Source organism: Chlorocebus sabaeus, chromosome 13, assembly GCF_047675955.1.
Source record: "Chlorocebus sabaeus isolate Y175 chromosome 13, mChlSab1.0.hap1, whole genome shotgun sequence".
NCBI lineage: Eukaryota > Metazoa > Chordata > Mammalia > Primates > Cercopithecidae > Chlorocebus > Chlorocebus sabaeus.
The window spans coordinates 17,534,668-17,823,025 of NC_132916.1; the positions used below are offsets into that span (position 1 = coordinate 17,534,668).

A 288,358-nucleotide genomic window follows, 5' to 3' on the forward strand; every position below is an offset into this window, starting at 1 on the left:
GCATAACGTTTTATTTGCTAATAAATCCTGACCATGTGCAAAATTCAGCTGCAATTTACTTTGTGTTTCATTTTTAAATAAATCACTGTTTTTAAAATTCTGACCAAGTTAATTTTTTTTTATACTCTTAATAGCAAACATGTCCAAGGATCTAACTTTCTGGAACTTTTTTTTCACATTTTTAAGGAACAAATAGTACACTATGTTATCAGAATTCAAAGACCGTGCTAAATTAAATTAATTTATTTTATATTTCTCTCTGGACACAGCTGAACATGCAACAGCCAACCTGCCCAGCACCAGGCGACACATGGAAAACCACCCAGATTTCTCTAAAATCATTGGTTAAGAGAAACTGTCATGGCTCAGTAGTATTTTGTGTTTCTGATACTGAAGCAATCTCAATGCTAGATGAACTTATTCTTAGTGAGAATTTGGCTGCTTACCTCTGGAAAGATTGTCTGAAAATAACCTAACGTGTTCAAGGTTCCTCTTAGCGTGATTAAATAATTTCCAAATGGCTGCTCCAGGGTGAAGGAGTTTTTTTTTTTCTTTCTGGAAATAACTTCACCCTTTTTTTCAACCGCAAAATGTCATCCTCAATCTACAAAATAGATCATAAACTAAAACATTAAAGTGAAAATCAAACCTTATATGTACATCAAAGATTCAGCCTGTGTCAAGCAGTGGCAAGCTTTACAAAGAAAGGAAAGAAGAAAGCCAGCACTCTTTGGAATAGAAGTGCTCTAATCCCTTACTAAAAACTCTTTGATTTAAACATGTGGTCTAAATACCGTAAGCACAGGAGTATCGTACAATTAGAAACACACTTAAGGCAAGAATTTTAAAAAGACATATTTATGCAGTTCTGTACTTTACTCAATCTAAAGCAAGGTTAATCATTAGGATTAGTTTAAATGAAAGTGGCAAACTGCCTCTGTGTTTTTTTCTTGAATTTCCATGGTGAGCAATAACCAAAAAAATTAGTATTCCATGTTATTCATGATTCTCCTATTTCACAACTTTATCAGTATCATTTGTAAAAAGAAATTATGTTTCTGTGGTTGCTACTGTGTAAAGTCATTAGACAATGCAAGCAAAAAGCTTATGATAAAAGCAGCATGCTTTCATTCTATTGCCAATATTCCACCAGTGAAGGCTGAACATCTATCCAAATCATATGGGGAGGGCTGAGATGCATGAGTAGGGTGGAGAAATAGTTGAGACCACTGCCCACTGTTTGAGAATATAATGTTCACAACTCATTTTCAGGAAGCCATGCTCTCTGTGTTTCAATAACAGTGATGAGTTTGTCTTGAGTCATCCACACTCTTGCCCAGATGTTTCTGTGAGTCAGTGCTTAATTTTTAACAAGTACATTCCAGGAAAACAAACATATAGCACAAGATATTTATATTAATTTTTTAATGTTTATGAAAATCAACATGATATCAAATGACTATAATTTCTAAATAATCTCCTATAATTATGTATAGATTTACTCCACAAAATGATTTAGGTCATCAGTATTTTTTAGCACTGGTGGCTAAGGACTCTTGCTGACTTCTAGCAGCTTAGCAGGGACTCTAGGTAACAAGTAGCTTAACAGGACAATTTTGTATTACTCATCATTTTATTCATTCAGTAAAATGATCCCATTCATCCACTGGGGTCATTTTACTGTGATTCCCAAATCCTTCAGGGCCACACAGATTTTTGACCCTTTGTTTCACAAGATAGGAAGCAGAAAAGATTTTCCAAGTTGGCTGCATGCTTAGCAAGATTATAGACTGTTCTGAAAAATCATTCTATTCACATTAGGCTGCATGGTCGTCTTTTCAAGGCAGTTTGTTTGAGGATCAAGTCATGATCATGGGGACTCTTTCATAAGTTAGTATGTTCTAATCAATGAAGTTGAGAGATGACAGATTAATTTGGAAATGAAACCAATGATTATCATTCATATCAACTTAAGTCATAATTACTCTTATAAATGCAAACTATATAATTAAAACATTGCTTGAGAACAAAAACCAACCTTGTTTATTAGGGTGGTGTGCAAAGGAATATAAACTGAGGCAATAGAGTCCTTTTTGGGGATTAATGCTTAAGATTACAGACTATAGCCAGTGCAGTCTGTGAATGAGAATCTGAAATATTAAGCAAGGCCATGTCACATAATTGAAGGACTGTCACAACCAAAAATGGCTGCCACTTTTCTGAAAAGTCACACTGGGGAAGTGCTAGAGCCAGCCAATCCCTCTGCAGATCTCACACTTAGTGACAAGACCTGCTGAAACTCTGACAGGAGAAAATTAACAACAATAGACATAGAAAAAACAATTGGAATATTTCAGAAAGTACTATGTTGCAGGAGTACTACTATGAACTTCAGTGGCCCTATTAAAAACCCTCTTCTAGAGAAGTCACGCTAGAATGTGCAAATTTACTTGATCTTTGTTAAAACCAAGTCTTGGTGAGTTAAAATAGGGAGTCCTCCTAAACTGTAGGACCTTCCTCTTTCTTGTCCTGCTCTATTTACATTGATTGCCCAATAAATAGAGGTTGTACAAGACAGAAATCATGAGATGCTCAGCATAGTTAATACTGGCAGTGGGTTTATAATAATCTGTATATCTATTTGATTATTCAATATAAATACTTAGAACCAGGAAGCTTAACTTGAAAAGTGGTTTTATTTAGAAAAGCAGATGTGTCATAGATAGATAATTCCTATCCTTCCATTATTATATGAAATAGAATTTGTAAAGAAAATATGTTGTTACAGGAATTCATAAAATATTTTTAAGCAGAGGACATTATCACATCTGCATTTTGAAAAATATTTTTGAAAGGCAATCTATATTGCCTTGAAGCAATTTGAAGAGTTTGAAGAGCATAAAATCAATTAAAAGTCTATTTCAATGGACTTGGGAAAGCAACAGCCTAAGACTGGACATCTTATCTGTTTGATCTGTGCCCCAGCCCACCACCACCCCTTACTCATCCACCACTGTTGGTAAAAGTTGAAGTGAAAGCCAAGTAAATATTCATTGCAGCTAAGGTAGCTGATATGGTTTGACTGTGTCCCCACCTAAATCTCATCTTGAATTGTAGCTCCCATAATTCCCACATGTCATGAGAGGGAGCTAGTGGGAGGTAATTGAATCATAAGGGTGGGTCTTTCCCATGCTGTTCTCATGATAAGGAATAAGTCTCACGAGATCTGATGGTTTGAAAATGGGGATGTCCCCTGCGCATGCTCTCTTGCCTGCTGCTATGTAAGATATAACTTTGCTGCTCATTCATCTTCAACCATGATTGTGAGGCCTCCCCAGCCATGTGGAACTGTGAGTAAATTAAACTTCTTTCCTTTATAAATAACCCAGACTTGGGTATGTCTTTATTAGCATCATGAGAACATACTAATACAGTAGTCATCCAAAGTGTCTAATTAGAGTCAAAACTCATGAACAAGGGAAGGTGATGGGCAGAGAAAAGACCAGCCCCAAATCACATTTTGGAAAGAAAGGCAGGAGTTAGAGGACTGAAGTGCCAGAACTTAGTAATGAGTAGTTATTTTTATGTATATATACTCTAAGTTCTGGGATACATGTACAGAACGTGCAGGTTTGTTACATAGGTATACATGTGCCATGGTGGTTTGCTGCACCCATCAACCTGTCATGTAGGTTTTAAGCCCCACATGCATTAGGTATTTGTCCTAATGCTATCTCTCCCCTTGCCCTCACACTCCCCAGCAGGCACTGGTGTGTGATGTTCCCCTCCCTGTGTCCATGTGTTCTCGCAATGAACACTTTTTAACGGAGGCAGTAGGGAGATCCTGCCATCAGCTGCTGGTAGAAAAGAAGCTCTCAGGGAGAGATGAGGCCAACTTGAAAAGCAATAGTACAAGCCAGCATTCTTGTGGGCTGAAAGACCCATTACAAATGTGGTGGAGAAGCAACCACAAATGTGAGTGCTTGATGTACTGGAGAACAAAGCACAGTGCCACAATGATTCTGCATGCAGGTGTGGAATGGGGGAAGTTGGACACCTTTCCCATGCTTCTGTTTGGTTCCAAAGGTTGAATGATCCCAGACCACCAGACCATATTCACAGGAAAGTTTAAAAATGCAACTAATATCAAAATAATAGGTTTCTGTATTATTGTCTAGTTAGGATTGTTTCATTGCCTACTCCAATTGCGCAGACAATTTGGAATAGACTAAACCTTTCTCTCATCTCTTTTCTATTTTCATATTTTATTGACTTTCATGTACTCGCAATGTATCAAATATTTAGGATTTCATTATCAAATAAATATCATAATGTTTATTTTTAAAGTTACTAAAACTAGACTTAGTTGATACAAGTTCTCACTATGATTGCTTTTTTATGTTTTAAAAGTAATTTGGAAATGGCAAGGATTTTGAACGTCTTGAGCACAGCTTCAGAGGTACATACTTTAGTTTCATGTGTAGACTAAAATTTAGATAGAATCCAGTTAAACATTTCAAAGGAGCTTGTGTGATACATAGAATAGTCAAGGAAAGCACTTATCACATAGAAAGGGGGTTAGGAGCTTTACAGAAATTAAACTTCAACGGGTATCAACACTTATTTTTTATGTCTACCGTCTCATATGTTGTTTCCTTCCCTAAAAATTACAAAAACAGATAAATATAAAATACAGATTTTTATATAAAGGTTTTAATATTGTAATTTAATCTTAAAAGTAGCCAATTTATTTTTAATATTTTTATTGTGACAAAACATATATCATAGTATTTGCCATTTTAGCCATTTTAAAGTGTACCATTCAGTTGCATTGATTACATTTACAATGTTGCACAATCATCACCACCATCTTTTTCAAAACTTGGCACTCGTAACAGTACTAATTAAATAATAACTCCCCATTCCCTCCTCTCCCCATCCCTTGGTAACCTCTAATCCAATTTCTGTGTCTAGTTGTCTAATCTAGATATTTAATAAAAGGGAAGTTATACAATATTTATCATTTTTTATCTGGCTTGTTTTACTTAGAGTAATGTTTCCAAGGTTCATCCATGTCATAGCATGCATCAAAATTTGATTACTTTTTATGGCTGAATAATAGTTCATTATATGTGTGCACCACATTTTATTTACCCATTCTCTTGTTGATGGACACTTCACCTGTAATAACCTTTTGGTTATTGTGAAAATTGATGCAGTGAACATTGTCATACAACTATCTGTTTGAGTCTTTTTTTCCAATTATTTTGAGTATAAGCCTATGATGGGAATTGCTGGATCGTATTCTGTGTTTAACTTTTACAGAAACTACCAAACATTTTCGTAATGGTTGCACCATTTTATATTCCTGTTCACAATGTAAAGGAGGTTTCAGTCTCTCTACATCCTTACCAACACTTCTTATTTTGCTTTTTTTAAATTATACCCATCCTAGTAGCTGTGAAGTGATAGTTCATTGTGATTTTGATTTGCATTTCCATAATTACTAAAGCCAATTTATTTGCAAAAACTACCTTTAATACAATAATTAATATTTTGTGTTTCTAAATGTTCATTATTAACATTTTATTTTCTTAGATTGCCTTTAAAACTTTATATCCTTAGATCAATATTTTAAAATGTATTTTATAAGAGAGAATACACTCATTGGCATTTTTAATTTGCAATATATTCTAGAGCCAACATTCAGCAATATCGTGATGAAAATATAGTTTTATTAGGTTGGTGCAAAAGCAATCTTTTTAAAGTACAAATATGCATGAGGCATTTCAAACAAAACTGACAGCAGCAGAGAACACCTTCAAATCCAGATACTGTCACACTTTTTAATAACAGCTTCTCATCCACCTGATTTAAATAATATATAACACTGTTACAGTTCTATGAGAGACTCTTTCAAAGGTTATATAAAGGACTTTTTCCTTCTATTGTTCCCTCCTTGACTAAAAGTACACGCCTGATTATTTAAAAATGTAAATTTATTTTAAAATACCTTAAGAATGTCATCTAGTCCCTAAAACTTTCTAATACACACACAGAAAAATTGCCTGTCTTTAAACTTAATCCCCTTTCCAATTCATGCCTGTGTTCATATTATTTTATTTCTCTCGAAGTGTAAAAATTGGAATTTATTTTTTAGGCACTGTTGTGCATGACAACCCAGAATTAATTATCATACTTTAAAATAAGCAAAGTGAGTCAACGATTATGATATGTAGATAGCTTCATAATTAACCTATAATTTAGATATCCAGTAATTTAAATGCATTAAACTATGTATTCTGTGTAGAGACATGCAGATTACCTGTTCCTGATATTAACATATAGCTCCCTCCAAAGAACTTTTTGTTTTCATAATTTATTCTCCATTAAAGTACATATTAATTTAATATTTCCTAATTTCCTAATTTGTACTAGTGTGGAGAAAGAAATGAGTAATGATTGAACATACTATGATTAAATTATATTCAGTAGTCCAGTGACTATGAAATACACACATCTCATTTCTTAATGGCATTCCATTAAAAGTTTTAAAGCAAGGAGTAATGGAAGCTTTTCTGTCTTCTCTTTTTAAAAATGAAACTCACTTAGGAAAAGGATTGCCAATTTATCTTTAAGGTTTTCCTCTTTATCTGTTTCCAACAGCCACACTCACCAACAAATCTCTCCCACTCAAAAGCATTGAAATAGACATGCTGCAAATGCGAAGGATGTAGGTCTATGATGTGAACACAGGAGTGGGTTGCTTCACTTCCAGCTCCTTCTGGAGGATTAAACAGACACTAATCCTGAAAAATACACAGAGAAAAGCTTCTTTCCCAAAACATATGCTCACACACAAATCATCGTAGTAGTGAGCAGGGGAGGATCCTTTATCAGCCCTAACTTTAAAAAGGGGAGGGTGGCTTTTACTTACTATCATCCTAGTTTAAAACATAAACGATTATTGGTAGGTTGAAAATACCTATGGTCCAGAAGCCCCTAATGAATGCCCTTCACTAGCAATTCTTTAAGTAATAATGTGTACCAATGGACTGAATATTCACCAAAAAGACAGAAAATAGAAATATCTGGCCTAAAAATGAAAAGCTGGCAAGTGTTTTACACTGGTCTGAACTAGTCTTACATCTAGTAAAGAGGATAAAATACATCTTGACAGTATGTAAGCATCTTCACCACTTGGCTAGGATGTGTCATCTTAACAATAAAATAAATAAATATATATTATATATAAAATAAAAAAACAATGGCAAAAATATAAACTTAGAATGTTTGCCTTTGCTCCTAAAGGAAATTGCTAAATCATGTCTGATTCTGAGGGACTTAACTTACAAAGTGGGATAAGAAAACATAATATCATCTTGCAGCAATGCCCCAAAGTTTCTGTAAGGTCATAGTGAGCGAAGTACTGACCAGGTGCACTTCAGCTTGCCCAAGAGAACTGTAACACCCGATTCCCCCTAATGCTTAAAAAAGGATGTGTCACAGAGGGAGCTCCATCTTTGTTTTTCTTTCAGACATGACTGCAAATTCCAGGACAAGCCCTAAGGAGCGAAGTCAGGAAACTCTCAGGCAAGAGCTTTTCACTAATTTACTCTCTCTTAATTGTAAAGAAGAGGTCATTTAAGTGATCAAAGGGGTTCTGCTGTTAGCTAAGTACCTGAGAAATCCTAAGGAATATATGAGTTCTCTCTCTCTATCTCTCTATATTCAAAGGCATATCTGAGAGTGAGATAAGGAACTAGTTCTCTGCTAAATATCTTGACCAAAAGAAATGCTTGGATATTTTCATCAGTCATAGTACATCACCTGGAGTTCTCATTTGCCGTAAATTAAGAAAATGAAAATAATAGTGCTTCTAAACATCAAACATACACAAATACTTCCATCTTCTCTTGATAAACTGGCATAGATATCTCAAACAGGAATGTATTTTCAGTTGTTTTAGGTACAACATGTATAATAATGAGCATGCTATGCTATATCTTTTACTATACCACACTTAGTTTTGTAATTTTATATTTCATAGGTATTAGTCTGTTCTCATGCCGCCAATAAAGACATACCTGAGACTGGGCAATTATAAAGGAAAGAGGTTTAATAGACTCACAGTTCCACATGGCTGGGGAGGCCTCACAATCATGAAGGAAGGTGAAGGAGGAGCAAAAGGACGTCTTACCTGGTGCCAAGCAAGAGAGCGTGTGCCGGGGAACTTCCATTTATAAAACCATCAGACCTTGTGAGACTTATTCACTACCACAAGAACAGTATGGGGGAAACTTCCCCCATGATTCAATTATCTCCACCTGGCCCCAACCTTGACATCTGAGGATTATTACAATTCAACGTGAGATTTGGGTGCAGACAGACCTAAACCATATTGTCATATAAATACCCCTAGACCTAATATTCAAGGATTTATTTAAATCCATCTTCTCCAGCTTTCAGGAGCAAAGAACTTCCCTTTTAATATATAAATTAAAAATGCAAAGACCATTTTTTTCCACATTAGGAATCTACAGTCTTGCTGGTACTCAAAAGAGATATCTCACATTTGTCTTTGCAGCCAGTTTTCACCTACAATGACTACTTAATCACTGCTCCACCTTTCTCAAATCTTCATCCAATGTCTAACAATAACTGTTTCCAGACTCTTACTTCTCAAGTGAGCATAAACAATGCTATTAATTCTTCAGTGCATGGTTAAAATAAGGCTGCGGCGTTCAACAAAAAAAAATTTATTACTCTTATTTTCTAGCAAAATCAGTGATCTCCAAACCCAAAGAATGGCCCAGGGAACACAAAACAAATGCCTAACGACCATCCAAAACCAAAATAAACATTGTCTTCCCCCTGGGTCTAGGTCAGAAAAGGGAATTATCCTAGACCTCGGTCTTTGTTGAAGGCTGACTAAACACTGAACAACAGCGTGGTGTCTACGAAAATCACCACGGTTCACCATATTTATGACATCTCACTGATGGGACCTAGTGAGCAGAAAGTAGCATGTATGTATCTTCAATACCTTGTTAAGAAATGTGCATTCCAGAGTACAGATAATAAAGTACCAGTAAATCCAGGGAGCTATAACCACAACAAAATTTTAGGCATCTAATGTTTGAACTGTTCCTCTCAAGTCCACAGTGAAATGCATGTTGCTTTATTTTGTACATCCCATTGCTAAGAGAAAGTCACAACACTCGGTTGCCTCTTTGAACTTTGGAGGCACTCCATACTGCATTTGGATATTCTGCTCTATTTACCAGGTAGCCCATTAGGCTGACAGCTTTGAGTGGAATCTGTACAAGTAAAGACACTAAAACTGGATTCAGTTGGGTCAGGTCCCATTGTAAGAAGCCATGTTAACTAGTCTCTATGAACTATTGTCCAGTAATCTATTATGCCATAACAAATAACCCAAATCATAATTATTTAAAACCACAACAATCATGTCTTTAACTTACAAATCTGAAATTTGGGCAGGGCTTTGTGGAGAAGACTCATTCCTCTTCTACTATGTCTGGGCCTCAGATGAGCTAACTCAAATGGCTGAGGGACTGGAATCTTTCCATGTGGTCTCTACCTATGATCTTTCCATGTTGCTCACATTTCCCTACAGCATGATACCTTTAGGATATTTGAATTTCCCATATGGATGCTCAGGGCTCTAAGCGGGAAAAGTAGAATCTGCCGGTCCTTTAAGAGGCTATCCTCAGAACTGGCTATGCATCACTTCTGCCATACTTTATTGGTTAAGCAAGTTAATAAGCTAGACCAGATTCAAGCAGAGAGGGATTAGGAAACTTTTCAGTGAGTGTTGTAAAGACTATGCAGCCATCTTTAATCTATGATAGTCAATGGATCCAGTAGCACTCAAATTATCTGTGGCTGAACAAGTTTCTGTAACAACCCTATGGTAGGCCTTAAATTCAAAATCATAGCTGTGGACAAAGGCATGCCCTCCTTTTTTTTTTTTTTTTTTTAAGACAGGGTCTTGCTCTGTTGCCTAGCCAGGAGTGCAGTGGCACAATGTCGGCTCACTGTAGCCTCCAACTCCCAGGCTCACACAATCCTCCCACCTCAGCTTCTGGAGTAGCTGGGACTACAGGTACTGGGCCACCAGGCCCAGCTAATTTTTGTATTTTTGTGTAAGGATTGGGTCCCACCATGTTGCCTAGGCTGGTCTTGAACTCCTGGGCTCAAATGATCAGCTGGCCTTGGCCTCCCAGAGTGCTGGGATTACAGGCTCTCCTTAATAAGTAGCTGCTCTCTTTTTGAGAAATGGTTCCTGTCTATGGCCATACCACCCTGAACACACCTGAACTCATGTGATCTTGGAAGCCGAGCAGGGTGGGGCCTGGCTAGTATTTGGATGGGAGAAACAGCTCCTGGCTTGTTGTTAAAATCCCGATACAGTTGAAACACATGAATACAGACACCAAGTGATCAAGTGACCTGAGCATGACATCAGGTGGGTGTTATCGGATATAGTATAGATTTACTGAAGACAGGCAGGACTAAATAAGCCTCTGCTTCCAAGTGGGAAAGATATGTACTTTATCAGGCTTTGGCAGCTCCTGAATGTGTTCACAGTAACATGGGTGGGATCTTCACATTCCCAGAATGTCTGTATTAGTCCGTTTTCATGCTGCTAATAAAGACATACCCAAGACTGAGTGATTTATAAAGAAAAAGAGGTTTAATAGACTCACAGTTCCAAATGGCTGGGAAGGCATCACAATCATGGTGGAAGGTGAAAGGCACGTCTTACATGGCAGCAGGCGAGAGAGAGAATGAGAGAACCAAGCGAAAGGGGTTTCCCCTTATAAAACCATCAGCTCTCATGAGACTTATTCACTACCACAAGAACAGTATGGGGGTAATCGCCCTCCCTCCTCCTGTGATTCAGTTATCTCCCACCGGGACCCTCCCACAACATGTGGGAATTATGGAAGCTACAATTCAAGATGAGATTTGGGTGGAGACACAACCAAACCATGTCAATGCCTACTCCTGCTGCATGTTAATAGTTAGCCCTTAGGACATACCTGGGCCTCATTCAGAATTCCCTCTGACTAGTTGAGGAAAAAAAATGAAAAACAAACCTCAAGTCTGGCTTACAGATGGTTCTTCATGACATCCTGGCACCACACAAAACTGGATCATTAGGGCTCTGCTTTTACCATTTTGAGTGGTCTGGAAGGTCAATGGGAATGGAAACACCTTCAAGTGGGAAGAACTTCAATTACCATATTCCTTATCTATTGTGTTATCTAGGGTAAATGATTCTTACTATCAAGGAGAGAGGTAGGATTGCTGATGTATGACTGGAGATAAGGAGGAGAATGTCTATCATTCAGGAAATCCTGCTAGTTCCTTCCTAGTCTGCCCACATGCAGTTGAAGGAGTGAAGGAAATAAGTCAGCATCTTATAAAGGCAGGATCCACAGTGCAAACTTCTCAGGGATAAATTTCAAATGAACTGTCAGCTCAAGAAACTTTCCAATAAAGGTGTTGGCTGAAAACAAAGGAAATATGAAATGAGTAGTTAAAACATAAATTATTGTATATCAAACATGACCTCATGAAAAGCTGTAAAAATGAAAACTATCATGAGGACCCCTATTTTTTTTGTTGGTCTGTTATGTTCTCATTTTAATATAATTCCTTTTATTTTCCACTCTCCCTTCTACCTGTGATTTTATACAGGATGTGTAGGTAATATCTCAGCGCAGAGATTACAGGATACCAAAATACTGCTGAGTTATAAACTAAAAAGAGGATAAACATAAAGCAGAAATTAATGCAAGAACTGATGAGACTGTGTCATCACTTTCAAAGAGATGGTTTGTTTTTGTTTGTACAAGGAATAGATGCATTATGTTAGGCAGTAGCACTTTGAAGTTATGATGAGTTTATTTGGAACTTCAAATATCAGAAGATGGAGAGGGATGAAATGTTGCAAAGTCCAAAGGATGTAGTGGGGCACAGATGATACATTGACTCACCCAACACCAATTCTATCCCTCTCTTGGGCTTTCCTTCCTATATTGCAGTGACTGGAAATGGGATTTGCACACTAACATACCAAAGGAGCATAAACCTTATTTTAATAAATGCAAACAGTATCATCGTGTGAAAACCAACTTGTATTCATGATTGTTCAAAAGCTCTTAGCCAACAAGAAATAGAATTTAACTTCCTTAACCCAATAGAAGAATTAACCAACCACAGTAGCAAAAAATCACACCTCACGTTGAAATATAAAGGCATTCCTATTATCATATATGCTATTCCAAACTAACACAATAAATCAAGAAAAAGAAATGAGATATAAATATTTAAATAAAAAAAGTGTCATCATTTTCAAGTGACACATTTGCATACCAAGAAAATAATAGTAATGAAAACAATTATAATACCATTTAACATTTATTAGGCCCTTATGTCATACACTTTACTAAGCTGTTTATCTATATTAAATAACTTAATGAAAATAAATTAACATAAACTACATTTTTATCAAAAAGATAGATTCTTTAGATAAAATATTGTAAATTTTGTAAAGTCTGGCAAGTAGTTGGATGTGTGCATAACATACACAATAAAATAATGTTCCTTTAAATAATAAAATATTTTTTAAAAGAAAAAGTCTAGTTCCCAAAATAAATAAATGGATAAAAAAGCTAGGAATAACCAAATAGATGATGGATAACGCCTATATGAAGAAAATTGGAAAATATCATTGAAAGACATAAATGGACAAATGGCAAGATATGCCAATGTCCTAGAAGAAAGAATTTAATATGATACATATTTCACTTCTCCCCAACTTTATATATATAATTCAATGCAATCTAAATCAACATAGCAAGAACATTTTTGCTAAACATTGACAAGCTGATTCTAAAATGCATGTGAAAAAGTACATGTATAAAAATAACCAATAAATTAAATGACAAAATACTAAATAAAGAAGCAGGACTTATTTTATAATAATGGCAACTAAAACATTTTGTTATTCCACAGGGAGAAACAAATATATCAATGGAGACAACTTTGGAAACAATGGAAAAAAAGAACCAAAAATAAACTTGCACATAAACAAAAACTCCACATATGACAAGCACAGCGTCATGAATTAAGTCAGATGGAAAAATAAAACAAAATACAATCCTACATGCATTAAATAAACGAGTACATAAAACAAGCCAAGTAGTTCAAAACTCAGAAAAAAATATAGAAGAATATTTTATGACATTAAGACAGGGAGAAATTTCTTAAAGAAGATGTAGGAAACTCAAATCATAAGGAAAACACTACAAAATTAACATATTCCCCATGACGACATAGTTATAAACAAGGCTAAGAAACAAGCAATAAAGATGTTTGAGACATATATAACATGCAATAAGTAATTTTTTCAGAGTATATAAAAAATTCCCATACATGAAAAATTGAAAAATTAGTAGGGCATTTGAACAGCAATTCACTGAAAATGAAACTCAAATGGGCAGCAAATAAATTTTCCATCTCATTGGCCATTAGATTGGGTGCATATAAATGAGTTTTGGAAAATGGGATACGGGCAGAAGTGATGAATGCCACTTACGGTTCTGGGAAAAGAAGGAAATAAAATGGAGGAGGAGAAAGAAAAAATGTAAGAGGAAGAAGAGAGGGTAGACAAAGAGAAGGAGGAAAACAGGAAAAGAAGGAAGAGAAGTAGAAGCAACTGTCAACTCCGCACTCTGATCTTCCCGCTAGCTTTCCCTCTGCTAAAGCAAAAGCGAAGAAAATGTATTCATCATGGCAGAGCTAAATGATAAAGGATGGCCACCCCTTCCCCACCCCCTTCTTACTTGTTATGCAAGAAATTAATTGTTTAGTGTTTGTTACTGCAGTATAGCCTAACCCTAACCTAATACGACACTCAACCTGGTTTAGCCACATTTGCCACATCCCAGCTAATGACAACTCCATCGCTTGAAATATTAAAATAAAACACTTGATGCTATTTCCACCTCCTCTTTTTCTTTAACATCCAACATCCAATCCGTCAGAGAATCTTATGGTTCTGCCTTCAGAAGATATTCAGAATCTAACTTTGACAGACGTCTTCCAAGGGGTCATCATCTGTCACTTGGATTATTGCAATGGTCTAAAAATTATTCTCCCTGTTTCCTTACTCATTCTCCTATAGTCTAATCTCAACCCAGGAATCAGTGATTTTCTTGTAATGTATGGCGGAACTTCTGGAACGTGATTATGTCAGCAGTGTAGTTGTTTTAAGTGTCCCAAACTTGTCTTGAAAACCAAATAGAGAAGCTAGTATAGCTGAGATGATGGGAACAACAGCCCCAAGAATGTGGGTATATCCTGGGGACAAGGTAGCTACAGCCGCAGGACATGCACGATCAACAGTTGTGGTGAGAAAGCATGAAGTGAAAGACAGCTAAATAGCTTAAAAGTCATAAAAATCAAAAAGTCGGTAAGAAATAAACGTGACCCCCTCCCCCGTCCCCCCGCCCCCCGCCACACACACACACAAAAAGAATTTGCCCTGAGAGGAAATCTGGGAAGAAAAAGATATCTAAAAACAATTCATGATATTGGAAAAAGTCCTCACAGCCTCAGAGTTGCAGATCAGTGCCAAAATGACACAGATGTTGGGGAAACTAACATGGGTATGGTGGTTCTGGCCTTCAATAAAATCTCACACACTTCCCTCCAGTAGGACAAGGCCTCATTCCACTGGAAATAGCAAAACTGAAAAAGGAAGGAATCATGAGAATGAAAGGAGAGAGACAGAACGAGAGAATGTTTGAGAAGCTCAGAGAAAGGAAGTATCAGGAAGTACTTTAAGAGAAATGCTTTTGAGTTGCTCTTGCCAACAACAACAAAAAAAAGTTGCTATGTGAGATGATGGATATGTTAATTTGCTTCACTATAGTAACCATTTTACTATCTACATAACATCATGCTGTAATCTTCAAATATACACAATCCAATTTTTTTAAAAAAGAATTCAGAACATATAGGAAAATATTTATCATTGTTAATGGATAAATAAAAATAGGGCAAAAATAATAAATGCAAGACCTGATGCTGAGAGCACAGCCATGGATGACAAGACAGTAGACCTCACAGATGAGTGGCAGGGAAGCCTTTCTTTCCTTTTTTTCTTTTTTCTTTTCTTTTTTTTTTTTTTTTGAGACAGAGCCTCACTCTGTTGCCTGGGCTAGAGTGCAGCAATGGCGCGATCTCGGTTCACTGCAACCTCCGCCTCCCAGATTCAAGCAATTCTCCTGCCTCAGCCTCCTGAGTAGCTGGGATTACAGTCTCCGGCCACAACGCCCAGTTAATTTTTTGTATTTTCAGTAGAGACAGGGTTTCACCATGTTGGCCAGGCTGGTCTCGAACCCCTGACCTCATGATTTGCCCACCTCGGCCTCCCAATGTGCTGGGATTACAGGCATGAGCCACCTCGCCCCACCAGGGAAACCTTTCTTAACCAGATACGGCTTAGAGAAACAAAGCGACTCGTAGAGAGAGGACATATTTTTAACCTTCCCTGATAAAAACAGAGAAAAAAATTCTTAAACTGTGCTACAAAGAAAGCTACCTTGTCTTATCTTTCTCTTATTAACCCAGAAAGTTCCATCTTATTTTGTTCCTCGTTCAAACATTGTGGACAAAAAAAAAAAAAAACTTTCTAGCACCATACCAAATTATTACAATAAAAAGTTAAATGAGGCCTTAATAAAATTAAGAAAGAATTCATCGGTAAAATGAAGTCATGAAACAGATGAAAACTGTAATATAACATTTAAGTATTAGAGAAGAATGAGAGCTTTAACAGAAACAGCACAAACAAGCAATAGAAAAAGCTCAGAACAAGTGAATAATCAGTAAAAAAAAAAATTAAGAAAAAAATAAAATAATTTCACAAAAGAGGACTAAATTAGAAAAACACAAAAGCAAACTGACACCATAAAAGGTACAGTAAAGGAAATAAGAACAAAGAAGGAAGAAAATTGAGGGGAAATGAAACGCATTTTTTTAATGATTCAAACAAAGGTTTTGAGGATTATTTGCCTGATAGGCAGAATAATGACCCCACAAAGATGTCTACATCCTAAATCCTGAGGCCTATGAGAGTTGCTTGGAAGGCAAAATGACTTTAGCGATGTGGTTAAACTGAAGATGTCCCGATGAAGTGATTATTCTTGATTATCCGGGTAGGTGCAATATCGTTACCAGGGTACTTAGAGGCAGCAGGTTTAGAGTCAGAGGAGAGGTGACAATGGAAGGAAAGGTTCTAGGAATATAGGCCCTTGAGTCAGGTCATAGAGACAGCTTCTAGAGGCTGGAAAAGGCATGAAACTGATTTCTCCCTGGAGCCTGCAGAAGGAACACAGCGCTGCCAACCCATTTTAGATTTCTGACTTCCAGAACTGTAAGAAAATAAATTTGCGTTGTTTTAAGCCACTAAGCTTGTGATAATTTATTACGAACATCAGCAATAGGAAATGAATACAATGTGAGAGACATACGACATAGGAAACCTAAGGGCCAACATACATAAAATTAATGTCTTCAAAGAAGAAAATAAAAATAATGAAAAAGAAATATTTTAAATTATAATTGAAAAATATTTCCTGAAATAAAATATTAAAACGCATAGCACACTGTGTGTCAGATTTTGGGGTCTGGGTCCAGCCTATGCTGAAGTCCGAGGGGAGCGGGTGGATGAGCAGCAAGAACACTCAGGGGGCCGTAGGCAGGTAAAAGATGATTTTATTCAGCAGCAGCTCTCATCAGCAGCTTTCTCACACTAGCTCTCTACACTGCCTTTATCTTGGCTGTTTGCTCGGGCTCTGTGGCTCCTGCCACCCCCACACCTGCAGCTGCATGGCCAGCTCTCCTCTCCCTTGCCTTCAGAGTCAGCAGCTTCACTCTTTCTCTCTCTGGGCACCAGCGCGAGCCATGCTGTGGCTCACCTCTCTCCATCTGCAAGGACAACTCTGGTTCTCTTTCTCTCTTTCTCCGGGTGCCAGTGAGCCGGCCATGTTAAGCCATGTTGAGCCAAGCCGAGCCTCAAGAGCCCCTGTACGGTGTTAGCAAGGCAATTATACCTTTTACAGACAGTGGTGGCTCAGAGCCAAGTATGAACTTACACAAACAGGTTATATAACAAATGGAGGTGTGCACCTGTGCCCCAAACTCACTGAGTCAGGCAGGCCTGGATATCCACCTCGGCCTATTCCTTGACCAAAGCACATCCATGTACCTTACACTCCACCCTCTAGGCCGAGGGAGACATAGGCCTTGGACACATAGGTTTGATACACAGGTTTGGCACAAAGGCCTGACATATAAACTTTGGGCCTGATACACACACATAGGCTTGACACATAAGCCTCACACATAAGCTCTGGGCATGCAAGCCTGATACACAGGTTTGGGCACACAGGCCCAATACATATACATAGGCTTTGATAAACTGTCCGGCTATTGATGCAGATTACCATCGGTGTCACCTCCTTGGTGATTACCATTCATACGGCCCTGAGTTTAGCTTATTAGCTACTTTGTTGACACCTGGTTTTAAACCATATGGTGTCAGTACTAGGCTGTTGTCAATCTGCAGCAGCAGCAGTACTCTGGCTAGTTCTATCTGTATACCATGCCCCACCAGGAGTGAGGGTATGCCCTTCCTTACGGTAAAGGCTCAGGGTCTAGGGGTGCCTCAGGCCCCATGGCCTTATCTTGCATTAAGGATATAGACCCTAAAATCTCTTGTAACTCTGCTGCTAAGGGACTTGTACTCGGTGTACATTACCGCTCTAAGTAGGCACCCCACTTCACTAAAGTAGATGTCTGTACTGTCCCAGTTTGAGGGGTTGTAACCCATGAACACACCACCCTGCTGTCAGGTAAGTCATCTGCACGACGACAGCAGCCCATCCCGCCACACTCTTATGACCCTAACGGGCACCATATACAGTTACTAACCACGTTCCCAGTCCCAGGGGGTGGTTATCCATGAACACACCCATCCTGCTATTAAACTGCTTCTTTCTTAAGGAATACCAGAGCTCAGCTCCCTTCCATAGTGGGGACTAACAACCCACCGGAGCGTCCAAGCGTTCCATCCATTGCTATAGGCCCTAGCCCAAGCTATCTGTGGTTACATGTACTTCGAGTGTAAATGGGCACCGTTGGTTAGAAAGGTTGTCTCAGCCTTATCATCCCAATCTCGGGCAAGAGGGGTGTTGCCGCTTCTAAACCTGCAAGAGAACTAGAAGTTAACATAACGTCATTAACAAAATCATGACACACGATGGGGCTACACATCGCTGCAGCAACACTGTAAAAGTTCATAGACGCCCTCACATGAAGGCAAACTGTTCCAGGCACTCGGTGGATTGTCTCAGTTCGATTGTCAAATGGTCCATTAAGTCCCTGACAGACAGCACAGCTGCCAAGCCATGCAAAACATCCGCCCCCAGAGTGTCCTCAGCTATGAGAGAGACATACACAGTGCGTAAGCGGGGAGCCAAGCGGCCTATGGCAAGATGCAGAGATGTAGGTTTCACTTTCACTCACCAGCCTGTATAGCCATTAATAAACGCAGCTCTGCCTGAAAACTTATCCAGATTCAGGGACCAGTAGATTGCCAAGTCCACATGCGGCTCTGGTTGTCTGGTGCCCCACACAAGCCAGGCATCTCGGCCAGTTCTCTTATCAATCAGAAAAGGCTTTACAGTTCCGCCAACTGCAGCAGGTACTTTTTGAACTGGAACTCTTGGGCAGGACCCAGTTGCTCAGCAATGTCCTCCCCAATGACTTGCATTAAGTTTGTGCATGACTACAGACGTTACTTACTTCACTCCTACAACTCAGTGGGGGTACAGGGATCATAGGAAGTGTGCTCCACCACAGCAGACGGGCTCTGGGCCCACCCTTGGGGCCCAACAGCTGCTCATGCTCTACTTTCTGACGGGTCACTGGGCGAGCCTGCAACGGAGGTTCTTCCTCCTTCTGTGCTGTGTCCCGCGGGGACTGGGCATGCACTTCCCACAGCACAGTCACAAACGCCCATCTGACTCTGCGGCAAAAGCATACTTCTTGGTGCTGGGCACTTCCAGGTGCTTCAGCTCCTTCTCCACACTCATGAGAGACTGCTCCACCACCTCCCACGTTTCCACTGCGGCCCATCCAAGCAGCTCCACTGCCACCTGTAGCTCTTGCTGCAGCCACATAGCCGACCCGGGAGCTCTCAGGGGCTGAAGACCCACTCACCTCATCCCATCCTCATGGCCAATTGTCAGATCCTGGGGTCGAGGTCCAGCCCATGCTGAAGTCCGAGGGGAGCGGGTGGATGAGCAGAAAGAACACTCTGAGGGCCGCAGGCAGGTAAAAGATGATTTTATTCAGCAGCAGCTCTCATCAGCAGCTTTCTCACACTAGCTCTCAACACTATTCGTCTTTATCTCGGCTGTTTGCTCGGGCTCTGTGGCATCTGCTGCCCCCACGCCTGCAGCTGCATGACCAGCTCTCCCTCGCCTTCAGGGTCAGCAGTTTCACTCTTTCTCTCTCTTGGCACCAGCGCAAGCCATGCTGTGGCTCACCTCTGTCCCTAAGACAGACAGCTCTGGTTCTCTCTCTCCCTTTCTCTGGATGCCAGCGCACCCACCATGTTAAGCCATGTTGAGCTGAGCCGAGCCCGAAGAGCCCCTGTACAGCATTAGCAGGGCAATTATACCTTTTACAGACAACAGTGGCTCAGAGCCAAGTATGAACTTACACAAACAGGTTATATAACAAGTGGAGGTGTGCGCCTGTGCGCCAAACTCGCTGAGTCATGTAGGCCTGGATATCCGCCTCCGCCTATTCCTTGACCAAAGCACATCCATGTACCTTACACTGTGTATCTGAGAAAATTGACCAAAATTATGAACATCATGTCGTATTCTAAGCAATGATTATTATAGTCTTAAAATGAGTTGGAAAATCCCTATGGTATCCAGACAAGAAGTTAAAATCACTTACGAGGAAACAACTATCAGATTGACATAAGAATTCTCAATAGCGACATTTGTTAGAAAAAGAATGTAGCCCTTTAAAAAATAATTTAATGGGAAGAAAATAGGAGATGAGAATTTTATGTCCAGCCAAAGTCTTCTTCAAAATAAAAGCCACAGACAAACAGCTATAAATATGCAAGACGTCAAGGGATGTCATCCTCATAATTACTTCCTGACAAATCTACCAAAAAACCAAAATCTACCAAACACACGTTTGTTAAAGGTTTAGGAAATATTTAACTTAGTGGAACTAAGGTTATAAGATGGAAAACTGGTGAAAAAATAATCTGTACTTTTTATATGTTCAAATATTAACACTAACAAAAATACAAGGTAGGAATAATGGATAGTGAAATAAACTTTTCTCATGTGCATTAACAGGAGGTAAATATTACTTGAAGCTAACAAATGAAGTAGTACATGCTTAAGCATATTTAAGACTTAAAATACATCTAACAGTTAACAATATATAGTAAATTAATAAATGAGATAGAAGCATGAGTAATTTGTGATGTAATGATGAACACTAAAATAACGCTAGTGATTAAACTTGGAAGGTAGGGGCAAAAGTGAGGGACTAACTTTAGTCTTATTTGTAATAAGAAAGTCAACACAGAGTACGTTAAAAAGAGGTGATTAAGTAACGTTTTTAACGGTATAAACTACAAGATCTAAAAGTCAAAACTTCCTAAACACCAAAAGAAATACTGATAGCAAGATGAAACAAAGGCAAACACATAATTGAAAGAATTTATGTAGAAATAATGAGCCATATAGAAAATATATCGTAAAACAGAATAACAAACTGAGACCAAAAATATAAATCACTAAGTAAATGTAAACTAGATTAAAAATTGGCTGGGCTTGGTAGCTCACACCTGCAAATCCCAGCAGTTTGGGAAGTCTGAGGCAAGTGGATTGCTTGAGCTCAAGGCTTTGAGACCAGCCAGAGCAACATGGGGAAACTCCATCTCTACAAAAAATACATATATATAACATATAATACATATACTTCATATATTTTATATATTATACATATATAATATATAATATATAAATTTATAATATAATATATAATAATTTTATATATAATATATATTATATATAACATATTATATATATACAATTATTAGCTAAGTGTGGTGGCGTGCACCTGTGATCCTAGCTACTTGGGAGGCTGAGGTGGGAAGATCACTTGAGCCTAGGAGATGGAGGCTGCAGTGAGCCTTGATCTTGCCACTGCCCTTCAGGCTGGGCAACAGAGTGAGACCATGTCTCAAAAAAACACAAAAACCTCGCTTAAATTACCTACTAAAAAATTCAGATTACGAATACAGCCAAACACAATTCTTTCTTCATACTAAAACAAAAGTGCTACAAGCTATATTTCAAAAAAGCATGTGACATAATAATGTCTACCAAAAAACACAACAGTTCAAATCCCCTAATTCACTCCACAAGCAACCTCTCTTCCAGTTTTTATTATCATATATTTGATTTGCTTATTCTTAAATCCATATAAATAGAATCATTTGGGTCTGATTTCTCTCTATATAATGTTTCTAGATTTATCAACATTGTTGTGTGTTTCAAAATCATGTACATATTTTATTACGAATAATTATTTACTTTAAATATTTTTTTTTAAATATGAACTAAAATGGAAGTCGAGTTTTTTCCACCAACATAAATGTCTGGTGCCATATGTTTAAAAGATATTCCTTTCCTCCATTGATTCCTATTGGTCACTCTGTTGAAATTTATTTAACTGGTAAGGTGTGGATCTACTTCTGGGTTGTCTAGTCTGTGTCACTGACTATTTATTATTCTTAAGCAAATATAATAATGTCTTGATTATTATATCTTTTACAGGAATTTTTAAATCAGGAAGTTTTAAATCAGATTTTATATATGTCTTCAAACTTTTTCCTCTTTTCCAAGATGAGTGTGTCTACTACAGGTATTTATGTTTACTGAATTTTATAAAAATTGCAATAGAAATAAAATACAGATTCTTTTCCAAAATTGACTTTGTATCCTTAGGCCTTACCAAAGAAACTTACTGATTCTAGTAGTTTGGGGTTTTTTTCTTAAAATGCACTATGTTCATAATCATATCATCTGCAAATAACACATTGTTTCTTTCCAATTCTTATGCCTTGTAATTTTTCATCATTTACTGCACTAAGTAGGATCTCTAGTACAATAGTGAATAGAACTGGTAAGAGTACATTTCCTTGCCTCCTTCCTGATCTTAGAGGGAAAGCATTTACTACTTCACCATTAAATATAGTATTTACTGTAAGTTTGATACAAAGTTTCCTAATCAAATTGAGGAAGTTCTTTATTTGTTCTTATTTGCTAAGAGTTTTTAACATGAACAGGAGCTGAATTTCATCAAACACATTTCCCCAATTTATTTAGGTAATCATTTGTTTTATTATTCTTCATTCTGATAATATGGAGAATGACATTGATTGATTTCCTTATGTTAACTCAACCTTGAATTCCTGAGACAAACCCAACTTTTATGATTTTTATGATCCCTTTAATTTATTGACAAATTATATATATTAATAACTTGGTTAAGAATTTTTTGTCGGAATAGCAACAGCTCCAGTCTCCAACTCCCAGCGCGAGCGACACAGAAGACCAGTGATTTCTGCATTTTCAATTGAGGTACTGGGTTCATCTCACTGGGGAGTGCCAGACGATCGGTGCTGGTCAGCTGCTGCAGCCCGACCAGCGAGAGCTGAAGCAGGGCGAGGCATTGCCTCACCTGGAAAGCGCAAGGGGGAAGGGAATCCCTTTTCCTAGCCAGGGGAACTGAGACACACAACACCTGGAAAATCGGGTAACTCCCACCCCAAAACTGCGCTTTAAGCAAACAGGCACACCAGGAGATCATATCCCACACCTGGCCGGGAGGGTCCCACACCCACGGAGCCTCCCTCATTGCTAGCACAGCAGTCTGTGATCTACCAGCAAGGCAGCAGCGAGGCTGGGGGAGGGGCGCCCGCCATTGCTGAGGCTTAAGTAGGTAAACAAAGCTGCTGGGAAGCTCGAACTGGGTGGAGCTCACAGCAGCTCAAGGAAACCTGCCTGTCTCTGTAGACTCCACCTCTGGGGACAGGGCACAGTAAATAATAACAAACGCAGCAGCTCTGCAGACGCAAACGACTCTGTCTGACAGCTTTGAAGAGAGCAGTGGATCTCCCAACACGGAGGTTGAGATCTGAGAAGGGACAGACTCCCTGCTCAAGTGGGTCCCTGACCCCTGAGTAGCCTAACTGGGAGACATCCCCCACTAGGGGCAGTCTGACACCCCACACCTCACAGGGTGGAGTACACCCCTGAGAGGAAGCTTCCAAAGCAAGAATCAGACAGGTACACTCGCTGTTCAGAAATATACTATCTTCTGCAGCCTCTGCTGCTGATACCCAGGCAAACAGGGTCTGGAGTGGACCTCAAGCAATCTCCTACAGCTATAACCTACAGCTGAGGATCCTGACTGTTAGAAGGAAAGCTATCAAACAGGAAGGACACCTACACCAAAACCCCATCAGTACATCACCATCATCAAAGACCAGAGGCAGATAAAACCACAAAGATGGGGAAAAAGCAGGGCAGAAAAGCTGGGAATTCAAAAAATAAGAGCGCATCTCCCCCGGCAAAGGAGCGCAGCTCATCGCCAGCAACGGATCAAAGCTGGATGGAGAATGACTTTGACGAGATGAGAGAAGAAGGCTTCAGTCCATCAAATTTCTCAGAGCTAAAGGAGGAATTACGTACCCAGCGCAAAGAAACTAAAAATCTTGAAAAAAAAGTGGAAGAATTGATGGCTAGAGTAATTAATGCAGAGAAGCTCACAAACGAAATGAAAGAGACGAAAACCATGGCACGAGAAATACGTGACAAATGCACAAGCTTCAGTAACCGACTCGATCAACTGGAAGAAAGAATGTCAGCGATGGAGGATCAAATGAATGAAATGAAGCGAGAAGAGAAACCAAAAGAAAAAAGAAGAAAAAGAAATGAACAAAGCCTGCAAGAAGTATGGGATTATGTAAAAAGACCAAATCTACGTCTGATTGGGGTGCCTGAAAGTGAGGGGGAAAATGGAACCAAGTTGGAAAACACTCTTCAGGATATCATCCAGGAGAACTTCCCCAACCTAGTAGGGCAGGCCAACATTCAAATCCAGGAAATACAGAGAACGCCACAAAGATACTCCTCGAGAAGAGCAACTCCAAGACACATAATTGCCAGATTCACCAAAGTTGAAATGAAGGAAAAAATCTTAAGGGCAGCCAGAGAGAAAGGTCGGGTTACCCACAAAGGGAAGCCCATCAGACTAACAGCAGATCTCTCGGCAGAAACTCTTCAAGCCAGAAGAGAGTGGGGGCCAATATTCAACATTCTTAAAGAAAAGAATTTTAAACCCAGGATTTTATATCCAGCCAAACTAAGTTTCATAAGTGAAGGAGAAATAAAATCCTTTACAGATAAGCAAATGCTTAGGGATTTTGTCACCACTAGGCCTGCCTTACAAGAGACCCTGAAGGAAGCACTAAACATGGAAAGGAACAACAGGTACCAGCCATTGCAAAAACATGCCAAAATGTAAAGACCATCAAGGCTAGGAAGAAACTGCATCAACTAACGAGCAAAATAACCAGTTAATATCATAATGGCAGGATCAAGTTCACACATAACAATCTTAACCTTAAATGTAAATGGACTAAATGCTCCAATTAAAAGACACAGACTGGCAAACTGGATAAAGAGTCAAGACCCATCAGTCTGCTGTATTCAGGAGACCCATCTCACACGCAGAGACATACATAGGCTCAAAATAAAGGGATGGAGGAAGATTTACCAAGCAAATGGAGAACACAAAAAAGCGGGGGTTGCAATACTAGTCTCTGATAAAACAGACTTTAAACCATCAAAGATCAAAAGAGACAAAGAAGGCCATTACATAATGGTAAAGGGATCAATTCAACAGGAAGAGCTAACTATCCTAAATATATATGCACCCAATACAGGAGCACCCAGATTCATAAAGCAAGTCCTTAGAGACTTACAAAGAGACTTAGACTCCCATACAATAATAATGGGAGACTTCAACACTCCACTGTCAACATTAGACAGATCAACGAGACAGAAAGTTAACAAGGATATCCAGGAATTGAACTCATCTCTGCAGCAAGCAGACCTAATAGACATCTATAGAACTCTCCACCCCAAATCAACAGAATATACATTCTTCTCAGCACCACATCGTACTTACTCCAAAATTGACCACGTAATTGGAAGTAAAGCACTCCTCAGCAAATGTACAAGAACAGAAATTATAACAAACTGTCTCTCAGACCACAGTGCAATCAAATTAGAACTCAGGACTAAGAAACTCAATCAAAACCGCTCAACTACATGGAAACTGAACAACCTGCTCCTGAATGACTACTGGGTACATAACGAAATGAAGGCAGAAATAAAGATGTTCTTTGAAACCAATGAGAACAAAGATACAACATACCAGAATCTCTGGGACACATTTAAAGCAGTGTGTAGAGGGAAATTTATAGCACTAAATGCCCACAAGAGAAAGCAGGAAAGATCTAAAATTGACACTCTAACATCGCAATTAAAAGAACTAGAGAAGCAAGAGCAAACACATTCGAAAGCTAGCAGAAGGCAAGAAATAACTAAGATCAGAGCAGAACTGAAGGAGATAGAGACACAAAAAACCCTCCAAAAAATCAATGAATCCAGGAGTTGGTTTTTTGAAAAGATCAACAAAATTGACAGACCACTAGCAAGACTAATAAAGAAGAAAAGAGAGAAGAATCAAATCGACGCAATTAAAAATGATAAAGGGGATATCACCACCGACCCCACAGAAATACAAACTACCATCAGAGAATACTATAAACACCTCTATGCAAATAAACTGGAAAATCTAGAAGAAATGGATAATTTCCTGGACACTTACACTCTTCCAAGACTAAACCAGGAAGAAGTTGAATCCCTGAATAGACCAATAGTAGGCTCTGAAATTGAGGCAATAATTAATAGCCTACCAACCAAAAAAAGTCCAGGACCAGATGGATTCACAACTGAATTCTACCAGAGGTACAAGGAGGAGCTGGTACCATTCCTTCTGAAACTATTCCAATCAATAGAAAAAGAGGGAATCCTCCCTAACTCATTTTATGAGGCCAACATCATCCTGATACCAAAGCCTGGCAGAGACACAACAAAAAAAGAGAATTTTAGACCAATATCCCTGATGAACATAGATGCAAAAATCCTCAATAAAATACTGGCAAACCGGATTCAGCAGCACATCAAAAAGCTTATCCACCATGATCAAGTGGGCTTCATCCCTGGGATGCAAGGCTGGTTCAACATTCGCAAATCAATAAACATAATCCAGCATATAAACAGAACCAAAGACAAGAACCACATCATTATCTCAATAGATGCAGAAAAGGCTTTTGACAAAATTCAACAGCCCTTCATGCTAAAAACGCTCAATAAATTCGGTATTGATGGAACGTACCTCAAAATCATAAGAGCTATTTATGACAAACCCACAGCCAATATCATACTGAATGGGCAAAAACTGGAAAAATTCCCTTTGAAAACTGGCACAAGACAGGGATGCCCTCTCTCACCACTCCTATTCAACATAGTGTTGGAAGTTCTGGCTAGGGCAATCAGGCAAGAGAAAGAAATCAAGGGGATTCAGTTAGGAAAAGAAGAAGTCAAATTGTCCCTGTTTGCAGACGACATGATTGTATATTTAGAAAACCCCATTGTCTCAGCCCAAAATCTCCTTAAGCTGATAAGCAACTTCAGCAAAGTCTCAGGATACAAAATTAATGTGCAAAAATCACAAGCATTCTTATACACCAGTGACAGTCAAACAGAGAGCCAAATCAGGAATGAACTTCCATTCACAACTGCTTCAAAGAGAATAAAATACCTAGGAATCCAACTTACAAGGGATGTAAAGGACCTCTTCAAGGAGAACTACAAACCACTGCTCAGTGAAATCAAAGAGGACACAAACAAATGGAAGAACATACCATGCTCATGGATAGGAAGAATCAATATCGTGAAAATGGCCATACTGCCCAAGGTAATTTATAGATTCAATGCCATCCCCATCAAGCTACCAATGAGCTTCTTCACAGAATTGGAAAAAACTGCTTTAAAGTTCATATGGAACCAAAAAAGAGCCCGCATCTCCAAGACAATCCTAAGTCAAAAGAACAAAGCTGGAGGCATCACGCTACCTGACTTCAAACTATACTACAAGGCTACAGTAACCAAAACAGCATGGTACTGGTACCAAAACAGAGATATAGACCAATGGAACAGAACAGAGTCCTCAGAAATAATACCACACATCTACAGCCATCTGATCTTTGACAAACCTGAGAGAAACAAGAAATGGGGAAAGGATTCCCTATTTAATAAATGGTGCTGGGAAAATTGGCTAGCCATAAGTAGAAAGCTGAAACTGGATCCTTTCCTTACTCCTTATACGAAAATTAATTCAAGATGGATTAGAGACTTAAATGTTAGACCTAATACCATAAAAATCCTAGAGGAAAACCTAGGTAGTACCATTCAGGACATAGGCATGGGCAAAGACTTCATGTCTAAAACACCAAAAGCAATGGCAGCAAAAGCCAAAATTGACAAATGGGATCTCATTAAACTAAAGAGCTTCTGCACAGCAAAAGAAACTACCATCAGAGTGAACAGGCAACCTACAGAATGGGAGAAAATTTTTGCAATCTACTCATCTGACAAAGGGCTAATATCCAGAACCTACAAAGAACTCAAACAAATTTACAAGAAAAACACAAACAACCCCATCAAAAAGTGGGCAAAGGATATGAACAGACATTTCTCAAAAGAAGACATTCATACAGCCAACAGACACATGAAAAAATGCTCATCATCACTGGCCATCAGAGAAATGCAAATCAAAACCACAATGAGATACCATCTCACACCAGTTAGAATGGCGATCATTCAAAAGTCAGGAAACAACAGGTGCTGGAGAGGATGTGGAGAAATAGGAACACTTTTACACTGTTGGTGGGATTGTAAACTAGTTCAACCATTATGGAAAACAGTATGGCGATTCCTCAAGGATCTAGAACTAGATGTACCATATGACCCAGCCATCCCATTACTAGGTATATACCCAAAGGATTATAAATTATGCTGCTATAAAGACACATGCACACGTATGTTTATTGCAGCACTATTCACAATAGCAAAGACTTGGAATCAACCCAAATGTCCATCAGTGACAGATTGGATTAAGAAAATGTGGCACATATACACCATGGAATACTATGCAGCCATAAAAAAGGATGAGTTTGTGTCCTTTGTAGGGACATGGATGCAGCTGGAAACCATCATTCTCAGCAAACTATCACAAGAACAGAAAACCAAACACCGCATGTTCTCACTCATAGGTGGGAACTGAACAATGAGATCACTTGGACTCGGGAAGGGGAACATTACACACCGGGGCCTATCATGGGGAGGGGGGAGGGGGGAGGGATTGCATTGGGAGTTATACCTTATGTAAATGACGGGTTGATGGGTGCAGCACACCAACATGGCACAAGTATACATATGTAGCAAACCTGCACATTGTGCACATGTACCCTACAACTGGAAGTTTAATAATAATAAATAAATTTAAAAAAAAAAAAAAAAGAATGGAATTTACCTTGAGCTTTAAATAAAAAGCTATTAATTAACAATGCAAAAAAAAAAAAAAAAAAGAATTTTTTGTCTACATTTAAATGAGTACTATTGACCTATAATTGTCTTTTCTTAAAATGTAATTGTCCTCTTTGGGTCAAAAGCAGTGTATTATGGTGGGTCATGCCTGGTAATCACAACACTTTGGGAGGCCGAGGCGGGTGGATCACTTGAGGTCACGAGTTCGAGACTAGCTTGGTCAACATGGTGAAACTCTCTCTACTAAAAATACAAAAATTAGCCAGGTGTGGTGGCATGCACCTGTAATCTCAGCTACTTGAGAGGCTGAAGCAGGAGAATTGCTTGAACCTGGGAGAGGGAGGTTGCAGTGAGCCTAGATCGTGCCATTGCACTGCAGCCTGGGCAACAGAGCAAGGCTCCATCTCAAAAAAAAAAGGCAAGGTATTCTAGATTCATAAAATGAGCTGGGAGGTGTTCTGCCTTTTATTTTCTGATACCACTCATACAAGTTTGGAATTATGTCTTTCTTAAGTGTCTATAAAATTCATCGTAATGCTATCTGAGCAGAGTTTTCATGGTGAAAAATTTTTAATTACAAATAAAATTTTTTATAAAATATCAGGAGATTCAGGTGTTTATTACTTTTCCTAATATACTAGTTAAGTTTGTGTCTTTCATTTTGTCAATTTTATAAGCTGTCAAATTTATTGAAAAAAGACATTTATTATACTCCTTAATTATTCTTTTAATTGCTATAGATCTGAGATGCTATCCCTAATTTTCCTCTTAATTTCAGCAATTGTGTTTCCTCTCATTTTTTAATTAAGTCTTGATAGAGGTTTATCAATATTATTCATGAGTTTTAAAAACTTGTTTTTGGTTTTGTTGGTCTTCTCTATTGTTTTTTTCTCTTTCCTAGGTTCCCTTTCTAAATTTTATTATTTCTTTCCTTCTTACTTCTGGTTTGTTTTGCTCTTCTTTTTCTAGCATTTTGAGGTATAAGCTTATTTCATTTATTTTGTATTATTTTTAATTTCTAATCATTTTTTTGGCCTGATAATTTTTCCTGCTTTTGTTGGAAAAAGGGAAGAGAAGATAGGACTGAAAAGCAGAAATACCTTGCAACTTTGGACATTTTCACAATGTTTAAAATGTCGGGCACTGCAGCAAAGGCGAAAGTGCAGCCCAACTGACTCTGGACTCTTACAAAATCACTAAAAAATATAATATCTAAAATAAAAACATACATTAAGTTTAACACACTAAAGAACACTGTAGGAAAAAATAGCAGTAAACTTAAAGACAGGTTGAATGACATAAATTATTCCAAATAGAGTTAAAAATTTTTTTTGCTTGGGTGTTGTAATATTAGAAAAGTAGACTTTAATACAAAAAAATGTCACTAGAGATAAAGGAAATTGCATAATGCTATAATCAATAAATCCAATTGTGTGGATAAATGTGTAATTCAGTATCTTGGATAATAAAAGTTAGATAGATGATTTTTTTTTTTTTTTTTTGAGAGGGAGTCTCGATCTGTTGCCAGGCCGGAGTGCAGTGGCACGTTCTGTGCTCACTGCAACCTCTGCCTCCCGGGTTAATGCAATTCTCCTGCCTCAGCCTCCCGAGTAGCTGGGACTACAGGCTCTTGCCACCACCCGCAGCTAATTTTTGTATTTTTAGTAGAGATGGGGTTTCACCATGTTGGCCAGGATGGTCTCGATCTCCTAACCTCATGATCCGCCTGCGTTGGCCTCCCAAAGTACTGGGATTACAGTCATAAGTCACCGCGCCCGGCCGTCAGATGGTATTTTTAGGTGTTGGTAATGGAATTGAAAAAATATATTCAAAAAAATCATATAGAAAACATTATTTTACCAAAAAGCAGTGAGACTTATAATTAATAACAAATTAAAAAACAAAGAAGTCTCTTCCAGCTAGAAATTCTTTTTTCCAAGGGAAAGATATATTAAAATTGTAATTGCTAGAAAAATACTACGTACTTTAATCCTTGAGAAAGTATTTGAACAATCCTCAGTATAAAATTTATAAACTCAAATATTTATAACATTCAACATGAAAAATTGTATTGTTCACGTCCTCGCTATTATCTTTTACTTTTTGATTGATGTATCCTGGGCTAAGAGAGATTTATTAAAATTTTCCATTGTTAATGTATTTCTATTTCTCCTGCATTTTTTTGGTAATTTCTGCTATATTAAAATTTACACTGTGTTATTTAAACTTATAATTTTGCATTTTGTTCATTATAAAGTAACCTTCTTTATAGGTTTTTATAAATGCATTTTTTGTTTTAATAAATGCATTTTAGTTTGAAGTAATGCCAAGTTTGAGGGCTCTCCTTTCTTTTTAATGAATTTCCTGTTATACATTTCCCAACTTCTTCTTTTTAACTTTTCTGTATCATTTGTTTCAAGCACGTCTCTGGTATATTATATGGACTGGTTTTACTGTAATCTAACAGAAAAATCTCTTTTTGTGATAAGAGTAATAAGCCTATTTATTTTATGATAAGAGTGATAGCCCTACATATTAGTATATGAGCCCTGTTTAAGTCTCAATTCTGTCATATAATTTATATTGTTTACTAATTAAATTTGTGAGCTTTAATAAAATTAGAAATAATAAAAATTTGTTTCTAGTTTTTTCCCTTCCTCTTGTCCTTCAACACCTAAATCCCTTCAATATTACTAGCCTTCTTAGTGTTTACCTTCGTACTAAAATATTGTTAAGTATTTACTAGTTAACAATGTCTCAATTTCTCACTTTAAATAATATCTTTTGACTTTCTGCTATTGTTTAGGAAGACATTTGTGAGCTTATTCCATTTTTCTACCCTCTCTCATTTTCCCCTAGATTTCTGTTAGCTCAATTATTTCTACATCATCAAAGCACATAATATATACAGACTTAAGATGGTTCAAATTAACAACTTTTTTATTTTATGGTGGTGTGAAATCACCACAATTTTGACATGTCAAAATTTGAATTCTGATATTTTCCAAGACCTGCAGTATGTGGCATGATACTCTCTTGCAATAGTGAGCAGCAGCAGCAAGCCATGGTCCCCAGTCAGCCACTCCATCACCAGGGTAAACACCTGATACTCTACAATGCACTGTGTTGCCAGCATATTTTTGATATTGTGTTTTGCATTTTTGCAACCCATTGTGTCTACAAAATGCCCATCTGTCTTACTGTGTTTAGTGTTGCTGTAAAGGAACACCTGAGGCTGGGTAACTTATAAAGAAGAGAGATTTGTTTGGCTCACAGTTCTGCAGACTGTACAAAAAGCATGGCACCAGTATCTGCCTCTGGTGAGGGCCTCAGGCTGCTTCCACTCGTGGCAGAAGGAGAAGGGGAGCCAGCATGGGCAGAAATCATATGGCAAGAGAGGAAGCAGGTGGTGGGGAGGTGCCCAGCTCTTTTTAACAACCAGCTCTCATGGAAAGTAATAGCATGAAAATTCACTCACTCCCAACAAGGGAAGGTATAAATCTATTCATGAAGGGTTTGCCCCGCGACCCAAACCCCTCTCATTAAGCATGAGTATTATTCTATGTTATGTGCAAATGTTTATAGCAAATCCTGGGTAGTTCCAACACTTTCAAAGGCATCATGGCTTTTATAACGTGAAGGTCAGTGGTGAAGCAACAAGTGCCAATACTCAAGGTACTGAAGCTTTTAGGGAAAAGCTGCACAGGATAATGTGGCTGAGAAATATTTGCCAGAGTAAATATTTAATGTTGATGAAACAGATTGTTCTGGAATTGTATGCAGAGCATACTATACTACTCTGTTTTGCATTGCTATAAAGGAATACCTGAGACTGGGTAATTTATAAAGAAGAGAGGTTTATTTGGCTTATTTGGTTCTGCAGGAGACACAAGCATGGCACCAGCATCTGCTTGTCTTCTGGTGAGGCCTCAGGAAGCTTTTACTCATGGCAGAAGGCAAAGGAGAGGCAGATGTGTTATATGGCAAGACAGAGAGGAGGAGGTGTCAAGCTTTTTTAAACAACCAGCTCTCGGGTGAACTAACAGAGTGAGAATTCACTCATTATTGCAGGAAGGGCACCAAGTCATTTATGAAGGATCCACCCCCATAACCCAAACACCTCCCATGTTGGCTAGTCTGGTCTCGAACTCCTGACCTCACGTGATCTGCCCACCTCGGCCTCCCAAAGTGCTGGGATTACAGGTGTGAGCCACTGCATCTGGCTGATGGTGGTATTTTGATGGGAATTACATTGAATTGGTAGATTGTTTTTGGCGGTATGGTCATTTTTACAATATTGAATCTACCCATCCATGAGCATGGGATGTGTTTCCATTTGTTTGTGTCATCTATGATTTCTTTCAGTAGTGTTTTGTAGTCTTCCTTCCAGAGGTCTTTCATGTCCTTGGTTAGATATATTCCTACGTTTTTTTTTTTTCAGCTATTTGAAAGGGGTTTAGTTTGTGATTTGATTCTCAGTTTGGACTAATTTTTGTATATTAATTTTGTATCCTGAAACTTTGCTGAATTCATTTACCAGTTATAGGAGCTTTTTGGGTGAGTCTTTAGGATTTTCTAGGTGTACAATCATATCATCAGCAAATAGCAACAGTTTGACTTCCTCTTCACCAATTTGGATGCTGTTTATTTCCTTCTCTTGTCTGATTGCTATGGCTAGGACTTCCAGTACTATGTTGAATAGAAGTGGTGAAAGTGGGCATCCTTGTCTTGTTCCAGTTCTCAGGGGGAGTGCTTTCAATGCTCCCCCATTCAGTATAAAGTTGACCGTGGGTTTGTCATAGATGGCTTTTATTACCTTAATGTATGTCCCTTCTATGCTGATTTTGCTGAGGGTTTTAATCATAAAGGGATGCTGTATTTTGTCAAATGCTTTTCTTGCATCTATTGAGATGATCCTGTTATTTTTGTTTTTAATTCTGTTTATGTGGTGTATCACTTATGTTAAACCTTCCCTGCATCCCTGGTATGAAACCCACTTGATCATGGTGTATTATCTTTTTGATATGCTAGTTGGATTCAGTTTTGTTGAGGACTTTTGCATCTATGTTTATCAGGGATATTGGTCCCTAGTTTTCTTTTTTTTTTTTTTTTTCTGTTATGCCCTTCACTGGTTACAGTATTAGGGTGATACTGGCTTCAGAGAATACTTTAGGGAGCATTCCCTCTTTCTCTATCTTTTGGAATAGTATTAATAGGATTAGTACCAATTCTTCTTTGATGTCTGATAGAATTCTGCTGTGAATCCATCTGGTCCTGGACTTTTTTTTGTTGGCAATTTTTTTTATTACCATTTCAATCTTGCTGCTTGTTATTGGTCTGTTCAGAGATTCTATATCTTACTGGTTTAATCTAGGAGAGTTGTATATTTCCAGGAATTTATCCATCTCCTCTAGGTTTTCTAATTTTTGCACATAAAGGTATTCATAGCAGCCTTGAATAATCTTTTGTATTTCTGTGGCATCAGTTGTAATATCTCCCATTTCATTTCTAATCGACCTTATTTGGGTCTTCTCTCTTCTTTTTTTGGTTAATTTCACTAATAGTCTATCATCTTTTCAAAGAACCAGATTTTTCCTTCATTTATCTTTTGTATTGTTTTCAATGTTGTTATTTTAATTTCATTTAGTTCTGCTCTGATATTTGTTATTTCTTTTCTTTCTGCTGGGTTTGGGTTTAGATTGTTCTTGTTTCTCCAGTTCCATGAGGTGTGACCTTAGATTGCCTATTTGTGCTCTTTCGAACTTTTTGATGTAGGCATTTAATGCTATGAATTTTCATCTTAGCACTGGTTTTGCTCTATCCCAGAGGTTTTGATACGTTGTGTAGTTATTATCATTCAGTTCAAAGAATTTTTAAATTTCCATCTTGATTTAATTGTTGACCAAATGATCATTCAGGAGCAGGTTATTTAATTTCCATGTATTTCCACGGTTTTGAGAGTTGCTTTTGGAGTTGATTTCCAATTTTATTACACTGTGATCTGAGAGAGTACTTGATATAATGTCAATTTTCTTAAATTTACTGAGGCTTGTTTTGTGGCCTATCACATGGTCTATCTTGGAGAATGTTCCATGTGTTGATCAATAGAATGTGTATTCTAAGTTATTGGGTAGAATATTCTGTAAATATCTGTTAAATCCATTTTTTTCAAAGCTATAGTTTAAGTCCATTGTTTCTTTGTTGACTTTCTGTCTTGATGAAATGTCTAGTGTTGTCAGTGGTCTATTAAAGTCTCCCACTATAATTGTGTTACCATCTGTCTCATTTCTTAGGTCAAGTAGTTGTTGTTTTATAAATCTGGGAGCTCCAGTGTTAGGTGCATATATATGTAGAATTGTGATATTTTCCTGTTGAACTAGTCCTTTTATCATTATATAATGTCCCTCTTTGTGTTTTTTAACAGCTGTTGCTTTAAAGTTTGTTTCATATAATAATAGCTACTCTTGCTTGCTTTTGGTGTCCATTTGCATTGAATATCTTTTTCTACCCTTAAAGTTTATGAGTCCTTACGTTTTAGGTGAGTCTCCTGAAAACAGCAGAAACTTGGTTTGTGAATTCTTATCCATCCTGCTATTATGTATCTTTTAAGTGGAGCATTTAGGCCATTTATAGTCAATGTTAGCATTGGAATGTAGTCCCATGTAGTATTGGGACTACAGGTGCATATATATTTCATAATAAAGAGTATATAAGCAGTTTAAAACATATTAATACAAAATAACATGCATTTACACTTTGGAGAATTAAAACATTTGCCAATACCTCAGAAGTCCCTGAGCACACTGTCTAATTCTGGATTCTGTGTTGATTCACTCTTGTATCTTAAAAAATAACTTTGCTACATGTATATTATATTTGTTTTCTACTGCTTTTGTAATAAATTACCACAAACTTGGTGGCCTAAAGCAATACAAATATATGATCTTATAGTTCTATAGGTTTGGAGTCTAATGTGGGTCTTGCTGGGCTAAAATCAAGGTGTTCATAGGGCTGCATTCCCTTCTAGAGGCTCTCAGGGAGAATCTATTTCCTTGCCTTTTCCAGTTTCCAGAGGCCACCCACATTCCTTGGTTCATGGTCATTTTCCACCTTTGAAACCAGCAACATTGTCTGTCTCTGACTCCTCTTTCTTAGTCATGGTTCCCTCTAACCACAGATGGAAAAGATTTTATGCCTTTAAGGTTCCATGTCATTAGATTGGGTTCACCTGGACAATCTCCTCATCTCAAGGTCTTTGATGTCATCATAACTACAAGGAATTTTTTTCCATGTAAGGTACTTTTTGCTGTGTAAGGTAAAACCATATTCACAGATTCCGGGGAATAGGTGTAGATATCTGGTGGGGGGATGCATTGTTCTACCTACCACATGTATATATTTTTGAAAAATATTTTGGAGGAATTGTGGATTAAGATGACAGACAGGAAGCAGGACTAGCTTGCAGCTCCTGTTTGGATGCACAGAGCAGTGTGTGGAGACTCACATTGTGAACTTTTGCTCTAAGAACTACCACAGGAAATTACCAGGAAAGCCAAGAGACTCCACAGATACTTTGAAGGAACTGGATTACTGTTGCAGGCTCCCCGAGTTGCTGAAAAAACTGTTAATGGGCTTGCTTTCTCAAAGGGGAGGTTCATTATCTGGGGAAAGTTCTCAGCCCTGGTCACCAGCTGCCTGGAAATAGACTTTGTGCCATTAGGGGGGCACAGTGGGAGTTAGACTGGCCTTTAGGACTGTCGGCTGCGTGGCAGCAGGGTGAGGCCAGTGACTGCTGGCTTTCCCCCGACTTCCCTGGCAACCTATATGACTCAGCAGAGGCAGCCATAATCCCTCTGGGAATATAACTCCACTGGACTAGGAACCATATCCCCATCCCTTCCAGCAGCTGCAGCAAGCCCCCTCCAACGAGAATCTGAGCTCAGACGCATCTATCCCTGACCCACTTCGTGGTCTTTCTCTATCCACCCTGGTGATCAAAGACAAAGGTCATAATTTCTTGGAAGCTCTATGGCCCCACCCCCTGCCTGAGAAACTTGAATACTTAGCCAGGTGTCCCTAAGGCAAGTTTGCATGCTCCCTACAGGACCACAGCTGATGCGCCCTTGAAAGCATCACCTCCTGGCTAGAGGCCAACTAACACAAAACCAGTGCACTAAACAAAAACACAACAAAGGACTCTCAGAGAGTTCACTTGACACCCCCGCTACCTCTGCCAGAGCAGGTGCTGGTATCCATGACTGCAAGACCTGATGATGGATCACATCACAGGACTCTTTGCAGACACTCCTCAGTACCAGCCCAGAGCCCAGTAGCTCTGCTGGGTGGCTAGACCCAGAAAAGCAAAACCAATTACTAAAGTTTGGCTCTCAGGAAGCCCCATTCCTAGTGGAAGGGAAGAATGCCACTTCAAGGGAGCACACCGTGGGATGAAAAATATCTGAACAGCAGCCCTTGAATCTCAGATTTTCCCTTTCACACAGTCTACCCAAATAAGAAGGAACCAGAAAAACAATCACGGTAATATGACAAAATAGGGTTCTTTCACACCCCTAAAAGATCATACTAGCTCACTAGCAGTGGATCCAAACCAAGATGAAATCTCTGAATTGTCAGAAAAGGAATTCAGAAGGTCGATTATTAAGCTAATCAAGAAGGCACCAGAGAAAGGTAAAGTCCAACTTAAAGAAATAAAAGACATGATACAGGATATGAAAGGAAAATTGCTCAGTGAAATATACAGCATAAATAAAAAACAATCACAATTTCTGGAAATCAAGGACACACTTAGAGAAATGCAAAATGCACTGGAAATTCTCAGCAGCAGAACCGAACAAACAGAAGAAAGAACTTCAGAACTGGAAGACAAGGCTTTCAAATTAACACAATCCATCAAAGACAAAGAAAAAGGAATTTTAAAAAATGAACAAAGCCTCCAAGAAGTTTGGGACTATGTTAAACATCCAAACCTAAGAATAATTAGTGTTCCTAAGGAAGAAGAGAAATCTAAAGGTTTGGAAAACATATTTGAGGGAATAATCGAGGAAAGCTTCCCTGGCCTGCTAGAGATCCAGATGTCCAAACACAAGAAGCTAAAAGAACACCTGGGAAATTCATTGCAAAAAGATCATCAACTAGGCACATAGTCATCAGGTTATCTAAAGTAAAGACAAATGAAAGAATCTTAAAAGCTGTGAGTCAAATGTGTCAGGTAACCTATAAAGAAAACCTATCAGATTAACAGCAGATTTCTCAGCAGAAACCTTAAAAGCTAGATGAGATTGGGGTCCTATTTTTAGTCTCCTTCAACCAAACAATTATCAGCCAATAATTTTGTATCCAGTGAAACTAAGCTTCATAAATGAAGGAAATATAGTCTTTTCCAGACAAACAAATGCTGAGAGAATTTGTCACTAGCAAGCCAGAACCACAAGAATTGCTAAAAGGATCTCTAAATCTTGAAACAAATCTTTGAAATACACCAAAATTGAACCTCTTTAAAGCATAACTCTCACAGGACCTAAATAACAATAACACAATGAAAAAAAAAACAAAGTGTTCAGGCAGCAACACAATAAATAGAATAGTACCTCAATAATGAAATATATACTTATGAAATATCTATAGATATGTGTTATAAAATTTATATATTATGAGATACATTTTATAATAAAGTGTATATAAGCCTCCCAACTAGCTGGGACTACAGGTACACACAACCATGCCCAGTTAATTTTTTTTTTTAGAGATGTGATCTTGCTATGTTGCCCAGGTTGGCCTGAAACCCCTGATCTCAAGTGCTTCTCCTACCCTGGTGTCCCAAAGCTCTGGGATTACAGGCATGAGCCATCATGCCCAATCTAAATGATACATTTCATATTTTAAAAAACTATGTTTAAAGACAAAAGCTATAGGCTAGAGTGTCTGCTACAGAGGCATCACCTTGAGTACACTGAATGGACATCTCCTAAGTGGGAATTTTCTCAATACCCCATGACTAGATGGATAACAGGGCAGAGAGTGGAGATGGCAAGAGAGCTTCCTGTATTCTCTACCCTTTGGGATAGCAAGGCTATGTGAAGTTCTCATGATTGTGAAAACATCAGGAAACTTACCTGTGAGTCAACTTACTGGAGCCCCAGTCACGAAGGCCATCTACTCAATGAGGAGGCCTCAGCAATAAAAGTCTGTTGGGAGACCCCCCATGGCATAAACTGGTGTGAAAGGGGCTTGTAGAAGTACTGGAGCAGCAGCTGAATCTGAAATATCAGCAAACCGTACAGGAGGAGTCTGTGCACCGCCCTCCAAAGAACCCAGTGGTGCACCTGTAGTCCCTGATATTCCCAGCGTCTGGTCCTCACCACACCCATGAACATGCCAGCCTATTAGTGTCTGTCTCCAAAGCACAAACAGCCAACAAGGAGAGAATTGTGGCCAAGACCAGTTAAGTAAAGACATGCTTGCCCTTTTCTCTACATCTTTCCTTCCTGATCCCTCCCACCCTGTGGAACTGGACCCTAGCACTAGGAGGTGGGGAAGGGAATGATGGAGCAGACTGCACCCGGTCTGCATTCCAAGTCCCTTCAGCCAAAAGCCTGTCCTGTAATAAGAAAAAAAACGTTGTAGAACAGATAAATTAAAATTTTAAACTGTACTGGAGTTAGTTTAATAATGGAAAGTGACTAGATAATTATGGAATCTGCCCAAGATATCATAAAGGAATGGGAAAAGGAATTTCACACAGAAAAGTTTAAAACTGTATTTGGAAAAAAGAAGACTGTCAACTTAATATTCTACCCAACCAAGACTGCTAAAAACAATGTTACATAGATGTTTATGGGGTCACAGGGCAGGGTCACATGATCTCATCTAAGCAGCAGAATGTAATGCTAAAACTCAAAGGGGATTGTAGCTCCTGTACCAAGGACTATAGTTTAGCCAATTTTTCACCATAGATAACTTATCTAAACTTCAGTTCACTCATGTATAAAATGTAGAATAATTTCTTAAAGTATGTTTTTAAGTTTGCAACTTGAAAAATGATAATAATAGTACCTTTTTATAGGATTGTTGCGAGGATTACATCAATTATGGATACAAAGTACTCACCAGGAGGCTTGACACATGTGAGCTCTTACTGAATGTGAAGTTTAATGACTGGCTGGGAGTAATGGAACTTGGAAAGACTCGTGGAGCTGGTGAGTCTTGGGCTAAAGTGTGAGTAACAGCAGAGAGAAAGGGCTGCTAGTGATGGGGGAATTGTGGTATTGGTGATGGAGTGGAAGGGAACATTTCAGGCAGTGAGAACAACATAAGCAAAGAAACAAAGCAAGAGAAAGAAGCATTGCGATGTCAGCAGGATGGGGGAGGGGTGGTATACAAACATTTTGGTGTTGCCAGAGAGTAAATTTTTAGTCAAGAAGAAAAGTCTGAAAAAGAGAAGGAAGGACGACATGGTGAAAAGCTTCAAGTACCTAGTTCCTACTCTTTTTTTTTTTGAGACAAGTTTTCACTCTATCACCCAGACAGGAGTGCAGTGGCGCGATCTCGCTCCCCCTCCCAGGCTCAAGCGATTCTTCTGCCTCAGCCTCCCGTGTAGCTGGGATTACAGGTATGCACCACCATACCTGGCTAATTTTGTATTTTTAGTAGAGACAGGGTTTCTCCATGTTGGTCAGGCTGGTCCCGACCTCAGGTGATCCGATGGCCTTGGCCTCCCACAGTGCTGGGATTACAGGTGTGAGCTGCCGCGCCCGACCTAGTTCCTATTCTTATGTGCTCTGCATATCAGAAAAAGGTCCAAACTCTTTAGCTAGCATACATCCAAGGTCTTTTTTGTTTTTGTTTTGTTTTGTTTTGTTTTGTTTTGAGACGCAGTCTCACTCTTGCCCAGGCCTGAGTGAAGTGGCGCCATCTCGGCTCACTGCAACCTCTGCCGTCCGGGTTCAAACGATTCTCCTGCCTCAGCCTCCCAAGTATCTGGGACTACAGGCGCCCGCCACCACGCCCGACTAATTTTTATATTTTTAGTAGAGACGGAGTTTCACCATGTTGGCCAGGCTGGTCTTGAACCAACGTGGTAGGAGTACAGGCGTGAGCCACTGTGCCTAGCACCAAGGTCCTTTTTGATTTGATTACTGCCAACCTTTCAAAATTCATAATTTCATGCACCACATAGATAGACATATATCCTAGACTCCAGCACTACTTCCGATTCTTTAAACACATGGAAAGGTCTCATAGCTTGTTTTCTGCTCACACTATCCTTATTGCTTGAAACAGTCTGACTCTTCCGTCATCTGATGAATTCTTTTTTAAAAAAAATTTATGCAACTGACATCACCATCAGGAATTCTTCCATTATTTTTTATTGTTATTATTATTTAACATATTTATTGGGTAGTTCTTCATACATGCCACTGTGCAAGAGGCTGGAACTGCCAATGTTAGCAAGCAAAGTCCCTGCCCACAGTGACAAAAGTCTCATGAGGGAGAGGGTCAAATAAACAGGCAATTACTAAACCATGTTATGACTGAGATCAGAGCAGGTCACTATGAGAAGCCTGGATTCCTATCCAGGCCACTGTGCTCAGAGAACATTTTCCTCCTACCAAGAATTCCCTTTCTCTGTTCCTTTTGCCCCGATTTAGACTGTTAGATAAAGGAGGAGGAGGAAGAGAAGAAGAAAATGAAGACACGTTAAAATTTATTGTGGTCTTAAGTATGTGTCAGAAGCTATGATAAAACACTTTACCTGAACACATTATTTAATTTTCCCCAAAATAGTAAGACATCTAGTTGTTATTCCCATTGTAAAGATGAAGGAATCAGAGGTAAATTAACTTGCCAATGACACTCAACTAGGAAGTGGGAGAGCCAAAACTCCAGCCTCAATCAAATTAACTCCAATCCCAGGCAGTAAAACACTATACCACACTATTTGCAAGGGAAAAAAAGTCTCGATTTTTTTTTAAAAAGATGATTATAGATAGAGGGAAATTATCACAGTTCCCTTTCAAACATCTGTTTTCACCATTAGCCTATATCCTTCTCAGCTCTAAGAAATTCTCTATGACCTAGACAATAAAGCTTACAGAAGGCTCTATCCCTTTTAAAATTATTCACCTTTCTTCTGCAGATGAACCTAAGAGACAGACGAACCACAGTTAGCCTTCAGTAAATGTTAGTCTGAATGCACAAATACAAACATGAATGAGTCAATCCTTAAATGAATGAATTAACTCAAGAACTGGTAAGACTGAACACATGGAAAGAGCCACAGAGCTTTAGGGGATGGTGACAGTGGGCAACTGGCAAAGGTCCAGGATGGCAAGGTGCCAACATCATAGAACTCCAACCATAGGCAGCAGGCAGATGTCCCGGCAGTCAGGCAGGCCCTGTGTCAACAGATTTAGCAACAGGAAATAGATGGAAAACCAGGCAGGCAGGTGGTTGGCATCAAGGATTTTGGAAGCAGGTAGCCAGTAATATAGCACTATATCAGGACCTCATCCCACTGAAGGACTTGGGTGATAGAATGTCACTCCTATCCCAGACAACAAAAGCGGGCATTCAGAGGCATGAGGATCGACATAAAAGAGCAAGGTCTGAAGCCGGGGTACAAGGCCCGAGCTGCACCAGCATGAGAGGCTGACAGATGCTGAGCCACCAGACTCTGCTTCAGGACCCTCTGAATTTCCTCTGTCTGGAATCCCTATTGCTCTTTATACCTGGCGGCCTGGCAAGGACAGTGAGTTAAGCCTATTCACAGGAATTTATTGGTCTCAGTTGTGGGGACTGGAGGGCTCTAGGAGCAGGAATTCAAGCACATCATTATTAAAGGAAAGTTTCTGTGATTAAACCAATACCAGTGACGTCTTCCTTGATGCCTCAAATTATTTTATGCCACATATCCAAACAGCAAATCCTACAAACTCAACCTTGAAAATATCTCCAGTCCTTGAAAATATCTCCAGTATCTGACTACTCTTGAACACTTTCACTGCTAGTACTCCAGTCCTTGCCATCATCAGCCCTTGAACAGTCAACTCCAATAGCCGGGCACCTTCTGCGTTCTGTCTTTCCCCATACAGCCTATCCCCAATGTAGGAGCCAGCATCATTCTATTCTTATTCTGCCTCATTTTCTATTTGGTTGTTGTCTCTTTCTTACTTATATTTAGCATTTTTTTGTACAGCAGTCCTTCATTGAAAATCCTTCAATACATCTCCAAGTCACCCAAAGTACAAGCCAACCTCCTAAGCCGAAGGTGGTACATAATTACCTTCCTTTTCTCTAGCTTCATCTCTTGCCAGTCCCTTCATTTGTTCCTTGCTATTCTTTGTCTATGACTGGCATACCCGGACCTGAGGGCCTTTGCCCCAGTTGTTTCCTCTGCTGGAATGCTCTCTCTCCAGAGGTCCAGAACTCAACTCCTTGCTTTCTTCAGACCTTGACTCAAAATTTCACCTTCTCAGTGAGGTCTTCTTTGCACCCCTACATAGAATTCATAACCCCTTCCAACTCACATGCACACATACTTCCTATCCCCTTTTCCTGATTTGCTTTTTTCCCTTAGCATTTATAATTGTCATGCTATATTTTGTTCTTATTTACATTGATCTTTGTCTGTCTACCTCATTAGAATATAAGCCCTGTATGGGCAGAGATTTTTGTTTGTTTTAGTTCCTTGCTGTATTCTCAGTATCTGGGACAGTGTCTGCCAAATAGCCACATAATAAACACTCGGTGTATATTGGTTGAATGAATTAAGAAAAATAGAGGTGAAGTACACTTCTGTGTAGAGCAGGTTCTGACTATGACTGAAGTTAATTTTAATTTTAGGTTACAGTGTCAATAAAATTGAGATCCTTGATACCACATACACATGCGTATGTGTATATATCTATGTATGTGTGCATGTGAGCTAGAAGGGGTTAAGAATTACATGTAGGGTTACAAAGAAGACATTGCTGACAAGGTGATATTTTGAATCAAGGTCTGTAGAAAGCAAGGGGTTGAGTTCTGGTTCTAGTATGTGTTGTGTGTATGTGGGGTGTGTGTGTGTGTGTGTGTTTGTGTGTGTGTGACAGAGACAGAAACAGAGAGAATTTGCAGTATTTAGAAGGCATCGTGCCTTTTTTTTGAGCAAGGGGCTTTTCAGAGCTGTTAATATGCCAATGTATTTATCAAATCCTAAGAAATGAATTTAGAAGGCAACTTTTATTACCCAAGCTTATTCACCAAGTGAATTCATTGTTTTCAAATTAATTTTGGAGGGAAAACAACAGTTTGGGGGTTCTTCAAGAACTATGACCCTGATACTTGTGAATCCCCTTTTTCCAAATTATTTGACCCCCTCGACTAAAACAGATAATTGAAATACTAGGCAAATGTACTAACAGCACATTAGACATTGCTAATAATCAACATACTTTTTCTTGCCCAATCCCAGATACAGCCTTATAAACCTATTCAGTGCAGTACTACTGGCAATTTATTAGAATTGGTATGGAGCTGAAACAACTTTGCCATACCTAAGATTTTAATCCCATTCCAACACAACGTAGCCTCAATCTGCATTTAAACTTTTATAACTTCATATAACTTAAAGCCATTAATTGAGTCAAAATACAATCATGGTGCCATATTGTAACTCCTAACCCAAATGCCTTCCACAAATCTCAGCAGACACAAGTGATCCCATTCTTTGCAGATCATTAGAAGGGCCACAGTCATCCACAGTCACTAAGCTGAGCATGATCTTTCTAGACTAGATGTCATTTATCACTTTGTTTCTTACGTTCTGACTCATTTTACAAACATCACAGAGCCCTGCACAACGCCTGGCATATTAAGGGTGCTTGTGATGGTTAATACTGATTATCAACTTGATTGGATTGAAGGATACAAAGTATTAAACTTGGGCATGTCTGTGAGAGTATTGCCAAAGGAGATTAACATTTGAGTCGGGGCGGGGGGAAGCTGACCCACCCTTAATCTGGATGGGCACGATCTAATCAGCTGCCAGCACAGCTAAAATATAAGCAGGCAAAAAAAAAAAAAAAAAAAAAAAAAAAAAAAAAAACAGTGAAAAGAGAGACTGGCCTAGCCTCCCAGCCTAAATATTTCTCCTGTACTGGATGCTTCCTGCCCTCAAACATTGGACTCCAAGTTCTTCAGTTTTGGAACTCGGACTGGCTCTCCTTGCTTCTCAGCCTGCAGACGGCCTATTGTGGGACCTTGTGATCATTTATTAAGTTAATACTTAATAAACTCCCCTCTGTATATAAATATATATTCCATTAGTTCTGTCCCTTTAGAGAACCCTGATACAGTGCTTAATAAACATTTTCTAAATGGCTGTCAACCAAAATTATAACAAATACATTCCTATTTTAAAATCTTATATTCTAAATTTCTCCTTCCTTAAATTCCTATTGCAAATCTGCAAAGCCATTAAAATTATTTCCATGCAAGGCAAAGAAAGTTTTCAGTGTGTGACTTCACTAGGCCACTTTGATCATTTATAATTTCTATGCTGTGCAGTTCAGAGTTCTGATTATAAAACACACAATTTCTTTTTCATCATTCTCTGGTGTAACTCCTGGAAAGAAAAGATAATACCACATTATCTCAAGTGTTCTCACTGAATTATTTTGGTTATGTTATGTATGTAAAGCCTATTTCTCTTGGATTATATATCCTGAAGGAAAGGGACAATATTTTCCATCGTATTTTTTTTCCCTACAATGGTAGTGCAGATGCTTTCTGAGCCTTCTAAGTGGACAATGAAGGAATGAATGAATGAAACTTGAATATACAATATTATTGTATTGGGTAAATTCTACTAATTTTCAAGTGTGAAGACTCAGACAAGACATTGTGAGGGATTCTCATATACTTCTTTAACATGTTCCACACCGCAAAACCAGTTCACAGAAAATCATAAAACCAAGGAATCTTTAACAAACCTTTTGCCATGTGAGTATAGAACTTCTGGTTTGTAACTTTAGTATATTTCAATATGAAACTCAAAAATTAGTCACCTGGTCCCTTCTAGATATTAAACATCTTTAGCAAACTACCTCTCTCCACACACATATACACAAAGATCACTGTTTACTTTACACATCTCTGAATTTGCTCTGCCATGAACCCAAACATAGTAAAGACACTGGACACTACAGAAAAATAAACCATTGTCTCTCTCTTTTCTTATTTCCATCAGGCCCTGGAAGTAGGTCTGACAAGTCAGAGGTCTGTTCCACAACCCAGAAACTATCACCTAGGAACTTGCACAAATCTCAAGATGATATAATATTAACCATTAAGTTTTAGAATTTTGCTTCACCCACTAAGAATCTGACTACAATAACTAAACATTGCCTTGTTCTCTAGATAAGAGAATTTTACTTTTTTTTCAAGGAAGACTGTTATCCAACAATATGATAGATATGATAGGTTTGTTGAATGTGAATATACAGGGTCCATCTAAAGAATACTTTTATAAAGTATTTAGGGTGACCCCAAACCAACTCTACATTGTCAAGCCATTGTGGGAATATTGTGGGACCATATGATATACAAAATAGGGCATAAATGATTTTAAAAATCCCATAAAGATATTTATATCTACTTCTAGGGACTCACTGAATTACTTTGAGATATAAATTCACTAGCGTTATTCTGAAAGAGTAATAGTGAGCCTTTTAAGTTCAAAGCTGGTAAGTTAAACAATTAAAGGAACATTAATAGCTAACGATTTATTCAAAATTAAGTACAGGCTGGGTGTGGTGACTCACGCCTGTAATCCTAGCACTTTGGGAGGCGGAGGTGGGCGGACCACCTGAGGTCAGGAGTTTGAGACCAGCCTGGCCAACATGGAGAAACCCTGTCGCTACTACAAATACAATATTAGCCAGGTGAGGTGGTGCATGCCTGTAATCCCAGCTATTCGGGAGGCTGGGGTAGGAGAATCACTTGAACTCAGGAGGAGGAGGTTGCAGTGAGCCAAGATCGCGCCACTGCATTCCAGCCTGGGCAACAAGAGCGAAGCTATGTCTCAAAAACCAAAAAAAAAGTAAAAGAAAAAATAGAAAATCATAATTAAGTATAGTACATAGAAAATATGAAATTCTATATTTCATTTTACAGTTTTTGGGGAGCAGGCTATCTTTCCGTTTTTCTCTTTTCTCTTCTCTCCCTTGAATACTGATGAAGAAACGCAAGTATTTTCCATCTAAATAAGTTCCCTGGGATGAACCTGTCTCAATGGTTTGATTAAAATCAGTTGGAGAAATATGTTTAGCCCTATTTACTAAAAGTACAGAAAAAGTCTGCTGAAGCAGTCATGTTCTAATTATCCTTCCACATTCCACTCCGGATAAGTCTGCCTGGCTGGAGCAGTCAGAGTTTTCTAGATTCAGCCAAACAATTAATTTCCTTTCCCTCTGCTTTTCAAAGGAAAACAGCTTCTTTTAAATAAGCATGTGGGAAAAGAAAATAAAATTTTAAAATGCTACATAATTCCTTCCTGTAAATACTTTTGTAGGGTACCAAACTCACTGAGGTAATTTCCAGCTCTCCTAATGATGACAAATATTCCTAATTATGGATAAATGTACACTAAATATTTTGATGTTGATAGTCTGTGCTTTTGCAATATTTTCTGTCTGCAAATATCTTGTCTGCAAATCTCCTTTGCGCCTTACTATAAAGCCATTATACCTGTTTAAACTGCTGCTGTGTCCAGCATTTCTCTACTTGAAAAAAAAAATATTCATTATGGTAGGGAAATGCTCATGATCAAATGATCCTTTTCATAATTACCACATAGCTGTTTAACGACAACTGGCTCAGTGAGCCCTGAAATTCTGCATAAAGAGAAGGCATCCCCATTGCCAAAATGAACTGAAATCTATTTCTGAGTCCTACAGGATAATTGTATAAACATTTACTTTTGCAAAAAATTTGAAGACATCATGCCAGGCATATAGTAGATATTAGTGAAGTTTACTGAATTGAATTATTGATCTGGTCATTACTTGATGTCAGTGGGGTTGCAGACAACTCCCTAGACCAAGTGTCCAGGTCTGTTTCGTGTTGCTATAATGGAATACTTGAGACAGTGATCGGGTTTATTTAGCTCACAGTTCCACAGACTGCGAAATTCAAGGGCATGGCCCTGCCTTCCACTGAGGGCTTTTATGCTGCATCACAACAGGGCAAAGAAGGTCAAAGGGGAAGTGGACACATGCAAAGAGACAAGGCCCGAGGAGCATCCTGGTTTTGTAAGACTCTCCCCTCTAGGGAATTTGTTTTTCCCATGAGAACTTTTCCAGTCTCCTCCGAGTGAGAACTGACTCACTACCTGGAGAACTGCACCAAGGCATTCAAGAGGGATCCACCCTCATGACCCAAACACCTCCTGCTAGGCCCCACCTCCCAGCACCACCAAGTTGGGGATCAAATTTCAATACGAATTTTGGAGCGGACAAACTCAACCATACCACCAAGATATACACAGGGACTGCAAGCGATCAGACTCCACAAGGTGACTTTCATTAAAGTCGCAGCTACTCAACAACAAGCTGTGGTTGTTTCCAGCCATCTACTCAACTCTCAGATGGTAGGCAACACTTTCAGTCCTAGAATACTATTATTACAGATTCTGGCTCATGCATAAGGGATTACACAAAAAACTGCAACTGTGAAAGTCACCAAGGGGTTACATTTGGCTTAAGCAATTAAATGAATGGCAGAATAGCCAAGTAGTCATACAAAAATTGCCCAGTCATTATAAGAATTTATGGAAGTAAGGGTCCACTTTTTATTGAGCATGCTTGTTTTAAAAGTGGGTTGTAGGAACCTTACCCTGGCATCTAGTTTAAATGGGCACTCCTGCATGGAGCAATGTGTGATGAGCTAGGCAGAGGAAACATCACAGCACCATCTGGGATAGGTTGGGCAGAGGAAACAATGTGGCCTATCTGTTTACTTCTGAAAAGCAACAGATCCTCAAAGGCAATTAGGATCCAAGAAGAAGCATCAGCAAAAAACAAAGAACACTTTTTCTAAGTTTGTTATTTATTCAATCTGTCCTTCATTGGCTAACTATTTACTGAGAATATACTATGTGTCAAATCTTGTTCTGGGCACTAAAGATAAAACACTGAAAAGTGAAAGCAAAGCTCTTGAGATCCTTTATTTTAGCAGGGGCTGAGGAGAATGAATAAGCAAACAAATGAATCCAAGCTGATTCAGATAGTGAAGTGTTTTAAAGACAATGAAATAAGGGGATCCAACAGAAAAGAACTCACTGGGGCAGATTAGATTGGGTGGTCAGATGAAGCCTTCTGAAAAGTGTTATTTCCGCAGACATCTATGTGGTATTAAGGAGTCTGCTATGCAAAGATCTGGTGCAGAGGATTCCCAGCAGAAAGAACAGCAAATACTACAAGTTAGATTTCTTCAACAAACCTAAATAAGCAGGTCTACATGGCTAAAACACAGTAGCTATGATCTACAGAAGCATGGTATAAGATAACTAGTTAGGGACAATAGTATATAGAACCTTCTAGGCTGTGGTAAGAATTACAAATTGTATTTGAAGTGCAACGAAAAAAAAAAAACAACCTCATTGGGCATGTTAAGAAAGGGCATGACACAACCTGATTGTTTTTAAAAGATCATTCAGCTCTTAGGAGGGTGTTGTTTGGGGTTGTGGAGGATAGCAATGAGCAGACAGAATGGGAGACTTTTGTGGTTGCCCAGGTGAGAGATGACAATAGCTTGGACTAAGGTTGTGGCAATAGAGAGGGAGCAAAGTTGATGACTTGGAGATATATTTTGGAAGTGAAGAAAACATGACTAATTAATTGAGTGTGGGGATGAATGAAAGCAACAAAACAAGGATGACTTCTAAATTTTTGGAATGAACAACGGAGTAGAACCATTTGAGGAGGAACAGGTTTGGAGGGGGTGGATATCCGGAGTTCTGCTTCTGAGATGCCTGTTAACCATGATAATAATAGTATCTACCTTGTAGGGTTGTTGTGAACAACGAATACGAAATATGAGGAGAATTTAGATCTGTACCTGACATGTAGTGATTCTTCAATAAATACCAGCTATGACAATTATTCCTCAAGTGGAGATGTAAAGGTAGTGGAGGACATAAAAGAGTTCTGTTGTGAGGCCAGGACTAAAGATACAAATCTGAAAGTTATATAGGATTCAATGTTGCTCAAACCATTTTTGGTGAAGAACTTTTATCTTTATCTACCATGGATCAACACTGCAGTGAACTAGATGTGTTTGAATCTCCAAAATTCATATGTTCGCATTCTAACCCCCAAGGTGATGATATAAAGAGGTGGAACCTTTGGAAGGTGGTTAGGTCATGAGGGTGGAGCCCTCATGAACGGGACTAGTGTCCTTATAGAAGAGACCCCAGAAAGTTCCCTTGCTCACTTCCACCACGTGAAGACACAGCAAGGAGTCAGCAGTCCATGAGCTCGGAATTGGGCCCTCATCAAATAAGGAATCTGCCTACATCTTGATCTTGGACTTCCCAGTCTCCAGAAGTGTGAGAAATCAGTTTCTGTTGCTTATAAGCCATCCAGTCTACGGTATTTTGTAATAGCAGCCTAGAAGACAAAGACAAGCACTTTTGTGAAATCCAACAAAACTGAAGGCACTTTTAAGAGCACTAGTACTCAAAGCCAAGGGAGGCCCTGGAGGAGGCCCTGAGACACATTTAACTCAAGTACCTCTGAGTGTATTACGGTGGAGGCACAGGAGAGTTCAGTAGGCTGAAATAACACAACGCTTGCTTACACGAACACCCGAGCAAGGGGAACTCACGCAGATTTACAAGTAATCTGTTTTAATTAGGTGTAAGAAAAAAAAGCCCATTCACTCCTGCAGGAACTCCCTCCTCTTCGCACAGATGTGGTATCTGAAGAGCAAGACACTGCTTCTCCACTACCTCCACCCAAATACTTCAGTGTAATCATCAGAGGTACAATCTAGCGCTCGGACTGCATTCAGTATCTCAAGCTCCTTCCCTACCAAGCTGGGCTCCACTTGGGCACAGAACGATTATCAGACTTGGTAACTACCAAGCTGTTCCCTAAGGATGCTCTTAGGCCCCAAGCATAAGCACCTCCGTTAATAATTCACCACTCTTGCCTTGTCATAGGCTTTTCTTACTCAAAACTCTGCTCCAGCGAGTGTTCCGGGGGCCTGAGGCAGTTGGCACGGGCTAGGCCAGAGAGCACCTGCACTGATTCTTAGGAGAAAAGGTCCTCTTTCTGGGTGAGAAAGTCAGTAAAGTACAGGACGCTTTATAAAGTCCTTCAGGCAGCAAAACTTGCTTAACTTCACACTTTCTTGACAGGCAATACCCACGCAGGCAATACCTCCTCCGGGACCCGTAGCAGGCAGGCTGCTGTGCCTGGCAGGCCGGCTCCTGGGTACAAGGCTCTCGCGCAGCCCAAGACAGCAGCGCGCGGGCTGCGGGAGAGTGGAGTTGCAGGGACCCGGCGGAGAGCCGCTGTCACTCAGAGAAGCTCTCGGGACTCCGGGGCTCCCGCGAAGCTCCGGACGGGCGTCGCCGAAGCCCAGAGTCCCGGCCCAGCCCCTCCGCACGGTGGGCGCCTCGCCCAGGCGAGCGCGCGAGGTCGGGCGGGGCCGGGGGCCGGGGGCCGGGGGCCGGGTGCCGCCCGGGGAGGGGGCGGGGCCGGGACTCTGGCTGCAGCGCGCCGGGGTTGGGAAGCTGCCCCTCCGGCCGCGGCGGGCGAGGGGCTGCGCCGGCCGCGAAGCGCATGCGCGCTGCCGAGCGGCTCCCGCTCCCTCCCCGCCCACCTCTCCCTCCTCCCCCTCCCCCTCCCCTGCATCCTCGCCGCTCTCCCTCTCTCCTCGCCCGCTGGGTGCTGAAGTTGGGCGGATGGCAGCAAACCGACTCTGCTAGAGGACCGAGCCACCCAGCCCCGCTCCCCTGGACCCATCGGCGCGCTGCCCACATCTCCAGGCGACCGGGTAAGACGCTGCCTCCAAACCGAGCGGTGCTAAGTAAATGACATCAAAATGTCTGCTTTGCACCAATGGATGGATTTTTTTCAAGGTAGGGGGGAGGTGAAGGAAGGAGGGGGCGGAGAGCGCGACCGCCCATGCCCCGGCGGGGGCGGTTGCGCGGCGCTGGGGTCTAGGCTGTGGCCGCTGCGCCCTGGGCGGGAGCGGGGGCTGCGCCGCGGGTCCGGGAAGTTGAATCCCGCGTCGCTGCCTAGACGCGGTCCGCTAGCTGCCCTCAGCTGCTGCGGGGAACCGAGCGAGTGTCCTGCCCGCCAGGAAACGCTCGGCCAGGTCCCAGAGTTCCCGCGGAGAGCCGGGCGCCTGCTGGGGGCGGCCAGGAGGGCCGGGCCGGGGGCGCGGGAGACCCCCCGGGGGCGCGAGGTGCCGCGGGTTTTGTGCGGTTGGCTGGGAGCGAGGAGAATGTGCAATAACAGTGTCCAATGGACCGATCACCTCGGGTGCTGTGTTTCCTCCTTTATGTCTCTTTACCTTTGGGAATATGCACTGCTCAGGTGGGGAAGGTGTTCGCAGAAGAGGTTGCGAAAATGAATCCTTTGAGCAGCAGTGAAATACCGGAGGGGTGTGTGTGTGTGTGTGTGTGTGTGTGTGTGTGTAGGGGGTGGGGGGTCTCTTTTGTTCCTTCCCCTCCCCTTAGTCAAAGGAAAGGGAGTCCTGGTGTGTGCAGCGCGGGGTGGATTCTACAGCCACCGAGGGGGCGAGGACGAGGAACGCCCACCAACCGCGAGCCGCTGCCCGAATGGGCGCATCGGAGCCTCCTTTGCTGTAGGTGATGATGGTCTTTCCGTGATCGATGGAATCAGTTTAATCTCTGCCTCCCCGCCGGCCTCCCTGCTGTCCCTCTTCGAGTGCTGCGGCAGAGGCTGGATGCAGACACGGCCGCTTTCTGCTCTTCTCCCTGCCTCTCTGTCTCCCTGGAAAATGCCGGAGGACTAGAGAGGATGGCGGAGGGACAGAGCTGGCCTCGGAAGCTGCGGGTGGGAGCTGCTCCTCGCGAGCCGGAGGCTGCTGGCACCGCGTCCGGGGCAGCCCGCGCCAGCCTCGGGAGTCCCTGGGCTCCGGGAGAGCGAGCCGGGGTCGCCTGGCCACAAAAGATGCCCGCGCGCCCGCCCGGCGTACGGGACCCGCCCTGCGCCCTGAGCCCTGCGCCTCGCCCGGAGCCCGGGACGCCGGCTTACCTGGGAGAACCCCTGTCGCCCAGGGACGATTGACCCTGGCTCCTGGCATAACTCTCCTGACCTCCCCTGACCTTTCCGTAAATGCTTCTTTCCTTAAAAGAGTCTCTGTAAGATTTGTCTGGAGAACTTCACACGCTTCAGAGTTCTTTCTTTTCTTAAATTGTTTTACGGCGAGATTCTCTCCAGCGTGGGATCGCTTTCACAAATAATAAAGAGAAATCTTAGTTTGGTTCCCATCTAGAATAAGCAGTTCTGAGGCTGGGTGCCATCTGCATTTCCGGCGTTCATACATACTGGTTTTCCGGGTGATAAACCCTTCTGAAAATCATTTAATTGAAGACGTGAGAATTGATTTTTATTCGTGTAGTGGAAAATAATGCTTTCCTCCTCAATTCATAGCTGCTAGACGCTGCGTGTACGAAATAATTTGCAAACCGTGAAACATTTAAAGTACATTGTACTTGTTTCCAAAGTCTTTTGTAGTAAGAGTATTATCCAAGAAATATACATTATAGCACTCCTATCTAATGAAAGGGTGGTTTAATACAAATGAATGAGAAGTTTGACCCCCTCCTGTTGTTACTATTGTTAAGCCATTTCTTCTGTTAACATGAACTAAAACAGTAATTAGCACACTCATGGGAGACTGGATTTATTCACTAGTTTTTATAATCTTTTGAAACCTACACTTAGAGCGACCATAGGAAAGTAGTTTATTTAGTTTTAGGCAACGAGAAAATAAGCGTTTGTTATTACAAAAAGATGGGTGGTATTATTTATTAAATAAGATAAATCTCCATGGCAATGACATCTGATCTCAGAGCCACGGGCACTCATCCTTCCTCCTGAAACTAGTCTGAAAGATTAAGAAAACCGTCTAATTTACAGAACAAACAACATAAGGTGTCTGTTATGCTGATTGATTTCGACCCTTTTTGCTATAGTTCCTCAACGACTCCTTGGCGTTTAGTCCCCATGGAAGGGAATTAACAAGGACAGTTAATTTACTATCCTGTTCATTCTAAGGCAAACAGCATTTCCTTCTCAAATAGGTATCTCTTTGGTTGTAGGGCTCTTTCTCTGAGGTACTCATTTATTTGAATTCATCATGTTTAAGGTCTAAGTTCATTATCATTCCTATAAATATTTTATACTTTTGCATAATAAGAAATGATAATAAAAATAATAAACCTTCCTTAACATTTCCTGCCACGAGGGTCATGGTCTTTGAAGAAAAGGAAAAATATATATTCTTACCCATTTGTTCTTGTTACAGCCAAGTAAAAGTGAAAATTTTGAATCTGAATTGATCAAAATTCTGGTTGACTTACAGAGTAAAGTCTAAGAAAGAATTTACCTGTTCATCTAAAGCTGTAGAGATAATGGCCTTTGTGTCAGAAGTCCATTTGCTAAAATCATGGGCTTTCCTGGAAAAGGAAGGTAGGCATGGATAATGATGTACGACGCTAAGAGGGCTAGGAGTCCATTCAACCACATTTCTGCTGAGAATCCTGTTTCTGATACTCTCCAGCTCTGCTTACTTAACACTGAAAATACTGCACTACCAAGGAGGGCAAATCGAAGGACCACTATATATCCAGAGGATGAGAATAATGCTATGTGATGTTAAAAGCATTTTATTTCACCTGATCGCTATAGTTAGAGTATAAGTGTGAATGCATTGGGGAGGCTTAAAATTATATGACATTTCCAAGAGAGTGTCATGGGTCCTCAGACAAATATATTTTTATGGAAAACCTTAAAATAATCCTTTGCTATAGGTAGCCAATAGGTAACCAAGACTTTCAATGTGAGACTAATGGATACTCCCACCTTCCTTCTCTCCCTACCCACAGTTATCTCTGAAAAAAAGACACTTTCCTAACTTCCAAAGAAATTCATTTAGACTATTATTTCTGCTATTGTGCCAGCACCTGGCACGGTATCTGGCAAAAGCAGGTGTAAAATAATTTTTCCTAAATTAATACATTTTGCAGGGTCGACATGGCTCACAAAAGTCTTCCAAGGTAAGAATTGCATTTTTAAAATCAGCACTTAACACTGTTTACCAAGTACACTAGTTGGGCTCCTGAAACTCATGTTTATGGTTCTACATCTTTGGAGGAAGCAATTTTCAGAATTGTCATTTTGAGAATATATATGTGTTTAATACAACGTTTATGTTACTGATTTGTTTCCCAATTATAAAAGCAATATTTGCTTATTTTAGATCCCCTACAATACAAAATTACCTATTGGCAGATATGGATGTGAAGAGCACAAATTTTGGGTCAAGCTGGCCTTAGCTTGTATTGTGGCTCCTCCCTTTAAAAACTTTATTGCTGTAGGCAAGTTACTAATCTGTCCTGAGCCTCAGTTTCCTCAGACATACAAGAGGGATGAAGGCAGGATGCAAGCATAAATACAATGCAGTGTATATAAAGTACTGAACAGAGTGCTTGGCATGTACTGAATGCTTATAATTATCTCAATATCTAAAGAATTGCTATTGAAAACACAGCATAGTTTACCACAAGTTTATTTTCTTTATATAAATGTACCATTGTTTTAAGAATTTGAATCATGTTGTAGAACAGGGGTCCCCAACCCCTGGGCTATGGATGGGTACCAGCCCATGACCTGTTAGGAACCCAGCAGCACAACAGGAGATGAGTGGCTGGTAAGTGAGCATTATCTCCTGAGCTCCTCTTTGTGTCTGATCAGCAGCTGACATTAGATTCTCATAGGAGCGTGACCCCTATTGTGAACTGTGCATGCAAGGAATTGAGGTTGTGCACTCCTTATGAGAATCTAATGCCTGATGAACTGATGTGGAACAGTTTCCTTCCAAAACTATTCCTCCACCCCCACTGCCATCCGTGGACAAATTGTCTTCCACGAAACTGGGCCCTGGTGCCAAAAAGGTTGGGATGGCTGTTTTAGAACTTCATACTTCTAAAAAAAATTAACATTCCTTTGTTGCTGTTTCTCAAGAAATTAAAATTGATATTTTTAATGCGATTTAGTGACTGCAAAATAGTTCACCTTATGGATGTCTTTATTTAGCCATTCTTTTATCTTTGGGTTTTGATCCTCATGCCTAAATTTTGTATGCATATCTCTATTGCACTTTCTCCTTTGGGCACGATGCTTAGAACAGCTAGTTCTTGCCAACATAATGCCATTCTTTAAAAAATCTTTGCTAACTTGATAGGTGAAAATAATATTTTTCAAACTTTTATTTCTTTGGCTACCAATAAGACTGATTACTTTTTGACATACTGGTAAGCAGCTTTCGTCTTTGAGGATGGCTCGTTCAAGTCTTTAGCCTGTGTTTCCACTGCTATTCTGGTCCATTTCTCTTATTTGTTTGAGTGCTAATATTAATTTTTTAAAAGGCAACAGCAAACAAGGAAAGGAAATGCTCAGTGACAAAGGCTCCATGTGGTAAAGACACAAAGATCACTGTGGCTAAACCAGAAAGGCTGGATCAGCCAGGGTATCGGGGTTCATCACATACTGCTATACCCCCGAGTTTTCCAGACTTTACTGTTCTTTTTAGAAGTCTAGAACCAGTAAACAATTTGCTCACAAACACCTTACTATGAGAAGCTTGTGTCTGAAGAGTTCCCAGATAGTCATGGATTGTTTCTGCCAGTTGCCAATGTTATGGAAGAACTTCTGAGTTTTTCTGAGATAAAGGGGTTGAAAGGAAAGATGGGAGTACATGGAGAGCCTAGGGACGTTCATTGTGACTTCTCATCAGAATGACTCAATTAAGCTTAATTATAAAATCATATCAGGTTAGAATCATATCTTACCTCAACTTGTAAGCTCTAGGTGAAATTTAAACATGTTAAAAGTAAGAATTTAATGTGTTACCTTAATGAGCTCTGTATCTGCGATGTTGCACATGATTCAGTGGTCTTGTAAGCTCCTGTTTTTGACTTTTAAAGTTCTGTAACTTTTGATAAATTTGGTTTCAAAAGTTTAATTATCTAGCTTGGAAAATCTACAAAGTCCTTAGGTATTAAACTATCTAGAAAGTATAAATGTTTTTGTTTTGTTTTTTTGAGACAGGGTCTCACTCTGTCACCCAGGCTGGAGTGCAGTGACTCAATCATGGCTCACTGTAGCCTTAACCTCCCTGGGCTCAGGTGATCTTCCCACTGCAGGAGCTGAGACTACCGGTGTGTACCACAACGCCTGGCTAATTTTTGTATTATTTGTAGAGTTGGGGTTTCGCTGGTCTTGAACTCCTGGGCTCAAGCAATCAATCCACCCACCTCAGCCTCCCAAAGTGCTAGGATTACAGGTGTGAGCCACTGTGCCCAGCTGAAAGTGTAAAAGTTTATGATCATCAGTGGTACCAGTTTATCAAATACAGTAAAACCTGAGTAATTCAAAATTTATAATGATGAGAGTTCCCTTTAGGAGAAGCAGTGACCTATGGTGGAAAATAACATCTATTTCAAATAGAAATGGATTTGAATTTTTACTCTACTATTTATTAGATGTGCAGGGTTTTTCATGAAATTATAGAAGTACTTTATACTTTGTATTCTAGCATAAGTAATAAATATCTAAAATCACTGAATTTCTTAAGCTTTGTATGTGAGATTTTTTAAAATCCCTGTGTCAGTAAATATAAGTCTATTGTAGTCAATGATTGTGGTTCACAAAGCAAATATTTACTTCCTTATCTCGGGTCACAGGCTTTTCACAGTACAGTACTGCTGATTGGCTGTTGAAATACACAGATTATAATTCAAGAGCCATCGCATTACAGTAAAACAGACACAACCTGGGGGAAATTATGATATAAATGGAATGAGCATGTGAGTGTTTATTTCTTTTTAAAAATTATCTTGACTCTTCCCAATAGTATAGTGAGTTAAATCCAGTGAAAACTCTTGTGAAAGTTGTTACTTTCTCTATTTTCCAGTCTCTATGAAAGGTAGGAGCCTGTTTTTTTGGTGTATTTATGATAAGTCATGTAATCTACAGATTTTATGAGTTAATTTTGGCTCTTGGTAGATGACCCCATGTCCACGTCCTGTTACCCTAAACTCTCTTATTTTTTCAGGATTTATTTAATCAAACTCAACAATATTTGAAAGTTTGCTATTTGAAAAACAGCAATCCATATGATTGAATTCATTTGAGGCAAAAAAGCTTTTGGAAAATTGCTCTTAAAAGAAGGAGACTTTAAAAGCAGAGAATGTAATTTGGTGGAAAGAGCCCAGGTTTTAGATTCAAATAACCAGGGATTTAGTCTTCACTTCTTTGAGCCTTAGTATCATTATCTGTAAAACTGAAGACAATTTAAAAATGTTAAAGGATTAAAAGAAATTATGTCTATAAAATCCTTCATATATTGGTACTCAGTATGAAAATATCAGGTATTTTACTAGAGTTAATAAATCAAAATAGATACAAGAAACATCATGTAAACAATAAGTGCTTGAAGGGGTTTTAATTTTGTGCCAGTATTTGTCTTGACTAATTGGTCCTTATTAATGTTTAGGTTGTTCTCCATGTATTTCCTGTGTTATCCTTTCCTGACTAGTTTGTTTCACCAACCTACTTATAAACATATTTGAGCACCTACTATGTGCAAGACTCTGTGATGTTTTTGGATACAAAGATTAATTAAACATGGTCCCTTTCCACAAGGAATTCATATATAAGCTTCTTCAACTTATTTTTCTTTTATCCGGTGAGTACTGGTCATTCTAAGCTGTGAAGTCATAGCTAAATACAACATGGGAGTAATAGGCAAAGATTTCCTTAGGGTTTAGCAATAGACTAATTGATCTCAAAATTTAGGAGCCTCTACTACTAATATTCAAGCAAGCTGCTAAGCAGAGACTCAGAGATAAGAAGAAGAAAATCAGGAAGTGGCTCTGTTTGTGGATGATTTAACAACCTCAACCATAATATCAAAACAACAACAGACTGGAGGCTTAACCCTCTTTGTGAACCTACCTCAACACCCAATTCCTTCTCATTGAAATAAAGAAAATGTGTACATACATCTGTACTATGCCTTTTCCTCCCTCACTTACAGGCTACCCTGTGTAATCATTGTAATGTAAGTTATTCTAAAACGCTGGTGTAGGGGATGAACAAAGGGGGAAGAGAGTGAGATCCCTGCCCTTCTTCGGGGTTCACATTTCCCATGCACTAGCAATATTTTAGAATTTTTTCCTGATATTGTTGCAGTTCCATCTTTGATTACAATCTGTTTATAATATAGTACCTTGACCAAAAACCCAGAGTCCTCGGTTTGGATGAAAAAAAAAAAGAAACATTTAATTTTGAGAAAGAAAACCATTTTCAATACCAACTTGTTAAAATCACTAGGGCAATTTCTAAATCTAGCAGTTAGATTTGCCTTGATCTAGAAAGATTTTATATGACTTATAAGATCAGAATGAAGACTTCAAACCCTTTCTAGAAATATGTCATGAATATCTAGTTAATATGTGTAACTATGGAAATGAAAGACATTGACATTGTGAATCAATTAACTTGAAGGTGAGCTCTGCACTCTTGTCAGCCACTACATTTAACACGCTTGTCATTAAATCTTTGACCGGGCTGTTAATAAGTAAAAATGTACGCTAATGTAAGATTTGAACCTATTTCTTTCTCAATTTATTTATACTCAGCACTACCATATAGTATTTTACCTGTGACCTGTGAGTTTAGTATGATCAAAATTCACTAGATAAAAGCAAAGGAAAATTAGTATCTTTTATTAGCGCACTAAGGCATAGACATGCTATAAAGCAATACAATGACCTATATAATTTACGAACTATTAGGATTAACTGATGCCGTATTGTGAATTGGAGTATTAAATACTCCAATGTAAATTGAGGTAAAATGCTTCATTGTGAATTGGAGTACTAACATTTTCCCTACATACTGTTTGGGTGAGGCTTGACATTTGATTTTCCCCACTCTTTCTTCTTATTATTATTGTTATTAGTATTTCTAAATAGATAAATTGAGGAGAAATCTAATAGTTCACAGAAAAATAGGTGTTTACTCTTATTTTATGTAATTTTAGGATGTTTACATAATTTTGTTGCCTGCAATTTAAAACGTATCAAGAACTCAAACGTTCTCTCTGCCAGGAAACAAACAAACAAACAAAACCCTACTGTCTTATTTTCTTCTGGTAGTCAGGAATAAACTGCCCTGATTGTGATTTCTGTGCTAGTTTTTGAGAAAATAATATTGGCAAATTTGACTCAAGCTATTGGAGTCCATGTTTTCTTCATCTACTCAAGTCCAGTAACTTCAATTTTCACTGATGAAGAAATATTTTAGATTAAGTTACTTTTAGTAAATTCAATGTCTAATGACCACCTGTGTTTATATAAATGATGGATTTCGTCGAAAGTTACATTTATTTATCATTTTAAAGACTCAAAACCAAACAATAGAGAAGTCCTTCCCACACTGGAATTGTCTCCAAAATGTAATATCTTGAAAAGATGATTTTGTGTGTCAGTATATGCATATATGTGTGTTTCCCCTTTTATTTATGGGAAACAACTGACATGATGCCTGCATAATCATATCCGAATATTCAGGAAGAAAGGATACATGCTTGAGAATAGAGAGGGAGGCACCAGTGAGATGAGAAGGAGAGTCAAGTAAAAAGCAGGAAGGCTGGGCTCAGAAAACAAGACTATTAGTTAAAAACTCATTATATCTTAAAGTATAATATCATTCAATACGTGATTATGTAACTCTGCTATATTATGTAACCACTTCCAGTTTCGTGAATTCATGTGACCTAATCTTAAGAAGGTAATTTTTCCCATTAATTCAGTAATTTCATTGACTGAACATCTGAGTAATGCAAGTGGGGTTTCATAAGGTAGAATTCCATTAAATAAATGTTAATTCCAGGAAGGAAAAAATGTGAAGCACTTTTCTTGACCTAACATCGGTTATGTTAAATAGTTTAAAATTCTCATAGGTGATACTGAAATTCAATCACGTTGATAATCTATCCCCAAGTTTTCTTTCTAAATGCAACTATTTAAGTACATCTTATATAAAATTAATTTTATCTTTGTGGTGCAAAGAACTTTATGTCTTGTTTCAAAATACCAGCAATGAATAAATGTGTATGATAAACTTTTTCTTTTTCTTTTTATTGAGCAACAGGGCATTGCAATGACTTAATATCTAAAATATTTATTAAGACTTTGGGGGAGTGACAAGTGAGCTTGGAAAAGCTTGTCTGCTCATTGCCACTGAGATTGTTTTTAAGAGGATGGAGATTTATGACTTAGTAGGATCACTGAATGTGGTTACTCAGTGAGGTGGCTGATTGCAACCAAAATCAACTTTGGCACTTGGTGTGCTGGCCTCTGACTATTAGCCCCAAGAGAGTTCTAGTCTGGTTAGATTTGAGGGAAAAAGAAAGAGGTTATGTGCCTGAAAGTAGAGATCAGAGGATACAGTCTAAAAAGTTATATTAGAGAGAGGTAGCAACAAAGGAAAGAGAGAAAAGTCTTTCGGTGCATTGGTAAATACAACCTGTGTGGGTCTGAATTTCCAAGTGCTTGCATTAGATTTGCAAGTTTTCTTCAGTTTCTGCTACTCATCAGTTTTACCTCTTCTGTTTCCTGCCTTCTTTTTCTTAATGTGCTGTGTAATTCAATCCTAACTCTGTACCAAAGAATAGCAAAATTTAAAAAAAAAAGGCCAAGTCTGAGGGATCCTAAAGAATAAAGAGATAAGGCCTATATGTAAATTTCTGTTGTTGTTATATTCTAGGAAAGAAGTAAAATGCTGTGAGAAGTCAGCAGCATGAGATTAATTTTAAATAGCTAGACCAGGATCTGGCAAAAGTGTCATAGAGGTTGTGACATTTTCTCAGATTATTGAAAGATAGAATTTTGACAGACAAAGAAAGGTTTCCAGGCTCAAAGACAATGTAAATAAAGATAGATGCAGAATCAGGAAAATTAAAACCATTTTGTGCACAGTATTTCAAAAGCATACCGCACTCACAGGAAATCACTAGATGATAAGGCTAAAAAATAGGATATATACTGGCAACTGTTAATATCAGAGTAGAAAGGTAGAATTTTCCTTGCTAGGCAGAGTGCCGCTGAAGCTGTCTGAGCAGAGGATTACCAGGTAGGAGCTGTGCTATGGGACAGGCACTTCATCAGTCCATGCAGTGGGGTGGTCAAGGGAGTAGGAACACCACAATTTCAGCTGTCCAGGTGAGAGAAGAAGAGGCCTAAACTGAGAAACAGCCAAGGGCAGGGTCCATGGGAAGATGATGATGTGAGAAAATGTTTGAGTCAGAGCCTTCAAGACTTGGTGAACAAAAAGATCTAGAAGATGTAAGAGGAGCTATAAAGCTGTCAGGGAGCATTTTAGTCTATGAGTCTGGGAAATAAAGATGTCATAAGACATGCAAGAGTCAAACTGATGAAGAGGTTAGTGAGGAAATAAATTGAGTTCGGTCTGGGAAATAGTTTGACATAGCCATCAGAGTTCTCACAGATGTTTAGTACGCCATTGATTAAAAAGCCTCAGGGATATTGGTAGATTAAGTAGGAAGCAACAAGTATGATCTTAGGCTATGTCAGTAGAGCCATATAGCATCTAGAATGAAGTTGGCAATTGTTATGTTCTATTCTGCACATCCAAGTCACAATTGCAATGTTATTCTGAACTTATTTTTGACACCATCGTTAGAAGTCAAGAATACAGGTGGTGAAATTAACTTACAAGACAAAATAATTTGTGTGAGACATGGCTGGAGGAATTTGTACTTTCTTAACCTGGAAGACAGTGGTTTCCCTGGAAGATATGTGTGTTTCACCATTTGGGGAAAAGCCGTGGGAAAAGATTATACATTCTAAATTGTCCCAATGATATGATGAAAATAATAAAACCACCTTGCAGAGTTGTAGAGAGATAATGTGTGCAGTGCACCTAGAACACATTTCGTATTCAATGTGTCTTTGCTCTTATTGTTACCTTAGGAATAGCATTAGAATCAGTGGACACGCATCATAGAGATGTTGCCATCCTATTGGAAATAACTTTTTTGTGGTTTTTTTTGTTGTTGTTGAGATGGAATCTTGCTCTTGTCGCCCAGGCTGGAGTGCAATGGCATGATCTTGGCTCACTGCAACCTCCACCTCCCAGGTTCAAGCAATTCTCCTGCCCCAGCCTCCAGAGTAACTGGGATTACATGTGCCCACCATCACACCTGGCCAATTTTTTTGTGTGTGTATTTTTAGTAGAGACAGAGTTCCACCATGTTGATCAGGCTGGTCTCAAACTCCTGACCTCAGGCGATCCACCTATCTGAGCCTCCCAAAGTGCTGGGATTACAGGCATGAGCCACCACACCTGGCCAGAAATAACTTTTAAGAGTCATAGCCAGCTGGTTAGGTAAACTGCCTTGAAAGGTAGCAAGTTTAATGTCACTGAAAAAATGTAGGGTAGACAAATACTTGACAGAGATGTCATGGAGGAAATTTAATGACTGGGAGGCTGAATGAACTACAAGGCCTCATTCTAACTCTGAGGTCCAGATGGTACCAGAGAATTTGGACTGCAAACCCAAGAGAATGAATAGAGCTAGAAATAAAACTTGAAAGTCTTTTACGTCCAGGTAACAATAGTAGAAAAGTGCCAAAGGAAAAAGAGAAGAGAGCAGGTGAGCTTAGAATTCTGGAGCATATTTGCATGAATGGACATGTGGAAAAAGAAGGAAACTAAATATACACATATGCATACATGTATACATGCATATATTCATGTATATACACATTCATACATAAGATGGTCAGAATAAAAATGTGTTATAAAGAGAATGAAGACACTGTAATATGCCATAAAACCAAGAATGTGGAAATTTTTTAGCCAGTTTTATTCATATGTATATTAATCCTACACCAAAGATTAGAAAAAGTTTAAGAAAGGAGATCAGCTGAGTTATGTCATGTGGAGAAAGGGTGAGTAACATCAAGACCAGGATGACACATCAGATTTTGCAATAAGGAAGTTACTTGTGTTTGTCTAGAAAGTACTTGTGATTAATGATTTATATATCATCTATTTCCAAAAAGTTTGAGGCAGCTTAAATAAAAGCACTTTCACACAAGACAGTAAAAATAAAACAAAATAAAGATAAGAAACCACCAAGAGAAATAAATGGGGGAAATAGCGAATGTACCACAAAACCTGGATAAGATCGTTATTGTAATAGGAGCACTACCTTTTAGCTATGTGGTTCCTGGCAGCCAAAATAAAAGGGTAACAGGAAAGATTATCTATAATTCATTGGTTAAGGAAGGAAAACAGATCTTTAGGAGAATTTTTGTTTGCTGGCACTAAATTCCATGAAGAGTATATCCCATGCATTCTTAGATAAGAGGCTGTGACATGTTAGACAATGTGATCAACAGTGGTTCTGCTGAAGATGCAGGTTTGCTTTAAATTGCTGTTTCTTCTTTAAGGCCTTGAAGTTCAAGTGTGCAATATTAAGATGAGGCTGGTAAAAGCCAATAAGGCAGTAATATTTCTTGTGGGCATAGACCAGGTGGGCGTCTGAATACTCCTGGGTGTGAAAAATCAGCATAAGAGAGCATTAGAGAAGAGGACATCTCAGAGAAGAAATGCAAGGATAGTGCCATGAACGTGAGGAGAGAGAGCACCAAGTGTCCTGCAACCTCCTTTCCTTGGCACTTGCCACTCCCTCTGCCTAACAAGCTGTTCCCCAGTCTTTCTCATCATTCAAGTTTCCATTCAAATGTCACTACTTCAAAGAGACTCTAAGAACTGTCTTCTTAATGTGGTCCCTTCTTCATCCCTCCTCATATCTGTCACTTATCTCTAACAATAATCCATTTTATTTAATAGTATTTAGTGCTCTGTTAAATTATTTTATTTGTTATTAGTCTCCCTTGTTCCAGAAACTGGAATGTAAGCTAGTACACCAAGCAGTGCCAGTGACTGATATGTTGAAGGAATGAATATTTTATGAATAGGAAAGAACTCAGCTCGGTACTGATGTGATAATAAATAGGATGGTAGTATTGGGCATGGAGTAAATTCTTTCTAAAATGTTAGCTGAGAAGAGGATGATAATTATGATAAGGACATAATTTTGTCCTGGGAATATCAAGAACACTGGGGCTTGGAGGAAGAGCACATATTCTCTGTATACATTTCTGTCCACTCACAAAGTGCAGGAGTACTAATGTTAATGGTACTAATATGAATTGATTATGATTATAAGGGGTGGAGCCTAAGTGGGAAGAGTACAAAGAGTCCTATATCATGGCAAACCCCCTTTCCTCTCATATTGGATCAGATTGTTTGATAGTGCCTGATATGGTTAGGCTTTGTGTCCCCATCCAAATTTCATCTTGATTTGTAATTCCCATAATCCCCACATGTCTAGGTACAGACCTGGTGGGAAGTGATTGGATCATGGGGGCGGTTTTCCCTATGCTGTTTTCATGATAGTGAATGAGTTCTCACAGATCTAATGGTTTCATGAGAGGTTCTACCCCTTTTGCTCACATTCTTCTGTCTCCTGCCGCCATGTGAGAAAGTCCCAGCTTGCTTCCCCTTCACCTTCCGCCATGATTGTAAGTTTCTTGAGGCCTCCCCAGCCATGCAGAACTGTGAGTCAATTACATTTCTTTCCTTTATAAATTACCTAGTCTCGGGTATTTCTTTTTTTTATTCTTTTTTTAAAAATTATTATACTTTAAGTTCTGGGATACATGTGCAGAACATGCAGGTTTGTTACACAGGTATACACTTGACATAGTGATTTGCTGCACCCATCAACCGGTTATCTACATTAGGTATTTCTCCTAATGCTATCCCTCCCCTAGTCCCCCACCCCCTGACAGGCCTTGGTGTGTGATGTTCCACTTCCTGTGTCCATGTGTTCTCCTTGTTCAACTCCCACATATGAGTGAGAACATGCAGTGTTTGGTTTTCTGTTCCTGTGTTAGTTTGCTGAGAATGATGGTTTCCAGCTTCATTCATGTCCCTGCAAAGGACATGAACTCATCCTTTTTTATGACTGTTTCGTATTCCTTGGTGTATATGTGCCACATTTATTTTATCCAGTCTGTTATTCATGGGCATTTGGGTTGGTTCCAAGTCTTTGCTATTGTGAACAGTGCTGCAGTAAACATACATGTGCATGTGTCTTTATAGTAGAATGACTTATAATCCTTTCAGTATATACCCAGTAATGGGACTGCTGGGTCAAATGGTATTTCTGGTTCTAGTTCTTTGAGGAATCGCCACACTGTCTTCCGCGATGGTTGAACTAATTTACGCTCCCACCAACAGTGTTCCTATTTCTCCACATCCTCTCCAGCGTCCGTTGTTTCCTGTCTTTTTAATGATTGCCATTCTAACTGGCGTGAGATGGTATCTCATTGTGGTTCTGATTTGCATTTCTCTAATGACCAGTGACAATGAGCTTTTTTTTCATATGTTTGTTGGCTGCATAAATGTCTCCTTTTGAGAAGTGTCTCTTCATATCTTTCACCCACTTTTTGACGGATTTTTTTTTTTTCTTGTAAATTTGTTTAAGTTCCTTGTAGATTCTGGATATTAGCCCTTTGTGAGATAGACAGATTGTAAAAATTTTCCCCCTTTCTGTAGGTTGCTTGTTCACTCTGATGATAGTTTCTTTTGCTGTGCAGAAGCTCTTTAGTTTAATTAGATTCCATTTGTCAATTTTGGCTTTAATTGCCATTGCTTTTAATGTTTTACTCCTGAAGTTTTTGCCCATGCCTATATCCTGAATGGTATTGCCTAGGTTTTCTTCTAGGGTTTTTACAGATTTAGGTTTTATGTTTATGTCTTTCATCCATCTTTAGTTAATTTTTGTATAAGGTGTAAAGAAGGGATCCAGTTTCAGTTTTCTGCATATGGCTAGCCGGTTTTCCCAACACCATTTATTAAACAGGAAATCCTTTCCCCATTGTTTGTTTTTCTCAGGTTTGTCAAAGATCAGATGTTTGTAGATGTGGCGTTATTTCTGAGGCCTCTGTTCTATTCCATTGGTCTATATATCTGCTTTGGTAGCAGTACAATGCTGTTTTTGTTACAGTAGCCTTGTATAGTTTGAAGTCAGGTAGTGTGATGCCTCCAGCTTTGTTCTTTTTGCTTAGGGTTGTCTTGGCTATACGGGCTCTTTTTTGGTTCCATATGAAATTTAAAGTAGTTTTTCTAATTCTGTGAAGAAAGTCAGTGGTAGCTTGATGGGGATAGCATTGAATCTGTAAATTACTTTGGGCAGTATGACTGCTTTCATGATACTGATTCTTCCTATCAATGAGCATGGAGTGTCTTTCCATTTGTTTGTGTCCTCTCTTATTTCCTTGATCAGTGGTTTGTAGTTCTCCTTGAAGAGGTCCTTCAGATCCCTTGTAAGTTGTATTCCTAGGTATTGTAGCAATTGCGAATGGGAGTACACTCATGATTTGGCTTTCTGTCTGTCTGTATTGGTGTATAGGAATGCTTGTGATTTTTGCACATTGATTTTGTATCCTGAGACTTTGCTGAAGTTGCTTATCAGCTTAAGGAGATATTGGGCTGAGATGATGGGGTTTTCTAAATATACAATCACGTCATCTGCAAACAGAGACTATTTGACTTCCTCTCTTCCTATATGAATACCTTTATTTTTTTCTCTTGCCTGATTGCCCTGGTCAGAACTTCCAATGCTGTGTTGAATAGGAGTGGTGAGAGAGGGCATCCTTGTCTTGTGTTGGTTTTCAAAGGGAATGCTTCCAGCCTTTACCCATTCAGTATGATATTGGCTGTGGGTTTGTCATAAATAGTTCTTATTATTTTGAGATACATTCCATCAATACCTAGTTAATTGAGAGTTTTTAGCATGAAGGGTGTTGAATTTTATTGAAGGCCTTTTCTGCATCAATTGAGATAATCATGTGGTTTTTGTCACTGGTTCTATTTATGTGATGGATTGTGTTTATTGATTTCCATATGTTGAACTAGCCTTGCATTCCAGGGATGAAGCTGACTTGATCATGGTAGATAAGCTTTTTGATGGGCTGCTGGATACAGTATTTTATTGAGGATTTTTGCATCGATGTTCGTCAGAGATATTGGCCTGAAATTTTCTTTTTTTGTTGTGTCTCGGCCAGGTTTTGGATGCTGACCTCATAGAATGAGTTAGGGAAGATTCCCTCTTTTTCTATGGTTTGGAGTACCAGCTCATTTTTGTATCTCTGGTAGAATTCAGCTGTGAATCCATCTGGTCCTGGGCTTTTTTTAGTAGGCTATTAATTACTGCCTCAATTTCAGAACTTGTTATTGGTCTATTCTGGGATGCGACTTCTTTCTGGTTTAGACTTGGGAGAGTGTATGTGTCCAGGAATTTATCCATTTCTTCTAGATTTTCTAGTATATCTGTGTAGAAGTGTTTATAGTGTTCTCTGATGTAGTTTGTATTTCTGTGGGATCAGTGGTGATATCCTCTTAATCATTTTGTATTATGTCTATTTGATTCTTCTCTCTCTTCTTCTTGATTAGTCTGACTACCAGTCTATTTTACTAATCTTTTCAAAAAACCAGTTCCCGGGTTCACTGATTTTTTTTTGAAGGGGTTTTTGTGTCTCTCCTTCAGTTTTGCTCTGATCTTAGTTCTTTCTTATCTTTTGCTAGCTTTTGAATTTGTTTGCTCTTGCTTCTCTAGTTCTTTTATTTATGATGTTAGGATTTTGATTTTAGATCTTTCCTGCTTTCTCCTGTGGGCATTTTAGTGCTATGAATTTCCCACTAAACACTGCTTTAGCTGTGTCCCAGAGATTCTGGTACTTTATGTCTTTGTTCTCATTGGTTTCAAAGAACTTATTTATTTCTTCTTTAATTTTATTATTTACCTAGTAGTCATTCAGGTGCAGGTTGTTCAGTTTCCATGTAGCTGAGCGGTTTGGAGTGAGTTTCTTAATCTTAAGTTCTAATATGATTGGACTGTGGTCTAGAGACTGTTTGTTATGGTTTCCATTCTTTTGTATTTGCTGAGGAGTGTTTTACTTCCAATTATGTGGTCAATTTTAGAATAAGTGCAATGTGGTACTGAGAAGAATATGTGTTCTGTTGATTTGGGGTGGAGAATTCTGTAGATGTCTGTTAGGTCGGCTTGGTCCAGAGCCGAGTTCAAGTCCTGAATATCCTTGTTAATTTTCTGTCTCATTGATCTGTCTAATATTGACAGTGGGGTGTTAAAGTCTCCTGCTATTATTGTGTGGGAGTCTATATCCCTATGTAGACCTCTAAGAACTTGCTTTATGAATCTGGGTGCTTCTGTATTGGGTGCATATATATTTAGGATAGTTAGCTCTTCTTGTTGCATTGATCCCTTTACCATTATGTAATGCCCTTCTTTGTCTTTTTTGATTTTTGTTGGTTTAAAGTCTGTTTTATCAGGGACTAGGATTGCCACTCCTGCTTTTTGTTTTTTTGGGGTTTTTTGTTTGTTTGTTTTTTTGCTTTCCCTTTGCTTGGTAAATATTCTTCTTCTATCCCTTTATTTTCAGCTTATGTGTGTCTTTGTACGTGAGATGGGTCTCCTGGATACAGCACATTGATGGGTCTTGACTCTACCCAATTTGCCAGTATGTGTCTTCCAGTTGGAGCATTTCGCCCATTTACATTTAAGGTTAATACTGATATATTTGAATTTGATTCTGTCATTATGATGCTAGCTGGTTATTTTGCCCGTTAGTTGATGCAGTTTCTTCATAGTGTTGATGGACTTTACAATTTGGTATGTTTTGCAGTGGCTGGTACTGGTTTTTCCTTTCCATATTTAGTGCTTCCTTCAGGAACTCTTGTAAGGCAGGCCTGGTGGTGACAGAATCTCTCAGCATTTGCTTGTCTGTAAAGGATTTCATTTCTCCTTTGCTTATGAAGCTTAGTTTGGCTGGATATGAAATTCTGGGTTGAAATTCTTTTCTTTAAGAATATTGAATATTGGCACCCACTCTCTTCTGGCTTTTAGGGTTTTGGTAGAGACATCCGCTATTAGTCTGATGGGCTTCCCTTTGTGGGTAACCCGACCTTTTTCTCTGACTGCCCTTAACATTTTCTCCTTCATTTCAACCTTGGTGAATCTGATGATTAGGTGTCTTGGAGTTGCTCTTCTCAAGGAGTATCTTTGTGGTGTTCTTTGTATTTCCTGAATTGGAATGTTGGCTTGTCTTGATACATTGGGGAAGTCCTTCTGGATAATATCCTGAAGAGTGTTTTCCAACTTGGTTCCATTCTCCCCATCACTTTCAGGTACACCAATCAAATGTAGATTTTGTCTTTTCCCATAGTCCCATATTTCTTGGAGGCTTTGTTCATTCCTTTTCATTCGTTTTTCTTTAATCTTGTCTTCAGATTTTATTTCATTAAGTTGATCTTCAATCTCTGATATCCTTTCTTCCACTTGATCGATATGGCTATTGATACTTGTGTATGCTTCACAATGTTCTCATGTTGTTTTTCAACTCCATCAGGTCACTTATGTTCTTCTCTAAACTGGTTTTTCTAGTTAGCAATACCTCTAACCTGTTTTCAGAGTTCTTAGCTTCCTTGCATTGGGTGAGAACATGCTTCTTTAGCTCAGAGGAGTTTGTTATTACCCACCTTCTGAAGCCTACTTCTGTCAATTCGTCAAACTCATTCTCCATCCAGTTTTGTTCCCTTGCTGGTGAGGAGTTGTGATCCTTTGGAGGAGAAGAGTTTGAGATCCTTTCTGGTTTTTGGACTTTTCAGCCTTTTTGTGCTGGTTTTTCCTCATCTTTGTGGATTTATCTACCTTTAGTCTTTGATGTTGGTGACCTTTGGATGGGGTTTGTGTGGACGTCCTTTTTGTTGATGTTGATGCTATTCCTTTCTGTTTGCTAGTTTTCCTTCGAACAGTCAGGCCCACCTGCTGCAGGTCTGCTGGTGTTTACTGGAGGTCCACTCCAGACCCCGTTTACTTGGGTAACACCAGCGGAGCCTGCAGAATAGTGAAGATTGCTGCCTGTTCCTTCCTCTGGAAGTTTTGTCCCAGAGGGGTACTTACCAGATGCCAGTTGGAGCTCTCCTGTATGAGGTGTCTGTCAACACCTGCTGGGAGGTGTCTCCCAGTCAGGAAGCACAGGGGTCAGGGACCCACTTGAGGAGGCAGTCTGTCCCTCAGCAGAGCTCGAGTGCTGTGCTGGGAGATCCGCTGCTCTCTTCAGAGCCAGCAGGCAGGAACATTTAAATCTACTGAAGCCGTACCCACAGCTACCCTTTCCCCCAGGTGCTCTGTCCCAGGGACATGGGAGCTTTATCTGTAAGCCCCTGACTGGGGCTGCTGCCTTTCTTTCAGAGATGCCCTGCCCAGAGTGGAGGAATCTAGAGGCAGTCTTGCTCCAGGGGCCTTGCAGAGCTGTGGTGGGGTCCGCCCAGTTTGAACTTCCTGGCGGCTTTGTTTAGACTGTGAAAGGAAAACTGCCTAGTCAAGCCTCGGTAATGGTGGACACCCCTCCCCCCACCAAGCTCGAGCATCCTAGGTCAAGTTCAGACTGCTGTGCTGGCAGCAAGAATTTCAAGCCAGTGGATCTTAGCTTGCTAGGCTCCGTGGGGGTGGGATCCACTAAGCTAGACCACTTGGCTCCCTGGCTTCAGTCCCCTTTTCAGGAGAGTGAACAGTTCTGTCTCACTGGCATTTCAGGCACCACTGGGGTATGAAAAAAAAAAACTCCTGGAGCTAGCTTGGTGTCTGCCCAAATGGCTGCCCAGTTTTGTGCTTGAAACCCAGGGCTCTGGTGGTATAGGCACCCGAGGGAATCTCCTGGTCTGCGGGTTGCAAAGACTGTGGGAAAAGCGTAGTATCTGGGCCGTAGTGCACCATAGTGCACCGTTCCTCACAGCACATTTCCTCATGGTTTCCTTTGGCTAGGGGAGGGAGTTCCCCGACCCCTTGCACTTCCCTTGTGAGATGACGCCCTGTCCTGCTTTGGCTTGCCCTCTGTGGGCTGCACCCACTGTCTAAGCAGTCCCAATGAGATGAGCCAGATACCTCAGTTGGAAGTGCAGAAAAATCACCTGCCTTCTGCATTGATCTCACTGGGACCTGCAGACTGGAGCTGCTCCTATTCGGCCATCTTGCCAGCCACCGGGCATGTCTTTATAGCAGTGTGAAAACAGATTAATATAGTGCCCATTTAAATTTTGGAGACTATCTGTGCTATTATTGCATTAATAATGTCACAGTGTTCTTTCTAAGAGTCATTAGCCAATGCATCCTTTTATGACTCTTCCTGGTAGCTAACAACAAAACCCTTATTATATTGAAGTGTGGGGGGAGGGCGGGGGGGGGCAGTAAAGAGTGCATCAAAATTGCCTAAAATATAAAGCAAGTTGCTGACCTATAAATGTAAAAGCAGAGGTGCTGGTAGAGAGAAGCTCATCGGAATTGAAGAGGAAACTAGAACCAGGAAAGGAAAGACTGGAGATAGACTAGGAAGTGAGCCAAACATCTCTTTGAATGTGGACTGGTTGTTTAAAAGAACTATGGAGAGGAGAGGAGTAACTAGAGGAGACTTAACAGCAGCCCGAGATGGGTAGTAGAACAAAACAAAACTCTCTTGACACTGATTTTGGGTTTATGGAGCTTCTTGGCCGTGAAAAGCAAAATTATCAATGGAGAAGGGTCAGGAAAAGTACCATGGAATTTGCTGGAACATCAATTTTATTCATTCTTGAGAAATTTAAAATGTTTCCATATCAAAGTAAAAACAAGTATTAGGAAACAATATATCAGTTTTATGGATTCACTTGTTTATTTATTTGTATGTTTTTTAGGTTAGACCTCATGTATGGAAGAAATTTTGATTATTCAGGCACCATATTGGGCTTTGCCTCAGGGCTCCAGGGGGCAAGTTTGCAGTTTAGAGATAGTGGAATTTCCCCAAGGTTGTGAAGCAAAAGATTTTAGACTCATATAGCATGATAAGTTTAAATGGCACCATGAAACTGTCTGAGTGCACGGGTCCTTTTTTCCCTCATTTCCTTATCTCTAATATTTTAACTCCTAACTAGAAGAAATATGTTGTGAGACAAATACTACAAATTGGTTTTTCTCTAGCGGCTTTACTTAAAGCATCTGAAATGACAAAAAGTATTTACAACTTTGCAAAAGACAGATTAAAAAACAATCTAATTTTCCTTGCATGCTGAAAGAGGAGGTTTTATCATGATATTATCTGTATTACTTAGTCCATTAGCCAAATGTGTGGCTGCTAAAACAAACGCACAAGTAAGCAAACACTTTCCTGGCTGTAATTTGTTAGATTGTTCCACAAGGGGATGTTCCATCTAGTGAATGTTGCCTGTGTGCAATTGACCAAATAAGAAGATACTCTTAACAAATGGAAATGAACATTTAAAGGAAAAATAATCACCTCATAAACTAATTGGGAAAGTACTCTTTGGAATGCAAATATGAAATAAGGTAGATTTTCATATACACTCATCTCTTATTTGAAGGCATAACAGTGACCTGTCATTCAAAATAAGGGGATAAACAGGAAATTGAAGTTGAAATAATAAAAATGAAAAAAAATGGCGTTTAGCTGCAAATTTTTCAAACCATAGGGTAAGAAACTAAATTTACCTCCTGTACTGTTTTATTGCTTGTTTATTTGCTTGTTTGTTGTTAATGCCTCATTGCATTTGGCTTTTATAGACATAGTCTGGGAAAGAGGAGTAATTGATTTTTTAAAAAAAATACTTATTGAGCATCTACTATGTGCTAGCACTGTTCTGGGAGATGCAGATTAACTAGAGAACAAGACAGACTGCCCTCATGAGACGGCTATACTTGATCTTTGAGGTTTTTTTATGGGCTCATAGAGCTCCATTTGGACTCCTTTGTAGAGCAAGGCTATAAAGATTGATCTGCCTGTCTACACACAGACACACACACCACACGCACACTATCATTCATACATTAATTAGGTACAAATATATAAGGCTAAGTGAAGGGGTACAAAGGCATAGTGGCTGTATCAGATTGGAATATAGGGGAATTTTCTACATCTTAGTTTTTTTTTAAAAAACTGACATCAATCCATTTCAAACCAATATATTGTACTACAAATGTATAATTGCAGTAGAGAAAATATTGGAATGAGAGGTCAGAAGAAGGAGATTCCACTCTCTTGCCTTCTCTCATTCAAGGAAATATATGGCTTATAGCATCTGAAGTCTGGGCACAAGGGGGAGAAGTGAGCTCATTTTTTCTCAGGCTGGAAACCTGACTTCCCTCCAGGAATTTCCCAGGAATGAATTGCCTGTTTCATCTTCATCCCTGTGCCGTTTCTGCCATTTGCCTGCCAAATTTGTTTCCTAGTGCTCTGAGGTACATTTCTGAGAATTTAGAGCATAATTAACTGAAGCAGAAGAATTTTGAGGTATATCAGAAAATTTAGATCACATTTAATGGAGATAGAAAACTGAAAGGAATATGTTCCTCAGATGCATATTAGGTGATAAGATGGAATGCAGCAATTTTATTTTGTCTCAACTTTTGGGAAAATTATGAATGGAGGCTATATAATGTGCTCAGCCAGAATGGGAATGAAATGAATGAGAATCAGAAGTAGCCTCAAATAACAAAGAAGGATGTGGAACTTTTTGGGGGATGGGAGAGGATAGATATTTTGCAGATTGCCCCAAAACTGACATGAACTCAAGGTTTCTAGTCATATCATAGGAGAAGTAGTATTTCCTGAAAGCACTCATTTGGAGCAATCTGAGCTCCCCTTTACCTGTGATTTTTTTTTTTTTTAATGACATAGACACAATAACGGATGGCTTTGTTTTCAAGAATGGCACTGAAGCAAGAAATGAGAAATTATCAAGAGCTGTTAGGGATTCGATTGCTGCTAAGGGGAAATGAAAGAAAAGAATCTGAATGTATTCCAGGAAAATATGTAATGATAGCTAATGCACCAGTTGGTGTTTTATTTGTTTTTAAATGGTGGATGTGGAGAAGACATAGCAAGTACCCCACCGCCACTTGCAACAATTTAAGGTGAAACAGAGCAAGTGATATTTTTACAGCTGAGACTTTTAAATATTAATTTTTTTAAGTTGTGTGTTTGGATGCAGTTAAAATTTCATTATCATAGTCCCCAATATAATAGATAATATAATATAGGCTTTAAGAAGTTGATTTTGTACTTGAATTTTTTTTGCAAACAGCATAAAACATTCATTACAGAATTTAGTTTAACTTATAAAAACAGTTAATGGCTCCAAGGTGAAATAAAATATTTAAATAAAGTATTGTTAAATTTGTATTAAACTTGTTTTTGACATTTCAGACATAACTACAATATTAGTTGTTTGGAGAGAACATGGTGCCAGTGATTATGAATACCAAACTACCTAAAAAATTTTTTCACCCAGAGATGACATCAAGAGGAATGAGTTCTAGCTCTGGCTATAAAACTCTGTGAATCCTAGTATGACAGAAAATTGTAATATACATACGGCTGGGTGTGGTGGCTCATGCCTATAATCCCAGCACTTTGGGAGACCGAGGCGGGTGGATCACCTGAGGTCAGGAGTTTGAGACCAGTCTGGCTAACATGGTGAAACTGTGTTTCTACTAAAAATACAAAAGATTAGCTGGGCATGGTGGTGTGTGCCTGTAATCCCAGCTACTCGGGAGGCTGAGGCAGGAGAATCGTTAAATCCAGGAGGCAGGAGAATCGTTAAATCCAGGAGGTGGAGGTTGTACTGAGCTGAGATCGCACCATTGCACTCTAGCATGGGCAACAAGAGCGAAACTCTGTTGTCTATATAATCACTGTGAATTAATATCATCAGCATGTTTATGATGGCTACCATTACCCTCTAGGATTATTGATCAACAGTGAACCCAGTTGCCTTACAAAACAGTGAATTTAGTGAATTCTCCCTTCCCGAAAAAACAAAAGTCCTGAATGTAAACCCCATACCATTCTTGGCCAGCCTCTTCATCCCTTTTCTTCTACCCTCTCCTACTTGCAAAATCCCATATACTTACCCCCAGAAAATGGTTTCTCTTTTGCCTCTTCTGTGTGCCTTTGCTCAGCTGTTTTCAGCCTGAAATGCTGTGCCTGCTTCTCTTTACTTTTCTAAGTCCTGACCATCCTTTAAGGTCTAAGGTAAAGTCCTAAGGCCTTTATGAATCCTTGCCTGGCCACCTCATAGTGACATCCCCCTCCATTGAAACTGCCTGCATCAGAACGTGACACGTGCATTCCTGTCTTCTCTATGAGTCACCCCTTTCCTTCTCATACTCTTACCAAAGGGTGGCTTCTACACAGTCCCCAGGAGTCAACCTTGACCCGCTTCTCAGTCACACCCATATGTAAACTATGCATAACCAGGGCTCAGTCTACCTCTTTGGGACACCTTACCTCTGTTCTGTTTCTCCGTTTCTGCTCTTCCAGTTCCTGTCATCCTCTTGCCTGGACTATCGTGGCAGCCTCCCTGCCTCCATTGCCATTTCACTCCACTTCTCTTCCATGCGGGTGCCGAAGTGTTCACACGAGACTCCTGATGCCACACTACAGTCTGAAAACGTTCAGTACCTCCCCCATTACCTACAGAATGAAACCTAGAGACTTTTGCATGGCTCGTCCCCTGATTCCTTCTGCCTGTCTGTCCTTGGTTGCCACCACCTCTCAGACACCTTATGCCCCAGTCACACTGATGGATGAATGGATCTTTAAAAAGTAAGCCATGCTATTTAGGCCTCCTTGTTTTTGTCCATGCTGTCACCTCTAGATAAGATGTTTTACCTGCCTTCATCCACTTGGAAGACTTCACCTTACATACTGCTGTCAGACCTCACCTCAAATTTTTTCTTTAATTAAATTGTCTCTGGCTACTCCTGGCATGATCATAATTCTGAGCTTCCCCCTCCAGCAACGAACACTTGGTGTAGACCTTCATGATTTCACAGCTAAGTTATAAGCTCATTATGAGTGGCAACTACATCTTTTTTGTTGTTGTTTTTGGTAGGAGGCCGAGCCCGGGGTGGCAGCAGGATGCAGTGGGTGCTTTTCTAAATGCCCAGCACAGATAATAGGTCTCTAGTAAATATTTGTTAGCTGTCCATGTTTTCTGGAAGCTTACCTGTCAGCCCTCTCTAGAATAAGCCACATTTTATAGCACAGCGACAAGGTAGACAGAAAACAACTACGTGCCGGGTAGCCTGAGATTAAAGTGGACAATGAAGTAGACATATTTGGGATGCCTAGGACAGAGTTATTGAACCTGACCAGGTTCAAAATTCCGTGAGGCTGTGTCCCTCAGGTCATCATTTTGTTCTGTGTAAATCCCAAAGAGTTTACATTGGCCGTCAAGGCCCAGTGTGAGCTGTCTGTCCACTCCCCTGCCTTTGGTACTGATCACCTTCCAGGCTCTTCCTTTCTGATTCTGCCCTGGCCATCCAGCCTCTCAGCTGTTCGTGCAACGAGCCAGGACATTCCCAACCAGGCCATTTTCCTTCCTCCTGCCTGAAATGTTCCTCCCCCAGATATCCATGTAGCTCACTTCCTTATCTCGTTTTTCTTTCTCAAATGTCACCTTTTCAGGGGTGCCTTCCTTTTCTTTTTTTTTTTTTTTTTTTTGAGACAAGAGTCTCGCTTTGTCGCCTAGGCTGGAGTGCAGTGGCACGATCTCGGCTCACTGCAAGCATCTTCCTTAGCCACTATTTAAATTATAAATTCCCCCATCCTCCTCCCTCCAACCTGTTTCTCTCTATAACTCTTAAATGTTCCGTATGATTTTAGGTATTTTATTCACTACTGTATCCTAGGTACTAAAATAGAGCGTAACTCACAGTAGCCATTCAGTAAATGTTTATTGAATAAATCAATGAATCCATCTGACATGTGCAACAGCTTTTCCTAGGTATCCAACAGATACATTTCTCTTTGAATTATCTTTATGTCCATGTTCTAATTTCAGATCTGGGAGCTGGTTAATGTCTGATCTTAGTCAAACATGTTCTGGATTCAGAGTCATTTATCTTGGGTTTCACTCCTGGCTCTGTTACTTTCTAATTATATGACCTTGAGTGAGTCATTCAATTTTTTTAGGCCCGGTTATTCTCATTTGTAAAACAGGCCTAGTGATACCTAGTGAATTACTAGGTATATAACAAACATGTCAACAACTATCAAGTTCTGTAAGCACGTTATTCAATAACTCCTTTTATCTACTATCTGTGCAAGAAATTGAAGAAATAACACTGAATTAAGATGAGCTTGAACATAATAGTCAAACAGATATGGATTTGAATTATGTCTTTTCCCCTTATTAGCTGTGTGACTCTGAAAACCTCGGTTCTGCTCTTTTTCTGTAAATACATAGGATGTTTTATCTCGCAACTGATTGAAATATCAAATGAGTAATGTGCCATATTTCAATAATTCTAAGATGCATATTTTTCACATTTTCACATTCCAGAAATCAGTACACATTTTACAATCAATGATATCTTTGGTTCAATAAGATGTGGTGGCCTCTTCAAAGCTTTTATATGTGAAACTGGATGGTAATTATGATTTAGAATCTTCCAGGTCACTCTGACAATTTAAGATGTTTACCTCTCTTCCTCTATTGGGAAAAAGTAGCTTCTACTGACGAATAACGTGGTTTTGTCTTAAAATGTTTCATAGCCATTCTTTTGTGGATTGTCTTTAAAATTTGTTTTCTGATTTTACCCAAAAGAAAATAAATGATAGATTTTTTAAGCATTAACAACAAAATAATTTGCTCAATTTTTTTCTTCTCAATAAGAGGCTGGCATTTGGTTTTTCTGGGTCTCTCTACCTGTGTCTTTGCCTCGGTTTGGTTTACACTTTCTCTTGTCTTTGGTTTGATCATGGAGGACAAGAATAGAAGAATATCCTGGCAACCTCAGCAACTGCACTTTAACATAATATGGTTGCTAGGAGAAAAGGGTGGTAGCAGCACTTGAGAGGAAGTGTGGCTCTGCTGTCCTGGAGGAGCCAGTGGCAGAAGCCAACAGCTCACAACAGCATCCTCCGCCCCACCTTCTGCTGAAGGTCACGGAAATATAACTGTCGTATCAGTGATAATAATTTTGGCATGCATTAAATAAATTATGAACACAAAGGGAATAAAGAGTTACTTCAACACAAAGGGAATAAAAAGTTACTTCTAGAGATGTCGTCATAAAAATATGAAACATCTCAGCCCATTATTCCTTAACCACTGTTCTATTAAATGGAAACGACTACTGCTTTGTTACAGTCCAGCAGCAGGTCATTACTCAAATGTTAGATCCTCCTGTACATCTCCTGATTTCTTGTTGTGTCCCTGGTTTTCAGCTAATGAAATTGGAAAAGAATAACTGAAGAGTGCTGTCTGGATTTTTGTAAGAAATTCTACCCCCGTTAGCCATATTCTTTGTTCACTGAACTACAAAAATTCTAAGATAGATGTAGTATACCTCTATAATACTTTTCAATAGCAAAAGCTTGTAGAATTCATTTTATTCATTCAGCAGTTATGGCTGAGAGTCTACTAACTGCCAGCCACTGAGTATCAGGGCAGTGACTAAAAATAAATATTTTAGGATAGAATGTGTAAAACGAGACACATACACAATGAACATGGAATGCCTAATGTTTGCATTGTACTTTATTTGAAGGGGACAACAAAATGCTTTGGGCCTAACCCTTATTAGCATTTGAAAGAAAGTAATATTCAGAAAAGGAAAACATTCGAGGATCTGCCCACATAGGGCCAGACCTCAGTTGACAACTGTGATTAGATTCCTCCACATGTAGAGAGGGGCCTGGAGGAACTCTAAGGGACCATCTCTGTGACGTTGACAGTGTTACTCACTCTCATGAGAACGGCATGAGGGAAACCGCCTCCATGATCCAATCACCTCTCACCAGGTCCCTCCCTCAACACGAGGGGATTATAGTCTGAGATGAGATTTGAGTGGGGACACAGAGCCAAACCATATCAGACGCTTTTTGTTTTACTAGTAAAGATATGTATCATATATAGAGTTCCAGTATAATTGATTGGTTTGCTCCTGCATAGTCCAAATCGCATCAATAAGAATGTGACAACTCTGGAACTACTCTGTCTGAATTTTCACACAGGTTCACGTACATACATACACGTTATTCTTGTAATTTTACTTGACAGGTAAGATGTGTTAATTTTGCCTGTTTTACCCCTAAAGAAAAACTAGAGACAAAGTGTGTCTCTGTCATGTTCTATTTCCTATCCTCCCTGCCGGTGTCCTATCAGACTCTCTTGGAGCATCATCTGGGGTCCTACTGTTAGTACTGAGTTAAGTGATGAGGCTTATCATTTCCCTTAATAGAAGACTGTGCAGAAGCAAAACACCTTTGAGTACAAAGGCAGATCGTTGCATTGATGGCAGAAATGCCAAACAGTGGATTTGATACCTTGTTGGTAGGTACCAATTCATAACCACCTGTATTAGTCCATTTTCACACTGCTGTAAATAGCTACCTGAGGTTAGGTAATTTGTGAAGAAATGTTTAGTTGACTCACAGTTCTGCAGACTTAACAGGAAGCATGACTTGCGGGGTCTCAGGACACTTATAATCATGGCAGAAGGTGAAGGGGAAACAAGGTATGTTTTCTCTTGGTGGCAGGAGAAAGAGAGAGTGAAGGGGGAAGTACCACATACTTTCAAACAACCAGATCTCACGAGAACTCACTCACTGTCCCAAGAACGGCAAGGAGGAAGTCTGCTTCCATGATTCAGTCACCTCCCACCAGACCCTTCCCTCAACACGTGAGGATTACAGTTCCAGATGAGATTTGGGTGGGGACACAGAGCCAAACATATCACCACATATGTAGTCACCAACAGTAGCATATACTGTTAACTGCTAAGGCCAGCCCTGCCAGTCTCCAGTTCCATTTTATGAAGGAATTCTTCTGTATATAGAAATGACATCTGCCATCACTTTTAAATCAATAGCATACAATATGATCACTAACAGATGCAGTCTTCCCTTGGTTTCCATGGGGGATTGGTTCCATGACCACCCGAGGATAACCAAATCCATGTACACTCAAGTCCCCAGTTGGCCCTGCAAAACCCACGTATGGGAAAAGTCAGTGCTCCTTATACTATGCAGTTTTGCATCCTGTGAATACTGTACTTGCAGGTCACATTTGGTTGGAAAAAAAAACTGTGTGTAAGTGGACTCCGCAGTTCAAATCCATGTTGTTCAAGGGTCAACTGTACAGAGTAGAGTATTCATGGTCTTTGAAATCTAACACATTAGGTTCAAATTTTTATTGCATTGCTTGGAACATGGACAAATTACTTAAATTTTTCAAAACTGAAATTTCATTTTGTTCAAAGAGATACCGTAGCCAAATTAAGTTTAACCAAGTTTGAGCAAAGAATGATTCGTGAATCTGGTAGCCTCCGAGCCTGAATAGGCTCAGAGAGACTCCAGTACAGCCACATGTTAGAAGGTTATTTATGGACAGAAAAAGGAAAGTGATGCTCAGAAAACAGAAGTGAGTGGCAGAAACAGCCGGATTGGGTACAGCTTGGCATTTGCCTCTTTTGAACATGGTTTGAACAGTTGACCACCTTTGGCCAAAACTCAGTGACTGGCACAAGAGTGGGTTACAGTCTGTTTACACCTTCATTTAGGTTATAGTTCATGATGTCCAGGGAAACCTTTAAGCCAAATTTAAAATATTTAAGGGGCTGCTGTAGGCTAAACTTGATTTAACAACTTCTAAAATGCAGAGAACATTTACCTGGTAGATGTTCCTCTAGGAACGTTCCTGTAAGGAGTAAGTTAGGTAAAAGGAAGACTTCTAGCAATATTGGCATTTAAACTATTGTTTCCATTCCTTTTTTTTCTTTTTCTTTTTAGGTGATGGGTAATAATTTTACATATGTATAGGATATAAAGTGATAGTTTGATAATATGTGTATACAATGTATAATGATCAAATTGGGATAACTAGCATTTTGCTGTATGAATTCTAATTCCAGTTCTAACATTTGATTCTAGTCAAAGGTTGAGATGGAGAATTATGTCAGGATATAAACAAGTATCTAGGAGAAGTAACAAGTTTCTAGAAGAAAGAACAGATAAACTGTGTGACGAATAGGAGTTTACTATTTTCTCTTACAAAAAATATATGATGTAAACAAGAAAAATGTGGCAGTATATGCACATAAATAAAAGTAATTTTGTCTTTAATCACATAAATTGCCTGATATTAGCCTCATATAAAATTTTGGTTAATCAGAATGCTCAGGGTGTGTAGCCTCTAGATAAATGGTCTGCCAGGTTAATTAAGGCTTCTTTAATTAAGGCTTCTTTAATTTCTTAGGAAAAATTATTGTCAAATTGAAAATGTATTAATTTCCCTTTCTGCCCTATCAAGGATAATGTACTAAATATAGCCGTTGATTTGGGAACTAGTAGCACCTTGCAAATATCATTATTAAAAGTAGTTCTCATATAACAAGCTCTAGATTGAAACAGAAACTGGAAGTAGAGTCACTACGTGACATTTGAGGGCCTGGGTGCCAGGTGCTGTGAGAAGCCCTTTCATACATATTTTCTTATTTGATCTTCACCCACTCTGAAAAGTGCTTTTTCTACTTGTGGAATAATAATTGTACAGATAAGGAAACTGAAGTGTAGAGAATTTAGATAATCTGCTTACGCTTAGTTATTGAACTAATGAGTGGTGCAACCGGAAACAAATACAGGACTTCTAATGACAAATCCTGACATCTTTTTTTTCTACCCAAATGCTTTTCTATTGTTCTTCACAAAGCCACTTGTGAAATACAAAATCACTTAGATTCCAGCAAGGGAGAAACTTGATACGGGCAGAATGCACACTTCCTCTGACACACTTCCTCAGATATACCAATTTTTTTTTCTGAATATATTTTAGAAAAGGGTTTATCTCACTTATGCTTCTCTAATTATAGCAGGGTAAAAAAATAATTCAAGTTAAGTCAGGGTAATACTTATTTGAACTTCATTGTCTGTACAGAGATATTTAAAATTTAGCCCAAATATTCTCCACTAAATCTTCAAATAAAGATTAATTAAATGTCCTCAAGTTATCTAAATATAAATCGATAAGTAGTAAATGTTAAAAATAAAGAGACAAAGTCACTTTTCTCTAAACTCTCTTGCTAGGAGAAAAAGAGAAGGTAAGGCAAGGAAGTCATGCTTTCATTTTGAAAGTATGTACAGAGTGAGTAGATTACACTTTTATTTCAGCTAAATGCCGTGTGTATTTGTGTATGTGTGTCTTACTGGTGTGTTCATTTTCATTTTTCAATCCACTGTATCTAGAGTGATCAGATAATTCATCATCCAAGTCAATTTCGTTTTAGAAAGTGAAAAGGGGCATTGGAAACATTTTTTGGGGGAACCAAGAGATGCACCATGAACATCTCCAAGAAAATCAATATAAATGATCACTTAACATTGACCCCAAGAATCTTCTGCTCTAGTATTTTTGTTGGTTCCTTCTCTTTTACTCCATCAATGCACCAGGTGTAGTTCTGGCTAATTTTCTGGTTTATAATGTCAATTTCAGATTCAGGTTTATTCTGTTAAGATAATAGAATGATAGTGTTCTTATTGGAAGCAACTTTATTAAAAATCTGATTTTTGAGCTCCCCTTATGTGGCAGACAACCCCACATTTTAACTTGACTTTGACTTTTACAACAGAGTGGCCACCCAGTATCTGATACATTGATTAAACCCAGTTTGCTTTGAACTCTTTGTGCTTCCTCTCAATTGCCTGTCCCTTAGGTTTATAATTCATGGAGAGAAGCAAAGAAGCGCAGGACTTCTGTAAGGTAGCTGATCACCACATGGGGGGATGAGACCACAGAAATCACTGCATGAAAAATACAATAATGATATAAGAAGGAGAAAAGCAAAGTGCCAAACAAAAGCAGATATTTTATAACATTTTAGAACCAATAAATATGTTGAATGCATATTCAGTTTTAGGAGTGGAAAGTATTAAAATCTGGAATAAATTTTTCAAAAACAAATTTAAGTGAGAAATCTAAAAGCAGTGGTTCCTGATATGTCATCATTAAAGATATTAGTTGGTCGTCATGGAAATGCTTACTTTCTCTCCCCTTATATAAGTCACTACAGGAACTCCTCTTGACTAAGGTCACCCCCTCATCCATACTCCAATACCTGAAAGACTCTATATTTCCCTCTTTTGTTCCTGTAATCCACTCCTCCCTAATTCCTGATAGACCTTCAGCAGCAGCAGTAATCACTGTATATCCACCCTCTTTTCTGGATACTTCTTTTACTTTCTCGATCTAAGAAACCTGACTTTTCCATTAAGTCATTACGTCCCTGGCAGCTGTTGGAAGTGATAGTTTTTCACCCGTTTCTACCACTATCCAAGTGGCAGAAAAGAGGCAATGATGAGTGAGAAGAATTACTCATTCCACCTATTGGACAGTGGTAGAAAGGGGTGAAAAACTATCATTTGCAAGAGCTCCCTTAAAATCTTCAAATTGGAGCCCCACATCATCAGATTATATCGCCCTGTACCCCTCATTATTGCCATCATTTACATACTCCTGTGTCACTCACCCTAATTTTCACTAGTCTTCACTCCAGGCATACTGTCACTCTCACAACCTTCCTCCTCTTCCCAATCACTTCAGAGATCCCGCCTCGAGTTTCTTGACCTTCTCTTTCCTAGCGATCTTGTCCTCCACACTATGCTAGACATTCACTCCCATGTCATACCTCCTTAGACTGAGGCAGGAATTCCTTCTACAACAACTCCAGAATCTCAGTGTTGCCCACGTCTTTGACCCCAGTGCACATCGTGCGCCCAGGCTTCCAAGGATCCTTTGGCTCCACAAGGACCTAAAATTCATGAAATTACTGTTCTTGAGTCCCTTAATGTCCTCTCATTCCTGGGTGCTGAAGTTTTCTTTTTAAAAAATCATTTATAAATTACTATTGTGGGAGGCTGCGGCAGTAGAATTGCTTGAGCCTAGGAGGCGGAGGTTGCAGTGAGCTGAGATCGTGCCACTGCACTCCACCCTGGGCAACAGAATGAGATTCTGTCTCAAAAAAAAAAAAAATTACTAAGCCCTACCAGCACATAATGGTTGTTCAATAACCATTGAATTAAAGGAGGGAAAACATTTGGGATCAAAATTTACATCCATAGGTCATTTTTCCTTGCTTTTGCTCATAAGAAATATTTGATAATTGTTTCATGCAATTACAAAACGTATTTTATTAAAAGCCACAAATAATTGCTGGCTAGTTTATTTTTTCCATGATTTAAGGAACAAATAAATCAAAGTTCCTGTTAAGCTATTACATTTTGTTCTGAAGTCACAAACCAACAAGATACTGAGTTGAAACAGCCAGAAAACAAACAGGTTCTTGATGCTTCCCCTATCATCAGTGTTATTTTATTTAGAAGAATAGGCCCTGGTATGAAGAAGGGACAGAGTCCACCTTGGGCCATGTTTTTCAGATGCTGTCTATCATCTTTCTGAAACCTTTCAAAAAAAGTAAATTTACCTAAAATAGAAATGAAAGTTAGAGGTGTTCAGTTTTGAATGGATCATCCAACCTGAAGACTTAAAAGCCAGTTCTATGACCCTATTATTCATCAAACTTGGTATGTTAAAATGCTATAATGTAAAATATTCCTCATAGAAAAAATTTCCTAAATTTTACATATTTTACATTTTAATGTGAATTTTTACTTATGTGGCAATGATCATATAGCTATGACAGTCTTTGAGTTGGAAGGGACTTGAGATCAACATCTAGTTTGATCACTCGCCTGTTACAGAAAAGTGAAAAGGAAGCCCAAAGAGATTAAATGGCCAGCTTAATGTGGTAAGGAAATGAACACAAACTGACACTCAGAATCTCCAATGTGCAGCCACTCATGCTTACTGAGCATTTAAGTCTGGAGTAAACACTTTGCCAAGCATTTTACATGCATCACAAAACCCTCAGTGAGGATAGGTTTTATTGTTTTAAATGAGGAAACAGCCCAGAGAGGCTAAATAACATTTCTATATTGCACAGCAAGTTAGCGACAGAGCCAGACCTCAGCCACATTGAACTCCACTTTTCCTCAGCACTTACTAGTCTTGGCTAACATTATGCCCTTGTAGATGATGTATCTTCCATCTGTCAGGCCTGCTGACCCTCCTTCCCTCATTCTTAGCAGCCAGCTGAAACATCATGACTTGGAGAAGCCACTCCAGCCTTCCTCTGAGTTCCAGTAGCATCTTGTTCAAAGCTCTGTCAAAGCTGTTTATCTTGTAGATTATTTCTACCCAGATTATGAGATTTCTACCCCAATCTTTCTTCCCACAAGACTATTGGCTCCTTGAAGACTCCTGCTTATCATTTTTCCTTACATTTCTTAGACCTAACACATATCTAGAACACAGAAGATGCCTACCATGTTACTTGGAGGTGTATTATAACACTACAGACAAACTGTGTGTTTCAGAAAGCTGAAGCTGCTTTGAATTTTAAGAGATGAAAACAATTTGGATCCTAAGTATCATTTGTAATGTTTTGCAAATCAAGCTATAAATATTACTATAGACTCTAAAGAATTAAGTGCCTTCCTGAACGGAGATTTATACATCCTTTCATGCCTCAACAAATATGAATAATATGTATAATTAGATCACTTTTCATAATTGGCCAATAAAATTGCAGATGCAGCATTCTGGTAAGCAGTTTGATATCTTTCCTCTTTAAATACTTTAGAGAATCACGTGAAGTAGTTTTCAAAATTCAATTTTATATCTATAAAATATCTATTATCCCAAAGCTTGCTATATCACAGATTCAATTATTAAGTGGGTACATCTTCGTAGAGTGAATACACCTGGTATTTAATTTCAAAATTTATTTTTTCAATTGTGCATTCTTCCAGAACACAATGTAGAAATATTTTAAATTGTGACCATAATACTATTTCAAAATGTTTCTCCTGTTTTATTCATGTTATGTTCTTTTTTGCCACTTCTGTTTTTAAAACCTATCTATTACATGGTGACAAAGATGTACCACTTAAATGTTTTAATAGACTGTCTTCAATATCCAAGAATATTTCATTATGAAACATAATGGTTTTCTCTTTCTGTTACTCTGGATCTCTTAATGATTTGCTGAGAGATAAACAAAACCAAATTTCATAAATACTAATCTAACCACAAAAAATGAGCCACTTAAATTTCTATTTTTCCCAAATTATTTTCTTAAAAACATGACTCTTTCAAAAATTCCCATAAACACATACTAAGCAAACCATATTAAACTCTTAATGGATATATCTGAGATTCTGCATCATTATTAATATTTTTATTTTTGGAGACAAATATTTACCTTCTTTTATGTATGAAGATTATGTTAACCACAAAATTCAATTCACAATTACGTTGTGAATGTAGTAATTATAAAAAGTGATTTAAAATGTTTAAAAATTAAACATTCTAATTCAGAAATTATTTGTAGAGCTTTCATTGATAAAACTGGTTATACTCTTTGAAATAAGATATAAAAGCCCTCCATGAAGGTATGTGCCCATGTGTAAATGAGGAAGGGAGAAGAAAGAAAGAGGGTCAAAAAGTTATTCTGAGACCACCTGCCATTCTTTCTCCCATTGATTGATTGTGTAATTTTCAGATTACTGACATATCAAGAATATCTCAAAACACTACAGGAAAAGCCTGACAAAAAATTAAAATCATTATGTTGAAGCCGATCTTTTTCCTAGTAATCCTGAGTCAACCTTCTTAAAACTGTAGAGTGTTCTGAGTTTTCTTATTTGATTTTCAAAAAGTATCAAAATGAAAACATGGAAATTAGGTAGAGAAAAGCAAAGGTACAAGGATGAGAAGTTATCTATAATTTGACGTAATTATCAATATTATTATATTATCTAATTATCAACTTTAAATGCATGTGATTTAAAAAGTTCAAAATTAGCTGGGCGCGGTGTTGGGCGCCTGTAGTCCCAGCTACTCCGGAGGCTGAAGCAGGAGAATGGCGTGAACCCGGGAGGCGGAGCTTGCAGTGAGCAGAGATCGCACCACTGCACTCCAGTCTGGGCGGCAGAGCGAGACTCCGTCTCAAAAAAAAAAAGAAAAAAAAAAAAGTGCAGTAAGCCACTGAGCACGATGGCTCACGCCTGTAATCCTTGCACTTCGGGAGGCCGCGGTGAGTGGATTGCTTGAGCCCAGGAGTTCAAACCCATCCTGGCCAACATAGCAAAACCCCGTATCTACTAAAAAAAAAAAAACAAAAAAAACCCAAAAATTAGCCGGGCTTCGTGGCATGTGCCTGTGGTCCCAGCTACCCAGGAGAGTGAGGCATGAGAATCGCTTGAACCCGGGAGGCAGAGGTTGCAGTGAGCCAAGATCATACCACTGCACTCCAGCCTGGGTGACAGAATAAGACTCAGTCTAAAAAAAAAAAAAAGTTAAGTATACCTACCTTAAGTCATGGATGTGTGTAATATATTTGGGAATAGTACATACAGAAAGCCTCCATTGATGATAGCAGATATGACATAATCATATTTATATAATGCACTTTCATAGACATTGTGACATTTGGGCCTGAGAACAATCCTGTGGGAATTTCATCCCTATATCACAGCTGGGAAAACTAAGGCTGAGTAAATTTAAGTGACCTGTCAAAGATTACCCAGGGGTTTAGTATAGGTAGGGCTGAAGTCCAAATCCCCTGACTGCAAGATCAGTGATCTTTTCACTAGAGCACTTTGAGTCTCCAGAAAGCTTCGAATGGAAATTAATCCCCTTATCTACTAAGTCAAGATTGTGTTGAGTAGGTGGTGCCATTCTGGGTGCCTTTCTGTTCTCTTTGACTATGTGGATTCTGTAAAGTGTGTGTACGATTTATCCTCCCCCTTAGGAACCTGCCCCAAATGTGTTCCAGTATTCTCACCACTTTTCCCCTTATTTAGTCCTCATCCTTAAAGTAAGGCAAGAAATGATCATCATCAGGAGTTGAGTCCCTTGCCTGGTACTGAAGAAGCTTGTGGAAGATAAAGTGAACATTTTCCTAGTGGAAAAAAGAAAGAGGAACCAAACCAAGACTAGAGTCACAAATATTGCATTGACTTACAAAATGGGTCACCACACTGGGTACCAGTGAGAAGTCATCCTTGGAAAACCATAAGTTTCAGAGATACAGAGAAAATCAGATCAGATTGATAATCTAAAATGTAGTTCATCTGCCTGTAGATAGCATGAACATACCATAAAAATAGCCATTGTTTTTATAGCCATTAGATAGCTATTAATGCAAATCTCTATTGTATTAACTATTCAAAATTAGAATCAAATGAGACACTAGATATGTGATATCTTAAAAAAAAAATGTTTCAAGTACATAGTACTTGGTTGGAAAACTAATTAATTATTGATAATAATATTTCCTAAGTAGCATCTTTATGTTGTCTGGTTTCTTTAATTTATTTGTAGTCTTTGTTAGGACTCTCTTCCCTGATAGAGGGAGAGTGGAAATTTAGTATTGTGAAGCCCTGATAATGCCAGGAGTTAGTCAGTCCATTTCCCCCCACCTTTCACTGGTTTTCAGATGAAAGCGAATCATAGAGGGAAATTGAAACTGTAACTGCTTCTGTAACACTTTGTTCCTCAGGGGGTAGCTGGACTGAAAGGATGCACAACAGCAAAATGCACTTAAGGTACAAGTTATATGAGTCATCAGACACTGTTTGTATAATTCCAAAACATTCACAGGCTAAATTGAACCAGGATAATTTGTGAGCAATGTTCTGACCTCTAGCATTTCCAAGTCTTATTTGACTCTGTAGCCGAGAGGTATTTTTTAAGTGTGCCACTTTAGTTGTGTGGCATCCCAAGCCCATTCTCCACCAAGCCATATATAATTGTACATGTTTTATCCAAAAGGCAGAATGAGTAAAGATGGGACTGGAGGTGGGTGGAGACAAAAGGCATGCTGTGACAAAACAACCACATTAACTAACAGGGAGTTGCTTTAGAAAACTGATACCACAATACTGTAGTTTCCTAGAGAGGGTTTCATAAAACATATTAGTAAGAAACTTCAGTGTCAAAAGCCAAAGAGCAAACTCTCTTTTGACTTGTCCTAAAGCAATGTTACCTGAGTCTTCAACTGCTTCCTTCAAAATCATATAAATTGGTACCTTAGTGTTCAGATATATCAACATGACAGCATTTTATACAGGCAAAGAAGTGCCTAAAGTGAACAGTTTTCCATAAAATTTGAACACAGGACTTGTGTAGGTGGGTTTAAAGAAGATGAATTATGTTTATATTTTTAAAAGACAAAAATTCCAAAAGTAAGTCCGTGATCTTTTGCAATTTTTTTAATGGTTGGCTTAAGATTTTCAGGTGGTAGTAAATACAGTGGTAAATGTTGATCTTGAGATACATCCAGCTGAATCTGGACATCACATTTCTACTAGTTTTCCCAAAAGTGGGAATTTTTTTCTATTTTATCTAAAAAGCTCGTGGCTTGATCTAAAGATGTGTCTGGTCAAATATTGATTAAAAATTGAGATTCTTGTTTTTCATTTACCCAGATTTACAGAATACGATTAAACAGAAATAATATTTTAAGGTCAAGTACTTTCATTAGAATCTTTGAAGTATGCCGGCTGGGCACAGTGGCTCATGCCTGTTATCCTAGCACTTTGGGAGGCCAAGGCAGATAGATCACTTGAGGTCAGGAGTCCGAGACCAGCCTGGGTAACATGGAGGAACCCTGTCTCTACAAAAAATACAAAAATTAGCCATGTGTAGTGGCACACACCTGTAATCTCAGCTGCTCAGGAGGCTGAGGCAGGAGAATCCCTTGAGCCCAGGAGATAGAGTGAGCCAGGATTGTGCCACTGTACTCCAGCCTGGGTGACAGAGCGAGATTCCGTCTCAAAAAAAAAGAAAAAAGAATCTTTAAAGTATGGATGTTAAGTGTCCTATCTTTGCATAATATGTAGTTATGGAGATTTTTAGCTCAACAGCCATTAATGAAGACGTTTTCTTAAAAATATTCATGTATTTACACTTAGCAAAATCTTGTAAGACAGTTCCCCAAACTAGCCATTATCTTCATGTTCAAGAGTGGAATGCAACATATCAAGAAACCAGGGGAATGTATTTTAGAATCAATTGTGCCTTCAGATTGTTTTCCTAGGCAGCAGCAACATGTGAATATCATTCTGAAGTAAGATTAATGAGTGGTAATCTATCCCAGGTTCATGCTATTTCTAAACCAAATTCTTTTTTCCCTTGCAACTTTCTGGCTATATAATTAAGGAAATGGAAATACCAAAATTTTCTTTAAAATATATATAAATGTTTACATTACTTGGTATTTGTATTTTCATCCTTGCCTAAATCATTGATTTATTATTTTTAAATTGTTTTGTTGAATGGTCTTACTTTGTTAAGTGCTCTTATTGTAGGTATAAGCCACCAGAGGAAAATGTGTACAGTAGTCCCTTTATCCTCAGGGGATTAGTTCCAAGAGCCCTGTGGACACCTGAAACGCCTACAACCCTGTATATACTATGTTTTTATACTGAACGCTGTATGTGCTGTATTTTTTCCATCTGATTACCGAAACAGCCGTGATTGATGGAAGGTAGGATATACAGCATGGATACGCTGGACAAAGGGATGATTTATGTCCTGGGCTGTAGACAGCATGAGATTTAATCATGCTACTCAGAACAGTGCACAGTTTCAACCTTACGCATTGTTTATTTCTGCAATTTTCTTTCCTTTTTTTTTTTTTTTTTTTTGAGACAGGGCCTCATTTCGTTGCCCAGGCTGGAGTGCAGTGGCTCAATCATAGCTCACTGCAGCCCTACAGCCTCCAACTCCTGGGTTCAAGTGATCCTCCCGCCTCAGTGTCCTGAGAGCTGCAACTACAGGGGTGTGCCGCCATGGCTGGCTTTTTTTTTCAGTAGAGATGAGGTTTCGCTATTGCCCAGGCTGATGTCAGACTCCTGGGCCCAGCAGATCCTCCTGCCTCGGCATCCTGAAGTTCTTGAATTACAGATGTGAGCTATCGTGCCAGGCCTGGAATTTTTGATTTAATATTTTTGGACCACAGTTGACCTTGAGTAACTAAAACCACAGAAAGTCAAACCACAGATAAGGGAGTCGGGTATTGTATTTTTACCTCTACCTGTTTTGGAAGCAAACACCTTCAGTAACCAAGAAGTTACCAGTTTCCCAACTTTTCCTTTTTCATAAATTGATAATCATTTTTCCTTTAGCTAACCTGATCGGTTTCCTTAACATCATACAGCACATAGCAGTTATGAAAAGGAAAATTTAAACTGGGAACAAAAAACGATTATTCATACACGGTTCAGTCCTTCAGTTAATCTAAGAGAAGCAGTTAATCAAGAGTAAGATGCTGCGCCAGGGGAATTGTCTGCTAATGATTATGTGGACTAGACACTGATGCCTGGAAAAGATTTATTGACAGTTTATCTTTTATATGGAAAAAAGTATTCATAACACATTTGGTAGACTTAATCTAGACATATTAACCAGCATGCTATAAAAGTTACAAAATAATTTTTAAAATTATATTTACTTACATATATAGGTATAGGTGTTTTTTAAAAAACTTAATGCATCTTTCTCTTTTCTCTACAATCAGTTAAACTATTACCAGATTTATTTATTTAACAGCTTGTAAAATATCCAACAATAGTGGAGAAAAACTAAGTCCAAACACATCATGAATGTGGTTAATTGCCCTTAGGAAAAAAAAAATTGCCAAGTCATCTTTATCAACTTCAGAATAGCACTTTTTGGACACATCTACTTAGATTTTCTAAATATCACTTTCTTACACACAGACTGAAGTACCATGTCTCCTTAATGTGTTGATGGCAGAAGCAGCATTCACTAAGTGACTGGACCCCTTCCTACTTGTTCATTTCGACTGCTTAATCACCAGTATTACAATTGGGTTAGATCCAGTATTTTCATTTTTATCAAAAATGGACGTTATTTCTAGATGAAGTCTTAGAGTTCTAATTTCAAAAATATAAATGTTTTTTATTAATTGGATTCTATTGGCAAAAACCACATATGTCTACTTCCCCCTACTCAAACCTCTTAATAAGATATATATATACACACACACACATATATATACACAGACACACATATATACCTATGCACGTTTGTAAAACGTGTTTCATAATACATGCATACCAATAATGCAGAAAGAACAAAAAAAGTGTACCACTGGTGATCAGAGACTTTGAAGCATCCTTAAAAGACACATTACAAGAAAAAAAATCACAGTTTCAAACAGTGTTTGAAAAAAAATCCTCTTATAGGTGGGAGCAGTTCTTGAGATTCTGCAAACACATAGTCACAAAATACACAAAGTAGGGTGTGTTCCTGGGAAAATCATTAGGTGAGTAATTTCGAATAGTTGAAATATTACTCATTCCTTTTTCCCTTATAATAATCTGCGGGCAGCCGCAGTGTTTACCCTAGGCCAAAGTACTGAATCTAGCTAAAAATACGTGGTACTATCTCAGGGAGGTCTAATCTGAAATAGAATGAGTAAACTACTTTGGGTATACCCCCAAAATAAGCTACCTGCACAGTTACTTCCAGTATGTCACACTCTGCAACCCACAGTCACCAGAAGCATCTGCACGTGGGCAAACAAGGAATCTCACATGCCAGGATGAGTAGAAGGAAGACCACCAGTACCATGAAAGAGATGCCAGCAAGCTGAAGAACTGACACCTGAGAAAACAAAATAAAAAACTTTAACATAAGAATAATGATTTCCTCAGAGTTTATAAGATCCACATATCTTGCTTATAAAATAAACATATGAAAAGGAAATAATTAGACATACTGGAAATAAAAAAGCAATTTAAGAAAACTGTCCTTTATTTTAATGTATGCATTTATTTGTAAACTTATGAATAATTGGTCAGGTTCAATGCATATGAAATCTTTAATCAGAGTAACAAAATAAGGGTTCAATCTTATATCAGACTCAACATCTGTATTAGTTATTTACTGTTATATAACAAATTGCACCAAAATTTAGCAGCAAAACCAATAAATATTATCTCACAGTTCCTGTGGGTCAGGAATTGAGGCACAGTTTACCTGAGTGCTTCTGGCTTAGAGCATCTCACAAAGTTGAAATTAAGGTGTTCACTGTGGGCAACAGTCATCTCAAGGCTCAACTAGGGAAAAATTCACTTCCAAACTCACTTACATAGATGTTAGCAGGAGACCCCTAGTCCACCCTGATTGTTGGTACTCCAACAAGGACTGTATCAGTTCCTTGCTACCTGTGCCCTGGCACGAAATGACAGAGTGAGGAATGGAAGAGAGAGGGAGCCCAAAACAGAAGCCATGTTCTTTTAATAACCTAACCTCAGAAGCAATATCCCATCACTTCTGTCATATTCTCTTCCTTAGAGGTGAGTCAGTAAATGTAACCCACATTCAAAGGGAAGAGGATTATACATTGATATGGAATACCAGAAGGCAGGGATCATGATGGACCAGCTCAAGGTCCTCAGAAGTCTGCTCCCTTTACATAACCAGCTGGAAGCCATGAATTTCATTCTTTAAATTAGATCCCGGGATGGAGGAGGCTTCTTGGGTAGTTTCTTAATTAGAGCTCATTAAGTATCCTCTCTCTTCACTGCAGACTGAAGAGATGAGACATTATCTGCCTCCCACACACCCAGCATACAGTGGTGAGACACACAAAGGATAACTGCTTATAAACATTTCATAAAGGGGAAATGGAAAGCTCAAAAAAGCCACTGATCCTTAGAAATCCTGACATCCAACTGGGCAAATGTTGAAAGTTCTTGATTAGATCGCAAAGCCTAGAAATGATTTTCCATGGCTCTCAGATCTGCCTCTGAGTTATCTTTTCTTTCCTTTGGAATGGCAGCATGTGTTTGCAGCTGGCTAGTATGTGTGTTTGTATTTATAAAAGATTAGAGGATATAGATTCGATAGATTTGATAGAGAGACAGACAAATGTTAAGCATTATTCCTGGGTTGTGAAATATTTTTCATCATTATGTATATCTGTGTTTTCTAAATCTCCTCCAGTACACATTTTCAGCTGTTTGTTTGTTTGTTTGTTTGTTTGTTTGTTTTGAGACAGAGTCTCGCTCTTGTCGCCCAGGCTGGAGTGCAGTGGTACAATCTTGACTGACTGCAACCTCTGCCTCCTGAGTTCAAGTGATTCTCCTGCCTCACCCTCCTGAGTAGCTGGGATTACAGGCGTGTACCACCACGCCCAGCTAATTTTTTAAATAAAGATGGGGTTTCGCCATGTTGGCCAGGCTGGTCTCAAACTCCTGACCTCAGGTGATCTGCCCGCTTCAGCCTCCCAGAGTGCTGGGATTACAGATGTGAGCCATTGTTCCTGGCCTTTTCTATTTTTCTTAAGGATGGGAGAAAACTTACTTAATTCAAATATCCAAAGATAATGTAATGAACTGATTTTTACTATCAGATCACAAGACCAAAAAAATGTGTAAACTATACTACCGACTTACTAATTGATGTCAATAAATATTACTGCTAGCATTTTTTTCCTGCATGAATAATAATGTGAAAGCTAAGTCATAGTGAGAAGGTTGCATGGTGAACTCCCGGGTTCGTGTGGGACATGTGTATGTTTAGTCTAGGGTAAGTTATGTTATTAACCTCCCTGTATCTTAATTTACTCCTCTATATGATGGAGTTAGTTAAATAATAATGCCTACCTCTTGATGTGTTGGTGACAGTTAAGTGATTTAATATATTCTGTGTGCTTAGAATTTTGCCTGCTGCTATTAACAGTAGTAATAATAGTGTGTAAGCACATGGAACCAAAAGAAGATACCTATTCCGGAAGCAACATTGTAGGACTTAGCGTTTCCTGCAAGGTGGCTATCAATCTATTATCTATCACAGTGTTTTTGGCATCCCCTCTTCCTCTAGAGATCTTTCACTGTTTCTTTTCAGCATAACGTATGTACAGGCCAATTTGTAAAGTGAAAAATGAAATCAATGATCACTAGTATTTGTTTTACCCTGGTGATACTATAGTAATTTTTCTCATACTTAGAATGAACTTTCAGATAGCCCGTGAGTTATAAAACATACTTCTAAAACCACTACATCAAAATGTATCATGAGTTCCGAAAACCAATTCATATTGAGTATGATGAATCATGACGTCATGTCATTCTGTGTTTTTTTAGTATTTTTCGTTTTTTCTGTTCAGAAAAATACAAGAATCAGATGATCATGATTCATGTGATGGTTAAATTTATAAAAGAATTATAAAACAATTATTTTAGTGGTAGTCAGGAGAGCTGAAACCCTTGAGTTAGGAGGGATGTAATTATCTTTCAAAAGTCTGTCTCTCACACATACACAGATAAATATGATCCCATGAACTCCCAAGAACTTTCCTGAATTGTCAGACTATCAAAGTGACCAGGTTAGAAGGACAGCCTGTCCCCTCTACAGTTGTTTTTCCTGTGTGAATCTCTCTAAATAAAGCCATTTAAATCTGCATGGTAAGCCCATCATTTTCATACTTGCACACTGGGTACCTGGGCTTTATTTTTTTAAAGGGTAATCTCTTGGACACTTAATGGATTTGTTAAAGAAAAAAATGGAAGAGTAATGAAGGAAATGTAGCTATGAAACTTCAGTAATATTTATTAATGCCATTCATCGTTACGGAGAGAGTCAGACATTTTGTGATTTTTCTTTCGGAGTTGTGCTACTCAAAAGTATTATCCTTGGACTAATCCTGATAGGTGACTGACAGCCTCTGATCAGCAACAGAATATAAATTAATGCACTGCTTCCCTTATTCTTTTGCAAGCCCCTTATCTCAGTGTGAAGCAGTAATAAACATTTTACAGACCGGAACTTTGAACAGTACTGAGCTGGAGCATTGCAGGTGACGTCACTTCTGTTTCCTGCCCTCTGTCCGTGTTATGGCACAACGGTGTGGTTTTGACCCTGCTGCTCATTTCCAGTGTTATCCTGTTGGAATTCACTTAAGTGCTTTGTTTCTTGGTCTTCTCTGCATGAGGAGGATGTGGTACCTGATAATCTCTGAAGTCCCTTGTAGAACTGTAATTCACATTTATGCAATGATTACATTTATGTTAGTTATAGCCATGGCTAGCAATGAGAAAAAGCTAAGTCAATCATGGAAATTAAATATCATAGTATCAAAGTGTTGACTATGGATACTGTACAAGATAGAAACATGATTATAATAAGTAAAACAAACAGTATGTCCTATGCCATTTGCATGTATACCTTACTACAACCATGGAAAAGTACATATACAAGAGAAGACTGAGGGTAAATTAAAACACAGTTTTAAAGCATTCTGAAATATGACTTGTACATTCATTTTGTTTCTTTATCCAAATTTTTGTAACATGTTATCTTATTTACAAATATAAATAAATAGCATACAAATGTACTCAAAAATAATATCCCTATGATTTTTACGTCTTTTTCTAAGTACTTTAATGGATGGAACTGCCCTATTTTCACTATTTGGAATTTCCTATGGCATCTCTCAGTGTCTTGTTCTTGCATCACTTAAGGCTTTTCCAGAGCAAATGTGTGTATACTTCTGTCCACTCCAGAGACAAAGACACCATTCCCTAGACAGTGCTTACAAAACGTCCTGTTACATTAACGGAGGCACAGCTCCTCCTAACTAAGGCTGTCTGTCCACCTCTCCTTGAGATTGTACTCCAGTCTTCTGAGGAACCTTCAATCACTTCCATTTTTAAAAATAAAATTTCCTCCCTTGACCCTGCGGCCTTTTCCAGCTGTTCTCTATCGTTCCTTTCCCTTTCACCACCTTTTAGAATGAGTCGTTTAAGCCAAGTGGCTCCCTTTGCTCACTTCTCCTCTGTCCCTCACCCACCTTCAAACAGTCCACCACCCTATGACTCTGTTAACAGCCCAGACCTTCTCTGGCTCTCATGACCCCCATGTAGTTAAATCCATTGACTCTTTATTTCTGTGTCAGTTGGTTTTAGAATCCACTCTAGAATAAAACAGAAAACAAATTTGTTAAGGGATTTTATGTAGCACCCAGATCTCTAAGAAGGCCAGGAAGACAGGCTCTATAACTGATCATCCAGAAGTGAGATCCAGATGGAGCAACTGTAGAGAAAACACCACTGCTACTTCTGTTCTGCATTGATAAAGCTCCAGGCTGGATGGTAGTAGCTCTGCTATGCTCATCCTTGAGTAATCAAATCCTTCTACTACCTTGTATGCCAGAAGACCAGTTCTCCCCAATGTGGCCATCTCCTCCTTCTGCTAAATAAAGGAACTAGTCATTCATCAAAATGTCAATGAGTTATTCATCACTGCATGCTGATAGCCTGAGGTCACCTGTCACACCTGAATGTTATGCATCAATACTGCAAATATTCCTATTTCATCATAATGAGATTTACAATGATTTTTAATGTTTGTGCATAAACCCTTTATCGATAGAGCTGTATCACAGTTTTTCATGCGGCAAAACTAACATTGTTTACGCAAAATGAGAATACCATTATATAATTTGTGGCATCAACAAATTCAAGCAAGTTCAGTTTGCCATTTCAGATTTTTCTTTGTTAGAATAAGGCTCCTGTGTTTAAATGTAATTGATGTTGTAGCAATGCTTTACTTGCATTTCAATTCCAAGATCCAAGCCAGAAAGTGGTATTTACTGATTCAGTTTCTTGTTTGTTTCCCTTTCTATCCTCCCCCGTCAATATTATCCAAAAGTTAATGAATTGTGTCCATCAAAGATTAGTACTAATTACCTTATTTCCATAAAAACAGACTTACCACTCTGCCAGCTTTTTCTTCTGCAAGCTTGCCTGTAGGAAATGATCCATTAGTTAAAAATTAAAAAGAAATTAGAAAATATTTGTCTCCGTAAATCTGGCAACGGCATAGACCTTGGTTTGTTTCAGCTTTTTGCCAAAAGAGAATTTTTAAAAATCTATTATGACAACTATAACTATTTTCTTTACTCTGTTTCCTGAAAGTTAATGAAGAAAACTAATTTTCATAGTCTCATGATGTGTTCTTTGTAAACAAGACACAAATGTTTTCTCACCATTGGAATTCAGATAAACATTTAATTAGAGATACAATCTTATCTTGGAGAAGATGGTGACAAGAATTTGTAGGGGAGAGTTTCAGAGGAGGGAACTTTTCAGATAAAGAATATCAGAAATCTGCCTACGGTCTTCTTGAGTCTTTCCAGAGAACTAGACCATAAATGTAAAAGTGAAATTCTACAAAGCCAAGCTAAAAACAAGAGAAGCGCTGTAAACCAGAAGGTTCCCAGGGCTTACAGTAGGCAGAAAGCCATTCAGACTCCAGCCAGAATGGACACAGAGTCCAAAGTAATCACCTGGAGCATTTAATGTGGACTCTGGTGGGGTCAGGCCTACTAGTAGGACTGCACTGGCCCTGGAGTGATGGCTACTCTAGACTCGTGCAGTAAAGCTTAAAATATGGGCCTTGATTGGTATGATTAATGGCCTGCCAGGACTAAGTCTAACTTTCATTAAGAGATGAAAACAAAATTTATGTATCTAACAATGTCAAATTAACATAGTATCCAGTGAATGATTACTAGACGTGCAAAAACACAGTAAAATATGATTCTTAGCCAGAAGAAATATAAGCCAAGAGAAACAGAATTTTAAAAGAGAGTAGATTATGGAACTTGTAGATAAATACTATAGCAGTTATAACAATGTTTGGGAATTTAAATGAAAACATGAACATGATGTGAAGGAAAATGGCAGATATAAAAAAAAATTACAAAGCAAAACTCATAGGTAAAAATTCAATGCCTGCGGTCAAATAAAACCATTGGATGGGCTTAACAAAAGATTAGATTGTGGAAAAAAAAATTGAAGGTTTAGTGATAACTTGAAGATTTAGTGATAGAATTTATCCAGCTTAAGACACAGAGAGGAAAAAAATACTGAAATGGAAATTGACACAGCCTCAGTGTCAAGCTGTGTAACGTATATGTAATTGAAATTCCAGAATTTGGAAGGGAGCAGTGCACAAAGTTTATTTGAAGAACGAATTGCCAACCAAATTTGAAGAACAAATTTCCAAATTTGATGAATTCTGTAAAGTCACAGTTCCAAAGAGTTCAATGAACTCCAAGCAAGATAAACCATGCCAATGTACACTATTAAGTAAAAGTCAGTAATAAAGAGCAGTGTTAAAAACAGCCAGAAACCACACACATGCACAGTGTATAGAGAAACAAAAGTAAATATGACTACAAACTTCTCCCAAACACTACGCAAGCCAGAAGATAACGGAATGACATTTTAAAGCGCTGAAAGAAACAACCAGGAATCTTTATATTCTCCCCAGTCTATCGTTCAAAATTGAAACCTAAATAAAAGCTTTATCCAGTCATCAATAACTGAGAAAATATGTGTTAAACAGAACTGTAATACAAGAAATATTAAAGTTATTCAGCCACAAAGTAAATAATACCATGTAGAAACAGATCTGCACAAAGAAGTGAAGTCTGTCCTAAATGAAAAATGTGGATAAACATGAAATACTTTTTTTCTTTTTCTTTTTTTCCTTAAATATTTGTTGATTGGTTAAAACAAAAAGAGTAACATGTATTGTTGGATTAATAACATGTAAAAATACCATGTAAAACAATAGTAGCACAGGGAACTGCGGGCATGTAAAATGAAAGTATGCTCTAGAAAGAAAACAGAGGGGAAAAAAAGAAGGAGATGAGACAAATAGAAAATAAATGGCAAGATGGTAGACTAAAACCAACCGTATCAATAATCACTTTAAATACAAACAGTCTAAACATTTCATTTAGAAGCTAGACATTATCAAGACCCAACCATATATATTATCTACAAAAATACTCACTTAAAATATAAGGCACAAGTAGGTAAAGATTAAAAGGCTGAACAAAGATATACTGCCAAATCAGTAACCGTAAGAAATCTGGAAGAACACATAAATATCAGAGACCTGGAGTTCAGAATAAAGAATATAGCCAAAAAAAGGACTTTAATCAAGAAGACAAAAGACTCCGTCTCAAAAATAAAAAAAAAATAAAAAAAAAAAGAAGACATAACAATGATAAATGTGCATTTAAAGAATAAGAGGACTTCAAGGTATCCAAAAAAGAAACTAGCAGAACTGACAGGAAAAACAGAAAAATTGACAATAATAATTGGAGATTTTAACATTCCTTTCTGAATAATTGGTAGAACAAGTAGAAAGGCTAGAGAAAGGATAAAGAAGAATAAATAGCACTGTCAGCCAATCTAATTGAAATGTATAAAACACTGCACCCAAATGCAGCAGAGTATACTTTCGTTTAAAGTACATATAGATATATATCACAATAGATGCTGAGCCATTAACCAGTTATTCTTAAATTTAAAGAACCTAAATTTAAGGTAAAAATTTAAATATACACAGTATATTTATTCCAAAATGGAATTAAATTAGAAATTAACAAGAGAAAGATATCTGAAAAATACAACAAATAGTAGTCAAATTACACCTTTCCAAATCATGGATTAAAAAAAAAAAAAAAAAAAAAAACAGGAGAAATGAGGAAATGTTTTGAACTGAATGAAAATAACATAATTTTTATAATGCAGCTAAAGTAGTGCTTAGGGGACATTTTACAGCATTCAATGCTGCTTGTGTTATTAAGGAAGAAAGAACTCAATTACCTACAATTTCAGAAAAAATAAGCTAAAATAATAAGAAATTTTAATTCAAATTAGAATGAAATAATGATTTAATGCAGAAATCATGAAAATCAGGCAAACAGAATGGATAAGAATTAATACAATATTGATAATCATAATGATTTAAGATTAGAAATCATAAAAATTTGGCAAATAATAGAGAGAATTGATAAAACAAAAGATGGTTAACTGTAATAATAATAAAATTGATAAACCTCTAATGAGACTGAAGGGGAAGGGACAGAAATTACCAATATCAAGAATGAAAAAAAGAGGATGGTAGCACAGTAAATCTTATAATTATTGACAGAATAAAGAAATGCTATCAGCAGCTTTATGCCAGTGATGAACAGTTTACATAAATAAATTTTTTGAAAGACATCAAAATGAGAAACAGAGGCTAGGCACGGTGGCATATGCCTGTAATCCCAGCACTTTAGGAGGCCGAGGCGGGCTGATCATGAGGTCAAGAGATGGAGACCATCCTGGCCAACATGGTGAAACCCCGTCTCTACTAAAAATACAAAAACTAGCTGGGTGTGGTGGTGTGTGCCTTAGTCCCAGCTACTCGGGAGGCTGAGGCAGGAGAATCGCTTGCACCCAGAAGGTGGAGGTTGCAGTGAGCTGAGATCGCGCTACTGCACTCCAGCCAAGCGACAGAACAAGACTCCATCTAAAAAAATAAATGAAAATAAAAAACAGAAAAATCTAAATGTCTCTGTAACTATTAAGTTTGGAATCCAAAACTTTAAAACTTCTCCCCAAATAAGGTCCAAATAACTGGTTAATTATATTAAATATTTAAAGAATTAAACAATATGAATCTTCACAAAGTATTTCAGAAAATGAAAGGAGGAACACTTTTCAACTCATTTAATGAGACCATCACTGCCCTTGTATGAACATTAAATTAAAAAAAGAAAACTACACATCAATATACTTCATATTGATAGATACAAAAAACCTTTGAAATGCATTAGCTACTCATATCCAGCAATATATAGAAAAGATAATAGATTATGACAACATAAGGTTTATTCCAGGATTATGAGTTTGATTTCAAAGTCAGTTAATAGAATTTCTTGTATTAGTGGAATAAAAAGAAAGCCCATATGATCACATCAGTACATATTTAAGAAATTACAAATTCAACATTCATTTGTGATTAAAAAGAAATTAGCAAAGTACAAATAGAATTCCCACAATCTGTTAGCATTTATGACAAATCAGTAGCAAACACCACAACAGTGGTGAAATCTGCTTTCTTTTTATTATGATAAAGAACAAACCAAGAATGTTGACTGGGTGCTGTGGGTCACGCCTGTGATCCCAGCATTTTGGGAGGCAGAGGCAGGCCGATCACCTGTGGTCAGGAATTCAAGACCAGCCTGGACAACATGGTGAAACCTCGTCTCTACTAAAAATACAGAGATTCGCCAGGTGTGGTGTCATATGCTTGTAGTCCCAGCTACTCAGGAGGCTGAGGCAGGAGAATTGCTTGAACCCGGCAGGCAGAGATTGCAGTTAGCCAAATTGGACCACTGCACTCCAACCTGGGTAACAGAGCAAGACTCTATCTCAAAAAAAAAAAAAAAAAGGAAAAGAAAAGAAAAGAAATCAACCAACCAAACAAAAAAAAAAATGTATCACTTCTTTTCAACATTGTTTTAGATACTCTAACCAGTGTAATAAGGTAAGAAAAAGAAATACAGATAGAAAAGGAAAAAGAAAAGCTGCCTTTATTTATAGAAGACATGGTTCTTGTAGAATATCCTGAGGATTTTTTTTTTTTTTCTTAACTACTAGAGTTAAGATGTAAATGTAGCTATCAGGATACAAAATTAAGATGCCAAAACCTACTGTATTTCTGTATACTGGCAATGAATGACTAGAAATTGGAAGTAAATGTTAACATTTATAATATTGTTTAAAATCTGAAATATATATAGATAAATCTTTTTACCATGTATAATGCCATTTACCAAAAGCACCTCACATTGTTTTCATTTATATGATTGAAAATAAAGTTGCTAAAAGTATAAATTTTGTTAACCTCATTAATTTATAGAAAAGTGAGCCAGAAAATTTTATGGTTACTCAAGATATCACTTTAATAAAGTATTATTTTGATATATAAAATTATGACACCAACTTTTGTAAGTTTATATTGTTTCTTACGTGTCATTATAAACTCTATTGTATTTTATAAGAAATAAAATATTTTTAAAAGGAAAAAATATGCAAGACCTAAACTCTGCAGACAATAAAACAGCACTGAGAAATTTAAAAAGATATAAATATATGAAGAGATACCATGTTCATGGACCAGTAGAGTTAATATTTTTAGGATCTTTAATTTCCCCTAGTTAATCTAATTCAACCTCAGTGAAGATCCTGAAAGGCTTTTTGTAGAAATTGACAAAGTGATTCTATAAATGTATACAGAAATGCAAAGCATTTAGAATATCCAAAACGATTTTGAAATAGAAGCACAAAGTAGAGAGGCTTACAAAAGCTGATGATAAATTTCCTATAAAGATAGAGTAAGTTGGCTGGGCGCAGTGGCTCATGCCTGTAATCCCAGCACTTTGGGAGGCCGAGGCGGGCAAATCACCCGAAGTCAGGAGTTCGAGACCAGCCTGGCCAACATTGTGAATCCCCTTCTCCACTAAAAATACAAAAATTAGCCAGACGTGGTGGCCGGCGCCTGGAATCCCGGCTGCATGGGAGGCTGAGGCAGGAGAATTGCTTGAACCCGGGAGGCAGAGGTTGCTTTGAGCTGAGATCCTGCCACTGCACTCCAGCCTGAATGATGGAGCAAGTCTCTGTCTCCAAAAAAAAAGATACTGTAAGTCATTTGCTCACATTGGAGACTCCAGATATAAACTCACAGATATATGGTATTTCTTGGAAGACAAAAAGCATAATCCATGAGAGAAAAAAATTAGTAAGTGTAACTTCATCATAATTGTAAGTAGCTACAATTTAGTTTTGTTGTCAATGATAATTTTCTTCCTTTTATTTTTTGCCCCAACTTTCTAATTATGAAATTTGAAAACATACAGAAAGATATACTGCAATTTAGTTTTGTTGTCAATGATAATTTTCTTCCTTTTATTTCTTGCCCCAACTTTCTAATTATGAAATTTTAAAGCCTACAGAAAGATATGCCATTTAAAAGGCCACAGATGTCATAAAACTACTCCTGAACGACTTCAGTATATATTATCAAAGAATAAAGGCCATCTCCTACTTAATTACAGTACCATTATACAGCTAGTCAAATTAGCAATAATTCTATAGTATCATCTACAAGTCTCCAGTTTCCCCAATTGTACCAAGTATTATTTACAGCTATTTTTTTTTTCCCAAACTGGATCTAATCCAAACTCATCTAGAACAATCTCCCTGTATTTTTCTCCCACACAGCATTGAGTTTGCAAGGAGCCCAGGAGAACTGTATTTTAGAAATTCCCATGTTTGATATGTCTTATTGTTTCTTCTTAATATCATTTAACTTCTTCCTTTGTCTTTTTTATTTCTGTAACTTGAAAATTAGGTCTGGAAACTCGGTGATATTCAAGTTAAATCCTTTGTGGGAAGGCTAGCAGATGAGTGAGTATCTCGTTTGCATCAGTTATGAGGCACACAATGTCAGGTGGTCCCTCATTAGTGATGGTTTCTAAAAGTGATCACTAAAACATTGCTTCATGATGAAAGTACATTTTTTCCTTTGTAATTAGTATGGAATCTGTGATATTTGGGCCCCATACAGAGGTTTTGTTCTCAGCCTTTCATATTACAGTTTCAGAATCCACTGGTAATCATTGAGTAAATCAATTAGTTTATTGGGGAAAATAATGATTTTTAATTCTATCATTAGCCGGCACTCTTCTGTAAGAAGCAGCCTTATATTCCCCTATTTAGTGTTACTATGGACACGAATTTGTATTTATTCAGTGTAGTAAAATCTATCACATATATTATTTTTTAGATGCTTAAATTACTCTGACTTTGGCCAGGAGCCTCTTCAAACTGACTTCTATTTCTGTTTATGGGAACCCATTGGTCTTTAAGCAGTTCTCTACTGTCTGACACAAGATGCCCTTGGCTCGTCTTAAGATTTTTCTGCGTCAGACCTTGAATCACTATTTCTCCATCCAGCTCTGGTTCCTTTTTGTGAGGAATGATATTTAGAACCCAGGATCCAGATACTATGTATGTTCATTGCCACTGGCATATCGTTGCTTCTGAGACTTTCCAGTGGAAAGAGCAAGGAAATACATTTCAAAAATCACAGGGTCTTGTGAATAATTCTAATTCAGTTGCAGTATTACAGTTTTTCTTCTGTATTACATTGATAATATTGGTTCTTAAGAATATTCCATTTATTTATATTTTTACATATTTTTGTTATTATATTGTATATAATAGCTTCATAATAACAATAACAGTGTCACTACCAACAGAACCCTACCAGGTGAAATTTAAGATTTCCTTGTTTATATCCAACCAAGGATCTACAGAGTGTAATGTTTAAAATTTGCCTGAATGGATTCTTCCATGTATATATTAATAATTTAGCATATATTAAGGTTTCTTTGTGTGTGTATTCAGTTTTAGAATTTACAGTTTTTTTGAACATGAAATACATAGCTCAAAAGTGAAAGTTCTGTAAAAAGTTACACTCTGAGAAATCTTTCTAATTGTCCCTATTTCCATTACTCTATTCCCACCCGCCTACTGTAAATAACCATTATTACTATCTGATTTCTCCCCATATGTCATTGTTTTGTAAAAGTAAGCAAATATGTATGCAGGTGTGTATAAATGTGTATGCATACATATACACACACAAAAACTTTTTTATACACATACACAAATGAATACATTGTTTTCTTTTTCATTTCTCATTTAACACATATGCTGAAAACTACTCAATATCAGTTTATAGAGATCTTTCTCATTTTTTTAACAGATGCACAGTTCTCCATTTTACAGATGTGCAGTGCCCTCCAGGGACTTTTCTTAGGCTGTACTAACCATTCAGACTCAGAAGACTCTCAGTCTACCTAGAAGGATAAAGGATGAGAACCCTGAGGGCACCATCATTTGTTTCTCTCAGTTGTTCCATGCAGCAGTCCATGCCAGTGGCAACCCACAAGGCAGTTCAAGAGCTCTTTTCTCTAGGTGACACATCTCAGGTGCAAGAACATGAGATCCACATTAGACAGAGTAGAGGTAGGGATGGGGGAGGAGGCTAGTGGGGAGACACCCAGGCTCCCACAGAAGCCTGTATCTCTTGCAACAGTTGAATAGACATTGTTTTCAGGGTCTCCATGAGACATATGCCCAGTTACAAAAGTGAAGGCATTTATAATTTATTTACAATTCTCCCCAGTTCAGATGCAACTTACAAGTTAGGATCCCATTTTTATCAGAAGCAAAATTGCTGCGATATAGTTGGCGTTCTACCTTTATCAAGTGCTAGGATTAATGTTGGACAGTTAAAAGTTTAGACAAAAGTTTCAGTTTCCTTAAAGCTAGATTACCTAGTTTATCTTTGCAAATACTTTTTAAATATAACACAGAATAAAATGTATGAACTAATTTATCTATATTGTTTCTTACTCATCATTTCATAAAATCATCCAAGTGAAATAATCAGCCCAATCTTGCTCTTAATACTAATCAGCATCCAGGGGAGGGCAGCGCATGGTTTCATGCTGAACTACACTAAACTGGGAGCAGTTGATGGTCCCTGCCTCGCTAAGTCTTTCGTGAAAGTGTACTTCCAAAGAAAAGCTTAAAGAGTGGATTTTAGGTTTCTTCCCAGACTGAGATATCCATGTAGAAAGCAGACTACCAGTCAATCAGTAAATAATCTCCCTTTGATACCAACCATTGACTGTTGTATATACCAAAAAAATCCTTTTAAAAATATTATTAACCCAATTAATGATGAGAGTGAAGATTGCTGACAACATCCAATTTACAAAAACTAAGAAGGAATTTCTAATAAACTATATCCTGTTTATAACGTCTATATACCTGGCAACTATGAAGGCAGCCTTTTCCCCCCTCAATTACAGAATTAAAGAAACATTTTTTATTTCATCTACTCCACAGTTGTATCAACATGGTAATTAAAGAGTTGCAACTATCTCCAACATCCATTCTGCTTTAAATGGGGAGTATTGTAGTGAGGAAGCTATTGGAAATGAAGAGTGTTCTTAGTAACTTTCTATGTGACTGGTTAAAGTTAAGGATGCAGACCCAAACTAAATGAAGAGGATGCATTAAGAGAAAGATAACCCATATTGAATTGATTTTGCCAACCTGTTAAAACCCTGAAACACTAACTTGCGATCAACAGAGCACTGCTGGCTGTGCAGATTGTGTAGAAATGAAGAGCCAGAAGTAAATTCAGTGTTATGGAAACAAGCCACAGAAAACACTATCAGTTTTGGAAATGTAAAAAATTGTGTAAGTTTGTCTCATAAGTGGGGGTAGCTCTTTTCTGGAGGATGTCGGGGTTCATTTCCTCATCAAGTTCATTTTCTCATTTAAATGCTGAAAAAACAATCTTGTTTTTGTATATCGAGTGACATGAAATACTTAATAGTGCTAAATTGCAACGGAATTGTTACACAACTTGAGGTAGATCTGAGTTTCATTTCCTTCTTATTTTAGGTCTGGATATTACACTTAGCGACATACAGTAAGCTTGAAATCTTTCTCATTATATTTTGTCATCAAGCAATCAGTACACAGGACCTGAGGGAACATGGGCCAACAGGACAGCCTTCCTGGCTGAATATCCACCATTTGCCCCTGCAGAATATTACCTTCTCTCCCTTTCCTCCTCTGTCCCAGGAGACTCATCTATAAGGGTTACATCAATTGGTTGGACCCTGAGCGAGCACTGACAGGCGGTGAAAGGGAGGACAGTTTTACCTCCTGTCAGTGAAAGGGAGTGGCTGAGAATATTTGTTTTCTGCACAGTCACCTAAGCTGATGGCTTCTCTTCACCTACCTATATTCACATCTTTGGTGGGAAGGGCTGTCTCCACACATCCCTCTCTGTCGCTAGATTCTGTTAACTGCTTTCTCTCTCCTTGTGCCTGCGTGGCTCAGAAGGGTAGTATCACCTACTACTTATCACCTAATCCCAGGGTGCTGCACTGTCCCTGGGGTTTCCCAACATTTGCCAACACCTTTTTTAAACAACCCATTTCTAAACACCCTGTTTGACTGTGCCCTTGGTTACTTTCTGGGACCCTGACTGCTAAACCTTCTTTGAGAGTGTATCCTCAGGTTTGCAAAGGCGTGTCTGTGGCACCTCAAACAGAGTCAAAAAGTCGTAGATGCTAATAAGACTCTGTAAAGTGGAGCAAGCCCATTTGGAGGAAAAGATAGTTACTGCATCTCCTGGGCTGGGGTGGAGGAGGGATTGAAAGAGACAATGGAGCAGAGCAGAATGATTACACAGAAGATGAGAGATGCATTTCCTTATGGTAATTCTAGTGAAGTAACATTTACACTGTTTTCTGAAATATATTAGAAGCCCCTTGGTAGATGTTTGCAGTGAAAGGGACACCGACATCCTACAAACTTTCATTACAAACTAACTCAATGGAATTGGTATGTCATCAAGATGGAAAGCAAGACACTGCCTTTGGCCTGATATGTGTGTAGTAGGAACTTAATACATGCATGTTTGTTGATTTTCTGAATTTGTAAAGCTTTAGTTATAAACCATGAGACATAGATTTTTAACTCTGGGTCAAATATTTCACAACTCATATGAAATGGAAATCAAATACTCTAAGTTTATTTGTATGATAAACCATGAACAGGTATTAAGTGCTGATTTTTATAGGCTCCCTTGCTGAATAAAATAATTTAACTCAAGTGATTCCAAGTTATTATAGAAAAGTATAGAAGCCTAGACCATTGAGGGAGATTGACAATTCATGCATCATGGATGGACTCAGGCAACCAACCTTTCAGGGCTTGAGGCCTCCACTTCTTCTAGCTGTGATAACTTCTTGAGTCCTATAAGGGCTTAGCCCTGGAAGTTTGTGCTAGTTCATGTTGCCAAGGAATTATTGACAGAGAAAGGAGGATTAGAGACTCTGGAGATAACAGTCTTAAATTTAAATGTGTAGAGATATTAACTGGACATCCAGTGACTAAGTGAGCTCTCTGATTTCAGTTTCCTTATTTATAAAATGGCAATGTCTACCCTATAGGTTTGTTATGAGGGCTGTATAACAATCTATGTAAAAACTCCTCAATAAAAGAAGAACTACGTGCAACCCATTTCTATTTAATTATATTACTTATTTCTACCCAACTGGGTAACACATTGCCGAAGACCCTTACTTTATGAGACTGACTTTTGCTGAGACCTATGATAACCTATGTGTGTTATTTTTTAATGCTTTAATTGCTTACGAATTATTTGGAATAGAGCAATGCAATTATATGCTTTCCAACAGTGTGGTGAATTGCTTATATTTTTCGTACTTCTTAATATTTCTGCTTCTTCATGACAAATTGTCATCATTAACTGAGCAGCCTGGACAGTTGGGCACTCCCTTAGATGCTGGGAATACAAGGAATAATGTGATAGGATTCTTATCCTCAAAAGACTTGTAGAGAAAGTACAAAAGCATAAAAATAAGGAGAATTAACATAAATTGAGAGCTCACCATGTGCCCAGTGCTGTGCTCATTATAAAGATCTTATTTAATACTAACAATCCAAACAACAACCTGGTAAATTAATTAATATCTCGATTTTATAATTGCATGACTTAGTGCTCCAAATAGTTAGACAACTTGCCCAAAGAGTGAGAAGTAGAGGTACAGTTTGAACTGTCTGCTACTACTATAAAATAGATTATCCCTAATAATGCTAGTTCTGATATTTGGTACCGAAGGGAAGTGTTAGAACATGGCTACTCAATGTGTGATCTGTGGACCTGTGTTCATTTTCAAAACGGTTGTTATTGGTTATTTGTCTAAATCAATAACAAAGACAGAAATTGAGAACGAGCATTTAGAAACTTGTATAGCAATTTGACACAGCAGTTTTATGTCTATTAAATCTAATAGTGAAAACGAATTGGGGCTTGTGTTTTGCAATTTTTTTCACTTTCTCGTTCATTTTAATTGTATTTGACAAAAGTATTGCTGTAGGGCTGATTGGAAACTTAAAAATAAAACAACATAAAAACCACCTTGCTCCTACACCATTGATAGAGTCACTCTTCTAACCAGGAGGATTAGTGAGGTGGGAAAGTGTCATGGATGAAGTAGGAATTATGATGACAGTATGAATAGCTAATGAGAGCCAAGTACCTACTCTGTGCCCATTGTTATGCTTAGTACCTTATAGTTTATGTGTATGTGTGTTTATATCTATGTATGTATGTACACACACACACACAATCTTCCATGGGGTACTGAGGGATGGCTGTATATAGACAGCCGGTATCCATGGAAGATTGATTCTAGAACCCCCAAGAATACCAAAACTCATGAGGTTCAAGTCCCTTACAGTTTGTCCTCTATATCTGCAGGTTCTGTATGCTCAGGTTTTGAGGGATCAGATCAAATCCACTGTTAATTTAATCACAGATGTGGAACCCACAGGTATGGAGGGCCAACTTCTATACATAGATATAACTATTTAAAATCCTAGAACTTAATAAAGTAGGTATTTGTTATGTCTCCTTTTTCTGATTATGTTCTATATTTTGCTGCCAATATCCACGTCTCTCCCAAGAGTTATTCTTTGCTAAAAGCTGAACCAACTGGGCTGCTTTCATTACCAGTGCTCTTCCATGGATATGTTACAATAGAAAATCATACTTTCCCACACCCCCCCAAAAAAAGAAAACAACTTGTCATTTTACTCATTATTTCTTCCGTATATCAGAGAGTACTTTAGTGGGAGGTTGGGAATAGCTGTGTCAGGGCTGCTGAGTAGCGCCTTTATTCCTTCATCATCTTACGAAGCCTTTCTGCTAGCTGCTGCCCACTCTTCCTGGAATGAGCAAAAATGTTTTGCTATGTGAGGAGTGCTGATTGAATTGATTCCATCACTTGTGTACTTCCTGGAAGTTGATGTGTTTATTAAAAAAACAAAAAGGACAAAGATAGAACCGGCATGAGCTTTACAACAGGACCAGTTTGCTGAGAATACATTATATTAAAGGTAGAATGATGGGAAGACATGAATTTGATTCAACAGACATAATAAATGATGTACTGAAGTGAAAGAAGACCATACATCCTCTCCAACAATTTTTTTAATTTTTAATTTTTGTGGCTGCACAGTATATATATATATATATATTCATTATATTATATATATTATATATACACACACACACAAGAGGTGTATATATGTATGGGGTACATGAAATGTTATGATACAGGCATGCAATCCATAATTATTATATCATGGAGAATGGGGTATCCCCTCAAGCATTTATCCGTTGTGCTACAAACAGTCCAATTATACTCTTTTAGTTATTTTAAAATGTACAGTTAAGTTATTATTAACTATAGTCACCTCGTGCTATCAAATGGTAGGTCTTACTCATTCCTTCCATTTTTTTGCACACATTATCCATTCCCACCTACCTCCCACCCCACACCCCGATACCCTTCCTAGCCTCTGATAACCATTCCTCTACTCTCTGTGCCCATGAGTTCAATTGTTTCGATTTTCAGATCCCACAAATAAATGAGAACGTGCAGTGTTTTTCTTTCTGTACCTGGCTTATTTTACTTAACATAATGATCTCCAGTTCCATTCATGTTGCAAATTACAGGATCTCATTCTTTTTATGGTTGAATATTACTCCATATATGCCATATTTTCTTTATTCATTCTGTAGCTGGACACAGGTTGCTTGCAAATCTTGGCTATTGTGAACAGTGCCAAAACAAACAAGGGAGTGCAGATATCTCTTCAATATGCTGATTTCCTTTCTTTTGGATATGTACTCGGCATTGGGATTGCTGGATTGTATGGTAGCTCTACTTTTAGTTTTTCGAGGAACCTCCAAACTCTTCTCCATAGTGGTTGTAGTAATTTACATTCTCATCAACAGTGTGCAATGGTTCCCTTTTCTCCACATCTTTACCAGCATTTGTTATGACCTCTTTTGGATGTAAGCCATTCTAACTGGGCTGAGATGATATCTCATTGTAGCTGTGATTTGCATTTCTATGATGATCTTTGATGTTGAGCAAATTTTCATATGCCTGTTTGCCATCTCTCTGTCTTCTTTTGAGAAATATCTATTCAGATGTTTTGCCTATTTTTTGATCAGATTATTATATTTTGTCCTATAAATTTGTTTGATCTTTTTATATATTCTGGCTATCAATCCCTTGTCAGATAGGCAGCTTACAAATATTATCTCCCATTATGTGGGTTGTCATTTCACTATGTTGATTGTTTCCTTTGTTGTGCAGAAGCTTTTTAACTTGATGTGATCCCTCTTGTCTATTTTTACGTTGGTTGCCTATGCTTGTGGGGTGGGTTTTGCTCGGGAAATTTTTGTCCAGACCAGTCTACTAGAGAGGTTCCCTAGGGTTTTCTTGTAAAAGTTTCATAGTCTGATGTCTTAGATTTAAGTCTTTAATTCATTTTGTTTGTTTGTTTGTTTGAGATGGAGTCACACTCTATCATTCAGGCTGGAGTGCTGTGGCATGATCTCGGTTCACTCCAACCTCTGCCTCCTGGGTTCGAGTGATTCTCTTACCTCAGCCTCCCAAGTAGCTGGGACTACAGGCATGTACCACCATGCCCAGCTAATTTTTGTATTTTGAGTAGAGATGGGGGATTCACCATGTTGGTCAGGCTGGTATCAAACTCCTGACCTCAAGTGATCCACCCACCTTGACCTCCCAAAGTGCTAGGATTGTAGGCATGAGCCACTTTTAATTCATTTTGATTTGATTTTTGTATATGGTGAAAGATAGGGATCTAGTTTCATTCTTCTGCATTTGGATATCCAGTTTTTCCAGCACCATTTATTGAAGAGACTGTCTTTTCACCTGTGTATGTTCTTGGTACCTTTGTCAAAAATTAGTTCATTGTAGGTGTGTTGATTTATTTCTGGATTCTCGGTTCTGTTCTGTTGGTCTGTGTGTCTGTTTTTAGCCAGTACCATGCTGTTTTGGTTACTATAGCTCTGTAGAATAATTTGAAATCAGGTAATGTGATTCCTCCAGTTTTTCTTTTTGCTCAGGGTAGTTGTGGCTGTTCTGGGTCTTTTGTGGTTCCATGTAAATTTTAGGATAGCTTTTTCTATTTCTCTGAAAAATGTCTTTGGTACTTTGATAGGGATTGCATAGAATCTTTAGATTGTTTGGGGTAGTATGGACATTTTAACAGTATTGATTCTACCAATCCATGAACAAGGAGTATCTTTCCATTTTTTGGTGTCCCCTTCAATTTATTACATCAGTGTTTTACAATTTTCATTATAAAAATCTTTCACTGCTTTGGTTAACTTAATTCCTAGGTATTTAATTTTATTTGTGGTGGTTGTAATGGGATTACTTTTTTGGTTTCTTTTTCAGATTGTTTGCTGTTGGCATATAGAAATGCTACTGATTTTTCTATGTTGATTTTATATACTGCAACTTTACTGAATTTTTCAGTTCTTTTTTTTTTTTTTTTTTTTTTTTTTTTTTTTTTTTTTTTTTGAGACAGAGTCTCGCTCTGTGGCCCAGGCTGGAGTGCAGTGGCCAGATCTCAGCTCACTGCAAGCTCCGCCTTCTGGGTTTACGCCATTCTCCTGCCTCAGCCTCCCGAGTAGCTGGGACTACAGGCGCCCGCCACCTCGCCGGGCTAGGTTTTTTTTTTTGTATTTTTTTAGTAGAGACGGGGTTTCACCGTGTTAGCCAGGATGGTCTCGATCTCCTGACCTCGTGATCCGCCCATCTCGGCCTCCCAAAGTGCTGGGATTACAGGCTTGAGCCACCGCGCCCGGCCTTATCAGTTCTAATATGTTTTTTCAGTGGAATCTTTAGGTTTTTCCAAATATAAGATCATATCATCTGCAAACAAGGAAAATTTGACTTCTTCCTTTCCAATTCGAATGCCCTTTATTTCTTTCTCTAATCTGATTGCTCTACTCAGGAATTCCAGTACTGTGTTGAATTACAGTAGTTAAAATGTGTATCCTTGTCATGTTCCAGATTTTAGAGGAAAGGCTTTCCGTATTTTCCCATTCAGTATACTAGCTGTGTTTCTGTCATATATGGCTTTCATTATGTTGAAGTATGTTTCTTCTGTACCCAGTTTTTTGAGGGTTTTAATCATGAAAGAATGTTGAATTTTATAATATCAGATGCTTTTTCAGCATCAAGTGACTTTTTTTTTTTTTTTTTTTTAGACGGAGTCTCACGCTGTCACCCAGGCTGGAGTGCAGTGGCACAATCTTGGCTCACTGTAAGCTCCACCCCTGGGTTCATGCCATTCACCTGCCTCAGACTTCCGAGTAGCTGGGACTACAGGTGCCCGCCACCATGCCTGGCTAATTTTTGTATTTTTAATAGAGATGGAGTTTCACCATGTTAGGATGGTTTCGATCTCCTGACCTCGTGATCCGCCCGCCTCGGCCTCCCAAAATTCTGGGTTTACAGGCGTGAGCCACCGCACCTGGCTGACATGTTCATATGTTTTTTGTCCTTCATTTTGTTGATGTGATGCATCACATTGATTTATTTGCATATGTTGAATTCATTTTTGCATTCTAGGGATAAATCCTACTGGGTCATAATGAATGATCTTTTTAATGTATTGTTGAATTTGGGTTGCTAATATTTTGTTGAGGACTTTTGCATCAATAGTCATCAGAGATACTGACCTGTAGTTTTCTTTTTTTGATGTGTCTTTGTCTGGTTTTGGTATCAGGATAATACTGGCCTCATGGAATAGAAGTATTCCCTCCTCTATTTTTCAGAATAGTTTGAGTAGGATTGGTATTGGTTCTTCTTTAAATGTTTGGTAGAATTCAGCAGTGAAGCCATCAGGTCCCAGGCTTTTTTTTACAGGGAGATTTTTTATTATGACTTTGCTCTTGTTACTTGTTATTGTTACCACCAACTTACATTCTTTTAATCTTATGTTCCCACCAACAGTGTACAATGGTTCCCTTTTCTCCACATCTGTTCAGACTTTGGATTTCTTTCTGGTTCAATCGTGGTAGATTGTATATGTCTAAGAATTTGTCCATTTCTTCTAGATTTTCCAATTTATTTGTCCATAGTTACTCATAGTAGCCTCTAATGATCCTTTGAATGTTTGCAGTATCAGCTGTAATGTCCCCTTTTTCATTTTTGACTTTGTTTATTTGGATCTTCTGTCTTTTTTTCTTAGTCTAGCTAAAGGTTTTCCAATTTTGTTTTAACTTTTCAAGAAACCAACTTTTTGTTTCCGTGATCTTTTTTATTGTTTTCCTCATTTCAAATTCATTTATTTCTGCTCTGATCTTTATTATTTCTTTTATTCTACTAATTTGAGGTTTGGTATTGTCTTGCTTTTCTAATTCTTTAAGATGCATCATTAGGTTATTCATCTGAAGTTTTACTTCTTTGTTGATATAGGCACTTATATCTATAAACTTTCCTCTTAGTACTGCTTTTACTGTATCCTATAGGTTTTGGTGTGTTGTGTTATCATTACCATTTGTTTCAAGAAATTTGTCAATTTTCTTCTTAATTTCTTCATTGACCCACTGGTCTCCTGAATGCAGGAGCATGTTGTTTGATTTCCGTATATTTCCATATTTTCCAAAATTCGTCTTGTTATTGATTTCTAGTTTTCATTGTGATCAGAAAAGATGCTTGATATTATTTCAGTTTTTTAACATTTTGAGACTTGTTTTATGACCTAACATATGATCTGTCCTTGAGAATGATCCATGTGCTGAAGAAAAGAGTGTGTATGAAATGTTCTGTAAATATCTGTTAGATCTGTTTGGTCTATAGTGCAGAATAAGTCTGACGTTTATTGACTTTCTGTCTGGAAGACTTATCCAATGCTGAAAGTGCAGTGTTGAAGTCTCTAGCCATTACTGTACTGGGGCCTCTTTCTTTAGCTCTAATCATATTTGCTATATATATCTGGGTGTTTTTATGTTGGATGCACATATATTTAAAATTGTTATATCCTCTTGTTGAATTACCCTCTTTATCATTATATAGTGACCTTCTTTGTCTCATCTTATAGTTTTTGTATTGAGATTCATTTTGACTGATGTAAGTATAGCTACTCCTGCTCTTTTTTGATTTCTGTTGGCATGGAATACTTTATTCCATCCCTTTATTTTCAGTCTATGTGTGTCTTTATAGAAGTGTGTTTCTTATAGGTAACAGATCAAGGGGTCTTATGTTTTTATCCATTCAGGCACTCTGTATGTTTTGATTGGAGAGTTTAGTCCCTTTACATTCGATGTTGTTATTGATAAGTAAGGATTTACTCCTGCCATTTTCTTGTTTTCTGGTTGTTTTGTGGTCTTCTCTTTCTTCTTTCTTTCCTTCTTGTCTTCTTTTAGTGAAGGTGATATTCTCTGGTGACATGATTTAGTTTCTTGTTTTGTATTTTTTGTGCATGCATTGTATGTATTGTGGTTTGAGGTTACCATGAGACTTGCAAATACTATATTATTATCCTTAATTATAAGCTGATAACAACACTTTTTGCATAAACAAATAAAGAAGCAAAATGAAAACTAATAAAAACTCTAGGACTTAACTTCATCCCCCTACTTTTTTTTTTGAGACGGAATCGCGCTCCATTGCCCAGGCTGGAGTGCAGTGGTGTGATCTCAGTTCACTGCAAGCTCCACCTCCCAGGTTCTCGCCATTCTCCTGCCTCAGCTTCCTGAGTAACTGGGACTACAGGCATCCGCCACCACGCCTGGCTAATTTTTTGTTATTTTTAGTAGAGATGGGGTTTCACCATGTTAACCAGGATGGTCTTGATCTCCTGACCTCATGATCTGCCCACCTCAGCCTCCCAAAGTGCTGGGATTACAGGCATGACCCACTGTGCCTTGCCCATCCCCCACTTTTTAACTTTTTGTTTCTATTTATATCTTATTGTATTGTCTATGTCTTGAAAAATTGTTGTAGTTACTATTTTTGACTGGTTCATAGTTTAATCTTTCTGCTTAGAATAAGGTAATTTACATACCACAGTTACAATATTATAGTACTCTGTGTTTTTCTGTGTACTTTCAGTGAGTTTTGTACCTTCAGGTGATTACTTATTACTTATTAACTTCCTTTTCTTTCTGATTGAAGTACTCCGTTAGCATTTCTTGTAAGATAGGTCTAGTGTTGATGAAATCCTTCAGCTTTTGTTTGTTTGGGAAAGTCTTTATTTCTCCTTCATGTTTGAATTATATTTTTGTCAGATTTGTTATTCTAGTGTAAAAGTTTTTTTTTCTTTCAGCACTTTAAATATGTTATGCCACTTTCTCCTGGCCTGTAACATTTCCACTGAAAAGTCTGCTACCAGATATATTGGAAGTCCATTGTATGTTGTTTCTTTTCTCTTGATGCTTTTAGGATCCTTTCTTCATCCTTGACCTTTGGGAATTTATTTATTATTAAATGCCTTCTAATAATCTTTGGGTTAAATCTACTTGATGTTCTGTAACCTTCTATAACCTTCTTATAATTGGATATTAATATCTTTCTCTAGGTTTGGGAAGTTCTCTGTTATCCCTTTGAATAAACTTTCTACCCTTCTCTTTCTCTGTCTTCTCTCTAAGGCCAACAACTCTTAGATTTGCCCTGCTGAATCTATTTGCTAGATCCTGTAGGCAGGCTTCATTGTTTTTTATTCTTTTTTCTTTTGTTTCCTCTGACTGCGTATTTTCAAACAGCCTGTCTTCAAGTTCACTAATTCTTTCTTCTGCTTGATCAGTTCTGCTTTTGAGACTCAGATGCTTTCTTCATTATGCCAATTGCATTTTTCAGCTCCAGAACATCTGCTTGATTCTTTTTAATTATTTCATTCTCTTTGTTAAATTTATCTGATAGAATTCTGAATTCCTTCTCTGTGTTCTCTTGAATTTATCTGGGTTTCCTCAAAACAGCTATTTTGAATTCTCTGTCCGAAAGGTCATATATCTCTGTTTCTTCAGGATTGGTCCTTGGTGGCTTATTTAGTTCATTTGGTGAGGTCCTTTTTTCCTACAACTGTCAACAATGTCTTGATAGTTGTAGATGTTTATCTGTGTCTGGGCATTAAACAGTTAAGTATTTATTGTAGTAGTTACTGTCTGCGCTTGTTTGTACCCATCCTTCTCAGGATAACTTTGCAGATAGGACTTGGATGTTGTGATGTTAGCTGTGTCTGCTTTAGGGGGCACCCCAAGCCCAGTAATGCTGTGGTTCTTGCAGACCTGCGGCTCTTGCAGCACCACAAGGTACTGCCTTAATGGTCCTGAGCTCTTTAGTTAGCAGGTGATGAATCCTGCCAGGACTGGGTGCTTCCCTTCAAGGCAGCGTGTTCCCTTCTGGCCCAGAGTGTGTCTAGCAATGTCATCCAGAAGCTAGGGCCTTAAAAGAGCATCTCATGACTCCGATTAGTGCTGTATCCTGTTTGGCTGAGCTGGTATCCAAGATGCAGGACAAAGTCTTCCCCACTTTTCCCTCTCCTCTCCTCGAGTGGAAGGAAGGGATCTATTTTGGAACCACAAGCTGTGCAGCCTGTGGTTAGAAGAGGGGGGATGACAGCATTCCGGTAGCTGGTAGCCGCCCTGGCTGGTGTCTTCATAGGTCATGCCCCCAAGTCTACTATGTCTGCACTCAGTTCAGCACTAGGACTCCTGTAAAAGTTGTAGTCCTTGTAGCCTAGACTGCCTTTCTACTTCATAAGGGCCCTCGGGTACTTTAGCCCACAGTGGCAAGGTTTGAGGGAACTCAAGTTCCAACCTCTGGGAGTAGTGATTCCCCTCCAGCTGGGGCTAATATAAACACTCCCTCTGTGGGAGGGCATCAGCTGAATTTGGTCCAGTTTTCCCTTCTGCTTTAATAGTACAGTACTGAGCTCAAAGCCCTACAATTGCTGTGCTGTCCCTCCCTTAGTGCCTAGAGATGCTGTTCTCACCTGGCCACTGCTGCGGGGTAGGGAGGAGAGGTGGCAGGTTACATGGTGGTTCAAGACTGTTTCTCTTTACCTCTTCAGTACCTCTTTCAGTGACATGATATTAAAACCAGGTATTGTGAGTGTGCACCTGATTTTTAGTTCTTGTGACGTGCTCTTCTTGTGCAGATAGTTGTTAATTGGTGTCCTTGTGAAGGGTGGGGTGGGCAGGAGGCACAGGGATCTGCCATCTTGCTCCGCCTTCTCAATGCCATCTTTATTCACTCTCCAACAAATTTTTACCTTAAGTAGAACATGGATTTTTTGAAAAGGCTGACTGATTATTTGATTGTATCTTTCATATAGATATCAACTAATTTAAGACAGAATATATGAATATAGTTTTGGAAAATATAGACAATGTTCACTCTCATATGCTTAATATCTAGAGAGATGGCCAAGTAAAACTGTTCTTCAATATACAGGTATTACGAAGTACAAAAGAGAATCACAGGTAACCTACATTGTTTTAGTTGTTAAAAAAAAAATAACATATAGGTATGTTACATTAAACACAAACATAAATGGGATACATTTCGTGTGTTTTAACTCCTTCTGGGGATAGTTCCACATAGTATTAATCTCTTCATTCCCATTTAAGGTGTTTGAACATTGTCTTGTATTGAATTTCCACAGCTGTTATCCCTGTTTGTATAAGTATCTTAAATCATTATATGAATAATAACTATTAGGGGGAACAGTCTCTGGAATACCCTTTTTCAAATGTTGTGGGGGTTTTTTGTGTATTTTTTCACATTTTAAGTGGTTTTTCTTCTTTCCTTATTTTAACCTTATCTTCTTTATGTGTATTGAAATACTGAGCATGTCTGCTCTCTGAAAAAGAGTTGTATGACTCTCAAAATGAACATGTCACATATATGAAAGTGCTGTCAGAATTTTCCTAAGTAAACACATTATGACTCTATATTAAACACAGAGTTTTTATGTTAGAATGGCACAGTAAAAGTAATAGGGCCATTCTAAGGGTTCTTGTTGTCACCATGCAGTATTTCTGACAAAAGCTGCTTTCGCTGTAATGCATTTTTGGCCCCATTAAGACATTCACCCCAAGCTAATGCTGCTGTTCTAAAATAAAACAAAGCCTGAATAAGTCAGGTAAAAATTGGATTTTTAAAAGCATTACTTTGTCCATATTTGTCTTCCAGTCTTTCTAAAATTTCTAAGCAATTGAATGACTTTCCACTTCATTTTAACTGTACACATCTGGCCTCTGTTAGAGAACCTAAGTGCTACCCTACACTAGAAAGATGCCTTCTCATTCTGCCTTTTTCACTCATTTAACATACATTTACTGAACTCGCTGTTTTTCAAGGTTATTCATGATGCTTCTTATCACACAGCATTCTCAAAATACTAGCATCAAAATAATTTTCAAATGGTTGTTCTAGATGAAATACTGGGTTCGGAATTTCATAATGGGTTTTTAAATATCACTGCAAGGGTGATAGATTTATTGTGCATTTGAAATTCCAAAATACACAAACATTGGTAGGCACCGACATTTTAAGGGGAAAAAAAATGTGTGATAAACCTTATTAGAGACATTTCTCCTGATTAAATTATTTTTTTCCTCTCTGAGCAAAATAGAACAATGGCTCCAGCTCACAAAATATCAGTGCTTGGTTGGAGCTTAACTGAAACTCATAATTATTTTTTCTTGTGTACCAAGAGTACTAAGATGAATGACCCAGCCTCTGCCCGCAAAGAGCTCAGAGCCTTGTAGGGAAAACCTACAAATGGCAAAACTCTAAGTCAGTAGGGAATTACAGGCCAAAGAAGATAGAGCAGTGCTGGGCACCTTCCCAAAGGCCAGGAGGGTCTGCAAAGATTTTCTGGGGGATGCGCCTCTTCCAGGTGCTGGTGATACCAAAAAGGGTGAGACTGTTTAGGATGTCCAAGTCCAGTGAGAGAAGCCAGCTTGTACGTAAATACAACTCAAAGTGGCAGGTGCACAGTACTATGTGTGAACACTGAGAGGGCCTATTTCTGCCCAAAGAGCAGAAGGAGAGGGTGAAACACAGGATAGAAGTTCAACAAGCCCTTAATCTTTTCTCTCACTTGGGGCTTCACTAGGACACCCCGTGTCCTTCTGACTCTGGGAATCAGACTTCCCCTACACACCAATCACAATGCCTAGTAGGTCAGACCTTCAGGGTCACAACTCAGTGTGGCCTGAGCCAGTGCTTCCCTGGTCTCAGTGCCTGTATTACTCACCTGACCTGTAACTCTGTATTGGTTGATACTGTTAACATGCAGATTCAGACACAGGAAGCCTCAGGTGGGGCTTGAGATCCTCATTCCTAACAACCTCCTGGTGGAATGCCGGAATGCTGCCTGCTGGTCCAGGAACTAACTACATTTTGAATAGCAAAGACCCAAATTTCGACTTGTGTTAACATTGTTATTTGGTCATTAGCAAATAAATCTATCACCCTTGAATTGATATTTAAAAACCCATTATGAAATTCTGGAGAAATGTCACCAGCTGTTTGTTGTAAATATGAAAACAGAAATTGGGCCAGGAGTAATAGCAACATTAGAAACAATTGTTATAATTGGGATTACAAATTATCGAGTGCTTTTCACTTGGCTCCTTGTTTCAGTTGGTAGTAAAAACTAGTAATAAATAGGGTTTCTTTCATTCCTTACAATTACTGAATGAAGCAAGTATCATTCTCCTATTTTGCAAACAGAGGCAGAGGTTAAGTAACTAATTCAATGCCACACAGCCAGTACAAGGCGGAACTTTGTGATTCAATTCCAGCTCTCTCTTATTCCAGAGCCAATACCCCCTAAAGGGCATAGCCAAAAGAAGCAAATAGAAAGTTGATAGAAGTGCAGAATAATAAGAGTGAAAAATGTGATGGCCTGTGGCATAGAAGTGGCTTAACCTTCTGGGGACAAAAACTAGCAGCTACACAAGTGCCCATGTCAAAGAGCTCTGTTGAGTGATGCTTTTAAATGCGACCAATAGATATACATGAGCCAAAACAAGGAGGCAGCTGGTGCTAATCTGATTCAGTACGTTAATAAGGGAAAGCACCGGAGCAACTATTTTATAGTCTTTTTACATATTTATATATAACTATGTATATGTAAATATTATGAACATGAAGAGAGAACTGCTGACTCGCCATCAAGTGACGTTTCAGCGAAGATTATATATCAAGTCGGAAAAGAAATTACATGGATATATGCACTGATGGAGCCAGATTCCGACCACCCAAAGTATGGACCAGAACCATATTCTTAGCAATTATTCACTCTGAATGCACAAAGGATTTATTTCTTGAATTTCTGATCGTTTTAATATAATCATAAAAATGGCGATTTAAAAAAAAAAATGCACTAACAAGTGTACCGTTCCAGGAGTAGTAGTATTACTCCAGGGCAACTCTTTTCAGATAAATGGGTCATGAGTTAAGAGGTGGCATTGAAAGCTTGCTCAGTTGCATAGATATATGCTGGCTTAGCTGAAGCAGGGTACCTATCAGAAATTTTAAATTGAGAAGTGAGTTGCTTTTCCTCACAGGGAAAATTTGTCACAACTAAGAATAACTATCTGTACTTGGTGAATGGCTTCCTTGTCCACCCCAGTGCTAAAGTGGGCTTCACAAATTTGGCTTATTTAGCAGATAGGTTCGTGGGACCGACACTGAATCAACAGCAGCATGGTAAAACTGGATGCTTTCAACAACCATGACAAGACAGCAGCGATTATAATGAAGTTTGATTGTTGGATAACGAGTTGATTGTGGGTACTATGAGTCACTTGAGGCTCAGTTCATTTACATGTGATAAAAAGCACAGTGTCAATGGTGAAATAATAAACCAAACCATTAGTCCTTCTTCCTCACTGACTAAGCCTTTGTGTAGAACCCTGAGATAGGAAGATCCCAGCCAATGAATACAAAAACTTTACATCCCACCATATAAGTGAAATGATCTCTCAGCAGGAAGATAATGACGAAAACCTTCAACATCTGTAGCACTAAAACATTGAACCACACTAACTTTTGGCAACATTATGAACAACTCTCCTCCGTGTTACCTTGGAAGAGCTACCACATACTGAGCACTTACTATAATTGCAAAGATTTGTTCCAAGTGTTTACGTGTCAGATTCATTCAGCTCTTGTAGCAGAATGGATGTGCTTTTGTGTTCTATTATTATCAATTATTATCTGCCAATGAGGAAACAAGGATAAGAATAGGTAAAGTCAGGGGTCCCCAACCCCTGGGCCATGGACAGGTATTGGTCTGTGGCCTGTTAGGACCTGGGATACATAGCAGGAAGTGAGCAGCAGGCCAGCAAGCATTACTGCCTGAGCTCTGCCTCCCCACAAATCAGCAGTGGCTTTAGATTCCCATAGGAGCACGAATCCTATTGTGAACTGTGTATGCGAGGGATCTAGGTTGCATATTCTTTATGAGAATCTCATGCCTGATGATCTGTCATTGTGTCCCAACACCCCCAGATGGGAATGTCTAGTTGCAGGAGAACAAGCTCAAAGCTCCCACGGACTCTACATTACGGTGAGTTGCATAATTATTTCATTATATATTATAATGTAATAATAATAGAAATAAAGTGCACAATAAATGTAAGGTGCTTGAATCATCCCAAAACCATCCCCCACCCCCATCCATGGAAAAATTGTCTTCCATGAAACTGGTCCAAAAAAGTTGGGGATCGCTGGCTTCAGTAACTAACCAAAGGTCATCCAGTTGATAACAGAGACAAGATTTGTACAGAGACAGCCTGACTCTAGAGCTTGTTTACTCATCATATTGTAATACAGCTTGGGAGTGATGATACAGGAGACTGCCCTGTTTATAGCTGTAAGTTTAAATCCTAAAAATTTGGTGACTTCAAGAGTGAGATGAGAACTAATTCTGATGTGTAGACTCATTTCTTTTCCAATTCAGCCTAATTTTCCAAAATTGATCTTACTTCAACGGCATCTTGACCATTAAGAAAGATGGAGGAGCATTTTTTTTCCTTCCAAAGTTAAGAATATGAAACTTTTATATTTATGTATAATACATATCAAAATCCCAGATGTTATGTGGATTTTAAAATAAAATAAAATATAAGTGTTTACATTGCAGCAGGTCATTCAGACTTCAATTTTTCCCTTCCTCTGTGAGGGATACTTTGGGAAAGGATGAGGAGCACCATTCAGACTTGACACTGTTGGCACATATAGTTCTGTAAGAATTATATGTGAAACTTCCAAATCTCTGCCTTGGGAAAATAGATGTTTGTAGTAATCAGAGAAATCTGTCATATTCATCATCCTCAATAATTAATATTTATTTTGCATCTACAATAGAGAACACTGAGATTCCAGGAAAACACACACACACACACACACACACACACACACACAGCCCTTCCTCATAAGAGTTTTTCAATCCTATTGGAAAACAATATCTAAACAAAAGAGTGAAGAATAATATTAGTCAATGCTCAAGGATTGACAATATAATCTATAAGAATGTACAGATTGATAGAAATAGAGATGCATCATCTCAGTCCCAGCTGTATTTTGAAGAGAGCAGTTAGGTTAGGCAGCCCATTTCAGGAATAGCAACCACAGAACCAAGAGAGATTTTCTGTCTAATCATCTGTGTAAACTTGAGGCCCCTTTAAATCAACCTCTTTCAAGGACTTGTTCACCGGTAATTTAAATACTCAAGAATGCTTGGCTTGAGGCTCGTCTTACAGGTCAATTAAGATCTTATCTGAGTATCAGTGAGACTTTCCATATATGGAATCAAGAATCTTTCTATTGCTTCTATTTGTCAATCCATGTTCTAACATTTGGGATCTTACAAGTGAATGCATATCCTCTTATCCTCTTCTACATGGCTTCACCTCAGTGAGTAGAAAATTATGATTCTGATTATCTTTCTCTTCTTTAGAGGAAACACCTTTGTTCTAAAAGTAGTGTTCTTGTAAGACGCTCATGAGTTCTTGTTAACTTTCCTCCTTTTAGTCTTCTGAACATATTTCAATTTATTTCTTAAATTGTAGTGAGCAGAACTGAACATATCTGTTTAACCAGCCTAGAGAATATCTATTACATCTTGTTTTAGAAAACATTTCTGTTAATGCATTCTAAATTCCCATTCACTATTTTAACATCACACTGTTGGTTAATGCTGAGTTTACTGTCCTGAATTTTTCATATGCTCCTGTTAAACCATGTTTCTCCCATCCTAGCCTTAACAGTGTTTTTAGACCTAAGTTTGTATCCTTAAATTTATCCTTTTTACATTGTATTTTGTTTTATTTGGCTCATTGTTCAACCTGTGAGATGGTTTTGATCATTGCACCTGACCCTGGGGAAGGGAAAGAAGTAACAGAGTAAAACTGTGGACAGCGAGAAGTTAGAGCAGAATTTCCCCTCATTTCTTGGAAGATATAACTAACGCACGACAACGAAAAACCTTCTGTGATTAGTACACCTGATTTATGTGAGTTCCTTACTAATAAATTTCCCTAAGCTTTGAAAGGAAAACCATTATGCTGAGTTCATTAGTATTTATTCCATACCAGCTTTCCCAGCACCTCACCATAAGGACTAGATGAAGTGTTTTTACAGGTGTCTGATAGGATGCTAGCTGTGAAACACTTTCCATCCTTGCTCAGCTCAAAAAAATCTGAAGTCCCAGTTTTGTGCACAGGTGCATCCTTCTTTGCAAAGGAGAGACCAGCTTCTCCTGCCTTGTTCGCCTCCACCATGTGAAATCAAATGGGTTTTTGACACTCTTCCTCCATAGGGAGGTAGGAAGGAGGAAAAAAGAATTGACCTCGACATATTAAAAAATATTTGAGAGTGTCAGTCCATAGTTATGCTTCATTTTACATAACTTTTCATTTTTTTAACATAACATTAAGAAAATGTGGTTGGCTTAAAAAATTAAAATCGGTGACCTGAAGGAAAAAAAAATTACAGATTTTTTCCCTTCTGTATTTACTGATAAACCTACACCAATTCCCTGAGCACCAGTTTGCTGTGGTGCACAGGAAGTAGAAGCAAATAGGGGTTCCCGGATGTGATCACCTGAGGGCATGCAGCCATTTTCCATGCTTACTTACCATGGGCAGGGGTTTGGGAAGGAGCTTCCTAGGCACTGTCACTAAGCAGCTCTCTGAGATAGTGCGTCTTCTGCCTGCTCTGTGTCTAATTATTCAGATGCGCCAGCTAGGTAGCAAAATATACCTCATTGCTTGCTGGGCGGTCCAGAAGTTTAGACTGGAAATACAGATAAGATGCTGAACTGCTGGTATTCAGGGACTTAGAGAAATCAGTCAGAAAAACAGGAGTGATTTGTTCCAAATGGTATGGAAACTACCCAAAGGAAATCAATGAGTAGGAATTTGTTTCCCGAAGGAAGATGATTATGGGACAGCATACACAATTACTTCAGAAGAGCACAAATAAAGCGTTTGCCTGTGATGTTTCTTTTTAAGCCAGCCGAAAGACATAGAAGAGAGTGAAAGTCTTGCAAATCGTTTTATTTATGTACTTATTTAGTTCTTTTTTTTTTTTTTGAGACGAAGTTTTGCACTGTTGCCCAGGCTGGAAGTGCAGTGCCAGGATCTCAACTCACTGTGACCTCTACCTTCTGGGTTCAAGCAATTCTCCTGCCTCAGCCTCCCAAGTAGCTGGGATTACAGACTCCTGCCACCATGCCTGCCAACTTTATGTATTTTTAGTAGAGACGGGGTTTCACCATGTGTGGTCAGGCTGGTCTTGAACTCCTGACCTCAAGTGATCTGCTCACCTCAACCTCCCAAAGTGCGGGGATTTCAGGCGTGAGCCACTATGCCCGGCCTTGCTCTTGCAAATCTGACAAATAATATTTGGACCCCTCTACAGTGATTTCAAACCACAACAATCTCAGAGATTTCATGAATAAATGGATATCCAAGATGGCATTTACTTCTGATTGTTTCAAAATTGAGTATTTAACAGTGAGAAAATTAAGGTATTCAATTCTCAAGAAAGTTTTTGAGTCTTTCTGCAAATTTTCAGGAGAGAGACAAGAAATTCCTGCCTGGTATAAAGATATATATATATATATATATATATATATATATATATATATATATATATAAATGTGTGTGTATGTGTGTGAAAAAGAAAAGAAAATATAGATAAGTATAAAAGATAATAAAATAAATAATCCCATACCCAAAACCCTATTTCTTTTTTCTTTTTTTTTTTTGAGACAGGCTCTTGCTTTGTCACCCAGGCTAGAGTACATGGTGCGATCCTAGGTCATGGCAGCTTCGAACACCTGGGTTCAAGCAATCCTCCTACCTCAGCTTCCCAAGGAGCAAGTACCTGGGACTACATATGTATGCCACCATGCCTGGCTACATTTTTTATTTTCTATAAAGATGGAGTCTCACTGTGTTACCAGGCTGGTCTCAAACTCTTGGCCTCAAGTGATCCTCCCAAAGGTCTGGAATTACAGATATGAGCCACTGTGCTCTGCCTCAATACCAACATGTAACTATAAATATTTTGCTTTTTCTTCAGATCTTTTTTAAAGAAATGATTAAAGTTGAAATTCTTTCTTTTCCAATCACACCCTGATCGTCATCCTCCCAAACACCCAGTAATGGATCCAGTCCATGCTCTGTAACTGCATATGTTACATATATTGTCCAGAAAAGATACGTATTGTTGTTTTGTATGCTTATGAAAATTATATTGATACTGTATTTAATATTTTGCAGCATTTGTTATTCAACATTGTTTTATGATTGCCTCAGGTAGATTCATATAGATCTAAGTTACTCATTTTAAGAGCTGTTTTGTATATTAACATATAACTATATCACCATTTTAAAATTCATTCCTAGAAAAGTGAGAATATTCGTTGTGTCTTAGCTCAGGCTGCGATAACAAAATGCCGTAAACTGGATAACTTAACAACAGAAATTTATTTCTCATGGTATTTCTCTGAATGTTGAAAGTCTGAGATCAAGGTGCCTGTGTAGTTGGGTTCTGGTGCGAGCCCACTTTTAGGTTGCAGACTACTGACATCTCATTTTATCCTCACAGGGTGGAAAGACAGCAGGAGAGTTATCTGGGGGTCCCTTTTTTAAGGGCACTAATCTCATTCATGAGGCCTCCACTGTCACTGTCTCATGACCCCGTCCGTAGGCCCCGCCTCCTGATATCACCATGGAGATTAGATTTCAACATACGCGTTTGAGGAGGACACACACATTCAGTATTTAACATTCTGCTCCTGGCTCTCCACAGTTCATGCCTTCACATGCAGAATACATTATTTCCATCCCAGTAGCCTCAAAAGTCTTAACTTGTTCTAGCATTGGTTCTCAAGTCTAAAGCCCAAAGTCTTATCTAACTATCATATAAATCAGATATGAGTGATTCTCAAGGTGTCATTCATTCAGAGACAAAACTCCTCTCCAGCTATGAACATGTAAAACCAAATATTAGGTTGGTGCAAAAGTAATTGTGATTTTTGCCACTTTTAATGGCAAAAAACACAATTACTTTTACACCAACCTAATAAGTTGTGTACCTCCAAACTATAGTAGTGGGACAGATGTAGAATAGATATTCCCATTTCAGAAGCAAAGGAATAGGAAAGAAGAAAAGAGTGACAGCTTTTAAGTAAGTCCAAAACCTAGCAAGTCAAACTCCATATCTCAGGGCTGGAGAATAATCCTCTTGTGCTTGATGCTGTGCACTCCAGGCCCACTGGGGCAGAGGTCCCATTTTCCAGACCCAGTAGACTTGACATATTGCTGCCAAATTTGGGTCTCAATCCCAGGGTTCTGCTGGGCAGGCACCAAACCTCCACAGCTCCTCCCAGTCCTACCCCCATGCCTTTGACTGGAGGTAATCTAACTTGTTGAAAATGAGGCAATTCTTCCTCCACCCTTTGCAACATGGGATGAAGCCCTGATGATCTCTGAATCACTTTTTTGTGGTCATTCTTCCTTTGTCTTGAAGAATAGATCATGTTTGCAGCTGAAAAGTTTTATGGTCTTCCCTGTAAAATCCAAAAAGTCTGACAACATATCTTCATTCCTTCCCATATCCTTCCCATTCAGTTCAAACTGACAGTTTTCCTGCTGAGGTAGCTAATTCAGTCCATGCTTCACACCATACTAATCTCCTTATCAAATGGTGGCTTGGTAATACTCTTAGTGTTCTCTTTTAAACATGCTTTCTCATTTTGTGCAATATGGATTGGCTGAGAATTTTCCAAGCTCATAAGTTCTAGTTTCTTCTTGTTTGATAAGTCCCTTTTCACATCATTTCTCTCTTCTCCGTTTTACTAAACAGGCAGGAGGAACAAAGCCACGCCTTCAATACTTTGCTTAGAAATATCCTCAGCTAAATATCCGACTTCATTGCTCACGAGTCCCAACTTCCACAAAACACTAATAATATGAACACAATTCAGCCACATTGTTTGCTGCTTAATAACGAGAATTGCCTGTTCTCCATTGCACAAGATGGAGAAAAGGACAGTGAAATTTACAGTGTTAATGAGGATAATAACATGCTTTTACTGCAGTCTCAGAATTCATCAAAATGGCCTTCACTATCCATATTTCTACTAACACTCTGTCCATGATTACATATGTATTCTTTAAGAAGATGGAAGCTTTCTCTGCAGCTCTTCTCTTTCCTTTCTGAGCCCTAACCAATTCACCTTCAAAAGTCCCTTCATGACAATCTTGGTTTCTTCTAGATGTACTTCACAACTCTTGGTTAGTTCCAAAGCTGCTTTCACATTTTTAGGTATTTGGTATAGCAGCACCCCACTTCTTAGTACCAATTTCTATCTTAGTTTGGGCTGCTATAATAAAATACTATATATAGGTGGCTTATCAATAAGAGACATTTATTTCTCACAGTTCTGGAGGCTGGAAAGTTCAAGATCAAGGTGATGATGGCCTATTTGGTGTCTGATGAGGGCCTGCTTCCTGGTTGCAGATGACTATCTACTTTCCATGTCCTCACATGAGAGAAGAAGAACCAGCTCTCTGGCCTCTTCCTGTAAGAGTACTAATCCCATTCATAAGGGCTCTGCTCTTGTTACCTCTGAAAGGCCCTATCTCCAAATATCATGACATTTGGGATTACATTTCAGCATAAGAATTTGAGGGGGACATAAACATTCAGTCCATAACAGATTGTTTCCAATTTAAGGTATTAAATATACTGTAATTAGTGTCTTCATATACAGGTTTGAGTTTCTCCAGTGTATAAATATAAAAATGGAATTTGTCATAGGTTATGTGTATTGTGAACTACATGTAGTCAATATTGTTCTTCAAAGTGATTTCTCAATGTATATTCCTACCATTAATGTGAGGAGTTTTTAATTTATCCAAATACTCTTCCAAAATTGATATTGTATGACTTTTTAACTGTGGAAAATTTGGATGTGGAATACTTTTTTATCCACATTTCTCTGTTTAATAGTTCTGAGCATCTATTCATTTAATTTGCAGTATTTATATTTTCCTCTTTTATGAACTGCCTCCAAATTTGTTTGCCAATTTTTCTATTAGGTTTTTATGTTGTTAAATTGCAATCTGTTACTTATTATTATGGATAATATTCCTTTGTATCTTCCAGTATGATTCTCTATTTTTCTTTTATTTATGGTTTCCTTATTTGCTCAAAAGTTTTTAATAAACTAAACTATATAAAAAGAGCTTTTCTTTTTGAGCTTGATCTTGTAGTAAGAAATCCTTTTCTGCTCTGAAGCTATAGTCTACATTTTTATGACAGTTTTAGAATTTGTAACTTTTTTTAATTCATTTTTTGAGTTTATTTTTGCAAGTATTATCACTTGGAGGTGTAATTTAAGTGTAATATAAGTGCAAATATCTCAACACCATTTTTGAGTAGTCTGTCATTCCTAAATGATAAAGATGCATACTCTAATTTAAGCCAGGATTGCATAAATGCCTGAGAAACCTCAGCTCTCTGAGAGTTTTATTATTTTGATCTACATATCTGTTCCCATGCCATTGCCTAATTATTATGATTCTATATTATTAATAGAACAAATACTCCCACTTATTTTCATTTTCAGACGTGTCTTGATTATACTTTGCCCTTCAGTCTTCCATGTAAGTTTTAGAATTCATTTCTTAAGTTCCATGAATGATTCAATTAGAATTTTTACTGCAAACACATTGAATTTATAAAATAATTTAGGACAGTTAAGATTTTGGTCTTCCCACTTGAGAAAATAACCTAACTCTGTATTCAGGTCTTATTTTATGTTTTTTGATAAAGTTTTGTAGTATTTCTATAAAGTTCTTGTACAACTTTTGTTATAAATATTACCAGTTACTGTTTTGGTTTTGCTATTGATTTGAATTATGCCTTTATTTCTCTTATATATTCAAATTCGTTATTGCTAGCATATTAGAAGTATATGATATTTTAAAGCTTAAACTGACATCCCTCTTGAGCTCCCTCTAATACTTATCACTGAATCTCTTGGAATTTTTATGTAAATAACCATATCATTTGTAAATAGTAAAATTTGTGTTTCCTTTTCCAATATTTATTTTTTTCTAATTTTGATGCAGTGGCTGCAAAATTAATAATTTTGAATGTTGGGTATATAGACTTTATTGTTTTCTTCTTATCATTAATAGGAATGCTGTAAAATTAACCATTCTACAAATATTTGTGTACCTAGTATGTACCAAGCATTTCTACAACAATGAACGAAACAGACAAAAGTGTCTGCCTTCATCATATTTGTTGGCTACTTGGTTAGACAAACAAACAGGTAAAACTTGTAGTATGACTAGTGGTGATACATTATATGGTGATAAGTTAAACAGGAAAAGGTAACAGGCCATACTGGGGATGGGGTGAGGGAGTTCATTTTTAAATAAGACGGTCAGGAAAGTTTCAAGGAGAATGTAACATTTCGGTAAATACTTGAAGGAGTGAAACCCTAAGTGTGGAACAAGTGCAAAGGTCTTGACGCCTAATTGTACCAAGCATGGCTGAGGAGCAGCAAGGAGGCCATTGTGATTGAAACAGAGAACAAGAGGCAGAGAAAAGGAGATACATTCAGGGGAGTAACAAAAAAGCAGACTGTAAGAAGTTCACTCTGAATAAGATGGTAAGCCACTGGAAGATTTGGATTGGATTTGAATGGAAGAGTCTTTGCTGAAATTATCTGACTTAGGTTTGAAAGGCTCATACTGGCTGCTGTCTTGAGAACAGAATAAAATGGAATTGTAATAGAAGGAGACAGGAAGTGGTAGAAACAGAAGATGGGTGGGCGATACCAGTTTAGAAGTCTTAAATTTGCTGATCTGCTGATGTGACATCCCAATGAAATAGAGGAGTCAAGGATGAGTCCAGGGTTTTTTGGTGTGAATAATGAGAAGGATGAGGCTTTTCATTCACTAAAATTGGGAAAACTGTGGGAAGAACACTTTTTTGGGAAAAGATAATGAGGGCAGATTAGAGCATGTTAAGTTTGAGAAAGCCAAGTGAAGATATTAAGTAGCTGGATATATGCATCCTGAATTCCGGAAAATTATCTTCACTGGGCATGTAAATTTGAGAATTTTGTACAGAAAGCTGGTAGACCCAAAAAAGTCTCAATGAGTTCATCAAAGAAGTGATAGAGAAGAAAGAACACTGTGGCCATTCAAAATTTGGAAACGAGGAAGATGAAAGGAAACAAGAAAGAAGACTGCAAAGAAATGATGAGAAAGACAGGTGAGTGTGGTGCCCAGGAGGCGAGAGAAGAAAGTATTTCAAAGAGGGTGGAGTTAAAATAGTCAGTTTGGACTACTGTAGACAAAGTGTCATAGTTGGGTAGCTTAAAAACAACGTAAATTTGTTTCTCACAGTTTTGGTGGCTGGGAAGTCCAAGATCAAGGTGGTGGCCTATTTGGTGTCTGGTGAGGGCCTGCTTCCTAGTTGTAGAAGATTGTCTTTCTGTATCCTCACATGGTGGGGAAAAGCAATCCAGTTCTCTGGCCTCTTCTTATAAGGGCCCTAATCCCATTCATGAGCACTCAACTATCATGAGCTAATTACCTCCCAAAGGCCCCAGCTTTTAATACCATCACAACGGGGGTTTGGAGTTCAACAAATAGATTTTGGAGGGGCAACTTCAGTCCATTGTAGTGTAAAATGCTGTTGGCCCAGAAGGAGATGGCAAAATAACTCTGGGACTTAATAATATGGGGACATTGAGATGTCTACAAAATCTGTTTCATTAGAGGGTTAGGGCAGTCCACTCATTTTTATAATTGATGTAATCTTAAATTTAATTATTGAGTGTATCTATACAGGGAAATGTACTTTTATTTTAGCCAGGTCATTAAGTTCAGCATCCTATTTTACCAATTTCAGTTCTTGTTTCTTATATTCTACTCCTTCCCTCTAATTTTATTTTCTTCTGACTGAAGTAGGTTCCAGCAAATATTTGAGTAATCTACTCAGTGAGTTTATCAGAAATAATCTTCACTCTTGATTTTTTATTTAGCTGCATATAAAATTGTAGGATGATTATTATTCCTCAGCACTTGGAACACATTACTCCATTGCCCACCGTCTTCAGCATCTAATATTGCTCATGGAAAGTCCACTGTCAATCAAAGTATTACTTGTGTGTGGGTAATTCAGCTTTTGTCTTTATCGTCTAGATGTGTTTTTACTATTTTGTGTAGAAGTGTAGATTTATTTTTATTTTTATTCATCCTACTCAGCATGTGGCATACTCCTTTATGTGAGGCTTTGTTCTGTTTTGTTTTCTTCCAATTGTAGGGAGTTCTTGGCCAGTTTTCCTTAAAATATTATGACTTTCCTGACAATCCATTATTTCTCCCCTTATGAAGAAAATCTTGTTGGGTGTATATTGGGACCTTTCAATGTTACTGGTCTACTTATCTCAATTCTCTTTTCATGTTTTAGCTTTTTATCACTCTGCTGAATTCTGAGTATATTCCTTGGCACCATCTTTGGGATTGTTTGGGAAAGAGCTGATTATGTGTAAATCTTTTAATAGCTATTTGTGTTTGTTTTTACATTCCCATTATGTCTTTTCTTATTTCATATTTGCCGATTTTGTTTTATAATTTATTTTATTTTATTAGTTTTTAATTGACAAATAATAATTGTACATATTCATGGGGTACATAATGATGTTCCAGTACATAAAACGTAGAGTGATAAGGTCAGGGTCATTAGCATATTCATCATCTCAAACATTTATCATTACTCTGTTGGGAATTTTCAATATCCTCCTTCCAGCTATTTGAAACTATATATTATTGTTAACTTTAATCATCCTACAGTGATGTAGAACACTAGAACTTATTTCTCCTATCTAGCTGCCATTTTATGTCCCTTAAAAAATGTGTCCATATCTCTCCTTTACTGCTACCGTTCACAGCCTCTGGTATGCTATGCCCTTCTTTTTACTTCTATGAAATCAATGTTTTTTAAACTTCTGCATATAAGTGAGAATATGTGGTATTTAACTTTCTGTTCCTTGCTTATTTCACTTAATATAATGTCTTCCAGTTCCATCCCTGTTGCTATGAATGACAGGGTTTCATTCTTTTTAATGGCTAAATTAGTATTCCATGATGTATATATACCGCATTTTCTTTATTCATTAATCTATTTTTGGACACCTCGGTTTTGGACACCTTGGCTGTCGTGAATAGTGCTGCAATAAACCTGGAGGTGCAAGTATCCAAAAGGCATCCAAATTGGAAAAGGGGAAGTCAGATATGTTTTCTAATTTATTGTTCTCCCATTTAAATTGTATTCTTTTCTTTATCACATTGTTTATCTTAAATATATGTTTGTTCAACTAATTTTAGGTGATTCTGTTATTACCACTTGATCAGGAATATATTAATCTCCTAATTGTTGGTTGTCTGTTTTCTGGTGTTAATATGGATTTTTGCTTTCAGGTAACACATTGAGTGAGAGATGTATTTCTTACTGTCACTTACTCTTCATAATGTAATGCTTTTCATTTGTTTCCACTAATCCCCTTAAGACCCTTAGTCTTGAAGCAGCTCTTTTATCAGTATCTCAGGATTCCCTGCCATCTGGCAGTGATTTTGGAAAATTCCCTGACGCAGTCACTGAACAAATAAGCTGATTGGCTGAAGTCTAATCTGGATAGCTTTTTCTACATCCTACCCTTTCTGCAGCTAGGCATTACTGAATAGCAGAAATTATTTTTTTAGTACCTTTTTGTGAATGGCACAATCACAGCCCCTGATTTTATGCAGGCAACCTGGAATCAGACTCCCACTCCTCCTAGGGAAGCATCTGACACCTCACTGGAGTGTGGGACCTTTGCCCGCTTCTGTTTCAGTATCTGAATTGCAGAATGACTGTGGCTTTAGACCCCATTTACCTACCTCTGTGGTTTTCTGCTCTGTTTCCGGTCAAAAAATGTGGTTATCTGGTTTTCAAGAACACAGTATTTTTTAAAGTGTTTATCATTGTATTCCGAACCAAAAATATCATTTTAAAATAATGAGCTCATAATGCCAAAATAACCTGAAGCACTTCATAGTTTTAATAAGTACTGCTTTCAGCCACACATTTGACAATATATGTGTATGATTTACATACATGACATATTTATGAAAAACATCATTCAGTAGATTGCATTACTTTTTCTAAGAGTTCATGCTAAATTTGATAATAAGATGAAACTTTTTATTTTAATCCTCAACACAGTCTTAGATCAGGATTGGTCCTATAAATAGGTAGCAACTCATTTGGCCTTATTTGTAAGATCACAGATAGGACACTCTGTATCCCACTATTTATTTTATCTGCCATGATATATAAATTCCACCAGAGTAATTCCCCTGAATTTGATGACTTTTATTTTCCCCTGAGTCTCCATTAAATAACAATAAAGTTGGGGGATGGAGGAAGAGAAGCTAATGCCTTTGCAACACTGACACCTAACAGAAAATAAGGCCCTTTGGTAATGTTATTAAGGTTAGGCCTCTGGAGGATGAGTCAAAAGTGCCAAAAAGGATATTGAGTGTTTCAAAGGAAGTGAGAGGGGGCCAAGAATAAACTTGATCTTCCTCATACTCTTATATAGTTAGAAACCATGCAACAATCATTTATAAAGCTCAGTTTATCTTACTGTAAACATTAGTGGAAAAACGAGTTCCATACGCCCTCTGTAATCACTGAATGGTGTCCATAAAAAAGGCAGACTTAATCATTCTTGAGTAAAGAAGGAAGTTAAAAATAAATTTTCAAACCTTATCATATTTACTTTACCAACAGTCTTGATTACATGGCAACTTTGTTGCTATAATTTTATGCAGCAGATCATGGTAGACGTTCCTCCCCAAAGTTTTTAGTACATTCTTCTAAAAAGTTTTCCTGAGAATTTTTAGTTTGACTTCTCAAGCTTCCTTGTTTTACCTTTTCTTAAATTATCTCCCTTCTCCCTTAGTGAAATGAGCCTTCCTTCAACATAGGTAACTTATCCTTACTGCTTTTTTCATACCCTTTTTTTTTTTTTTTTTTTTTTTTTTTTTATCTCTTTCAGCCAATTGGGTCCTGAAGTAGCTGAAATGCGAAAAAGGCAGCAGCCCCAAAATGAAGGAACACCTGCTGTGTCTCAAGCGCCTGGAAACCAGAGGCCCAACAACACCTGTTGCTTTTGTTGGTGCTGTTGTTGCAGCTGCTCCTGGTATGTCATGTTACCTGTAGGATGCCATACCCAGGCTTGGCAGGCACTAGCGTGAACAGGCATGCCAAATCTCAGAACTGTAGAAACTTCTCAACATGTCTTTTTTTATTCTTTCTTTGCAAGTAGGACTTATTGAAGTCTATCATTGGTTTAATGCAAATGCTTGCACAAAGAAAATATATAATATTTCCCTCAAATCTACATTTAAATTGATAATAAGGTAAAAAAAAAAAAAAAAAGAAGAGGTGTGTTTTATATCATGTTTTTCTCCATCCATGCTTCTTAAAGATTTGGGTGAAAATAAGATTTTAGTTACATAGGTATTTATCAATAAGCAATATTCTCCAATGTTACAGTCAAGAACTTTAAAATAACATCGAGTAACACTGCATGTAGTATTGAATGTGTGTGTGTGTGTGTGTTTTTAGTTCTCTGCTGCTACTTGATAGGGTATTGAACATTCAGCTGCATGACCAGATAACTGTAAGTCAGGGTAACAACCTCTGCCCAGAATTCCTGCCAATAAGGACAGAGAGAAAAGAGTCAGACTCACAACCACCTATCTAAAAGGTCAGTGGCTGTGCTTGGAATGAAGTCCAACTCAGTTCATTGAAAAATCCTGAAATTAGAGCCAGAGAACCTGCTTCCCATTGCAGTGTTATCACTGGCAGGCTCTGGGACATCATGCAAACTCATAATCTCTTTGTTCTTTGATTTCCTCATTGGCAAAAAGATGAAGAGTTAGACAAGCTAATTCCCAAGGTGCCGTCTAGTGCTAAACGCCCATGACCCAGGGAACTCAGAGAACCTGCTTGAGTTCCAGATTCATAAAGTGCCTAACATTTATGCAGGTGAGATTCTTCAAGGGGATGCTAGACTTTTTGAACCATACATTTTGGGGTCTTTTAAAATCCAGTTTACAAGTGGATCCTCTAGCCCAACAGTGGTCTTCTGCGTCTCCCCAGACTAATTCAGAACCTAAAGAAAGGCCCCTATGTTGGAGTCATCTCTCTGTGTGTTATCTCTACAGTTTTCCAACATATGTTGAGGATTTTTTTGTTTGTTTGTTTGTTTTTCGATATGGCAAAACATTGTATCATTGAGGCCAAAATAGAAGGTAAAGAGGGCTGTACTAGAGTGGTACCTTGGTGATGAACAAGCTCCATCCACTCTAGAAAACTCCAGTTCCAGGAAAAGCATCAGATATTGCAGTAATCTGGAAAGCTTAAGTAGTTTTTATAAATATCAATATTGCTTCCTAGATGATGAGTCTTTGTTACAGAAAGTCATACTGTATTAGTCTATTTTTATACTGCTATAAAGAAGTACCCGAGACTGGGTAATTTATAAAGAAAAAGAGGTTTAATGGACTCACAGATCCACAGGGCTGGGGAGGCCTCACAATCATGGCAGAAAGTAAAGGAGGATCAAAGGCACATCTTACATGGTGGCAGGCAAGAGTGCATGTGCAGGGGAACTGCCCTTTATGAAACCATCAGAACTCATGAGATTTATTCACTGTCATGAGGACAGCATGGGAAAAAACCATCCCCATGATTCAGTTACCTCCCACCGCCTCCTTCCCATGACAGATGGGATTGTGAGAGCTACAATTCAAATGGGATTTGGGTGGGGACACAGCCAAATCACATCATGTACATAATTAGTTTTATTTCATTCTTAAGCCTTAATAATTTAAGATAGAGGAAGCAGAGTTTGAGATGAAGTAAATATTTCAGTCATAGTTGTGTAATCTTTTTCTGTGTCATGCCTGAAGAGATTATCTAGCTCTGGTCTTAGTCTGTGAAGTACCATGTAGTGACTTACTATAGTGGTTCTGAAGTCAGACTGCCAGACTTCAAATCTTATCCTCACCCATCTCTGTCTGCATGACCTTCAGCAAGTTAGTTAAATGCCAGTAATAAAAATCCCTGCCTCATAAGGTCATTGTAAAATTAAATGAGATAAAATACATAACAAGCCGAGAACAGTGTCTGACACATAGTAAGCATTTAATAAGAGTTAGCTCTCTGGGCTATGGAACACTTCATATTGAAAAATAAAGATCACTTTAAAGAGAAACTGGCTTGAAATCATGTTTTTAAAAAAAGATCAGTTTGTAGCTATAACACAAAAATTATCTTGGAAAAGAAAGCTATTTTATTTTAAATTCTGTATAAAACATCACCAATATATTGTTACACAAGGTTGAGGAATAGACTTCTATTGCTCATTTGCACTATACCAGGTTCCTGTAATCAGTATATAATTTTCCTTAGCTGCCAAAACTTATTTCTGAATTGCTTTGAGATTAAAACACCAGAACAGATAGAATACTGAAGTTTCTTTGTGCTATATGTATTAGCTGCCATATATTTAGTGAGATTTGCTTTTATCAAGTTTTAAAGGACGTATTAAATAACAGAACATTTAACATGAACGCATGAGCGTGAGATTATTGCAGTACACAGACAATGGGTGAAGAAGAAAACAGCTTTTGGAAGCTGCATCAACTCTCTACACCTCTAGAGTGGATCCCCAAACATTGGGTACATTGGCTCCATGCTCTGTTAGCTCTGGACTAGCAATACCCTTGTCAGGAACTGCATTTGTTGTCAATGAACATTGGATGCCTACGTCTAGGCCGTAAAATGTACAGTCTGTAAATTTACAAGTCCTTCTGTATATGATAAATGATAGATAATTTCTAATAAATATAAACCACTTGATTATTCTGTATTTATTTATATTTGAGACAAAATCTGCTCTGTCATGTAGGCTTGATTGCAGTGGCACAATCACAGCTCACTGCAAGCTCCAACTCCTGGGCTCAAATGATCTTCCCTCCTCTACCTGCCCAGTAGCTGGGACTACAGGTGCCTGCACCACACTTGGCTAATTTTTTTTTTTTTTTTTTTTTTTTTTTTTTAGTGGAGTCAGTGTCTTGCGATGTTGCTGGGGCTGGTCTTGAGCTCCTGGGCTCAAGCAATCCTCACGCCTCAACCTCTCAAAGTGCTGGGATTTACAGGCATGAGCCACTGTGCCTGGCCACTTAATTTTTTTTAAAAGGATAAAAGTTAAAGTTCCTTGAACTATGGATTTTAATTATGACTATATTGTCTTATTACAAATGAAAATGTCGTTTACCCATATGTTTTTAAAGTATCATTATTTTTGTACTTCAGGTTTATAAAAGAAAATTATAAAGGCTTTTTGGAGTCAAAAGAAAAAGAAACAAATGTTCTTCAGATTTTCCAGGCTAGGTCAAAGGAGCAGAACAAAAAGAAACACTAAAAATGTAATTTAGGGACTAAAAAAAAAAAGTTAGAAATCAAAATATGAAGTAACTGTCATTCGTGAATGGGAGCAGTTGTCATGTGGCTGAATTTACTTCCTTTTAAGGAAATAGAGTGGGAGGAAAAATTTCTGTATCTAGTAATAAATACAAATACCTCACCCTAAGCTTCATGTTATGGGTTTTTTAACAATGTAACATTTTCCTCAAATTTGCACTTCTCATTCATATTTCATTGTCAGCTCTTCTCGCATTTTTAAACTGATTCCTGTCTTTATAACATTACCACCACATTTTTGGAGGGGAGGATACAGAGAGTAAGTACATAACTGCTGAATTGTTCCCCAGTGTCTTTGAAAATTCTAAACTGTTTAGACAGGCTTAATAGTGACTTAGGCTGATCCATTCTCTATCTCTGTCATAGAGGCACTTTCTCCCCCCCCACATCAGTCTCTCTCCTTATCTCCCTTTTCTCCTCATAGCCCTTGCAATTAAAGAAGAGAAAACAGGAGGATGAGGTTTAGAACCATTAACATCCTTAAATACGTAAGCAATGGATACCCAAATCCAGGGCGTAAAATGGACAATCTATAAACATGCAAGACCTTCTATTCATGGGACTAAGCTAGGGTGAAGAGATCATTTTGTCAAGACCATTTGTCTACGGGTTCAAGGTTGACACTGGCAAGTGGAATGTCTGGTTTCTTCAGATAGTAACCTTCTTCCCTTTTCTTTATAAGAAAGAAGTCTTTGAAAGATACTGAAGGCTCCTCTCAAACTGACTTCAGTCGGGACAGTGTGAAGCAGTGAGGTTGTTCAGATGCTTACACGTGAGATAACACATATAAAAATGCAGGGCAGACTAGAAACTGCTGTGTGCTTACAGAAAGGAGGGGCATCAAAAATGGCCATAGAGCTTTCGAAGTTTATTATGAGCTTAAAGCTCATTTTCAAATTGTCCTACGAACTCTCTTGCAACATCATTCAGAGGTTGCATTAAAATAACCCATGCTACTTTTTCACATAAAATCTTCAGGTACTAATTCCTCTTTTAATACTGGATGCTTCTGTGGGTGTCCCATCAAGCAAAACAGGGTTCCCTGTGTAAAAGTTAGAACTCCAGAGACCTCAGCTACCATCTCTCCAAAATGTTTACGTTGCCCTCTGCTTGGCACATCATGGTGGTGAGTTGACGGCTGTGGAGAGGAGAAGAATGAAATATCACTGGCCATAGCCCTGGCTCCAGCTTGCAGTTACCAAGTGAAAGGTTCTGTCTTTAGCTACTTTATAAATTAGACTTAGGTATAAGCTTTCATTTGAAAAAACAACAACAACAACAGCAACAACAAACAATGTTTGGAAAATGTTGTATCTATTTTTACAGGTAAGGAAACTGATGGCTTGCTGATGTCAGTAGACCCATTAGGGATTGAAGTGGAACTGAGATGCAAGCCTCTGAATATCTAGTCCATTGTTTGGTTCATTTTAATATGAAGCTTCCAAACTTTTCATTTCCAGGTTTGATATGAGCCATTTCCAAATACAACTTTCCCAGTTGAATTCACAATCTCATGCACTCCTGAGTATTGCCCACGAGATTTGGCCCACTGCACTGGACTCTTCTCAGGAGAGATTGGTCACAGACTGAATTTAGTAAATTAACTAGCCTTTGGAAAGCTAAAATTGTCTCTCTTTTGGATACATTGGTTCCCAGAGTTTCCAGACCATGGGATGGATCTCACTAAGTAAATGTTAAGTGCTTCATAAATATGCTTTGGACTGCCCCTCCCTCCATTTCTAACAAGTACCATGGCCTCTATAATTCAAAACAGTGCAAAAATAATGTCCTATTTTATCCTCTGATGCTGTCACACTTTAGCTCTCTGCCAAAGGAAATACTAAGATGCATGCTTTAAAAGTCAAAGGATATTTTTTGAAAGGAAAAACAAAAATCCATGCCTACACCATGGTAAAGAAACCACTCCCTGGAAATAAAACTCCTCACACATGCAAGGTGGATCATTTCATCTGAGGCACCAGGGAATACATGGTTTCCTCTGTGCCTGTCACCCTCGGAGAGCTGATTCATCTCACATGGCAGAATATGTTAATCCTGCAGAGTAACTCACACTGCACAGGATTTCCAGAGTGCTTGTAAACAGACCGTCATACCTACCACTTACAAAGAAGCAATACAGAAGTCTCCAGTTTGGAAAGTCCATCTGGCCATGGCATGGGTACATGTCCTCAATGTTTTTATCAGTTATATCAACTTTACACAATCAAAAGATATCTATCAAAATGAACCCAAGTTTCTCAGGCCACATACACAAAACCAGAGTGGACAATAGGACTATGGACTGAATGAGAGTTAATGGTAGAAGGAGTCTCACTCTGGTGAAGAAATCCAGAGTCCCAAGAGGACAGGAAGAAGAAATTGTGGATAAAGAGGTGGCAGGTGCATTTGGTGACAGGGCTGTGCACGGTGAGATCTGCTGACCCCAGATTACCCCAGTCAGCTTCAAGGTTCAGACCCGGACAAAAAATGCAAATTTCAACCAAAGCTGACTCACCCTACGTGGCAATGTGGTGAGGACTATCTATGTCTGGATGGGCCAGGAGGTACCAGAGCTTCAGGGATGACCTTGGTAGTGGGCTGGTGCTGTTCATACCCTCTGCCCTAGAAAAGGCTGAACACATGAAAGGTCAGAGTTTGATTCACCAACCCACTAAACCATTTTTTATACGAGTGATACTCCTGTCTGTCCCATGTTTTTGTTTTTTAGGTTAATACCTTCAGTAAAAATTATAGTACGTAGATCTTGTATTTGAATTCACAAAGCTCAATATTGGTCATTGCTGCCAGGCATTTGTGTAAACAGGTAACTGAAGTTTCATGCATCAAAATAGCAAAAAATAGGCCAGGCATGGTGACTTATGCCTGTAATCCCAGCCCTTTGGGAGGCCGAGGTGGGTGGATCATGAGGTCAGGAGTTCGAGACCAGCCTGACCAACATGGTGAAATCCCATCTGTACTAAAAATACAAACATTAGCTGGTGTGGTGGCGTGTCCCTGTAATCCCAGCTACTCAAGAGGCTGAGGCAGGAGAATCGCTTGAACCTGGGAGGCTGAGGCTGCAGTGAGCCAATGTCGCGCCACTGCACTCCAGCCTGGGTTACAGAGAGAGACTCTGTCTCCAAAAAAATTTAAAAAATAAATAAATAAATAAATTATATATATATATGTATATGTATATAAATACATTTTGGCTTACATTATTTGGCCAATATTAGTAGGCATTTAACATTTGTTGAATGGGTGATGGATTTGGATTTGCCATTTGAGCCTACTTTATGAAATATAAAACCTTGTGTCACAGAAATTCTTTTCAAAAATTACAGGCACATTCTCCCAGGTCACCAGATTTTTTCTTATGCACCATTTTTCTTCATGCACCCGTGTGTGTGTGTGTGTTTTAAAGGTAGTAGTACTAATTAGTAGTACAGAGGGGCATGAATTTGGGGAGGGAGCACTAAATCTGTTTAGTATTTGTGGGATATAAATCAAGAAGAACAAAATGGAAGACTAGGGAGATAGGCAGTGACAAATAATCAAATGTCTTTTACGCCTCATTAAGGAGTTTACACCTTTTTAGAGATGGGAAGCAATTGAAGAGTTTTAAGTAAGGAGGGGACAAAGTCCATTTTATATTTTAAGTATTCTCCTGAGGGAATGGAAAATGTTTGGAAGGAAAATACAAAAAGTAAGGGGGATGTTAAGAGACTTTCATGATAGCCTTGGTGAGACATGGTGAGGCCCAACATAAGGAGACAATAAAAGGGATGGAGAGAAGTGCATTTTCAAGAAAAAATTAGGATATACTGCCAAGAATTAGTGATAGACGAGAAAGAGAAGGATGACTCCATATTGCTTGCATGAGTAGCTGGGTTGCTGGTGATCTCATCAAATGAGAGGACACTGCAATAGGAAGTTATTTAGGCCAAGGATACAAAGATGAGTTCAACTTGCTCTGATTGAGATATCCAAGAGTTAGTTGTATAAATGAATTTGAAGCTTGCAAGGCAAGCATGGATGAAATATGACAATCTGGGACTCATCAGTTGCAAGAGATTAGAATGACTGGCCCTGGTGAGTATTCCAGGGTGAAAAGCAGGGAGCTACAGACAGAAACCTCAGGACGCACCACATTTAAAGAACAATGGAGGAGTGAGAGAGTTGCAAACACAGAACGTGGAGAAGAGGTGATGTGAAAAATGACATGCAAAATGCGGCAAGGGGGCCGGGCACAGTGGCCCACAACTATAATCCTAGCACTTTGAAAGGAGGACATGGCAGGAGGAAAGCTTGAACCCAGGAGTTCGAGACCAGCCTAGGCAACATAGTGAGTCCCCATCTCTACAAAAAAATTTAAAAATTAGCCGAGTGTGGTAGTACACACCTGTAGTCCCAGCTACTCAGGAGAGTGATGTAAGAGGATGACTCGAGCCCAAGAGTTGAGGCTGCAGTGAGCCATGATCACATGACTGCACTCCAGCCTGAGTGGGACCCTGTCTCAGAGAAATAAAATAAAACACAGCAAGGGACTGTTACAGAAGCCAAAAGAATTGAGAGTTTGCACATACACCAGGGAAGTCCAATACAATAAGAATCATAAAACATTTTGTGATTTGACCAACCAGGGGGGCTTCTTGGTGAACTTTGAGAGAACCAAGCTTGTCTGTAAGATGTGCAACAAGGAAGAACTTGGAGAAAGAAAAGCTCCTGACAGAGAAAATGAGTGAGCCCCTCTTTAAAGGCTCTGAGACCCCATATGCTCCTCCTTCAGGGTGAAGGTTTGCTTTGAGAGAGGTTGGAGTTTCCTTCCTGACTCATTCAAAGCAAATTATTCATTTTCCAAGGCAATATGAAATTCAGCCGTTCCAAATCCAGGTCAGCTTTATTAGCTACCTGCACAATATTTAAGAACTTCCTCCCGAAAATTCCAATCGATAATGCAAAAATGAGGTTGACTTCTTTGCTATCCTTATTTATAAAATTTCATAGTTTTGTTACTCCTGATTAAGTATTAGCCCTACTTTTGCTTCTCCCATTAAAATTCTTCACTATTTCTTATGGGCCTAACCTATTGTCTTTCATGGTCTAGGTGTGGTAGAACTATTACAATCTGCCTGCTATTTTAGCACATGATTCAAGAATTACTTGTTCTGTTTTTGTCAGATAAGACAATCAAATTCACTTTTTGTGAAAATGAAATTGATTTTATAATTCTGCTGGACTGAGTGCTATAAATTATAGCATATATAAATGCTCTAAAATCCATATCTTTGTTTCAGATATTAATATATTATGTATTAATATACATCTTTTTGCATGGGAACGTCTGTTCCTGAGTGAAACACAAATTTCTGTCACTGACACTTTGTGTATAAAGTGATATACTTTTTTTTTTTGAGAGAGAGAGTCTTGCTTTGTCATCCAGGCTGGAGTGCAGTGGTGCAGTCTCGGCCCACTGCAACCTCTGCCTGCCAGGTTCAAGCGATTCTTTTGCCTCAGCCTCCCGAGTAGCTGGGACTACAGGCGCACACCACCACACCTGGCTAATTTTTTTTTTTATTTTTAGTGGAGACAGGGTTTCACCATGTTGGCCAGGCTAGTCTCAAACTCCTGACCTCAGGATCTGCCTGCCTCAGCCTCCCAAATTGCTGGGATTACAGGTGTGAGCCACTGCTCCCAGCCAAAGCAATATAGATTATTTAAAAATACAGAGCCGTTTAACTGCCAATTCCATAGTAATAGTGGAACAGTAACTTCAAGTGTTTTGTTCTAGAGGTAGTCTTGCCATATTTGACAATTACACACAAATTCTAATGGCATGTCTTCCTCAGAAAGCTGACTTTCAAGAGGCTATATGGGATAGGGAAAGACCAATGGCACTGGAGTTTTACAGACCTGGGTACATTCCAGTTTTATCACATGTAACTATGAAACCTTTGGCAAGCTACTTACTACCTCTGAGTCTCAGTTTCTTCCTCAGTAAAATGAGATTACTAATGTACATAAATCCCTGCATAATCCTTTATTGATAGGTATTATTTCTGTCCCTTTACAAGTCTCAGGCCCAGAGGAATTTACCAGTCTGTGTAGGATGTGGCTATTGCAGGCTTGGCAATGCTCTGTTTGCATGTCGTCAGTTAAGGTAGCAGATGCTGTTTCTTCAGTCTGTATCACTTCGCCCTTTCTCCCCAACTCTCACATTAATCAGCACAGGTAGAAGTCAGGACAGCCCTGGAGCATGCACAGCCACAGGGCTCCCAGAGTGTTGTAACTTTTATATAGCAGGGTTTTGTTTCTCTACAGGTCAAGATTGTTGTCTTCCATGGTGTCTGTTCCCAAGGAAGCCCCGCACATTCATCCCATACGCGTTCACACACACACACACACACACACACACACACACACACACACACAAACTGGAAAATGCGAGGGAAACATGGATGGGTAGATGAATGAGCAATCCTGCCAGCTATCGGATATATTTCTGAATATTCACTAACAGGATTTTAACTTTTTCACTCTCCTTTTTATGATAGGGACCCAACCTTCTAAAGTCAGAAGCTAGAGCTCCAACTGAACTAATGCACTTGACACAGACAATTGCATGCTATTTTAATAAGAGTAACACTGTTACTGCTCCTAACTAAACAGAAGTCCATTTGGCCTTTTCACATCTAAGATATTTGCTTTCCCGCTAAGGCATTCACTTAGTTATAAATTATAGGTAAAATTACAGTGGGTTGAAGGAATAGCTTAAAATAGAATTTTAATCAACGTGAGAACCGAGGTGTAGAAGATTCTGCTGATTGGCGTGTATTTTTTATTTTTATTTTTATTTTATTTTATTTTATTTAGATGAACTCTCACTCTATAGCCCAAGCTGGAGTGCAGTGGTGCCATCTCGGCTCACTGCAACCTCCATCTCTGGGGCTCAAGCAATTCTCGTGCCTCAGTCTGCCAAGTAGCTGGGGCTACACGTACGCGCCACTGTGCCCAGCTAATTTTTTGTATTTTAGTAGAGACAGGGTTTTGCCATGTTGCCTAGGGTGGTCTCGAACTCCTGAGCTCAGGTGATCTGCCCACCTCGGCCTCCCAAAGTGCTGGGATTATAGGCGTGAGCTACCACGCCTGGCCTGGCATGTATTATGTATCTTTGTATTCAGACCTGTAATTCTCTTAATTTTAAGGAAAAATAAACTCTGTGCTAAATAAGAAGCTTTGGTCATCTAACTGAACATAAATGTACAGCGTAGATTTCGATTTTCACCATGTAATTACTTGTTAAATGAAGTTGGCATTCCAGATGAAATCACTGTGTCCATGAGCCGAAAACCCAGGGCCTGGGGTTTCAAATGAAAATTTAATATAGACAAAAAGAGGGAATTTTTGGTACCCATCTTTTCGAACAGATGCATATATAGAAAGAAATTGACAACAGAGAGAGAGAGAGAGAGAGAGAGAAAGAGAGAGAAAGAGAGAATCAGAGAATGAAGAAATTTGTCTTCAGTTTCCATGGGTCAAAAGAAGAAATGAATGTTTACATACCACCCGAACTGGAATTGAAATAGAAATAGTGTGGAGAATCCATTCTCAGGATGGGTCTTTGAAAACATTTTAAATAAAAAATACTTCCTACCTATTGGTAGTTAAAACCCTTTTCTAATTTATTTGTTCTAATAATGTACGACCTAAGTTCCATATTATTCCAGCATGAGACCGTGGAATGCAAAATGACTTCTTATTGGAAAGGATAATGACAATGATGATAACATTATGCCTACCTGTTTTTAAGACTAAAGTATTCCTAAATCAAATGACTTTTGGCTGGGATCTATTCAGAATATTTTGTAAATATCAAAAATGAAAAATTATTGCAGTTATACAAACGTCCCAAGATTGTTTATCCTCTTCAATTTCAATTATTACGCTCACTGAAAAACTGAATGACTCCTTTTAGATTCCTTAGAAAGATATAATTATCAAAACTCCTTAAGTGAATGAATAGATTCTTTTTCCAAATAAGGATATTTACCCACAGAAATTTTTTTCAGTTTTTGCTTTCTTCTGACTTGGTTTAAATATTGTATTTATGAAGGTAACACGGCCATCTAGTGGACAGATACTTGATAGCTGATTATTTTACTTGAGTTTAAGTTCATGAAACAAAAGCTTAAGCCAAATGAAATACTTGTTTCATGACACACGGTACATGATGACAAAATGTGGGGTGAGCCTTTAGAGGGGCAACATGGGGTACTTTTAGGCAAGCGTTTTATAACATTTCCAGACACAAATGTCTAACCGCTGTCCCCATCCCCACACACCCCACTCAAAACCGTACGCTATTATAAAAATGTAGACATGAAAGAGGTGAAGTTCAAATCATAGGTTTACCATTGAGTTTCTATGTGTCTGAAATGTTGTATGTTATGTGGTTACCAGCCCATCTTCTGGTGTCTTTTTGGCTTGGGGTTTTAGTTTTTTGGGGGGCGGGTAGTCTTTTGTAAGCGAAACATCAGTTCTATTCTCCTTTCCTTGTTGCCCTCTCCCCAAGTTATCTTTGCTAATGAAAGAAAGTCATACTTCCTGGGACGGCCCCCCTCAGCCATAGCAACACCCTGTCTGCAGTCATTAGCGGTGTTACTTTTGTCCTTCCTCTTTCACTCTTTGCTGTCAAAACCTTCTATAACAACTCCTTTTTGTTCATCTCAAACTCCAGGGAATTGAGAAGTTACCCTTCATCAAATTCTACTGCAAACTCGGGCGTCTGGGCAACAGCTCCTATGGAGTGATAGCTGTGGGATGACGCCTTAGAGGAGGGCATTTATACTCAATGCACTGGATTGCACTAGGAGGTTTATTTTTCCAAACCTTAAAGAAAAATCATTGGTATAAACAATTGCAATGCCACAATTAACTCTTCTATGTAAAGAGAAATGGCATTGCAGAGTGAAAATGAGCCTGAGACAGGAAGTCAGAAGAGGTGAGTCCCAATCCTAGTTCTAATAAATTTGAGTTGTGGGTCCTGTGTAAGTCAACCCCGATAATTGTTTCCTTGTAAATGAAACAAGAATGACTAATAACAACTCCCCTGTTTACCTTCAAGGACCGTTGTCAGGAGGAAGTGACGAGGTAATGTGTGAGGTTTTGTAATAATGGCAAAGGAAAAGTCTCTATTTACTCAGGTGGAAATAAAAAGCTCTTTGGTAAATTTGGAATCGGAATTTTAATGTGCAACCAACTTGCCCTTCCATTCAACTACGCATCTGTAATAATATGTGCCTTTTTGTCACAAGCTTTTAGTTTTTGTTTTACATCCTTATGAAGTAGGTCGTTGCCATTACTCCCATTATGAATGGTGAAAGCAAAGCATGGAAAGCTTACACCATCCTAAAGGAGGTGTATTCTACATTTGGGGTCCACCTCATCGTTTTCTTGGATAACACATACTTTGCTGCCTGTTTTAATCTCCTGATCCAGCGCTGCAACATCTGATATGTCCATTCTGGTCTACATTTGTATCGTGCCCCTGCATGCTTTTATCCCCGCTCTGAATGAGATCGCCTTTGTCCAGGTCTCCATCTGGCAAACAACTGCCCATTTTCAACCCAATTTAATCATTACCTCTTCTGGGAAGCCTTTCTCAATTCTCTTGTGGAAAAGCACAGGTACCATCAAGGGTGTCTAAGAAACCCCATATGCACAGTTCTATCTGAGTTCTTATCACAATGCCATGTGATGTTTATTTACCTGTCTGAGCTCCTCAGTAGCAGAGCCTTTGTCTTTTTCATCTTGTATGTCCAACCCACGGAACGTTGCATGAGCCAGTATTTCTTACACATTAGTAAAGTGTTGCTAACTCCTGTAGTATTTACTGTGATATCTTGAATGCTAAAATGAAATGTTTAAAGAATAATCTACCAACTCATTTTCAGAGCGTGAAGGATGTTGATTTCATTTTTGCACCGGGAACTTTGAGGTAGAAGCTGTTAAATAAAAAGAAAAGATTGATATCACAATGTGAGACTATTTCAATATGGAATAGACTGCTTTTACCAGAGACAGTAGTTCTCCCTTGGAGCCCTGATGTCACACTGTATGAAATGTAGACATCTTATTGATTCTTCAGTTTAATTTGTCTGTAAATATATGTGATTTCCTGACCAGCCTCTATCCCAGAGTTACCATGGCTACTGGTAAGTTGTCATCTTCTTTGCAACCATTTTAACAGTTTTTCTTAAGAACCGATTGTTTTCCTTACAATAGAAGACTGTCTTTCAAAACAGACCCTGCACATATCCATGATGACAGATCAGTAGATAAACTCTATAATTGGCAGCAGGTAATGCTTTGTCTCACCCCACTATCCACACTCCCCTGTAAACAAACGAACAATCCACCCCCATAGAGAGGGGGCACATTTTCTTAAGTTCTGAAATGTCCCAAGTGTTTTTCCTCCCTTTTCAAAGTCACTATTTAAAAAATCTCTAATGGGATTGTAAATGCTTCTTTTAATATATTTGGCCAAGGATATTGGCACTTTTCTTCCATAAAGTATTTAAGGTTTGATCAGGACCCCCACAGTGAGCACTGTGTATGCGTTTAGTTCTCGTTGTGGCTTTTATTGCTTAAAACGTAGAAATGTTAGTTTTAAATGTTACATACATAAAAGTCCGTGGGGGGAGTGTCTCTTCTTGGAGAGAGATGGGCTGAAAAAGAAAAAACAAGACCTGTAATCCCAGCACTTTGGGAGGCTGAAGTGGGTGGATCATAAGGGCAGGAGTTCAAGCCCAGCCTGACTAACAGGGTGAAACCCCGTCTCTACTAAAAATACAAAAATTAGCTGGATGTGGTGGCAGGCGCCTGTAATCCCAGCTACTCAGAAAGCTGAGGCTGGAGAATCGCTTGAACCCAGGAGGTGGAGCTTGCAGTGAGCCGAGATCATGCCATTGCACTCCAGCCTGGGCAACAGAGCGAGACTCCATCTTAAAGAAAGAAAAAAAGTGTCTCTGTGGGACCCTCAAAACTGTTGATCTGACATGTTCCTTTTAGGGCTGTCCTCAAACACATATAACATATATAAGTTGATCTAGAGCAAATATTTCCAGTGAATTATTACCTTAAAAAAAACCACACACTACTTGGAGCAGAACCAAGTAGGACAGACATTAGTCAGTAGCAATACAGTCAGTCAATCCGTTAGTATCAATCCGTTGTCTATTTTCTCCATTTCTCTTTAACTTAAAATGATATTTTCAGCAGTTCTTGATAACTGAAACCTTGCAACCCATTTTTTAAGACCAGTAGTAAAGGACAGTTAATAAAAAGAACAACTTGTCTGTTGCCGAAGTTCAATTTCTTTCTACAGGGCAAGACTGTGGCCAATATTAGATCAAGAGCTGCACAAACAGTGAACAGTTAAACATTTACTTAATGTCTGTTATAAGTAGTTTTAGTCCAAATATGTGCCCGTATTTTACCATCTGTAGAAATGAAAGATGTAAACTCAACCTAATATTTTGTAATGATGGCTCTAATATGGTAGCATTTGGGATGTTGGTAAATATCACAGAAACAGATAGAAGAGCCAGAATTCATGTTCAGAAACTCATGATTCATGCCTGTGGACTCCAGATTTGTCACTCTACAGCAAAGGCACAACGGAGAACAAATTTCTCAAAGATGTTTAATGAAGTGAAGGATACCTGCATCTTGTGTCCCTCCTGTGGGACACTGTGTGGAAATGTAATAAGAAAAACTCAAGGAGTTTGCTGTTTAAGCAGGGAATGAGAACTCTTTTGCTAGTTGTGTTATAGTGCCTTAATATGTCTCTGCACACACACATAAGCTCAATCAAGCTTGGCAGAATGAGTATCAATTTCCTATTTTAAAAAGAGCTGAATAGAATTTACCAAAAAATTATACATTTTAGATATACAGTAAGTTTTATAGAATATTGTCAGCAGTGTATCCTCCCTCATCCACTTTTCCCATCATTACTGGAAATACATCAAATTCCAGAGAAGAACTCTTTCTTACTCATTAGTGAATCTCCTCTAAAATACTTCTCTGGCCTATTTGTGTAGCGACATGGAGGACTGAGGTTTCCTAGGCTATCTAAAGCCACAAACACAGTCACAGCACTCACATGCAAATACCTCCAAAATTAGGCACTCTCTCTGAATTCCTCCCCAAAACTACACTACGCTGAAGGCTCTGCTGTCTCTAACCCTGGAACCGCTGCCTCCCGCAGGGGTCTAAGGGTCTGTGCAGCAGTTCCCAGGGACCATCCACTCTAGTTTCTGCTCCCCAGAATCCTTTGGGCTACATTACCTTTCCCTCCATGGTTCTATACCAATAAACCTGCCCCTGTCCCTAGAAATGGGGAGAGGCAAACTCAATGTATTTCGCTATGAAATCCTATGTTTCCTGTGTCCTTTTCCTGACTACAGAATCCTTTTCAATTCCTACTGGGTTTTCTTTTTTCCAGTAAGTCTGCTCTCTCAGGTCAGTTTTCCTATCTAGCCTCACTTTCTGTTGTCAGAAATTATACCCTTTGCTCCATTCGCTCCATCCTCATGCTTGCACTTGAGAATGAAAGAATGAATTAAGGAGACATTGTCTTGGTTTCTCCTATCGGACTTTCCAGATTGAGAATAACTGCTTGTTGGGCACCTCTTCCTAAACACTTTCTTTCCACTCCAATGATGTTTAGTGACCCTTCTCTGCATTCACATAGTAAGTGGTCTATGACCTCAGGGTCTCTCAGCAGCCATGGTTCATTGTAGGTACCCAGAAATACAGGGTTGTTGAACGGAGTAGGCTCCCAATTCCAACTATACCACCTAGTGTTCAGTTTTGGGCCAACCTCCCAGATGGGTCTGCACCTCACTTTGCTCTTCTGTAAAATGGGGATAATAGTATTAATGGTAAAAGAATGGTGCCCAGCACATAACGGGCACTAGAAAATCATCATTTCCATTGCCTCTTATTTTGAGTAAGTGAAAGAAGGAACAAATGAGAGATGTTGTCTGAACTTCTTGTGCTCTCTGCCAGGCTCTTAAGCTCCTCGGCTTCTAGACAGATGGATCAGTTGGCTAATGTAGGAGCTTAAATTTTCCCGAGCCACTGACTCCCTACCCTGCTTCTTAGTATCTCCCATGACCTCACCTGTTATTTCTAGTCTACACCTAGAATTTTGGGTGTTTCGCCCTAGAGCAATTGTCATTGGACAATTCTTATTTTTATTCTTGTTCTGGGCAACTAAAACCTTCGGCATTATCCTCTGTCCTCTCTGATGCTGTAATATTCCCAAACCTATGCCACACAGACACAGGCTCCTCCCACCCAATGCTCACCTGTTCCAAACGCTCAGTTACTGGTCTGTCCCTTTCAAGACATTGGAGATTGGTTTACTGGGGTGAAAGGGCAAAAACAAAGTCAAATATAAATCCAGTAGCTTGATTTTAGCAATTGAAGGAATGATATTATCAGTAACAATAACTTGGTCTGTAAGGAAGGATGATGTAAATTTAGGAAAATCTGTATTAGATTCTGACACATTGTATCTTCTTAGCTCTCAATCAGGGAAAATTAATGGAAAACAGACTATGAATAGAATTAACCAAAAATCAAAATGACATTTTGTTTAAAGAGTAAGAGTAAGGTAATTTTGTGTGTGTGTGTGTGTGTGTGTGTGTGTCTGTATAAAAGCATTTAATCATATATCTCAGAAATATTAAGTAATTCAGATTATGTAAGGATGAAGTCAGAATATTTAACAATATCCACTTTTGAGAGTCTGATTTACTTTATAATTTTATTTAAAAATTATTCTCTTCCCTTTGACATGGATTTGCCTATCATTTAAAAATGGTATTGCTCTTTTATACCTTAATATTCTCACATAGTTGAATATAGGATCTCTTGTGAAATGTTTCTCCGGAAAAATTTATTCTTTTCTTCAACTGATTGAGTTTCCCTTGACAAAATTAAAATGTTCTGCCACATTACAGCCTCACTGTTAGGAATGAAGAAAGAGGGGAAAATGCGGGAAGACCCACACACACCACAAAAATGGAGAGTATCCAGGTCCTAGAGGAATGGTGAGTGTGAGAACCACATAGCTATTGTTTCTTGTATTTACATGCCATTTACATCCACTGTGTGCCTAAGTATTACCCCTTGCTTCATGGTACTCTTCAAAATGATTTTGGGAAGTGAATGTAAATTCAGTCTGGAAGATCTTATTTTGTCATTGCAGTTGCTTTTCAGCAATTTTTCTATTAGCTATGTTAAGTTATTGGCTAAAACATGGTCTGAATTTACTTTTCTCTTTAAAAAAAAATAAATAGTGTCATATGAATTAGCACCCAAAATTGTCCTAATTCATTACTTCTCATTTCTGAGAATTTAAGTTTTTCTCTTTATAAAAGAAGTGTCTAAACACAGACACAAATGATATGGAATGTCCAAGTGAGTGAGGAGGGGCACCCAGCCGGCTCCTGGTCCCTTTTCCATCAGAGCAGACTCTCCCCATGTGTTTCCTCCCAAATGAGGCACCTATGAACTAAAATCAAAATATAAATAGTCCAGTCATATAATTATAAGTGCTTTCTTTTTCTGCTTTTTATGAGAAGGTTTTAATAATGATGCTTCATGGTAATTTTTAAGCTCTTTAAAATTAAAAATTGTTTTAAGTGAATGAGGAAGTGCAGACATTATGGAATAGTAACAATCTTTGAAATACCTGGTTAAAAAGTTAAATATATATATATATAAAAATATATATAAAGGTATATCTGTATGAACATATATAAAGGTAAATATATATATGAATATATATAAGATATATATGAATATATATAAGATATATATATGAATATATATAAAGATAGATATATATATGAATATATATAAAGATAAATATATATATATATGAATATACTTCTTTGGCCAAATGTCTTTTAAGTTGGAGAATTATTCAATAGATCATTGAATAGGAAAGAAAGATCAGAATCATTTTAACCGTAAGACTCTCCAAGCTTCTCTCTTCTACTTCTTTAATGTGTAAGCAAGTGGATTAAGTACTGATGGTTTCTGCAGTCACCTAGTCACTAAAAAATCTGTATATAATTTTAAATTCTCCAGTGTCAATGTCATTATAGAAACACTCTGCTTCCAACTGTGATAGCTCCATTCATGACTAACAATTTGTACATAGAAAAACTTTTTGTAGAAAAAAATCTTTTTTTTAGAGACAGGATCTCACTTTGTTGCCTAACCAGGAGTGCAATGGGATGATCATGGTCACTGTAACCTCAAGCTCTTGACTCAAGTGATTCTCCTGCCTCAACTCCCAAGTAACTGGTACTACGGGCACATGCCACCACACCCAGCTAATTTTAATTTTTTTTTTTTTTGCAGAGACAGGATCTTGCTATGTTTCCCAGGCTGACCTCAAACTCCTGGCCTCAAGAGATCCTCCCACCTCAGCCTCCCAAAGCACTAGGATTATGGGCATGAACTGCCATGCCCAGCAGAAAAATTATTAAAGTTTAGGAAAATATGTGACAAGTACACACAGTGTTTTCTTATTTTAAATCAAGTGGCAAATGAAAAAAATGGCCACCAGAGATGAGAAAAAAAACCTGTATCTTATGGCTGGAAAATTGAAATCCTGAATAGAGGCAAAGAAAAAATTCATTTTGTCCTTAGTCCCTTACTGACTGTTTCTATCAACTTTCAACATATTGATAAAGTCTGAACGTTTCCAAGCTTCATTAGGAATGTGTGACTGCATGCATATTATGTATAGCCCCCTTGCTGTTTGAATGCTTGGCCCCCTACATGCCTTTTATGCCTGTGTGAATTTTTGTCAAAACCCAGAAATAACTGACCTAGTCCTGGCAGATACGTATTTGCCAGATCAGGCTGGACTGAGTGGCAAAGTACTGACCACTAGATGGCAGCAAATTGATAGCATTTCTATCTGCTCCTCTCCTTACCTGGTCTAACATTCACTGGTCACAAAGCTCCCTTTGATCATGGCCCTGTTCTGTTTCTGCAGCCAAAACCCCACTGCAGAGGAAGTCTTGTCCTGGTCTCAAAATTTTGACAAGATGATGAAGGCCCCAGCAGGAAGAAACCTTTTCAGAGAGTTCCTCCGAACAGAATACAGCGAGGAGAACCTACTTTTCTGGCTTGCCTGTGAAGACTTAAAGAAGGAGCAGAACAAAAAAGTAATCGAAGAAAAGGCTAGGATGATATATGAAGATTACATTTCTATACTATCACCAAAAGAGGTAAAAATCTGGAAAACACTGAGTTGGGCTTCCTAAGACCAAGGATAACCTTCAAGGGATGGCTGTCCACATTGTGTAGGGCATGGGGTGTGGAGACGGTAGACGACTTCACTGGGTAGATAATCCAGCTTCTAGTGAGATAATTTCCCTGAGCACATGGGTGAAGGCTAGGTTTCCCTACTATGCTTTAACTGTTTATCTTGAGCTGACTTGTGTGGTAGTTCACTTGCTTTTCAGAACTAACACTAAGGAGCCTGCTTAAACACAATTTGCTGTGACAAACAAAAATGGAAAGAGAGAATGTATTTTAGGGTGGTATTTCCCAAAGCGTAACCCCTAGATCATGTGAATAAGAATCCCCTGGGGCATTTGTTTAAAAAACAAATTCTTAAGGTCTAACCAGAACTTCTGAATCTGCATTTTTGGAAATAGGGCTCAGAAATCTGCACTTTTAACAAGTTTTCCACATACATACTGGTTGGAAAACCTCTGGTATAAGGACTCAAAAAAAAAAAAAAAAACTGACATGTTTGATGATGTTTATGATTGAATCTTTACAGAAATGAAAAATGAGCCTTGATGACCACTAATATTCTTAGGTGGGAAATGGAAATTATTTTACTCATTCTAGATTATCTGTTATTGAAAGTGCAAGCATCTTTCCCGTTGCCAGAATGTACCTAATCAATAAGCAATACTTCTAGCAACCAAATAGCACTTTTCCATGGACTTTTAAAACTTAATTTGTTCTTGAGAAATGTTCCAGCTAACAGAGTTAAAAGCATTTGGTGAAGGAATGGTTGATAGTGTGTCCAGGTCCTTGGAGCCCTGAGTGATGGAGCTCCAGAGGGATTGAAAGCGAGAACACAGAGGTTCCTAGAATGTCTTCTCTTTTCCATACCAGCCTCCTTTTGTCTGTTTTGTTTCTCCTAAACAACTGTGATTTTTACCTTTGCATTTAAATAGCATGCCCCTCTCTTGTGCACCTGAACGTTTATGGGCTGCAGTCATCTGTTCCTCCTCCAATACTTGGCGTGGTTCCAGGCTGCCTTGCACTTCTTGCTTTGAGATCTGTAAAAGGAATTAGTGTCTATTTTATTAATCTCTAAGTTTGGAATGCTACGTAAACTATTCCACTTCTAATAAGATATAGAGTACCTAAATTATTTAGTTTTTTTTAATTAGTTAGGTTAAAATGCGATTGGTATTCCACAGTGCTCCAGGACTATTGCCTGTACGAAATGAGAAACCCTCTAGAATTAGATGTACAAAGGATTGATTTATTTTTTTATTTCCTACATGAACCTGAAAAATGTATTCATAAAAACAAGGTGGGGAGAATTTAATAAATGTAATACAATGTAACATCAGTAATAAATGTGTAGCCTCAACGCATTTGTTACTGATGTCACACGGTATTTCTAACACTGGTGTAATTCTGCATCCTAAAACTATATTCTTCAGGCTTCTGGCCTGCCTCGAATTTTAGCATCTAAACAACTCTATTTGTATTTTATCAGAATAATAATTTTTTGCTAACTTTTATTATTCTAAAGATATTGCATATAGCAAATAAACCAGATGATCCAAATGTGCCCAAATATGTGCTGCTTTTGCCTTTCATTATATAAAATGAGAGTCCTGGGGAAGATTGTCTAGCCCATTTCTGCTCCCAAAGTAGGTAAGATGTGACATCTTAAAGTGATAGTTGTCTGGATTACTTCGTCCACTCCTTTGTGCTATATCTGTATCATCTTAAAATGATGAATGTTCCATTCTTTTTCAGTGTTAGGAGAAAAAGTAGTCTCCATACTATGTACATATAATTCCCTTATTTTTACAGTTTCTGTTATTTAATGTTTAGTTTTGTATGTAAAACATTTTCTTCTTATCCACACAGCCCCTGATTTTCTGATGTCACTGATTGATGGAGCTTTGTAAAATACTTAATTTTTTCTCTTTGAGTCATATTTAGAGTTACAGTAGTGATTATTGAAACATAGACTAGTGCATTTCCATTGTTTTTGCTAAAGTAATAGAGGTTTGTTTTCATCTTTTTTTTTTTTTTTTTTTTTTTTGTGAGACAGAGTCTCACTGTGTCACCCAGGCTGTAGTGCAGTGATGCAATCTCAGCTCACTACAGCCTCCACCTCCTGGGTTCAAGCGAATCTCCTGCCTCAGCCTCCTGAGAAGCTGGGATTACAGGCACCCACCAACACACCCAGCTAATTCCTTTATTTTTAGTGGTGACAGGGTTTCACCATGTTGGCCAGGCTGCTCTCAAACTCCTGACCTGCCTGCCTCAGCCTCCCAAAGTGCTGGGATTACAGGTGTGAACCACTGCGCCTGGCCATTTTCACCTAATTTCTTTCCTTTGAACACAAGTTTCACGAGAAAGTCACTAAAATCTCATTTCCTGATCAAGAACGTGACCTTTCCAGAATTACATACACTAATGTTTAGTGTCTTAACCATATTTATTCTCTCCTTTATGTTTCCTAATACCCGTATTTTGGCCGTTACCCGTTCTTTAATATCCTCAAACTATCACAGGGAGAAAGAGACAGAGACAGAGGTGAAATTCAAATTGTTCTAATTTTGCCGACTTGTAATTAACTCTTGATATAGAAATTAATAGACCATTGAAGTGCCATTGTTTAGCCAGCTGATTTCTATCCTGTCAACAGAGTAATTAAATTTGATCCTTGTTTAATGGCAAAAACAAATAAGCAAAAGTAGATCTTTTCAGTTATAAAAGATAACTGTTAAAAAGCTATGTTTTAAACCAAGGTATCATGTTCATTGACTCGACTCATTGATATACTCAGCGCATGGCATGCACTTTCTAGTTATTCTGGAGCCCTTTCAATCTATTATATACCTCACTGAACTTCCTGTGCAAAAAGTCATCCATCTCTAATCAGCTACAATACATTACTAACTTATGACGTCGAGTTATCACTCTTCAGATTTTGTTTTCTGACACTGGAGAGAGCACATGTCAGATTGAGAGAGCCCTGATTATACAGGAATTAGCGCACTGGACTAATATTCAGGTGCACAGGATTTTAATCCTGCCTTTGCTACATCCCAGTTGTGTGGCCTGGGATAAATCACTTTACCTCTCTGAGTCTCAACATTCAGTTCATTTGTTTACAAAAATGACAATAAAAAAAAGCACAGAAACTAATAAACCAAATGCGTAATGGCAACTGTAAGGCTATGAAGCTATTGAAAAGGTCTGTTAGGCCGCTCTGGCCTTTCTACCTCTGAAATTCTATACATGTTTCTATTTATTCAGAGTATTTGTGCTACTACTTCTTCCTCTCCACCTAATAGCATAGCTTGTCCGTCATGGTCCTCCTTACTGCTGTCCCCACACTGAACCTCAGAATCTATTTAAACACAGTACTCAAGGCAGTTAATACCAATCTGAGTTCCTATTTCTCATTTTGGGGCTAGACAATCTGGGCTTTCTACTTCTGAAATTCTATGCATGTTTCTACTTATTCAGAATATTTTTAAAGAACATGAACATTTGAATCATTATAAAATGGTAATGACTAAACATTGTGATGATTTTACTGTTAAACAGAAAGCCATTTTTCTTCACTAGACTTTCATTTTACCTTCATTTGATTGAGTGTTGTGTTCCTCTTTGTTAAATACAGAAAAACAACTACATTTAAAAAATTATTTATATATAGATAACTTTTTCCCTTAATGAAACTATTGAAGTCAATGTGCTAAAATTTACATTACCTTAAGAACATGTTTTATGCATTTGTAGTAATTTGAGCATTATGTTATAAAATAAGAAATATCATCGGGCACAGTGGCTCACGCCTGTAATCCCAGCACTCTGGGAGGCCAAGACGGGTGGATCACGAAGTCAGGCATTCGAGACCAGCCTGGCCAACATAGTGAAACCTCATCTCTACTAAAAATACAAAACATTAGCCGGGCATGGTGGCAGGTGCCTGTAATCTCAGCTACTTGGGAGGCTGAGGCAAGAGAATCACTTGAACCTGGGAGGCGGAGGTTGCAGTGAGCCAAGATCGTGCCACTGCACTACAGCCTGGGCAAAAGTGCTAGACTCTGTCTCAAAACACATACATATATATATATTTTTTTTAAAAAAAGATATTTGCAATTAGGAGGTGATATAACTTCTGTTCTTGGTATAGTGTACGTTTTATGAAGGAAAAGGCCAAACTAAAAAAAAACAAAAACAAAAAGAAAACCTAGAAATTTACACAGTTGTTTTAAAAAGTAAATTTTTTGAAAGTGATGTCTTCAAGAGCAAAACACATGAAGATAATAAAGAGGCCTTTAAGTCTAATAGTAAACTTGCTCCACGTAGCAGATTTTGGTGGCAGCTTATATTTATTATTGAAAAGATGTGTTAGGCCAATCTTGCATTGCTATAAAGAAATACATGAAACTGGGTAATTTATAAAGAAAAGAGGTTTAATTGGCTCACCGTTCTGTAGGCTTCACAGGAAGCATGGTGCTGGCATCAGCTCAGCTTCTAAAGAAGCCTCAGGAAGCTTACAATCATGGTGTAAGATGAAGGGGGAGCAAGCACATCACATGGGCAAAGCAGGAGCGAGGGGTGGGGAGGGGCCACTCACTTTTAAATAAGCAGATCTCGCAAAAATTCACTCACTATCACAGGGACAGCACCAAGAAGATGGTGCTAAACCGTTCATGAGAAATCTGCCCCCAGGAACCAGTCATCTCCCACCAGACCCCATCTCCAACACTGGAGATTACATTTCAACCTGTGATTAGGGTGGGAACAAACATCCAAAGTATATCAAAAGACAAACCTAACAAAATAAATAACTTGAATAAAAAATATATTTAAAGGCTCTTATCAACTGTAAATAGCATTAAGCTACTGAAAAAAGAAATAATTATAAATCCTTCAACAAATATAAGACATTTATCTGAATTGAAGAAAACTACAGTCCGGTTATGTAGAAATCTGCCTAATGATGGCGTTGTCATTACCAGGGACTATAAACTGGATCTGTCACTTACTGTCTGTGAGCCACTTAGTGGCTCACTTTAGTGCACTGGAACCTCCACGTCCTAGTGTTATGAATGAAGGCATGGATGGAGAAAGCTTAAAAACCCACGACATCTGTTATGTTCAAGCTCTGGGGAATGGTAATTGTAATAGTAGCAGGAGTTTGCTTTTTCTGATTTTTCTAAATTCCCAGTTACCATCTGAGAGAAAACAATAATAGACCTATTTAAACACCAGAATTATCTAAAAAGTAATGCTTATGTGATAGACATGCAGACTCTGTGTGTCCATGTAGATATGTCTTTAAGTGAAATGATGTGAATTTAGCACATTCAGTGATTTAATTCAGTTTTCCTAAACAGAACTCACTTGACTGTATTTTCCTAAATGTATTTTTTATGCATGCATATTATCATTCAAAAAATATATAATGACTGCTTACTATGAGCCAAGCACTGGGCTAGATATTGGGGATATGATGATAAACAAGAGACACTGGCCGATCCCTTAATGGAGCTTACATTTTAGAAAGACAGACAAATCTTGTTGAAACAAGTAACTAAAAATTGTGATGGGCTGGAGCTTGAATTAGATGGAATAGAAGTGGTCAGGAAAGGTCACTCTGAGAAGGTGAAATTCAAGTTGATGCAAAAGCCAAACACATTGGGTTTGATCAAGATGATGTCATAATTATGATCAATTATTATTAATTACTTTACATTAGCTTCATTATTGCCACAGTGGTCTTATATATATTATTACAGTCTGAGTCTCACAGCAATCTTTCAACCACGAGGACAGATGGTACCACTTTACAGCAAAAGAAACTGATTCTCAAAGAGATAAAATGAATGTTTGAGGACATTAGAAACATATCTGGTAGAGATAGAATGCTAGCCCAAGATCTTCTGATTCCAAATGTGGTGCTTTTCCAACTACACCATGCTGATTAGTTCTTCCATTGCCTATTATTTTTTTCCTGATGTTACCGTAGATTTCTATAAACCCAACCGTAGAACTTCACATATGATGAGAAATAGCAACCTTAACCACAGGCCTGAACCCTCCCCCTAGACCAGCAGGATATACTCTCCTATTATCCAGACACCACCAAGAATATTACATTACAGTTTACCCTACCAATCATCTTTGTTCTAAGAGATAAATTCAAACAAAATAAAACGTGACTACATGTACACAAAGCAAAAATTTATTAAAATTGATAGGAGGATCACGTATTCTTTCGGTTTATAAAATTTAACATAGGAATACCAAATTTAGTTCAAATTAAGAACAGAAAAGAAAATTTCCAGTGGTAGATGTTATTATTGGTAAAATTTGATATGGACTTATAAAGGGAAAAATTAATCAGAATTTTACTTGGAAAGGAATTCTAAATAAAGAAACTTCAGTAACAGTAAAAACAAGAGAGAAAAATGGAGAAAACCCTTGGTTGTGATACATGAAAAACATTGTTCAGGGAATTAAATAACGTAAAGAAGGGTTCTCTACAGAAAAAAAGACTTTCAGTGAAAATTCATCATTCTTGTATATTTATGCCAAAAATGTCCATAGGATCAAATTTTCCCTTGCATCCTGATGACTAGAATTAAAAAGCAGGGTCAAAAGTTAGTGTACTCCCTTTCAGCAATGCTAACCTACCTTCATATCTTCCTTCAATGAACAGAAAATCTAGTAAGATTAACTAGAGTATATGACTCAGTTTAGCCTAGATTTTCCCAAGCCACACTAACAAGATTTCTCTGTCTTCATTCTCCTCGCTTTACCTCCATACTCTTGTTGAACAGTTCACTCTCATGACTATTTGCTTGCAAGTCCCTTGCTTTTCTGCCTCCCTGTCTCCTACTCCCTGTGGGAATGAATGCTTCCAAGTTCACGGAGACGTATTGCAAAGTCACTTGTGTCTTTAAAATTTCAGTTGCTATGTCTCAACATTGCCGGACTTTTCAGTACTGCTAGAACTGCCAGTTAAATGCGGTCAAACCTATCATGCTGTCTTGTGTCCTGTCTCACAATGGTGGTGCTATTGTGCTATAAATTCTGTTATTGCTGGAATGCACTCTTACCCCCACACCACCTCGGTATAAGTCTATGTGGCCTGAGTTAAGAGGAGACGTGCATTGCCTGAGGATAGCTCTTATCTTGTGCTACTCAACTTTCTCTTCCCTTAGGATGAGTTCTATGCAGGAAATTCCTCAGTCCCTCATGCAATGGAGCCCAGATAAGATGGCTTTAGAAGCCATCCAGACACACCTGAATCCTAGGGTGACTGTGGCCCAGGCCCAACTGGGATCCACCACCAATACCTTGTATTATAGATGATCCACATTCTGAAGCACAAAGATGCTACAAGATGAAACAATAGATTGTTATTCCCATGGGGCTTATCCTTATTATTTGACCTCGCTACACTTCTTTTGACTGATCGACAGCCTTTTCAGGCAAACAACCTGCTATTAAGGTAAATATTTTATTCTTTAAATAGTAATAACAAATGCATTTTCATTATAGATTACTAAATATTGAACTGTATGACTTTACAATATTTCACTACTGCTTTTAGCTTGCAAAATAAAAATTAAACAATGAGGACATAAGACATTTAATAGTTTGTTATTTTATTTGTCTTAAGATAATATGAGTCCATCTACTGAGAAGAAAGTTTTACACTACATTTAATGATACTATTGTTTAAGAAGTAAATGACTCCCTTTTTAAAAATCACTAATGTAAAGTTTCCTGCTCCGTTGAAACAAAAAGTTCTCTTAAGTTTGAAAGAAAGCACCATTTCTAAAAACAGAGGTGTTTGGTAAGATTTTACCTTACCATAACATGATGTTTCAGAATAAGATAAATCAGTTTATCTCAGTTTAAACTCCAGTGTCAACATTTCCCTCTGGCATATAAATGCAAAAATATATTTTTAGATAAAATAAAAATGTTGGAGAAAAATATTCTGCACTTTTTAAAATTACTTTGTACTTGATAGTGACCTCGTGGTAATAACAGAAAATAAAAATTGAACAATTCATTTCCAGAACATTTTTATTTTTAAAGAATTCCCAACAAAGACAAATGTGTAGTTCAGCCAAGTAATGTTTTTTAGGCTTGCTTCAGCAGGACTGCAGGTTCAGTTACAGACAACCGCAATAAAGCAAATATCACAAAACAAGTCGCACAAATATTTTGGCTTCCCAATGCATATAAAAGATATGCTTGGCCAGGCACGGTGGCTCATGCCTGTAATCCCAGCACTTTGGGAGGCCGAGGGGGGCGGATCACAAGGTCAGGAGATCGAGACCGTCCTGGCTAACAAGGAGAAACCCCCTCTCTACTAAAAATACAAAAAATTAGCCGGGCTTAGTGGTGCCTGTAGTCCCAGCTACTTGGGAGACTGAGGCAGGAGAATGGCGTGAACCTGGGAGGCAGAGCTTGTAGTGAGCCGAGATCGCGCCACTGCACTCCAGCCTGGGCGACAGAGCGAGACTCCGTCTCAAAAAAAAAAAAAAAGATACGCTTATACTATACTGTAGTCATAGTATAAACAATACTTAGCAATAGCATAAAAACAGCATTATGTCTTAAAAATGTGCATACCTTTATTTTAAAATTCCTTATTGATAAAAACTGCTAACAATCATCTGAGCTTTGAGACAGTCATAATCTTTTTGCTGGTGGAGGAAGGGTCTTGCTTCGACATTGATGGCTGCTGCCTCATGAGGCTGGTATTGCTGAAGGTTGGGGTGGCTGTGGCAATTTATTCAAATAAGACAACAATGAAGTTTGCCACATCGATTAACTTCCTTTCATAAAAGGTATCTCTATAGCATGTAATGCTTTTCGGTAGCATTTTACCCACAGAAGAGCCTCTTTCAAAATAGGAGTCAATCCTCTCAAACGCTGCTGCTGCTTTATCAACTAAGTTTATGTAATCTAAATCCTTTGTTGTCATTTCAACAATGTTCACAGCATCTTCGCCAGAAATAGATTCCATCTCAAGAAACCGCTTTCTTTGCTTATCTATAAGAAGCAAGTCCTCATTCTTTAGAGTTTTATCATGAAATTGGAGCAATCAGTCCTATCCTCAGGCTCCACTTCTAATTCTAGCTCTATCACCATTTCCACCACATCTGCAGTTAGTTCCTCCCCTGAAGTCTTGAACTCCTCAAAATCATCCAGGAGGGTTGGAATCAGCTTTTCTAAATTCCTGGTAATGTTGATGTTTTGACCTCCTTTGATGAATCACAAGTGTTCTTAATGACGGCCGGGCGCGGTGGCTCAAGCCTGTAATCCCAGCACTTTGGGAGGCCAAGACGGGCGGATCACAAGGTCAGGAGATCAAGACCATCCTGGCTAACACGGTGAAATCCCGTCTCTACTAAAAAATACAAAAAATTAGCTGGACGTGGTGGCGGGCGCCTGTAATCCCAGCTACTGGGGAGGCTGAGGCAGGATAATGGCGTGAACCCGGGAGGCGGAGCTTGCAGTGAGCTGAGATCCGGCCACTGCACTCCAGCCTGGGTGACAGAGCAAGACTCCGTCTCAAAAAAAAAAAAAAAAAAAAAAAATGTTCTTAATGACTAGAATGGTGAATTCTTTCCAGAAAGTTTTTCATTTGCTTTGCTTAGTTCTATCAGAGGTATCAATCACTATGGCAGTGATAGCCTTATGAAATGTATTTCTTTTTTTTTTTTTTTTTTTGAGACAGAGTCTCGCTCTGTCACCCAGGCTGGAGTGCAGTGACGTGGTCTTGGCTCACTGCAAGCTCCGTGTCCCGTTGGGTTCACGCCATTCTCCTACCTCAGCCTCCCAAGTAACTGGGACTACAGGCACCCACCACCATGCCCAGCTAATTTTTGGTATTTTTAGTAGAGATGGAGTTTCACCATGTTAGCCAGGATGGTCTCAATCTCCTGGCCTCGTGATCCACCCGCCTCAGCCTCCCAAAATGCTGAGGTTACAGGCCTGAGCCACCGCACCTGGCCTCTGAAATGTATTTCTTAAGTAATATTTGTAAGTTGAAATTACTTCTTGATCCATAGGCTGCAGAATGGATGTTGTGTTAGGCATGAAAACAATACTAATTTCCTTGTGCATCTTCATCAAAGCTCTTGGATGACGAGAAGCATTGTCAATGAGCGGTAAAACTTTCAAAGGAATCTTTTTCCTTTGAGCAGTAGGGCTTGACAGTGGGCTTAAAACATCCAGCAAGACATGCTTTAAACAGATGTGCTGTCATCTAGGCTTTGTTGTTCCATTTATAGTTCACAGGCAGAGTAGATTTAGCATAATTCTTAAGGGCCCTAGGATTTACAGAATGGTGAATAAGCATTCATTTCAGTTTAAAGTTACCACTTAGTATCAGCCCTTAACAACAGACTCAGCCTGTCCTTGGATCTTTGAAATCAGGCATTGACTTCTCTCTAGCTCTGAAAGTCCTAGATGGCATCTTCTTCCAATATAAGGCTGTTTTGTCTATATTGAAAACCTACTGTTTAGTGTAGCCACCTCTATCAATTATCTTAGCTAGATCTTCTGAATAAATTACTGCAGCTTCTACGTCAGCCATTTGCTGCTTCACCTTGAAGTTTTGTGTTATGCAGATGACTTCTTTCCCTAAACCTCATGAACCAACCTCTGTGAGCGTCAAACTTTTCGTACACAGCTTCCTTACCTCTCTCAGTCTTCACAGAATTGAAGAGAGTTAGGACCTTGCTCTGGATTAGGTTTTGGTTTAAGGAAACGTTGTGGCTTGTTTGATCTTCTGTCCAGGCCACTCAGACTTTTTACATTTCAGCAACAGTCTGTTTTGCTTTCTTACTCACATGTTCACTGGAGTAGCACTTTTCATTTCCTTTGAGAACATTTCCTTTGCATTCACAACTTGGCTAACTTTCAAAAGAGGCGGAGTTTTTGGCCAGTCTCTGCTTTCGACATGCCTTCCTCACTAAGTTCAACCGTTTCTAGCTTTTTATTTAATGTGACAGATGTGTGAATCTTCCTTTCACTTAAACACTTAGAGGCCACTGGCGGGTTATTAATTGGCCTAATTTCAATATTGTTTTCTCCGTGGGAAATAGGGAGGCCTGAGGAGAGGGAAAAAGATGTGGGAATGGCAGGTCAGTGGAACAGTCAGTATTCACACCCTAGTCATCAATTAAAAATTAACTAAGTCTTATATGGGCATGGTTCATGGCCTCCTAAAACAATTGCAAGAGTAACATCAAAGGTCACTGATCACAGGCCACCTTAAAATATATAATAATGATGAAAATTGTGAAATATTATGGGAACTACCAAAATGTGACACAGAGACACAAAGTGAGCACATGGTATTGGAAAAATGGTGCCAGTCGACTTGCTTGACACAGGATCGCCACAAGCCTTCAATCTGTAGCAAACACAGTATCTGCGAAAAACAATAAAGGGAAGCGCAGTAAAATGAGATGTCCCCATATGAGTTGGTCTGGCTAAACCACAGAAATGTAGTCCGGATTGCCATCTCCCAACAAATCTAGTAGCCATCCCTGGGGTGTAGCAAATCAACCCAATTCCATGTGGTCTATTGAGCTCAGGAACCTGGGGACACTAGATGGAATAGGAGAGGCTTCCATAAGAGACTGTATTAGTTCCCAGACTTAGTCCAAACAGTGGTGGGAAAAGAAGCCAGAACTAAAAGGCATGTGCAGAATGCTTATGACAACATGTTTAAATATAAATATGGAAGGTTTGTATGTGAATATATCATGAAATAACTGTGGTTCACAGGTCCTATTCCTTGCTAAATAGTGAGGATCGAGGAAAACAATCTGGACTCTGGTTATTTACCACTTGCGGGGTTGTTCTAACATGGTATTGCAGCGCAGGGCTTTAGTTCTGTTCCTCCAACCATTCCTTTATTGCCAAGTATTTTTTCCCATTTCCCTTTCCAACATATTTTACCAGTTCCAAGAGGATTCACATTTAGTGAGGAAGAGGGAAAATCCTAAATCATTGCAGAATTTAATTTCTGTACACTTTTCAAATAACACTGCATTGATTATCTTAATGTTTATTCTGCGTTCCTATTCCTGTATCTCCTCTCAAAGATTTCACTCCAAGCAATTGATCTGCTCCATCGTTAGTAAGAGGTCTTTGGATGTATAAGAATGTTTGCTAGTCCTTGCCCGGCAGATGTGAGATATGAAGCATCCCTGCTCATTGCATGCCCTGCCACACTCTTGGTTTCCTACTTTTGACACAGTAGGACTTGTTGGGATACAAAACTGTGGGGAGTTGGCATTTTATATGCATGTTAATTTTTGCCAGGGAACTCTTTTCTGCCAGTAGATTTTTATCTTCTTATCAATATTGCCAGCCTCCACCAATCACAGAATAGGAGGAGGTGAATTCATATTCTAGCTAGGAAATTTCGGGTACCTCAACCATGATTAGAAATTGTCAAAAACTCCTGAATGAATGCATAGAAACCGTAAAACCAAGTAAGCAAAGACATCTGTAAACTAAATTTCTGGTTTAAAAGACTTAATTTCCTTTTTTTATTGTTGTTTAGTGCAAATTTTGAAGGAGAAAAGTACATAAGGTTTTGTAGTGTGAAAAGATGAACTCAAGACTTCTGGTAGTTGAATTTGCTCTTTAAGTTTCTCTAAAATATCACAAACGTACAGTTACTTAATTGAGGTCTTTTGAAAAAAATGTTATTTAATGTATTTGCTCTTGTTTCTTTTTAGGTCAGTCTTGATTCTCGAGTTAGAGAGGTGATCAATAGAAATCTGTTGGATCCTAATCCTCACATGTATGAAGACGCCCAACTTCAAATATACACTTTAATGCACAGAGATTCCTTTCCAAGGTTTTTGAACTCTCAAATTTATAAGTCATTTGTTGAAAGTACTGCTGGCTCTTCTTCTGAATCTTAATGTTCATTTAAAAACAATCATTTTGGAGGGCTGAGATGGGAAATAAAAGTAGTTAAATAACATCAGAAACTGAGTTCCTGGAGAACTACAGTTTAGCATTCCTCAGGCTACTGTGAAAACACAACCATTATGGTCTTTGTCTCCATTTTTATCAAGGTTTTCCATGGTTAAGTTTGGAGAAAATACCACACAAAACAATGAATTGCCAAATTGTTTGTTTTATTCAACACTCATTCTACTTGCAAGCAAAGTGTATTTGTAGTCCTATGAACAGTCTCCTCGTGTATCTCCAGAGACTGCATGTGCAAAGTAAAACTGCTTCATTTGCCACGTAGTTGTTGTAATATTTAATCCAATAGCATAACTTATATCTGTATTTAAGGACTTTTGTGCAATATGGTCTTAAGAAATAATTGCCAAAAAAATCGGCCATGGTTTGCATTTTTTAACATAATCTAAGACAGAAAAAAGCAATTTTTACAATGTAACAATGGTATTCAACATTCTATATACTGTGTTTAGTACACTAATTTTGAAGCCAATATTTCTGTACATGAAAAAGAGCTATTTATCTCTGTTTGTTGGAAAATCCTAATGGGGATTCCTCTGGTTGTTCACTGCCAAAACTGTGGCATTTTCATTACAGGAGAGTTTACTATGCTAAAAGCAAAAAACAAAAAACAAAAAAAAAGAAGAAGAAAAAAAGCACAAAACAATTTGAAGATATCCTATCTCAATGACAAATCAAAGAGTGATACTGCTTTTAATTGTAATAGAAGAAAATGAATTTATGTATATATCAGATGTCCAATACTGTAATTAATTTATTAAAGACTGGCTCTCCAGTTTTAAAATGGTTGTGTAAAGTTATGTACTTCAGCAAGAAAAAAAGAATAATAAGCTTGATAACTTAGTTTTGGAATATAAACAAAAGGACTTAATAAAGGAATGCCTACATGTAGCACTGTAAAACATTTTGATGAATAGCATCTGTCCTGTGGCATATTTTCCTTGAAAGTGAAATCCAGTGAAAAGCTGTTTTTACCAGGAAAAGTTTTATAAGGGTTATGAAGAAAATAATTCTCTACTTCAGACCTTAACTGTTTTCACAGAATATCTTAAGGATGACATTTTAAAGATGTTTAAACCAAACTATTTGTTTTCATCCATAATTAAAAGGCAGTACAGTGCTCAAATTTTCCAGCTGCCGTATTAGTTTTTATACGTACACTAAATCTTTACGACAAAACACTTGACTGACATTGTCATGTGCTTCTGACCTTCAAAGAAACAATATTCTGTCATGCAGAAAAGTGATCATTAAAATAATCAGTGTCATATTTATATCAAAGTGTTACATTTGAATATTAATATCCCCTGAAGACTATTTTTTTAATATTAAAGTGAATGAATATAATACTGAGTAACCTAAAATGAAAGTTTTAAAAAGATTTATATCCACTGAGAACACTGGCCTTATATTAAGGATGATATTACAGTTACAGGTTTTCTTTGTCATTTTTTTAACTACCTCTCATTTTTTAATTTATTAAGCATATTTTTTAAGAAAACGAGTGTGGGGGTTTCTTTTTAAATTTATTTTTCTTGAAAGGTTGGCATCATAAGTTTCTTTTTCCATAAACTTAAAACATTTCAAAAATTGTTTTTTTAAGCAAGTATGATTTTCTAATTTATATAAAATTCAGGAGACATGAATAAAAGGGCTATTATCTATTCCCTATGCAAATATTTTAACTGTTGCAGTGTTTGACAAAATGGGATTTTTAAAAAATTGCGGAGTAGAAAACAAAATATTCTGTTTACACTGGCGTTGCTGACTATCCTACCATATTCAGCACTTTTAAATACGTTATTTATGGAAATGTAGTTAAAATGCAAGATAGAAAATATTTATAATCATTTCTTTTAACAAATGCCTGTGTTTTCTGAAAGTGTTAGTGTGTTGACATATTTTATTCATGTCATTTAAATACTCTTTGAATAATAGTTTTCAGTAATATGTTGAAAAAAGATAGCTATGAAGATGTTTACAAAAGTCATATTTTTTCCTAAAGAGTAAAGAAAAACCTAAAAGAATCATCACTTCTATTTTGAAGTTCTATTGTTCCTAAATTATTTAATTTTTTTTCTTGCTTAGAATTGAGTTTATTATGCTACTATGATATATACACATGTATGGTGTAGTATCATATTTGTTTCTGTGTTTGAGGCACAACAAATTGGTGCACATGACTAGAAAATATGTAATATACTGTGATACACTGCATGCATCCATCTTTTTAAATGTAGACTTTATATTCTTGTTGTTACTATATATGATGGTGACCTGCTAGTCATAAGTTATCTTTATAAGATACTTTGGACTATTAGATGAATTGTCTGTTTGACAATATCTTTAATATTTTACCAAATGTAAAAGATAAGGGCCCTTATAAAGAGTCCTAATCTCTAACCTGGGCATTTGTAGAACACAGATTTTAAAGTTGGTATATATCCTTTTGAAACCTGATTAGGAAGTTGTGCTAAGAAAGATTCTAGAGCAGATTTACACATCAGATGTTGATAACCATATGCTATGTGAGCATTTCTGTGCTAAACTCATGTTTTTGGGTGAGGGAGGGTTTCTCATTTAAGAGTATGTCCGTATATTTGCAACTCTACTAATTTTCTAAGTATGATATAATTCCTTCGTTTAAGTTACAGAGCTATTATAAATAAACAAAAAAGCCTTCAACTGGTGTCTATGCTACCATTCCAAGAGCACAATATTTGTTTTATTAGAATTTGAGTTTTCCTAGTGAGTAAATTCCTCCCTGGGGAAAAATTAGCACTTTAAAATGGACACTTTGTGTTTTCGATTGCCAAGGTATCTTTGTATACTGTTAGAATTTGCTGATGCACACAGAAAGAGATTAATGCACTTTCTATAGTGCCTAACTTTAGATGTATCTATAAAAGAAAGAAAGTAGAGGATATAGATTATGTATATATAAATAAATTGGAGAGCCAGATTTCTTCAGAGATTGATCTTGTACATTAATCACACCAGTGATGGATGGATGGCACTTCTTTACTAGGGCTGTTATGATGTTATCCAAAGGTAGTATAGATGCTCTGACAGTGTTAGAGTGTGCACATGAACCACAAGAGCAAAACACAACTTTGATACTGAAGTTATTAAATGCAGAACTCAAGACCATAATGTGATCTTTTTTTTTTTTTTTTTTGAAATCTTAAAATATGTACATAGAATGACCAGTTCTGAAATGTGGTCATAGTGCATGGTGTGTTTATTAGTATCCTTTAATGCTGCCTAGGTTCTGACTTACAGAATGAAATATGTGTTGTTTATTTACCTGATAGTTCAGTTTTGCCAAAGGACTATAGGGATAAGTGAATAATGTTTATTTATTAGGAGCAAAAATACATTTTCATCCCATTAAGCTGATTTAAAATCAGCTGATTTTTACTTTTGAGTTTATCCATTTTTCTATACCTTTAACTTATTTGTACTTTTAAAAATCATATTGTAATTGTGACAAATTATATCTCAAAAAAATACCAATTATTACATGCTTTGGTGTTGAAATGAAAAGAGAAGGAATTTAAAATACAATCAAAAAGTAAAAAAATAAAACATATTGGAAAACCACCTAAAATTTCTTGGCCAGGTACAGTGGCTCAAGCCTGTAATCCCAGCACTTTGGGAAGCCAAGGAGGGCGGATCACTTGAGCTCAGGAGTTCGAGACCAGCCTGGCCAACATGGTGAATCCCCGACTCTAGTAAAAATACAAAAATTAGCCGGGCATGGTGGTGGGTGCCCTTAATCCCAGCTACTCGAGAGGCTGAGGCAGGAGAATCGCTTGAACCCAGGAGGCAGAGGTCGCAGTGAGCTAATATCATGCCACTGCACTCCAGCCTTGGCGACAAAGCGAGACTCCATCTCAAAATAATAATAATAATAATAATAATAATAATAATAATAATAACAACAACAACAATATTTTTAAGTCTTAAAGAGACAGAAAATGCCTATAGATAGAAGTCTATCAAACATGTATTTTGAATACTTTGATCTTGACACATTGCCAAATTATTTTGAAAGATGGTAAAGATATTTCCAAAAAATATTTTCGCCTATTTACATTGACAGTTTATGACCATAATTTTCTAACTATATTTTTCAAACATGTAGTTTTGTGTTTTCCATCTTCAAATTCCTGACCAATGGGTTTGTTCTCCTGTGAAAACAACATCCAATCTGCCAAAATTTTTAATTCTTCACTTGCTACAACTGCAAATATTTATCAATAAAACTGATAAACCAAAACTTGCTTCAGATTTTCTCTGCAATGCTTAAAATATCCTTGCAACACAAGACAATGCACAGTGACCAATACTATTTCTAAATACCCAGATTTTATTTCTTTACAAGTATTTTTAAAATTATTACTCTTACAGGTGTAGTCCTCTCCAGCCCCAAGTGACATTTTTTCCAATGAATTCAAGGGACTGGTCAAGACTTTGACTTAGTGAAAACAGTACAAAAGGCAAAATGTTGCCCTAAGTGATAGAAGGTCCTAGTATGGGAACTGATTTTATTATGATAAAAGCTGTAAGATGAGTAGGGAAACGGAACACTATATTAAGCATTGATGACAATAACCAAATATAATATTCTTAAATATGTCATATGTGCAACGTGAAATTCATTCTTCCCTCATTATTTCTCATGTTACATCTTGTTTCAGAAGTTTCCGAATTTTAAAACTGTTCTCACTGCATTACAGCTTTTAAACAGTTAGAAATAAAGATTTTAGAATAATAAACAGATTGTGTTTCTGTCCTAAGCTTGGATACATGTCCTTTCTAAAGATTTAGCTTTTATTGCTATATTAAAAAATGCCACATACAGTGCTTACTAATGGAAATGTATGTCCACAGATTCACTTAGGTAGGATAGTATAAAAACATCATGCACTTAAAATTACAAATTTGATTTCAAGTTATATTTCTGTCTCATGTGACTTTGGTCAAATCATTTATCTTCTCTGAGTCATTTCCTTATCTACAAATGACAAATAAAATATGTAATTAGCAGGACTGCTATGAGCATTAAATAAAACAAACATGGAAAGAATAAAGTGTGGCATACATTATTATTTTATCAAAGTACTTCACGTCAATAATTGTTATTGTATACTTGTATTAAATGTCATTTTAATGCACTTTCACCTATTTTTTTTCAAAACATGCATTAAACATCTGATTTAGCTAGTCCTTAAAACATACAATCATATTTTAAGATGGAACACTATATCAATGTTATTGCTTTTCTCAGTAATGTGATCCCAAATCACTACTTTCAGTTCACCATCACCTCAAATCTACAGAAATGTTTCTTTCAATGACATAGATAGATAGATAGATAGATAGATAGATAGATAGATAGATATACAATTATAGGTTAAAATTAAAGTTTAAATAAGAAAATCATTTGAAAATTTTATTTCCAAAGGAAATAAACAACATTTCCAAGGACAGAAATAATATCAAGTTACTTGCTAAATATATAAATGAATTATAGGGCTAAGACTAAGTTATAAGAGATTGACAATTAGAAAACACTTTTTAATATTAAGGTGGTATGATTTTCTTTAACAATTTTACAATGAAAATAAAAACTTATTAAAAGGTGGTAATGGGCCAGACACGGTGGCTCACGCATATAATCCCAGCACTTTGGGAGACTAAGGCGTGAGGATCACTTGAGCCCAGGAGTTCCAGACCCATCTGTGCAACAAAGTGAGACCCTGACTCTAAGGAAAAAATAAAATGTATAAAATTTTAAATAGTAATGTGCCCATTAAACCTTTTATTTTAGAGTAGTTTTAGATTTATAGAAAAACTGCAAATAGGTCCCTTATACATCTATGGGCATTAATGAACCAATATTGATCATTAAGTTCATACTTTATTCAGATTTCCTTAGTTTGTAACCTAATGTCCTTGTTCTGTCCCAGGATCCAATTCAGGATACCACATTACATTTAGTTGTCATGTTTCCTTAGGCTTCTCTTAGCTGTGACAATTTCTGAAACTTTCCTTGTTTCTGATGACAGTTTTGAGAAATAAACTGGTGTTTTAGAGAATGTCCCTCTGTGGGGATTTGTCTGATGTTTTTCTCATGACTAGACACAGGTTTTTGGTTTTTGGAAGAACACAACAGTAAAGTGCCATGCTTATCACGTGATATCAAAGGTACATGCCATCATTGGGACTCCTCTTAGCTGTGACACTTTCTCAACTTTAGGCGACTCTTAGCTGTTGATGTTAACCTTGATCACTTAGCTGAGGTAGCATCTATTATGTTTCTCCACTGTAAAGTAATATATTTTAAAAGAGATTATATTGAAGGTAAATTTTCTGGACATTTACACTGAGCTAAACAAATTCTAAACACTAATATTAGGTTCCACTAACTGATTGCTAATAAATGCTTTAAAGAAAATACAGTGAAGTGGAAAAAATAAAACTCCAAAAGTCTTAGCCTGAATATTTACCTAATAGAGGTGAAAGTGAATTTTTCCCTTGAACTATCTGTGCAATTAATTACAATAATCATCCACATACTTTGGATATTAAAGATCTTAGTCTTACTAATTGTCGTAAGAGGTAATTTCAATTTAAACTACCATTTTGCTTACTGCATTTCTATATTGCCCTCCACTAATCAATGAATACTGAATATTGAAATAATGTAAAAGACCTGATATATTTCCTGCTGGCTTTAACCGATTTGTCATAAATACATTTCTTGTATATGATTTTTAACTGTTTGCTAAATATTAAGAATTTCAATGTGTTTGGTTTTATAAAATTACATATCGAATGTGTATAATTTTTTACTACCATGTTCATCACACTTAATCTATATCCATATATTGTACTCCACCAATATTTATTAGTGGACAATAAAGAAGTTTTGAATGCATGAATACAACTTAAGAGGCACCACACTTGGTTATTTTGCAGTGCCAGAGTAACGGTGGGTATTCATAAATTGAATAGAGAATCCAGATTATGTTTCCTCCAATTTAAGTTTTTCTGGGTTTTTTATTCCCCCTTCCTAGAATCAATTTTATCATTTTAGCTATGTAAAATAATATACTTCTGGAAAATGCTAGAATTTTCACCATGTAACAGAATTTGAGCATGACAATAATGTAAAAATATTCAGAAGTCTCAAACTATAGATATCTTTGAGTTTTCAAAGTAAAAAAAATACAGCTGTTTTCATTTTACTATATTGTGGAAACCTATGGATGTTATTGTAAAATGCATATGCATTACACTGACTTTCTTAAAATGTTTTGAATTAATAAATAATTCAACAATGTATCCTTAGAAAGTTACTGTTTCCTCATTGGTATGACACTATAGGAATAAAAGGTACACTTCTATGTGTTACTTAAATTGCTTATGCACTTGGGGGAAAATAAATTCTGGCTAGATTCTTTACATTGTTCTATAATGTTTTAATTAAAATTTTGCACCTTTTATAAAAATATTGTTGAAATGACTTATGTTCTGAGAATTCAACTGAGAGATATATCATGTTGAGTTCAAGTGATTCTCACCATTTCCATGGTTAAAATAAATTCAAAGTTAAGTTCAGACTTGGGAAACAATTGTTCTAATAGAGATAAAAACATCCTGATAAGTCCTGTTCTATCCTCAGATCAGGATTAAAATAAAACGGGTTTCAACAGCAGAACGATTGTATAAAGTTGTGTAGCCTGAATACACAAAGGGAAATGAACTGAGTTAATTAGTTGGAGCTTTTAAGTAGCAAAAAATTATTTTTGCTTCCTGTTGTTTGAAGAGTCATTTCATTCTTCCACTCACTCTGCATTTGGATTGCATATCGTGCTAAACGATGAAAAGAGAGAGGCAATGCAAACGTATTGTCTAAGAATTTTATACTCAACCTCAAGAGTTTCGATTAGATGATCTATGGATATTTTAACCTTGATAAGGGTTCCCATTTTTTACCATTTTATTTTTTATGAATAAATTAGAAGTTACGTTCTTCTAATATATCACCTCTCTCAACAGTGAAACATCACTTAGTAGACGCTGCCCCAACCAGTTAGGTAGTGGCAATTCCCAGATTGAGCATTTAGCCCTCGCATTCCCAGGACGGTCCTGCTTGTGTTTATTCCCTCATATCTATTTCTCCGTTGAGCTGTGAACAGGTCTTTTGAAAAGTGCAAAGCATTGTGCCAATAAATGTCGGTATTGCTGGCACCTATCCGATACCAGTTTTTTGGAAAGGGACGAGAGTTGGACTCCTGGAGGCAGATAGCTGAAGACTTTGTTGGGCTGTAGTTACTGTAACACGTAATCACCTCTTTAAAAAGCTGACGACAGGTGGGACTAATTGAAAATGAATGGGCAGGTGTCCTTTGAAAGCAAGTAAATGACACGGCAATGAAGGGCACGCATGTCTATTGTGCAAATTCATTCAGTGGTTATCTCATAATACACTTGTCACGTCCTTATGAACACGAACCTGACCCACCGTGGACAAGAGAAACATAAGCAGCAAAAAGGAAGAGGAATACACACACGCGTGTCCATAATAAAACTCGCTCTTGGAGACTCAGGGCCAGCCGTGCACTGGAGACTTGACGACTTGCGTGGCTGTGACCTCCACCCTGCAGCGTCTAGACCCTCGATTGCCCTCCACTGCGGCTCTGGAGGTCCCGACTCAGGGCATGGGAAAGAAATCCTCACTATCAGAAAAGAGAGGGGCAATTTGCTGCTCTCCCTTTCCGGCCCAACCCGACACCCATCAAGTGGGTCCTTAAGAAGAGGCTTTCAGAAGAGGCTCCCAAGGTCTCCCAGGTCCGCCCCGCCCCAATCACGCTCCGCTCAGCCCCCTCAACTTTTGGTCTCCAGGAAGTTCGAAACGTTCTCACGCTTGGCAGGAAGCTCCTGCCAAGGCTTCCGGAAAATCCTTTTAAAAAACAGCGCGTGCGCTGGGCGGGGATTGGTGCGCTCTCACCCCTATCTCCAAGTTCCGGGTGTTGTCGCGAGGCCTGGTCTACCCGGAACTTCCGGTTCCGTTCAGGCTCCGCAATCTGGGCCTGATGATGCGACCCTTGCTTCTGTGGGGCGCTGCGCGGTGCCTCTGTGCCCGCCGGGCCATTGGCCCAGCCCGCCGGCCCCTGAGCTCCAGTAGCTCGCCGCTGGAGGAGCTGTTCGCCCAGGGCGGGCCCTTGCGGACCTTCCTCGAGCGCCAGGCGGGGTCTGAAGCCCATATGAAGGTCAGGAGGCCGGAGATGGAGGCAGTGATCAAACGGCTGAACGAGAAGGAGCAGGAGCTGCGGGAGACCGAGCCCTTGCTGCACGGTAAGAGCCGGGCCCGGGGGAGCGGCGTCAAAGCACATTCTTGACTCTTCGTTTGCCTTTTCCGCTACCCGCACTACCCGAGTTTGAAAGTCTTACTCACTTGCAGCTGTTTTTATTTTGGATCAGAGGTAAGGACATCATTACGTGCTCTCTGATCCTATCCTCTCCTGTGGGCTCTCTTGTGCTCCTTTGCCACGGTGCTCTGCCCCCTTTTACATGCTTATTAGTTGTGTATTCGGGCAAGAGATCATTAGCTTAGCAAGGATAAATAGGGCACTGTCCCTGTGATGGGTTCCACAGCGGTATTTCTCAAAGTGTGGTGTGGAGACCCATCTGCAGTAGTGTCAGGGGCAGTGCTTGTTAATAGCAGACATAGGACTCAGAATCTCAGACCTAGACGTGTTTTCTTTTTTTGTTTTTAGACGGAGTTTCGCTGTCTCGCCCAGACTGGAGTGCAGTGGCGCGATCTCGGCTCACTGCAAGCTCTGCCTCCCAGGTTCACACCATTCTCCTGCCTCAGCCCCCGGAGTAGCTGGGACTACAGGCGCCCTAATTTTTTGTATTTTTAGTAGAGACGGGGTTTCACCGTGTTAGCCAGTCTGGTCTCGATCTCCTGACCTCGTGATCCACCCTCCTCGGCCTCCCAAAGTGCTGGGATTACAGGTGTGAGCCACCGTGCCCGGCCTAGACGTGCATTTAACAAGTTTCCCAAGTGATTCTGGAAAGGGGCTTAAGTGTCTGCATTACTGTAAGCTCCCAGGCCTGCCAAGCTGCTGGTCCAGGCACCACTTTGGGTAGCAAGCTTCCACAGAGATTCGCAGTCTAGCGGAGGACATAATTAATTATCTGTAATATAGCTGATAAGTAAGAATAGATATAAATGTATGAATAAAGACCTAGGAGAGCAAGCACTTGTTAAACACTGGGGAGGTGTAAAGGCCCACCTATACAGGATATAATAATAGTTTAACTTGTATTGATCCCTTACTGTACTCCAGGGTTTGTTTAGTCAGACACCACTAATTACTAAAAAAAAATTGCAGAAATAGCTTTTAGGCGCTTACAGTCTAGTAAGGGAGATGTGTAAGAAGTAAAAATATTAAGTGACTTTTATAGTTATAAAGATTAGTGTTTAACATCTGCAATAAACCCCAGAGTGATCAAAAACAAAGGCTGGCATTTAAGTGTATCTCGAAGGGTAAGCAGGAGGTTGTCTGTCAGATGGTGCAAGAGATTGAAGGCAGAGAGGTGACCTAGGTAAAGGTACTAAATTGGGAAACTCAATATGGCCTAAGTATAGAATAGGTGGGAGATGATAATGTCATAGAAACATGAAGCCAGAAAGACAGCTAAGAACCTTGCAAGACAAAATTTGGATTTTTTATAGACCATGGAAAGTTGCATATGTTTTTAAGCAGAGAAGTCACGTCTTTGTAAAGAAAAGTTAATGGTGGCATGCGTTGAGGACAAATTGGAGTATTCTCCAGAAACCCTGGTGACTGACAGGCCAGGGAGGAGGCAGTTGAAACAATCCAAAGAAGAAATGGTGATAGGTAGGAATAGGTCTGACTCACAAAACATTCTGAGGAACCAATTAGGATTTCGTGGCTTATGTCCTGAGAAGGATGAAGGAGAGAGAGTTAATTCTAAGAAAAGTCTTAGGTTTCTGGCTTCAGCACACGAGTGGTACTGTTAATTAAGACGAAAGTATAAAAGTTGGACCAAATTTTTTAAAAAGATGAGTTTTGCAGTGAATGCCATATTAAGTTAAAAATACCTGTGAAAAGGAATTCCAATAAAGATACCTGTACTAGTCTAGGAGAAAAATTACTGACAAAGGAGAAAAATTGAGCACAAATAATCATAAGAGAGCTCTTGAGATATACAGTACATGGTAAACTAAACCTTAGAAGTAGATGAGAACACTCAGGGAAAATTCATTAAGATAGAAACAAGTCTAAAAAGGCCAGAAATACATAGTATTTGAGGAGCAGGCAGAGAAGAAAGCTATAAAAGGTTAAGAAAAAAACAGCCAGAGCTTTGTGACCTTGAAGTAGATAAATAAAAAGCTGTAGAAGCCAATTAAAGAAAATTTCAAGAAGTAAGAGATCCTTGGCCAGGCGTGGTGGCTCACGCCTCTAATCCCGGCACTTTGAGAGGCCCAGGTGGGTGGATTACTTGAGCCCAGGAGTTCGAGACCAGCCTGGGCAACACGGCAAAACCCTGTCTCTACAAACAATGCAGAATTAGCTGGGCATGCTGGTGCGTGCTTGTGGTCCCAGCTACTTGAGAGGCTGAGGTGGGAGAATTGCTTGAACCCGGGAGGTGGAGGTTGCAGTGAGCCAAGATGGTGCCACTGCACTCCAGCCTGAGTGACAGCGCAAGACCCTGCCTCAAAAAAAAAAAAAAAAAAAAAAAAAATTCCTCAGTACCTGACATAGAAAGGTAAAACTCAGCCTTTTCAGCTCACACTGAAATAACTCTTTCTATTTGGCAATTTTGTCATTGGTAATTTGAATAAAAATAGTCTTGATATGATTATAGAATCCAGTGTCACAGCTTGAGAAGTAAATTAGAGTTAACAGGAGAAAAGTAATAAAAATGGCATTTTATCTCCAGAAATCTGGGTGGGAAAAGAGGGGTGACAATAAGCAGCTACTCAAAGGGTTGAAAAGAATGGGATCCATTTAGAATGGGAAACCATAAACATATTTGTAGGGAAAGGGGAAGGCGGGGACATGTTAGGTGTCCAGTAAACATATGTTGATTTATAATATTCAAGAGAAATTAAAGAAGTAGTGTATTACCATTGACTGTGAGTAACTCCTCATTCTAAACCCTTTAGAGCTGCGCTGTCCAATATAGTAGCCAGTTGCCACACAGCTGTTGAGCATCTATTTGTGGCTAGTCTGAATTGAGGTGTTTAAGTGTAAAATACATATAGATTTCAAACACTTGGTATAGAAAGTAATATATTTATGTTAATTACATGTTGAAATAATATTTGGAGCATATTGGGTTAAATAAAATACAGTTTTTAAATTACTTCTAGACTCTAGTTCCAATCTCCTTATCTTTGCAGAACTGAAAGGTACCTTAGAGATATCCAGCTCAGAACTTTCATTTCATTCTTGTCATAACTGAGAGAAGTTGAGCCTATTGCCCTAACAGTACCTTAGCGATTAAACTAGGGCTAGAATTCATTTTTGCTTTTCCTAACTCAACACATTTTCCATTCTACCAGATTTCTTCCATACCATATGCGTGCCAAAATAATTTTCAGCAGTGCTTCCTGTACTTGCTTATTTCAGTTTTGCTGTTGTTATTCTCTCCTTGAGTTAATCTTTCTTTCCTTTTTCTGCCCATTCCAAAATCAACAGATTCCTTCAAGGTGCAACTGTTTTAATATTTAATCACATAGTGTATTAGTCTGTTTTCACACTGCTGATAAAGACATACCCAAGACGGGGTAATTTTTAAGAAAAAAAAGTTTAATAGACTTACAGTTCCACGTGGCTGGGGAGGTCTCACAATCATGGTGGAAGGCAAAAGGCACTTCTTACATGGCAGCAGACAAGAGAACTTGTTGTGCAGGGGACTCTTCTTTATAAAACCATCAGATCTTGTAAGACTTATTCACTATCACAAGAATAGCACAGGAAATACCTGCCCCCATGATTCAGTTACCTCCCACAACAGGTGGGAATTGTGGGAGCTACAAATCAAAATGAGATTTGGGTGGGGACACAGCCAAACCATATCACATAGTGGTTTAGGTTATTTTTTGTTTTCCTCTTTTTTTTGAGACGGAGTCTCGTTCTGTCGCCCAGGCTGGAGTGCAGTGGCCGGATTTCAGCTCACTGCAAGCTCCGCCTCCCGGGTTTACGCCATTCTCCTGCCTCAGCCTCCCAAGTAGCTGGGACTACAGGCGCCTGCCACCTCGACCAGCTAGTTTTTTGTATTTTTTAGTAGAGACGGGGTTTCACCGTGTTAGCCAGGATGGTCTCGATCTCCTGACCTCATGATCTGCCCGTCTTGGCCTCCCAAAATGCTGGAATTACAGGCTTGAGCCACTTCCCCTTTTAGAAAAATATAAAGAAACTAACATTATCTATAATGCTCTCTTGAGGGCAGGTCTTACATATGTATTGTCCCAGTTCCCAGCACGGTTGGTTCTTAATAGAGAAGCATACAAACTGATACTTTGTAAGGGTTTGAACTTTCCATAGAGAGAACAATTTGTTAATAGCCAGAAATTTTCCCTTTCCTCCTCCTTTATATAGGCTGCATATCATCTATAGGGTAGAGGAATGAGAAAGTATGTTTTGTAAGATAAAAATGAAAATTTAAAGATGAAACAACAATAAGGGTAAAGCCAGAGAGAGAGGAGTACTTCATATAAACATTCTGTGTACATTAGGCAGAGTCTAACAAATGTTTTTGGGTGGATACTAAAATACTAATGAAACATTTGCTTATAAGAGAATAAATAACTTTCTACTTTTTAATTGAATTTTACTTTTACTGGTGTAAACTTCTGTTTCCCTTCTGTCCATCTTATTAGCTAAATGCACTCATTGGTTTATTGTACAGTCTAAGTTGGAAATCTAAAAGCATATTTATTAAAGTGCATATTTCATGGAGATAAAATTATGGAAGAGCTTAGCTTCTTTATATTTTTATAGAAATTTTTACTTGTACTTTATTTTGTCAGAAAAAAAAACTTTATACTTACATGGTTATGAAAACTAATGTATAAAATGGTGAAATTGATTGAAAGGACATTTATTGAAAGGCATTTATTGAATGGCATTTATTGAAAGGACAAGATAGACATTTTATTTTTCTCTTCAGCTATAGTAACCATAAAACTATTTCCTAGAAGTCTGCTGGCAGTTTAACACTAGTTAAGGAAAACCTTAACTTCTGCCCTTTTTTTCCTAGATGAGAATGAAGATTTAAGGAAACTTGCAGAGAATGAAATAACTCTGTGTCAAAAAGAAATAACTCAGCTGAAGAATCAGGTATGGTATTTCTGCAAAGAATAAAGCATTTGTGCTATTCTTAGGCATTAAAGTTTATTAAAGGTTTATAAAAACAAAGAAGTGACTAGCTTGTTACTGTTTAGAATAAATTGGATTTTTAAAATTTATTTTCTAGATTTATTGAGATATAAATTGACCCCAAAATTGCATATATTTAAGGTGTATGATGTGATGTTTTGATATATGCATACATTTTGAAATGATTATGACTATCAATAAACTGGCTTTTAAAGAACAAACTTCACGTGGTCCTGTTTTCATCCTACTAAAAATACTGTACAGCTGTCACAGAAAGGTAACTGTCACAGTGATAGTATTTTCTGGAAAGGCAGCAAAATAGTCACGTGTCTTCCCTCTTTTTTTTTTTTTTTTTCTTAAAGAAGGTTGGAGGTAGACATGGGGCAGAAGAGGTTATATGAAAGGACTTCAAAAGTTTTTGGAAAACTGGAATTAAAAGATATATATATATAAACTTTAATGTATTGACATAAGTGCCACCAACTATCAAGTTCAAGACACTTTTGTAAGCAAAAAGGTGATATACCAGCATTTAATGCATCCCTACAGAACTGAGGGTCCTGGGAATTTAACCATGTCCATGTAGTCTTTTTTATATTATTAACTAAAGAACAATGGGTACCCCTTACAAATTTTTTAAGATTAGGAAACAAAAAAAGGAGAAGCCAAATAAGGACTGTAACATGAATGCCTATGGATTTCCCATTGAAACTCTCAAAATTGCCACTGTTGGATGAGAGGAATGAGCAGGAGCACTGGTGTAGGAGAGGACTCTGGTGAAGCTGTCCCTGGTATTTTGCTAAAACTCTGGCTGACTTTCTCAAAACCCTCCTAGTAAGCAGATACTGTTGTTCTTTGGCCATCCAGAATATCAATAAGCAAGATGCCTTGAGCATCCCCAAAACGACTATTGCTTTCGCTTTGACTGGACCCCTTCCACATCTTGGTGGCCATTGTTTTGATTGTGCTTTGTCTCCAGGATCATACTGGTAAAGCCATGTTTCACTTGCGGTTACAATTCAAAGAAATGCTTCAGGATCTTGATCCATTTTGTTTAACATTTCTATTGAAAGCTCTGCTCTTGCCTCCAGCTGATCTGCATGCAAAGGTTCTGGCGCCCATCCAGAGGAAAGTTTGCTCACCTTTAATTTTTTTGTCAGAATTTTATAAGCTGAACCAATTGAGATGTCTTTGGTGTGGCTATTGTTTCTGCTGTTAACCATCAGTCCTCTTCAATTAGGGCACAAATAAGATTTAATTTTTTTCCTCACAAACTGATGTGGATGGTCTGCCACTGTGGACTTCTTCTTCAACATCATCTTGTCTCTATGTAAAACGAGTTCTCCATTTGTAAACTGCTGATTTCTTCAGGGCATTGTCCCTGTAAACTTTTCATAAAGCATCAATGATTTCACCATTCTTCCACCCAAGCTTCACCAGCAATTTAATGTTTCTTCTTGCTTCAGTTTTAGCAGAACTGATATGCCCTTTTTAGTGCCTTAAACTAGAACCTGTAACTTCTTACAAGTTACCACGAGTTTATTTTGTTACAAAATAACTTTGAAATACAACTTCTTGAAGTTCCCTGGTACAGGGATAGTAGACGGTGAGCCTCAGGGCCAGGAATATTTATTTTGCATCTCTTACACTATTTAGAATGTCAGACCTAGAGTAAGCCCTGAGGATTTTAAGAATTGGATTACACTGCTTTGGTTATACATTCAGGAGAATTACAGAACATATAGAGTTAATGAAGAATAATTATATGAAATTAGAGCCACTCTTTGCTAATTCTGTAAAGCAGAGACTAAAGGTTGACAGCAGTTACCTCTGGGGATGAGTGAAAGAATGTGTTAGGTAAGGAAGGACCCAGGAAAGGGGGTACTTATTTTTGAGAATCTGCCTCCCCTTAGCCAAATGTGAAAATTACTAAAAATTAATGTTCCTATAACCTATGTTAGAAGGGGAGAGTTCCACTATAAGGTGAAAAGTGTAGTGTTGCTCACGTTTTACCCATTTTCTAAATTAAATTTTGTGTGAATAAGAAGGATATGTGTATTAAAGGTTTCTGTTCAGTGTGTAGTAATCAATAAACAGAAGTAAAATCCATTTGTTCAAAATTTGAATGATAATGTTGTATTGGCATCGGCTAGAGAGATGGAAAAGTAGTAACTAGCATGGCTTCTGACCAGTGTCTAGTGTGATAGCAGTGTACTCAGGTATATTCAGGTTCAATTCTAGCTCTTCCACTTACTTTCGAGTTGGGTAATGTTGAGCCACTAGATTATTCAACCCCTGTAAAGTCAGTTTCACATCTTAAGGTAGAATTGTTAATAATACCCCAGATTGTTTTAAGAATTAAAGTATGTACAGTGCTTAGAATGCCTGCCATATATTAAAGAACCAATAAAATGTTGGTAGCTTTTCTTATTAATTAACTTAATCTAAGAAGTCTTTGTTCTAGATCCCCTTGATTAGAAACATACTATTGTAATGGAGGGAAGACTGATCTAGGCACAAAGATTTGTGTTCTTGTGCCTGCTTGGTCAGTAACTAACACTTTGCCCTTAAACAAGTCATTTAATCTCTGTTAACCTCTGTTTCCTTTACATGTAAAATTAAAGAATTGGACCAGATAATCTCTAAGGGCCTTTTTAGTTTCAAAATTACAAGTTTATCTTCCATAATAAGAAATCTTAAAATAATACAAATGCAGTTTTGAGTGCTTTTGGTTTTCTGCCATACTAGGCCTTACATTTCAACAGGATGGAGCTAGAATCTTCTTTTGCTGTCTACAACAGTGTAATTTCCTAATCACAGCAAGTACTTAGTTCTTATTAACAGAAGAGAGAACTGATATAAAGCATACAAGAATTCCAACAGACAATAAAACAAGCCTGAAGTTTTAGCTGAATCTTACAGCATTTATAATATAGTTGTAACATTAATACTTTATGGAAGTTACACATTATACAGTTCTAATTGGCAAGATGGTTGAACAGTACTCAGCAATATTAAATTATTTGCTTGGAGAAACTTAAGTTAAATATTTAAAATTCCTGAATCTAATCATTTAGCTTTTTATTTTTTGGTAAATTTTAAATCTTAATTATAGGAGGGGTGATATTTTTATATTTACAGATTATCTTACTTTTGGTTCCCTCAGAAGAAACAGATGAAAATGATTTGATCCTGGAAGTAACTGCAGGAGTTGGAGGTCAGGAGGCAATGTTGTTTACTTCAGAGATATTTGATATGTATCAACAATATGCCGCATTTAAAAGATGGCATTTTGAAACCCTGGAATATTTTCCAAGTGAAATAGGTCAGTAAACTATTCATTTTGTTTCGGGTAAAGTGTTTAGGAAAAGAGTTGGAAAGACCATGACTAGGCTTTAGAACTTATCTGTAAAGATGCTTATGTAGTTTTATGCTCATCCTTTACCTAATAAATTTGAAGGCAAATACAATAATTTTGAAATGACCTATAAAATCTCATGGCGAGTCTTTCAATAATATTAACCATTGAATTGCTAACAGTCTTTAAAAGTAGTCTTAGATATGTTACTGATGTCAATTGATTAGCCTCATACATGTTTTGTTTAGTACTTGTAAGCAGTAAAGATAAATATTAAAACACTAAATATTTTAATGTTTTACAGTCTCCATGTTTATCTCTTTTTATAACTTTAAAAATATACCTCAAGATTTTTAGTCTCCATGTTTATCTCCTTTAATGAGTTTAAAAATATAGCTCAAGATAGTAAATGTGATGATCAATTATTTATAAATGGCAGGAATAATAAAAATAATTCTATTTCCCTGTATTTTCAAGGTGGCCTTAGACATGCGTCTGCCAGCATTGGGGGTTCAGAAGCCTATAGGCACATGAAATTTGAAGGAGGTGTGCACAGAGTACAAAGAGTGCCAAAGACAGAAAAGCAAGGCCGCATCCATACTAGCACCATGACTGTAGCGATATTACCCCAGCCTACTGAGGTAAGGCATAAGCCCTTCTCCTTGGAATCCTGGACCTAGCACAGTGCCTTGCCCCCCAGAGTAACATTTAGAGTTTACTGAATTGAGTATCTATTTGGTCTTCGAAGCTTGTGTATTTTGAGTCGTATATTATCTCAGTCTAAAAAATATGTTATAATGTTAAAAATCAAGGATTTGTAAATGATACAATGTTGCATTGTCTGTGTATTCGTATTTTCCTAATAAGTAGTTACTGTGAGATCATCTCTGTGGGTGAAATAATAACCTATTTAAATATGGACTGGTTGCCTTTATAATGACTTCTGCCTTGTGTGACTGGTTTATGCGGTATTAACAGCAACAATCCTATTTAACAAAGGTAATTAACAGAATTGCTGCTTCATAACCCAGTTACGTTAAAATTAAAGTATATTGTTATACTGTTCATAATGAGTATACTGTTTCTCACAAAGCAAATTCTCAGTCTATATTTTTAAGATAACTTAGTGTAGGAGTTCTGTTTTGCCTCATTTCCCTTCTGCTAAAAAGTGGTAGGAGATATCTGACTTGTGTTTCAGAATGAAGTGTGAATGCTCTGAGAAGGAACTCTCAGTGGTTCCTATGCTAATTTTGGGAAAACGTGCTATTGACTCTGTAAGAGCTTTCATGGAGTTCCTTTCTTTAGGTCTTCATAGTTTCTTTAGATCTAATTTTTGTGTGAAGCGTAGATGAAAAACTAAACAGTTAAGGGAGAGAGTGAAGTAGAATAAATGGCAGGAGCCACACCTAGCAACCTTGTCACTTATGTTTAAGCATCTTGGGGTGGAAGTTTTCAGGAAAAGATGAGACACTGAGGTCCATGTATCATCTTAATTCTTCTAGCAACCATAAGAGGGAGTCACACAGGGAAACATAGAGGTGGAAGGCCCAGGGAATGGTAGGATTCTTACCGCCAACATTGCAGACATGTCACAGAATGGTTCTTAGTTGTTCATGAAACAGTGCTTTTGATGGTGGCTCCCAGGACAAAGCATTACCTTGACCTCAGATCCCAGTGTGTTGAGGAATTGAGACCCATGATTTCTTGGTCACTCCCATTTCCATTTGGTTCATCTTTGCCTCCAAATATGTTTGAAATAAAACGAAACAGACCCTTCCCACAGTTCTGAAGCTACCATTGTGTGTGTGTGTGTGTGTGTGTGTGTGTGTGTGTGTGTGTGTGTGTGGTTTTTTTTTCCTGCTGCTAGCCTCTTTAAATTCAGAAAAATTTGAAAAAACCTTACCTTAGCTCACACATTCAGTTCTAAAAGTAGGCAGAATAGTATGAAGTTCTACTGTTTCTTTGGTAAGAAATGGGTAAAGAGAAGCCAGGTTTTTGAGAACTAGAAAGGATTTGTTTTTCAAAACTGTACAATCCTGTACTATTTCGATTCCTTACTCTTCCAAAAAGCAAAACAGTTTTACATTGGTATCCTTCTAGCTACTTTCTAGTCTTAAAATTAAACCTCCCAAATATATGAATTCTGTACATGTTGTGTATTTATAAATGGGTCGCTCTTGCCTTTATAAAGTCGGTACATATAACCTTTTAAAATACCAGTTTTTCTTCTGTATAGATTAATCTCGTGATTAATCCGAAAGATTTGAGAATTGACACTAAGCGAGCCAGTGGAGCTGGGGGGCAGCATGTAAATACCACAGAGAGTGCTGTCCGGATAGTTCATCTTCCAACAGGTGTGTACTTATTCCTTCAAGATATGACACCAAAGAAATCAATTTTGGAATAATCTGACTAATTTTCTACGGAAATAGATCCTCGGTTACCAGAGAAATGTATACTACTAAGGATTGTTATTAAATACTTGATTTACTTAGAATCCTTACCGGATACTCTGGGGGATAATTGCAAGGCCAGGAAGAGGGAGGGATCCAAATCAGGGAATGTCTGTATTAATGATTTGTATTAATACATGGTGTGGATGGTCCTTCCAGGTGGAGTTCTGAGGTTTATACTTAAAAAGAAAATTCTCACAATGAAGTTATTATCATGGGTTCTTTATCAGAAAATGCTCTAAATCATTGGTTCTGAGCATTTTTGCAGGGCAGGGGAACATGGCCTCCTTTGAAAAAATGATATGAAAGCATTGTATAGTTTTGTGTATAACTGCAGGGGCGTCTTTCCATTAACTTCATTCACATACCTCCAGGGGATCTGATTCTAAATAGTTAGGCAAAGGGACTACATCCAAATCTTTAAGTCTCCAGTACACTGTAGGTTGAACTAAACGTCTTTCAAAAGTATTACCACAGTGATTCACATGTGATAAAGCATATGGATAGCAAATCTCAGTTATCTAGAAGGGAAACAAGAATCTCTTACTATGACTGATTTCAAAGGGGCATAATCCCTATTAACTAATAGTGGTTGAGGCCAGTACTGGATTGTTATGATTTTGTTCTTTTAATTATGGGAGTATCCTTATGTTAAACTGGATGATGTCTTAGGTAACACAGAATACAAAACAGAAATTGGGGGAAAAAAATGGATAGCCTAAAAAAATTAAGTGATTTTCTCTAGTAATAGGATTTCTCATTTATCTTCGTTTCTGTAAGTAGTTGTTACTTTTAAAACATGGTGGCTAGCTGAGGAGAAACAATCTGTATTAAATGATTTATGCTTATTGTTTAGTATGTATGCCTTCAGTATAGAAATACTTTGTGCTAGGCCGGGCGCAGTGGCTCACGCCTGTAATCCCAGCACTTTGGGAGGCTGAGGCAGGCGGATCACGAGGTCAGGAGATCGAGACCATCCTGGCTAACATGGTGAAATCCTGTCTCTACTAAAAATACAAAAAAAAAATTAGCCAGGCGTGGTGGCGGGTGCCTGTAGTCCCAGCTACTGGGGAGACTGAGGCAGGAGAATCGCTTGAACCCGGGAGGTGGAGCTTGCAGTGAGCCGAGATATCACCACTGCACTCCAGCCTGGGTGACAGAGTGAGACTCCATCTCAAACAAAAAAAAAAGAAATACTTTGTACTATTTGTGCTATTGCTCAAACTTAAATTTTCAGTTTTCTGATAAACTCTGCAAAAGTGAAGTCTATAGTCTCTCCCTTTTTTATTAGAGTCCTGTTTTTTCCCCTTCATAAAGGAAGAAGAAAAAGGATGAGGAGGAAAAGGAGTATTCCTTGATAATAAGTAAAGAAGATTTTTCTATTAAAACTTTTTAATTCTCATAACACTATTCAGGTGTTGTTTCTGAATGTCAACAAGAGAGATCTCAACTGAAAAATAGAGAGCTGGCTATGAAAAAGTTACGTGCAAAACTGTACAGCATGCATCTAGAAAAAGAAGCAAATGAAAGACAGAATGCTAGAAAAATTCAGGTAAAAAATGAATTTTAAAAATGCTTTTAAAGGATAGAAATATTTTTATATAACTCAGCTTTTTTTAAAATAACTCGGTTTTTACATATCATATTTGTTTTAACCTGTGTTGAAAACAATTCAGGTAGTCTGAGGGCTATTCTTGTTTGATAGTAATCTTACACCTCTGCCCTGTTTTCTATATTCAAAGGTATTTTTCTCAGACTTTTAATCAGTTACTAAAAATAAAGATATATACTGAGTCCTCATTCATTTTCAATCCTTTGAAATTGTAATATGCAAGGAAGTCTGAAATGTAACTCAACTTGGCTTTCTTCCTGTTTGGTGTTTAATTTTTGTTGTCGTTGTTTGTTATTGAGATAGAGTTTCGCTCTTGTCACCCAGGCTGGAGTGCAGTGGCGCGATCTTGGCTCACTGCAACCTCTGCTTCCTGGGTTCAAGCGATTCTCCTGCCTCAGCCTCCTGAGTAGCTGGGATTATAGGTGCCCGGCACCACACTCGGCTAATTTTTTGTATTTTTACTAGAGACGGGGTTTCGCCATGTTGGGCAGGCTGGTCTTGAACTCCTGACCTCAGGTGATCTACCCATTTCAGCCTCCCAAAGTGCTGAGATTACAGGCATGAGCCACCGCGCCCTGCCGATATTTAATTTTATAACTACAGAGCCTTTTAAGAACTCCTCAATATGGGAAACTCACCACCTTGTTATCACGGAAGATGACTGCATTAATTCACAAAGATAATACGTATTCAGTGACTATAGGAATAGCAACTATGTGCCAGGCTCTATAGCCATCATCACTGTGTAGTAGACACTGTATTTTGCAGATGGGTAAACTAGTTGCCCGAGGTCATAGAACATTGAAGTGGCTGAGGCAGGATTCAGATAGTAATCTGATTTTAGAGCACATGTTCTTTTTTCTATATCATGTTCCCATGTCATTTGGGGATTCTAAGTGTTTAAAACCTGATTCTCGCATTTTGATTCATGTTATAAATCAAGAACTTAAGTCTTCAGATAAGTTAAATTTGTAGGTTTAAATTGCCGTGAATCTAACTGCATCCCATCTTTTTTTCTATATACAGATTGGAAGTAAAGGAAGATCAGAGAAAATAAGAACATATAATTTTCCACAGAACCGGGTCACAGATCACAGAATAAGCAAGACACTGCATGATCTTGAAACTTTTATGCAGGGAGATTATCTACTGGATGAACTTGTACAGTCATTGAAGGAATACGCCGATTATGAATCTTTAGTAGAAATTATTTCCCAAAAAGTTTAAGTTGATTTGTTATTTGTAGACTTTTGTAGCTTAGAAAAATTCTACAGCACATCCACATAGGGTGAAAATACCCTTATTCTCTTAAAAAACATGAGTTAACACAGTTGGAGGTAATATGTGTATTTTGAAGTCATAGATAATTTACACAGATCTCTCTCAATGCATTAGCTAAAATCATATACAGATGGTCCTCGATTTACACTGTGGTTAATTCCCAGTAAACCCATCATAAGTTAAAAAAGCATATAACGTTAGCAACACAGCAGGCTCCTACTTAATGACAGCTTGACGTAACAATTTTCCAACTTTACCGTGGTATGAAAGAGGCATGATTCGTAAGTCCGAAGGAGCTCCTCAGCTTGAAATGGGGTTGCATCCCTGTAAACCCATCATAAAGTCAAAAAATCCTAAAACCATCATAAGTTGGTGACCACCTGTAATCATAACGTAGTGGTAAATCTTGGACACTTCCTTACAATAAGTAGACAAAGGAAAATCATCCTTTGTCCTGTTCTATGTAAGTATTTAATGATCAAAAATTCAGTTTAAATATTATGAAAAACTTTAAACATAAAGTAGTAGAAATGTGACAGTAAATACTATATCCTGATATCTAGTCAGGAGACAGAAACCATACCATTATTTGAACAGGGATAATTTTAATATAAAAAATTGTTAACTGATAATGGTATTAGCTTTTAAGAAAGATGAAAGAGAGCTGCGATGTTCTAGGACTGAGAGTACCCAAGTTAAGAATACCCTTGAAAGGGGCTCCCCTTACCCATGGTGAAGTCAGGCCTAGTGGAGAGAGAGTGGCTATAGCCTACTCAGTGATGGGGAAATTCCCTGTCTTGCCTTGGGCCAGAGCTGGTGTACAGCTGGTGGATCAGGTCTTAGAAGCAAAGAACCTCACACCCTCTACTGGTAAGCCAGAAGCCTCTTGCTGGGTGTGAGCAAAACTTGGACAGGAACTCTCAGTAGATGTTTTGTGTTTGTCAGGATTCTCCAGACAAACTCCCTTAAAAGGATTGGCTTGTGTGATGATGATTAAGTCTAACAAGTCCAAAAGCTGGAGTGTGAGGCAGGAAGCTGGAGACCCAGGAAAGCTGATGGTGCAGGTCCAGTCCAAAGGTATCTGTTGGAGGATTCTCTTGTTCTTGGAAGAGGACAGTCGTTTTTTCTCGTCAGACCTTCACCTGACTGGATCAAGCCCACTAACATTGAGGAGGGCAGTCTGCATTACTCCAAGTTCACTGATTGAAATGTCAATCTCATGTAAAAACACCCTCACAGAAACACCTAGCATAATGTTTGACCTTATCATTGGAAAATCAGAGCAGAAGTTAAGTCTCTTAAAAAAAAAAAAAAGTATGACCCAGTAGCTAGGCACCCTGTGGCCCAGCCAAGTTGACACATAAAATTAACTGTCACAGTATCATCTTAGAAGCAAGAGAAGCCCCTTTATTCTGCAGTGCCCCTCTCCCAACACCTACTGACAAAGAACATGGTGCTATCTGGCATGGGAGAAATGTTCAGTTTGCTGTGGCTTGAATGTGTCCCCTCAAATTCAGGTGTTGCCAGTGTGACAGCATCAAGAGGTGGGCCCTTTAAGAGATCACTAGGCCATGAGGGATTCTCTCAGGACTGGGATGAAGGCCCTTAATAAAAGAGGCTTCAGGGAGCATCCTGCTAGCTTGCCTTCTGTATGTGAGAACACAGCAGGAAAGCCCTAGTCAACAAGTGCCAGCTCCTTGGTCTTAGACTTCCCATCCTCCAGAACTGTGAGAAATACATTTCTGTTCTTTACAAATTACCCAGTCTCCTGTATTCTGTTAAAGCAGCACAAAATGAAGCTAACACACCTGAACACCTGAACATTCTTCACAAGGTAGTAAATGTACTGCTTTATTCTGGTCTCAGTATTGTGTGCTTAATAAGGAAATGAGAAAGGGTGGATCAAGGCATAGGATAAACAAGTTACTGCTAGACCTCTCACAATGCCATTAATGGTAAGACTATTTTTGTCATTCTTGTCTCTTCGGAAGCTAACACCATGCTATAATAGGCGCTAAATAGATGTCTAAAAACATACCTTAAGTGTTTGTCTAGAAATCTGGTGTATTGCTCAGAAAGAACCAAAATTCAACTTAATTTCAAAGGGCCTGAAGCACTAATCAAAATTCATTAGTTTTTAATGGTACTACCATTCTCAAATTTAAAATGTTATCTTAAGTTCCCCTTCCTCGCGTTGGATTTATTGCTAAAACCTGTAATCCTTTTTAGTTCCATTACCACTGCTCTTGTCCAGAATTACTTCTCAGACTACTTTTAATAGTCACCTGACTTCTCCCCTGCATCCTATTTGCTGTCTAATTCTGGTTACAAATAAGTAACTGCCAAACTAATCTTTCTAAAAAGCAAGACTGATCTCGTCACTCCTTTGCTCAACAATGTAAAAGCTCCCATTGCCTCCCAAATAAAACCAGCTCTCCACTGTGTATACATCCATGATCTGTATCCAGCATCATTTTGTATTAGCTCACTTCACACACCACCCCCCACGCCACATCAAATTCATTTATCTTAATAAATGCAACTGCATTTACCCTTTCCCTTCTTTTGTTCTTTATGTTGTAGAAGGCCTCCTTTGTGCCCGTTTCTTCAGAAGACATCCCCTACAGCCATGGTTCTCATCCAGAGGGCCTCTGGCCCCCAGGAGACATCTGGCAGTGTTTAGAGACAGTTATCACAACTGGAAGACAGAATAACAGAGATGCTGCTAAACACCCTACAATTATCTGGCCCAAAAGTGCTGAGGTTAAGAAGCCCTGTCCTACAGATTATTCCCTTATCCTGGTACACAGAAGTAACTCTAAGAAAATTTCCACAATTCCCTTTTTGAGATGGAGTTTCACTCTTGTTGGCCAGGCTGGGGTGTAATAGCGTGGTATCAGCTCACTGCAACCTGCGCCTCCTGGGTTCAAGTGATTCTCCTGCCTCAGCCTCCCAAGTAGCTGGGATTACAGGCGCCCACCGCCACGCCTGGCTAATTTTTTGTATTTTTAGTAGAGATGGGGTTTCACAATGTTGGCCAGGCTGGTCTCGAACTCCTGAGATATGCCCGCCTAGGCCTCCCAGGTGCTGGGATTACAGGCGTGAGCCACCACGCCTGGCCAAAATTTCCACAAATTTAAATGTATTTGACTCATCCAGTGTTCCACATAGCTTTATTTTATACACCTTACCCCCACAGACATGCCTCATGATTAGTATTCAGAAATTATTTACTAAACACCTATTATGGCTATTATGTGGAAAGCTCACAGATAATAAGCACAACGGCAGATATCATGTCCCATTTATTTCCATATATCCCACTGTTTTGCATGTGGTAGGTCTGCGATAAGAATTTCATGAGGGCAGTTCTCTCTGCACTTCATGTTCCACCTAAACACCCAACAACTGATTGATGCTAATTTGAAAAATGAGGTGTATACATCTACTGGCATCTAGTAAAATTCAGAATGTCCCCCTGTCCTTTATTTTTTGGTCGCAGGCTGGAGTGCAGTGATGCGATCTCAGCTTACTGCAACCTCTGCCTCTGGGCTCAAGCCATCCTCCCACCTTGGCCTCCCAAGTAACTGGGACTACAGGTGTGCACCACCATGCCTGGCTAATTTTTGCTTTTTTTGTTTTTGGTAGAGATGGGGTTTCACCATGTTGACTCCTGGGCTCAAGCAATCCTCCTGCCTGTGACTCCCAAAGTGCTGGGGTTACAGGATTGAGCGCACCATACCCCGCCAGAGTGGCCCTAAGTTTCTCACTTAGATGAGAATTAGCAGGTGCCAGTGAACCGAACATATTGACAGTTATGAATAATATAATTAAAGCTGAAACATCACTTAATGTCAATGATTCAGTAACCCAATAAGCTGAAAAAAAACTGACAAATTATTCTAGCATGCAACAAAACATGCTTGGTTCTTTATATTACATTATGACAGAAATTTTGATTTCTCCAATAATCTATCAGCCTTTTTCTGGAGAATAAAAAAACTGCTGCAGAACAAATCTAAGCTGAGGATAAGATCCAAAGGTTGTATTCCAGATGCTCAGCTAATTTAATGAGCCAGGCGCAGTGGCTCATGCCACCCAGCACTTTGGGAGGCCAAGGAGGACGGATCAGTTGAGGTCAGGAGTTCAAGATCAGCCTGGCCAACAAGGTGAAAGAAACCCTGTCTCTACTAAACATATAAAAACTAGCCAGGCGTGGTAGCGCATGTCTATAATCCCAGCTACTTGGGAGGCTGAGGCAGGAGAATCGCTTGAACCAGGAGGCAGGGGTTGCAATGGGCCAAGATCGCGCCACTGCACTCCAGTCTGGGCTACAGAGTGAGACTCAGTCTCAAAAAAATAAAAATAAAAAATAATGTAATGAGAACCCTTGCCTGCTTCAAATTTTGTATTTCTGCCAGCATCGGAAAATAAAAGAGGTGAATACAGTTATCTCTAAGGTCAAATTGTGAAGTAATGTGAAATGTACTAAAACCAATCAGGGCTCCAGCAGACAGTGCTATAGGCTAGCACAGCATAGGTGGAAAGCACATGGACTTTTTGAATCCTGCAGACTGGCACTAGAATTTCTGCTTACTAGCTGTGTGGTTCTGGTAGCCACAGTGTGAATTAACTCACACTGAGAAGCACAACCATTATACACTGAAAATAATGCTAACCTATTGTGAGAATGAAAAGCTAACATTCACATTATTTTTTACATCAAAAAGCTGTTACAGTTTTAATAGTCTATCAACAAATACCTACCTTGCCAAAATTCTTCCAACAACTAACCACCGCAATCAGAAGAAAGTCTAAACTCTACATGGAAAACCCACAAGGTCCCACAGGATCTGGCTTCTGCCTACCTCTCTAACCTCATCTCCTCTCTTTCTTGCTAAGTTGTAGTCAGGCATTCCCTCTGCTTATTATTCCCTGTTTATTATGCAGCTCTGCATGGCCAGTTCAACACTCACATCCGGGTTCAGAGCCTCAGAAAGCGTCCTGAACATCCAAAATCCTTAACCTATACTAATCTGCATTCTCTACCCCAATACATTATTTCACATCCTTTTTCGTGTTCTGCAATTGTTCACTGTCAACTTCTTTCCCACTGGTCTCTGTAAACTCCCTGAAGGACAGGACTTTTGTCTTTTCAACCCTGAAGCTCCAGGACCTAGCCCCAGGACCAGGCTAGGGTGAGGCAAGGAAGCACAGGCCTCAGGTGCATTTACGGGGATGAAAAAAATTTCAGTCATCAAGAGTGACACTATTTTAATGTAACCTTTTTTTTAAATGGAAAAGGCAAAAAGCCCATAATGAACTAATTATCAAAATTTTAGGTAGACAGGATCCACCCAGCACTTGTATGATTCATCCTAATCCTGGCCACGCCACACAGGACTCGTCACTAACGGTGCTGAACCCTGACTACAGCCAAGAACTCACTCCGAGGCTGCAGAAAGGCACCAGAGGGAAACAGCAAACGAGGATTCGCCTTTTTGGAGTTCACATCCCGTGGCTTCACTGGGCTGTAGCCATAAAGCTGAGTTCAGGGAATGCACTGTCCTACTTAAGTGCATATTCAAATTGTGAAAAGTTGAGCATCACTAATACTCCGGTACACTTTCATACTGATGTCCAAGCCAGCCATCACTAAAAACTCCCTTGGCCAGGGGGGTCCAGGGGGGACTTCTATCTATTCTTTTTTTGGGAGCAGGACTACTGTCTCCTACGCTTGGTCCTTGAAGGAAAGGAACAAAAACCCAGGAAAGCGTAAACCAAGTGTCTGAAGGGTGGTTGAAAACACAAATAAATGCGCTCGTAAGGAAGAAGTGCCTCGGTCCCACCCTCGGCCCCGCCGGAGGCCCTGGGAGACGCAGCCGCAGGTCTCCCACAGCTGATGTCAGCCAGGCACAGGTAGAGCCGCACAGCCCCTCTATGCGGCCCGCCCCTCATCCAGCCCCGGGAAAAAAAATCGCGGGGAACCCCGGTGCGCAAGCGCCGACCCGCCAACTCTGCAGCCACAACCCGCCAAGGCGCCTGCGCAGAGGCGTGGGTCAAGGGGAGGGGCGAGTTAGGAGGGAGAGCGGAGCGCGCGCGTAAATCCTAGAGAGGCGGGCTAAGCTGGGCTGGGGGGAGGGTCCATCTTCCGGAAAGTCTGGATTCCTGGACAAGCCGAGTTGCCGCTCACCGAACTGCTGTTCGAGAGATGATCGAAGAAAGTCGGCTACCATTTGTACCCATCGAAGATCTCCAGATGGAAGCCGGCGCTGAATTTGGGCTGAGATTAGGACTTGCAGGAGGCTGGTCGGGAAGACGGCGGAGGGAATCTTGGCGGGCGCACGCATGCGTGGTAGGCCCTCCACACGTGTGGCCGGGCCGCGGCCTCCCCGCGCTCGGAGGTCCCGCCCCCGGCCGTAGCATCTTTCCGGACGTGGGTAGCCGGTAAGCTGGAAGGGGGCTGGGCTTCGCGGCTCGGCCCCGCCTCGGCAGCGTCCAATTGGACGCGGAAGAGGGCGCCCCCACCCACCGCCCTCCTATTGGTGCGTGCATGCGAGCGACGCGCCTCATTGGGCCGCGCGGATTTAGGCACCAAATTCAAAGATTTTAAAAGTACCAGCTGGCGCCTTTTAAGAGATACAGGTCTGTGAAGCAGGCAGGTTGCTCAGCTTCTCCCGGAGCAGTTCCTCTACCTGAGGCGGACTCCACGTCGGCTGGCATGAGCCGGCGCCCCTGCAGCTGCGCCCCACGGCCACCCCGCTGCTCCTGCAGCGCCAGCCCCAGCGCCGTGACAGCCGCCGGGCGGCCTCGACCCTCGGATAGTGAGTGAGGGGAGCGGGCGCGAGGGGGGCGCGCACGCCAGAGGGGTGCATGGGGAGGGCTGCAGCCTGAGGCCCTGACCCGACATCGCCCGGAGCCTGGACGCGCGGCCACGCCACACGCCCGGCCTCCGGCGGCGGCAGCGGTTCCTGGGTCCGGGAGGAGGGTGGCTGGGGATCTTGAGGAAGCCAGATGAGCCAGATGTGCAGGGGCCGGATGGCGGGCCGCGGGGTCCCGTCACCCACGCTGACCCTGGACTCCAACCCCAGGAGGTGCGGGTCGTGGCATCCCAGGGCGCCCTTTTTCCTTCTCGGAAGACCCACCAACCCCACCCTGCTTGAATAGGCGCCAAATGCCCCTCCCCTCCCCCACCCCGGGGCCCCCGGCGGTGACAGGGCTGCGAGCAGGCAGCCCCCAGGGCCTGGCCAGGTGCCTCACCTTCGTACCCCTGCGCCCCGTTTCTACATCTGCCCCGCACCCTCACAGCCAAAGGCAGTTTCCCCGATTTTTCGCGGTCCCAGCCTTACTGGCGGGCGCGGGAGATCGCGCTCGCGGTTATCTCCCGCCTCCTCCTCGTGTCCTGCGCCCTGGGGGGCAGCCTCACCGATCTCAGGAGTTCTAGGGTCTCCCTCCCCACTCCCGCCAAACGGAGAGACCCCCCACCTCATTGGACCAGACTCAACTGGGACATCCAAACGAAAACGTTACTTTTTCCCATTTTTTTCTCCCTTTGCCCATTAACCCAGTCTCAGGGCCTGGAGTGGAAAGGGAAGAGTTTTTAAAAAGCAGTTTTTACTACAAACCTTGAATTTGTCCATAGTATTAAGATGATTTTGTGAGAATCGAAGAATTGGTGACTTTTTCCCCATAACTCATGAAGAACTAGATAGTCCTTTATTTCAAAGCTTGTAGAGAATGGAAGGCCCTCAAATGCTTATTTTTACCCTCTTTGTTGGTACCTCTAAATAAAATCCATATGCCCTTATTTTTACCTGAGAAATAACCCAAAATGAAAAAAAATAGCAATTCGGCATTGTACTATTTTGTAATGACTCTTTTATTAGAAAAGAAGTCTAGAAGTCTCAGGAGAAAAAAAAATGCTTAATTTTAATTTTAATAGAAAGTATATTTCTAGAAGATCCTGGATCATCAATCTACCATTGAAATTTTGAAGCTTGATGGCTTTATGAGGGTTTTTTTTTTCTTTTTTGATAACTCCATTTGTCTTTACTACCTTGCTCCTCAGAAAGAATTTACTGCCTGTTGGAATTTTTTCCCCAGTTTACAGGTTTGAGGAGATAAAATTAAAAATACATATATGTTACCTCCAAATAGTTTTGAAAGTAGGCTTTTCTAAAATTTTCTCTTAAAGATTATGGTCACAAGCATTGGGCCTCTTAAACTCTTAAGGAATGGCCATGCCTAACGTTGACCACATGGTGGTTATCTGTAGGTATTAGAGACTGGAACTTAATTATTTTAGTTAACAGAAGAGTTACAAAGATTTTTAAGGACTGCAGCCTTATTTATGATATTTAATATGGAGGATCAGGTCTATATTGGAAAATTAAATGTAAAGTCAAACATTGTAAAATTTTCTTTTCTCTGTATGACTGGGCTGGAAGTCGGTAAATGAGAAGTTTAAACAATGCCATGTATGAGTTTTACTACTATCTGCACTTGGGGGAAAAGTAGGAATAGGACATTCCAAGTTCACAAAGCTAGTCAAAAGGTTAAGCCAGGATTTTCATTCAAACTTGGATCTGATTCTTAACTCTATACATTCTAATGGAAAAGTATGTGTTATTCTGAAATATATACTTCTTTGTGAAATGTGCTTTACTACTTTTAAATGTTAATGATTGGCAATGTAAGGAATATGAAGGGATTTGGCTTATGTGATTAAAAATAGATTGTATTGACTAGACCCTTGTGACAGGGACTTTGCCTTGCATTTAGTCCTGTTTTATTGTCTTACTCCCATTTTATGGATGAGGAAACTGAGGTTTTTAAGCGTTAATTTCATCAGTTTTCCATAACGTAGTAAATAGCACTATATCACCTTAGATACTCAAGCCTTAAACCCCAGGGTGTTTTTTTACTCTCCTTTTCTTCATATCCACATCTAGTAGATTAGCAGCAAGTTGACTTTACCCTCCTAAATAACAGACCTTGAATCTATGCAGTTATTTTCATTTCCGCTACAATCCTTCTAGTCTGAGTTTCCCACACTCTGTACTTCTGTGATAAACACTTCTAACTATATTCTCTCTGCTTCTACTTTTACCTTCCTGCAATTCATTCTCCACAACTGCCAGTGATCTTCCAAAAATGTAAACCAAACTTCTGTCCTCCACATAGGACCCAGCCTACCCCACAAATCTGCAGATCATTCTACCTCTTCAACTATAATTTTCAATAACCTCCCCCAACTCAGCCCTACAGATATTTCTCTTTATTGAGCACTCACATTTTTCCTTGTTTCCTATGTTTCCCACCATCTGGAACTCTTCCACTAGATTTCCATAAGGTGTTCAGATTTCAGAATGTCAACTTTGCTAAAAGATCATCCCTAATTAATATCTTTCTCTCCCCCTACCCTGTCACTGAGTGGATGTTGGATAAATAAGTGAAATGGTTCAACTGAACTCTTAGCCCTCATCTGTTTAATTCAAGAGGTTATGAAGCCATATAATATTTTCTGTCTTTCTGGATAATAAGTCAATTATATGAATACTTCACATATTTCCCAAATTTGGCCTGGTCATTGGAAAACACTTAGCTAGTTAAAAGGAATGGATTTAACCTTTTGCAAACAGTTGCTTCAGCTTCCTTTTTTATAAAACATCATGCTATGCTAATCTCTTTCTTCTGCAGTATTGTTATGGAAATGAAAAATACATTAATTTCACGTTTTAAAATTAAATCAACAACCAACATCCAGATTTCACTTTTGTTTAATACCTTTCTCCAAAAAAAAAAAAAAGGAAACCAGAGTTCCTTGGAGAAATGACTGATTCTAGGGCTGGAACAGGGAAATTAGAAGATGCGCTTAGAGCATCTTGTAGTCCCAGAAAGTAAGGGATGTTCAAAACACAAAATGATTTAAGTATGTGAAATGGATACCAATGTCAACTGAGAGAGCTCACAATAGCAAAAGCTGGAACAATTTGAGCAATACAAAGTCTGTGAGTTTATACTGATATAAATGATTGGTAGTATGAATAAATAGGAGATTAATGGACAAATCTGCTGTACAGAAGAATTCCAAATGATTTATAAATTTACTCCTTTAAGTGTGAGGTGTGCATAGTGACTTCCTTCCAAAAAGTCCCAAATGGAAAAAGAACAAAAAGGAGTAACTTTACATTTGGAACAAGCTCAGAAATACTACCTCAGCCAAGTCATCAAGGTTAACATCAGTTCAAATCATAGCACCTTACCTCTGTGGTCTAAAAACCCACAGCCCCAGACTAAGGCTGAGAAAAACTTGACAAATCCTAATTGTGGAACAGGCTACAAAATAACCAGTATTTCTCAGAATTGTCAAGGTAATTATCAACAAGGAAATTGTCATAGTCAAGAGGAGCCTGAGGAGATACGATGACTAAATGTAATGTATCCTGGATAAGACCCTGGAACAGTAAAAAGACTTTAGGTAGGAACCACAGCAGTCCACATAAAATAGGGATTTTGGTTAATAATGCAGCAATATTGGTTAATTTGTTGTGACATGCATTCATGTTAGTAATATAAGTTGAGCAATGGGGGTACAGGAATTCTGCACTATTCTTGCAGCTTTTCTGTAAATTCGGAATAAGTTTATTAAAATTCTTTTAAAATACCAAACTTTTTTTTTTTTTCTTTTTTCTTTTAAGACAGGGTTTCCCTCTGTCTTCCAGGCTGGAATGCAGTGGTAGGATCACAACTCCCTGCAGCCTCAACCTCCCAGGCTCAAACAATTCTCCCGCTTCAACCTCCCTAATAGTTGGGACCACAGGTGCATGCCACCATGCCCAGCTAGTTTCTTTTTTAAATTTTTGTAGAGATGGGGTCTCTTTATGTTGCCTAGACTGGTCTGAACTCAAGCAATCTCCCAATCCCAGCCTCCCAAAGTGTTGGGATTCTAGGCATGAGCCACTGCACCTGACCTAAATACTAAATCTAATTCATGTGAAAATATATGTTGTTGCAAGAGGAATGTGGTAGTCATTTTAACTCCTTAAGTGCTAATTTCATGAGGAAGAATACAGATTCTAATGTTGGTATTAGCTAACAAAAAAATGTGGGAAACACATTTTTATATCATATGTCTTCATTGTGTCAGGCACTGCTATTTGCTTGGATTTTGTCATAAGCAGTAACAGTCATGTCTGGCCTTTAAGGAACTTAAAAGTACTTTTAAAAATTTCAATTTGGTAGTGCTTTAAAGTAGGGTTTGATGAGGTCTGAAAAGTTCCCTCAAAAAAAAAAAAAAAAAAGAAGAAGCTCTCCATGAGTAATGGATTAGAAGCTAAATAGGCAAAGGAAGCGGAAAAGATATTCTAAGCAGGGAAAGGCATAATGTACAAAGCCCCTGGGATGGAAAGGTCATTGTTACTAAGGACTGAAAAAGGGCCAGCTCACATGAGAAAAAAAATGTACACATTTTTTTCTTTAGTACCTTAAGTGCGCTTGCACCATAAATTCTGGCTTTTCTGTCATTTTTATAAACAGTATAAACATTATTCGTAAGATCTGTTTTTCCAGAGCACCTCATTATAATGAGGAAGAGAAATCTGGCTCATTTAATTAACTACGTGTATTGGGCAAACTAAGCTACACTTCAGTGTGCTCAATTGTAAAAATAACAATTCCCCATCCTACCTCAAAAGGTATGTAAGCATTGGAAATTGCAAACTTCTAAACAAGTATAAAGTATTTGCATCATTATTAGCTCTAATTTTAAAGAACTGTCCATATTCAAGAACAGCGTTGAATGAAAGAGGTTCTATAGGACAACCTCCCAGTAACTGTTCTAAAGACAGCAGAAAGAGAATGACTTTGAATTCCTGAAGTATTTTCAGGCCTTTTTGGTTTAGGCAGCTAAACAAAGCAGAGCGTGCCTTCATAAGTGGCTTCTGCTTTTTTATCCTCTCATGTAAATTGTGGTCATGTATAAATCAAACCTAATTCTTTAGTTGATTTGAGGCAAAAATAGAATCTCTTGGCATTTTTTACTTTTCCTCTGAATGAAAGTAAACCACTCAGAATCATTTGTTCTAGATTTAGGGTTAATTAGGGAGCTAGAATTTGTATATTCTTTATTTTTTATGCAGCTCAACTCTTAATTTTATGTTTAGTGGGATCCTGGAGCACATACTATGTGTCTTTCACTGTATTAACATTGGAAATTTACAAGCAGTTTCTCTCTACAAGTTACTTTCTATGAAAGTATCCATTTGTACTTTGAGTTGAAAAGTTTTGCTCTACGTAAAAAATGGTTAAATTTAATGTGAACACATTACCAATATTTAGTGCAGACTAAGCATATTGATGCTATATACATTTACTTACAGGATAAATTGTTAGCTATATATGATTGGCTTGTGTAGGGATGGTAGATGGGGCACATTTTAACCTGGCATTTAATATTCAGGCTTTCTTAGCTCATGTCCGCATTGTTTCCCTATTCTAATTCTCTGCCTTCAACAATGCTAAACAGTTTCTGAACCCATCTACCATATTCCTTCCCAGCATTGTGCCATTGCTCAAATTGTGAATGCCCTTACCAGGCCACTGTTGCCTGACAATCCTAATCACTTTTTGGAGTTGTGGTTCTCAACTGAAGAATAGAGGAAATTTTGCAGCTGGCCTTTTCCCCTCCCCAATATTTGGCAATAACTGGTAACTGGAGACATTGCATATTGGGAATGGGGGCTGTCCCTGGTGTCTAATGGGTAAAGGCTCCTTAACATCCTACAATGCACAGGATAACCCCTGAGAACAAAGAGGCATTCACTGCAAAATGTCTGTAGCACAGGGATGGTGAAACCTTTCTTTAAAGCTATCTTAAGATGCTGCCTGCTCCATTGTGTCTTAACTGATTTCTTAGGTCCCGAGTGTTGGAGCAGGTTGGTAATAAAACTCTGAACAAGTCTTTCCCTTTTTTCTATTTATCATTAATAGCAAGTTTATCTTAAGTTATTTAAAGCAATTGAACAGTAATTTACACCTGCTGCCCTACCACTCATTTTTAAATCTGGTTAATTGATTAGAGTGTCATTCTTTTCTTATTTACCAACTCTTACTTTTGATTGATAGCAGAACTATTCATTCTTACGGTGGAATGTCTTTGTTCAGTGATTAAAAGACAGCAGTTTCCAGCACATATTAGAGAAGATACAGGGAGATATCCCTGTACTTGAGTTTACTATCCAGTAAGGTAGACAAACGCTTTAAATATATTAGAAGGTCACCAAGAGCACCCATCAGAATAAAACTCGGAGATAAGAGCTGTGGGAATTCAGATAGACTTTAATTTATAGTTGTTTAAATGTGTTATTAGTTCTTTTCTCCACGCTACCTATAGATTTCTTGATTAGTTATTTTAAGGCTTGCAATCATTGCTAATGGTGAAATAATATACAAAATTTTTATTATTTTTATCAAGATCATTCCCACCCTTATACATTGTCCTCCTGTACTAATCTTAACCATTTTTGCTGTCAGTGGCTTGGGTTGTACTTAAGTCAAAGAGAACCATAATGTCATTTAAGTCCAAGGAATAAACACTGAATCTAAAAGTATTTGTGGTTACTTTAAAGATAACTTTGACCATAGAGCCTACTCTTTTGATACATCACATTTCCTCATTTGTTCCATAAACACAGATGTTTATTGTATAGCCCCTTTTTCCACTATTTTTTACTCAATCAGTTATAGATAACAGTCAGATGTTACAGCCATCCAAAAGCAGTCTGTTCTGAAATGCCTTCTCAAGAATAATATAATTTGTATATACTTACAAGATATAAGTAATATTTTCACATATTGTTGTCATATCAATAATTAAACTTGAATAACATCACAGCTGTATAAGCAAGTACATGTAGACAATACCTAACGCTGAGAGATTGCAAAGTAATCTTTGTATATCCCAATTGAAGAAGTAGAGATGTGTGGAAATTTTGCCATTAAGATGTAAATGTTATGTTCTTTTTATAGGTTGTAAAGAAGAAGAAAGTTCTACCCTTTCTGTCAAAATGAAGTGTGATTTTAATTGTAACCATGTTCATTCCGGACTTAAACTGGTAAAACCTGATGACATTGGAAGACTAGTTTCCTACACCCCTGCATATTTGGAAGGTTCCTGTAAAGACTGCATTAAAGACTATGAAAGGCTGTCATGTATTGGGTCACCGATTGTGAGCACTAGGATTGTAGAACTTGAAACTGAAAGCAAACCCTTGCATAACAAGGAAAATCAACATGTGCAACAAACACTTAATAGTACAAATGAAATAGAAGCACTAGAGACCAGTAGACTTTATGAAGACAGTGGCTATTCCTCATTTTCTCAACAAAGTAGCCTCAGTGAACATGAAGAAGGTAGCCTCCTGGAGGAAAATTTCAGTGACAGTCCACAGTCCTGCCTGCTACAAATACAAAGCCCAGACCAATATCCCAACAAAAACTTGCTGCCAGTTCTTCATTTTGAAAAAGTGGTTTGTTCAACATTAAAAAAGAATGCAAAGCGAAATCCTAAAGTAGATCGGGAGATGCTGAAGGAAATTATAGCCAGAGGAAATTTTAGACTGCAGAATATAATTGGCAGAAAAATGGGCCTAGAATGTGTAGATATTCTCAGCGAACTCTTTCGAAGGGGACTCAGACATCTCTTAGCAACTATTTTAGCACAACTCAGTGACATGGACTTAATCAAGTAAGTACTGTTTTGAATATACATGTTAGCATAATCCACTGAACATTGCTATTAGTGGCTCAGTACCACCAGCTCATGCAAAGACTGTTGTACAGGTTGAGTGTCCCTCATCTGAAATGCTTGGGACCAGAAGGATTTCAGATGTTTTTCGAATTTTGGAATATTTGTATTATACCCTACAGGTTAAACAGTTGAACATCCCTAATCCGAAATCCAGAAGTGCTCCAATGTGCATTTCCTTTGAGCATCATGTCAGCATTCAGAAATTTTCAGATTTTTGGATTAGAGATGCTCAACCTTTTGTAGGTAGCCTTACAATGTTGTTTAATTGCGATAATGACTTTTGCTGGTGTTTTGCTACCTATGTGCCACTAAGATGAAAGAAAACTTTAGAATTATGCATTTAACCTAGTCATTTCAAATTTTATATTCATGCTATTACAAAACTGTTTCTATTTGATTAGGATCTTTGTTCCTTTTAGTTTTGACATTTCTAATATGTAAGTTACATCTTTGGGGCTTAACTATAAAACAGCCTAGTTCCAGTCTACATGTCTAATAGGCATTATGACTTGTCACACCAGAAAGTATGAAGTAATTTTTGTTCTTTCTAAGCCATTTTTTGGTGATAGGGCTCTCCTCCTAGGTTTGATAGTCATGAAAATATGAAGATCCACAAATAGGGATTCGTGATTTTTTATTATTATTAATACTATGTATTTGTTTATTTATTTATTTTGAGACAGGGCTGCACTCCCATCACCCAGGCTGGAGTGCAATGGTGCAATCTTGGCTTACTGCAACCTCCGCCTCCCAGGCTCTGTTTTTGACGATTTCTTAGAAACCTTGTGCTAACCACCATTTCTTTCTCAATCTACCAAGGAAAATCACTTAGTCAGATAACTTTGAGAATTAAGGTGATTATGCAGACTAGAATTAGATAGGACTCAACTGGGGTTGGATTTGTTTTGTGTGTGTGTTTTTTTTTTTTTTTTTTTGACTTTTTGAAAAATTATCTGGAGGTACTCTTTGCAAATATGAGTTTATACTGGTCTTTATGAAACAAGAGCTAAAGCAAAACAGATATAAACAGCTTCTTGGTTTTTGTTTTTTGTTTTTTGACACGGAGTCTCGCCCTGTCACCAGGCTGGAGTGCAGTGGCGCGATCTCGGCTCACTGCAACCTCTGCCTCCCAGGCTCAAGCGATTCTCCTGCCTCAGCCTTCTGAGTAGCTGGCACTACAGGTACGTGCCACCATGCCCAGCTAATTTTTGTGTTTTTAGTAGACACGGGGTTTCACTGTGTTGGACAGGATGGTCTCTCGATCTCTTGACCTTGTGATCCGCCCGCTTTGGCCTCCCAAGGTGCTGGGATTACAGGCATGAGCCTAAACAGCTTGAGAGACAATCAAATCAGTATCACAGATTCTACTTCTTCTGTTAACATAGTGAGTTTCTAAAGTTGGTTTCTAATAGCAGTCTGCCTAGAGTACTTTGAAATTTGTCTATTACTTTTACCAGATAGCTAACATAGTATCATATATATATGTATATATACACACACACACACACAATGGTGGCTACTATTTGATGTTTGCAGATATTGTGAAAAAATACTGTACGAAGCAGTGGTTGTTAAGCCTCAGTGCACTTAGAATTACTTGATGAGGAGAGAGCTTTTTAAAAATACAGAGCCCTGAGCTCTATTTTAGACCAGTTAAAACTGCCAGGCAATTGTAATGTTGTCAGGTTTAAGAAGCACTACTAATAATGTAAATACCTTTTTGCACTGCTAATGTTTTTCTACTGTATTCATCTTAGCTCTTTGTGGTGCTTTAATTATTTCATTTATGGTAATTTACTTTTCCAGTGTGTCTAAAGTGAGCACAACTTGGAAGAAGATCCTAGAAGATGATAAGGGGGCATTCCAGTTGTACAGTAAAGCAATACAAAGAGTTACCGTAAGTGTTTGCAGATGATGTTTTTAGTTAAAAATGCACTGCTAGTGCTCTTCTAGAAATAGAGGGAAAAAAAAAACAGGTAATCTGGAAACCCTTCTTTACATTCATAAAGTATTTCAGCCTTATACTAGAACTTAGAAACCACATTCAAAAATAAATCTCAACTCAATCATTTATTTCTCAGATTCTTCCTAGAAATAGAATGTGTAAAGTAACAAAGGGAAAATTACTCAATTCTCAGAGTTGACCATTAGTCAATCTTAGTTGCCAGTTGTGTGTATGTGTATTTTATAACATTTGGAAAATTTGGAAAAGCTGTTTTACTTTTTACTTTTTAGCTGTTTTACTTTTAAGTACCATATAGACTCTGCATTTAAAGTGATTTCTCAGTTTTGGTTCACAGTTTCTGTCTATAAGTTAGGCTTGATATGTGTCTGTATTTAGGTATTGCTTTGTTTAAGTATGTGCAGGTAAATTGCATGTAGGGATAAGTCTCTTACATAATCTTGTCATTTCTTTTTTTTTTTTTTTTTTTTTTTGAGACGAAGTCTCTGTCGCCCAGGCTGGAGTGCAGTGGCCGGATCTCAGCTCACTGGAAGCTCCGCCTCCCGGGTTTACGCCATTCTCCTGCCTCAGCCTCCCGAGTAGCTGGGACTACAGGCGCCTGCCACCACGCCCAGCTGATTTTTTTTATGTGTTTAGTAGAGACGGAGTTTCACTGTGTTAGCCAGGATGGTCTTGATCTCCTGACCTCGTGATCCGCCCGTCTCGGCCTCCCAAAGAGCTGGGATTACAGGCTTGAGCCACCGCACCCGGCCATCATTTCTTTTATGTACAAACATAAAAACGTCTCATTGTTGAGGATACAGGAAATAATTTCTAAGTTCTATTAAAACTTTTTTTTTTTTAATTAGGAAAACAACAATAAATTTTCACCACATGCATCAACCAGAGAATATGTTATGTTCAGAACCCCACTGGCTTCTGTTCAGAAATCAGCAGCCCAGACTTCTCTCAAAAAAGATGCCCAAACCAAGGTATCCAATCAAGGTGATCAGAAAGGTTCTACTTATAGTCGACACAGTGAATTCTCTGAGGTAATTTTTTGTCTAATCACAAATCTTAAAACCTAAGGGATTTAGAGTAAGAAATGTAAAAGAACTTTCAAGGTCAAAATGTAACTTGGCTCTAGATAATAACTAGTTTAATCTCTGACATTAAGAAACCTGATATTGGTGATCATTTAAATTTAACTGTAGTATAATTAGAACTATTAGGGATTTCATTAGTGTCCTCTTCATTTCACTCACAATAATGTAGAAAACAAAAGAAACATGAAATTAGGAAAGTACACAGAAATGTATTTCTATGAATATTAGGTACTACTTGGCATTGTTTATGAAAGTTCAGTGATTTTGGGTTCTAATTTAGAAACACTGAGGAAATAATGAAAAACCTAGATTTCTTATAAAAGTACTCAATACTACATTTTGCAGTTTCCGCCTTTAAGAAGTGAGGAAGAGAGTTAAGTGGAAAAAGGCAAGCTTTCTGAACTTGAAGGGCCTTCTATTATACCCTCAGATCAGTGAATGATGTGTGCTAAAAGTTCTACTCACATGTAGATAACTTTGCAAGCTTAATTTAGATAGCTTACCAAAATTATAGAATATTTTCTGATTCACGTTGATCAGTAAATGTAAATCCTACCTAACAAAACTAGTCTTACATTTTATGCCATGATGAGTGATGCAACATACAAATTTATTCAGAAAGTATTTATTGAGCATCTGCTATCAGGTACTACATAGACAAAACTTAGGGCAGTAGTTATCATATGTGTGACAGTGATATCTCATACATGTATTGGGGAAGGTGCAAGGGTGTCCTTGGTTTTACTAACTAAAGTACATGTAATCCTTGCTGAAATTTGTTTATAGTTTGTTTTTTTTTTTCTTTTTTAGGTTGCCAAGACTTTGAAAAAGAACGAAAGCCTCAAAGCCTGTATTCGCTGTAATTCACCTGCAAAATATGATTGCTATTTACAACGGGCAACCTGCAAACGAGAAGGCTGTGGATTTGATTATTGTACGAGGTGTCTCTGTAATTACCATACTACTAAAGACTGTTCAGATGGCAAGCTCCTCAAAGCCAGTTGTAAAATAGGTCCCCTGCCTGGTACAAAGAAAAGCAAAAAGAATTTACGAAGATTGTGATCTCTTATTAAATCAATTGTTACTGATCATGAATGTTAATTAGAAAATGTTAGGTTTTAACTTAAAAAAATATTGTATTGTGATTTTCAATTTTATGTTGAAATCAGTGTAGTATCCTGAGGTTTTTTTCCCCCCAGAGGATAAAGAGGATAGACAACCTCTTAAACTATTTTTACAATTTAATGAGAAAAAGTTTAAAATTCTCAATACAAATCAAACAATTTAAATATTTCAAGAAAAAAGGAAAAGTAGATAGTTATGTGATACTGAGGGTAAAAAAAAAAAATTGATTCAATTTTATGGTAAAGGAAACCCATGCAATTTTACCCAGACAGTCTTAAATGTAAGTCTGGTTTTCCATCTGTTAGCATTTCAGACATTTTATACTCATCTTACTCAATTGATACCAATAGGAATATCAACTTCTGGAGTCGATTAAATGTTTTGTCACCTTTCTAAAGCTTTTTTTGTGTGTATATTTCCCAAGAAAGTATCCTTTGTAAAAACGTGCTTGTTTTCCTTATTTCTGAAATCTGTTTTAATATTTTTGTAGACATGTAAATATTTCTGTATTTTTTATATGTCAAAGAAAATGTCTTTTGTATGTACATACAAAAATAAATTTTGCTAAATAAAATTGTTAAAAGCTTAATGTATACCTTTTATAAACATTGTAATCCTGGAAACAACTGAATTAGGAAGCTGCAGTAGACTGCGTTTGTGTGAAGGCATTGAATGGATTTTTGTGATGGTTTTTCTGGGGAGCTTGTGAGATTTTTAGACAGTACCCTGATCCCGGTTTTTCCCCACTTAATAGCTTAATTCAGTAGTTGTGGGTTGGGTCTTGAGATAAATATCTCGAGATGATTCAACACAGGAAGAGCATAAAAGACACTGGTAAATACTGATGTAATTTATCACTAAACCAGCTGAACTTGGATTAAATAGCACCCCATACCCCCAAAAAAGCTAGAAGGCTTTAAATTGTATAGAATAAGACGCCGTCTTGGCTGCAGTCAAACACGTGCTAGTAACGAGCCCAGAACAAGGATGTCTTTATTCCTTAATTCCAAAGTTATGTTTCAGTTTCAGTTATGAATATGGGGAAATCCTAAGAGGTTGAATTCAGACTAGACCCTTCAAAGATTGAAGAGTGGGCCTTGGATGCTATCAATTAGGCCCCAAAGAAGTTTAAGGGCTTTGCCTTTGATCTCAACAAAAACCTAAGGTAGAGGGTCCCTCCTGTCAACTCCCAGGCAATCACTGATCTTTGTCACTGTAGACTTTTCAAGGATTTTCTATAAATGGAGTCAAAGTTTGCTTTCACTGAAGGCTATTTTGACATTCATCTGTGTGCATGCATCAGTAGTTAATGGGCTTTCCTTACGAGGCAGTATGCTGTTGGATATACCAGTTCATTCACCAGGTGATGGATGTTTCGCTCTTTACTCCATTTTCTGCTATTACAAGTAAGGTGCTGTCAGTGCAATCAAATTAGAACTCAAGATTAAGAAACTCACTCAGAACCACACATCTACATGCAAACTGAACAACTTGCACCAGAATGACTACTGGGTGAATAACAAAATTGAGGCAGAAATAAAGATGTTCCTTGAAACCAATGAGAACAAAGACAACGTACCAGGTTCTCTGGGACACATTTAAAGCAGTGTGTAGAGAGAAATTTATAGCACTAAATGCACACGAGAAGGCAGGAAAGATCTATAATTGACACCTAACATCACAACTAAAAGGACTAGAGGAGCAAGAGCAAACAAATTCAAAAGCTAGCAGAAAATAAGAACTAAGCAAAACTGAAGGAGATAGATGAAAAACCTTCAAAAAAATCAGTGAATCCAGGAGCTGATGTTTTGAGATCAACAAAATAGACCACTAGCCTGACTAATGAAGAAAAGAGAAGAATCAAATAGATGCAATAAAAAATGATAAAGAGGATATAACCACCAATCCCACAGAAATGCAAACTACCATCACAGAATACTATAAACGCCTCCACGCAAATAAACTAGAAAATCTATAAGAAATGGATAAATTCCTGGACATATATTCCCTCCCAAGACTAAAGCAGGAAGAAGTCAAATCCCTGAATAGACCAACAACAAGTTCTGAAATTGAGGCAGTAATTGATAGCCTACCAACCAAAAAAAGTCCAGGAAGGGATGGATTCACAGCCGAAATTCTACCAGAGGTACAAAGAGGAGCTGGTACCATTCCTTCTTGAACCATTCCAAACAATAGAAAAAGAGGGAATTCGCCCTAACTCATTTTATGAGGCCAGCATCATCCTGATACCAAAACCTGGCAGAGAGATAACAAAAAAAGAGAATTTCAGGCCAATATCCCTGATGAACATCGATGTGAAAATCCTCAATAAATTACTGGCAAACTGAATCCAGCAGCACATCAAAAAGCTTACCCATAATGATCAAGTCAGCTTCATCCCTGGGATGCAAGGCTGGTTCAACATACGCAAATCAATAAATGTAACCCATCACAAACAGAGCCAATGACAAAAACCACATGATTATCTCAATAGATACAGAAAAGGCCTTTGACTAAATTCAACAGCCCTTCATGCTAAAAACTCTCAATAAATTAGGTATTGATGGAACATATCTCAAAATAGTAAGAGCTATTTATGACAGTCCCACAGCCAATATCATACTGAATGGGCAAAAATTGGAAGCATTCCCTTTGAAAACAGGCACAAGACAAGGATGCCCTCTCTCACCACTGCTGTTCAACGTAATGTTGGAAGTTCTGGCCAGGGCAATAAGGCAAGAAAATAAATAAAGGATATTCAATTAGGAAAAGAGGAAGTCAAATTGTCTCTGTTTGCAGATGACATGACGGTATATTTAGAAAACCCCATCATCTCAGCCCAAAATCTCCTTAAGCTGATAAGCAACTTCAGCAAAGTCTCAGGATACAAAATCAATGTGCAAAAATCACAAGCATTCCTATATACCAATAACAGAGAAACAGAGAGCCAAATCATGAGTGAACTCCCATTCACAATTATTACAAAGGGAATAAAATACCTAGGAATACAACTTACAAGGGATTGAAGGACCTTTTCAAGGAGAACTACAAACCACTGCTCAAGGAAATAAGAGAGGACACAAACAAATGGAAAAACATTCCATGCTCATGGATAGGAAGAATCAATATCGTGAAAATGGCCATGCTACCCAAAGTAATTTATAGATTCAATGCTATCCCCATCAGGCTACCATTGACTTTCTTACAGAATTGGAAATAACTACTTTAAATTTCATATGGAACCAAAAAGACCCCACATAGCCAAAACAATCCTAAGCAAAAAGAACAAAGCTGAAAGCATCACGCTAACTGACTTCAAACTATACTACAAGACTGCAGTAACCAAAACAGTATGGTACTGGTACCAAAACAGATATATAGACCAATGGAGCAGAACAGAGGCCTCAGAAATAACACCACACATCTACAACCATCTGATCATTGACAAACCTGACAAAAACAAGCAATGAGGAAAGAATTACCTATTTAATAAATGATGTTGGGAAAACTGGGTAGCCATATGTAGAAAGCTGAAACTGGATCCCTTCCTTACACCTTATACAAAAATTAACTCAAGATGGATTAACGACTTAAACGTAAGACCTAAAACCATAAAAACTCTGAAAGAAAACCTAGGCAATACCATTCAGGACATAGGCATGGGCAATTACTTCATGAACAAAACACCAAAAGCAATGGCAACAAAAGCCAAAATTGATAAATGGGATCTAGTTAAACTAAAGAGCTTCTACACGGCAAAAGAAACTATCATCAGAGTGAAGATGCAACCTACAGAATAGGGGAAAATTTTTGCAATCTATCCATTGGACAAAGGGCTAATATCCAGAATCTACAAAGAACTTAAACAAATTTACAAGAAAAAAACAATCCCATGAAAAAGTGGGTGAAGGATATGAACAGACACTTCTCAAAAGAAGACTTTTATGCAGCCAACAAACGTATGAAAAAAAGCTCATCATCACTGGTCATTAAAGAAATGCAAATCAAAACTACAAGGAGATACCATCTCATACCAGTTAGAACTGCAATCATTAAAAAGTCAGGAAACAACAGATGCTGGAGAGGATGTGGAGAAATAGGAAAGCTTTTACACTATTGGTGGGATGTAAATTAGTTTGACCATTGTGGAAGACAGTGTGGCGATTCCTCAAGGAACTAGAACCAGAAATACCATTTGACTCAACAATCCCATTACTAGGTATATACCCAGAGGATTATAAATCATTCTACTATAAAGACACATGCACATGTGTGTTTACTGTGGCACTATTCACAATAGCAAAGACTTGGAACCAACCCAAATGCCCATGAATGATAGACTGGATAAAGAAAATGTGGCACATATACACCATGGAATACTATGCAGCCATAAAAAAGGATGAGTTCGTTTTCTTCTCAGGGACATGGATGAAGCTGGAAACCATCATTCTCAGTAAACTAACACAAGAATGGAAAACAAAACACCACATGTTCTCACTCATAAATGGGAGTTGAACAATGAGAACACATGGACATGAGGGGAATGGAGTGGCATCACACACCAGAGCCTGTTGGGGCTGGGGGACTGGGGGAGGGATAGCATTAGGAGAAATACTTAATGTAGATGACAGGTTGATGCGGGCAGCAAACCACCATGGCACGCGTATAGCTATGTAACAAACCTGCACGTTCTGCCCATGCACTCCAGAAGTTAAAGAATATATTTTAAAAATAATAATAATAATAATAAAGTAAGATGCTGTAAACATTCATAACAAGTCTTTGTAAGTGGTTATATTTTCATGTCTCAGGTAAATAAGAGTAGAAAGGTTAAATGGTATGCTGCATGTATTTTCAGCTTTTTAAGAAAATAAAGTGTTTTCTAAAGTAGCTGTGCCATTGTATGTTCTCAAATCGTGTGTGGGAATTCCATTTATTTCATGTTCTTGTCAAAACTCGGTATTGTCAGTCTTTTTAATTTTAGTCATTCTAATGAGTGCGTAGTAGTATCCTGTTTTAATTTCCGTTTCTCTAATTATTAATGATGTTTAGCATCTTTCATGTATTTGCCTCTGTACATTTTGGTGATGTGTTAAAATTATTTGCTTTTGCAACCTCATGAGAGAACTCGAAAAAAAGTTATTTCCCTTTTTTAATTGTGTTATTTCATTGTCGAGATTTGAGAGTATATATTCTGGATACAGGTGCCTTATCAGCGTATGCCTTGTCTTTCATTTGCCTTTTTATTATTTATTTATTTATTTATTTATGTATTTATTGAGACGGAGTCTCGCTCTGTCGCCCAGGCTGGAGTGCAGTGGCCAGATCTTGGCTCACTGCAAGCTCTGCCTCCCAGGTCCACGCCATTCTCCCGCCTCTGCCTCTAGAGTAGCTGGGACTACAGGCGCCCACCACCATGCCCGCCTAATTTTTTTTTTTTTTTTTAAGTAGAGATGGGGTTTCGCCATGTTAACCAGGACAGTCTCGATCTCCTGAGCTTGTGATCTGCCCGCCTCGGCCTCCTGAAGTGCTGGGATTATAGGCATGAGCCACCGCGCCTGGCCGTCTTTCATTTTTCTTAGCAGTATCTTTGGAAGTTTTTTATATAAAGTTCAAATTATCGATTTTTCCTTTATGGATCAAACTTTTGGTGCTGGATCTAAGAAATACAGTGGAATATGTGGATCTAAGTGGATATCTATTTGTTCAACACCATTTGTTGACAAGACCATTCTGTCTTTACCGAACTACCTTTGCACCCTTGGTCAAAAATCAGTTTTATATAAATATGAGGGACTATTTCAGGACTTTATTCTGTTTAATTAATATCTTTGCCTCCTGAACTCCAAAACCACACTGCCTGGATAACTGTAGCTTTATAAGTCTTGAATTCAGGTAATGAGAGTTCTTTCTTTCTTTCCTGCCAAAAAATAAAAAATAAAAAAATAAAAATTCCCTCTTTTTCCCCAAGTTGTTTTGCCTATCCTACTTTTTTGGCGTTTCTACATAGATTTTATAACCAGCTTACCAATTTCTATAAAAACATGATGGATTTTGATAGGGATTATAATGAATCTATAGATCAATTTATAGAGAACTGGTATCTTAGCAACCTTGAGTTTTTCAATCCATTAACATAGAGTTCTTCCACTGATTTCCATATTTCAAAATCTCTCTTAGCAAAGTTTTATCTTTTCATTGTATGTCTTCTGCACTTTACATCAGCTTTACCCCTGTTTTTGTGCTATTGTTAATGGCATTTTAATTTCAATTTTCAATGATTTATTGCTAATGTATTGAAATACAATTTATTCTCATATTGATCTTGTATTCTGCAACCTTGCAAAACTCAGTTATAATTGAAAGTCTTGTTCTCTGTAGGTGATTTTTGTCTTCTACAAATAAATACAGTTTTATTTCTTCCATTTCAATCTATATGGTTTGTATTTATTTTCCTTGCCAATTTGTACTAGCTAAAACCTCCAGTAAAATAGAAATAAAAAAATGTTGATGAAGATACGCTTGCCTTGTTCCGGATGTTAGGGGAAAACATTCAGAATGATGTTAGCTGTAGGTTTTTCAAATATCCTCTTATCAAGATGATGTTCCATTTTATTCCTAGCTTGTTGGGAATTTTTATCAGAAATGGCTGTTGGATTTTGTCAATTATTTTCCTCCATCAATTCATACAACCATGTGGTTATTCTCTCTGGATTTGTTAACATGAATTACATTGATTGATTTTCAAATGTTAAAGCAATCTTGCATTCCTGGGGTTAATGCCACCTCATCACAATGTATTAACTACCCTTTTAAAATATTATATATTTAAATATGTATACATATATATTTGTTAATTTGTATTTATATTTATGAGGAATATTGGTCTGTAGTTTTCATACAATGCCTTTGGGACATATTATTTTCTTTTCAATTTTCTGGATGTTTGTGTAGAATTGGTATGATTTCTTCCCTTACTATTGCTGGAATTCTACAAGGGAGCCGTCTGAGTCTGTCATTTTCTTTGTGAAAAGGTGTTTGAAATACAATTTTTTAATAGATAAAGGTCTATTCAGGTTATCTATTTCTTCTTGAGTGAGCTTTAGTAGTTTGTATCTTTCAATGCATTTTTAATTTAATTTATTGTATTTATTGGAATAAAGTCATCACATTATTCAAGTATCTTTAATATTTATAGAATGTGTACTAATGTCATCTCTTGCATTCCAATATTGATAAATTCTGTCTTTTCTCCCCTTATACTGATCAGTCTAACTACAGGTTTATCACTTAGATGGATCTCAAATAACTCATTTTTGGTCTCAGATTTTTCCCTATTTTTCCTTATAATTGATTTTTTGTTTTATTTCTTCTGTTTCCTTGTACCTGAAGGACTTTAATCTGTTCCTTTTCTACATTATTTTTCTGGATTCTTAAGGTAAATGTTGAGTTCATTGATTTCAGACCCTTATTCTTTCCTAATATAAATATTTAGTCCTAAAAGTTTCCTCCAAATTCTATTCTAGCAGCATACCACTAAATCTGATATTTTGTCCTTTCCTTTTTATTCATTTATAAGTGTTTTATAATTTTCCTTTTGATTTCTTCTTTGACCTGTAGGTTTTGTATAAGTCTGTTACTTACTTTTGCAATATTCTGGAATTTTTCATATATCTTTTTATTAATTTCTAATTTCATGGTGGTCAGAGAAAACAGTGGTGTGACTCAATTCTTACAAATTTATTGAGTATTTTTTTATGGCCTATAATATGGTCTAGGAAGGGAATATGGTGTGTTTTGCTGTTCTTTGGTATAATGACCTATAAATATCAATTGGGTCAACTTGGTTGATAGTGCTCTCCATATCTTCTATATCCTTACTGATGTCTATGTATTTCTGCTATTATTGAGTGAGAAGTATTCAGATCCCTAGCTATAATTGTGGATTTGTCTATTTCTTCTTGTGATTCTATCAGTTTTTGCTTTTAAGTACAGATGCTCCTCAACAATGTGGTTATGTCTGGACACACCCACTGTTTGAACTCACAGTGTGTTTATCTGTGCACAACTTCATAAGTCAAAAAGCATACTGAATGTGTATCCCTTCTGCACATTGTAAAGTTGAAAATTTGTAAGTCAGAAGCTGTATTTTGAAGCTCTGTCATTAGTTGCATAAATATTTAAGATGATTATGTTCTCTTAGTAAAATGAACACTTTATCATTTTTAAATGACCTTTTTATCCCTGGATATGGCTTTTCTATGGAATCTACATTGTTTTGTATTAAAATAAGCACTCCAGTTTTGGTTTTTTTGAAATTAATATTGGCATAGTACATTTGTTCATCCATTTACTTTTAACTTTTTTGTAGTTTTCCATGGTAGTGTGTTTCTTACAGACAGCATATAGTCAAGTATTCATTTATTTTTTTAAATCTACTTCAAAAATGTTTGTCTTTTAATTGAGACAATTAGACAATTTTCACTTGATGGGATTATTGATATGGTTGGATTTAAACCTACCTTCTTGATATTTGTTTTCTATTTGGTCCAATTGTTCTTTGTTCCATATTTTTCCCTCTTTTATTGGCCATCTTTTGGTTATTTTTGTGGTTCCTTTGTATCTAGTTTATTAGCTAATTAGGTATAATTCTATTTTGTGATTCTAGCTATTACTTTTGGATTTGTAGTATTTGCCTTTAACTTGTTTGAGTCTAGCTTCAAATATTATTGTATCCGTTTATATATAGTATAAAACTGCCATACTATTTCTTCCCTCTAAACTTTCTGCTATTATCATACATGTTAGTGCAATATATGTGTGTGTATATATACACACAAATATATACATATTCACTCTCACTCTACATTTTTTTTTGTTTGTTTCTTTGTTTATCATCTAAGAGAATTATGTAATGAGAAAGTTTTCTTATACTTGTATTTGCCCACACAGTTGCCATTTCTGGTATCTTCATTCCTTTGGGTAGAAATAAATATATTTCTATCTGATAAAACTTTCCTTCTGCTTGAAGGACTCCTTTAATTTTTCTTATAATACAGATCTGCTGGTCTTTGATTTTTTTCAGCCTTTGTACATGTGAAAACATCTTTATTTTTGTCATTTTAAAGTTTATTTTTAATTAACAAATGATTCTATACATTTATGGGGTTCATGATGTATATATACACACACATACACACTGTAGAATGATTTAATATATCCCTCAACTTACACACTTATCAGTTTTTATGTGTGGCGAGAACATCTAAAATCTATGTTCTCAGCAGTCTTCAAATATACAATACATTATTATTCACAATTGCCTCCATGCTTCACAGTGAATCTCCAGAACTTATTCCTCCTGTCTAACTAAGTTTTTTACTTTAACCAATATCTCTCCATTTCCCACCTCACTACCACCCACCCCTGTCCCTGGTTACCTCCATTCTACTCTTAATTTCACATAAAAGTGAGATCATTCAGTTTGTCTTTAGTCTTTCTGTGCCTGGTTTATTTCACTTAGGATGATGTCTTCCACATTCATCCATGTTGTTGCAAGACTACCATGTGGAAGTCAAGATATCTTTCGTTTCATAAGGCTGAACAGTATCATGCTATGTATATATATCACATTTTCTTTATCCATTCATCAGTAGACAAACACTTAGGTTGATAAACACTTAGGTTGACTCCATGTCTTTACCATTGTGAATAATACTGAAATGAACATGGATGAGGGAATATTTCTTCCTTTCCTTTGGTTATATACTGAGAAAGAGAACTGTTGAATCATACAATAGTTTTAATTTTAATTTTTGGGGGAACCTCCATACTGTTTTCCAAAATAACTATACTAATTCACATTCCCACCAACAATGTACTAGGGTTCCCTTTCCTCCACATTTTTGTTAACACTTGTTATCTTTTATTTTTTTGATAAAGACTATTATAACACATGTGAGATGATATCTCATTGTGGCTTTCATTTGCATTTCCCTGATTGATTATTAGTGATTTTGAACACCTTTTCATATACCTGTTGGTGATTTACATGTCTTCTTTTGAGAAATATCTTCTATATCAAGTATCTTTTTGAGAAAAAAAAAAATGGGTTCCTACCCATTTTTTAAACTGGTTGTTTTCTTGCTGTTGAGTTGTTTGAGTTTCTTAGATATTTTGGATATTGGCCCCTTATCAGATGCATGGTTTGCAAATATTTTCTCCCCATCCCATAGATAGTCTCTTCACTCTGTTGATTGTTGCCTTTGGTGTGCAGAAGCCCTTTAGTTTGGTGCAATCCAATTAGGCTAACTTTGCTTTTGTTGCATGTGTTTTTAGGGTTGTATCCAAAAGTTTTTGCCAAATCCAATGTTAAGAAGTTCTTTCCCTGTATTTTCCCCTAGTGATTTTATAGCTTCAGATCTTATATTTAAGACATTAACCCATTATGATTTGACTTGTGTACATGGGACAAAATAAGGGTCTAAGTTCATTCCTCTGTGTGTTTATATCTAATTTTCCCAACATACTGAAGAGAATGTCCTTTCTTCATTGTGTGTCCTTGACAGCTTTGCTGAAAATCAGTTGACTGTAGATATGTGGGCTCTGTTTTCTATTTCTTTGGTCTATATGTCTGCTTTTATGACGGTATGGGTTGTTTTGATTATTATAGCTTTTTGGTACATTTTCAAGTCAGGCAGTGTGATGCCTCCAGCTTTGTTTTGCTAAAAATTGCTTTGACTATTTGAGGTCTTTTGTTTTTCTATACAAACTTTAAGGTTGTTCTTTTCTATTTCTGTGAAAAATGTCATTTCAATTTTGACAGGGATTGCATTGAATCTGTAGATCACTGGGTAATATGGACAATTTAACAATGTTAATTCCTCCAATCCATGAACACTATATATATTTTCATTTGTTTTTGTCTTAAATTTATTTCATCAGTGTTTTTATAGTATTCAGTGTATGGATCTCTCATACAATTATTTTGTGAATAGTTTGTTGTTAGTATATAGCAATGATACTAATTTTAATATGTTAATTTTGTATCCTGCAACTTATACTGAAATCAAAGCCAGTCAAGGACATTACAAAAAAAGACAATTACAGGCCAAAATCTCTGGTGAACACACATACAAAAATCCTCAACAAAATACTAGTAAACTGAATTCAGTAAGACATTAATAGGGTTATTCACCAAGTTTCTCACTTGATTTTGTGCTGCTATAACAGAATATCTGAAACGGGGTAATTTATAATGAACAGAAATTTATTGGCTCATAGTTCAGAAGGCTGAGAAGTCCAAAATCAAGGGGCTGACATCTGACAGGGGTCTTTTTCGCTGCATCATTTTGTGACAAAAGGGCAAAGAAAGGGCAAGAAGGCTGGGCGCAGTGGCTCACATCTGTAATCCCAGCACTTTGGGAGGCCTAGGCAGGCAGGTCACCTGAGTTCAGGAGTTCGAGACCAGCCTGGGCAACCTGGTGAAACCCCATCTCTACTAAAATACAAAAATTAGCCGGGTGTGGTGGTATGTGCCTGTAATCCCAGCTACTCCAGAGGCTGAGGCAGGAGAAATGCTTGAGCCTGGGAGGTAGAAGTTCAGTGAGCCAAGAGAGCACCATTGCACTCCAGCCTGCATGACAGAGCTAGACTCCATCTCCAAAAAAAAGTCAAGAGATTGAACTTGCAGCTTCAAGCCCCTTTGTAATCAACCTTAATCCAAGTAAGGTGGAGCCCTTACTTATAGACTAAACATCTTCTGTTAGGTTCTACCTTTCAACACTATTAGATTGGAAATTAAGTTTCTAACAAATGCTTTCAATTAATTTATTTATTTTTGAGAGAGGATCTCACTCTGTTATTCAGGCTGCAGTAAAGTGGTACAATCATGGTTCATCATGGTTCACTGCAACCTCAATCTCTCAGACTCAACTGACCCTCTCACCTCAGCCTCCCCAGTAGCTGGGACTACAGGTGTACACCACCATGCCCAGCCAATTTTTTGTTGTGATTACCTTTTTTTTGGTAGACACAGAGTCTCACCATGTTACTCAGGCTGATCTTGAACCCCTGGGCTAAAGCAATCCTCCCACCTTGGCCTCCCAAAATGTTGAGATTACAGGTGTAAGCAACAGTGCCCAGCCCACACATGCTTTTTTGAGGACACATTCAAACCATAGCATTTTTTTTGGCCCCTGGGCCCCAACATTCATGTCCTTCTCACAAAATACATGCATTTCATCTAATAGCCCCTCCAAAGTCTTAAATCATTCCAGCATCAACTCGAAAGTCCAAAGCCCAGAGTCTCATCTAAATCAGATATAGGCGAAAGTCAAGGTAGGATGGTAAGGAGGCAATTTCCTTCAGGCATGAGCCTGTGGAATCAAGCAAGTTATGTGCTTCCAAAATACAGTGGTGGGACAGGCATGGCATAGACATTCCTGAGGCAAGATAGGTAGTCAAGGAAGTAACCATGTCTTTGGGACTCAGCGACTGCACCATCAACACAACAAGCCCCACAACCATGTCCTTGGGACGTGAAAACCACACCAACACAACAAACCCCAGGCGGAAGTACGGACCGCCTATTAGCGTCGCAGAGCGACCGTGGGGAATCTCAGGGGAAAAATCAACTGACGTCGAACCCAGATGAAGAAAAAGCTGTTCAGCCGGACAATTTTTGTTTGTTTGTTTGTTTTATATAGGGATAGGAGTTTGTGCTATGTTTGCCCAGGCTAGTCTCAAACTCCTGGGCTCAAGCAATCCACCCACCTCTGCCTCCCAAAGTACTGGGATTATAGGAATGAGTGTCACTGAGCCAGGCCAACAACATTGAATTTTAAAGCTCCAAGAATAATCCCCTTTGACTTTATGTCCCACCTTCTGGGCACACTGGGGTGAGCGTTGAGCCCCTAAGGCCTTGGCTAGTCCCACTCCTATGGCTTTGCTGGGTATATGGGTTAAAGTCCGGTGACTGCAGCTCTCCCAGGCTGGTGTTGCACGTTGTAGTTCTGTGTCTTGGGGGTGGACCTACCTTTATAGCTCTACTAGCCATTGCCCTAGTAGGGGCTCTCATGGTGGCTCCAGCCCTGCAACAGTCTACTGCCTGTGTTCCCAGGTTGTCCCTGACGTTCATTGAAATCCAGGTGGAGGAAACAATTCCCCCAGAGCTTTTGTATTCTGCATACCTACAAACATAACATCATGTGTCACTTACACCTTCTGAAGCTGGAGCCGAAGCCACACCTGAACCCCTTTAAACCATACCTGGGGTGGTCAAGGAGTTCTGCATCAGAATGTGGGAAGCAGAGGCTTGAGGGCACCCTAGGCTCTCTTTTGCAGGATTTCCTTCCCTCAGATCATGACACTTTGGGCCTATGATGGGAGGGACTATGCTAATAATCTCCAAAGTACCTTTGAGGCTATTCTCCCATTGTCCTAATTAATAGCTCTGGCTTTGTTCTATCCATACTGATCTCCTTATCAATCAGTTACTTGCCCACACTCTTGGTTCCCTTTCCTGAAAATATTCTTTCATTCTCTACGACATGGCCAGGCTGAGAATTCTTCAAATTCCTAAGCTTCATTTTGTTTTGAGTCTCGTGCTGTCTCCAGGCTGGAGTGCGGTGGCGTAATCTCAGCTCACTGCAACCTCCACCTCCCTGGTTCAAGCAATTCTCTTGCCTCAGTCTCCCAAGTAGCTGGGACTACAGGTGCGTGCCACCATGCCCAGCTAATTTTTGTATTTTTTTTTTTTTTTTTTGGTAGAGACGGAGTTTCACCATGTTGGCCAGGATGGTCTTGATCTCTTGACCTCATGATCCGCCCACCTGGGCCCTCCAAAGTGCTGGGATTACAGGTGTGAGCCACTGGGCCAGGCCTGTTTTTTCAAAATGATACATTTTATATTTAAATAATTTCCTGTCTTCTCTTATTTTACTGAATGTAAAAGAAGCCACACATTTTCAATATTTTGCTTAGAGGTTTCTCCTACCAGATATCCTAGTTCATTGCTCTTAAATTCTACCATTTATAAAATTTTAGTGCATGACACAATGCAGTCAAGTTTTTTTTTTTTTTCAGTTTGTTAACAAAAGTGGCATTTACTCCAATTTCCAAGAAAATATTCCTTTTTCTTGTCTGAGACTTCATCAAAATGACCTTTACTCTCCATATTCCTACCAACATTCTGATTACGACCACTTAAACAATCTCTAAGAAGTTTCAGACTTCTTCTATAGCTCTCCTCTGATAAGCCATCACTAGAATCTCACTTAATGCACTGGTTCACTGCAATCTATGATATTTGTAGCCTGCTCCTTCAAATTCTTCTAGCCTCCACCCATTACCATGTTCCAAAGTTGCTTCTGCATTTTCAAATATTTGTTATAGCAACAACCCCACTTCTAGGTACCAATTTTATGTCTTTGTGTCTAACTTTGTGCTGCTCTAACAGAATACCTGATACTGGGTAGTTTATAATAAGCAGAAATTTATTGACCGACGTTTCTGGAGGCTGGGAAATCCAAGATCAAGGCAGTAGCATCTGGCAAGGGCCTTTTTGCTGCAGCCTCCTAAGGACAAAGAGAGCAGAAGAAAGAACAAGAGATTCAATTTGCAGCCTCATGACCTTTAATAATCAACACTAATCCATTTAAGAGGGTGAAGCCCTCATGAATTAAGCACCTCCCATTAGTCCCTACCTTCCAACACTATTGCATTGGAAATTGAGTTTCCAACATGTGCTTTTGGGGGGGCACACACATTCAAACCATAACACTGGGAATCAAGTGGGATTGATCCCTGGGATGCAAGAATGGTTCAACACAGGCAAATTTCTAAATGTGTTACACCACATTAAAGAGTAAAGACAAAACTACATGATCATTTCAATAGATGTTGAAAAAATATTTCACAAAATCCAACATCCTTTCATGATAAAAATTCTCAACAAATTATGTATAGAAGGAGTTTAACTCAACACAATAAAGGCCATATATGGCAAGCTCACAGCTAACATCACAGTCAATGGTGAAAAGTTGAAAGTTTTTCCTCCACGGTCACAAACAATCAAGAATACCCACTCTCACCTCTTCTATTTAATGTAGTACTGGAAGTACTAACTAGAGAAATTAGGCAAGAAAAAGAAATAAAAGGCTTCCAAATCAGAAAGGAAGAGGTTAAATTATTTCTGTTTGCAGACAACATGATCTTATATATAGAAAATCCTGAAGACTCCTTCAAAAACAATTAGAACTAATAAATGAGTTAATTTTTTTATACTATAGAGCTTTATTATGTGTTAGGTAGTTGTATTTTTTTGAGATATAATGCATTTACCACAAAATATACTATTTTTAATTGCAAAATGCCAGGGTTTTAAAAGTATATTCACAGATTTTGCAACCATCACCACTACTTAATTCCACATTTTCTTCATCCACAAAAGAAATTGTAATTCTATTTCTTGCTACCTCCACCTCCTGGCATTCACTAATCTACTTTCTGTCTCCATGGATTTGCCTATTCAAGACATTTCATATGAATGGAATTATGCAATAGGTGGCCTTTTGTGTCTGGCTTCTTTTTTTGAGACAGAGTCTTGCTCTGTCACGTAGGCTGGGGGCCATGGGGTGATCTTGGCTCACTGCAACCTCCGCCTGTCAGGTTCAAGTGATTCTCCTGCCTCAGCCTCTATAGTAGCTGGGATTACAGGCGTGCACCACCACACCCAGCTAATTTTTTGTGTCTTTAGTAGAGACGGGGTTTCATTATCTTGTTCAGGCTGGTCTAGAACTCCTGACCTCAGGTGATCCATCTGCTTTGACCTCTCAAAGTGCTGGGATTACAGGTGTGAGCCACCACACCCGGCCTGACTTCTTTCACGTAACACAATGTCTTCAAGGTCATCCAAGTTGTAGCATCTATAAGTACATCATTTGTTTTTCTAATTAAACAATGGTCCACTGTGAAGATATGCCACTGCTTGTTTATACGTTCAGCAGTTGATAGATGTTTGGCTTGTTTCCACTTTTTGGCTATTATGAATACTGCTTGTAAGAAAATTCATATACAAGTTTTTTACGTAAACATACACTTTCGCTTCTCTTGGGTTTATCTAGGAGTGGAATTTCTGGGGCATCTGGTAACTCTTTGTCTAAATTTTTGAGGAACTGCTGAACTGTTTTTCACAGCAGCACATTATTTTACATTCCCACCAGCAATGTATAAGGATTGCAATTCTTCCTTTGCAGTTTGGATGAGTTTTATTTATTTTTCTTGTCTAATTGCCTTAGCTGGAACTTCAAATTCAGTGTTGAATCTAAGTGATAACAGTGGACATCTTTGACTTGTTCCTGATCATAGGGCACTCCTCTGGCTGTGCCACCATTGTATGTTGGGTATTTGAAGGACAGATAAATTATCCCTTTAGTCCATAGATTTTTAAATTGAGAGGAACCATACTTGAGGAATTGTATGTGAGGAACATACCTGAAGAGCCTCATCTATGCCAGGACCTAATTTAAATATGATTCTTCTGTCTTTTGGGCTGAAGCTCTAATGGGACACGTTTTTTCCAAACTTTTGAGAGTCTGGGAAAAGGGTAAGTATGTTTTTCCTGTGAAAAGGATGTGAGTCACTGAGGACCAGAGGAGACTGTGGCAGTCAGCTTCTGAAATGGTCTCCAAAGATCCCGACCTCTTGGTATTCACATCTTTGTGTAATCCCCTCCCATGCTGTATCATGTTTGGTCTGTGGGATGGCATGTCACTTCTGAGACTAGATTATAACAGACCTTGTGATTTCTGCCTCTCTTTTTCTCTTTTGGATCACTCACTCTGCAGGAAGGTAGCTGTCAATTATGAGCAGCCTATGGAGAGGCCCACACTATGAGAAACTGAGGTCTTTGGAAGGTCCTGAGTAGAGAAAAACTGAGGCTTCCTGCCAGTTACTAGGTCTGTGAGTCTTCTTCAAAGCAGATTCTCTAGCGCCAGGCAAGCCTTTTGGCAACTTTAGTCCCTGCTGACATCCTGAGTGCAACCTGAACTACAAAGCTGAACTGCTCCCAAATTCCTGAGTTTTGAGATGGAATCTCGCTCTGTTGCCCAGACTGGAGTGCAGTGGGGCAATCTAGGCTCACTGCAACCTCAACCTTCCAAGTAGCTGGGATTACAGGCATGCACCACCATGCCAGGTAATTTTTGTAATTTTAGTAAAGATGGGTTTTCACTGTGTTGGCCAAGATGGTCTCAAACTCCTAACCTCAAGTAATTCACTCACCTCAGCCTCCCAAAGTGCTGGGATTATAGGTGTGAGCCACTGTGCCCAACCAACATTTCTTGTTTTAAGCTTCTAAGTTTTGGAATAACTTGTTATGCAGTAATAAATGATAGGAGTGGGCCCACCCTTCTAGGAGGATTGGGCAAGAGAAAGATGAGCAACTGTCTCACATCTATTGATTTGCTATAGTAACTAATATTGAAAAGACTAGGTCTTCCCCAGGACTCTGAGACATGTCATTGTTTGACATGTAATTGATACTGGCTTAGGTACAGAATGACAGCCACGTTGTGACTGTATAGAGTGTTCTTCAAAAAGGAGCTCACTCTCCCCAGGCCAAAATAGGTTTAAGACTGGTCTAATCACAAAAATGGACTATTTTGAGCCTGTTATGTGAGGGAGAATGGATAACGTATAGATGTATTTTCATGGTTCCTGTGACATATATGCTACTTTTAAAAATTATTCATTCTTCACAGAAAGTCCCTGTACTAGCTTTAAGCTAACTGAAACTTCTTTCTTTGTATTCCAGCATCCAAAGAGACCTATATGTTTTCTAGATTGAATTAAATAAAGTCTATTTCGAAAGATTCATTAGATGGCTTACGTTGTGGCAAGAATACATGACAACATTCAGAAAGATCCTTAAGCTTACTCTGGCCAAATATGGGCTGAGCTTGCAGGCCAGCTCTGGAGTGACTTCTGGTCAAACCACTTACCAGGCTATATTCTCACATGGTAATATCTGGCCATCCTAACATTGTATGGGACCGACTAGAATTTCAGATTGGGTGAGTGATTATTTAATGGCAGATGCAGCTTCACTGAAGCGTTTATTCTAATGAAGAAAGTTTAGGGTTGGCAGCCCTGTAGTAGCTCCGTTGGTATTTATAAATGGCGGGGATTATATTTTAGTGTTAAAATCTCAACGTGTTCATATGCACTGGTGTTTTGTGGGTGTTCTCAGCTTTCGTCTCACACAATTCAGTGAAACAAATACCATATTAACATATTAGCACTGAAGCCTGCTTGCCATTCTCCAAGGCTCATGTTGGAGTGTTATCTGGAATTCAGAAATTAGCATTTTCGTGTCCTATGTCCAGAAAGTGTGTCATACCCAGTATATACAACTTGAAGACCTGCCATAAAGACTGCGTATAAGGTCTGGTGCGGTGGCTCATACCTGTAATCCCAGCACTTTGGGAGGCTGCGGCAGGTGGTTCACCTGAGGTCAGGAGTTGGAGACCAGCCTGACCAACATGGAGAAAGCCCATCTCCACTAAAAATAGAAAATAAGTCGTGCGTGGTGGCACATGCTTGCAATCCCAGCTACTTGGGAGGCTGAGGCAGGAGACTCGTTTGAACCCGGGAGGTGGAGGTTGTAGTGAGCCAAGATCACGCCACTGCACTCCAGCCTGGGCAACAAGAGCGAAACTCCGCCTCAAAAAAAAAAAAAAAAAAAAAAAAAAAAGACTGCGTATAAGAAAAAGAAAAATGATAGTACCTCTACTAATTTCTTCCCCAATTCTGTTTCAGCAATGTAAATGCAGCACCACAAGATGGTGCTGTTGTAACATCATACTTTTGAATGTGTCTCTTCATGTGAAATTGACTGTAAAAAGGGATGAAACAATATTACCGCTATTCTATTCAATATATACTGTCAGAATATAAACTGAAGTCTGTATGAAGTGTTAAGCTAGGATAGGAAGATATAAACAATTTGCTTTTTGGTCTTGAGTACGAAAGACACAAATCTTGTTTCTCTTCAACATTTTTATCCACTGCTTATATTTAAAGTCTAGACCTGCACTATGCAATGCAGTAGCAACATGTGGCTCCCACACACTTGAACTGTGACTCTTTAAAAGCCAAACTAAGATATGCTGTAATAAATAATAAATAAATATAATAAATAATAAATAATAAAATAAACACTACATACTGCACACATGGAATGAAGAAAAGCAAAATCTCAGTAATTTTACATGGACTACATGTTGAAATAACGATATGTTGGATATAGTGGAGTAAAAAAAATACTATGAGGATTAATTATACCTGTTTATTTGTACTTTTTTGTGTGTGGCAATTAGAATTTTTTTTTTTTGAAACGGAGTTTCACTCTGCTGCCCAGGCTCGAGTGCAATGGCATGATCTCGGCTCACTGCAGCCTCCACCTCCGAGGTTCAAGCAATTCTCCTGGGTTTTCACCATGTTGACCCGGCTGGTCTCAAACTCCTGACCTCAGGTGGTCCGCCCAATTTGGCCTCCCAAAGTGCTGGGACTACAGGAAAATTTTGAATTATATATGACTCTCTTTATGTTTCTATTGGACAGTGTTGGTCTAACATCACACAATAAATAATTACCAGAGGAGTCTTTTCTGGCACCAAAACCTAAATATGTCATAGTATAGTAACCTAACAGTAACCTAATACCCAGATCTCTCATAATTTTAAAAGACAAGTCAAGTTCCAGATACGGAGATTGGAGGGCATTTCCTAAATGAAGGAGGAATAGATTTCATTTAAACTGACTGTAATACTATCCTTCCAAACTCCTAACCCTCGTGGTTTTGCAGTGAGTGACTCCTCATTTGGCTTCTGCCCTTAAATTGACCGGAAACCACTGTTATCAACACAGGTTACCTAGAAAGTGGTCAGTAAATATGTCTGGAATGAATCAATGAATGAAAGGATGACTAGATCGATGCAGGTAGACATCATCTCTGAGTGTGAATGGAGTGCCATTAAATGTGGCTTTGCCTCTGCATTAGAACCTGCTGTGACCTTTTCAAATGCCTTCTCTACTCACTTTACTCAGAAGTAAGCTTTTCCCTTCCTCCCGAGCTTTGAAGTCTCTCAAGAATCTGTAAGTCTAGGTTTGCAAAATTTACTTTGCTAATGCCTCATTTGTTTTGGTTTCTAAGGCTTATATTTTGGTGCCAAACCCACTTACATATCGGAGACAGATAGGAATGAAGATAATAGTCCAAGAGCCCAGCTGCACTTTGTCATTTGGTTTCCAAAGGCTTGGACTTTATATTCATGTGAGGATTAGAAATAGACAAAGTAATAAAAAGAAGTGGCTGGTCATTAGAACGAAAGTGAAAATGGAAGAAACTCTTCACTCCTTTCTTTTAAGCACTGATAGTTAAATATCCACTATATTTAGTGTGTGTGTGTGTGTGTGTGTGTGTGTGTATATATATATATTTTGTGTGTGTGTGTGACAGAGTCTTGCTCTGTCACCCAAGCTGGAATGCAGTGGTGCGATCTCGGCTCACTGCAACCTCCACCTCCTGAGTTCAAGCTATTCTCCTGCCTCAGCCTCCTGGTAACTGAGACTACAGGTGCATGCCACCATGCCCAGCTAATTTTTGTGTTTTTAGTAGAAACGGGGTTTCACCATGTTGGCCACGATGGTCTCAATCTCTTGACCTCGTGATCTGCCCGCCTCGCCTTCCAAAGTGCTGGGATTACAGGCGTGAGCCACCGCACCTAGCCAATATAATCCTTTTTATGTTGACAATATGCAAAAGATAGCTCTATCCATGAGTAGAAGAGGCTACATGGTCATATATTAGATATACCCGAATTTTTATTTATACAAAGTACCTGTGGGATAATAGTGTCCCAAAATGTAAAGAATGATATTTTACCATTAGATATGTCTGGTTTGCAATTCTAACCTGTCCACGTACTATTTAACCTTGGGCAAGTTTTTAACATCTATGAGCTTCAGTTTTCATACTTACAAAGAGAAGGCAATATTGCCTAGCTGATATTATTAACAAAATGATTGAATTTGAAAACACAGATAAAATACTAATGCAATTTCTGACACAAAGTAAGTAAGTGTAGCTATTATAGATCTTTTATTAAGGCCAAAGTGTTAATGCTTACAAGTATCTGTACGTGTATGACAGTCAAAATAATGAAGTCCCTTAATAAATAATTCTAGAATTTTGATAAGACTGGAATAATCGGTTGCTAAATTTTCTCTCTCTTATTTTATTTACTTCTGAGAACTGAAAAGCTTTTTTGTTCTCAGTAGATAAGCAGAGAAAGTAAACTTGTTACTAGAAAATAATTCTGTTAAGCGTGGACTGAATGGACCTTAAAATGAATTCAAAGCTCACACTTAAAAGTTTAGAGGCATTCATGTATCTGTTTGTTTACAGAAACATTTATTGAGTGCCTTCTATGTATAATGAACTCTGCTGGGTAATGTGTAATGCAGAGTGTTTCTCAACCAGGCGTCCAGGAGAGAACTGAGCTGTCGTAACCTAGTGCATCTATTATATGTAATGAGTTAACATTTTTCCTAGGCATCTAGAATGGTACAAGTTATGCACCTTCCTTGAGGAAATTAGGAAAATTATCACGCAAATAAGTTTCTGGGTTTTATGGCCAGGTAAGAAGTCCAGTTGAGAAAGTCTAGGTGGCAGGGGGGAAAATAAAACATATATACTAATTATAATAGAAGATAAAATGAAATAAATGCAAAATAAGTGAAATATAAAATAGAATGGAAAGAAAATTACTTCTAACAAGAGGATCAGAACAAATACATTACTGAAGGGAATCTCGAATGATGAAAATCATTGCCCTCTTTTTTTGTTCTTTCTCCTCTTTGAATGTGCAACCTATTGTATTATGCCCTGGGATTGTTTCAGGGATGAAATGGTCGAGAAGCTTATGCGGTTTCTGGAGAAGTGGTAAGGGCTATTGAGGGTTACACTAGCAAATTATTGTGTGAATTCAGAGTGGGAGGCTGATGTCTTCAGAAATTCCTTTGCTACTATGAAAAAAAGTAAATGTCATAATTTATTTTCTCCTCATACTATGAAAACCAGTATCTATTTCACTCTGAGAGTTAGGAAAATCCCATAGAAAGCTTTTTTAAAGACCTAACAATAGGATAGCAGAAGGGAAAACTCAGGGGTGACATTAGAGATTGTGACACTCCAGAGAAAGACATGCATTAGTGGCCCAAATTCTAAACACACCTAAGTAGTTATTTATTTTTAAGGACTAGTGCAATTTCTTTCTTGCTTGCTTTCTTGCTTTCTTGTCTTCTTCTTCTTCTTCTTCTTCTTCTTCTTCTTCTTCTTCTTCTTCTTCTTCTTCTTCTTCTTCTTCTTCTTCTTCTTCTTCTTCTTTTGACAAGCTCTTGCTCTGTTGCCTAGCCTGAAGTGTAGTGGCATGACCATAGTTCACTGCAGCCTCAAACTCCTGGGCTCAAACGATTCTCCTACCACAGCCTCACTGGGACTACATAAACTTATTTTTTTTAAGTAAAATATTTCCGTATTTCAAAAGATGAATTTTCTCACTCCAGAGGATAAATTAGAAGCACTCTAAAAAAGTGGATGGTGAATTGGAGGAGGGTAAGCAAGCAGATATAGTATAATGCCAATGGATTTCTCTACTGAAAAATTAATTTTCTAGGACCAGGTGTATGAGATCATATTCTTTCTTTCTAGATAAACTAACATTTACATAAAGTCACACATTCTCAGAAGACAGATGCACAAGCAATCTCCAGTGTCAACACCATCTTCCTGAGATATCTCAATAAAGAAAGGAGAATCCCTAGCCAAAGAGGGTAGTTGAGCGTGACGGTTTCTTACTACTCTAGGAAATACAGGGGATAGTGACAGAGTCATTCTGAGAATCTCCTGGCCTCCAGGGAACAAGGAGCTTGTCACTGCTGAGACTGAAGGGAAGAGGGAAGAGGTGTCTAAGAGAGTAACACTTCCCACCCTGCCTCAGATCCCCGTGTACAGGAACAGTATTAGTGACTTCATATAAAATGCTGTGCAGGACGGGCATGGTGGCTCACGGCTGTAATGCCAGCACTTTGGGAGGCCAAGGAGGTGGATCACGAGGTTAGGGGATGGAGACTCTCCTGGACAACATGGTGAAACCCCATCTCTACTAAAAATACAAAAAAATACAAAAATTAGCCGGGTGTGGTGGCGCGTGCCTGTAATCCCAGCCATTCGGGAGGCTGAGGCAGGAGAATTGCTTGAACCAAGGAGCAGGGAGTTGGAGGTTGCAGTGAAACGAGATCGTGCCACTCCACTCCAGTCTGGCGACAGAGCGAGACTCGTCTCAAAAAAAGAAATTACACACACACACACACACATATTGTGCAGTCGTTGAGTTGGAGCAGTCAATTTGTATTTACTACCTATTGACTTTAATTGCTTGAATGCAAAGTCTGATGAACAAAGAAATAATGTATTATTCCACATAGGCTTTTGCTTGGAACTAAGGGGTGGGTAAAGAATGCAGACGTGTTTCCTAAGGCCTTAGGAGGGCGTCATCTTAGAAACTCATGAGTCTTGAAAATTCTAGAAGTACAATGAAAGGAATGCCACATTTCCCATTAGCAATTCATTCCTGAGAAGGTGATGTACAGTAGATTTGTGATAATGCTTTTTGGCATGTTGATAAATGTATTTTTACTTAAAATTATTTCTACTAAGATTGCTAACTCTTACATTATCCCTTGAGATTTTATCTTCCGTTTCCTTTGCACGATTGTCACTCTGAAGGCTCTGCTGTGTGGAGTCAGCACGGGAGGCATCTACGGCCTGTGGATTCCTTAGACTCTTGCTGGGTATTCTTATGTCTTGTTCCTGGAAGATTTTCCTGCCATTTTCATCAGCCTGAAAACTTTTCAAAAGCTCAGGATATCAGTAAACTCGCCATTGTCTGTTTCTGTTGCACTTAATATTCCTTTTCATTTACTTCCTTGAATTTCCACCAGAGGGCACAATAAGCCTAGCTAATACACAGTTTAGAGCTATTCAGTACCTGAAGTGCAGCTTCCTGGACTTGTTTACGATAGTTCTAATTTCATTACTCCAAAGTGTTGTGGTTAAGAGTGGGGTCTCTGAGGCCAGACTGAGTTTGAATCCCAGCTCTGCTGTGTGCTAGCTCTGTGATCTTGGAGAATTCCTTAATTTCCTTTCTGAGCAAGTGTTCTTGTAAAGTGAATGTACCAGTCTTCCTCTTGGGCGGCTGCGAGGATTACATGAATTTAGACACATATCCAAAGTACTTGGAATATGTCTGGCATATAATAAAGCACCAAGTGAGAAATGATCTCAAATTTTAAGAAAATGACAGTTTTACTTACCTGGGGATTACTTGAAAAGCATCAGAGAGTTGAAAGCTACTAAGTAGAGCGAATTACTACCATTTTGAGTGTTAGGCGTGTGGCAAGGGCTACGTACATGCATTATTTCTATCCAAGAGATATATGAGGAAGAAGTCTATGTTCATTTGCTCACTGACTTATCCCAAGTGCTAGAACAGTGCCTAACACATCGTAGGTGCTCAATAAATATGTTCTAAATGAATGGAAGATAACTTTATTAATCCATGTATACAGGTAAGAAAAATGGAGACTTAGGAAGCTGATAAAAGTTGCCCAGGATCATACAAGTAAGTGAAATATGTTGTACCTTCACCCAAATCTATCTAATTCCAAACCAACTTTCTTTCGACAGGGTGGAAGAAAAATTGAGAGGGTTGAAGAAAATGAACTTTCGGTTGACTTTCATAAATGAACTGCCTGGCTGAGTTTTTCTACTATTAGGAGGGAGACTGTAAGGCATTCTTTTTAGTAAGGTTTAATGAAGATTGTTTCACCAAGATTTCAATGGTGCTTTGAAAAAAAAATAACAGATTAGTTACTTTCAATTAAGTCTAACAAATATTCGTAAATCATATTTTCCTTTAGACATTTTGAAATCTATTTTCCATAACCGAATGGAATAAGCAAAATATAAGGGACAAAAACACTTCATAAAGCTGCTTACATTTAAATTCACATTTTTTGAGAGCTCGATGGCTGATTCACAGTTCATGCTCAGCATGTGTCTGTTGAATGCCTGTGTATGAGACGGAAAGGAAACAAATAACTATAGCTGAAGTTTTCTAGTCCTTCGGTATAGGAAGAGCAGGCTGCTGGCCAGCAGCTTCAGTGTCATCAGGAAACTTCCTAGAAATGGAGGCTCATCCCCTGACTGTTGCATCAGAATTACCGTTTTAATAAGGTCCCCAGGTAATTTATATGCATATTAAGGTTGGGGAAATTCTGCTTTAGCCAATATGGTTAACTGTGGAAAACAAATGATTGATTCATATCAACTAATTAATCACATCACATTGAGAATGTTTCAAAAGCAAGAAACTGGAAGGAAATTTATGCTGGGGACCATAAAACCCCAAAATATTTTTTGGGGGAGGGGGTGAAACTCTCGCAGAATGAAACTCTGCGAGAATGTGTTAAAAAATGAAACTACAAATGAATGTGTTTATTCTTTTTAGAGACTTACACCCATCATGCCCATTTAGTAGAGGTTTCTCCAATTTTACAAAATGATTTCTTACGTGGATTTACTTGTATGAAAGGTTTGATTTCCCTTTATTTATGGGCTTACATAGCCTGAAGTCATTTTATCGTCATATTATCCTTCCACTGTGTGTGAATCATCAAAATGTGTTTCTTAAATCCAAGGCGGAGGTGGGGAGCCAGGCTAAAATGTATGAGACTGTCATTCTATGTGACAGATGTCTCATGTCAAGTTATAAAACATTTCTGTCTACGAAAAGACAAAGAAATCTGCAGTGATATATACAAGGTTCAGTTACATGGAAATATTGAAAAACATTTCTGCTTAATATACTATACTATATATAATACATGTATACATATATTATACATGCATGCATATATGCGTATTTTGTATGTGTAGACATCTATAGCTATCATTTTAGTGGTTTATATGTAATATCATTAAATATAAATCATTTTTATAAAATTTGTTATGCCTTTTCATGTCTTTTCACAAGTTTATAGTCACCAAAATATAATTTTTTATAATAAAAATAGATACTTGTCTTTGTAAATACTTAAATTTTTTTTTCAAATTTTATTTTATGTTTATAGAGACAGAGTCTCCCTATGTTGCCAAGGTTGGTCTTGAACTCCTGGGCTCAAGTGATTCTCCTGCCTCACCCTCCCAAAGTGTTAGGATTACAGGCATAAGCCACAGCTCGTCCTACTTTTAAAAATTATAACAGACTATTAATATTGGGATATCTTGGTAGAGTTTTTTTTAGTGTTCCCTCATATTTGTATAGTCCAGCACAACTAAAAATTGTTAATAAACTAGCAATAATAATAGTAATAAAGTGATTTCCTCCAATGATTTACAAATTTTCTTTCATCTACACATGATTTTTCATCTGTAAAACTGAACTTTTTCTTTTTAAAATATGACCTGGTTACTGCATTTTGGTGGTCACTTGTGCCTCTGTGACTTGAAACTGACTCATCTATAATATATAGAATATTCTGGTTAGATCGTCTTGAAGTAACTTTTGGTTTAGTTCAAAACCAAAATGATAGTGTTGGTTTTCCCATTAAATTGCTACGAATTGGCACAAAACCATAGATTTTATATGTCTAATATTTTGTCCTTACTTCAGATGTTGTTGAATAAACTGGTAGCATTGGTGGGTTCATTGAACATCTAAGGATTCTTTCCCTCCCACCAAAGGAAAGGGGAAGGAAACAAATTGGCATCATCGGTGGCTGCAGTGAATTCACCTGGAAAATACTGTGCTTTACCTTGCTATTTTGTACTTACTTCAATAAAGCAGGTGTTCTGTTCTGCTGAAAAGTTTTATACTTGTTTTCGAAGACAGATGTTCTAACTGCTTTTTTCTCTCTGTCTTGTTTTTCAATGATGAGTTCACAGAAACTGCACTTCTACGCATTGGCAGTGTTGTAGTGATCTTTTGAAATGTAGTCAAATTGGAGAATTCCCTCCATAGCAGTAGTTTAGATCATTATCAATGAGAAAAATATTTTTTATACCCTTTTTTTTTGGTATACTAAAAAATTTTTAGTATACTCTTTGTTTTGTTTCATTCGAAAATAGTTTTTGTGTACGATGGAGTTCATAGGCAAGGTCGCAGTCTTATGATTTCATGTCTGTAAGAAAAGAGAACAACAGATATCAGGAAACAAATGCTTTGATTTTGTGGTCAGTTAAATAAATTCCATAGAAATTTGATCTCTGAAGGCTAATAAGCAAGGCATGATGCTCAAATCGATGGAATAATGTGAACATTTTTACCAACAGCAAGACCATGTCAAGAACTCGTTAACTGAAAATGCTGCTCCACTCCCATCAAATCACCCAGTAGAAGAGGGGTGTTTTTAAAAAGTAAATCAGATTATGTGCTAGACACTCTGGAAGAAGAAAACCTTAGGACAAAATAGTCCCATCCTTAAGGAGGTTTCAGTTCAGTGATGACCCTGGGAATAATGCTGTACAAAGGGTCAGCTTCTTAAGTGAATAGATGTGAGCTCAAATTTCATTTCAATTATGCATAGATACATATAAACACACACATATGTATATATATACACATATACATATAAAGATATATGTATCCCAAAAAAAGAAGAAACAAAAAAGAAAAGAAAAAATAATAAAAGCAAAAGCAAACACAAAACATATATGTATCTTTAATTTATTTTGTTTCAACTAGGCTTATGAATTTTTATTTTTGTTTATTTTATAATGTATTGTCATAGAGTCATAGCATGCTGTTTTAATTCTTTTAATTTTTCTCTGCAGTTATTTTACCTTTTTCAGTCCTAATATAATTTATTTGAGAATTCCTTTTGTCTCTATCAAACCTCTTAAAAATATTTTTATTAGTCTTTAAAAAATACCAGCTTTTGGCTTTTTTGTGCATCTCCTTATTTTATGGATTTCTACATTATGAGTTTCTGTTCTTGTTCTTGCAATTTCTTTGTTTTTATGTCTTTGTGCTCCTCCCACTGTTCTAGTTCTTTTTCTTGACTTAAATAACTCAATGACCAACTTTCAATCATTCTTTTTAAGCATATGCAATTAGGGCTATGAATTTCTTTCCCAATATTACATCAATTGTAAGCCAAAAGTTATAATATGTATTTTTTTCCACTGCCATTTTATTGTAAATGTTGTATTAGTCCCATTACTAAGTTTTTAGACTCAAACATTGCTTATAAATAAATACTTCTAAATTTCTAAATAAATAGAATTTCAGGTCTATCTTTTGGATTTTGATTTTGAACTTTATTTTACCATAGAAAATACAGTGAGAAGGCGGTATACATGGTATTGATTTTCTGAGATTTGTTTTGGGGACTAGCGTGTAGTCCAGTTTTAAAAGTGTTCCATGTTTACTTTCAACAAATGTGTATTCTCTACTTGTTGAGTATAGACTGCTATTTGTGTTTGTTAATTGTATTATTTAAGCTTTCTAAATTCTTACTGTTTTTTGACTGTTTTATCTATCAATTTTCATAGAGGTATATTAAAAGTTAGGAATATATCTATTTCCTCTTGCATTGTTGCTACTGTAACAACAGGGATAGTTTCTGAGTAATGTGTCTTTAGGCAATTTCATCATTGTGCAAACATCATAGAGTATACTTACACAAACCTACAGCCTACTGCACACCCAGCTGTATGGTAGAGCCTCTTGCTCATAGGCTTCAAACTTGTACATCATGTTACTTCACTGAATACTGTAGGCAATTGTAACACAATGGTCATTTTTTGTGTGTCTAAACATATAAAACATAGAGTAAAAATATCATATAAAAGATAAAAAATGGCATACCTGTTTAAGATACTTACCATTCACAGGGCTTGCTGGACTGGAAGTTGCTCTTGGTAAGTCAGTGAGTGAGTGAGGAGTAAGGGCGCAGGCCTAGGACATTACTTTAAGCTACTGTAGACTTTATAAACTCTGTACACCAAGGCTACACTACATTTATTTCAAAAGATTTATTTTTTAATAGTAAATTAACCTTAACTTACTGTAAGCTTTTTACTTTATAAACTTTGTTTTTTTAAACTTTTTGACTTTTTTTTCTTTTTTAGACAGGATCTTACTCTGTTGCCCAGCCTGGAGTGCAGTGGCACGATCATGGCTCACCGCAGCCTCAATCTCCTAAGCTCAAGCAATCCTTCCACCTCAACCTCCCAAGTAGCTGGGACTACAGGCACACGCCACCATGCCTCTCTAATTTTACTTTTATTTTTTTGTAGAGTATCATTAGTTACACATGGGCATTTCTAAGAGTAGATGATTATTGCATATTCTATGTTCATATGTTGTTTGAGGGTTTATTCCCCTATATCCTAACCACAATTTATGACTTGTTTAATTAAAAGAACTTCATTGCTGTGGAACTACTGATGGAAGCATCACTGTATCCAAATTTGGAATATTCTGTACCAACTGTCAAACATATAATTTTTATTGACTTAAATTTCCCCTGCAAATAAAATCTTGTGCAGGTTTACATGAGGAGTCAAAGCAAAACGACATTCTCTTTCTATCCAGCATAGTTGAAGAATGGCTTTCTGAACTAGTGGTATCATTAAGTGCATAACTAGTTGAACAAACCATCGTAGGACCAGAGCATCTCATGCATGGCAGGATGCAATTTTAAATAGTTTCTAGTCTAATAAAGTTTCCTTTATGAGTTTTCCAGGCATGTAGCCAGGTATACCTGATTTGTCTGCCATGAGAATTTTTCTGTTCTACTTTCAGAAACAAGGATAATTATGGCAACTAACATGATTGAGTGCCTTCTCTGTGTTAGGCGTTAAGCTAAGCACTTTCCATGGTATAAACTCATTTTGCTCATCTAACTCCCTCCTCCACTCCCGACAAAAAACTCCCAAACTCTTTCAGCCAGGTGCCTTTTTTTGCCTCTCAAGTTACTAATGTTTACCCTGGGACTCTCAAAGGTGAGGTAACTGAAGCCCAGGTTTATCTGACTGGCAAGATTGTGTGCCCTTGGGCTTGAACATGCCACAACCTCCTGTCAACTCCTCCCACCATGGGTACCCAAGATCTTTGCACTTTGCTCCCTCTCTCTGCCTTTCCACTTACTCTTTCTTTTTAGAATAGCTTTGATACTAAACATTGCTATAAATTTAAGTAAAAATGCCATGCCTTTGGAGGACTCATAATTTCAGTCTTGTCCCTAACTGAGATAAAATAATACATCTTGTGGAATAAACTTTGGGATCGTTGAGAAGATATTTTGGGAACAGGAACCTTCCTTAAGGCCTCTGGAATCATAACCCACAGATCTCTACTCCTTTGTGACTAAGACTGACCTTTATGGGCACTATTGGCTTTTCAGCTCTCCACTCCTGGAGCTATGACAACCATCTCAGATGAAGGGAAAAAAAATGGAAGCTACAGATGATGTATAAGGGAGTCATAGGAAGAAAATGATAATGTATCTATTCTCAGATGGCAGTTATATTTTAGGATAATCTACCTTTCATCAAATACAGGGTGTGCACAGAATTATTATTTTTATTGCTTTTTAAAAAATCACATTCTTCAACATATTTCAAAACTTCATTTTTTATGATAGCTTTTAACATGATTATAAGAAAAATGACATATCAGAGGGATAAGATGATATTTTAAATTTCAGTTGCCATCATATGATTGACTTTCATATTGATAACTCTTTTTGCTTATTTATACATGAGCACTGTGTGTCAATTTAGGGGAAAAACACCTATTTCTCATTTTTTTTCTGTAGTTTTCATTTTATATCAAGTTTATCCTAAGTGCTTTACCAATTGTTCTTTAAATTTATTTGAACTGTGTGTATAGTATAGTATAATCTCTTACTGTGTGACACTATTGGTTTTATAGCTTTTATACAGCAAAACATTACTCCCTGGAAATAATTGTTAATGTTAAAATATTGAGCACATTATTAAAAGTGACAGGCTTATTCAGGCAGATTGAAGGTCGCGAGCATGGGTGAGATCTGTGTATTTTATTTTGAGATATAGCTTTGAGTAATTTAGTCCTTAGTTACCAGAACTGAAAGGGAAAAAAATGATATTTAAAGGTCTAGAACACTCTTAATAGCCTTATTTTTATCTTATAATTAAAATGTAATGCCAAAATACATTAAGTCATTTCATTTATTATTCTAATATGCTCATTAAGATTATATAGCAATATAAAACAGAATTGGAAAATAATAAAGGGATAGATTGACCAAATGTTATCCAGAGGCATTATGAAAAACAGACAGGAACATCTACTAATCTGCCAAAATATGTTCTTTTGCTCTTTCCGAATTTTGAGTATATGTTTATCTTTAAAGTATGCATTTCTGATTATTAGATACTACCATATATTGCTGTTCAAAAAATTTCTTATTAAAATGAGTTTAAAAGATTTAGGCCATCAGAGATGTTCTTTTATTGATAAGCATTAGAGAATACTGGTGTTCTTGCCACTAACACACAAACAAAAAAGGGAACATGCGGAAACTTTGGGAGGTGTTGGATATGTCTGTTGTCTTGATGGTAGTACTCTGGTTTCTCTTTAAATCATCTTGTCTTGATTGTGGTGACTGTGATGATGAATAGGTATTCAGATATATCTAAACTCATCAAGTAGTACATGTTAAATATATGTGGTTCTTTGTGTATCAATTACATCTCTATAGAGCTGTTGAGAGAGAGTGAGGAAAAGCATTTCAGGCAGGCAGAATATGTTTCAAGGTCCAGAGGCAGGAGGGGGCATGGCTGGTGAGAGGAAGTCAGAATGGAGGGAGGTCAGGCTGGATGCCTGTTCTCCAGTTCCTGGCAGCTATGGTAAGCTATGGTATGAAGTCCCTCAAGTGCCAATGGCAACCTTCACAGAAGGCTGTACACAGGGAAAGGACATGGTGTGATTTGCTCTTTTGGTAGATTGCACTGACTGCTTTAGGTAGAGTGGATTATATATATATATATATATATTTTTCTTGTGAAAATGAGAGTTAAAAGAAGGTAGAAGAATATATAAAAACAATTTTCTCTTTCCAGAGAAGAAGATGCTGATGGCTTCTATCTCTAGAGTTATGAAAAATTGGATTCAGCTTTTTTTTTCTTTTGGCTTGGAAAATTAGCATAGACTTCAGAAAAACAACAAGTTGTGAGCAATCAGGAACTGTATGTTAAACCTAAAGCTTTTCTGGCACCCATTGTACGGTGAGAACAAAGAAAATTATAGTTGAATTAATCAGCAATTATTAACAATTGCTAATTTATTTATTTATTTTTTATTTTATTATTATTTTTAGATGGAGTCTTGCTCTTGTTGCCCAGGCTGGAGTGCAGTGGTGCAATCTCAGCTTACTGCAACCTCCGTTTCCTGGGTTCAAGCGATTCTCATGCCTTAGCCTCCCGAGTAGCTGGGATTACAGGTGTACGCCATCATGCCGGCTATTTTTCGTATTTTTAGTAGAGACACGTTTTCATCATGTTGGCCAGGCTGGTCTCGAACTCCTGACCTCGTGATCTGCCTACCTCAGCCTCCCGAAGTACTAGGATTACAGGTGTGAGCCACCGTGCCTGGCAACAGTTGCTAATTTATTTATTCCTTTAACAAATATTTATCTTTGTACCTAGCATTGTGGTAGACGCTGGAAACAGTGAACAAAATATATGTATCTTCGCCCATGGAATCAGTAGTCTATACATTCTGAATCAAGATATTGATAACTTTGGCTGGGCACAGTGGCTCACACCTGTAATCTCAGCACTTTGGGAGGCCAACGTGGATGGATCATGAGGTCAGGAGATCGAGACCATCCTGGCTAACACAGTGAAACCCCATCTCTACTAAAAATACAAAAAAAAAAAAAAAAAAATAGCCGGGCGTAGTGGTGGGTGCTTGTAGTCCCAGCTACTCGGGAGGCTGAGGCAGGAGAATGGCGTGAACCCAGGAGGCGGAGCTTGCAGTGAGCCAAGATTGTGCCACTGCACTCCAGCCTGGGTGACAGAGGGAGACTCCATCACCAAAAAAAAAAAAAAAAAAAGATGTTGATAACTTTTTGAAGTCTGAACTCTGCTGGGTAAGCTCTGTTAATTGCAATGGCCTGTCCAACTTTTCATCCCTCGCAGTCCATAAACCTTTAGTCACTGAGCTCATTTAGCCCCTAACTCTGTATCTGAATTTTCTTCGTCCCACCAGGGCAATCTTGCCAAATGTTTGTTATGAGAGTAATCTTAGTGTGTGTAAGAACCTCAGTGTGTATAAGGCTCTCAGTGTCAGTAACTCTCTGGCTCAGTTATGTCTTGCTGGGCCTCTTTCTCTATCTTTGGTACCATGAGTCCTGTTAATGGGCTTCCTGGCTTTTATTAATGCTTGAGTGACTGGACCCTGAATCTGACCTAGCCTCCTCATCCTCCCTAGTTCCTTGGCTCTCTATCAGTAGTCTATCCCACACCACATAGATAGGTACTATGAATGATGATGGCGCTGATGATGCTGATGGCGTCGTTTATGATGATGGCTACAACAGCAATTATAGTGCAAACTAACATTGAGTAAATGCAATTGTCTTTGCTCAGTCCTTGGATTACCTCACTTAAAATTTCACTGGGCTTTTGTCTTTGAACACAACTGTTAATTTTGGATCTACCTTTTAGGCTCATGGGTTGGCATGTCTACTTGGAGTAAAAGCACTGTAGACTCAAGTTCTTGACTGGATGTTACAAAATAGTTTTAACTTTTTTCTTCTGGTTGGAATTCTTTGTTTTGGCTTAGCTTCAAGCACTTTAAAAAATGTAAACATTTAAAACATTTTATTTGGTGGAACTTAAAACACTTATCTCTATAATTTCACAGTTGCTAAGGTTCGAAATGTTAACTAAATTTTAGTAACAAAATTAAATTCAGCTTAAATAGCTAGCCTGATTCAGTATCAATGCTCACAATTCAAAGTTTTAAAAATGTTTTAGTTGATTATTTCAGTCAACAAATACTTACTGGACAACTACTATGTGCCAAGCACTGTGCTGTGTTCAGGGCATACAAAGTGGAAAAAACAAAGTCCTTGTTAGTTTAGTGAGAACAGATCTCTGGCATGTCATGTATGACAACCAGCTATGCAAATTAGGCACCATTTGTTTGCAGGTTTATAAGTAACTGTAGAACTGATTTATACCAATCAATAAATGTTTCTGAATTCTGAATAGGTAATAGAGTGTATTAGCCTTGTAAATACTTAAAAATTCTTATGCCCCAAAAGTTGCTACTTTGGACGTCTCTATTTTGTCATATCCTTGTCCGTAAAACTGCTTCCTTTATGTCCACACAATTTTTGTCACTTCTTTTCAATACTTAGGACATAAAAACTTATCTGTAACAAATCACTCAGTCAACAGATGCATTTATTTACCATATCCATCAACTCTATGTATAATGCTAATAGATTTGAGAGATACTTGGAATTCAGAGATTCCCAGAAGAGGGAAGGAAGTGGAGATTTGATTCGGATAGAGAGTGTTGGGTTATCAGGAGAGAGAAAGATGAAAATTTGAGAAGATTTCATGGGAAGAGATGTAATTTGATTTGGACTTTGAAGGATGGCCATTACGATGGATGAGGAAAAGGAAGATTCTCTAAGCAGGAGGGCATAGCACATTAGTGGAGAATATATATTGGCAGTTTATTAGAAAAATAAGTTGGGTAGTACAAGGCCAAATTACGAGAATCTGGACACCACCAAGCAAATAGTTTAGGTACCCACAGAGAATGTGTGAGACAGACTGACATTGATGTCAGAGTGCAGGAAGGCGAATCAGGTGATGATAGTCCACATACATGGAGCCAAGGGAAGGAGGGACTTGGAGGTCACTCTCTCATTTCATTGGAATCTACTCATAAATCCTGTGTATACACAGCCTTCATAAGAATGAAAGAAGAAAAAGGCAAAGAAACCAGCAAAATATAATTAAACAATATTCAGATATTAAAATACCTTAGTGACTCTCATTTTTTGCACACTGGAAATATTTTTCCTCTTAGCAAAGGGACTAGCTGCCTTATACATTTTATATCCATAAAACTTCAGATTTGGGTTGGTAAAGAGGTATTACACAATAAAAATTTTGGTAAGGATAAAAGGGACAGATTTGGGCTGGGTGCAGCGGCTCACACCTGTAATCCCAGCACTTTGGGAGGCCAAGTTGGACAGATCACAAGGTCAGGAGTTCGAGACCAGTCTGGCCAAATATAAAAAATTAGCTGGGCATGGTGGCACGTGCCTGTAGTCCCAGCTACTCGGGAGGCTGAAGCAGAAGAATTGCTTGAACCTGGGAGGCAGAGGTTGCAGTGAGCCAAGATTGCGCCACTGCACTCCGGCCTGGACGACACAGCTAGATTCCATCTCAGAAAAAAAAAAAAAAAAAAAAAAGAGAAAGAGAGAGAAGGACAGAGAAGGACAGAGTTTTCACTTTTAGCAAAATAGTGGGATGACTGAGCTATCATCCTCAGAAAATTCTTTAATCTTTTCTATACATCTGTTTAATATCAGAAAGAATATAGCTAATATCAGAGGCCTCATTCCTACATGATGATATTCTTTTTACTTGCAAAGCACATAACAGTGTAACTGTATTCATGAAATGAGACCTGATCTCTGTTGGATACTTTAAGAGACTGCTTCAAAGGTGACATGGAGTCTGGCAAGACATGAGCAACTCCATAATGTCAAATAGCATTGATTGGATTTGTACAGCCCAGATGTCAGAGACCACTCAGCAAATTGAACGTAATATTATTGAAACTCATGACAAAAAAGGAAGGACAAAAAGAGACTAATTGTCAATTAGGATTTGAAGAAAACATTTGTTTATGGTTACTCACATTTTTAAAGGTTAGTCAGATCCATTTTAAAAGTCTGGAAACAGTAAAACATTTTTATTACTTTTCAAAAATGATGAAAATAGGAAACTATGACTATAGATAATATAACTTTAAAATATTTCTACATGCATGAGTACCACAGTAATGAAATTTTAATTTTCATTAGGAAAAGATAAAGGAAACAAATTAGTCCTCAATCTACTCCTCTGTGAATTAAATGATGATTCATATGCATTCAACACTGGTCAGAACATTATTCATATAATGACTACTTTTCCATGTTTCTAAAATTTAGAGCAAGGTAGAAAATGTGAATAGATTTCGGCTGGGCACGGTGGCTCACGCTTGTAATCCCAGCACTTTGGGAGGTGGAAGCGGGTGGATCAGGAGGTCAGGAGATGCAGACCATCCTGGCCAACATGGTGAAACCTCATCTCTACTGAAAATATGAAAATTAACTGGGCATGGTGGCACGCACCTGTAGTACCAGCTATTCAGGAGGTTGAAGCAGGGAATCGCTTGAACCCTGGAGGCAGAGGTTGCAGTGAGCCGAGATCCTGCCACTACACTCCAGCCTGGCAACAAAGCAAGACAGATGGAAAGAAAGAAAGAAAGAAAAGAAAGAAAGAGAGACAGACAGGAAGGAAGGAAGGAAGGAAGGAAGGAAGGAAGGAAGGAAGGAAGGAAGGAAGGAAGGAAGGAAGAAAGAAAGAAAGAAAGAAAGAAAGAAAGAAAGAAAGAAAGAAAGAAAGAAAGAAAGAAAGAAAGAGGTAGGGAGGGAGGGAAAGAAGGAAGGAAGGAAGGAAGGAAGGAAAGAAAGAAAGAAAGAAAGAAAGGAAGGAAGGAAGGAAGGAAGGAAGGAAGGAAGGAAGGAAGGAAGGAAGGAAGGAAGGAAGGAAGGAAGGGAAATGAATGGCTGGGTATGGTGGCTCATGACTGTAATCCCAGCACTTTGGGAGGCTGAGGAGGGTGGATCACGAGGTCAGGAGATTCAGATCATCCTGGCCAACATGGTGAAACTCCATCTGTACTAAAAATACAAAAGTTAGCTGGGTGTGGTGGCACACAGCTGTAGTCCCAGCTACTAGGGAGGTTAAGGCAGGGGAATTGCTTGAACACGGGAAGCAGACGTTGCAGTGAGCCGAGATCCTGCCGCTGGACTCCAGCTTGGTGACAAAGCGAGACTCCATCTCAAAAAAAAAAAAAAAAAGAAAAGAAGAAGAAAATGTGAATCGATTTGGAAGAACCAGTCATCTACACTGTTAAAATACTAATGCATAAAATCCAAGAGAGAAGACAAGAAGACTAAAGGAAATGAAATATTTGGCTTAGAGAAAAAAATTCGAGTATATGAAATCTATCATGAGAAGAACAAGAAAAAGTCAGTACTAGCCAAAAGATAAATATTTTTGAATAGATATCAGGAAAAACACTTCCTCACAAGTTAGTGCAACTGTTGAAATGTGATCTTCCTTTGGAGATATTTTAAAGATGGAATTAGGTTCATGCATGCATGCATTCATTCATTCATTTCTTCAACAAGTACTTATGGAGCAGCAACAATGTACAAGATAGGCAAGATCTCTAGTCTCTTTGTTCTTACCTTATAGTAGGTGATAGGACAATCATAAATAAACTCATAAGGTAAGAATTTCAGATATCAAGAATCACTGTGAGGAAAACAACACAAGGCAAAAGGAAAGAAAGTGGCCAAATTAGGGTTTATATTTTCAAATAAGGGAGTTAGGGAAGTCTCTTTTGAGAGGGCCACACGGGTGCTGAAACTTGAGTGATGGAAGGAAATAGCCTTTTGAAATCTAGGGGAAGAGCATCACAGGCAGGGTAAGTAGCAAGGGCAAAGGTCCTAAGCTGGGCTTGAACTCAGGATACTCATGGAGGACAAAAAGGCCAGAGAACCTAGAGAATCAGCAAGGAGGAGGAAGGGTAGGAGACGAGATGGCTGAGGCTGAGTTTCTGCAAGCTTTGTAGACTACAGTTAGGAGTTGGGATTTCATTCCAAGTTCAGTAGGAAGCTACTGGCTGGTTGTAAATGAGGTAGGGAACTAGAATAGGTATATTTTTCCAGTTTGCATCACACTTAGGATTTGACAATCAGAGTCAACATTTTTAAGATCTTTTCTTTCATAGAAAAGAGCATAATCTAAACTTGAACACAGAAACTCTTAGATTTCCAGCCATATTTAATACCCTAAAAACATCGTGAGTTTTAGTTTATTCCAGAAAGTTTGTGTCTGAAAAGACCACCAAAACAGGGCTATTCTGTGAGACTGTTAATTTTGTCACTTCTAAATACAACTCAAAGACAGCATTCCCCATTCCTTCTGTTCTCCATTTCTTTAAAATAAGAAAGAACATTATTTTGTCATTAAATCCACCCTTTTGACTGATACTAGCCATTAAATTTGTATCACTACATTCATTTTATTTTCAGTGTAGATTTCTTTACTAGCTTAATGTTACAGAATCCCTTCTTTTCATTTTGGGAAGATTAGATATGAAATAATCATTTAATATTTAGTAAGATAGAGAAAGAAGAACGAAGTTAGAAAATATTAGTACTTATTACATCTCTTACACTCTATCTAAAGTTTTACATACAGTGCCAAGAAAAAGTGACTCTTCTGAGGTTATCAAGAACCTGTGAACTAGAATCCTGGAATTCTGTATTTCCTCTTACCTTCTGGACCCTGTTAAACCTGGTGACTGAATAAAGCCTTTCTACACAATCACTTCATGATAACTCTGGCTCTAGTTCCATGGGCCTCTTACTGTCAAGATAAATTCCTTTTAAAGGAATATTACAGGAAATAGATTTGTGCTGCTGCACCATCTTCACTTATGTTTGCCTAAATGACACTTATTTCAAAGCCCCCCTTGATGTTTAATGAGACTCGGTAAAGGACAGATTAAGGACATACTACATTCCCTACCTTTAAGTTATCATATTCCTAAGAAGTGCAGGAAACTTGAAGCCAATTGATAGAATCCTGATATGATAAATCGTATCTTTCTCACTATTCTTTAAGCTTCTGTCAAATTCCCGATTTCCTCCCAGTGCTTACAGTAGTGATTTATGTAGAAGAGATGCTCACTGTATTTTGCTGAGAATGAATCTGCACTGTTATCATTTAGTATTCTTTACCAAATTCTTGTTTATAAAAATAGCATAGGAGATTATGTTTTACTAGAAGGTAGTAAATATGTAATCTATTCTTATGTGACCAAAGACTGACACACTTTTTGATATCTGACTTAAAACTGCTACTTATGTTTTACTTTGCCTATTACCCAAAGAATTTGAGGTAGCTTATAAAAATTCAATGACGGAAATCAATGAAAATGAACTGGTGTTTTTCTATCCCTACAGAAGCACACCGCTCTATGTGATGGGGATACCAAAATGAGTAAGATGTGTTCTCTGCACCCAAAAGCTCACTGTCTAGTGGAGGCTGGCAATTAACTATAATACATGCAGTCAGTACTACAGTGCTGATATGAGCAAAGTGCTCTGATCCAATAAGAAAAAAACAAATGCAATTAGACCACAAAATCATTGCAATTCTGATAAAGAAATAAGAGTCCTGCACTGGGCGGAGGCAGATATAAAAAGAAAACCTGGACTAAGAATAAAAAACAAGCACCCTACTATAAGTGAGCTCTCCTCTAATAAGCTGGATCATGAAATTTTCCCAGGAAAATCATCTTAGTTTTGTAACACTAAGTGTATCATGTTTGTCTTTATGTGAGGGCCATCAGCAAAACTAGTGCAACTTCATGTAGAAGTACAATTATATAGAACGTTTCAAAATAAAGTCTCTTTCTTACATCAATACTTGACACATGGCTGGTCATAGAGTTGTATATTGTACTTTCACGAAGATATTCCTGCAGGAAATAAAGAGGTGTTGTCAGACCAAGAGTTTTCTCATTATCTGGTTTCATATGAGAGTTTAACCTAGAAATTCTACACAAATGAAAAGCATAGTCCGTATTACATAACAGACTACTGCTGTCCACTGGAGTTTTGCCTCCAGGTGTGGCATGTATTATTTTTACTGTCTTCTTGGTAACACCCAGCAGTCAATTTACAGAGAGTATCACCCGTTCCTTCTTCGGCTGTTGGCCCTTAAAATTCCCCACCAGCCTAAAAGGCAGACCATTAAAAACAGAAATTGGGCTCCTGGCAAGTAAGCTTTGGACAGCTTTAGACTGATAATGAATGTTAGGTGTTTGGGGTTAATCAAGGAAAAATATATGCCCACAAGAGGCAGCGACATGCTGTAAGCTTGATTGGGTAGTACTTGGACAGGGTCGCTTGAGAGAAGAAGTTGCTCATAGCAGGAGTCTGTCCAAAGGCTACATGGAAGCCACCATCCAGAGAGGGAGGAGGGCAAGAGGACTCCCAGGAGAGAGGAAGATCAGGCAGACGTTTCATGTTCGTGTGTGTCTGGTGATGTTTCTCAGCAGCACAGTGGGAAGTTTCTGGACCAGGGAGTTCCAAAGGGCATAGCAGTTTTGGATCTAACTTATTAATATCCAGCAGAGGTTGGGTGAAGTTTCACAGAGTATGCAAAGTAAGCAGGCTCTAAATGGCTACAAATCTGCTTGTTGGGCCTATTTTTTTTAGTGTGATAAAAAAACGTAACATGAAACTTCTTAAATTTTTGAGTGTACAGTATAGCATTTTTAACTATAGGTACATTGTTACACAGCAAATCTCTAGAACTTTTTCATCTCCCGTGACTGAAACTATACCTGTTGAACAGCAACTCTCCATGTCTTCCTCCACAGCCTCTGGTAACCACCCCTCTACTTCCTGCTTCTGTGAATTTGACTGTTTTGGATACCTCATGTAAATGAAATCATGCAGTATTTGTCTTTCTGTGAATAGCTTATTTCACGTATTTTTAAAGACCTCCAGGTTCATTTATGTGTAACCTATGACAGGATTTCCTTTTTCTTAAAGGCAGAAAAATATTTTATTGTATATATATATATCACATTTATTTATTCATTCATCACATTGAGAGATTTAGATTATTTGCACCTCTTGGTTATCGTGAAAAATGCTGCACTGAACGTGAGAATGCAAATGTCTCTTCTGGATCCTAATTTCAATTCTTCTGAATAAATACCCAGAAGTGGGATTCCTGATGCATATGGTAGCTCTTTTTTTTTTTTTTTTTTTTTTTTAGACTGTGTCTCGCTCTATCACCCAGGCTGGAGTGCTGTGGTGTGATCTTGGCTCAATCCAACCTCTGCCTCCTGGGTTCAAGCAATTCTTCAGTCTCAGCCTTCCGAGTCACTGGGACAACAGATATGTGCCACCACACCCGACTAATTTTTGTAACTTTAGTAGAGACAAGGTTTCACCAGGTAGGCCAGGTTGATCTCGGACTCCTGACCTCAAATGATCCACCTGCCTCGGCCTCCCAGAGTGCTAGTATTACAGGCATGAGCCATCGTGCCCAGCCTGATAGTTCTATTTTTAATTTTTTCAGGAACCTCCATACTGTTTGCCACAGTGGCTATACCATTTTATGTTCCCACCAATGCACAAGGGTTCTAATTTCTCTACATCCTTGCCAACACTTGTTATTTTCTTTTCTTTCTGCCTTTCTTTTATTAATAATGGCCATCCTAATAGTTATAAAGTTATATCTTACTGTGGTTTTGATTTCCATTTCTCAGATGATTAATGATGTTGAGCACCTTTTAATATATTTTCTGGCCATTTGTATGTCTTATTTGAAGAAATATCTATTAAAATTCTTTGTTCAGTTTTAATTGGGTTATTTTACTATTGAGTTGTAGAAGTTCTTACATATTTTGAATATGAATTCCTTATATGTTTGAAAATATGTTTTTTCATTTGTTAGCTTGTGTTTTCACTCTTTTGATGGTCTCCTTTGCTCTACAGACACCTTTTAGTATGATGTAGACCATTTGTCTATTTTTGCTATTGTTCCCTGTGCTTTTGTTGGCATATCTAAGAAATCATCACCAAAACCAATGTTAGGAAGTTTTCCTTTATGTTTTCTTCTAGGAGTTTTATAGTTCTTGTCTCACATTTAAGTATTTAATTCATTTTGAGTTGATTTTTGCATACGGTGCAAGATAAGGATCTAGTTTCATTCTTTTACATGTACATATCCAGCTTTCCCAGCACCATTGTTGTAAAGACTATCCTTTCCCCATTGTGTAGTCTTGACACTTACTTTTGACACCGAAATCGCTACTCAGTTTACACAATCCCAGGTTTTTTGCAGGCGAATTCCTATTTTCCTTTTCATGTGTCTTCTAACAAAGATAAGACTGAGTAAAACTACCTTGTGGTTCCTCAATCCTGATAGAGCCATTTATTATTCAATTCATAAGTACTCAAATGCCTTAACCATTTTTCCCATCAGGCAGTGATGATACCAAATGGGTATTTTATAATTCCTTAAGTTTAAAAGTTTGAATTAGAAGAACAATCTCAGGCCAGACAGGTGGCCCACGCCTATAATCCAAGCATTTTGGGAGGCCAAGGGGGAGTATCACTTGAGCTCAGGAGTTCAAGTCTCCCTAGGCAACATAGTGAGACCCCCATCTCTACAAAATATAGAAAAATAATTAGCCAGGTGTGGTGGTGGTGCACGTCTGTGTGCCAGCTACTCAGAAGGCGGAGGTGGCAGGATTGCTTGAGCTCGGAAAGTTGAGGTTGCAGTGAACTGTGATCATGCCGCTGTACTCCAGCCTGAGCAACAGAGTGAAACCCTGTTAAAAAAGAAAAAAAAAAAAAAAAAATCTCATGTAAGGCACTGCTAGGTGCACATGCTCATTTCTAGGTGTAATCATTATTATTTAATTGAATTTCCAAAATTTAAAGAAATTTCAAACTATTTTTATAAAGCCTGATCATTAAATTTTATCCAGTATTTTTGTATTTTCCTGCAATATTCTTAAACTTTCAAAATGGATTGTACTAAAGTAAAAACAAGTGTGACTTTTGTGCATAATTGCACAGTTTCAAATTTAACGATAATTCAGAAAACCAGTATGTGCAGTTGTGGAGACAAAAGTGACTCCATCTTGGATACCAATCCACCAGTTGACTTCTGATTAACCCCAGTTCCGGGAGTGTCTCCAGGCTTCTGTTTTATTTACTGTCCCTAATGTGAGAACATGTACTCCTATCTTTAGGCCAAAGCAATCTTGATGTTACTACATGCATCATAGGCTGTGATGCATATAGCATTCTTGCCTGTCATGGAGAGTGCCTTTAATTATCTTGTTAGAGCACATATATCCATTTCCTATGGCAAGTAACCCGTGGATTAGGGAATAACAGTGCAGAGATCTACCTGTCTTGTGGGCATCCAAGACCACGCTTCTGTTGATAATAAGTTCCCTTAATAAATCCCTTAATAAATCCACCAATGCTGACAAAAGGGACTTATCTGCCCCCTTCTTCTTGGTTTCTCGGCTCCTTTGACAATTGGGGCCAAGTCATTTTGTTGATTTGGCCTCTTCTAAAAACCAGAAGTAGAATAATAGCTAAATGTATAGTCATGTGTCCTAGGAACTTAACAGACATTACATTTTATTTTTTTTGAGACAGAGTTTTGTTCTTGTTGCCCAGGCTGGAATGCAATGGCATGATCTCAGCTCACTGCAACCTCTGCCCCCTGAACTCAAGTGATTCTCCTGCCTCAGCCTCCCAGGTAGCTGGGATTACAGGCATGCACCACCACGCCCAGCTATGTTTTGTATTTTTAGTAGAGACAGGGTTTCACCACGTTGACCAGGCTGGTCTTGAACTCCTGGCCTCAGATGATCTGCCCCCCTCAGCCTCCCAAAGTGCTGGGATTATAGGCGTCAGCCACCGCACCTGGCCAACATTACAATTTTTTAATCTGGGCAAATAATGTTAATGAAATAGGTTCCATCGTTATTGCCATTTCTATACAGGCCTAAGCTGAAAAAGGTTAAACGACTTGCTTAACATCACCAAGCTTATAAAGAGGAGGAGTCCAAACCTATGAAGTCTAATTTCAAAGCATACTCACTTCCCATGACACCATACTGGTTATGGAAAAGGAGCCTTGAATACACTGACAGAAAATTTTGGAAAATATAATGCATTAAATGATATTAAATATTAATTAAAATGGAATAAATTATTATTTAAATTATGCAGGGTCTACATTGAGCTACAGCCACTTATATAGGGAAAAATATTTTATATATTGAATATTTGTTGCTTTTGTTTAGAAACTTACAGCCTTAGTTCAGATCTTATTGATCTTTGTTTTATGCTACTTCTTAGTTTTAAATAAAGTTCTAAGATTTGTTCTTATGATTTAAGAAGCAGGAAGACTAACTATTAATCTACAGTCATGAATTTGAAATGACTTAGAGGAAGATACATTCTAAAGGGCTCTTTAATAAGTAATCGAGATGTCAGGATGCACAAGTTGGTTGAAATACTTCCTGCTGCGTCTTAGGAATCACTTAAGTTTAAGTAACCAGATTAAGTATTTGAAGTGTCAGAGACTCACTGGATCTATTTGTGACCATGGAAATAAAAACAAAGATGGTTGACTATGTTCTGATTTTAACACCCCTCCATGTCTTTGCTTTCTCCTGCAAAGATAGAGCCATTTGAATAAGAAATTGTGATTTGTAACTTAACCCTGTCTAGTGTGGCCAAGCAGTAGTAGCAATTAATCTGTCCTTTGCTGTTTTAGGAGAAATTTGGATGTATGTTTTTATATTTTATATTGAAATAATATTCAGTTGTGTCACATTATTTAATAATTAATTAGTCAAAATGGCTTAAACAAATTTTACAAAAGTTTAAGAAAAATTTTTCCATAAAAATTTTGGAAATAACATTTAGTAAGGGCTTAACGGTTTCATTATAACAATGAACATTTATCATGTTAATTTTTATACATAAGTCAGTCTAGATTGTGACTTTTCTTTGTAATGGTTTTAATTTGTATATTCCTATTAGCTTACTTTTAGTCATCTTCAGTTTCTAATACTGAATGGCTACTATACTTTAAAAATTAAATTTCTGTGTTCTATCTTTACTTTTTAATACTAGAATGAACAATTTATCTTTTCATAGTATTTTGAAAATTGTGACTCTGGTAATCATGATATCATTGTATTGGTCTGTTTTCACACTGTTACAAAGAAATACCCGAGACTGGGTAATTTATAAAGGAAAGAGGTTTAATTGACTCACAGTGCTACATGGTTGGGGAGGCCTCAGGAAACTTACAATCATGGTGGAAGGCAAAGGGGAAGCAAGCATGAACCGTATCACATGGAATCAGGAAAGACAGAGCTAAGAGCAAAAGGGGGAAGAACCCCTTAAAAAACCATCATATCTCATGAGAACTCACTATCATGAGAACAGCATGGTGGAAACCACTCCCATGATCCAATTACCTCCCACCTGCGCCCTCCCTCTACTGGCAGGGATTATGGGGATTGCAATGGGAATTATGGGAGATGAGATTTGGGTGGGGACACAGAACAAAACTGTATCAATCATTTTTCATGTTAGTAAATGCCAATCACATTTTTGATTCATAAAAGCATTCAAATTCAAAATATTCAAATTATAGTAATTTAACAGGTAAAACCGAGGAGTAATGAGCTAAATAAATAATCGCCTCAATAATTTTTTTTTTTTTGAGACAAAATCTCACTCTTGTTGCCCAGGCTGGAGTGCAATGGCGTGATCTCAGCTCACTACAATCTCCACCTCCTAGGTTCAAGTGATTCTTCTGCCTTAGCCTTCTGAGTAGCTGGGATTACAGGTGCCTGCCACCACGCCTGGCTAATTTTTGTATTTTTAGTAGAGACGGGGTTTCACTATGTTGGCCAGGCTGGTTTCGAACTCCTGACTACAGGCGATCCATCAGCCTCGGCCTCCCAAAGTGGGATGTGAGCCACTGGTGAATGTACATCTCAGTGTTCAGCAAAAGCATATCAAATTTTTATTTCTGTAGCTCTTTTTTTGCATAGTTCCCTCTTTTTCAGAATTCTGCTCTTCACATTCTGCTGCATTAGACTACCTGAACTCTGATTTCTGTCTCTTCAACTGAGCAAGATCACTGTAATTTGTGAAGGCTCCCCCTCCCTCTTCTGTAGTCAGTAATCTGCCTCTAAGCAAAAATCCTGGTCAGTAGACAACCTCCATTGCATCTCATCTCTCAGGGATCCAAGTCCTGTGTTAGCTGTTGATTAATGTCTGAAAACAGTTGTACTGTATATTTTGTCCAGCATTCCATGTGTTTAATGTTAAAGGATAAATCTAACCTTCATTACTACATTGTGGTTAGAAGAGGAGGTATTCCACTGTCTGAATTTTTAATTTTCAGTTATCAGTTAGCTCTTGAGTTCTTAGTTTGTGTTAGAAGTCTCTTATTGTGAAATTCTGAACATTTCTTGCCTTTGAATGACTTTTAAAATAATTCTTGAATTGTTGCTTCTATGATAGTTGGTATTTCCATTAAAAAATAGTAGAACTATGCTTTCCCTGTAAAGCTTATTTTGGAAAATCCATTTACATACTTAGAATTTATTATTGTACACAACACCTGCGTGCTCTAAAAGCTATAAATCTATTGTAACTTGATGCCTATTGAAAGACAGAATGCTAAAAGGTGGGCAGACATATTAGATCTCCTTTCTTTTATTTAATTTCATGATTTTTATTGTGTTAGAAGCCATTATATGTTTTTAAATCTTATGATATAGTGGGGGATACTCTTAAGACTGGGCTCCTCAGAGTTTTTAACCTAGGCTAGTCCACACTGAGACTCAAGCAGTTCATCAAGTACAATTACGTGATTCCTACCAGTCTGGCTCTAGCAGCAGGTGTCTGCTCTGGGAAACCTGTGATTCCCTCTATGCACCTCTCTCTTTGGTTCTCAGGGCAGTAGCTTGTCCTGTGACCTCACTTTTCTGATGGATCTAAGAAGAGTTGTTGTTTCTCTGTGTTTTCAGCTTTTGTTGTTGTTCTTTCAAGTTTTCTTGTTGGATGAGAGTGACACCTTCCAAGCTCTTTACATGTCAGAATGAAAACCAGAAGTCTCCAGCAATAAACTTTCTAAATGGTACCGTGCTAAAAGATGACAATTCATTTCCAATTCAGGAAGTCTGTCTTACAGCCTGCACACTAAACTATTATGTGTATGTAAATAGATTCTCCAGTTCACTGAGTCGTCTGGATGCTCGATATTTTCTTGTATTTTCTCTAACTAACTTACTGCTTCTTTTGCTTATAAACAAAATGATTAAAATATAAGGCTACCTCTGAGAAGAGCTTTTTATATGCCATAGGTTTCACTTGCAGACTCAAGTTGTATTGTTTTTAACTCAGTTAAGTGTGGTTTTATTATTTCTGTGATTGTTACTACTTCTACTTCTAGAATTTTTGTATTTTCCTCAGTTCAATATTTATATTCTCAGTTATTTGTCATTGCCTTTTTTTTTTCTTTTTGACATGGAGTCTCTCTCTGTCACCCAAGCTGGAGTGCAGAGGCATGATCTCGGCTCACTGCAACCTCCACCTCCCGGGTTCAAGTGATTCTTCTGCTTCAGCCTCCCAGGTAGCTGGAATTACAGGTGCCCACCAGGATGCCTAACTTACTTTTTTTTTTGTATTTTTAGTAGAGACGGGGTTTCACCATGTTGGCCAGGTTGGCCTCAAACTCCTGACCTCTGACGATCCACCTGCCTTGACCTCCCAAAGTGCTGGGATTACAAGTGTGAGCAACTATGCCCAGCCTCTCATTGTCTTTGACATCAGTTTTGCCCCTTTTCCTTTTTCTTGTTGAAGGGCATATGCGTTTGTTTTCCTGATCACTGATTTCATTTTTCAGGGTCAATTATAAACAATACAGCTTTAATTCTTCTCTTGCACTTTTCATTTTCATTTTCTAAAATGCTCTGCTTACTTTGGTCAACTCACTCTCCATTTGTGACTTGATGTCACATTCTCTCTTCTTCTTATGATTTTCTGCTTCTGCCTCATGGCATCATTCTTGAATTGCCAAGGAAGTTGTTTCTAAGACTTTTCCCTGGTTCCTACCGAAAACTGTATTTAGAGATATTTTTATGCTTTGTATTTTAGGAAACTTAATGAGGTGATGCCTTTCTGTCTACAAATAGTAAGATCTGTCCCGGGCATTTCCCTGCTTTTAGATAATATTTGAGGAATGTCCTTGGTTTTTCTTATAACTGCCTTAGGTGATGACCCAACTTCTAACTCAGATCTGGAAGAGGATGTGGGTTGATTTTACAAACCAAAGAAGTAATTCTACTTTTTAGTGGATTTGCATCTAATGTGACTAACATGAGATCTTACATGCTGTTAGATTTGAGTCGTTGGATTGGATCCAGGAAGAGTTGCTGCTGCTAGAGAATCAGCTGCTCCAGAGAATCAGCTACAGTCCTTGTATTCTTTTGGGTAATGCACTGGTCCTTATCTTTCCCTATGTGCTTACCTCTGCTTTCACCTATATAACTTTTTTGCATGCACATTTCAGGAAGCAAGATATGACTGCCTATTACACTCTATTTGGCTCATGTTATAGAAGTTATAGTGTCTGAAAGGATTAAAAATACAGGAAATGAAGATAACAATGGGGGTGGGTGATGAGAGGGCATGATTTTGCCCTCCTGATCAGAGAGTCCTCATGAGGTTGGGTGCCTGTTTTCTGATTAGAGTTTCATTTTAAAGTTATTGGCTAGTCCTCAAAAGCTCAGCTTCACAAAAATCATGTCCATCTTGAAGTGGTTTAACTGATACGAAGATAGGTTTTTCTCACAACATTTCATAAAATAAAAATTCGGAAATAAATATATTTCTATTAATATTTCCATTAATAAATTTCTATTAAAATTAGGAAATAAATATATTTCTATTAAGATAGAAAATTAAATTCCCCAGTGCCCCATGTGACTGATTTTCTGGATTATTTTGATTCAAGGACATATTAGAGTAGACACTGTCATGCGCCACTTGGGTTGGTCTTCCAACCAGATTTCCTTTCCCCAGGTCTGGCAGAGAGCTCACAGCCAAATTTCTACCTGGGAATAGACCTTGGCTGAAGGGAGCTGCCTTGGTGGAGGTTATTCTCTCTCCCCTGCAGTGGACAGCTTCCAGTGATTGACTAAACTGGGAACAAATACCCAGGTCACTTTTCCCCATTCAGAACATTTCTGAAGTCCTGTCCCAGCTTCAGAGCCCTTGAAGGACCAGCTGAAGTTGTTGCTGTGACTGCATCACGCTCAACTTTTGCCTCACTCCATCATGCTTCCCTCCCTTGGGTGTTGTTCTCAAGAGCGTCTTCCTGCTAACTTCCTACACTCAAATCTTTTTTCTCTTCCAGATTCTGTGTTTCAGGAATGCAACCTGAGACAATAGTTGTGTTGCATTTTCCATGTCAGATTGTATTGGTCTGTTTTCATGCTGTTGATAAGGACATATCCAAGACTGGGCAATTTACAAAAGAAAGAGTTTTAATGGACTTACAGTCACTCACGTGGCTCGGGAGGCCTCACAATCATGGCAGAAGGTGAAAGGCACATCTTACATTGTGGCAGACAAGAGCAGAGAGCTTATACAGGGAAACTCCCCCTTATAAAACCATCAGGTCTGGTGAGACTTATTCACTATCATGAGAACAGCACAGGAAAGTCCTGCCTCAGTGATTCAATTACCTCCCTTCAAGTCTGTCGTGCAACACATGGAAATTCAAGATGAGATTTGGGTGGGGACACAGTGAAACCATATCACAGGTAACCCTTTGCTCTTCTCTGCCCTGCTCTGCTCTCACAGGCTCATCTCTAAAGCATATGGGCTCCCATGCTTTCTGGTTTCTGGTTGTCTTCAGCCCACCCTAAAAACCCACAGGAGATCAGAGAGTAGGAGGAGAGTAGGGCCGTGGTATTTACAAATTTCCCATCTTCTTTTTTTCCCTCATGGTTCTGGAAGTGGCTGGGTCAAGACTTGATCTGCCCCTTTTCCATGGCTCTGGGCCTTGGGTTAGTAGTGGCTTCCTGTTGTTACTGGTTTAGCACAACTCTGCCTACAGCTCTGTAAATACCCATCCCATGAAGATTTTCTTCAGTTACTACTTTGTTCTCTTTCTTTCTTTTTTTCTTTCTTTCTTTTTTTTTCTGAGACGGAGTCTCGCTCTGTCGCCCAGGCTGGAGAGGAGTGGCAAGATCTCGGCTCACTGCAAGCTCTGCCTGCTGGGTTCACGCCCTTCTCCTGCCTCAGCCTCCCGAGTAGCTGGGACTACAGGCGCCCGCCATCACACCAGGCTAATTTTTTGTATTTTTTAGTAGAGACAGAGTTTCACCATTTTAGCCGGGATGATCTCGATCTCCTGACCTCGCGATCCACCTGCTTCGGCCTCCCAAAATGCTTTTATATGTGCCAGCTGTTTCCTGCTAGGCCCTTGACTGATGGCATTTGCAAACTTCAATGTTAACTTACTCGTTCTAATTTCTATCACCAGGCATTCAATGATACAACATTAAAAACCTACCAGGTAGCACTTATTCTCTTGTGCAACAAAGCAGAAAAAAAGTTTTTGAAACGAGTTTCCTGCTAGCATCATAATTTATTCAAGAATCCCGGGCATGAGAAAGCTCCAGTGGAGCATTCTGATCTGGGGAAGGATGACAAAACGCTTTACAGGGTGTAGGTGGAGGGGTCAACTGAAGTTCTGCTAGTTTTGGGAGCAGTTGGTCAAGGATGGTTCTTTTGAAGTAGAAAGAGTTTTTCTTAGATTTGAAGCTATTGTTTGTACAATTTGGAGTTTATCAAAAGGAGTGAAGAAGAACAATTCGGGTAAGGTGATAGGATAGAAGGGTTGAGGAGGAGCAGCTATGAGGGAGAAGACCATGAGAGAGGCATAATGAAACATTCTCAGCCTTTTAGTATGTCTTAGAGAGAGGACAGACTTTATCCTCAGATGGGTAAAATCATAACCAGAATAATTTAAGGCTTATGAATATGTAAGGAAATGAACATAGAGTTTTAAAAAGTTTACTTAAACTTTTTAGAGGAAGAAAAGCCAAATACAAAAATGGGATTAAAATAAACCAGCACAGGGAGTGGTTGGTGCATGCCTGTAGTCCCAGCTACTTGGGAGGCCAAGGCAGGATGCTTGCTCAGGCCCAACAGTTCCTCTTCCAGCCTGGGCAACATAGCAAGACCCCATCTTAAAAAATATATAAATAAAATAAACAATAAAACATGTGAATTGTTAATAAATAAAACAATCCAGGATGCCTTTGAGACATTTGCATTAATTTTTCAAAGTGAATGTAATGTGTCTGGTTGAAGTGAATGTGTCTTGGAAAAAAAAATGAAGAGAGATTGAGGTAGAGTTTGCCTAAATGTGCTATTGTAATTTAAATTAAATTAGAGAGCCCAAGAAAATACCTAACACAATTTCTGAGCTGCAAATAGTGAGTTTCTAATGTTCATATCTCCTTTTCTCCTTCTTAGGTTACTTTGCTATTTGCTATTAGCTTTTCATTGAGAAGGTACACTGAGTAAGAGAAAAGGCCAGGAAGCCACTGTTCCAGAAAAAAGGAAAAGCAACACAAGTCCCAGGAAAGTGCAGCAGTTTATACTAATTCTTTCTCCTTCTCCTCTCACCTCATTATGCTGCACAAACTGCATGCTAAAAAGTTTGATGCCGAGCAGTCTAAAATCGACTGTGTACAAGAGAAAGGGACATTTACATGTGAATGGTTTTAGTGGGTGTTGCAAATTTTCAGTCTTCAACTCAATACTCACTTGTGCTAGTGGGATCTATGATGCTTGCTCTACCATTAGAGATTTGGTTGACTGAGGTGGGAGCTGCCTTTCATTTTTACGTATTTATGTATTATAATAGTTAATAATTTCTGTTCTAAAGCAACTATACTCAGTTTTTCCTACTGTGATTCCTTTTTTGCTGTCTTTACAGTTAATGTGGAATAGTATTTTCTTTTTCATAAAGCCTAACGTGTTGATTATTTCATTTGTTTTATAGATTGTCAGAGTATGGCATCTAATGGGGACTGTTTACAATCTCATGAAAATGAAACAAAAACATCAACAAAACCACCACCACCACCAATAAAATCTCACAAAAACAAACTGAAAAGGACCCTATTTTCAGGCAAAAAATAGGACAAATAGATTTGTTTTACTTTTAGGAGTTCATAAATCCTTTTTAAAAATCTTTTCATTACTTATCTGATGAAATACCTACAATGGAGAGTGTGAAATTAAGAGTAGTAACAATTGCATATAGCTTACTGTTTCCTGATTTACTAACTTAACTTATACAATTAATATCCTGTAGGATTCCTACTCAAACAGTCTTTCCTTTTCTGATGCTTTCTTACCTGTTCTTGTACTTGTTTTCTTTCTGTCTGCCTTTGTCATATTACATGCCTTCACTTCTTCTTATCTCATTCATCTGCAATCACTGATTTTCTATGTCTAAATTGGCCCCATAATGTCACTTGCTGTATATAAATTCTTTAGTAGTTTGTCTTAATTTTGGGGACGAATGACAAGCAATAATATCGGACCCAGAAGGTAAAGGATCAGCCTTATTCTGAAATCTCATATTTTTCACTTCTACATTAGCATTCTTTGCTCCAATTGTAGTAGAAATTTCCTTAATTGTATTCTGCTCATTTATACCATATTATAGGAAAACATGCTGTTTCTTTATCCTGGAATTTTTTTCTTACCTACAAATAGTTTATTCCTATTTCTTCCTTAAAATGCAACTTAAATATTTTTTTCTCTTAGAAGTTAATATGGTTTGGCTGTGTCCCTACCCAAATCTCATCTTGAATTGAGATGTTCCCATAATCCCCAGGTGTCATGGGAGGGACCAGTGCAGATAATTGAATCATGGGTGCAGTTTCCCCCATCCTGTTCTCATGATAGTGAATTCGTTCTCACGAGATCTGATGGTTTTATAAGGGGCTACTCCCTTCACTGAGCACTCATTATTCTTCTCTCTCCTGCCATGTGAAGAAGGACATGTTTACTTTTCCTTCCATCACAATTGTAAGTTTCCTGAGATCTCCGCAGCCCTGCTGAACTGTGAGTCAATTAAACCTCTTTCCTTTATAAATTGCCTGGTCTTGTTATGTCTTTATTAGCCACATGAGAACGAACTAATACAGATATCCTTCCTAATCCGCAAGTCTAGTTTGTATGCTCCTTCTCTTTGCATGCCCTTATTCATTTAACAAGTATTTATTTAGTACCTATTATGGATTGTTCCCTGAGTTAGGCACTGAGTGTATTGTGGAAAAGCATAAATGAAGCTCTCAGCCTTATCTGTTACACTTAATATTTTTTCATTTATTTGCTTGTCTTTTACTGTAGTCTTCAATTCTATTGGGAAAAGGTCATGTTTTATTCAACTTTGCCTCTCTAGACCTAGCCAATAACATGATGTGTATAATACATGTTCAGTAAATATTTGTGGAGAGCAATAATTAATGAAGGAGGAAACTAAGAATACGAGGTTTTGGGGAAATTAAATTAAAAACAAAATGGGCTGTATTAGTTTGCTAGGGCTGCCATAACAAAGGATCATAGACTGGGTGGGTTAAATAACATAAATCAATTTTCCCACAATTCTGGAGGCTAGAAACTTGAGGTCAAGGTGTTAGCAAGCTTGTTTCTTCTGAGGCCTCTTATGTTGCCCTGTAGATGTCTATGTTCTCCATGTGTCTTCATGTCGTCCTCCCTCTGTGTGTATCTGTGCTTTAATCTCCTTTTCTTATAAGGTCCTCAGTTATAGTGGATTAGGGTCCCACCCTTAAGACCTCATTTTAACTAAATTACCACTTTAAAGACCCTATCTGTCTCCAAATACAGTTACTTTTTGAGGTGTTGAGGGTTAGAACTTCTTCTTCTTCTTTTTTTTTTTTTTTTTTTTTTTTGAGACAGAGTCTTGCTCTGTCCCCCAGGCTGGAGTGCAGTGGTGCGATCTCGGCTCACTGCAAGCTCTGCCTCCTGGGTTCACGCCATTCTCCTGCCTCAGCCTCCTGAGTAGCTGGGACTACAGGTGCCTGCCACCATACCTGGCTAATTTTTTTGTATTTTTAGTAGAGACAGAGTTTCACTGTGTTAGCCAGGATGGTCTCGATCTCCTGACCTCATGATCTACCTGCCTCCCAAGGTGCTGGGAGAACTTCTACATATTAATTTTAGGAAGGCAAAATTCAGTCCATAACACTTCCCAACCCAAAAGATCTTCTAAAAAAAAAGAAGAAAAAAAGTTTTATTATTGAATGAGTATTAAATCAGAATGTGAGTCACATCACACACATCACAGGCAATCTGCTAAAGAGATTTTGCACAAACAGAAATCTTACCCTTTCATATTGCTGAACAGATATTTGCAAGTCCAGTCTGTTACATACATTCTCTCAAGATAAATGATAATTAGCCATCAAGTAAGAGGAGTGGACTGCTCCAGTTCATGTTCCTGATAATTTCACTTAGTAATTGGGGTAACTATTCATGTTTGATAATTACTTTTATGTAAAAAAATACAATTGTCATATTTTTATGACAGACGGTATTTTGCAACCTGAATCAACGCTTCTAGCCTCCCACAGAAACAGAGAGATAAGTACTCTATCTTCCTTGATGATTACATTACAAAAAGATCCAGACCTTGAGAAAAATATTCCTTTTTTAAAAAAAAAAAATTATTTCTACAGGTTTTTGGGGAACAGGTGGTATTTGGTTACGTGAGTAAGTTCTTTAGTGGTGATTTGTGAGATTTTGGTCCACCCATCACTCAAGCAGTATATATTGAACCCTATTTGTAGTCTGTTATCCCTCACCCCTTTCCCATCCTTTCCCCCGAGACCACAAAGTCCATTGTGTCATTCTTATGCCTTTGCATCCTCATAGCTTAGCTCTCACTTATAACTGAGAGCATATGATGTTGAGTTTTCCATTCCTGAGTTACATCACTCAGAATAATAGTCTCCAGGCCAGACATGGTGGCTCATGCCTGTAATCCCAGCACTTTGGGAGGCTGAGATGAGCAGATCTCCTGACGTCGGGAGTTTGAGACGAGCCTGGCCAACATGGTGAAACCCTATCTCTACTAAAAATACGGAAATTAGCCAGGCATGGTGGCAGACACCTGTAATCCCAGCTACTTGGGAGGCTGAGGCAGGAGAATCGTTTGAACCCGGGAGGTGAAGGTTGCTGTGAGTGAAGATCACACCACTGCATTCTAGCCTGGGCAATAGAGCAAGACTCTGTCTCAAAAACAAAACAAAACAAAGAACAATCATAATAGTCTCCAATCCCATCCAGGTTGCTGTGAATGCCATTAATTCATTGATTTTTATGGCTGAGTAGTATTCCATCATATATATACATATCTATATCTCTATCTATCTATCACAGTTTCTATATTCACTTGTTGATTGATGGGCATTTGGGTTGGTTCCATATTTTTGCAAATGCGAATTGTGCACTACAAACGTGTGTGCAAGTATCTTTCTCGTATAATGACTTCTTTTCCTCTGGGTAGATACCCAGTAGTGGGATTGCTGGATCAAATGGTAGTTCTACTTTCAGTTCTTTGAGGAATCTCCACATTGTTTTCCACAGTGGTTGTGCTAGTTAAATTCCCACCAGCAATGTAGAAATGTTCCCTGAGAAAAATACTCCTTTGTGGTAAAACTGGCAAAAGTCACATTTTAAAGAATCCTTTTAGCAAGAATTTCATAAATCTCAAAGGGTCAGAAACAGAAATTACAATTTTCACAAAGCTTTCTAAAACAAAAGCTAAAATAAAAGGTGGGATAGCAAGGAGTCCCTTCCATTATTTTAAAAAAAGTAAAGCTAAGCCTCTTATTTTTAATTTGTATTTACCCTTAGAAAGACAAAAAGGAGAAGATGTAGTACAACAGATATTTCAGCCTCCTGTCTGAGGTGATACTCGCCATGGAACATTTACACACGGCACATTCCACAGCTGTGCCTAGGGCTGTGTTTAAATCCACTGTGCCCATTTAAACTCCTTCCTTCCTGTCACTACTGCTCAGAAAACACATTAGAATTTAAGTTGATGAAAGTACAGTTCATCCATTCTAACTTATAATAATGTGAGTCATGTACACACATTCATAATCTAAGTATTAATAGCAACAATTTACTTGCCATCTATGAGTCTTTACACCATAGCAGAACCACTAGAAAGAAGACAGAATAAAAGGAGAAAAATAAGACATAGTGTTTACCATTAAAAATTACCTTAACATGTGGATTATTAACCCCTTCCTTCCTGTAAAAACAAGATGAAGCAAAATCAGAAATTAGGTATATAAATGACCACGCTGATAAGGTACATATGCAACAGCAGCTGCCTCAGAAGCAATTGAATTTCTCGCACCTTTCATTCCCCAAAGTCATGCTACTTTACTCACAGTAGCAAAGAATGTCAATGTCTGGATACATACTTTTTATCTCCCTAGAACCAGGTTACTTGTGCAAACACAGTAAAGCCATTTACAAAATGATATAAATTATGCATAGAAGAATAGCAGGAAATGCAGAAAGTGTGATGGTCAGTGCTTGATGTGATTATGGTCAATTTTCTCTAGAATACTTTTTGTTTCTATGTTTTAAAAAATAGGATGTATAATAAATATAATCATAATTATATTAACACTAGAAAATTGCTAATTCCATGATTTTCTAGGTAATTTCCCCTAATTTTGTGCTGAGAAAAACATGTATACATAAATTTATCCCCATTCCAGTGCCTGTTCTCTGTTAGAAACATGAAACATTCAGTTGTGAAGAGGAACCGCTGAAGAGAGTAAAATAGTCAACAGGTTTGTACTTATTCTTTATGATTTCCACCATGATCTTGAAGACAGTCTTATTTAAAGCTGGCATTTTATCTTATACATAAATAAGATAGCATTTGGAGTCATGTGTCTGAATTTCGTCATTTTCCACGTAGTTACATGGTAGTATTAGACCACTGAGTTTTAATTGCATATTTTAACTGAGCTGCAAAAATGAAGTGAATTTCTATGCATTCTTTTAGTAAGAACTACGTAAATCTTGATGCCTTTGAGGTTCTTTAAAGTTATGTATGCTTACCCCTACCCACAACCTCCCAGCCCTGCAGCCTCTTCCCATCTCTTGGCTAGCATGAACTTGCTCATAGCTCCCCCACCACTTTGCTGGAGCGTGTATGGATGGACCACACTGCACTGCCCCAAAGGCATGCATGTGTGCTAACCCCACCATGTTGCTGCTGTGAGCACATGCACACATGGATACCACTGCCCCACCTTCACCTATGCCCTGACCTCACCAGTGTGCATACATCCTGCCACGCTGCTGTTGCTGCTGGCCTGTGTGTGCAAGTGTCGACCCTGCTGCCATGGCACCAATGAAGTGCTTTGTTTGGCACTGCTTCACTGGAGTCTTGTTACCAATGGACCTGGAACACTTTGGCTTTTCCAATGCAGTAGATTCCTAACCTCAAGGGGTCAGACAACAAAGTTGTGTGCCTGGTTCCAGCCCTTTAGGGTTAGAGCATGAATCCAGAAGTGCTAAGTTGAGTGTTGGCCACCTGAAATCTTACAGAAACAAAGCTAGGTGATTGAACCTACCTTATACAGCAGTCAAAGTGTCAATGGCATCAAGGAATGTAAAAGCAAATAATCTTATCCAAGGAAAGCAGCTTCAAAGATTAAAATAACATCATCCCACACAAATAAAAAAGAACCTGTGCAAGAACCCTGGCAACTCAAAAAGCCAGAGTGTCTTCTTACCTCCAAATGACCATACTAGTTCACCAGCAGCTGTTCTTAACCAGTCTGAAATAAGACTCTGGATAAGAATGAAGACCATCAAGACTCAGTAGAAAATCAAAACCTAATGCAAGGAATCTAAGGAATTCAGTAAAACCATACAAGAAAAAGAAGAACAAAACCTGCCAGTCATGGTGACTCATACCTGGAATTCCAGCACTTTGGGAGGCTGAAAAGGGTGGGTCACTTGAGGCCAGGAGTTCAGTGCTGGCCTGGCCAACATAGTGAAACCCTGTCTCTACTAAAAATACAAAAATTAGCCAGGTGTGGTGGTGGGTGCTTGTAATCCTAGCTACTCAGGGGACTGAGGCGGGAGAATCACTCAAACCCAGGAGACAAAGTTTGCAGCAGTGATCTGAGATTGTGCCACTGCACTCCAGCCTGGGTGACACAGCTAGACTCTCTCAAATAAAGAATGAACAAACCCTGAGAAATATGGGATTATATAAAGAGACCAAACCTATGACTCATTGGTGTCCCTGAAAGAGAGGGAAAGAGCAAGCAACTTGGAAAACAAGTTTGAGGATGGTGTCCACAAAAATTTCCCCAAAGTCCCTAGAGAGGTCAACATTTAAACTCAGAAAAGGCAGAGAACTCCTGTGAGATACTACACAAGACGACCATCCCCACATAGTCATTAGGTTCTCCAAGGTCAATGTGAATGAAAAAATATTAAAGGCAGCTAGAGAAAAGGGGCAGGTCACCTACAAAGAGAACCCCATTGGGCTAACAGCAAACCTTTCAGCAGAAACACTACCAGCCAGAAAAGACTGAGCACCAATATTTAGGATCCTTAAAGCAAACAAATTCCAACCAAGAATTTTATATCCAGCCAAACTAAGCTTCATAAGCAAAAGAAAAATAAGATCCTTTTCAGACAAGCAAATGCTAAGGGAATATGTTACCGCCAGAGCTACCTTACAAGAGGTCGTCCTTAAAGAAGTGCTAAACATGGAAAGGAAAGATCATTACCAGCCACCACAAACACACACTTAAGCATACAGACCATTGACAGTATAAAACAACTACAAGATCAAGCTTGCATAAAAACCAGTTAACAACATGATGACAGGATCAAATCTGCCCATATCAATATTATTCTTGAACATAAATGGGCGAAATGCCCCACTGAAAAGACACAGAGGCATGTTGAATAAAGAAGCAAGACCCGGCTGTATGCTGTTTTCAAGAGACCCATGTCACATGCAATGACAACCATAGGATCAAAGAAAAGGGACAGATAAAAATATACTAAGCAAACTGAAAATACAAAAGAACAGGAGTTGCTATTCTAATTTCAGACAAAACAGACTTAAAGCAACAACAATAAAATTTTTTTAAAAAAGGCATTACATAATGAAAAAGGGTACAATTCAACAAGACTTAACTATCCTAAATATATATGCATCCAACACTGGATCATCCAGATTCATAAAACTCTTTCCTAGCGATCTACAAACAGCCTTAGAAAACCACACAATAATAGTGGGAGACTTCAACACCCCACTGATAGTATTAGATAGATCATCAAAGCAGAAAACTAACAAAGATATTCAGGACCTGAACTCAACGCTTGCCCAAATGAACCTGACATCTAAAGAACACTCAACAACAGAATATAGTAAGAGAATATTCTTCTCATCTGCACACAGCAGATACTCTAAAATCAACCACACAATTGGCCATAAAACAATTCTCAAAAAATTTTAAAAAACTGAAATCATACCAACCATACTCTCAAACCACAGAATAAAATCACAGAACAAAATAAAAATCAATACTAGGAAGATCTCTCCAAACCAAATAATTACAGGGAAACTAAACAATATTCACCTGGATGACTTTTGGACAGACAATGAAATTAAGGCATTGTTTAAGAAATTCATTGAAACTAATGAAAACAAAAGATACAGCATACTAGGATCTCTGGGAAAAGCAAAGGCTTATTTATTTATTTATTTATTTATTTATTTATTTATTTGAGACAGGGTCTTGCTGTTACCAAGGCTGGTCTCAAACTTACAGACTCAAGCAATCTGCCCACCTCAACCTCCCAAAGTGCTGGGATTACAGGCATAAATCACTGTTCCCAGCCTAAAGCATTGTTAAGAGGAAAGTTTATAGCGCTAAACACTCACATCAAAAAGTTAGAAAGATTTCAAATCAACAACCTAATATCACATCTAGAGGAACTAAAAAAACAAGAGCAAACCAACTGCAAAGGTAGCAGAAAATGAGAAATAACCAAAATCAGAGCTGAACTGAAGGAAACTGAGAGGTGAAAAATCACACAAAAAACCAACGAGTCCGGGTTTGGTTCTTTGAAAGAATTACTAAGATAGACAGACTACTAGCTGAACTGATAAAAAAAAGAGAAGCTCCAAATACACACAATCAGAAATGACAAAGGGCACATTACTGTCTACCCTGCAGAAATACCAGAAGCCCTCAAAGAGTATTGTAAACACCTCTATGCGTGTAAGCTAGAAAACCTAGAAGAGATGGATACATTATTGGAAACATACAACTGCCCAAGATTGAACCAGAAAGAAACTGAAATCCTAAATAGATCAATAATGAGCTCCAAAATTGAATTAGTAATTAAAAGTCTATCAACAAGAAAAAGCCCTGAGCCAGACAGATTCACAGCTGAATTCTACTGGATGTATGAGGAAGAGCTGGTACCAATCCTACTGACATTATTCAAAAAAACTGAGAAGAAGGGACTTCTCTAATTCATAGTTGATGCCAGCTTTATTCCAAAACCAAAATCTGGCAGAGATATAACAAAAAAAGAAAACTTCAGGCTGATCTCTCTGATAAATATAGATGCAAAAGCCCTCAACAAAATACTAGCAAACTGTATCTAGCAGCATGTCAAAAAGTTACTCCATCATGATCAAGTAGGTTTTATTCCTGAGATGTAAGTTTGGCTCTTCTCCACATTCACAAATCAATAAATGTGATTCATCATATAAACAGAACTATAAAAAAAACACATGATCACAAAAATAAGGAAAAGGCTTTAGATAAATTCAACATCCCTTCATGTTAAAAACCCTCAACAAACTAGAGATCAAAGGAACATACCTCAAAGTAATAAAAGCTATCTATGACAAACCCACAACCAACATTATACCGAATGGCAAAAGCTGGAAGCATTCCCCTTGAAACTGGAACAAGACAAGGATGCACACTCTCACCACTTCTCTTTAGCATAGTACTGGAAGTCATAGCCAGAGCAATCAGGCAAGAGAAAGAGATGAAAGGTATCCAAATAGGAAGAGAGGAAGTGAAACTATCTCTGTTTGCAAGACAATATGACTTTGTACCTAGAAAACCCCAGTCTCTGCCCAAAGACACCTAAATCTGATAAACAACTTCAGCAAATATAATACAAAATCAATGCACAAAAATTAGTAGCATTTCTATACATCAACAGCATTCAAGCTGAGTGCCAAATCAAGAACACAATCCCGTGCACAATAGCCACAAAAAATAATAAAATACCTTGGAATACAGCTAACCAGGGCAGTGAAAGATCTCTACAACAGCTGAAAATAAAAATCAGAGACTATAAAAGGAATGGAAAAGCATTTCATGCTCATGAATAGAAAGAATCAAAATTGTTAAAATGGCCATACTGCCAAAAGCAATTTACAGATTCAATGCTATTCTTATCAAACTACCAATAATATTTTCAGAGAATTAGAAAAAAATTATTCTAAAATTCTCATGGAACCAAAAAAGAGCCCAAATAACCGATACAATCCTAAGAAAAAGAGAAAAGCTGAATGTATCACATTATTCAACCTCAAATTGTACTATCAGGCTGCAGTAACCAAAACAGCTTGGTACTGGTACAAAAACAGGCACATAGACCAATGAAACAGAATAGAGAGTCCAGAAATAAAGACACACACTTAGAACCACCTGATCTGCAACAAAATTGACAAAAAAACAAAAAAACAAAAAAACAAAAAAACAAAAAAACAAAAAAAAACCGAGCAGTAAGGAAAGGACTCTCTATTCAATAAATGTTGCTGGAATAACTGGGAACACCAAAACTGGACCCCTTGCTTATAATATGCTCTAAAATCAACTTAAGATGATTAAAGACTGAAGTGTAAAACCTAAAACTATAAAAACCCTTGAAGAAAAATGTAAAAATATCATTCTGGACATAGCCCCTGGGAACAATTTTATGATAAAGATGCTATATTACTTAGGATTCTCTAAACAGACAGAACTACTAGGATAGATGTATATATAAAGTGGAGTTTATCAAGAAGTATTGACTCACACGATCCCAAGGTGAGCTCCCACAATAGGCTGTCTGCAAATTGAGGAGCAAGAAAGCCAGTCTGAGTCCCAAAAGCTCAAAAGCAGGGAAGCTGACAGTGCAGCCTGCAGTCTGTGGTGGAAGGTCCAAGAGTCCTAAAGCTGAAGAACTTGGAGTCGGATGTTTGAGGGCAGGAAGCATCCAGCATGGGAGAAAGATGGGCACCAGAAGACAAAGCCAGTCCGATCTATTCATGTTCCTCTGTCTGCTTTTATTCTGGCTGCAGCTGGCAGCTAATTAGATTGTGCCCACCCAGATTGAGGGTGGGTCTGCCTCTCCCAGTCCACTGACTCAAATGTTAATCTCCTTTGGCAATACCCTCACAGACACACCCAGGAATAATACTTTGCATCCTTCAGTCCAATCAAGTTGACACCCAATATTAACCATCACAGATGCTAAAAACAATTGTAACGAAATGAAAATTGACAAACGGGACCTAATAAACTAAGGAGCTTCTGCATAGCAAAAGAAACTATCAACAGAGTAAACTGATAATTTACAGCATGGGAGAAAATATTTGTAGACTATGTATCTGACAAAGGTCTAATATCCAGCATATATAAGGAACTTTAACAAATTAACAAGCGAAAACCAAACAACCCCATTAAAAATTGGGCAAAGGACATGAACAGACACTTCAAAAAAAGACATACACATGGATAACAAACACATGAAAGAACGCTCAACATCACTAATCATTAGGGAAATGCAAAGCAAAAACACAATGAGATACTATCTCACATCAATCCCTATGGCTATTATTAAGTCAATAAAACAGATGCTGGTGATGTTGCAGAGAAAAGAGAGTGCTTCTACTCTGCTGGTGAAAATGTAAATAAGTTTCACCACTGTGGAACACAGTTTGGAGATTTCTCAAATAACTCAAAGCAGAATCACCATGAACCCAGCAATCTCATTATTGGGTATGCATCCAAAGGAATGTAAATCATTCTACCATAAAGATAGATGCACTTGTATGTTCATTGCAGCACTCTTCGCAATAGCAAAGACATGGAATCAACCTAAATGCCCATCAGTAGACTGGATAAAGAAGACATGGCACATATACACTATGGAATACTAAGCAGCAATAAAAAAGAATGAGATCATATACTTTCAGCAACATGGATGGAGCTGGAGGCCATTATCCTCAGTGAACCAACACAGGAATGGTAAATCAAATATCACATGTTCTTACTTACACGTGGGAGCTAAACCTTGAGTACATATGGACACAAAGAAGGGAACAACAGACACCAGGGCCTACTTGAGGGTAGAAGAATAAAGGAAGGCAAGTGTCGAAAGACTTACTATTGGTACTATGCTTATTACCCGGGTGGCAAAATGATCTGTACACTAAACCTCTGTGGCATGCAATTTACCCATATAACAAATTTGCCCATATAACTCTGAATCAACAGTAACAGTTTATTAAAAATAAATCTAGAATAACATTTATTAAAAATAAATAAATGGAAATAAAACTGCCTATTCTATAATCAAAGTTACTACGAAATTGTATTTTAACAGTACATGTGAAAATACATTAATAAACATAATAGCACTCTACAAATGTGTAAGTCTTTCATGTTGATGAGAGTTCATTATATTCTCAGAAAAATCTGAGTAAAAGGGAAGTTCCTTTCTTCCTTTCTTTCATCCTTCCACAACTACTCATTGAGTGATGAATCTGGAACAGGCATAACTATAGGCTCTTAGTATATAACAGCAAACAAGTTCAATGAAAGTCCTTGTTCCCAAGGTTAATAACTGTAACAAAAACACTACATAATAATAAACCAAGCTAAATCTCTATCGAGTCGAATTAATAGTTTAATGGTCACTTACAACTTAAAAACTAATTTCATTTTAATTTTGTCAAAAATGGATTAAAGAGTCAGTTATCAAAAAATGTCATCTATCACGGCTTTTAACTGATATTTCAAATGGTAACTTAGGGAATACAGTAACCGATGCTGAAGGAATTCTATTATGTTTCTTATGTCTGATAGTTCTAAATTTTATTTTCCTTAAGAAAAAACTAATTGGAACAAATTAACTAAAAATAATACTCAGAAAGTTTAATATTAAGCCATTTAGGGATTATAAACGGAGATCCCATTTCCTACCCTACATGTGCAACATTTGTTTGTCCAGAACAGAAAATATTAGCATCTGATTCAAACTTATAAAAATATCTTGATGACTTTATAACAGAACACAATTAACTAAATAATTAAATTGTCTTCAGAAACCTTTTTTGTAGAGAAATTGTTGAATGGGGGAGTAGTGAGAAAACTAGTAGGCCAATTTGTCCCTTTTAGTATTATCATGGGTAAAACATAGAAAATAATGCTATTGCAACATTAGTAGGAAGAGATTTAAATGCTGTTTGGCAATTTGAAGTAAGCTATTATATAGGATTTTATTAAAATTTGAGAAAATCACAGTTTAAATGGATTTGTAATATTAACTCTAACATTGTCTTTATCAGTTCTATAAACCCATAAGATCCACATGTAAGTTCATATAAATATGAATGTTTACAAGTCTTTAAAATAAATATCATAAATAAGCATGAAGCAAAAGCCCTTGTAATCTTCCCTGTTATTTCTTTACAGTCATCCATCCATCTGCTTTCTCTATGATCTCTGAAGCATTCCACTTGAAAGAAGATCGAATTAATTGAGTTCACCTTTCCTCTAACCTGTTTAAATTCTTCTTCCAGGATCACTTCACAAAATTTACTTGTAAGCTAGTCCCATATTTTAGAAATGACCTTGGTTTTATTGCGTGTCACTAAAGACATTTATCTTTTTCAGATAGGAAATAAAATAGCTTTTTGTGGGAAGATATGAATGGCCCTAGTTCAGAGTAGGTATTTTCTAGTATAATTTGCCTCTCTTCAGTTTCTGTCTTCTTCAAACTTACATTCAATTATATGCATTCTGATTATTAATTACTATAATAATAACCTTCTATGTGCTTTTTACATGCATGTTCATTACACAAATCAATATTAGTTGAATGTTTTCATTTGACATTACTATATATCAGGATTTTTATTTTACTATTTCACTGCAATTGTTTTTTTATTAACTACTGTGCATAAATTATTATAAAAGGTTAAAGAAAAAAGATGAACAAAACACTAAGACCTTGGAAGAGGCCGAGTGTGGTGGCTCACGCCTGTAATCCCAGCACTTTCGGAGGCTGAAGCAGGCAGATCACCTGAGGTCAGGAGTTCAAGACCAGCCTGGCCAATATGGTGAAACCCTGTCTCTACTAAATATACAAAAAAATTAGCTGGGCATGGTGGCGGCTACCTGTAATCCCAGCTACTCGGGAGGCTGAGGTACAAGAATCGCTTGAACCTGGGAGGAGGAGGTTGCAGTGAGCCAAGGTCATGCCACGGCACTCCAGCCTGGGTGACAGAGTGAGACTCAGTCTAATAAATAAATAAATAAATAAATAAATAATAAAAAAATAAAAAAAGACCTTGGAAGAGTTATCAAAGTAGTAAAGTACAGAAAACTCATTACCAAATAAACACAACAAAAAAGCTGAAATGATATTTCTTCTACTTGAAGTAAATTAAAAACTAAAATAAGAGTTCCCCAATATCGATTTTCTCTTAATTCTGCAAAGTGTAAAGAAAAACTAAAAAAATACATTAATTTTATTTTAACTACTAATTTTGGGTTTCACATTATCTGATATTCAGATGACTTATTGGTGAAGTTTGAAAACTATAAGATTTTATTTTTTCTCATTCCAGCATTAACAAATTGAGAAGTTTCAGAATACAGATGTAAAAAGAGAAAGATCAAAGTGTAAAGGGACCATATAAACAAGAGATGGGATTAGTAGTATCATACATTTAAGGATTTTGTATGGAAAACATAGTTCTTCATTTATTAATCAGTTTCTGCCAAGTCAGTTATTTAACACATTATTTGTAATAGATTCTGCATGGTGTCAGTTTGGATAAGCTGGAACTACAACACCCAGAATCCTCCTCTCTGTACAGTTTCAGGCTAGAGTTGGCCAAATGAAAATGTTTTACAGGATTTTTAAGGCAGAAGTGGCGCAACAACCATTGCTTTCTGAGGGTCAACGTGCTAGTTGTGGTGAAAGACAGATGCAGAGGTACCCACAAATTCCATCTTGTCCTGGTTCTTTCCCTCTCCAAGTCCAGTTTTTCTTCTGCTAGCTCTGGGTTGAAAGAGTAACCCAGATCACCACCCAACACAGAATCAGTCACTTTCCATGGACTTTCTCACCAGCTCTATCTGTGCAGTCTCGCTGTGGCAACGGAATGTGCTTATTTTGACATATTTCCTTGTAGACTCTGACTTACCTATGCCTACCAATATTTTAGGAGGGCTGGTTAGTGACCTCTCCCTAATTCCCCAATGCTCTCTTAAGACCTTTACTTCCTAGATTTTAATAAAAAATTGTATAAGATTTTATTGCTATAATAAATCCCTTATTTCAAAATACTCATAGTAGTTTTGTTTTTTGATTAATTCCCCATTGATATTACTAGAGGTTCCAGGGGAGCAGAAACTTAACAATGGGAATCTGGAATTGGTTCTTGATCTGATTGGTTAAAATGACCTCATTGCCAATATCAAAGCAAACATGGTATTTCATGGTATGTGGTGGAAAAAGACTTACTTCAATTATAACTCAGAGTCATCTGTAATCAAATGTCTATAGAAGACAAGATTTTGGTTGACTATGTAGGTGCTTCCATAGAACTTTTTAGTGGACATAAGAAATAAAATGTTTTGTAGGTGGTTTCTAAGAGGAACCAACTTGGAGAAAGAAAATTTAAGTTCAGGATCAAGGCATAAGTAAAAGGTCAGAGCTTCTGTAACTGCCCTAAAATAAACCTTATTTTCTATAATTACAGGATCAAATTTCTGGAAAACAAATCCAAAGTCGAATCCTTCACTTGGCTGAACAATAAAACAAATTCAATCTTTACTCTCACAGAGTCTCTTAGGTTAAAGTTAGGATAATGGTTGTGAAGGAGTGGGATCATGGAAAATCAGATAACATTTGAGTGGATTTTTAGGAAGCTGGGAAAATTGAATCATAAATTCTGCCAAGATTCCTAGGCCTATAAAATAACACTGTTCTCTCCTGGAAGTTAGTGTTCCTTAGCTTGTAGACACTGTGATGGTTTCCTGTGAAATAGTTGTCTTGCAAAGACTGATGATTCCTCTCAAGATCTGCCTTCCCTACAGTATAGAGCTCCTACGGGAAGCCTACAGGTGGAAAGCTCCATTCTCACGCAAAACTCCGTCAGCTCTTTTTGTTCTGCTTGTATCTATGACTTGACAGTTCAGACTCAACAGTCATCTTAAGAAACCTTCTATGTGAAACAAACAATATAATAAAACCACTAACCAAAACCCAACAAAAACAAAAACAATTTGAAAAAATACAGAGAAAGAGAGTGAAGAAACAAAAAGAAATGTAATAGTATCCCTGAAACAAGAACACAGTACTGTACAAAAAGCAGTCAGGGAATAAGAAAGAGCTCACGGGAATTAAATATGTAATGCAGAAATTAAAAAGTGAGTAAAACATTCAAAGCGTAAAATATCCTACAAAACAGATTAAAAGGCAGATATAAAAACTAGGAGCAAGAGGATAAGAAAACTAGAGGATTTGTATGGTAGGACCAACATCCATATACTAGAAAACTAAAAAGAAAGAATGAGGAAAACAAAAGGGAGAAAATTGTCAAAAAATAATTTCCTGCTGCTGAATGACCTATGTTTCCATACTGAAGATGTTCACAAGAGGTGCTGTGAAAAATAAATGAAAACAAAATCCACATTGTATATTATTGAGAGATTTCAGAATATTTGGAATAAGAAGATTCTAACCACTTCCAAAACTGAAAAACGAAGCTTAAAAGGATCAAGAAACAAAATGTAATTGAATTTCTCATTAGCAACATTGGAAGCAAGATGATGAAACAAAGTCCATGGTTCCTTACCAGGAATCTACCGGAAAATGCATTCCACTAAAATGGAAGGACATCTGAAGGGGACAAAACAGACATAAAATACACAAGAGACGTGCAGGGAGACACGTGGGAGACCCATGATTGTGGTCAGGAAGCTCTCAGGTTGATGACCCATGCAGCACCCAGCAGCCAGGCAGTCCATGTTGGACCAGGTCAGGAGACTTTGGGAAGTTGCCTCCGATGGATAAAATTAATAGAATCTATGTAACAGGTTTCAACTTAATGAGAAAAGAGTTATACAAATAAGGAGCATGTGGGAGATGAATTAGTAACATAATAAACAAAGGAAACAAGTAATGCAAGATTGCCAGGAGAAAACAATTATACAAATCATCATTGTATGCTGTGTGGCTTAGTATTGAATATAAAACACAAAGATGATGTAACAATACTGGGGAAATGGAGAAATGAGGGTGCTTATGGGTTTGGTAGGGGTAGAGAAAAAGAAGTAAGTCTCTGTTTCCGTACTGCCAAGTCCATAGATTATGCCTAAAACTGAAAATTCAGAGTGTGGCAGTCTAAGTAGGTTATATAGAGATAAAGAACTAAAAGAGTTAAAATAGTTGCCTGGGCTGGGCGCGGTGGCTCAAGCCTGTAATCCCAGCACTTTGGGAGGCCGAGACGGGTGGATCACAAGGTCAGGAGATCGAGACCATCCTGGCTAGCATGGTGAAACCCCGTCTCTACTAAAAAATACAAAAAAACTAGCCGGGCGAGGTGGCGGGCGCCTGTAGTCCCAGCTACTCAGGAGGCTGAGGCAGGAGAATGGCGTGAACCCGGGAGGCAGAGCTTGCAGTGAGCCGAGATCCGGCCACCGCACTCCAGCCTGGGCGACAGATCGAGACTCCGTCTCAAAAAAAAAAAAAAAAAAAAAAAAAAAAAAAAAAAAAAAGTTGCCTGGAGGATGGAATGGAGGCAAGAGGTATGGAAGGAAGCCATGTTTTTCTTAGTAAGTCATGTACAACTAACTATTTGACTCATTAAATATGTATGACTTTGTAGAACTGTTTGACTGAATATGTGCATGTATAACTGACAAAATATTTTAAAATTAAAAACTACACAGTTTATTCATAAATAATTAAACATATCTGATCATACATAAGTGAGATTTGGGAAGATTAACACAAGCTAAGAAAAATAAGGGAATAATTGTAACTGAATATACTATAGTTCATATAAGTTCATCCAAATGTTACTCAACTTAAACTCAGTAGTTTGAGTGAATCATTAATGATACATAGATGATAGTAGAAAAGGAAAAATCTGTTTTAAAAGTGATTGATTCATTTATTTATCCTGATTATGCAGGAAATAACTTTTCCAATGTCATTGTTTGCTGAAGTGAGGTGAGGTGCTTCCCTTGACATCTTGTCGCCCAGGAAAATCTTTCTTGTGAACCTCCAGGCTGAAGTTGGATATTCCTAGTACTCTAGGTGTGCTAATTTCACCATATTCTTGGACATTATTCTTCCTTTCCAATCAGAGTGTGGTGTTTGTGGCCCGTTACTGTAACCCCTTTTTTTCTTGTCTCCATAAATGTTGACCAGCTTGAAAGTCTAACGTCAAAACATAATGAGTGTAATCAAGTGGAGGAAAGAAAAGCTGTTTGAAAATGGTTATTTCTCCCCTACCTAATGTATAGGTTCTTGTGAAAATGTTCTGTTATTTTTAAGACTGCCTAAGACTGAAATAGTTTCCTCATTGAACAAGCTATAAAGAATGAATACATCCAGATCAGGGTCAATCTGGTCTTCAAAGACCTCCTAGTTTATGTGATTAATTTCAGTCAAAAGATAAATTATATAGTTATGTGACATCTGAAAGTCACTTTGATAAAACTCAGTGCGTGGCGACCTAGAAACGTTAAGACTTTGTCAGAGAAGAGTAATTGTGACAATGTAGATCCTTTTTTTTTTTTTTTCTTTGTGGTCAATACTCACTGGATCAAAATAGCTATTACCCTCTGTGCTCTGTCTGCCCTGGCTTCTTTCATTTAATCAGATGCCCCTTTGGTAATTTCATTCCCTCACCAACTCTCTTTAGTGTTGTTTCCTAGACAGATATTCTTTTTAATCTAAGATTGTGTTGGTATCTATTCTGTCCTTCCACATGGCAATGGAGGAAACAAAGGGAGTGTTAATGGAGACATGGCTTTGCATAACTCCCACAGAATGACTTGTAAATATGATGTTTACTATAATAATACTGTTGAATTAGGATTTATAGTCCCTTTTTCTGAGATGTGTTAAAATAGTACATGGAAAACTCTAAAATTAAACAAGTGCATCAATTTCAGACATTAGTTTCTTAATAAGCAACTCATATCTAGCAGTTTCAGCCCTGCACGAAGACTGTGCAAATCCAATAAGGTGAAAGAATCTTTCCTTCATTAGCTTTGTCTTCCTTTTATTTACCATTATTTCTTACTATATATACAAATACATGTAGTAAATATATCTCTTACAATATATATTAAGAAATATATATATATTATAATATATATTTGCTAGAAAGAGAACAGAGATTGTGGATTGTAGCTTTCCTTGAACAACTCTGACATTCTTACCTTAGTTACCAAGTAGGAAATCCTTACAAAGGTATATTAGTTGCCTCCAGTGGCCCTGGTTTAATAATTTCTGTTGTGTTACCTGATATCTAGTACATTCATTGAGGTGAAATCCCAAGTCTCTTTCTAAATAGAATTGTAGTCTAGACTGATATCTCACAAACAGAGTAATTCATTTACTAAGAGGTTTCTGAGAATAGATAACTTTTTGTTATATCATAGGCTTGGCTATTATTTGTCTCACAAACTTCATCTTTATTTCTGTTACCTATAGGTTTAATTATAATTTGGGAGTTTTTTTGGGGGGAAATGAGTCTCATGGGACTCTTTGAAGTAGGGTAAGAAAATTGCTTTTCTGTTTTCTTAAGCCTAGTCAGAAGGAAAGAATGAGAATGAATTAATAAGTTGGAAATATTCTATTTTTTACTATTCAAAATTAAACATTTATAAAATACTTGGAATTAATAAAAGACTTTATTCCATACACATATGAACAATTTGGACTGATGATGATAATGTAATGATTTGCTTGATTTATTTCCTGTGTATCCATTTTTTAACAAAAAGACAATGAAAATGCTTTTGTCGTGGTACTTGGCGCAAACAACTCATGCAAAAGTTATCAGGTGACAGTCTCAAGAATACGAACATTATGAATACAGAACACGTCATAAGCAAGGGTCAGCTTTGGGAAAGGAACCATAATATAATTTACATTGTGTTGAATGAAAGAGTTCTTTGAATTTTATTCCACAGTCCATGATGTTCTAGGAAGCCTTTCTTTTCTTTTCTTCTCTTTTCTTTTGTTTTCTTTTCATTTCTTTTTTTTTTATTTTAACATAATTGAAATAGGGAAGTTAAGAATGTGCTTTTCAACTCAATTCCAGCACAATATTCTATTAATTCAAATGGTACCAATGGAGTGTACATTTTTGTCATGTGGATTCTGGGAAGTCTATGGAAGATGTAACTCAGGAATCCAAATTTCTAAGAAGCTTCTTAATGGCATTTCCATGAGGAGTATGACTTTTACTTTATTTGAACACTGATAGAAAAATTAATAATAAAGAATTCTTATAAAATCCTATTTTATTCAGTAAATAATTGATTGGAATAATTTTCTAACTTAAAAATTTTTTAACTTCAACTTCATCATTAGTGGATATTACTTAAAGATAAAGCAATTGTATCTAATGCTAAGTTGTATGTTTAGTATACTTTTATTTATTTTAAAAATATTTAAATTATTATTTATTTGCAACTTTTATTATATTTTATTATTTTTAAAACTTTTATTTTAGTTTCAGGGGTACATGTGCAGGTTTGTTTTATAGGTAAATTGCATGTCACGTGGGTTTCATATACAGATTATTTCATCATCCAGGTAATCAGCATGGTACCCAATAGGTAGATTTTTCAAAACTCACCCTCCTGCAACCCTCCACCCTCAAGTAGGCCCCAGTGTCTCTTGTTCCCTTCTTTAATATCCATGTGTTCTCAATGTTCAGCTCTCACTTATAAATGAGAACATGCAGTACTTAGTTTTCTGTTCCTGCATTAGTTCACTTAGGATAACAGCCTTCGACTCCATTGATGTTGCTGCAAAGGACATAATCTCATTCTTTTTTATAGCTGTATAGTATTCCATGGTGTATATGTATCTCATTTGCTTTATCCAGTCTACCATTGCTGGGCAATTAGGTTGGTCCTATGTCTTTGCTATTGTGAATACTCCTGTGATGAACATATGCGTGCGTCTGTCTTCATGGCAGAATAATTTATATTCCTTTCTGTATACACCTAATAATGGGATTGATGGATCAGAAAGTAGTTCTATATCATGTTGTTTGAGAAATCACCAAACTGCTTTCCACAGTAGGTGAATTAATTTACCTTCCACATGTAGTGTATAAACATTCCCTTTTCTCTGCAACCTCACTGACATCTCTTCTTTTTTTGACCTTTTAGTTATAATCATTCTGACTGGTGTGAGATGATATCTCATTGTGGTTTTGATTTGCCTTTCTCTAATGATTAGTGATGTTGAGCATTTTTTCATACGCTTGTTGGATACGTGTATGTCTTCTTTTGAAAAATGACTATTCATGTCCTTTGCCCACTTTTAAATGCTATTGTTTGTTTTTTGCTTATTAATTTGTTCAAGTTCCTTGTAGATTCTGCATATTAGACCTTTGTCAGATGCATAGTTTGCAAATATTTTTTCTCATTCTGTAAGTTGTCTGTCTACCCTACTGATGGTATCTATTGCTGTGCAGAATCTTGTTAGTTTAATTAGGTTCCACTTGTCAATTTTTGTTTTGTTGTGATTCCTTTTGGTGTCTTCCTCATGAAATGTTTGCTAGAGCCTATGTCTACAATGGTATTGCCTAGGTTTCCTTCAAGGATTTTTATAGTTTTAGGTTTTACATTTAAGTCTTAATCCATCTTGAATTGATTTTTTGGGCATGGTGTAAGGAAGGGGTCCAGTTTTAACCCTCTGTCTATGGCTAACCAAGTTATTCCAGCACCATTTATTGAATAGAGAGTCCTTTCCTCATTGCTTGTTTTTGTTGATTTTGTTGAAGATCAGATGGTTGTAGGTGTATGGCTTTATTTCTGGGCTCTCTATTCTGTTTCACTGGTCTGTGTGTCTGTTTTTGTACCAGTACAATGCTGTTTGGGTTAGCGTAGCTTTGTAGTATAGTTTGAAGTCAGGTAATGTGATGCCTCCAGCTTTGTTCTTTTTGTTTAGGATTGCTTTGGCTATTTGGGCTCTTTTTTATTTCCATATGAATTTTAGAAGTTTTTTTTTTTTTCTGATTCTCTGAAGAATGTCATTGGTAGTTTGATAGAAATAGCATTGAATATGCAAATTGCTTTGGGCAGTATGCCATTTTAATATTGATTCTTCCTGTCCATGAGCATGGAATGTTTTTCTGTTGGTTTATGTCATCTCTGATTTCTCCTCCTTAATTCATTCCATGAGATGAACATCATTCTGACACCCAAATCTGGCCAAGACACAACCAAAAAAGAAAACTTCAGTCCAATATCGTTGATGAACATAGATGCAAAAATCCTCCAGAAAATACTAGCAAACTGAATCCAGCAGCATATCAAAAAACCTAATTAACCACAATCAAGTAGGCATTATCCCTGGGTTGCAAGATTGGTTCAACATATGCAAATCAATAAATGTGATTTATAACATAAACAGAACTAAAAACAAAAACCACATGATCATCTCAATTGATGCAGAAAAGGCTTTTGATAAAATTTAACATCCCTTCATGTTAAAAACCTTCAACAAACTAGGCATTTAAGGAACATACTTCAAAATAATAAGAGCCATCTGTAACAAACCCACAGCCAACATTATACTGAACAGGCAAAAGCTGGAAGCATTCCTTTTGAAACTGGAATAAGACAAGGATGCCTACTCTCACCACTCTTATTCAATGTAGTATTGGAGGGCCTAGTCAGAGCAATTTGACAAAAGAAAGAAATAAAAAGCATCCAAATAGAAAGAGAGGAAGTCAAACCATCTCTGCAGACAGCATGATTTTATACCTAGAAAACCCCTAATGAGTCTCTGCACATAAACTCTTACATCTAATAAATAACTTCAGCAAAGTTTCAGGATACAAAAAGCCAAAGTACAGAAAACAGTAGCATTTCCATGCACCAACAACATTCAGGATGAGTGCCAAATCAAGAATGCAATCTTATTAACAATAGCCACACACTCAAAATAATTTACATAGGAATACAGCTAACTAGGCAGGTGAAAGATCTCTATTTTGATTTTTTTTTAATATGGGTCACCTACTATATTCAGGTCCTACACTATTACGTTTGAAGTGGTAAGAACTTTCACCCTCAAGGATTTAGGATTTTCAGTGTTTTAGGATATTGACATATTTTCCAAATTTACCCATTCTACAAACTAAATGCAATCAAATTGATTGAGATGTATCCCAGAGGCTCAGGAGAGAAAGCCCCCTGAAAATGCCGAGGATGCTTCGAAATTGCAAAGCTTCACAGGGATGATTAACTGTTTTTTGTTTGTTTGTTTGTTTGTTTTTGAGATGGAGGTTTGCTCTTGTTGCCCAGGCTGGAGTATAGTGACATGATCTCGGCTCACTGCAACCTGCACCTCTTGGGTTCAAGAGATTCTCCTGCTTCAGCCTCCCAAGTAGCTGGGACTACAGGCATGCACCACCATGCCTGGCTAATTTTTTTGTATTTTTAGTAGAGAAGGGGTTTCACCATGTTGACCAAGCTGGTCTTGAACTCATGACCTCAGGTAATCCGCCTGCCTTGGACTCCCAAAGTGCTGGGATCACAGGTGTGAGCCACTGCGCCAGGCCAACAGAAATGAATTTGAGATGGTTCTTGGGAGATGC

General features: G+C 38.0%; 3 protein-coding genes and 1 long non-coding RNA gene across 11 annotated transcripts; 3 read left to right on the plus strand and 1 right to left on the minus strand.

The window, feature by feature from the left end:
- Positions 1 to 50,165: 50,165 nt before the first annotated feature.
- LOC140713143 (uncharacterized) lies at positions 50,166 to 51,608 on the minus strand. Its single transcript, XR_012095008.1, has 2 exons — positions 51,126 to 51,608; positions 50,166 to 50,560 (listed from the first exon to the last, which is right to left on the minus strand). It is a non-coding gene; the product is annotated as an uncharacterized lncRNA (long non-coding RNA).
- A 207-nt stretch (positions 51,609 to 51,815) lies between these two features.
- Positions 51,816 to 171,505, plus strand: RGS17 (regulator of G protein signaling 17). Of its 4 annotated transcripts, none has more exons than XM_008007637.3 (5): positions 51,816 to 51,953; positions 138,019 to 138,162; positions 155,549 to 155,638; positions 157,603 to 157,837; positions 170,624 to 171,505. In XM_008007637.3, the coding sequence occupies exons 2-5, from the start codon at positions 138,044 to 138,046 to the stop codon at positions 170,810 to 170,812; spliced, it is 633 nt and encodes a 210-aa protein (XP_008005828.1). In that variant the 5' UTR covers positions 51,816 to 51,953; positions 138,019 to 138,043; the 3' UTR covers positions 170,813 to 171,505. The 4 variants fall into 4 exon arrangements, with proteins under 4 accessions (XP_008005828.1, XP_072878427.1, XP_072878425.1 ...); XM_073022326.1 differs by lacking the exons at positions 51,816 to 51,953; positions 170,624 to 171,505 and adding exons at positions 52,649 to 52,769; positions 165,065 to 165,354; XM_073022324.1 differs by lacking the exon at positions 51,816 to 51,953 and adding an exon at positions 52,650 to 52,769.
- An 8,433-nt stretch (positions 171,506 to 179,938) lies between these two features.
- On the plus strand, positions 179,939 to 196,574 carry MTRF1L (mitochondrial translation release factor 1 like). Of its 3 annotated transcripts, none has more exons than XM_038001122.2 (7): positions 179,942 to 180,251; positions 185,196 to 185,275; positions 188,456 to 188,639; positions 189,150 to 189,313; positions 190,909 to 191,026; positions 192,541 to 192,677; positions 193,764 to 196,574. In XM_038001122.2, exons 1-7 carry the CDS (start codon positions 179,990 to 179,992, stop codon positions 193,962 to 193,964), a joined length of 1,146 nt encoding a protein of 381 aa, XP_037857050.1. In that variant the 5' UTR covers positions 179,942 to 179,989; the 3' UTR covers positions 193,965 to 196,574. The 3 variants fall into 3 exon arrangements, with proteins under 3 accessions (XP_037857051.1, XP_037857050.1, XP_037857052.1); XM_038001124.2 differs by having other exon boundaries at positions 179,969 to 180,251; positions 188,481 to 188,639; XM_038001123.2 differs by lacking the exon at positions 193,764 to 196,574 and having other exon boundaries at positions 179,939 to 180,251; positions 192,443 to 192,560.
- A 3,545-nt stretch (positions 196,575 to 200,119) lies between these two features.
- Positions 200,120 to 213,589, plus strand: FBXO5 (F-box protein 5). Of its 3 annotated transcripts, none has more exons than XM_008007631.3 (5): positions 200,120 to 200,465; positions 208,047 to 208,764; positions 210,634 to 210,724; positions 211,639 to 211,821; positions 212,686 to 213,589. In XM_008007631.3, exons 2-5 carry the CDS (start codon positions 208,085 to 208,087, stop codon positions 212,935 to 212,937), a joined length of 1,206 nt encoding a protein of 401 aa, XP_008005822.3. In that variant the 5' UTR covers positions 200,120 to 200,465; positions 208,047 to 208,084; the 3' UTR covers positions 212,938 to 213,589. The 3 variants fall into 3 exon arrangements, with proteins under 3 accessions (XP_008005822.3, XP_008005821.3, XP_008005823.3); XM_008007630.3 differs by lacking the exon at positions 200,120 to 200,465 and adding an exon at positions 200,633 to 200,842; XM_008007632.3 differs by lacking the exon at positions 200,120 to 200,465 and adding an exon at positions 204,366 to 204,498.
- Positions 213,590 to 288,358: the final 74,769 nt, after the last annotated feature.

Excerpts from the sequence above, each read along its gene's own strand:
- RGS17 (XM_073022324.1), top strand. The coding sequence starts at position 52,744 with ATGGGCGCATCGGAGCCTCCTTTGCT. Across the intron at positions 138,163-155,548 it reads TGTTGTTGCAGCTGCTCCTG|CCTCACTGTTAGGAATGAAG; the intron begins GTATGTCATGTT and ends GCCACATTACAG. Across the intron at positions 155,639-157,602 it reads ATCCAGGTCCTAGAGGAATG|CCAAAACCCCACTGCAGAGG; the intron begins GTGAGTGTGAGA and ends CTGTTTCTGCAG.
- MTRF1L (XM_038001122.2), top strand. The coding sequence starts at position 179,990 with ATGATGCGACCCTTGCTTCTGTGGGGCGCTGCGCGGTGCCTCTGTGCC. Across the intron at positions 180,252-185,195 it reads GACCGAGCCCTTGCTGCACG|ATGAGAATGAAGATTTAAGG; the intron begins GTAAGAGCCGGG and ends TTTTTTTCCTAG. Across the intron at positions 192,678-193,763 it reads AGAATGCTAGAAAAATTCAG|ATTGGAAGTAAAGGAAGATC; the intron begins GTAAAAAATGAA and ends TTCTATATACAG.
- FBXO5 (XM_008007630.3), top strand. The coding sequence starts at position 200,740 with ATGAGCCGGCGCCCCTGCAGCTGCGCCCCACGGCCACCCCGCTGCTCC. Across the intron at positions 200,843-208,046 it reads GCGGCCTCGACCCTCGGATA|GTTGTAAAGAAGAAGAAAGT; the intron begins GTGAGTGAGGGG and ends TTCTTTTTATAG. Across the intron at positions 210,725-211,638 it reads AAGCAATACAAAGAGTTACC|GAAAACAACAATAAATTTTC; the intron begins GTAAGTGTTTGC and ends TTTTTTAATTAG.